At 45.0% G+C, this 285,466-nt stretch overlaps 10 protein-coding genes and 2 long non-coding RNA genes across 23 annotated transcripts; 2 read left to right on the top strand and 10 right to left on the bottom strand.

Annotated features, from left to right (window-relative positions):
* Positions 1-70,410: 70,410 nt before the first annotated feature.
* LOC311509187 (transmembrane protein 182-like) lies at positions 70,411-74,379 on the bottom strand. Its single transcript, XM_084574270.1, has 5 exons — positions 73,745-74,379; positions 73,058-73,154; positions 72,838-72,960; positions 72,632-72,769; positions 70,411-70,962 (listed from the first exon to the last, which is right to left on the bottom strand). The coding sequence occupies exons 1-5, from the start codon at positions 73,916-73,918 to the stop codon at positions 70,694-70,696; spliced, it is 801 nt and encodes a 266-aa protein (XP_084430396.1). The 5' UTR covers positions 73,919-74,379; the 3' UTR covers positions 70,411-70,693.
* Positions 74,380-74,561: 182 nt separating this feature from the next.
* On the bottom strand, positions 74,562-78,412 carry LOC311509186 (actin-related protein 3-like). The gene is made up of 12 exons (XM_084574269.1): positions 78,223-78,412; positions 77,745-77,800; positions 77,262-77,386; positions 77,039-77,149; positions 76,700-76,795; positions 76,401-76,508; positions 76,179-76,322; positions 75,782-75,955; positions 75,600-75,692; positions 75,391-75,516; positions 75,220-75,303; positions 74,562-75,134 (listed from the first exon to the last, which is right to left on the bottom strand). The coding sequence occupies exons 1-12, from the start codon at positions 78,264-78,266 to the stop codon at positions 75,039-75,041; spliced, it is 1,257 nt and encodes a 418-aa protein (XP_084430395.1). The 5' UTR covers positions 78,267-78,412; the 3' UTR covers positions 74,562-75,038.
* Positions 78,413-82,467: 4,055 nt separating this feature from the next.
* On the bottom strand, positions 82,468-89,032 carry LOC311509126 (ly6/PLAUR domain-containing protein 1-like). The gene is made up of 3 exons (XM_084574185.1): positions 88,914-89,032; positions 86,692-86,826; positions 82,468-84,133 (listed from the first exon to the last, which is right to left on the bottom strand). The coding sequence occupies exons 1-3, from the start codon at positions 88,960-88,962 to the stop codon at positions 83,892-83,894; spliced, it is 426 nt and encodes a 141-aa protein (XP_084430311.1). The 5' UTR covers positions 88,963-89,032; the 3' UTR covers positions 82,468-83,891.
* A 924-nt stretch (positions 89,033-89,956) lies between these two features.
* LOC311509351 (nck-associated protein 5-like) lies at positions 89,957-197,617 on the bottom strand. Of its 4 annotated transcripts, none has more exons than XM_084574506.1 (20): positions 197,399-197,617; positions 189,439-189,568; positions 161,457-161,530; positions 143,494-143,557; positions 136,476-136,609; positions 125,921-126,011; positions 121,437-121,616; positions 118,186-118,254; positions 116,848-116,886; positions 116,641-116,760; positions 111,028-111,132; positions 109,948-110,130; positions 106,035-109,618; positions 105,447-105,552; positions 104,364-104,451; positions 100,547-100,864; positions 98,377-98,483; positions 98,083-98,218; positions 97,828-97,997; positions 89,957-92,273 (listed from the first exon to the last, which is right to left on the bottom strand). In XM_084574506.1, exons 1-20 carry the CDS (start codon positions 197,515-197,517, stop codon positions 92,013-92,015), a joined length of 6,078 nt encoding a protein of 2,025 aa, XP_084430632.1. In that variant the 5' UTR covers positions 197,518-197,617; the 3' UTR covers positions 89,957-92,012. The 4 variants fall into 4 exon arrangements, with proteins under 4 accessions (XP_084430632.1, XP_084430633.1, XP_084430634.1 ...); XM_084574507.1 differs by having other exon boundaries at positions 97,828-97,994; XM_084574508.1 differs by lacking the exon at positions 111,028-111,132.
* A 6,617-nt stretch (positions 197,618-204,234) lies between these two features.
* LOC311509422 (glycerol-3-phosphate dehydrogenase 1-like protein) lies at positions 204,235-209,075 on the bottom strand. Its single transcript, XM_084574631.1, has 8 exons — positions 208,648-209,075; positions 208,142-208,319; positions 207,769-207,909; positions 207,510-207,648; positions 207,257-207,369; positions 206,951-207,184; positions 205,687-205,793; positions 204,235-205,536 (listed from the first exon to the last, which is right to left on the bottom strand). Exons 1-8 carry the CDS (start codon positions 208,833-208,835, stop codon positions 205,440-205,442), a joined length of 1,197 nt encoding a protein of 398 aa, XP_084430757.1. The 5' UTR covers positions 208,836-209,075; the 3' UTR covers positions 204,235-205,439.
* An 814-nt stretch (positions 209,076-209,889) lies between these two features.
* LOC311509629 (oxysterol-binding protein-related protein 11-like) lies at positions 209,890-219,529 on the top strand. The gene is made up of 13 exons (XM_084574867.1): positions 209,890-210,333; positions 210,609-210,677; positions 210,771-210,946; positions 211,175-211,254; positions 211,784-211,975; positions 212,598-212,796; positions 213,578-213,723; positions 213,829-213,969; positions 214,731-215,202; positions 215,282-215,468; positions 215,606-215,788; positions 215,876-216,029; positions 216,304-219,529. The coding sequence occupies exons 1-13, from the start codon at positions 210,218-210,220 to the stop codon at positions 216,352-216,354; spliced, it is 2,166 nt and encodes a 721-aa protein (XP_084430993.1). The 5' UTR covers positions 209,890-210,217; the 3' UTR covers positions 216,355-219,529.
* A 699-nt stretch (positions 219,530-220,228) lies between these two features.
* On the top strand, positions 220,229-252,362 carry LOC311509103 (NF-kappa-B inhibitor zeta-like). Of its 4 annotated transcripts, XM_084574155.1 has the most exons (9): positions 220,229-220,280; positions 221,195-221,277; positions 221,669-221,765; positions 222,306-222,369; positions 250,990-251,137; positions 251,480-251,556; positions 251,647-251,760; positions 252,085-252,130; positions 252,199-252,362. In XM_084574155.1, the coding sequence occupies exons 6-9, from the start codon at positions 251,503-251,505 to the stop codon at positions 252,354-252,356; spliced, it is 372 nt and encodes a 123-aa protein (XP_084430281.1). In that variant the 5' UTR covers positions 220,229-220,280; positions 221,195-221,277; positions 221,669-221,765; positions 222,306-222,369; positions 250,990-251,137; positions 251,480-251,502; the 3' UTR covers positions 252,357-252,362. The 4 variants fall into 4 exon arrangements, 2 of the variants coding, with proteins under 2 accessions (XP_084430281.1, XP_084430282.1); XR_014699795.1 differs by lacking the exons at positions 220,229-220,280; positions 250,990-251,137; positions 251,480-251,556; ... (1 more) ...; positions 252,085-252,130; positions 252,199-252,362 and adding exons at positions 222,462-222,540; positions 222,881-222,949; positions 223,038-223,145; positions 223,474-223,519; positions 223,588-223,735 and having other exon boundaries at positions 220,961-221,277; XR_014699794.1 differs by lacking the exons at positions 220,229-220,280; positions 222,306-222,369; positions 250,990-251,137; ... (2 more) ...; positions 252,085-252,130; positions 252,199-252,362 and adding exons at positions 222,462-222,540; positions 222,881-222,949; positions 223,038-223,145; positions 223,474-223,519; positions 223,588-223,735 and having other exon boundaries at positions 220,961-221,277.
* On the bottom strand, positions 223,955-226,284 carry LOC311509056 (protein jagunal homolog 1-B-like). The gene is made up of 5 exons (XM_084574096.1): positions 225,811-226,284; positions 224,995-225,066; positions 224,573-224,645; positions 224,413-224,499; positions 223,955-224,101 (listed from the first exon to the last, which is right to left on the bottom strand). Exons 1-4 carry the CDS (start codon positions 225,828-225,830, stop codon positions 224,425-224,427), a joined length of 240 nt encoding a protein of 79 aa, XP_084430222.1. The 5' UTR covers positions 225,831-226,284; the 3' UTR covers positions 223,955-224,101; positions 224,413-224,424.
* LOC311509656 lies at positions 234,749-237,084 on the bottom strand. Of its 4 annotated transcripts, none has more exons than XR_014699862.1 (4): positions 236,687-237,084; positions 236,395-236,589; positions 235,974-236,083; positions 234,749-235,803 (listed from the first exon to the last, which is right to left on the bottom strand). It is a non-coding gene; the product is annotated as an uncharacterized lncRNA (long non-coding RNA). The 4 variants fall into 4 exon arrangements; XR_014699863.1 differs by having other exon boundaries at positions 234,749-235,800; XR_014699860.1 differs by having other exon boundaries at positions 235,974-236,589.
* Positions 252,363-252,842: 480 nt separating the features above from the next.
* On the bottom strand, positions 252,843-255,108 carry LOC311509655. Its single transcript, XR_014699859.1, has 5 exons — positions 254,635-255,108; positions 253,894-253,975; positions 253,562-253,627; positions 253,384-253,473; positions 252,843-253,288 (listed from the first exon to the last, which is right to left on the bottom strand). It is a non-coding gene; the product is annotated as an uncharacterized lncRNA (long non-coding RNA).
* Positions 255,109-258,509: 3,401 nt separating this feature from the next.
* LOC311509308 (NLR family CARD domain-containing protein 3-like) lies at positions 258,510-271,255 on the bottom strand. 3 transcript variants are annotated; one of them, XM_084574446.1, is made up of 15 exons: positions 269,456-271,255; positions 267,939-268,070; positions 267,700-267,828; positions 267,284-267,412; positions 266,932-267,060; positions 266,593-266,721; positions 266,243-266,371; positions 265,826-265,874; positions 265,451-265,682; positions 263,518-265,315; positions 263,240-263,413; positions 262,076-262,249; positions 261,168-261,341; positions 260,411-260,584; positions 258,510-259,371 (listed from the first exon to the last, which is right to left on the bottom strand). In XM_084574446.1, exons 2-15 carry the CDS (start codon positions 268,025-268,027, stop codon positions 259,365-259,367), a joined length of 3,516 nt encoding a protein of 1,171 aa, XP_084430572.1. In that variant the 5' UTR covers positions 268,028-268,070; positions 269,456-271,255; the 3' UTR covers positions 258,510-259,364. The 3 variants fall into 3 exon arrangements, with proteins under 3 accessions (XP_084430572.1, XP_084430573.1, XP_084430571.1); XM_084574447.1 differs by having other exon boundaries at positions 260,411-260,506; XM_084574445.1 differs by lacking the exon at positions 258,510-259,371 and having other exon boundaries at positions 259,456-260,584.
* A 1,580-nt stretch (positions 271,256-272,835) lies between these two features.
* On the bottom strand, positions 272,836-283,191 carry LOC311509552 (NACHT, LRR and PYD domains-containing protein 3-like; the record flags this gene model as incomplete). Its single annotated transcript, XM_084574789.1, has 10 exons — positions 272,836-273,601; positions 274,362-274,535; positions 275,103-275,279; positions 276,763-276,939; positions 277,776-277,949; positions 280,162-280,335; positions 280,435-282,232; positions 282,368-282,593; positions 282,737-282,815; positions 283,124-283,191. The coding sequence occupies 10 exons, from the start codon at positions 283,189-283,191 to the stop codon at positions 273,583-273,585; spliced, it is 3,066 nt and encodes a 1,021-aa protein (XP_084430915.1). The 3' UTR covers positions 272,836-273,582.
* Between the last annotated feature and the right edge of the window lie 2,275 nt (positions 283,192-285,466).

Raw genomic sequence — 285,466 nt, 5'->3', positions numbered from 1 at the left:
AATTCTATACATTTTCCCCTCCTCATCCTCCTCCTCCTCGATGACGATGACCGCCCAACAATAAACAGCATGTGTTCCTGTCACAATATTGAAATGCTGCTGCAGAAGGTGTGACATGTTCCATGCTTATTGCATGTCTGCAGCTCAGATCTGGATTGTTTTGTGCAGGGAACACAACTCTATATTCATTTTGCACATTTTGCATCATTTTCACACTAATCTAAACACTTAATGAGTATAAAACACAACCTATGCACCTCACATTTATTTTTTATGAGAAATCTTAATTAAATGAACAGATTTTTTATTTAGTTTTTATTCGTGCATGCACACACTCACAATTAGTTGTGAATTAGTTCTGAATAAATGCATTTTATTTCTTATTATTTTCAAATTCTGCACCAGACCACACTTAAGCTCCAAGTCTTTTATTTTTAATATAATTTTTATTAATTTACTGGGTGAAAAAAATAAATAAATTAAAAAATATATTTTAAAGCATATTTTTTAATAGAAAAAATATTTAAAAACATATTTAATGATTTTAAATGACTATTAATTATCAGATGCCTCTTTTAAACACTATAAGTGAAAACCTTGATTGATTGCATGAGAAAAGAAGTCCACGGTTTCCTCCCTGGACTTTCGAGAGCTTCGAGTCCCCACTCTGGCTCCGTGCAGAGCATTGATTGATGTCTGTAGATCTGATGTGTGTGCATCAACAGAACGGGTGTTTCCTTGCAGGAGAGAGAGAGAGAGTGAGAGAGTGAGGGTGGGGGGCAGCCTAATGAGAGCCGAAGACAATGCCAGCGTGATGAAAGAGCAGAAGTCGCTCTGCTGGGATTCAGAATTAGAGGCAGAAATTGATGCTGCAAGTGAATCTAAAGAGCGAAGGGTGAGGGTGAGGAGGGTGAGGGTGGGGAGGAGAGAGGCTGGGAGAAATTAGGCCACTTGCTTTAATGGCGTGCTCAGCTGAAATGTTGTGCCGGGGCCTTGCATGGACGCGGCGGTTGGCTCGAGTGCGTCTCTGCAGCATCGACGGAGCTAACTGGAATTAAGGTGGAAAAGTTTTAGTGCATCAGAGAAAGAAAATGTGTATTTTTCTGCAGTTTTATGTCAAATTTATTGTGCATTCTGGCCCAGTGACTCACTGCTCCTCACTTTAAATGATGGAAAGTAAATTTATAATTAGGACATTTGAAGAAACTGTGTTTTAAACTGAAATGCCGCTTCAATCAGGCTGTCTTTAGTCACGTTTTTCCTCCGTTTAAGACAAAATAATCGGTGCAATTTATTAAACACGTCCACGTTAAACATTTAGAGTCGGCGCGCGCTGCTTTACCACCTGTAGCTGCTCTGCTAGCTGACTAAATGTTTGCATCCTGCAGCTGCAGCAGGAACGCTCACACTGAATGATTCAGCAAAAAAAATAAAAATTAAATAAAGAAATAAAGAAAAAATATTTTCTAGCTATTTATAAAAGTTTAAATAAAAAATAATAATTATTAAATATTTAATAAATTATTTGAATTTCTTTTTAAATTAATATCAAACATTCCTCAATTTTTTATTATTATTATTATTTCTCTAATAAATTGTGCTCCACTGCACCAGTCATGCTAATAAAATCTGTGTTTTTTCAGTTTGCAAATACATTAAAAGTGTGATTTTAACATCCTACCGAAAACCTCAACGTCCCTAAAGTTGTTCCTGCTGAGGAGCATCTTCAAGAAAAAAGTGTAGCGAGGCACCGCAGAGGAAGAAGAAGAAGAGGAAGCGCGTGAGAGAGAGGAATCGAATCGACAAGGAAGAAACTGGCGCGTCGGGTTTGAGCCGTGGCCTTCTGCATGTGTGTGTGCGCTCGCGGAGGGGTGAGTGATGGAGAGAGGGGGTGAGGAGGAGGTGGAGGAGGAGGGTTCGGGTGGTAGCCCCGCTGTTTGGCCATACGCTCCTGCCTTCTCCTGCCTTTTCAGCATGGCTGACCAGAGAGCTCATTTGCATTAGCGCTGTGTGTGTGTGTGGTGACGGAGGGAAGGAGGGAAGGAGGGAAGGAGGGGTTGGATTTTGCTTGAGGCCTGTCTACTCTTCCAGGCAGTAGACTGGTGTGTGTGTGTGTGGCAGCATGGATGGAGGGAGGGAGTGGAGGAGGAGGTGGTGGGTGGGTGGTGGTAGGGGGGCAAATCGCGCGTTGGCAGAGAGGACGTGTCACATCCATGTAGCCCCCGCTAATCAGGGACCCCGGCTTGAGCCGCGGCCAACTAGCCGAGGCCTCGCTTCCCCTTCCACGCCATGTGAAGAAATGCAGATAATGGCAGCGAGAGAGGCATGCTGGGAAAATGCTACATGCATGTCGGATGGAGGGAGGGGTGGAGGGGAGACGGGGTTAGCTAGGAGTTCGGGCATATGTGCGCGCGGGAAGGCCACGAGCGTGCACGCGCTCCGAATCCGCCTCTTTTTTTATTTTTATTTTTCCCCGTTGCAAATCCTCTCCTCTCATTTGGTGAAGTGCTAGTGACCCCTATGGGCAAGAAGCTGAGATTTTTTTTGGCTATTCATGATGTGCATGGCTGGATTTGCCAGGGAGGAGAAGGTGGTGGCAGGAGGGAGGGAGGGAGGGGGGGAAGGGGAAGGAAGGTTGCATGACAAAACATTTCGGAGCAGAAACAAGGATGGAAAATCTGCTCCCCGGGTCGCCTCTCTCGTCTCAGTTTCTCTCCGTGCGTCGAAAAACCCAACGAGGGCACGTCAGGAGGTGTTTAAGCAAAAAAAAATAGCATAATCTAACAGGAAACGTTGGTGTTAGTTTGCTCGGAGCAGGCGGGAAGGAGGGAGAAAGAAGGAGATATGAGATCGGTGGACGCGGGCAAACCTGGCAACCCGGGAAAACGTGAAATATTATTTATTCTCCGCGCTCGGCGGCGATTTAAAGTTCACTAAAAGTCGTGTTTTAACCCTTGTCGTGCCGTCTCTGCCGGCGTCGTGCACACGTATGCCAATAAAGCTCATTTGAATTTGAATGAGAGAGAGAGAGAGAGAGAGGAAGGGTGCAGCAGTATCAGCAGCGAGCAGCACCCTCCTCCTCCTCCTCCTCCTCCTCCTCCTTTCTCTCACCTCCCGTCTCACCTCCCTCAGGTCTCCAGAAAGGAGGACCTCGCCTGAGCCCGGACCTGCCGCCCTCGCTCCACCGTCCTCCCCGCGAACAAAAAAAAAAAGAAGCCGCCGAGAGAGAGGGAGGAGCGGGTTCGGACTTCGAGGCGACCCTTGTGTTTTCCTTCTTCTTAGCGAGCAGATGTGCCTCCCTCCTCCTTCCTCCCTCCTCCCTCGTCACTTCGTCTTCTAAACCCGTCTGATCTTAACTTAAGGGAAACGCTCCGAAAGCAGGAAAAAAAAAAAATAATAATAATACGACACAAAGGGATCATAAATAGCGGGATGAGCGAGGCCTGTAATAAGCTGGAGCGGCTAATAACCCCCCGAGTAGGAGATGTGGAGACCCGGGCCTATATGTTTCTCCTTTGCCCACCCGGGATCTCTAATCCTGGGCTTTGAGAGGTGGAGGTGGAGGTGGAGGAGGAGGTGGAGGGGGGAGGCTGAGGTTGAAGTTAGTGTAAGATGCATTAGTGTCTTCTACACATGTGCGCCCTAATCCCTGCTCTCCAGCTTTTTCTGAGCTGCTTTTGTATTTCATTTTTTTCTTTCTCCACCCTCTATCTCTTTCTCTCTCTCTCTCTCTCTCTTGACCAGCTAAGTCCCGACGGGCCCCGGCCGAGTGACAGGCCCCATTCAACGGTGTGCTGGGGGTGACAGCTGGTGAGAGGCCCGTGTGAAAGAGCGCTGCCCCCGTGATGCCTCCTCCTCCTCCTCTTGCCGCCCGAGCGCAGCCAGGACTGGAGGTCCGGGGCAGCAGCTGAGCCGCCGGTTGTGTCCTCAACACCACCCCCATTTTTTAAGGAGTCCCGCCGGAGAGTTCGACGCCTGTACCCGGGCAGGGAGCACGGGTCGCTGCCGTCTTCTTCGAGAATCCATTTCTAGTTCGGTCAATCAAACTGCCAATCAAACCTTTCTCGAGATTCGAATTGCCCCGCTGCTCGACAACCGCCCAGAAGCAACCAAGGCTAAAGCCCTACGTAGAGACCACCGGTCGCCAGTGGACGCTCCAGGCTCCTGGTGAATTTGGAGGCGGGAACCAAAGACAGGGAACTTTACGCCAATCAACCGTATCAGTTTCTATCATTGGCCGTTGACGCAACCGCTTTGCCTCAACATAAGTTGCCGACGGTTTGCTCGCCAATCGTCCTACGCTAATAACTTCACCAACTCTCGTCGAGACATCTGTGCAAGTGTCTTCCCGTCTAGCAAGTTTGCAAATTACCGGCTAACGCTAGCAACATTTAGCTCTTCTCAAGCTAGCATCCATTAGCCGATGATCGTCTCTTTTTGGCTAATGTCAGGGCTTCGTTTCATCCTTTGGAGATTCATTTAAAAAGTCAAAAGTGTTCAGGTTGAGCAATCAGATGTTGACCAACACAAATTTTACTGAACATCTAAGAAATAAAACCCCACTTTTCATTATATCTTTACTTTCTACAACTTCAGCCTCCTGTCTCCAGAGGAAACACAACTCCCAGGTGGAAAATCACTTTAAACCCATTCACTTCCATCAAAATAAATACAATAAAAGCTCCTTCCACACCTTAAAACTGTATTTTACAGCAGAACTCCGGACTGATTCACATTTGGAGAACATTTATTTATGTAAAAATGTCAAGAGCTGCGACTTGGGACAACCGGAACTTGCTCGGCGGATTCCAACGAGGCTCCGCGGGTCTCCGGCCACTTGATCCGACTGCCCTTCCCCCCGAAAGTACCGGAGCCGCTCCGGCTCTCGGGCTCTCATCGCGCCCCTCTAGTCGGTTCACTTCATTAACACGGGGGAGCTCTTGTTGTTCTGAGGCCTGTGGTGTCATATATATGTGTGTGTGTGTGTGTGTGTGTGCAGAAGGACCTGCAGGAGTGCGTGTGCTCGATGCCCGTCTGGTGCTGCCCTCATGTCGCCTGTGACAGGATGTTCTTGCGTCGCCTCGTGTCCGTCAATCTGTGCCCTCACCTGCACCTGTTTATGTGTGTGTGTTTGCGCATTGCTCATTTCACGAGGGTTGTGTGTTTCCTCTTGCATTTTACAGCCTGTGTGTGTGTGTGTGTGTGTGTGTGTGTGTGTGTTTGCCCCGCTCGCTTGCCTAACGAGGGTCCCTAGTCCATATGTGACTTCCTCATTAACGGGCCCACATGACAGGGACAGAGGCGCTGGCCGCTGGCCCAGAGTAGGGCTGACACCGCCGGACCCCCAGACGCCAGCGGGACCGTGTGTGTTGCTGTGTGTGTGTTGGTGTGTGTGCGTGTTGCTTGGTTCGGCCACAGATGCCCTAACCATGTGGCCCCCTGTTCTCTCTTCCAGTTAGGACCACTAATTACAGGCTGGATCTCTCCCCTCCACCCTCCACCTCCCTCTCCATCCCTTCCTTTCTCCTTCTCTTTTTGTCTGTTTTTGAAATGATAATGGCGTCGCCGGGGTCGTAATTGGCGGCCCCGGCAAAGACGGAGAAGAGGAGCTGACGGGAACACTCTTCCTCGGTGTTGAGAAAAACTAGGGGCTGAAAAGTGGAGGGGAGAGACTCACGGTGCAACGGGGGCTAATAAACAGAAGGACGAGCTGAAAATAAAAGTTCGACAGGAGCAGGTTGCGAGCAAACTGACAGGTATCTCTGCAAGGACAAACTAGCGGCAAAACACAGTCGATGTTGGCAGAGCGCGCGAGGGAAGCGGCGCCAGGCAAGCCGCCATAGGTAATGAGTGACAGGCTGTCACAGAGAGACTGCTCTCCGGGACTTCAAGTCAACTCTGCAAACACTACTCTGCCTGCCATACCTGGCAGAGGCACAATTGGATAACAAGCAGGGCTGTTTGCACCGCCGCTGCTGCATTCAGTGGGAATCACGGGCGAGAACAAATCACGTCAGTGAGTCTTTTTGTTTTTTTTTCTGCTGGTAGTGGTCACAGAGAGTGTTTTTCCCATCATGCTGAGCTGCAAGGAGGACAGAGAAAACACGAACCGATGCTCACTTCCTTCCTCCAGCGCTGCCAAACATGAAGTCATTACAACCGGCAAAGATACCTTTACTTTATTCCATTGTTTCAAACAGAATAAAGAAAACGATGAAGCTTCTTTGGTGTCGCCCGTAGGATTCTCAAAGCTTAAAGGGGAACTACTGTTTATTTTACAACCTGGACCTTATTTCTGGCATAAAATATGGTTGTTTACTCACCCATATAACTTTTGCTTAAGTCGTATTCCTTCAGGAGATATTTAGATCAGCGTATATCCATATAGTGGGAGTGAATGGGGCACCGAAACGCAGCCTCTAAATAACGTATTATCTGGTGCTAAACTCGTTCATTTCACCAATATTTTGTTATGATACACTAGTGCCATTCCCCGTTGAGTCCAGAGTTACCTGTTATCATCATCCGGGGTCTGTAGATTGACCTACAGACCCTGGATGATGTCATCTCTGAGCACCGTGCACACCCGCGACGGTCGGCTTGTTTACCTGTAATGTGCTACTGCTAGTTTTTTGGCAACATGGCTGAATATTTATTCCGATTCTGAGGTTGTGGATGAACCATAGTAGCCGCAAATTACAGGTAAACAAGCCAACCGGTGCCCCATTCACTCCCACTACATATATATATATGCTGATCTAAATATCTCCCGAAGGAATAAAAATTACACAAAAGTTATATGGGTGAGTAAACGACCGATTTTATGCCAGAAATAAGGTCCACATTGTAAAAAACAGTAGTTCCCCTTTAACACGGTGTCTCTAGACAGCGCCATCTTGGAAAAATGGTCCGGAAGTGCTCAGATAACGCCGAGGCAGGCAGATAGCATCTACTTTGGACTAATAGTCGTAATGCCTTGCAGGGATTTGCATCGGACCATCGCTGCTTTGTTTCCGAACGCGCTCTTGAATCTATTTACGCCTGGTTGGTACCAGATATCAGCTCGGTCGACGAGGTCCAGGCTACTACCAGGTCAACAACTTCCTGGGAGTTGGATTTTATGGTTTTGACGTTGTATAAGAATATATAAAACTCACCTGCTTAGAAATTTACCATAGAGACATGGAGGTCAACTAGGATTGACTCACTTTTTGAGCCACTAGCCTCTAGTGGCCATTCATGGTACTGCAGTTTGTCTCGTTTCCACCATTTCTTTCTTAATTACATCGCATCACTGTGCTGTTACTCATTCGTTTGATCAGTGGTGACAGTTATCTGCTTAAAAATCATTCCTTATTAGTCAGAAAATGTGCTCTGTTGCTGTCACCCTTTCACCAACCTTCATCATTGTCGATAGCACAACCCTCAGCTTTGTATTCGACCCTAAAACTGCTGTCAGTTCCGCTAACCGCACCCGTTCGGATAATATTTAATCTGGTTCTCTCTCCGGAGCACACTCCGAAAATCAGGATCCAAAGCACGCTTTATTAAGCGTAACATCCCATCCTTCGTTAAACGTGCGTCTTTAATTTTTAATTGCAGCCTTCACCGAGACAGGCAGCTGCGGAAGAAGGAAGGGAAACGAAAGATGAAATAAGATCATTCTGTTTCATGTCAGATTTTGGACTTTATTCCAGATTTTCATCTCGACTTATTGGACATAATGGAACATTTTAATTGATTATTAACAGGCTGCAAGTGAACTGTTATAGGGCTACCGTCATCTGGGTTGGTCCGCCGGCTTTGACAACCACCAGCTGGCTCCGTGCTGCCTTCACTGACCTTATGATCTCCAGGTCTGAGCACCGATGGTTCACTCGCCACTGTACCTGTCAGGCGCACACATGTAGACCTTCCTTATTACATATATGACCAGTTCAGGGTCACAGGAGCGTGTCAGAATTAAAAAACTTAAAACACTGGGATTTATTGAATCTTAATGCACCACTTTTAATTGCTTTAATCACGGCAGGTATATCCAAGTACAATATGTGATTATGGTGTTTGGAGGATTTGGAGTCCGAAGAAAAATGTGCAATCATTAACCTATTGTTTGGTTAACAGTCTAATTTAGCTGCTAATGACTGTACATTTAGAGTATAAACCTCTCAGAGGAGCCTGATTGTGTTGCAGAGCCGTCCTGCTGAGACTCTTTTTTTTTTTTTTTTCCTCTTTCTGTTTACGTCTAAATAATTACCTGTCACACAAATGTCCGGGCCCCAGGGGCAGTTTAACGTTCTCGGAGGATATCGTTTTACCCTGAGCGGGTCTTAAATCACCGCCTGGTGTTAAAACGAACGCCGGGGCTGACCCCAGACAGACGTCCGACCTCTGACCTCCCGATTGTTCCGTTGCCTTTCCAGGGTAAACAGAGACAGAAGGCTGCCTGTCTGTTGACCCTGACGCTCTGTCTGGATGATGCACTGAACTCAACGGATTTTATATTTGGCACCAGTTAAATAGTGTTCAATATGCTCATTTACAAATAAGCAGCTCTGTCTTTTTACGGTGTCTTTCACCAGCTTTCAAGGCCTCTCCGGTGCGTTTACTGTCCCATTTTTGTGTCCGTAAAGCCACATATACGCTTCTGCGTCAGATCCACATCGTAGCCTGGCTTGCGACTGAGCTAGCAATGCAGCTAATTTGATCTTTTTTAATCATTAGATGTTAACAATAATAGAATAAACCGGTAGATTTAAGCCACATAGAGTTGCTGTAAGTCAACCTGCCCGCGTGCCAATCAAACCGTGCGTCTGTCAGCCTGTCAGCAAACATGACAGATAAAGAGAGAGAAACTTATTCTCAGAATAGAATCGGCTGTTCTCCGCGCCGTCAGACGCTCCCGCTCGCCGGAGAGGAGAGGCGCTCCACGTCTGACATCCGCCGAGATCTCCTGTTCCGTGAGCGACGGAGGGAACAGCTCGTCCTCTCAATTGGCTCCGTGCCGCAGATCTGAATGACCCCCCCCCACACACACACACACACTTCTTTCCTAATCCTCCCTAAAAGTCACCCTCGGGTGTTCAGGTCAAAGAAATCAGATTAATTCAGTTGCAACTCATTTCAGAGCAGCCGTAAGGCAACGAGCAACGAGGTTGGAGGTGATAACAGCTATCTGGTGGCTGCTTATGGTCTCCCCCTCTTCAGGTCAAGGGGTCAGGTGAGATAATGTTAGAGTATTAAAACAATGGTTAAGGTGTCCAACATTCATGTAGCAGCCTTATTAATTCCATTTGCATCTTTTTACAACTACCAGCTGCAGAACAGTTTAGTTAATCGACCGCATTTGGAGCAGAAACTTTCCCTACGCTGGAATACAGAGGGTATGTTTCAACAACTAACTTAGAACTACAAATCCCTGAACACCCGGCAGCTCCACAGTGTGTTTGTCTGCGCCGTGTTGGAGTGACCTCCACCCTTAATTAGTAACACCTGGGCCTGATTGGACAGTGGTGCGCACCTGCTTAACGAGGCAGTGCTTTCACTGGTGTGTACCTGGTCACCGTGGCGACCTGTAAGCAGGGCTGGCCGGATCTTGAAGTGCGGCGTCCCTTCTCTGCCTTCACCTCGAGACTGGACAGTTGGGCCTGGCCCCCCATGTCTTAAGGACCTCATGCTGTACTCAGACCTGGAGAAAAATTAAGTATAATCTCAGTTGGACACCCGGAAAGCTTGATTCTGTTTGGGGCTGCATGATTGGTTGCTTAGCCAAATTAAAGTTGCTACAGGAATCCAGTGACAATGCCACCTCTCTGCATGTTGTTTTTCCTCTTTTTGCGTTCTCCTACTGCTTCATATGGTTGATCTGATTGGTTAAACCAAAGATTGTTGACGGTTTTGCGCGACTAAGCTAATGGAGCGCCCCAAGAAATGCCTGCTGTGACATACTGTGTCTGCTCTTGACAGTTCAAACTAGGTTTTTGTGCAGAAATTAAGACAATGCACGGATAAGTTTCACACCAGTTCTGTATAAGAAGGGTACGTGTGGACGTAAAGCATATTTAAACATGGCGCTAGCAGTAGTGGAGCTCATCATAGCACACTGACTTCTTTGTGGCTGCACAGGACTTTATATGTGCATCCGTGCTGTTTGCTGAAGACTTGTGTGCACGTTATGAGCGAAAAGAAAGAGGGCAGCGAATGAAAAAGGTCTGATAAGACGCGAAGGTTGTTGTAGGTAATGAACCTACGCCGGGCCTCCGAAGCCATTGTCACTTGTAATTGCGGCGGTGTTCTTCGGCGGCCCAGAAATGCCAAAGAGGAGCGCTCAGACAAAAACACCTGCCTCTGCTGTTATTTTACTACAATATTTCCTCCCCGACACTCTGCCTTTTCACAGGCCTGAGTGGAAATCATTTTACTTACTTACTTTTTTTTTTTATACAGAAACAGAAGACGGGTGTCAGCCGGGAGACAAAAGGGAAAAAAAGTGGCGACATTATGATGCGCCTGTGGTGTTAATTAAAACAAGAGAGTCCATTCAGCGGTGTTTTACACAATCCAAACAATAACCTTTTGTGTTAAAAGAGAAACGTAATCTACACCGCCGCCGCCGCTAAACCTCGGACGCCCTCCTCCAATAATAAGCTTTTCAATGAAATGTCACTTTTCTCCTGCGAGGATTCGGGCTCGCGCCGTGACGGGTTTACGCGGGGTGAAGCGTTACGCAGCGTTTCACTTTATCTCCTTCGCTTGTCACTTAAGCGTTTTGTAACCGGTACGGTATATCACACTGCTCTCTGTTTCCCTGTCATTTAGGCCTCTCTTATCCAATTCCGCTTTGTCTTTGCTTGTCATCCCTTTTGAGATGACGGCTTTACTTTATTTATTATTTTTCTTAAAGGCCCTTAGGGTGTGTTTCATTTCCCGTCAAGAAAATTTATATTTCTGATGTGCTGTATCGCGGAGCATGTAAATACTATAAGCCAATCTGAGCGCTCGCCTTCAAGTGTTTGGGTGTTTGTAGATGTCATGCATGCGTTCTGTCAGTTTCTATCTTCTTGTCACTTGCAGGATGAACGCATTAAGTCTGACTTCAATGTCTCCACGCTATTATTGTTCTCTTGAAGCTATTTACGGACACAAACACCAATCAGTCCATAAATATATCAAGCCATTAAGAGAAGTCTTGAACTGCTCGTCACGTCTGAGCTCTTCGGGCTCGGTTAATGTTTAAGATGTGGCGACTCGGAGGGACATGAAAGGTATTTCACTTGCTCCCGCTGTTCTGGAATCCACTCGGCGGTGCGAACGGGGGGGCATTATTTTTGAAATATGAAAATTTCATGAATGAAAAAGCGCCTCGCACCGCGGGGCGCACCTGCAGAACGGGCTCCTTCGTCATTATTCCACCGCGCGGGTGGGGAATCACCGGACTTACGGCTCCCGGGAGATTGCTGCGGTGCGTTTAAAGATCAGTCTGCACGTTTAACTGTTGCAACAGCTGCTGTAGGCATATTTGAAGACATTTTAATGGTTTTAGCAATGGCTAAACGGTTGGTCGGCCAGACTCCCACTTTGGCCCAATACCAAAGAGCTGTAGATTGCCATTGATTTTTGTACCAACATTTATGCGTCTAATGGAAATTGTGGCGGGCCTTTAACTTTTCCTCACGCACCAGCACCAGGCTAAAGCAAGAGTGCCGGATTTATACAAATAAATGAGCGTCTGATAGGTTCAAGCTCTTGCAAAACTAGTTCAAATAATGCTGACTCAGCTAATTAGTGCCAAGTATTTATATATTTATTTATTTATTGCAGTATAACTTGGTTCAGAGCTGCAGACAGGAGCAATCTCGCCAATGGCAACTGAGCGGTTACAAATGTGACTTGGGTTCCATGAATTCTTCGTCTTAGGCGGAGAAGAGTGCCAGATTTATACAAATAAATGAGCGTCTGATACGTTCAAGCTCTCGTTAAAAAAAAAAAAAGCTCAAATCATGCTGACTCAGCTAATTAGTGCCAAGTATTTATTTATGTATTTATTTATTTATTAATTTGCAGTATAACTTAGTTCAGAGCTGCAGACAGGAGCAATTGTGCCAGTGGCAATTGAGTGGTTACAAATGTGACTTGGGTTCCATGAATTCTCCACCTATGGCAGAGAAAAGTGCCAGATTTATACAAATAAATGAGCGTCTGATACGTTCCAGCTCTTGCAAAATAAGTTCAAATCATGCTGACTCAGCTAATTAGTGCAAGTATTCATTTATTTGCAGTATAACTTGGTTCAGAGCTGCAGACAGGAGCAATCGCACCAATGGCAACTGAGTGGTTACAAATGTAACTTGGGCTCTGTGAATTCTCCGTCTATGGCAGCCAACAGTGCCAGATTTATACAAATAAGTGAGCGTCTGGTACGTTCAAGCTCTTGCAAAACTAGTTCAAATAATGCAGACTCAGCAAATTAATGCAAATGGCAACTGAGTGGTTACAAATGTGACACGGGTTCTATGAATTCTGATAAGACGTGGAGGTTGTTGCAGGTAATGAGTCCAGGAGGCATTCAAGAAAAGATTTAAACATAAAAGGAAACTCATTGATCAGATTAGAGGAGGGAAGGGAAAGCTATCAACATTAGGGACAAACAGATTAACATGTGGTTGATGTTTCTTTTCTGGAGAGTGCTGAAAGTAGAAAAAGGGATTAAAGGTCTATAGAATGTAGGCGCATGTAATTACTCTCACAACCAGAAGGGGGAGCTAGAAGTTCCACACTGGTATCTTTAATATATATTAACACAAACATTTATTGTACCAAGAGGATGAGTCCTAATTATTTGCTTACTTCCTGTTTTTTCCTCTAGCAAAAAGCCTGCATCTGTTTTACTTTGCATCCATCACTCTCTGTGACTCTGATATCACATTTCTGTCTGTGTCAGATTTTTTTTTTTTTCATTCTGTTCCCTTTGTGGCGCTTTATTATTGTTATTTTGTCTCCCAGTACAAAGACGGTATGGATTCAGTAGTTTCTTTGATATGTCAGCGAAGCAAATAAAATGATGGCTTGAAATGACAAGAAACAGCGAGGAGCTTACACTCTGACAGCAGAACGGGGCCAATTTATATAGTGACTGATTTCTTCCAGTTTGCTTTAGAACGCAAAGAAACGGCCCTCTCAGTTGTTCGCTCATATTATTAACAAAATGCCGCGCTGCGTTCGCGAGTAATTAGACCAAACTCTAACCTTCCTCCTTTTTCAGTAGCCGATCTGCAAACTGACGGACAGTAATAGCAGCTTCCAGCCTCGCAGGGAAAACTTACAGGTGGAAAGAAAAACGCGTATTCATCCAGGTACTACTGCCTTTTGTTCCTCCGCGGGGTGAATTTCTGAGGTGTCTAAATGTGAATTTGTCTAATTACTACCTTGAAAACGAGCGTTTCAGCCACAAAATCCTCAATGCCTCCTGAAAAGAGAGGCCTGTCTTGGGCAAAGAGCAAGCATTCACCAAAATCATGTCCCTGAAACGAGCATAATACAAAACCCACTAAGAAAATATCAAACTTTGTCTCGAGAAAGAGGAGCGAAAGTCATGAAGACGTTGAGAAAAGTACTCGTTGATGCCAAGGCATGCGGAGGAACGCAAGGGCGTGGAGGTGAAAATGGTGGATGGATCAGCCAATGCTCCGACCTTGGTTGAGCTCCAGAGTCGTGCGAAGAAATGTTCGAGTTCATCTTTGATTTTGACTGAATATATTTCAGAACTCGGCGTGGCCTTCTGTGAATCTTTTATTCGCCAAAGCTCGGCCAAAGTTTTTTGTCTAACCTTGATCGGATTTGACTCTCTGAGCTGCTGTGTTTGCTCACGTATGTCCAGTCCAGGGTTCTCCAGACGGCGTGAACCTGCAGGTGGTGGTGAACACTTGGTCAAACACAACTCCATTTATTTTCCACTGGAGAAAAAAAAAATTTCCTTTTATGCAAAAATTTCCTTTTATGCAAAAACATAAAACTGCTTCTTCCTTTACGCCTTTGGGACACAATAGGTAGAGTAAATTTGTGATGTTTACTTGGTTGCAGTCACCTGGGTACTTCCCAGCAGTGGCTTGTTGAAGCGTCAGGTACAAGTGAGTGGTCTGCAGGATCTGAGGCATCAGGGAGGCTGCTTGGATGAAGAGGAGGAGGAGGAGGTGTACAAGGGGAATCGATGCAAGGCTCTTTTAGGCTCCGTTCCCTGGCTGTGCAGCTGCTAGCAATTACCTGCGAGGGGAGAGGAAAGTCTGTGAAGTAGCCGAGCTCTGAAGGCCTCTCCTCGGCTCGCGCCCCGAGGCTCTCTAATTACTCCACCGAAACTCTGAATGTCTGTCAGGGCCAATCAGAGGCGGCCAGGAAACAAGAACATGGCGAGGCATTCATTTGTTTGCAAGGCAAACACTCGGCAGATACTTAGCGCCACATCAAGGTTTGATTTATTAAAACGGCGTACGCAGTTTTATACAAGTTAGTTGTGTTTTGAGGAGAGAATATCTAGTACGGGAGTCGTTGGCTAAGGGAAAAAAGTCTGAAGCACGGGGAGTTTGTTGCATAATTTTAATTTCAGCATCTTTTTCTCCGCATGTCCTCCCTTTTTTTCTTTTTCTTCATCTTCCTCGTAGGGTTGGCTCCGGAGCGGCGGCCGTCCCTCCTGCCATATGCTCGCCGCCGCTCGTCTTTTGGAACCACTTTGTCACTCTCTCCGGTTTGGAGGTAGACTTTGAAAGTTTGCGTCGCCGGATGCAAAGCAACCCGGGGAAGGTGGGCCAGCACCAGACAATGATTAATACGGCTTTCAGCGATCTCCTTGAAGGAAACCGAGGCATCATTGCATCGCAGTAAAATTACTCAGAGGGGAAGGAGGAGGAGGAGGAGGAGGAGGGGGGCGGATGAGAAAGCAGAACCATATTTCTCTGAATCCCCATATACGGCTGTTTTTTAATTAAAATGTTTAGTGAAAACACATTATTCACAACCTTGAACTGCGCAGGCGAAACTTATACTTTATGCATCGCGGGGAAGTGTTGAGACTTTGTCACATTCATGAAAGCCTCATCTTGATTTCCACGCCATCCGTCCCAAGGTTGAGCAGGTGGTTTTGCAGATTCCATTCAGGATCTGAAGTGATAAATGATAAGAGTAAATGAGCACAGTTTTTTTTTTTTTTTTTACTTTCGGCTTTTAGGATGAAGGCACGAGCGGCTAACGGAGGGGCGGAGGGGTTGCTGGGGCGGATGCGGAGGTGTGCCGCCGCATAAATTGAATCCGGGTGAAGTTTGCGGTGCTTGGGATGAGCCTCCCCGCGAGGGCTGGTCATTTTGACCGCGAGGCCACGGGGATCATGTGCTCTCAGTGGCTGGCTAATACGTGTTGGCACAGTGAGTCACTCCTCAATAAAAGGTCTAATTAGGACTAATAGAGCAAAACGATGCAGCTCAGCTGAGGGCGACTCCTCAGAGCCGAGGCTTTCCTTCTTATTGCCTCTGATGTGATTTTAATTTAACACAACACTTGTAAAGAAACCTGCAAGCGCTCTCCTCTCTTAAACAGCCAGGTGATCCTCCTTAAGGTAGTTGCCGCCGCACATGTGCGAGCAATCAGACATTCGACAACCAATCAGCGTTCAAGATTGGAACAAGGAGGCAGGTAGAAATTAGAGCACGCTCACACGGCCTCTGGTTTGTCTGCTGGGACGTTGTTACATGTGCTTTTCAGTCAAACATTTGCATGTTAATGGTGTGAAATCATGACGTTAGGGGCTTTTAGGGACACAAAGTTGTGCACCAAACTTGTGGGTTCCTTAACCAGTCAGGAACTCATTTATTTCTGTGTGGGAGTTTCATTTTTAGAGCCTTTTTCCTCATATTTGTGTGGACGTGCAGCACAAAATCAGGTTTTGGGGAGTACTTACAAGTTTTAAAATGGAAAAAAGAACTTTGTAGCCCATCTACACTTGGACCTCTAATACAATATGCTCTCAAATTTGTCTGAACTACTTGTTGCATTGTGTGTTCTTGCACATGAATGGCAAATTAAAACACAATTAACCAATAAACACATTACCAAGAATGACGGATATTGCATTTTCTAGCTAGATTCCCTGTACTTTGCTTTAATCAGGTTAAAGAGCAGGTAGCGGTAGTAATGTGAGTCATGAATACTCGCCTTTTTTACTACCCTCTCCCTCGCACGCGTTTATGCACAAAGACACAATCGCGCGCTCAATAAAACCACTGTTCTTCCATACAGCAATTTAGCCCGAGCAAATTAGAGGCCGCGAGCATCCCACAGATGAAATCTCAGTTAGTATCTGCCATGCAAATTAAAGCCACGCGGCCCGTACTCCATTACACATATCATTATAAACCCCTGCCCCGCTTCAAAACCCCTGCTACCAATAATCAATCTTACCATGTTGGGGGAATAAAATGCAAAAGCGCTGAATTAACAAGCAGGCGTGACAGGCTGATTATTGATTTAATGTCAGCGGCTGGCTGGCACATACATCTCTGAGGCACGGCACACTATTAAAACGTCCTAACTAGGGTAATTGCATTAGACACCTTTTTATACCACTTTGTGCGGCTAATCGGCATGTAATAAGGAGAGAGAAGAGACAGGGACTGAGTGATTCGCTGAGTCAGTGGCCGTGTGATGTTATGTCTGGAGGTGGAGGGTGGAATAAAATAACTGTAAAAACGTGGCGGCAGTCTTTTCCCACATGTATGAATATGCAGACGCGGCGGTGGGTCATGTTTGAGTGGGCATGCAGCCTCGCCGGGAGCACGAAAGGTGAAACATCCGGTCGTCTGCAAACAAGCCAACACGTCGAGCTAATTCGTCAAACAAACAAAAAAAAAAAAACTGTCCGTATTGGCTGCCGTCTGGGGGCAAAGGTTAATGATTTATGGCTCCAGGTGTAGCTGGTGGATACCCGGGTAACACATAACGGATGTCCGAGCCAAGGCAGCTTGTTCGGGGGAACCGGTCCAGATATGGAGACATTGAGAGACAATGACTAGACAATAGAGCTCTGGGCGTCACGTGACTTTTTTTGTCGACACCGTGATATTGGCAGGAAAAATTTATTAGAAATTGACCAAATTGACTTTTTCTTCTATGTTCCAGACCTGCAGTATCCAGATATATATAACTACCTCATTAACTTTCCTTCGTCCGACTCCGGAGAGTCACTGAAAGCGTACATTGGAGACTTTTTCTGAGGAGGTTCATGACAGCAACGCAAATACAACAACAAGTAACTGTTTAATCCTGAATTTCTTTCTCATTGTTCCTTGTTGTAATCCACGTTATAAACATTAGCCTAACTCACCTTTATGAAAAGTAATCTGTTGGACATAGTGTTAATAACATACGAAATATTTTGCACGTTTTATCGCAACATCGGCCATCTTGCTGGATCTTTGGGAATCCTTTAAAAATATTTCCCCTTTGATTGTCCCTGACTGTTCTGGCATCCTGGGGCACAACAGCTGTCGACCATTTTTGGATGTAACCTGTGCGAGGACAAGCTAGTTAGCTGCTCGGAGTTGTCAACCAAATAGGAATTCAAAAAGAGCACTTTCCCGCCAATATGGCGGCGCTGCGATTGCCGGTGAAGGATGATGTCAGCTACCAGAGCTCTACTGAAACCGTTACGGCCATGTTTACCGGAATTTGGTACTTGTTAGCTTGCTTATTAGCTAGCTAGCAAAATGCTTGACGTACAAGTCGGTTGGCATCTTTAAGCTAATGCAGGGCTCGCCTACATATCCAGTTATGGGTTTGTACATGCTACAAGAGGGCACCGTTCATTTGGACTCTTCTCATGAACACTATAAACATGACTCCGTTTGAAACGTAAGACCAGGCGCTTCAAAAGTTCGTTATTTCCCTGGTGCATGGTGTCGGCTTGGAGAGTCAGCCAAAACATTTAGCCTTCGCCCTAAGCGATCAGAATATATGGTTACCAGATAGTTTTTAACGCAACGTCTTTATCGGTACAATGAGGACATATTTATCAGGGATTGTTTCAAAAATCTTTTAACTCTGGACCCCTTAAGACCAGACAACGGGAAGCAGCCTAGTTCTGGCCAGAGGTGGAAGAAGAAAACTGTTCGCTGTCTGATCTCGTTTCCAGACAAAAACTGAGGCGCAAAAACAACAATGTTGTTATTTTAAGTGGTGGTTATAGGCCGGACACGGTCTAAGCTAGCTCCAAGAAATCTGACAATGATGCTTAACATTTCCTTTTAAAGGGCTAAACAAGGCTTTGGTCCGTAGGGTTGTGTAGGCTGGAGCAAAACAACAAAAAAACAAAAAAAAACAACCTTAAGTGTCCTGCAGCAACAAGTACAGTGTTTTGCTTCCTAGAGTCAATTCCCAGAACTGCCTCCAAACGTTGACCGCGCTCCAGGCCTTGGACCACTTCCTGTTGCTCCCTGAATGAAGATGTGAAACGTGCCCCTGCCCCCCTTTCTTCCTCAACGAGGGAGGAAAAACAGAAAGAAGAGAAGAGGGGGTGGCCAGGTGCCAGGTGCTCACTGTGACGGGGCACCCCATCGCCAAGGAGACATGGGTCAGGGGGCGCGCGGGGGAGGGGCGTTCGGGGAGGGCACGCGCTCGGAGCAGCGGGGCGGCCGGGGCTTTTTTGGCATGAATTACCCGCCCGCTGAGCCGCTGCTTTGGGGATGCTGGAGGAGAGGTCACGTACTCAGTGGCCCTCAAACGCACACACAGGCTCTCTCAGCAACAACAACAAGGCTCTGTGTGCGCCCAGCTAGTCACAACAGCTATTCTGCATTTACCACAAACACAAGTGCACTCTCTCTCTCTCTCTCTCTCTCTCTTGGAGAGGATGAATTAGATCGGCTTCGGTGGTCAAACAGGACGGCTCTACCCGCAGCAGGGCACTAAACACAAATTATTCTCACTAGAGCGCTTTTAATATTAAAGAGGAAAGGGACAACCAGTGGCTGGACTTCCTCCATTTAGGCCGTCCCACCGCTCAGCGTGAGGCACCTTGTCCAAAAAAAAAAAAAAAAAAAGCACATGGATGCAAGAGCACATCGGACAAATGGAGCACACAGCACCACGCTGCAGCTGAGGCCAGTTTACTTCTTGCCAAGTAAACATGTGTGAGGATTAAAGGTGATTTGTGTTTTTAAAAACCTAATAATTGGGTGAATTTTAGTGACTGGGCACAGTGTCTAACAACAAAATCCACCATTCTCCTGACCTTATGTAAGTGGTGAGGTAAATTTTGGAGAAATTACCTGAAAACTTTCTCATTACTGCCAGAGTTGGAGATATTTTATAAGTTATATGAGCTGTGCTTTGACAAATATGCTTAATTTTTAGCCAAAAACATCTAAATGTTTTTCTTTTTGAGCTCTTAAAGAAGGCTGATGTCTCTAGCTTTGCCTTTAAAAGGAATTTGTGAGCTCGTGGGTTTTGACGTGTGCACAAAACATCAACCAGCAAGTCCCGACAACACGCCATCTGTTGGCAACCGTTGCCGACTGGAAGCCACCGAGGCTAACAGTTTAGCGAGCTAGCAATGGGCTAACGAGATGTAAAACATCTTCTGTGTTTTTCAGGTTCTGGGGAGGACTTAAAGAAGTTGTATTAAGTTGCTTTATGTGACGTCCTCCCTACAGACAAAGACTACAAAAAGTAGAAGTGTGCTAACCAGAACGCTAACGCTTGCTTCTAATCTCCACCTGCACTGCTAACAGGATGCACTTAAATTCGTCTGAACTACTCGTCGCTGTGTTGCATCATGTTTGATTGAGAAACCTCCTTCACCGCTGCCAAATGACTTCAGTAGGAAGAGGACACCAGAGGAGCCCATCACCATCCACGGCCTGGAGATGGAAGTAGTGGACCACATGAACAGCAGACTGGACTAGAAGGACAACAGTGATGCATACAAGAAGGGCCTGAGTAGACTCTACTTCCTGAGGAAGTTTAGGTCTTTCATTGTATGCAGCAAGTTGTTGGAGACGTTCTACCAGTCTGTACTTTGCTGTGGTTTGTTGGGGGAGCATCACCAGCAGAAAGGACATAAGTAGGATCAACAAATTGATCTGAAAGGCAGTGAGTTGGAGACGTTTGTCTCAGTGAGGGACAGGAGGACACTGGACAAACTGCTCTCCATCATGGACAATCCATCTCATTCTCCAACAGACTGATCCAGGACGTCATTCATCCCCTAAAGTTTATCTAAGTCTGTCCAATAAACAGTCTTTGCTTTAAAACAAAGCTGTGTGTCTTTTTATCCTAAGCTGATATTGTGATTTAAGAACTCTATACAGCTAAATTACAATAACGTCAAAGACACAAATCGGTTCTTACCGAAAATTCCCACTTGTGAGGTCGTGAAGGTCACAAGGGGGCGCCGTTCACATGGACCTTTCTCTGGAACGCAGCCCCGTTTGAAGGAAGCATAGGTATCAGCAAAACCTGAGGGTAGACCTTCCTGAACCTGAGACCATCGATATCACCAAGACGAGATCGCCAAACACCAAATAACGTTCTCAGTGTCATCTAGCGAGATCTGACCTTTATTGTAATTTGTGAAAGAAAATCAAGCAACTTAGTAATAGTGTTGGATCACAGAACCTCCTCCTCAGCGTGACGCTTCAAACTGGAGGTTTGTTTTTGGCAGCAGTCTGTGATGATGATGGTGATGATCCCACTTTGGCGGAGGAGGGCAGGAGAGGAGGGCCGCGTTGCTCGGCGTTAAACTGAGTCAAAGGCCGGAGGCTGCTGCTGCTGCTGCTGCTGTTGCCTCCGGCCCGTCAAACACCCAGAGCCTCTGGCTCGGCGCCTCCATCATCTGACAACCTGTGAGAGCGACTCATTCATTCAGTCCTCTCCTACACACCTCCGGGACCTCAGCGACACCTCGCAGCATAATGAATCAAACGCTCTGCCAGGAAAACACAAACCCACGCAGAAAGAAACACACACGCTAACGCTAGCACACGTGCGTGCGCGCATGTCACGCTAATGATCGCCGAAGACAAAAGGAAAGTTTGCCGTCGAGTTTTAACACTTCTTCTTCTTCTTATTCCGAGAAGGGTGGAAGACGTCGGCTGCGCTCACAGCAGTCGCATTCTTCCCCTTCTCCTTCTTTTGATATCTAATCATGGCAGACGTCAACAACAACGCCGTCCTTATTACCGCGGTAATGAAAACTGAATCAGTCTCACACGGATTCATTTGTAAAGGAAAAAAATAATTAAGACAAAGGTCCTGCATCAGGCAGACAAATCAGAAAGACAACAAAGTGCGGCGGCGGCGCGGCAGTCCTCCCGCGGCGATGCAGGCCTGTCCTTTGTGTCATGACTAGTCGCTCTCCGGCATTAATCAGAGCGTCGTCCCGTCTTGTCAGCCTGAGCCGGGAGATGATAGGGAGACTGCAGGTCTTTAATCAAGGTTAGAATAATCTGCGATGGTAGCTGATTATAAACCTGATCATCAGCAACATATTGTCACCTCCTAATCATCCAAATAAACAGAGAGAGACCTGCCCTCCTCGGCCCCCACGTGGAGGAATAAATTGCGCGCGGGTCTTGCACATGCCTGCGTGCATATGATTCCAGATCGGCTCCGACGTCTGCGCCCGCGATCTGCAGCACGCAGCACTTTTTAACATCAAATACTTTTTTTTTTAATGCAAATACCACATTTTTACGGCGCCTTTTGAAATCCCCTGCCTCTCAGCGATTGAGAAATGAACACATCGGCGCTCGGAGAGACATCCATCAAGACAGCAGATAAACAATGAAACGGCCCCTCTTCAAGTCGATGATAACCTCAACTTCTTTCTAATCTACTTTCATGTGCTTTGTCTTTTTTTTTTTTTTTATTTACTCCCACTCTTTTATTTCACCTCTCCCGGGGTGAGTCTCTCCTCTCCCCTTCCCCTCCCCTCCACCCCCCTTTCCTTGCAAGAAGAAGCTCATTACCTTGGGGCCTAGTCTCGGCTGTTTTTCAACACAGCGAAATTATAACACGACCGGCGACGGCACTCGTTAGCGGCCATGTCAATCATCGGAGCGGGCAGGGGGAGAAGCAATCGGCGGCGGGGGTCAGCGATGAAGATGTTCGTTCGCTATTCATCCATCACATCTTCCGGGAAATCAATTTACACCGCACCGGCGTCACGATATGAAAGAGGAGGGAAACGACTTCTTCTTCTGAGGGAGAGACGGAGGAGAGCGCCGGATTCCTTTAGAAACAATCTAATAAACGTCACTCATCTTCTTTCTTTCTCCTCCGTCACCTCCGGGTTACCTGAGTCCTCTACTGGAAACTGGCATCTGCTAATAACTTTTATTTAGAAGAAATACCTTTAATATCGACTAAAGTACTACACTACCCCTCTTCTCTAAGTTCCCAAACCTCATTCCTCTTTCCTTGTCCCGTTCACTTATTCATTCAGGGAGGTGGCAGGTGACGAGGCAAGAGAGTGTCTGTTGCTTTCCTGCAGGTGTCAGCTTCGTGGTTCATTAACGGCGTTCGGTTTGGTGTTGGGGGGGGGGGGGGATAAAAGACAGGTAGAGACGGCGGGGAGAGTAATTGGCGACGTAAACGAACCGGGAGTCCGCGTCGGCGCAGGCTGCAGATGAAAAGCGCCTTTGAACGGCGGATCCGTGCCGGACACGGGGAGGCTTTGAGGGAAACCTGAAGTGTGAGGGGGTGAGGAGAGAACAGAGGGAGGATGGAGAGGAGGATGACGTGGAGGCGCAGAGGAGCGAGCTTTGCCAGAAGTGTGTACATGCGAGAGTGAAGGGGGGGCTTTCATTCCTGGAGATGTCATGCTGTTTGAGCAAACGGTTCTCCGTTAAGGCCGTGCACCGCCTGCTGTACCCAGCCAGCCTCGTGCCAACGCCTCCGACACTGCAGCCGCCGATGCCAGGAGCCCGCCTGCCCCCTCGCCTCAGCAGAGCAGATGTCACTCAATTGCCCTCCACCTCCTCCGAAAACCACCACCGCCGCCGCCGCCGCCGCCTCCCTAACAGGCAGCAGCGTCGACGTGCCAAGCAGGCGACACCCGACGTGTGAAGAGAGAGGGGTGGCGGGCACATCGACGGGACTGCGAGAGGCGGCGGGCGGGTGGGTGGTTTTGGTGGGGGGTGGGGGGCAGGAATGCACAGCGTGGGAGCGCTGTCGATTTTTCGCACCCCCTCCCTCCTCCCCTCTGCCCCCGAGCCTCCCACTCACCCACCTTCTCCCTTCCAAACGCCACCGCCGCCGTGCACATGCGCTGGCACACAAACACAGCCTGCACAGTGTCTACTCTCTCCCACCCCTGCCGCCGCCCCATTTTCTCCCCCGTTTGCAAAAATAAAAAAAAAAGAGACACACTTTCCCCCTCGTTCTCCCGAGATGACACCCCCTGCAGGCCTTTGGAATATTTTAATTCTGTTTCCTAACTCTTATTATGTGTGGAGTGTGTGACATGTGAATTGTAATTAGTCGCTCTGGGGTGAGCGGAGAGAGAAACCCCCGTCTCCCAAAAAAAAAGAACCAAAAAAGGAAAAAACACTGGAGGGCGAACAATCTTTCCAAATACCCCATCCAATTTTAACCCCCTCCCTCCCCCAATCACCACCTTTTGCTCCTGTTGCCACCTTTGATTTTTTTTTTAACATAGGTGCACCGCGCTCCCTCAACCCTTCAGCGCTCTTTGTTCCCCCTCCCGGCGCCGATCCGAGGCCGTCCTCGCAGTACAGTAGCTCTCCTCCTTCAGACTGCCGTGGATCTTATCTGCGAGGGAGGCCTGTATCAATAACCCCGCAGCCTCCGCTCCTCCACTACAAAGGGCCCGGGTGACAGGGGCTAGCTGTAGGGATGGGAGATAATGGGATTGAGGTGGTACTTAAATCTCAGCGAACCACGGCAGCTCAAGTAATTAGTGGATGGGATCCATACTGGGGGCGCTAAGCAGAGCTAATGCTACCCTGGGCTCTGCTGCCGGAGCAAAATTAGCAGTATGGGAATGTGCCGGCGCTATCACGCAGGATTATCTGCCTCGCTCGCCGGCCCGTCTCTCAATCTATCTGATAGGCGTGCTCCAAGTTCAGCGCCGCCACCGCCGCCGCTCCAAGAAACCCAAACCCGACAGAAAGATGAGACTGCAGGAGGCAGAGGGGGGAGGAGGGGGAGGGGAGGGGAAGGGAGGGTGAGCGGGCGAGGAAAGGGGATTGTAATTTCACAGCAGTGTCAGAAGAGCCAGCCGAGGCCCTGTCTTTCCATTGAGGCTTCATTAGGGCGAACAATGGACTTCCCTGCCATCTAATTAGACGAGGTTAATGAGGAGAGGAGGGCCGCGGTTGATCCCCGCCGAGCGGGCTGTGTCGGAGGCGGGGGGAGGTGGTCAAGAGGTCTAGGGGGCACGAGGGGAGAGTTAGCCATCCCAGCCATTATTGTGTATCTGAAAAGGCAGCGGTGTACAGTGTCAGGGGCTAAACACTGTGTGTAAACTCTATCTAAGTAACATTGAATTAACTTTATTGATCCCTGACGGAAGAATGGAGGTGATAGGTTGTGTCTGTTTTTGTTTTTTTTCCTATCCACCTCAAATCAGGTGATTCTTGTGCATTTTCTCAATATGTAATAGAAAAGAATCGAGAAAAGTCCAAATGAAAGCAACAAAGAGAAGCAACTATTGTTTCAGTGTGATTCATCGTGCAGGAAACAGCAGAGAGAGCAAATATTAGCCACCGCGTTTCCTTGAAAGCTGCAGCAATCACCTTGCAGCTCTTTCTCCGATTACTTTTGCATCTTTTAAAAACACGCCGGTCAGCTTCCAGGAGCTCAGACTCCCCTTTTGCGACGCTTGGTTTCACTCCGTTCATTTTTTATTTTAAAATTCAAACATCGGAATTAAGCTCCTCTGCAGAGAGAGAGAGAGAGAGCTAACCTTCTGTACCTAGACTGGGTAGGGCTGTAAATATAACTTGCACTACTCTGTACAGATATAAGGCTAAGAGCAAGAGTCCAATCAAATCTAAAGCCTTCCTAGCGTCCTAGCCTCCCAGCTAATGGTAGCTCTTCCTGTTTCCCCTTCTGAATGAGGAATACAGGCTACTGCCACCTGCTGGCATGGAGAGGTACTTCATCTCAGGTGCAGAATGTTCCAGCTAGCCATTAATTGGCTGTCGTCTTTGTGTTCAAGTGCAACTTTTTGGCTGCAGGGGAAGTTGCTATAACTTCTGGGGAAATGGATGCGTATGGCAACACCTTCATGAAGTTACTTTTAGAAGGACTGATTATACAGTCGCTGTACATGTAGTCGACTAAGTTAGCTAATTTAGCGATTAACGTTAAGCTAGCTATCTTGATTGTTGGACTCCTTCCTAGCATTTTCCATCCCACTGTTGACATTTATAGGTCAAAGGTCAAACTACTTTGCTTAAACAAGGGCTGCCCGAGATGCTATTAGGATTTAAAGTTGTATAAAGACTATTAGCCATATGTTGTGGGGGAAAGTACTTTTGCACAGGTGGACTTTTAAGATCCATGAGTATTTTCGCTTGACTTTTAGTTCCACTACATTTCAAAGGTGCAAATACAAACACAGCATATTCTGATGCATGATTATAAATGAGCTGGTTTTGGGTATTTAAGGTATACAAAAAGCAGACAAAGTTGGAGACCATGCCAAAGCGCCTCACAGCACAACATAAAGCCTGCGACATTTCGTAGCGATTAAGACGCTACAATTAAGGAGATAGGTGTAAGAGAGGGGGGAGGAGGCTCCTGTGTGAAGCCACCATTAGAAACGCGACAGACGAGGCAGTAGTTTTACGTACAGATAACGGCACTTAACAAGCTTGTGTCGAGAAAACGGAGAAGACCTGCATGTTGTTAACGCTGTGGCTCCATGACAGAAACAGCTGGCATTTAATCTATAGACGCGACGGTGAGAAGCAAGCTGTAACATGAGGAACCAATTCAATTATTTGTGCTAATTATTTGTGCACGTTCGTATATTTTTTGCTAGAAGCAAATCTGTGGAGTCCCAGAGTAGGTTTGAGGCTTTAACCCGCCTCAGCTCTCCAAATGTGGACTCAGCGGATGTGTAATGTGATTTTTTTGTGAACCGGGAGGCAATTTAGAGATTTCAGAAACAATGTTATCACCGGTACATTAGCCAAACCAGGAGATTACACCTGCCGCCGCCTCAGAGCCCGTGGTCGAGTTTGGACGCTAACGCAGATTCAGGTAATGTCTCGTAATGCGCGGGTCACGGTGTGCAGTAATAACCATAATCACAGTTGCTCGTTTCAGATAGATCATATGTGCCCATTGTGACAAAAAGCCATTTTATTTTACTACCACATTGATGGATTCCACACTACTCAGCCTCAGCTCTTTTCATTTCCCCGTAGAAACGACGGCGTCGGAGCTGACATGCGCGAGCAAAATGTTAATCAAACAAACCCATTTCTCCTCAACAGCTAAACCAAACAAACGGGCCTCAACTTTCCCATTCAAGTCGGAATGACAGCGTAACACAACACAACGGCGGCGAACGCGGCGTTCTTTATTCAGGGAACGTCAGCCGCGCGCCATTCTGTTGAAAATATCAACTTCAGATGTTGAGGGGAGGGAAAAAAGACGGGCGTTTTGTCTGCCTTTGTTGGTTTGGGCTTGATATGCCGCGTGAGCCTTTCAAGCCATTTGTTAGACTCAATTTCTTCCTCTGTTACATCTGCAGATTACGTTTCAAGCAAACAACCAGCAACATGAAGGCACAGAAGCGCTATTATGGTGAGAGAATGACAACTTGCATAGACAGAGAGGGGGAGAGAGAGAGAGAGAGAAAATACAAGAAACATGAAAAAAAAAGAGTTGATGTAAAGAAGGCGAGGGAGATTGGAAAGAGGCGGAGATAGAAGTGATGAGATACTACAGTGATGGGATGTATGCGTGTGTGTGTTGTAAATGCTTGCATGCAGGTTATGCAAATAAAAGAGCTTTGATTCTCCGGCCTTAAACATAGTCTTCCTCTCATTGTTTTCTTTTCCCTTAACAGTCCCTCTTGTGTCTCTTTTTGTTTGTTTTTTTTGCTCATGAAACAGGGAAGCGTGTCAACCTGTCTGGTAGAAATCTAAGAAAGTCCCTGCATGTCAAAGGATTTTTGTTCCAAGTATGGTGTGGTATGGTGGTAGACATAAACCTCCATGTTATTAATTTAACCACAGAAAACAAGAGGCAGTGTTGCTATCGGGTAGCCTGCTTGCTAATTAGCGTCACAAGCAATATAACTTAATACAAATTAGCTACAAGGAAGCTAAAACACAACCTGGCTGCTACTAGTATGTTATTTTTAACATATTTGTTTAGCAAGCTGTTTTTGTCTGTTAGCTAGAATAGCTAAGACGTTTCTAGCGATAAAAAGTTAGTAAAGACCAATAAAACACGTGAAGGTGCTGAAGGTTAGTTAATAAGCCTAGCTAAACGGCTAAGTTCAGCGTAGTCACCTACTCTTTTAGCTCAGTGGTTTCAGTTAGCTATTTCTATTCATACTGTGCAAATAAATAAATAAATAAATAAAATGGCTGCCAAAGAGATGCTAAATTTGACAGAGAAGACATTTAGACACGAGAGAAACTGAAGCCTGTGTCAGTGCTAGTGGCTAGCATACACCTGTGCTTTTCAAAATGTCTGCTGTGAAGCTAAAGCTAAACCTAGATAAAGTTCAACGTAGCCACAGGCTCATTTAGCTCAGTTGTTTCAGTTAGCTAACCTGCTAACCTTTTAAGATTTATATTCATACTTTGCAAATAAATAACTAAATAAATAAATAAATAAATAAAATGGCTGCCAAAGAGATGCTAAATTTGACCGAGAAGATGTTTAGATACAAGAGACACTGAAGCCAGTGTCAGTGCTAGTGGCTAGCATACACCTGTGCTTTTCAAAATGTCTGCTGTGATGCTAAAGTTTGACGTAGCCACACACTTGTTTAGCTCGGTGGTTTCAGTTAGCTAACCTGCTAACCTTTTAAGAGTTCTATTCATACGGTGCAAATAAATAAATAAATAAATAATAAAATGGCTGCCAAAGGGATGCTAAATTTGACTAAGAAGACATTTAGACACAAGATAAACTGAAGCCAGTGTCAATGCTAGTGGCTAGCATTTTCAAAATGTCTGCTGTGAAGCTAAAGCTAAACCTAGCTGAAGTTCAACGTAGCCACATGCTCATTTAGTCGATGGTTTCAGTTAGCTAACCTGCTAACCTTTTAACATTTCTATTCATTCGTTGCAAATAAATAAATACATAAATAAAATGTCTGCCAAAGAGAAGCAAGATTTGACAATTTCAAAGAAACTGAAGCCAGTGTCAGTGCTAGTGGCTAGAATACACGTGTGCTTTTCAAAATGTCTGCTGTGAAAAGTAAAAATGCACAGAAACATGTCTTTCTGAGTAGTTATGACATAGGAATTTAAAGAAGTTGCCGGGAGGTACAGTGTCCTAAAGGTGCCTGATCTCAACCCACACAGGTGTAACTCAGCCAATGAGATTTCAGCCTTTTTATTAAACTGTACTTCTTCTGCATATTGACAGTTGCTCTGATAATATGCTAATGCTAATATCTTCTGAGCCCATGTTGATTTTAGCCGTGGAATTTCGGCGGACATGTTTGCCCATACGATAAGTCGCATGTGTTGATCTCCAGTTTAAACATTTCATATAGAGCCAGAACCGTGACTATAAACTAGATAGACTAGAAACTTTCCATTGTTTTAACATCTTAGGGATTTAAACCATATTTCTAATCATTACACATCTTTCCAGCCCAGAATTATTTTTAATTCATGGGTTTCATCCCCACTTTTTAATCACTTCTACTCCTTTTCATTTTCGGTAAACAAATTAAATCTCAGGCATGAACTAGTCACCCTGATCTTGTTTGAGCCTAATTGGCAAAGCTGGGGTCAAAATCTTACATAATTAAGGAAACAGATATTAGCGGTGGATGATACATTTGTGTCTCAGAGCCGTGTTGTTTTTGTGCTTTCAGGCTCACAGCCTGCATCCGAGAAAATCCCCAGTCGCAGCAAAAAGTGGAACTAAATCTATTTCCATAGCTGTACATGACACGAGTGTGCACACTTCAATAAGGAGGAACAGGAGGCTGCTGACAAGCCCTGTGCTCCCAGCAGCACACTGCTTTAACCTAGATCGCCATCTAGTGATGGTGCGCCGCACAACTCCTGTCACACCAGCTCCAGCTCACAAAACAGATCAAAGCAACTATCAGCAGGACGCCTGTTTGTAGACGTAATGCATTTTGCTTTAAATCATATGTTTGTGTGAGTTTAGGGTTAATTGCAGAGGTTTCGTTTTGACATGTCTGCTCAGATCAATATGTTAAATCACTCATTTCTTTTTATAATAATGGCACATTAATTGCAACTTGCACAAGTTGTAAGCAATTAGGATTTTGCAAATGCAGCTTTATTTTTGGCTTTTTGTCAATGGACTTTTGAATGGAGCAGCTACTGCAGCTTTTTCTTGCATTTTCCAATTTATTTCAGAGGTTTTTTTCAACCTTGCATCCTCATATTTTTGGCTTTTTCATCAGTGCACTTTTGAACGGCACATTTACTTTTGCTTTTTATTGGTCCGGCGTCATGTTGCACTGTATCGCGTGTGTAGAGTGTTACGGAACTAAGAAATACCACCTTAATTATCCAGTTGTCGACGCAGTTTAGAACAGACCTTGTCGCATATGTGTTAGTGTAATTTTCTATCAGCACTGTTCTCCAAAAACGTGTTAAGAGTACGACGTAGCAGTTTGCAAATTGCAGCCTTATTTTATGCGTTTTGTCAATGAAGTTTTGAATGGAGCAGATAGCGTGGCTCGTTTTTTGGCGTTGCATCAAGTTTTCTTGCATTTTTTAAATCCGTATCAGACTTTAAACCTTGAATAACCTTCGGATGACCCGAATGCTGTTGGTTTCGTGTCATGTGGTCACTCTGTTGTAGGTGCAAAGATTTATTAAAAAGCTAAAACCTTGAACAGAGCATATTTTATAAGCTTTGTACTTAAAAACTTCTCAAGTGTGCAGCCTTATTTTAGCTTTTTGTCAGTGCAATTTATTTTAAAACGATGAATTCTCTTCACAAATATTCAGAAGTCTGGTTGTGTGCGTGTGTTTCTAGAAGACGAGGCTGTTTTGCAAATAGTTTTTATGTATATGCACACCCCAGTGTATTTGTGTACCGCTGTAGCTTCATGCCGCTGTGTGTTTGTGAGTATGTGTGTGTGTGTGCTGAGGCCATGCACCTCACCTCTCTTTAATGAAATCATGCGGGTCAGTGAGGCCAGCGAGGCTCGAGCAGGTCACCCAACAGATCGGAACTAAGCTGCTTTGACCCGGCCTGGTACCGCGTGCCAAACGCACACAAACACACACACACCAAAACACGGCGCTGCTTACAGCACAATGGAGCCACTGTACGGAGGGGAGGGTGTGTGGCAATGATTAAAAAGGCCGAGTCCGAGCCGTCGCACACACACACACAGACACACACACAAAACACCCAAGGAGGAGTATACGCACAGCGCAGGGACAGTTCTTTTTATTTAGCTCCAAAAACTAATATCAGAGAAGCTGTCGTTTAAAGAGGGTTTGAAGAATTACATCGGGAAATTAAATCAACAATGGAAGTGATCAAAGTTGCGGCGGTGTGTAAACACAGCGGCGCTGCATTAGATTACACTACGGCAAGTTTGTGTTTCGGCGGGGTTATTACGCAGGAGGCTTTAATCATTTCTCTCCTATTAGCCGCCGCTCGTATCGCCCAGGGACTTCCATTAGAATTAAATTAAACAGTGGAAATGTAAATATTGACAACATACGCGTAATTATTTATTCCACGAGCGACGAGATCAGAAAATTATTGCAGCGGCGTCGCGTTGGTATGAAGGAATGTTTCTGATTGTGCTGGCGAATAAAAATGCAAATCCAGAAGAAACACTAATAATAATAATAATAATAATAATAATATATCACATTTAGCTTGCAGAAAAAGTGTTATCAGGTATAAATGTACAACCCTCACACATCATCCACCTGTGAACTTTGCTTTTTTTTATGTTTTCATGAAGAGGTCAAAGGTCAACAACTTCAAGACGGGAGTCCTCAGGAAGCCGCCGCCTTTTCCGAGAGGGTAATCAATTACCAGGAGACTGATCCCCGCCGCCGCGTCCCCGCTCGTTCCCGCTTCTTCAGATCAGACCAGCGAAGGCCCCCCCATAAATTTGAATGTGAAACGAGCTCGCCGGCGCGGGGTTAAACACGTAATTAGCCGCGACAAGTAGAATGCGAGGAGCGGACTTAGTCGGGAAGAAAGCTATGGTAATGCCTTAGTGTGGGGTGGGGTGTGTGGAGGGGGGGACTACTCCTCCGCGGGGCCCTGTGAGGCATCGGGACGGGACGCGGGGAAAAAAGGGGAGGGAGAATTTCAGATGCAGATATTAGAAATGCAATTGTCTTGCGCGTACGGGGCGGCGGTCTGGAAATTGACTTTTTCATTATTCAGTTAGTGCAATAATTAAATATTCGATGCCCTGGGTTGGTGAAGCTACTGGAGCACGCCGCAGATATTTAACAGGGCCTGACAGATGTTTTAAATAATGTTTATTTATCGATATTAATATATACTGCCCTATCCCGGCTCGTTGTTCTGCGGGCTCTGCGTCCCAGACAACTCGGGGAAGGAAGGGAAAAACTTCCGGAAATCAGCGAAGTTTTCCTCTTCTCAGCGTTCCTGGAAACTCTTTAAAACTTCCTCCCGTCTGATTGGCCGATTTTGTCCTCGTTCGTCCACATGCAGCAGCAACAACAACAACAACATGTATAAATTAACACATGAATAACATGAGCAAATAAATACGAATTAATACATAAATGCGCGGCTGTGTTTATTCGCCGTCTCCATGGCGACGCGTTCGCCAAACAGATGTGAGAGCGGGGGGGGAGGGAAAGAAAATTATCATTATAGGATAATTAGACTTCCATCCACTTTCCATTGCCCGTTACCAAACATGAAATATTCTATGTGTTTACGTCTGAAAGTGTCAATCCCGTTCAATATCACGGCGGGATTTGCAAGTCATGCAGCGGGAAGGACGCCGTCAAGGGAGGGAATAAAAGGCAAAAAGGGGAAAGAGGTTTGCTTCTTTGCGAGTCCGGCCGGAGAAGGGAAAGTACAAAAGGTGTAGAAGAGAAAGGGAAGAGAGGGGGAGAAAGAAAAAAAAAGAAAAAGACGTAGAACGAGGCTTGGAGTGGGTTCATGGACGCCGGGGCTTCCAGTAAGCGGGACGGGAGCCCGGTCTGAGGTCGTCCCTCGTGGCTTTCATGTGGGTAAGTGCTCCTCACGCTACGTTCCACATTTTTTATTTTTTTTTATCAACAGTTCTCGCTTGTGAAACCGGGACGGCTTTGAACTTGCCCCCAACGCAAACCGCAGGGTCAACATTTACTCTCCGAGTAGTAACACTCCCGGAGGCAAACAAACACGCGAGTGGAGGCGAAACACTCGAAAACCGGCGCTTCCTTTTGGATCTTTTGGAGTTTGGAATCCATTTTGCATTGGCAACAGGTAGCGCCTCTCAACGGGGGTAAAAAGGGCCCGGAAAAATGCCTGTTTAGAAATTCATCCAGAGATCTCCAGTGGCTCAACAAGGGAGGACACGGGGATGGAGATTGGGGGTACAAAGTGGTGGAGTGCTTTTTGTTGACAGGCAACTTATAGTGATCCTTCATTGCCGTGTTTGACGGACATCTGAGCACCACTTGTGAAAGCGTGGGGGGATGGTGAGGAGAGGGTGGCATGATTGGGAGGAGGAGGAGGGGCGGCAGGCAGGGGTGGGGTGGTGGTGGTGGCGGCGGTGCACGGGGTGTCAACACGGGGACTGACGGAGTGTGCGCTAAAGCGCTGCGTTGGAAAAAAAAAATAAACAAATCAGAAACAATTAAGTGTGAACTCTCATGGAATATTCATACGCGAGCAGCCTCCGCGTGACAGGCCGTCACGCCAACCTCCGGTCCGTTCCTTCCCTCTCTCCGTGTCCTGCACACATGGAGATGTGCCTGCCACTTAAATCAAATTAGTCATTAGCAAATTGAATCAACAATTAGAGCAAGAGAGCGACATGGCATTAGCGTCAGTGTTTGTCAACCTATCGGAGCAAACCTCTGGAGTAGTTCCTCCTGCGGTCCAACTCCTCTCCGGTGCGTTAAAAGTCAAGGCTGTAGCTCAGGGCTGAGGGCCCCTGCGTCCCTTTTCTGCCAGGGTCACCTACCATCACTGCTGCAGCTGTTTTATTTTTTTTTTTCTTTCTTGTTGTTTTGTTTTTGCCGGCCCCCCGATCGCCTCCTCGTCTACGCTCATTCGTATCGACGCCCCTCACTCCTCTCCGCCGCCGCTGCTTTTTAGTTGGAGGCTGTCAAAAACATTGCCGGCGGAAATGGAAGTATCCTCATTATGCAAATGCCGGCCTCCGCTGATGGCGCGCTCTTGCTTTATAAATTGCGTCCCCCTTGTCAGGAGTCAAATTGTATTTGAGTAACTTCGAGAGAAATTGTCACTAAGATTTCAATTTGGCTTTCCGCGCGGTGCCACCATCAATTTAGTCAGAACAAATACGGACATATGTTTATTTCTTTACGACGTGATTGTGTTGCAGCGAGAAGCCTTTTCTCACAATCACATATTATTATTCTTATTATTATATAAGCACGGCGCTTTGAATAGCGAAGAGAAGACGAGGCTTTTTTTTTTTTTTAATAAAATATGATAAGCAGCGGTGCTTAGTGTATATTTTTGAAATGCTCCTCCGCTCGCAAACTTGGAGGGGAGTTGACGGCGCGAGGAGAAATTAATAATCATGTCCCATTAGAGGTAACAAGAAAACACATTTAGGAGTGATCCCCTGTAAGCTGCATGAATAACCCGGAATTCTCCGGATTGCTCGCGGATGTCACGCCCGATATCGGAAAAGTTTCCCGCGAATAAAAACTTCAGCCGCTCCAAATAAGTTCCGGATCCGCCGTTAAATATTAAACACCCCCTCAATGCCATTTTAATTCCTCGAGAACTCGATCAGAAGCCGGCAATTTGAGGCGATTTAAGAGGAAATTATTTTAGCAACCTTGGTCGTATCGCGGAGCTAACGCTGAGCCGGCAGTTTTAAAACTTATAAAAGCAAATATCATTGTGCGCGGCCTCCAGTTTGAGAAAACTGGTCAATAGAAATCGATTTTAAGGGATGCAAGCGGAGACAAAACTTATTTAAGAAGTTTCCTGTGTGAATTGGAAAACGTTGATCCGTTTAGATCCGTATGGATTTGTTTTCTGGGTTTAAAGTACTCACACGTCCCCATTAACTCTATTCAAGTGCCCTCGAATTAAAAAAATAAAAACACACATTAAAGTGACACGCAACTGGGAAAATACCATTAACCTCCTTTATTGTTATGAAAGAACCATGCAATGGAAGTGAATGGCGCCCGGCTACTACGGTTGACAAGCCAAAAACTGGAAAGAAAGAAAACAAGAGGAGAAAGTGAGAAAAAACGTCAGGGTCGATTTTAATATTCATGAATTTTTCTACCAGCTCAGTTCAGCAGTTTCGATTAAGCATTAATTAGGAGCCAGAGGGGAAACCAAACAAAAATAAGGAGCTGAATGACTAATGAAGGCGGTTGAGACGTGGGTAGGCTGCCACGCCGCTAATGGTTCGGCGTTGCATGGGCGCTACGCGGGCCGGAGTGCCAGCGGTGTGGGCGGCCAGACGCACCTCTGCCCACACCGCGGATCACACTCCGGGAGAAAAACACACTCGATCTGGCCGTGGAAGAATAACAGACTCGAAACACAGAGAGAGAGAGCTGCTAAAAAAAAAATCCACTTTTGGGGAAAGGTGTTCGGTTGAAGCCTCTCATGCTCCCCTGAGGAATTCCTTCTTTTTCTGAAGCAGCTGGATAAATTTCAGCAGCTTTTTCCTTTAAGTAGGAAGTTGCTGTGAAGTTTGAGGTCACGGGCCTAAAAGGAGGTTGAGCTCAAACAGGTTCATGACGTTCAATTTATGCAAAAATGATTAATTTTAGACAATAAAACGACCTTAGCTGCAAATATCAAGACTTTAAGACTCACAGCGGCATGCAGGAGGTGAACTAGTTCCAATCTGTGCAAAAATCATAAAGGAAATGCATAAATGAAATGCATAAAGTGTTTAAAATATGTTTAAATGCTTTCATTTTGCAGGACTTTAATTTAAAAAGCAGATTTACGTGTCTAAATTCGGGTTTTCACTGCAAATGAATTAAAACTGGCAGTAATCTAATGATGGGAAATAGAAATAATAAAAAAAAGAAATGTTTCAGACTTTATTTGAGATCTGCAAGGATTGCAAAACACGTTATAGCGTGACTTATGTATGGTAAGTAAAGCATGCCGCAGAAATGTGCAACTGCGCAAACAGTGCTACGAATAAAAAGTTAAATATATTGAATTTTACATTATTAAATTAGATTTTATGCATTTTTCTTTTAGGGGTTGCATTGAAATTAAGTCCGATACATTTGCACTTGCAAATATCTGATATAACGTATGGCGGGTAAAGCGTGCCCCAAAATTCAGTCGGCGCCAAAATGTGCGACTGCGCAAAAAGTGCTGTGAATAAAATGTTAAATATATTGAATTTTACATTATTAAATTAGATTTTACGCATTTTTTTTTGCGCCAAAATTAAGTCCAACACATTTGCAAATATAATTTTTTATTTTTTTATTTTTTTGCAAATCACAAATAATTTGCTTCGTATCAAAGTTGCTAAAACAGAAACTAATCCAAATTGTGAACTGATGAAATGATTAATAAAATATGTATTTTTTTTCTCCTTTCATGTAAATAAAATACATTTTTAAAATCACTGATCTCTAACCTTGCAAACATAATCCTTTAATGCTGAATAAAACATACCTAAACGTGGCGTTCCCCCCGGTCGCGTATGATCATAGGTTATATCGTAATTTTACATAAAATTATCAATCTTTAGAAAATTAGAATATTTAGACGCAAAGTAAAACCGCCCTTGGGTTTTTTGTTTTTTTGGTTTTTTAGCCGGTGCGTCATTGCTAACGTGCGGTTTAGTTTTTGAGCGCGCTCCCGATGTATATGTATGACTGCGGAAGCATAAATATGAATTTTGGCATAAAATTTTCATTCATTATTGTCGTGGCTCTGAAATGTCAGCCAGGGCACAGTTTTTACATCCTGTTAAATATTATTTTTATTCTGTAAAACGTAGAGGTAGCAGTTAAAATCCTACTTTCTTATTGGTTTTATTTTTATTGGCGCCGGCCACAAGCAGGACAGGAGGGTTATCTTTTCTTTTATCTGTTTGAGAAAGGGCTTTACAGTCTCCTCTCCCAGTAAAACAAGGATAAAGGGAAGAGGGGAGGAAGAAAAAAAAATAAATGATATTGTTACAGAGGTATTATCCTTAAGCCTGCCCATGATATTTGAATTGTATTGGTGAATTGTAATCAGGTATTTTAGCTTAGCGGCGCCGGTGTCCGTGTTGAACGCCTACCATCTGGTATTGGACGACGGTGTGACAGTCGGGGGGGCTAGAGAACGAGAGAGGAGGAGGTGGGCTTGGGGGAGAAAGGGGGAGAGAGAGAGAAAGCCGTTATCCGAGTGAAAAGCCGGGTGACTTTAGTTCCCCAATCTCTAAATCTACACATTGTAATGTAAGTCCACAGACAGGAAGCCCAGAGCAAACAGCGTTTGTGTGACCAGATATAGGCTGGAGATCCTTTCCAATCATGAGGCTACGGTGGGGCTTTGCTCCAAAAAAAAAAAAAACAGAAGAAGAAGAAGAAACAAAGCTTTAAATGATTGGGATTTTGTTTTCACGTCGTACAGCTCCGTGATCTTTGGGCTTGTTTGCGATATAAATGTCTTTTCTTTTCTTTTTTACCGGGATTTGTGTTGCTAATTTCCTGTCGGGACGTTTGAAATATTAAATATGGCCGGATCAGCATTGGGGGAACGTAAAAAGGCTATTCTATCGTTAGATGTGCACGGTTATTGCAATAAACAAAGCAATGTGAGCGCTATATGAGGTAAAATGCAACTTTTAGACATCTGCAGCCTCATGTCACATGCGTTGCAATGATTCACCCCTCACTAATGTGATTTATCTGGCTTTTTAAAATGAATAAAAACGCGTCTAACAGCAGCAAACCTTTTTAATTTTTATAAAACACATATTTTCACAGATATATGTATATATGTTTAGCATATATTTTATTTATTGTTGTTTACGTGTCCACGGGGGAAAAACCGGGGCCTTGTTTGACCCCGCGACCCCCTCTGCCCGTCTGACGGGAACTCTGGTTTTCCGTCACCGACGCCCCGTCCCCGGCTCCCTCGCCGCTTTTCCCGAGTGACCGGGCTCTGCCGTTTGTGTTTGTTTTCGCTTTATTTCTTCTTCCATGTGTTCGTCTGTAACCAAACCCGAACTGAACATCTCGTCTGGTCGGTGAGGGTCAAACTCGCGACAATACCGCTGATTATCAGCAACAGCTTCGGGTGAGAGAGGCTGCCCCAACAATTAAAAAAAAGAGAGAGAGGTGTGTGTGTTCTGTGGAGGGAAGGAGGGGAGGGAAGTAGGGAGGTAGTGGCAAGGGGGGTTTAAGTTTTTCTTTTCTTTCTCTGCCTCGCCACCTATCACAATTCATTACCACAAATTAGCGTTCAATAAAATTGCTATTCAGAGATAATTAGGAGTTTGTGGCGGCGGGGTCGCGGGGAGGAAGGGGGGAGGATGCTGGAGGGTGAGGTAGAAGCGGGGAGTGCTTTCCACATGTCATCATGACCCAACAAACCAACAAAGTGAGGGTCTGCAGCTGGGGCAAGTGAAGTGAGACCCTGACCTGCCACCGAAACCCCCCCTTTCTCCCTCTCTCCCTCCCGACTCCTTCATTCATACACATGATGACACAAAAAGAAAACACTGGCTCTTTCTCCCCCTCTTCCTCTCACCTGCTGAGTTGGGAGCTGCTCCAAATTAAACAAATTATTTCAGGCCTCTCTCTCTCTCTCTCCCTTTCATTCTCTGTTTCTCCTCCAGTAACAGAAAAAAAAAAAAAAGAGACAAAGTGGAGCAACGGCTCACCAACAAAACGGCGATCCCACATAAGGACGGCGGCTAATAAGGTCGCGTCTGTGTGTGTGTCGGCGTACAAGTGGCCGCCAGAGCCGGGGTCATGCCCGCATATGTGCGCCGCGGTTTTGTTTTTCATTAATTAACACTTTCCTGACGGCGCGGTCCCGACTGAAAGGAGAGAACTGTTCACAAGGGTTGACGAAATAAGCCTCAGAGCGGACGTATCTAATTAAGACGTGCAGGTTCTTTTATTATTATTCATCAGTTGCTCAAAAAAAGAAAAGCTAATTTTCCGATGTTTAAATAGTTTTTCGTACTAAAACTTACCACAAGCGTAACACACAACGTTTTTTTATATAAATAATTAACACTGATGGAAAATATTCAAGAGCATCATTGAATCAGAGCAGAGTGCTACTTTAGCTTAGCATGAGACCTCCTCTGAGTTTTATCCTATTTATTCCACAGGAAAGAAAGTTGTTTCAAGACTAACGTCGACTAGTCGCAATTTAAAAGCCTATTTTCTGGAACTAGGCACAAGTTTGAGATTTTAGCTTAAATTGAACTGTTCGTCTTTAGCTTACATTTCTTGAATGCTAAAGACAGTTTAGCTAATATGCCTTTGTGTCGAGCTAAACTGTTTGTCTTTAGCATTCAAATAATGTATACTAACGACAAACAGTTTAGCATTCAAGAAATGTATGCTAAAAACGAACAGTTTAGCTCGACACAAAGGCAGGTTAGCTTAGCGTTTAGCTCTAGAACAGAGTTTATCCACCTGTAAACTGTAGAAATTTGATATTTTTAACATGCTAATAAACATTTTCTTCTTCATCTTCTTGAATTTATCATTTTCTGGAGAAAATAAAAAGGGACATTTAAAATTTAGCTTCATGCCAGGAGCTGATGAGCTACATGTTTAGCAACGAAAGTTTAAAAATGCCGTCTGTCCACTTTATGGGAAATTTGTTGCTCTAAGAAATAAAGTTTTGACATTTTAATTGAGTCTTAACAGCAGATTAGCTTTGCTTTTAGATTTAAAAAAGTTCTTTGCAGGGGGAGTACATTAGCTAGGTTCTAAAGCTAAGCTAACTCCAGCGTTATCATGTAGGCTACAGTACATGCAGAAGCATGTGTGTCGGTTAAGTGTGTTGTTTAAAGAGTTACTGGTCCAGATAAAATGCTGTGCAACCTTGACAGCACCAAAGAACAAACAGATAAACTTCAACTAGTTTTGTCTGTTCACTTTCAAGCGCCGCTTTGGCTGCGGTTGCTGACATTCAGCTGCTCTGTTGAACCTGTCAACTTTAACTCCACTTGTTCTCTCTTGTGGCTGTTTGTGCCCTGCATCCTCCTTATCCTCCTCCTCCTCCTCCTCCCGTCCTCCCGTCTCCTCCAGCTGTCTGCGTGCGACTCTGGCTGCGGCCCCAGCGCCACTGGAGGGGCCGTGTGAACCGGCCAGTCCGGTCACCTCGCATCAGTGTCGGGCTGGAATGCGCCGTGGCCCCGGCCCCGGCCAGGGACACCACTCTGGGGGGGCTGGGGGAGGCGGTGTTCGCCGGCTGAGCAGGTGCTCGGTTATAAAAAAACTAATGTTGATGTCACGTCCCCGCCACCCATTGTGGTTGGGGGGGACATGGACACCAAGGGACACAGAGAGCCTCTGGGTGCGCCTCTCTAGAGGTCACCGTGCCAGATCAGAATCACACTGAGCCTTTACTTATTAAGTGGCTTTCTGTGCACCCGATGGTTAGCCAGCTACACGACAACCAAGCCTCGCACAAAGAGACCCCGGTAAAGAGATACCGGCACGCTATTGAGACAGCCACTCTGCCGTTGTGTTCGCCCCTGCTACTACCAGTCACCGCGAACAAATATGGCACATGATACGAGAGGTGTAGCATTCCTTCCCCCTTCCCTTCCCTTCCCTTCCCTTCACCGGTCCGCGTTGAAAGAAGTTCTTTACACACCAAACAGAGCATTGCAGACTCTCTGATCAGCAATTATGCACTTTAGAGGTATTAAATACTGCTGAGAGGGGAACAGGGGGGCCTCCAGGGACCACCAGCAGTCCGTAAATACACTTCTCTCTGCAAAATGAAAGGAAGAGACCTGCCATTTGTAGACATTATTCATGCATTAAATGTAACGCCTGGGTAAAACAATTATGTCGCATATATTTCAGCGTTATTTACTCCTTGTCATTGCCTGTGCACACAGACGATGACAACCCTCCTAAGTTACCCGCCGTGTCTGCGTGCGCTCATTCGCGTGGCTATATTTATCGCCGGCGCAGGTCACAGATCGCACGTTTCCGAGCGGCGAACTGGCACGAAAGATTATCATCAATTAATATGCCATAATAGCTGGGGTTTTTACTTTCATATCCGCTGCGCGCATTTGTCTTTTAAAGTGATCCGGTTTGGCAATCCGGCCGCCTTTTCCTCTAATATATGCTAATGTGAGCGAAAACACTTTGGAGTGTCTCTGAGGAATAAGAACCCGTATCGGGATTCATACCGGCAGCGCATTGCGCTTTTGGCGCCCGAGAAAAGTTCCTCGGCGTCCAATGAGTCTCACCAACTTCTGTTGTTTTTTTGTTTTTTTTCACAATGCTAACCCCAAAGTAGCTGTAGAGCTGTGAGCGAGGGGGGCCTGGTGGGTAGCCAGAGAGCCCATTATTCAAACTGAGGTCTCGACACCAGTTTGTGGCTGGACTGCTTTAAAATTGTTGGAATTTGGCGCCCCAACTCAGGAGGGCTTCTGCCGGTTTTGGCTACTCGTGACGTCCTTTGTGCGCGGGACGGATTCTCAGAGCGGGATCTCAGAGCATTGCTTTGCATAGTCCAATTTAGTTTCTTGGCGTTTTTGCAACGCCGGGTCACGTGTATATGTGCCATCGAGCTTTTAGGTGTAGGATTACGACGCTGGACTGCGACTGTTTGCTGGAAAATGTAGGAATACTCTGTTGCAATGGGCAAAGCACTTGAAAATGACCTTTAAACAATGCGTTCTGCAGCTTTTATTGAGTTGGCATGGTGTGACAGGAGTCCAAAAGGTTATGAGTAAGAGTTGAGTTCATTTCCAGAACCAACCGGTGAGAAATACCTGCTCCAAACTTTAAAACTTTGCGGAGGAGGCCTCTCCGAAGTGTGGAGCACCCCAGCTGCACGGCTGCAGAGGCACCCTGGGCGAGAGGGCTTAGAGGACGGCGCGGGTGACGCGGCGCCTCGGTGCGAGGGGCGATGAGGAGAAGGGGAAGTGACAGGAGACAGTTGCTGCACACTGTGTCAGGCTGGCGGTGTCACACCTGGCAGCTGTCAATCACCGGCGGCTCCCCGAACACCTCACTCCCTGATATCGCCGGAGCCGCTGCCAAACATGCCTTGAGTGGTGTCATCCATCCACACATGAGCACTGGCTCACTCCGACTGCACTCATCCTGTCACTGCAAGTCAGGGAGAGCGGGAGGCAACAAAAAAGGGAGAGAGCAGGAGAGAGAGAGAGAGAGAGAGGGGAGAGGGAGGGAAGCGTCTATTTACATATGGAAAGGTCACAAATAGCCTGCAGGCACTGTGCTAATTAGAGAATGTGGCGAAAAAAAACTCTAAAGATAAATTGAAAGACAAAAATGGAGTTATCTAAGTATGCCGGTGTAATGGAAAGTGGGGGATAAGGTGAATGAAAGGAGAGGAGGAGGCGGCTGAAAGGGAATTCTTCACTCAAGGTGGAAAACTTGAAATAAAAGAAGTATTTCGGGGATCGGAGCCGCCTCCGTGCAAACCTTCGATACAAGTGGTTTGAGCGACCGATCGACTTCCCCCTGTGACGGCCTTAGCCCGGTTAGCGCAGAGGCCTCCACCGGCAGACGTTGACCATATGACGGTGTTCAGATGACCGGGCGTGGGTGATCTCCCTCAGCCGGATAAGCGAATCAACCTTTATAATTCATTGTGACAAGCTGACAGGGAAAATGAGTGTAAAATTTTATACTTACATGAATTTTTGTGTCAGATCACCGTCTGTGCACTTGTTTATCTGCCCGGCCATAGCCGAGGGCTCCTTCATCCGCGGGCGCTCCGCGGACTCTGTTTCCAGGCCTTCAGACACATCGTCCTTCGCCCTAGTGAATTTGCTGATTAATTTTGGATGCTCCCCTTAATTAACACCCCAAAGGAAAGTGTAGATTTCCTAACCCGCCTTTGCTGCGGAACAAACAAAACGAGAAGAAAGATGACCTCAGGGAAAGAGAGAGAGAGAGAGAGAGTGGGACGTGCTGATGTCCAAAATGACATTACAGGAGCAATGTGAAGGCCCCCGTGACGCCGGGCCTAGACCTGGACCTGGGCGATGCCTCAGGAGCTCCCAGGCCTTTTAATCAGCGGCTGGAAACGAGCTCCCCATTAGTCTCATTTCATTTGCTTTAGCGTCGGCAGAGAAGCAGGCCTCGCATGATGCCACCCGACGCTTGAAACATGCTGTTCCTGTGCCAGAGCTGGTGCCGCCTCCGGCCCACGGTCATTAATTGGTGCCACTCTCTTACTTCCAGTGAAATTGGCAGATGACGGACAGGGGGGCGAAATAAAAATGTGATTTCTTTCTCTTTTTTTTTTTTCTTACCCCCTCGCTCTTCCCAACATCAGAGTGGATTTCACTAATTGGGTTGAATGGCGCCCATCTCGTCTTGTGACAGCCAAGCAGGATGCATGAGAAGCTGCGGGCAGCTTGGAGAGCTCTCACCCTGCCATGCCAGCTCCAAAGACATGCCGGCAGGAGGGGACGAGGGGGGGGAGGCGAAGTCGCAAAAGACACGCTGAGACAAAAGAGCACAGCTAGAGATCGCACGCTCACTTTTCGGAGACCTTGAACAAACAAACTTGCACTTTTGGCTCGCCGAGGGCGAGAGGATTCGTCGTCGCTCAACTCGCGACGGCGCAAGGAGACTCTCCCAGCGTCGCCGGCCCGTGCACAATCACAAGTACATCAATTTCAAGGGGTAATAAAAAGGCGAACGTAAATGGGAGCAGGGATGTGAAGGGAATAGAAATGATGCCGCAAATCAGTGTGCGCAAAAGTTTCTCCGGACCTTTGGGGCTTTACTTTCCACCTTGTTTCCTCCGTGTTGCTTTAGGATCACACCGAAAAGGCGCGCTACTTCACGCGGAGACCCGTGACCGCAGAGCGCTAACGTACAGTTTACATAGCCGCCGACTAATACGGCGTCCAATTAGGAGCATTAAAAGCGCACCCGATCCGGTAAAACAGACATGGATGTTTGAGCAGGTCGTCTCAAGACAATCGCCCGCTTTGTGCTCGCCCAGATTGCGGGAGGGGAAGGGAAAAAAAGCAGAATTCCTGGTACAAAAGGACAAGAAGTGCAGGTGTAATTGGGATATTTGGGGGCGTCTTGTTTCAGGGCCCGTCAGAGCAGCGGTGAAACGAAGCCTGTAAGACTAGAGCTGGCGGACTGGCAGGAGTATCTGCCCTCAGTCCTCGCCTTTTAATGTACTCTCTTCTTTTATTTGCTTCTTCTTCTTCTCCTACTCTTTACCCTGCATTCTTTTGGTATTTCTCTGTTTGTGTCCTAACAGGACACCGCCACCCCCTTCCTCCTCCTCCTCCTCCTCCCTTCTCCAATGATAGCAGCTTGATCGGGCAGGTATAGGTAACAAATGAGATCAATTAACGTGTCCGAGAGGGGCGCCTACCCGAGAGTCCGGTTGCACTAAACGATCTCCTCATCTTTTGTTTCCCTCCTCGGGATTCCATTTGCAACCTCATCACTTTCCCGGGCCCCGGACAACGGAGCCGATTGTTCCGCGCCCGCCCGCCCGCCGCTCTAATGGAGAAGGCCCGAGAAAGTCCGGGCCACTTCCCCTGGCAGCGCATGTATCTGTGCTATCAGGGCTCGGGGAACGCGGGGAGGGGGGGGCAACCTCCAACGAAATGAATCCCCACACCCTGCCCCTACCTCCTCACCTTTCCCCGTCCTTCGCCGCGTCTCTCTCGGCATCGCAGGACGTCAACGGGCTCGATTCGTGGCGAATTTGGAGCCGATTGAGCTCGGCAACGGGGCCGCTGAAGGCGCAAGCGTCGGAGAAGAGGCCCGAGGTATTAAAACCTCATATTCGGAGCGTTTGAAGCAGGAAATGAGAGCTGTCTGCTAGAAAACACCCATCTACCGTTAGATGTCACGCTTAGCCAGCGTTCCTTTGCTTGGACTGTCCGTTAACACCTACCAGGTTTCGGGTCCGTCTTTTGAAACGGCTGACAAGCTGACAAATTTCATCCCTCCTAGTATTACAGGCAGCCTGATGGAGAGGTGGGATAACTAAGCGAAGGTTGTGCTGAGGGAAAATCACCAGAGAAAAAGGAGGAGGAGGAGGAGAAGACGAAGCAGAAATGGGGGCAATTATCGTGAGTTAGAGAGACGGTTGATGGCAACCATCGAACCCCTGAGCGTTCGTTTAAATCTGCTTGATGAATGTGACGCTCGCTCCTCATCTGTCCTCCACCTTCCACTCCGTCCACGGCAGTCAGGCCGGGATTGTTTACTATAACCTTGTAATCAACCTGGCCCGGCTGACAGCTCACCATTACCCCTGATGGCGGGATGCCGCTGCAATTTGGCCCCCTGAACGATAATATATATATTTTAAAAACACACACGGAGAGACTGCTCCGCCCCCCCCCCCCCCCCCCGTCTGATGCCTTATTGATGGAGCCCTGGCCCTGTTATCTTTGCGCGTAATTTGTTTTCAAGAACTGTGATTTACATTTCAGTGGGATTACACCTTTTAATGCTACACGCCGGGGCGAGAAGTGGGCAGCCGCTGAATACTCCACATCTCCACCACAGGAGGAGGAGGAGGAGGGAGATGTGTGCCGAGAGGAGGAGGAGGGAGGAGGGGGTTCAAACGATGCATTTCCAAGTCCTCAAGTGGAGAGGATTACAATTACAATTAAAAATCAAAAGGCCTGTGTGTCCATCAAACGGCCGCCCATAACTCTTTGTGTGCCTGCCGCCAAACAGCCGCGGCTGCAGTGGAGTGTTCGCAGATGCAAAACGGTCTCCAGCCTAATTGCGGCGTATTATCGTCGGGGGGGGGGATATTACGCAACGAGTGTTATTTCGGGGAAGAACGCGGCCCCTAAATGCCGCGCTAATGTGAATCCCTCGGCAATCCACGCGCCGGCCGTTAAATAAAAAAAAAGTTTCGGACGCACAACAAGTTGGGCTCGGCTCAGACTCGGACTCGGTGCAAGGTTGCCAAATATTTCGACGTGATGGCTGCAAATCTTTTAACTGACGACGCATTTAGGGTTTAATTTTAAAAGTAAACATGCGCTTTGCACCGGCAACACTCTGCACCGCCGCCCCTCCCCCGCTCCCCTCCCCTTTTGCTGCCTCCACACCGTCCTAATCATGTGCATTATTTCCGTAATTCAGATCACAACATTTTACATAATTCTTTGTTTATTCATTTCCTCAGACAGTCAGAGGAATTATGTAAAACACGCTCTCGACGGCGCTCTCTCTCTCTATTCTAGCACATTTGCTCAGACTTGGAGGCAAAGTGTCCCATTTAAATGAGAATTACACTTAAATGTCACATGGGTTTATCTAAATTTATAAACAGTGCATTTATTATATTAAATTTGGGCGAATCCCGAACATGGATTGCGGGAGACGTGCTCCGAGGGTTATGACTTACTAATGCCTGTTTAAATTGTTCCCTTCTGTATTATTTACCCACCATTCTCTCTTCCTTTCTCTCTCTCTGCCGATGACATGGCACCTGAAGAATTGCTCTTTGAATTCCCCCCTCGCGAGGCTGCCATCGAGACCCAAAGAAACATCATTTGCTTTTGTTGAATTAATTCAATCATTAGCCGGCAGTTTGAAACCTGCAGCCCCTTGAAAAGGCCGAGATAATGCCGCCATTCACTGTAGCCCAGTGTCCCCTGATAGCCGCCAATCAATTGCCCTTAATAATTTTCTGGACGAATCATAATACGGGAGGGATCTTCATTCAGCGAGGTGTGAATGGAGAGAGAGAAGAGAGAGAGAGGGAGGGATGGCAGCAAAACAAGGAGATTACAAGAGGAGAGGGGAACTCGTTTGCCTCATCAGTGGCCTTTGTACGCCTTGAGTCAGCTTTCTGAACTCAATCATCAGCCCGTCTTCGCTCGGGATATCCCACATCCCTCCTCCGTTAAAAAACAGACTAAATAACGCGGCGTAATAGCAGCAGTGGGGTAGCTTGCGTCGTCTCCTCCGTGCAGATGTTCACCTCCTCGGCTTCTCCGGCAGCCCGGGGTCCATCTGTGTTTACAGTGAGCTGCTTAGCGCACGCCCGTGCGAAGGGAAGCATATCAAGCATATGGACATTTTACAAAAGGTTACCCCGCATAAATTAGGCTGAATGGCAATCTGTTGAGGAGAGGTGGCTCACCACGAGCGCCGAGCGTAAACGGATAATAAAGGCTTTTGTATTACGGGGCAAAATGGGATTTAAAGAGTCTGCTTTTGTTGCAAATGTACACACCTTGTTTCACTTCATTGTGCGTTTAATTTGCTAAATAGAAGAGGTTTTAAAGCATTTCAAGTTTAAGAAAGACTCCTTACTCTTTATAGATCAGCATCAAGTCTAAATGTTTGCAATCAGAAGTGTTTCTGTTAAATACCGCCCTTTAATAAGCTCTGATTATTATTTTCCACCTGCAACTTTGCTGCCGTTTCATTAAAGAGACCCCGTCCTCTTGCTCAGCAGGCCCGGCTTCAGATTCATATCACGTCTTTGAGTGACATCTAGTGGCCGCTCCCCTCATTGCGCCGCTAAAGAACACACCACTGCCCCTGTTAAAGGCGCACTTTAATGACTTTAGATCTTAGCCGAGGGTCGGCTTTATACCCGTTTTAGCTTGTGTGCAATTATTTTTTATTATAATCCCTCCCTGCCCCACAGGAATCTGCAAATGCAACTCCTTCGCGCAGCTGCAGAGTTTCCTTGCGGTGCTAAACAGCAAGGTTTTCTTCTAAAAACTATCTCGTTAAACGGGAATATCCTCTAAAAACAACCTGTAACAGCAGCTATAACCGCCCTTTCAAACCTCCGTCGGTGCCTGTAATGGATTCAGTCTAATCTGCCTCTGTTTGCTCTCATCTGTGAGTTACCTTCATCGCCGTGTGGGTGGTTAAGATTGATTAACAATAACAGCAGCTGACTAGGCAGGAATAATTCACCAAAAAACAAAGCGCCTGCGAGTGAAGAAGGCCGGCGATTGAGAGAGGCGGAAGGAGGGGGAGCCGCCGCTTCCTACGAGTGTTCTGATGTCGGCTAATTGAAGCTTTGTCACGCAGATCGGGGCGGAGGAGGTTCAAAGGCGAACGGCGGGTCCGGTTTCATTTTTTCCGAAGGCTCGCCACCTTTTTGATGTGTCTAGCGCATATGCAGCTTTGATACGAGAGGTCACGGCGGCCCCGTTGTGAGTCCGGCGAGCCCCTCTAGAACAGGGAGAAAGGAGTGGGCCCGGGTCGCGACGGGAGCCCGGCAAGAACCGAGCAACAAGAGCGCTCAAGTGGCGGAGATTCATATTCATGCAAGGATCACACAACATCACACATGTTGTCCGCGGTAGCCGCAGAGACAATGGAGAGCTCTCGGGGGAATTAACCCCCGTCCTCTGGTGGCCATGTTGGAAAACACGACTTCCCGCTGCTTTGGATGCAGCTTTCATTCGTCCTGTGAAGTTTTTCTGAGCTCTTTTTCGTGCAGTAACACCTGGAAGTGTTGAACTACAGACTACAAGTAGCTCCTTTGGATCAGTTTTAGGAATAAAACCTTGCTCAAGGACTCCTCAGTGAATGGACAATTGGTCTGATCTGCACCCAATGAATGAATGTACCATGAATCTACCATGTAATATATGCTATAGGCTACATGCTAACTCATTGCAGGAAAATTTGAAACTAAAGCAACAGAGAAACAGGAAGTTAAAGAGGGATGCAACAAAGACGTCAAACTCCTTGCTAGTGCAACGTTGGTTTCGTTCCCGTATTAACCTTTTTGAAAGCTGAGCAATAGGAAACTCAGTGCTGGTTGCTTTGTGGTGTTGCCTAAAAGTAAGAGCTAGTAAACGGGTATTGTGAAACCAGATTTTAGACATTAGATGGATTCTACGCCCTTTAAAGTGAAGAATTCTTGACCAGTTGAGCAAGTTATTTTTTTGGTGTCCATGAAATTTCTTCTACAGAGCCTAACAAAGGAGAAAAAAAGTAAATATTGATCTCCACTTTGGAAGCTGCAGTTCCCGTTTCCATGCAGTCACCATGAAGGATAGTCCACCTTTACAGTAGCCTTTTCATGCGAGCTGCTTACGTATGAACCCTTCCTTAGGCATTCACAGGTGATGTGTATTGACCCCGGACTGAGTGATGCCACAGAAAGTTAGTGAAGGTAGGAGATAAAGCCACGGGAAGACGGATGTTCCCGACCACATAAATTCGTCTTTGGCAGATCTTTGTACTTACAGGCAGTGACACCCGGTCACATCCTCTCTTTGGTTTTTGTAGCAGTAGTGGTAACAGCTCTTAACTCACTCTTCCGATGCCTTTTCAGGGCCAGGTCTTTTGTTCTTGGACATAAAAAGGAAAAGGGGGTCTGCACGGAGAGGCAGGGAGACACTCTGAATAACATGCCGATCAATAAAGACCATCTAGCACGGAGATAATGTCCAGGAATTGAGAGTGCAGGTCGCTGAAGTGGCATCAATAGTGGCCGCAAGAGGGTTCACGCTGTGGATCGTCTTCGGCTGCCAGTGATGTGACCGCTTAAGAAGCAAATGTTCTCTGTGATGGGGTTCAAAGCTTGGTAGAAGCATCAAGGCGAGGAGATTGTCTTGTGAGGAGAGCATTGATGTTTTGACATTTGGTGGGAAATACCAAAGCATTAACTATTTAAAGGGGAACTACTGTTTTTTACAACATGGACCTTATTTCTGGCATAAAATGCAATCGTTTACTCACCCATATAACTTTTGTGTAATTCGTATTCCTTCGGGAGATATTTAGATCTGCGTATATCCATATAGTGGGAGTGACTGGGGCACCGAAACGCAGCCTTTAAATAACGCATTATCTGCCGCGAAACTTGTTTGTTTCACCAATATTTTGTTATCGTATGCTAGTGCTATTCCCCGTTGAGTCTGGAGTTAGCTGTAGATCGATCTACAGACCCCAGATGATGATAACAGCAAAATATTGGTGAAATGAATGAGTTTCACGGCAGATAATGCATCATTTAGAGGCTGCGTTTCGGTGCCCCAGTCACTCCCACTATATGGATATACACTGATCTAATTATCTCCCGAAGGAATACAAATTATACAAAACTTATATGGGTGAGTAAACGACCGTATTTTATGCCAGAAATAAGGTCCAGATTGTAAAAAACAGTAGTTCCCCACTGAAGCTAGACTACAGGACTTTTCCAGATAGATGAAGGTCCGTTACATTCATGTGAATAAGCCTAAACCTGCAGCAACTGTTTGACAAAGTGAAAGCAAAAAGCAAACGTACGAAAAAGACGGTGGCGTCCCAAGAGTTACGGATGTAACCCAGGTTCTATGAATCACTGCAACTGATGGTCAGGAAGAGCCGAGAACCAAGAGTGTCCAAGAAAAGTTTCTGATGGCTTTTCCTCAATGGAGCGCACTGAAAAAAGTTTGAAAAATAAGGGATAATTTAAGTACAAAACATATCTTTACTATTTAAAACTGTCAATTAACAAATGCTGGCATTATGGATGTATGGATAGATTGATGAGGGCTTTACTCAGAATTAAAATTTGAACCAATACCCAGCCGTGCTCATGATGTCTGCCTTGGCGACAACAAAGTCGTCCTAGCCCTAGCAGATAGCAACAAAAGCTGTTGTCCCATCTACAGGTGGGACAAAAAACAGGCCAAGATCTGCTTTTTCAGATCCAAGTGACCTCCAAAGAGCCGCCCAGTGCACAACGGAGACCAATGTTCAATCTAAAAGTTAGATTCGGACGTGAATGCCTCGTAGATAGAGTGTGTCTGCATCGGCGTAGAGGATATCAGCGTTATCGCCCGCTCCATTCGCTCTCGCCATGATGAGCTGTGCTGCCAAGTGTGTTGTTGCCTAATTCCCTCTAACTACAGCCCTGTGTAATCACATACCCCAATTAACCACCTCGGCTCTCCCCGTTTCCTGCTACGTGCGCGCCCGCCCTGTCTTCTCGCCACGCCGCGTAATTAGCTTTCATCTGAGAATGAAAAGAAAGGAGCAGCTCAGCAATTGTGCAGCCACTCTCTCTCTTTCTCCCCCGTCTCTACCCATCTCTCCCCAGCACTCTACCTCTCATATCATAATGGCCTGCAATTTCAATCAGATGGATTTTTATCGCTGACACTAAGAAAAATTGGCTCTCATCCTAGGCCCTCCTTTCACCGCCACCCCCCCACCCAAACAAGCAACCCGCCTCATTTGATAGCTTATGCTTCTGAGACAGCCATCAAGGAGAGCCCTTGTTGTGACTGGGAGGTCTTAGTTTGATATTTACAAAGGATTTAATTCCCTTTTGTGGGTGTGTGTGGCATAATGGAAGGATCGGGTTGTACATGCTCTAACAAGGTGTCGTACAAATTAATTTCCTTCCACATAAATGAGAGAATGGACAAAACAAATCCGAGGGGAGGTTTTTGGGTTTAACCCCTTTTGTGAAAATTTTTTCTCACTTTCAAACCCGTTAAATTACGCTTATATATGTAGCAGAAATTTAGCATGTAGCATGTATAGCAGATTGATGCGCCCTTAAATGCCGTATTCTTCCCTACGTTTAATCTGTAGCCACAGGGCTTGAGGCTAGTTTTGGTTCAATCCAACGGCCGGGACGCAGATTTTGAATGTCCGATATTTAAATTTATGTTATAGTCTTGTCTCGTTAACACTTCCTCACGGTTTTTATAATCAGACGCGCCAACATCTTGGGGAAATGGTCACCGACAAATATTTTTCGCCACCGCCTTCGCTAGCAGACGTTACAGATGTGTAAAATGTCAGCACTTGGTGTATATTAAGTTTCTTCACCTGTGATTTTGCTTCTAATACGCCAACCAAGTTGCTCTTGCTCAACTATTTTCACCTTCGTATCGCTGGAAATTGCTCCGGCTAAATTTCAACTTTTGTCCTCCACTTCGCAGCTGCGTGACAACTGGCTCGCAGCTGAAGCAAAAAGTTTTGTCACTTAGCGAGGCTCTTTTCAACGCGCCGTTAGGCTCCGCTGCAGACGAAGGGAGAGATGATATCATTAGGAACTTATCAGCGGCATGAATGCTCCTCACAGGTACAGCGGTAATGTGACACGAACACCACACTTTGGTGTCACCGGGAACAGTTCCAGCTCGGTGAATCATTGTTCAGTCATACAAGTGAGCAGCCTGTTAATGATACAGCTCTGACATTTAACACATAATAAGGTGTTTCATCTAGATCTCCTCCGGAGAGAGAGATTTTGCTGCAGGAACGAACCGGAGACCTTTTACTTCCACGACACGGCCAAGGCGCCTGCGTTCCCGGGTCTTGCCGCTCTTCTTCTTGCCTCATTCTCCTCGCCACCACCCCCATCACTTGCCTCTCAACCTGTTTGTTCTCTTATCTCTCCGTGTCCCGAACGAATCGATGAGGCGCTCGTTAGCCCAAGGATGTTCATCGGCAAGGGCTTGCTCTGAGAGGAGATTGGCCCAGAAGAGGGAAAAGAAAAAAGAAAGAAAGAAAGAGGATAGATGGGGGCAGCTACACTGTGCACATAGACAAACACTTGAATGCACTCAGAAGGCCTGCACGGACAAACGACTCCAGAAGTGACGGGTCGAAAACCTCAAACAGGTCCTCCTCATGGCAAATTAGCTTGGATCTGTTAGCATAAAAGAGCTAAAGGCTGAACAGCGTCGTGCAGTGTTTACAGTGCCTTCACCAACAACCTTTATGCTGTCTTTATCTACAACCAACTAAATGCTTTCCAGGCATTTCAACCGAAAATGGGTCGGTTTTGGAAGCTAAAATATTTTGACTGCACTTGGAAGAGCAAGAAGAACCGGCGCAAGTCCGGATTAGCCAAGGTTTAGCCACCCTTCCAGATTGGAGCGTGGACCCGATGCGTGTTTAAATGGAGCCAAACCATCTCCCCCGTTGGCCGGAAACCCATTAGCTGCCTCGACCGTTGCCAGCTGATTTGCTAAAAGGCCTAAACACACAAGGACAAGTGAACCTGTAATAAATGTCATTCGTTCAGAAGACATCCGGACATAAACCAAAGTTATTACAATTGATCCGGAGGAGGACGCGGACATTTGTAGAAAATGTCACCGCAATCAGCCTAATAGTTGCAAAGGCATTTTATTACGAGCCGCAGAATGTCACCTTTACGGCGGCACGGAGGGAAATGCCAGATGGCCTTCATTCTTTGGGGAACGTGAACTTCAAGTTGCATGTTGCGCTAATGCAAATCTGTTTTTTCTTGAAGTTTTAACTTCCTGTTGACGAAGGGAAAAGGTGTATTTCTTTGTGATGAAGCAGTTTTGTCTCATTTCATTAAAAACTTATTTGGCCATTTCACACGAGCGGAGATGACTCGGAGGCTTCCAGACAAACTAAAATATCGCTCCCCCATCTAGAGAGAGGGGGGTAAGACAACAGCATGAATATGTATTTGGTCTCCTTTCATAATCATTTGTTATTTCAACACAATTTTCACCGAATAATGGTTCCATTTGGGTGGATAAACACATTTCCGAACTTTCTGCGAGCGCGGAACCGATGAGCGGCGGTGGCAGCGATCAGGGGCGGACGTGGACGAACACAGGCTACTATGTTTTTATTTCTTTCTTTGGTGTCATTACTTCTCTTAACAGAATGAAAAACGGCGCGGGGAAACAATGCAATTGATACGCTCTTTCAGTTTCAGCAGATTGTGTTTGCCGAGCAGTGCATCCATTTTTCATTAGCGCGCCATCTCCCTCTCTCTCTCTCTCGTCGCATAATTTATACAGCGGCGCACGTATCTTATGTACCGCGCAGAAAAACACATTTTTAAAGAGTCAGATCTGTTTGAGAAGTGTGTTCGTGTGTGTAGGAGTTCTTAGTCTTTGATATCTTTCAATCGCCAATGAGTAAGTGGGACGCACGTGTGAAGGAGGGCTCCTTCCTTATCTTTTAAGTCGGTCCAAATCTGACATTTCTGGGCATTTGCAGAGGCACGGAACAGCTGGTGGCCCCGTGCATCTCACCGATCATCATCTTTTCTTACAATAAAACAGATTACATGGAGGTGGAAGTGGTTTAAGATCAGCACTCCCACTATTAAGCCTATTAAGGTCTCCCTGTTGCGCTCCATCCCAAAGGTGTTGAGGTGAAAAGCTTCGCCAGGAACTTCCTTCTCAGTTGATCTTTCAACCAATCGGCGTCCGACCCAGTCGTGACCCAGAGGATGTGTGCACAGTTGGCTCGTAGGAGGACTGCAACCCTTCGCGGCCTCCGCATTGGTTGAATTCCCGTAATCCTTATCTGCGTAGATGGAGAGGATCATGAATTTGCTTTAAATCCTGATAACGTTTGCCGGAAATCTGACTCCACCTGTAGCCACGCTGCGTGGATTCAGTGGATTCCTCGTCTGGGCCTTCAGCCCTTTTCACGGCGGACCATCAAACCGGCACCTTCCCGTCTCCAGAGTGACAGCGACCCTCTTCCCTCTGAGGTTTGCATACAGAAGAAGGGCTTATCCTCTTAATAAATAAACCTGGAACCTAAAATCAGAGGAACACAGGAGGGATCATTGCTCCCCCTCTTCCCCCTCTCCCCCTCTCCTCTCCGTCAGAGAGGGATTATCCCTTTCACTTAGTGCGAACGCCGCTAATTTCTCCTGCCAGGTTCAACTCCCAGAATGCACCAGGGAGATTGGCTGTCTTCTTTCTTTCACCTCTGTCTTTTCTCGTTGCTACTCTCTCTCTTTCTCTCCCTTCCTCCCCTCAACACCTTGCTTCCCGGCTCGTTTTATCTCTCCGCTGGTGGGAAGTACACAAACCCCGGTGTTTCTTTCTCCTCATCCTCTTCTTTGATGGTGTTGTACAAATTCACATGGCAGGCTGCGCTGCCGTCTTCCCGGGACTCGAGGCTTCACGCGTGCGCCTAAAAAAACAAGATTAAGGGAGCACAACCTCTCGGTGGAACAGGTGTTGTCCGCGTCTAACAGGTTCAGGTTTCTCATTTCTTGCTTACTGACGCAACAGCATCGGTATTTTGCGCCGATGAGATTGAGGAGGCGCTTTTGTTCACAGAAACATTTATTCCCTTTACATTTCACATAAGTCAACCAGGACGAGACAAGTAGTCTAATAGTCTTTTTAAGGCTACTGTACATCAGCTGTCCATGTACCCAACAAAGTAAAACTGCACAAAGCAGAGTGTTACATCATTTATTTACTTCATTTCAGAGTTAAACTGCAGTTTTTCATAATGATTCTACCTAAAGATATGCAAAATATACCTCCATCAGTAGAGAAATATGCTAATTGGCTTTTTTTGAGCAGAGAAAGTGTCTGTTAAGTAGCCTGCACAGCTAGCATGCTGTTAGCTTAGCTTAGCAGAAAACAACCCCTGCCTACTCTTACGTGCACACATTAACACAATGAATCATAATTAATTCTTAAAAGACTAAAACAAACTACAAGTTGTCATAATATGGGTGTTGTGTGTGGGACATGCTAGCTTTTCCCTTTATTTTCCAGTGTTAATGCTAAGCTAACTAGCTGTTTCTACAGTTTTTGTGCTTTTACTTGACCCAAGTACCTGACCCAAACTAAATATGTCCCAACAACCTCAAGGCACTATGGGAAATAATACTTGAGCTCAGCTAGCTAGGGATCCAGTCTTATGCAAACTCAACTGTCCCACCACGACATTGTGCGTTCGCGCCACTGGGCTCCTTGTGTTTGTATCCTCCGTGTGTTTGCTCAGCACATCAACTTAGTCTCTCACCTCTGGCTAATTCTCACACCCCGCTGATGAATCGCACATAAGCCAGGAGAATAAATACGGTAAGGTTTCACGGTGTTCGTGCTCGCTCAGCAGGTTTTGTTGGAAAGAAAATTGCCACGGCGAGAGCAGACGACAAAAAAATAAATAAAAAGAAAAGCAGATGTATACTTTTCCTCACTCAAAGCCTCTGGGATTTTAGATTTTGTGCAAATGCGTCCTTAAAGGACACTGAGAAATCTGGTGGTTTTGTCAGACTGCACAAAGAGAATTCACTTTAAAACTGTTAACATTTTTATACTGACCATAGATCACAAGACAAAGGGATAGATTGCAATGTGTAATATGATAGAAGTATTGTTGATGCACCGTAAGGCCTTTATAGGCGTAAGAGGATTAATGGTTTCCATATTTTCTCGAGGCGCAAACAGTTGTTTGGTTTCCCTGTCCTGATAGGAGGCACAAACCGATCAACAATGGGAGTGTGGCATGGAGGCAGCCAGTAGGAGACACCTTAAGCTGATGTTTGGACGTGGCTAACAGCAAGGTTAGCTAATTAAGTTCAGACTTCTTTTCTGTGAAGGTGCTCGGTCATTCACGTCATGGTATATCCAAAAAGCGTTTAAAAAAGGCAACTGGACTTGTAAGAGGATTAATGTTTCCATATTTTCTCGGGGCGCAAACAGAGGTTTGGTGTCCCTGTCCTGACAGGCGACCTATGGCTTTATGGTGTCTTTTAGCCACTTGTTCTGGTTTTCTAGACTGTAGCTTTACAGTTTCGGTTGATTCACAGCCTTCTCATAGATCTGTTTTCGATCAGTTTGGTTGATTAGCAAAAAAGTAAACCACAATAAATGCCAAATAGTAGTTAGCCATTAGCTAATGAATATTAGCGTTATATAGCCACAAAAAAGGCACCACTAGCAAATCTTAAAAAGTCATGAAGTGGTCATGCAGTTGTTTGCGTGTCACTTTCCAAATACCTTGTCTACTGAAAAGGCAAAGATGCAGCTGCAGCGTGGCTACAGCTTGTTTTTGCTGCCCCAAGTGGTCAAAAGTTAAATTACTGCAACTTTAAAACAATAATTAAAAAAACTAAGTGATATTTTTTCATATGATGTGTTTCTCTATGGAAGTCTTTGATATTAACTCCTCATTTAGTGAGTATTATGCTAATCTCCATCTGTTCAAAGGATTTCTTTGTCTTTTGCAAAGTCACAACATGTTTTAAAAAAAAATGAAGCTGAATGAAATGACGCATTTTCCAGCCACTTCATCTCAGTGTCACCCACAGCTGACCCGGCTCCCCCTTTCCTTGCGCGTCTATCGAGGAGCCTCCCCCCTTTTTTCTGTCTCTTTGTAAACCTCTGTACGTTATCCCGTCTCCCCGGCTCGCTGCGGCGATGACGCCGGCTGCTGCTGCTGCTGCTGAGCTGTTTGTTTAGGAATCTGGGCCCGAAAATTGTATTCCATCGACCATGCTCGCTATCAACACACAATTATCTGGGTTAATCATGTGGAACTGTGGCAAATTCACCTGGGGCTCAGGAACTAATGACATTCGCGTCTGGCCCTGCTTTAGTGAAATGGCCCCAGCACCTGCAGCAGGAACACGGAGATTGCCAAAGAAAATTTGGTCTCATTTCGTCGTCCTCGCCGCTCCCCCCTACCCCACCCCCACCCCCGCCACCCGATTCAACCCCTCCCCCCCTTTCTAACCGCTTCCACCCATCCCCCTTTCCAATCTCTGTCTCTCTTCCCGTTTCCATCCCACTTGCCTCTTAAATTTGTTAATCTTTCAGATTTTCCTCCCTCTGTTTTGTTTCTCTTGCGTCGCAACCTTCGTCTCCCGTCCACAGAGGGACACCCACCCGCCTCTGAGTTATAACCGACCCCGACAGCAGGGCCAACATCAGCCTTCACGCCTCCTGTATAATTTCCAGCTCCGCTACCTGTGTAACACCTGAGCAGTAGACGGAGGAAGGTGAGGAGGTGACACAGAAGACGGAGATGATACCTCGCAAACGAATTTGTGACTTCGGTTCCGGACAGGCAGCGACTTGTGTTCGCGCTGTATAATTAAGAAAGTGATTGAGTGCAGTCAGCGGGGTGTTGATGCTCTTTCTCCATCGCACCTTCTCCCCCTTGCGCTCTTTTTTTTGTCTCCCCGCCACACACTCAATCATACACGCCGCGGAGTCATTTCCAGCAACTTAAGAGGAAGTAGAGGAACTCAATGCTCATAATTATACATCAATACAAACATATGTTTCCCAATCACAGATGCCATCCATGTGTGAAATGGGTGTCACACCGTTGGAGGTCTCATTATTTGTGAAGTGCGTCTTTGGCTACCTCCCGCACCGGTCACAGCGACTACGCCACATATCTGATAATCTCAACGCACGCCGAGCACACTGTACGTCAGATTCTATTTCCAGCCGTCCTCATTTGGTACAAGGTGCGAAACAAATCAATCCTTCCTCGGGGGGAATGCATTGGTCAGCACGGATGGAAATATCATATCACTCCAGTGGACGACGGTGTTTTTTTTGTATTCACACCTTGGTGCGCTCCTCAGTTGTCTTTTGGCGAGAAATAATTGTGGAGGGTGTTGTGTGACATCCCCGCTGATTTACAGTCCGAAATCAATACCGGCTTGGCGTGGCTGGAAAATACCTCCACTCCCATGGATATATACATTGCATATTTGCACTTTCCTCAAGATTCAGACGTTCAAACTTTACACACACGGAGTCTGGGATCTAGTATTGCTCAGGGCAACATATACTGTAATGTAGGCATGTCAGCACCTAAGATCCTATTAAATGCTCCTATGCAAATAAAAATGGCTGCAAAGTGCATGCATGGTGCACAAACCCATCAGCAATGGGAGTGTGGCATGGAGGCAGCCAGTAGAAGACACCTTCAACCGATGTTTGGACATGGCTAACAGCAAGGCTAGCTAATTCCGTTCTGAGAAGGTTCTCTGTCATTCAGGTCATGGTGTATCCAAAAAAGTGTTTTAAAAAAGGCAACTGGACTTGTAGAGCGTTTTGAAAAGACGTTTCACCACTCATCCGGGTAGCTTCTTCAGTTCAGGGGACTGGTTGGAAGTTTAAACAGGAAACTCTGTGGGTAACCCATCAGAAACTTGCTTGAAACTGGTGCAGCTAATTTCCGTTAGCGGTTAGACACTTACAAGTCCAGTTGGCTTTCTTTTTAAACGCTTTTTGGACGAACTTCTTTTCCTATTAGAAGCCCAAAGCTGTGCTCAAACCACAGTTTTGCAAGTTAAAATTGATTTGTGTGGAACAGGAAATATTGGGAGAAGGGTTGTAAACCGTATGTGTTAGCATGGCATGCTAACAAGGAAAAGGTCAACAAAGAGAGGATTTGTAACTGAAATTAATGAATGGGAATCCAAAAAATCCAACTGTACAATGCTAACAATGCTGACTTTCATTTATTTCCTATGGAAACAGAAAAACTCGGAGCTTAGCTTTAGCGCTACGTGGTATTCACTTTGACCTTCAGGTGTCGCCACTGAGCTCGAGCTCAAACTCAACTACGGAGACAATCCAGAAATCTCACAAAAAATGGAACTGCAATGGTTTTAAGGGATGGAAAAGATGCAATCACATGATGTCTGCTGTTTTTTTCCTCCATCGTGTCTCCAACATGTCTGGATGTACTTCCGCGCCCAGAAATAAATTATAGGCTGCGATTCTGGGGCTAATTGAAAAAAAAATATATTCCCCAAAAATAATCAAATTTACAGCTTAAGACTGCACCGGAGCCCACAAACACCGGGGAAGCTCGCCTTGTTGCTCCGGAGTCCGTGACACGGTTTAACAGTCTCACAGGATCCATAAAACGCCCCCCTAAGGCTTCATATAATCTCTCCTTTTTTTCCCGCTTAATAGGAGATAATGCAAGTGCGCACCCCGATGAATCAATATGCAACAGCAGCTTTAGTTTGATAATTAATACCAGTGTCGGAAATAGATTTGTGATTTGGCAGGGGCAGGTCTGATATGACTCTGGTCTCCCATCTTCTCTCTCTCTCGCAGCCAAACTCCCCGTTCCACTCTGCATCCACATCCCATTGAACTAATCTCATTCATTTTTTTTTTATTATATATTTTTTTTCTCAATAGCGCTAATTCTTTGACTAAAGCCTGTTATCTCATTAAAAGGCCCCGCGATGGGATTCGATGGCATCCTGACATCTGTATTCATTCCCCCCTCGAAAATTAGCCCTGACACAAATTTAATGAAAAAACACTCCGAACAGCGGAGATTATAGACGGCACACCAAGTATCGCAGGATGGAGGGGGGGAGAAAAAATTGTCTGTTTGGTTTTGGTTTCATTTTTGGAAGGGTGGATTAGCGCTGTTCCCTTAGCAGGGAAAAAAGACACAGCTCGGGTCTGCCGGCCTACCTCTCGTGGATTGTTTCGACTCTTCTGCATCTGTAAGTCGGATTGTTTAAGACGTTAAAGCCCGCACCAACTTTCATTTGTGTTTTAAGACGATTGCAGCACTTGAGAATTCAATATCAAACGCTCTTAAGGTGAGAAGACAAAGAGAGGCTCCCCTGGCCCTCGGCAGATAAACCAGGAGCCCGAGCAAACTGGGGCTTCCACGGGAAGTGGATGTGCAACCACCTAACTTCCCACCTCCGCCTTTTATTCCAACCCGCCCCTACCCCGTCGCCCTCGTCAGAAACCTGTGTCGGTTGCGGGCGCTGATAATTCCCTCTGTTTGCTAAAAAAAAAAAACGGAGATGAAAGCGCTTCACGGATGAAAGAAACTTGGATTTAATCTTCCGCTGCCTCTTCCAGTACAACGCTGTCGATCGCTCTTCTTCGGGAAAAGGGCGAGGAATGAGGAAGACGGAAAGAGAGGGGTGGAAGGGGGGTCAAGCCAAGAGGCCCAGGTGAGGCAGGGATGTGTGCTGGTTCAATAGAACGAGTTTACCTTTCTGAGTGTACACACAGTGACCTGATGGAGTAGCGGCCTGGAGAGGAGGAGGAGGAGGCAGAGGAGGCACAGATAAAGAAAAGCCATCCTTTCCTCCTGTGCCTCATTTGGCCCCTCGCCACGATAAGGCTCTCGGGTGTCTGTGGTCACAAGGTAAGAGGCCTGTCATAAAGAGGAGATAGCGAGGAGCTAAGAGGAGACAGGCGGGGAGGAAGAGGAGGAGGAGGAGGAGTGAATGCGGTGTGGACAGACTGTAAGAGGGATAGTCACTCCTAAGAAATGAAGAATTAGGAGCTCAAATTGAATCCAGCTGACGCCCGTTGGCCCACACTGGCGGCATTAGCTCAGAATGAAAGATCCACAAAACCCCTAGAATAAAAACTATTAATCTGATAAACACGGGGCTCATCTAGAAGCAAACACTCAGTGTTAGCATGCAGTAGAAGTGAAGTCCTACATTTTATTGTGTTTCCACTTTGAGGAAAAACCTTAGCGCATCTGACTTGCGGGAGGATCTACGCAGCTTAGTTATTTAAGTTAATGAGCCAACGCCAATTGGTGACAGTAATACACTATGGTACTATAGTCAATGACATAGCCATTGTTGAAGTTCTGCATCGTCGGTTGGGATTCACGGCGTACTTCCTCAAAGAAAAACCTCAGGCAAGCTGTTGCTCGGCTGTAATGGAAAAGAAAGCGAGTAATTAAAAGGGAACTACTGTTTTTTACAACCTGGACCTTGTTTCTAGCATAAAATACGATCGTTTACTCACCCATATAACTTTTGTGTAATTTGTAGTCGTTTGGCAGATATTTAGATCTGTGTGTATCCATATAGTGGGAGTGACTGGGGCACCGAAATGCAGCCTATAAATAACGCATTATCTGCTTCAAAACTCTTTCATTTCACCTAATTTTGTTATCGTATAATGACAACAGGTAACTCCGGACTCAACGGGGAATAGCATTAGCGTACGATAACAAAACATTGCTGAAATGAAAGAGTTTCACGGCAGATAATGCGTTATTTAGAGGCTGCGTTTCGGTGCCCCAGTCACTCCCACTATATGGATATACACTGAACTAATTATCTCCTGAAGGAGTGCAAATAGCACAAAAGTTATATATGTGAGTAACGCAGGCCGAACTGAAGCAGAGTTGTTCCATCGGACGATTTGGCATCTCAAACGTGCGTCTGGAAAATCCTGCAAAGCATATTGCGCTGAATGGTTTATAGTACAGACTGATGGACGCACAAAAGCAAACCAGAAAGGGAAAATACATCTCACATGAGCACTAGGATGCAGATTTGTCTCATGTGGATCTAATTCCCAAGGATACTGGTTCGGATCATTAGTTTCCATGGTGAGACACCAAAGGGACCAAATCTATCTAGATATTTGTCTAACTGATGGTATATTTCCTGAGTGTGTTCTCTGGTTGTTGTGCTTCTGTCCATTAGCGGCACAGCCTTGTCTCAGCAGCAGCAGCCAAGGTTGCCGGAAGATTTCACAATGCGGCCGCCGGAGCTTTGAGAATTTCCCTGCTGCACCCGGAGAGCCAGGGAGCATGGCGCCGGGACACGGACCTCATTATCCACCGCTGACCGGCCTGAATGAAAGAAAGGAGACGAACAGGAGGAGGAGGAGGAGATTGAATCACCTGTGACTATAAATGATTTGAATGAAGAATAAAAGCAGGAACAGAAGCTCTATACTTGCTTCTTGTCCATAATTGCTCATTTAGATATTGTCCTGTAGTCATTTGAAATGTTGACTAACGGCTACACAACTCGTATTCTTGCTCCAAGAGTACATTTCCGTCCTGTCTTTTCTAATCTGAGCTGCTTCAAGGCTGCACAGAATGACACATCTCAGCCCAGCTGCTCACCATTTTAGACTTTCTGTCGAATTGTTATAAAAGCGCATCGCTGGCCCGAGGACACCGGCATCCTCCCAGGAGGGGCGCACAGCGGTGGTGAAGGTGTGGGGGTGTTGGGTTTCATAACCCGGAGCTCCCAGGCCCCCGCTCCGCCAGCCGGGGCAAGGGGGAGCCCATATGGCAGCCAAGCGTGGCTCCGGACAGCTCGGGCTCATATGTATGGAAAACACAAGGTCTGGAGAGGGAAGTCACAGGGGGTCACGCTAGTCAGAGAGGCAGCCCGAGGTCCTGGTGCAGGTTAGAAGGTCTTGGTTCTGGAGAAGAGGCTAATTTCTTCTACTTGGCTGAGCAAAGGCTTGAATAATTGCACCCCCTGGGCTGGCCCGTGGTTAATATGGAGGTAGAGCAGGTCATACCAATGTGGAGCGCAAACAGGGGGAAGGGGTTTCAGGGGATGGTGGTGGTTGTGTCCAGCTCATTATATTTGTTTGTGTTGTGAATTACTATTGTCTTTTAGATTTAAATCAACCAGAGCTTGTCTCTACACTCAAGTCACATCAATAGGAAGCTCATCCAGATCTAGATACAGATATTTATTTGGCTTTTGTCCTTGTTTAATCCAGCAAAACATTGGTGTATTACTGGATAGTATTATTGATATCAAAACCTGGTTAATAGCAACTTTAATGTCGGCCATTTTTAATAAATGGCGCAATGGCTGAAGAATTTCTGTTAAAATAATTAATAATAACAATAGTAAAAAAAATATTTTTTAAACTTTATCTCAAAGCTGGAACAAAAGGGAAAGATTAATGATTAAATTACATTTTACTTTGATTTATCTATAAATTACCATTGCAGCTACAGTCTAATAAACTTAGCTAATGATAGCATAGCACTTTTCTTTATAAATACTGTAGCTAGCCAGGCCATGCTAACACTTGACACCATATGAATAGCATTAGTTGTTTGCTAAAATAACTAGCAAATAAGAAATGCTAGCCAATTAAACATTTAAAAATGTTTGCTACAGATAGCTTCACACTTTTGGAAGTAGCTAGCTGGACATGCTAATCTCACCTAGCATGTAAAACACTTGTTTTGCTTGGACAAAATAGCAATGACTTTTGTTGCTAAATAATTAAGTTCTTAAATATGATCTTGGTGGCATTTAGATAAAGAAACAGCACTTTTGTATTATTATTATTGTTATATAAAGGGTATTTTTACATTAGTTAGTCAATGATAGGCTATTTAACTCCCATTTTTGGAAGTAGTTAGCCAGACATGCTAACACTTGACACCATGTGGATAGCATTTCATGTTTGCTAATGCTAGCTAGCCAATTAAACATTTAAACATTATCTTTAAATGTATGATTTTTGTCACAGATAGCTTCACACTTTTGGAAGTAGCTAGCTGGACATGCTAATTTCACTTAGGACAACATAGCAATGACTTTTGTTGCTAAATAATTAAGGTCTTAAATATGAACTTTGGTGGCATTTAGATTAAAAAAAACAGCACTTTTGTATTATTATAAAAAATGTATTTTCACCTATGTAACTGTTTTTGGAAGTAGCTAGCAGGTAGCTAGCAGGACATGCTAATTGCAACCTTGATCAGGTGATCACAATTTTTCTTTTCTTGGAGGAAATGTCAACAAAACATCATCCATAACCCTACAAACTAATGTTTTAGTGTGCCCTTATGCTCTTGCAAGTACAAGTGTAGCCTTGTACAGGTGTTATCCTTAACACTTTTGGAAAGAAATGGTACCCCCTTTCAAACTCTAAATTCTGCAGACGTTTAGGTTCAGTCAAGGAACTGAATTCGAAGTTCATGTTATAAGAAATTGCTTCCTTATGTTGTTTAGTTGCACTTCTATCTACTGAGGATAAAGAAGCAAATACTATGATGTTGACTTAACACTAGAAGTCCCAGAGAGCAGCCATTTGGCTTTTCTACCTATAAAACCCACAGGGCAGCCGATCGGCTGGAAGGCTTTTAGCTAATATCCTAAATCACCTGTGAACCCTATTTTTGTTATGTAAACGAGGCAATCACTGGGGCACCACAGGAGGGGACATGCTGAGCCACTTCAAGGAAACTTGTGGGGAGGGGAGGGGGAGTGGGCCCAGAGAGCTTATGGGGGACGGGGTAAGCACACAGAGCAGTGTTCACTTCTAACCTGGCAACACCTTGAGACAGAAACTGGTTCATCCCAAAGACAAAACACCTTGACATATAATGGGGGAGGGGGGGAATCAGAGAGGAGCAGGATTGCTGGGGGTTTGGAAGCCAGAGTGTATGGGGGAGGGAGGCACACCTGAGGGCTGTGAACTCATTTGCTCTGTCCGGGCTGCTAACTGACTGTCTGTCTTTCACCAGTTTCACCAGGTGGCAGCCTGGGCAGAACAAATGAGCTGAATCAAAATGTAATATACACTATATTACCAAAAGTATTCGCTCACCTGCCTTTACTCATTCTATGAACTGAAGTGCCGTCCCATTCCTAACTCATAGAATTCAATATGATGTCGGTCCACCTTTTGCAGCTATTACAGCTTCAACTCTTCTGGGAAGACTGTCCACAAGGTTGAGGAGAGTGTTTATAGGAATTTTTGACCATTCTTCCAAAAGCGCATTGGTGAGGTCACACACTGATGTTGGTCGAGAAGGCCTGGCTCTCAGTCTCCGCTCTAATTCATCCCAAAGGTGTTCTATCGGGTTCAGGTCAGGACTCTGTGCAGGCCAGTCAAGTTCATCCACACCAGACTCTGTCATCCACGTCTTTATGGACCTTGCTTTGTGCACTGGTGCACAGTCATGTTGGAAGAGGAAGGGGCCCGCTCCAAACTGTTCCCACAAGGTTGGGAGCATGGAATTGTCCAAAATGTTTTGGTATCCTGAAGCATTCAATGTTCCTTTCACTGGAACTAAGGGGCCAAGCCCAGCTCCTGAAAAACAACCCCATACCATAATTCCTCCTCCACCAAATTTCACAGTTGGCACAATGCAATCTGAAATGTACCGTTCTCCTGGCAACCTCCAAACCCAGACTCGTCCATCAGATTGCCAGATGGAAAAGCGTGATTCATCACTCCAGAGAACGCGTCTCCACTGCTCTAGAGGCCAGTGGCGGCGTGCTTTACACCATTGCATCCGACGCCTTGCATTGCACTTGGTGATGTGTGGCTTGGCTGCAGCTGCTCGGCCATGGAAACCCATTCCATGAAGCTCTCTGCGTACTGTACTTGGGCTAATCTGAAGGTCACATGAAGTTTGTAGCTCTGTAGCAATTGACTGTGCAGAAAGTCGGCGACCTCTTTGCACTATGCGCTTCAGCATCCGCTGACCCCTCTCCGTCACTTTACGTGGCCTACCACTTCGTGGCTGAGTTGCTGTTTTTCCCAAACGCTTCCATTTTGTTATAATAGAGCTGACAGTTGACTGTGGAATATTTAGGAGCGAGGAAATTTCACGACTGGATTTGTTGCACAAGTGGCATCCTATGACAGTTCCACGCTGGAATTCACTGAGCTCCTGAGAGCGGCCCATTCTTTCACAAATGTCTTGTTTCACAGTCTGCATGCCTGAGTGCTTGAATTTATACACCTGGGGCCAGGCCAAGTGATTAGAACACCTGATTCTGATCATTTGAATGGGTGAGCGAATACTTTTGGTAATATAGTGTATGTAGAAGGATGTAGAAGTTATCAGGACCCTACAACACTGGGCTTCCAACATCCCCACCAGACACATAGGAAAAGTAAAAGAACAGAACCACATCAAAAAAGCACTCAAAATCTGTGGTTATCCCAACTAGGCCTTCATGATATTTACACATATTTACAAATAATAATGAAAAAAATGCATTATCAGGATACAGTGTTAGAGAGTGGAAGTGAGTGAGACTTAGACTTAGAACTTAGACTTAAAACTTTATTGATCCCTTTGGGGTGACTCCCTCAGGGAAATTTGAGTTTTCCGCAGCAGCAAGCACACAGAGCAGTTTGCAGACAAACAACAGCAGTGGTTTGCAAATAGTTATAGAAAAAGTGATTGAATAATAAAATGGTGAACATTAAATAATGAACGGTGAACTTCCTTTGAGTGGGATTAAAATAAGATGTAGTAAAACTCTAGTAGGGAAAAATAAACAGTAAAACAGTAAGTAACAGTGAGTGAGGTGAGTACATTTCAATAATCACGCACAATGCTGGCACTGCCAAGCCATCTCCTTTCTGCATTTGCCACATGTGTATTTGTAGCAGTCAATACATTGCAGTCACATGAGTCATTATGGCCACATTGGTCATTAGCATGGCAGTGCCAGGATTGTGAGTGATTATTGAAATGTACTCACCTCACTCACTGTTACTTACTGTTTTACTGTTTATTTTTCCCTACTAGAGTTTTACTACATCTTATTTTAATCCCACTCAAAGGAAGTTCACCGTTCATTATTTAATGTTCACCATTTTATTATTCAATCACTTTTTCTATAACTATTTGCAAACCACTGCTGTTGTTTGTCTGCAAACTGCTCTGTGTGCTTGCTGCTGCAGAAAACTCAAATTTCCCTGAGGGAGTCACCCCAAAGGGATCAATAAAGTTTTAAGTCTAAGTTCTAAGTCTCACTCACTTCCACTCTCTAACACTGTATCCTGATAATGCATTTTTTTTATTATTATTTGTAAATATGTGTAAATATCATGAAGGCCTAGTTGGGATAACCACAGATTTTGAGTGCTTTTTTGATGTGGTTCTGTTCTTTTACTTTTCCTATGTGTCTGGTGGGGATGTTGGAAGCCCAGTGTTGTAGGGTCCTGATAACTTCTACATCCTTCTACATATATTACATTTTGATTCAGCTCATTTGTTCTGCCCAGGCTGCCACCTGGTGAAACTGGTGAAAGACAGACAGTCAGTTAGGCTGCGTTCAGACTGCCAGCCAAAATCCGATTTTTAGCCCATTCAGATTTGAATCGGATCTCGATTTTGAAGTCTGAACAGTGACAGATCACATGAAATCCGATTTTTGCCTAACGGTTGCAAACCACATCCAGAGGTAGTTTCATATCGCATTCGTATCGGATATGGACAGATGCGTCTCAGTCTGAACAGCTCCCAACACTCAGATGTGTTTTGACTGTCCGTGACGTCACTTACGCGACGCCAGGCCAGAACCAATGCGCCAGACCGCGTGCCTATTTCCGTTGTGGAGGAGCCACGTTACGGCCACGGACAGTGATATTACAGCTATCACAATGGAGGAGGACTTTGAAAACAATTCGCCTTGGACAGAGGAAGAAACTGCATGCCTTATAAATCTTTACACTGACGTGACGTACATCCATCGTGTCGTTTGTTGTTGTTTTGCTTGTCGCTGTCGCAATTATATGACGTCTGACAAATACACGTGCTGAATGACGCTTCCGCTCGTTGCTACAGCAACCTATCAGACCGGTGAAGAATGTGGCCCAGTCTGAACAGAACCATATCCGATTTGGACACTTGCTAAAGGCAGTGTGAACAGTCAGCCCTAAAAATATGAGAAGGAATCAGATTTGAATCAGATCCGTCTGCAGTCTGAACACAGCCTTAGCAGCCCGGACAGAGCAAATGAGTTCACAGCCCTCAGGTGTGCCTCCCTCCCCCACACACTCTGGCCTCCAAACCCCCAGCAATCCTGCTCCTCTCCGATTCCCCCCCTCCCCCATTTTATGTCAAGGTGTTTTGTCTTTGGGATGAACCAGTTTCTGTCTCAAGGTGTTGCCAGGTTAGAAGTGAACAGCCACCCTCTCCCCCATAAACTCTCTGGGCCCACTCCCCCTCCCCTCCCCACAGGTTTCCTTGAAGTGGCTCAGCATGTCCCCTCCTGTGGTGCCCCAGTGACTGCCTCGTTTACATAACAAAAGGAGGGTTCACAGGTGATTAGGATATTAGCTAAAACCCTTCCAGCCGATCGGCTGCCCTCTGGGTTTTATAGGTAGAGCAAAAAATGCTGGGACTTCTAGTGTTAAAGGACCGAGGACGGTGGTGGAGACCTGGATTTAGTAATGAATCCAACCAGGTGATATGACTGGATCTCCTCGTCTTTGCCAGAGAATACAGACCAGCCCCTTCAAACCCACGTCGGCGGCGAGGGAGATGAGGTGACGGAGACGTTTAACCGTGGCGTCGGCCAGGCGAGTGAATGTGACATGCTCAGGTGCAATTATACTCACCTAGTTCACAGCGGAGATTAAGAGGAGAAGGCATGGATAACAAACGTGGCGTCAGACATGAAGAAGTATAGCTGATGAGCACTCCCCTTTTTCCTCACTGTTATCATCTCAAGGTCTCACTTCTGTTTGCCTTTTCCAATTATAAAGGTGTGACTGTGCTTCCATAGCCCCCCCACCCCTCCTTCTTATATAATGTTAACTATATTGAACTTGGAGGAAGAAAAGAAGTCATTTTCTTTTGTTTGTCGGGAAAAAAATTTACAGGAGTTGGCTTAATTATCACTTACAAATTTCACTCCTGGTTCCATGTCTGTAAGCTGATGTGAACACTGCAACTTTGCATTTTGCAGCAATGTTGTCGGACATTATTACAAAGGAGGCTCCTACATTGGGGATGAAGTGATTTTAATGTGAGGAAACAACACTTCAAACCGAGCCAACACTGCCCTCTGGTGGCTACTGACTGCTTTACACACATAAATACAGGCCAAAGCGCCAATGAAGTGTCCCTCCTGTCAGAAAATGGATTATGACAGTCTAATTTATTATTATCTCCGTCCCCCTGACCCAATATTTCAGAGCTTCAACCTGATGTCCCAATGACAGGCAGCCGCGGTCACACTCAATCTACTCAATCCCTCAAACGCGCGCAGCCGAGCGCCCTTCGTCCCTCCACTTTTGTCAAAATTGATTTATCAATTATAATAAAAGCGGGGCGAGAGCGGCGGTATATTAATCACAACGGGATCTGTTAAATAGATTACAAAAATCATTTTTAATGGCCAACTTTAAATGAAGGATTCCAATTATTGTCACTGATAGAGGTTTTTGTGTGTGTGTGTGATTTTGATCTTTGGTTGTGAGCGATCACCTGTCAGTCCAGATGTTTTCTTCTATCTTTGATTTTACATTTATGTCAAAGAGTTATACAAGTGGGCTCCTACTAATGCTTTATCTTCTTCTGTAAACAGCAGATTAAATGTGAGTTGTATTATTACAAACAGCAAAAACGCATCAAGACGTAAATCAGGACATGGCTCTATAAGCAGTTTATTTTTTTTTTAAGACTGTTAAATTCAGTGTTTTTCTTCTGGAACAAAACTGATTGCTTCCATCAAATAATCCAAACCAAAAAACAAAAACACAACTTTTCTTATGTCTCAAACTCCCGCAGTAAATCTCTAAAATGATCATTAAAGTCTGTATCTGGAAAACATTTCTTTCTTTTCAGCCACATTGGAAAATATTGGCACTGTCAGAAAAGGGGCGGACCGCTTCCTAAAAGGGGCGTGGTCAGCTGCGGCTTATCTGCATTTAAATGTATTTTGAGATTTAACTTTAAAGACACATTCTGTAGACATGTGAGACTTAGTGTAGATTGTTAAAAAGGTTTAAAATACGGGACTTTTAAGCAGAGACCTGACCAAGAGACAATAAAAACAGACTTTCAATAAGATTACACTTCAACAACAACTAATGTCAAAAGAAAAACAACTTTTCTTATTTCTCAAACTTCTTGTGGTACTAATCACTTTAAAATGCAATTTAGACAGCTGAACTCTGTAGTAAATCTCTAAAACAATCATTAGAATCTGCATCTGGAAAACATTTCTTTCTTTTTCTCCGTAGATTTGACAGTAGTGTGTCTGAATGAATCATTCAGGTCAGATGCCATGAGGTGATTCTTGTGTTTTTGTAATCAGCCACATTGTCAAAAATTGGCACTGTCAGAAAAGGTGAGGGCCACTTCCTAAAGGAGGCGTGGTCAGCTGCAGCTTATCTGCATTTAAATGTATTTTGAGCTTTAACTTTAAAAATACATTCTGTTGACATGTGACAATTATTTTAGGTGGTTAAAAAGGTTTAAAATACGTGACCTTTAAGCAGAGACCTGACCGAGAGACAATAAAAACAGACTTTCAATAAGTATAATAACACTTCAACAACAACTAATGTAAAAAAACAACAACTTTTCTTCTTAAGAAATCTTAATGTGACGGCTAAAAGCTGCAACACAGGCACAAAATGTCATTAAATGATTTGTGTACATGGACACAGAGCTTCCTTTTTTTTTTTTTTAAAGAATATCGCTTGGAAGTTCATAGTTTAAGTTAATTCAAAAGTCACGTTCTGAAAATAAAGGAGCATTCGTCTCCAAAGACACAAATCACTCGAATTAGCTTCGTCTTAAGCTTAAGCTTTCAGCTCTACAAGTCCGTTGAATACGTAGGACATGTCCGCTAAGCCGCACCCAGATAGCCCTGAACACACCGGGGCCCTCTATAATCACAGCTCAGTGGTCGAAGCTTCGGGCTCTTTGTCCATCATCTCCTGCTCCGCCTTCTCAATGCTCCGGCCAACCAGGACAAAGAGGAGACCGGCCAGCAAGCAGAAGAAGACGGCCGCTGGGGCCAGGAGGAATGAGGGGCCGTGCTGGACACTGAGGTGGAAGGAGGGGCAGTTGGAAACCCTCTGATGGAGGGTGAACTGCTCCAGAGTGTCTAGGACCTGGATCCACATCAGATACATCACCATGACGACCAGCAGACACCCACCTGACGGCACACAGAAATAAACACACTAAAGATTTAACAGGAATCTGTTTACACGTCTTTTATTTATTTATTTTTTTGTTGTTCTGAGCTTCAGGACATGTTGCACTGTCGTTTCAAGTAGGTATTGCTTTTACACAGTACCTGCCAAGTAAGTCCTTTTATTCATGCTGTTTACACAGTGTGTCATTTATTAGTCTTTTGTCTCGGCGCTGTTGGAAGCCAGCCGAACAAGTTTTTAACTGAGAGGCACAGCGGGTAATGTTTTCTGTGCTGTTTTTACAGCTGAAAGAAGAAAAACAAACAAAAAGAATAAATCGTGAACCATCATTAGTTTGGAGGACGCACTCAGAATGACAAAAAGCACTTCTTCAAGGTAAATTGGAGGAATGATGTTGTCTTTAATTTTTTACTCCTGCAGTAGATTATCTTTTGCAGCATTTTTAGCATAAAGCATGTAAAAGTAGTTCCTGCGAAGCATCTTAAAGTGGTTTGATTGTGTACGATTAGCAGCTGGTGCGCACTCGTTTGCTGGCATTGCCCTCAGCTGGGCGCGGCCTTTAAAAAGCCTCGGCTCGACCGAGCACATGTTTGCTCGTTGGTTTGGGTGTGAGGCACCGTCAGCCTCCTCCTGAATTTCTTTTGTTTGTCAGGTTCTGCTGAATTTGTTGACTTTCCTTTTACTTTTCCCCTCCGGTCTCAGATCACTTTAAAAGACTTGTCACCAATCTCAAGCGCATCCAGTCCTTGGCTGTGATCGACCACTAGAGTGATCACCGTCTCCGAGCATAAACCAAATGCCTTCTTTATATCTACGCAGATTAAACTTTATTTCTGAGCCAAAAACTAGCTTCAAAATATCAGAATACACCACCGATCTACTGTTTTATTCATGTAAATGGATATTTGTGGTTCAGAAGCATTGATAAGCATACAGAACCTCACCTGTATGGGCAGGTGTTTAATAGTGGAGCTAATTTTAATTAATTTTAAAGTGATTTTCATCTGCAAGAACAGCAGCCTTGGTTTTTAAAGCTTCATGAACTGCAGGATGTGTTGCTATTCATCAACCCTGAATAAAAAATGAACTGATTTGCATTGGAACCATTTTCAAACGAGTTCCCAGAACTATTAGTCCGAGGAACGTTTCCAAAGACCTATAAAGTTCCTTCAGATTTCCATTTGCCTGCAGACCTGCAAACATGAAGCAAATGAGTGCGGCGGCGTACGAAAAGTGATTTTAGAAGTGAAGATGATCCGTAGCATCAAAGCAGGTTCAGAATGCAAGATGAGTTTTTGTGGAACTAACTGCAAGAACCATCTCCCGAAGTTCCTGGAGCTTTTGAAAAGTTCTTCCACTTGAGTGATGACTTATTTTGGGGAGGGGATAAATTCCCTGCAATGTAATTTAGAGTCTGATCCCTGTGGCTGAAATGGACGAGGTATTTATAAAAGTTCCTAGTCCCGCTGAGGAAAGTTCTTGCAGTGGAAAAGTGTCATAAGGCGCCCAAGGCAAAATTCTGCCAAGCCACAAAAACCATCTCAAAATCTACTTTACTTTTATTTACATCTGATCTACTTCTTATTAAGGAATGTCACGAAAAATCTTTTTTGTAAGGCCACCTCTTATCTGTTTATATATACGTATATTTATGAGTAGATGGGTCCCTACCGCCACAGAGCTGAAGACTCCCTCCCACTTTATACAGTCTGTGGTGGGACACTGGGCCGGCACAGATGACCACAAATCCGCCTACGGTGATCGCGGCCACACCTGCGACCAGGAAGATGCTCCAGAAGGTCCTAAATACTAAGACATGAGGAAAGAATCAGTGCTATCTTTGATGTGCTCCACGTACGCGGTAAAACAACACCCACCGATGGCAGAGTGATGCTCATAGGGCTCCAAATCGTGCTGCTCCACCAGCAGCTGCACTGGCTCGTTCACAGGAAATGGGAAGAGGTAAGCGGTCCGGCAGACCTTTGACAGCGGCTGCTTCGCTGAGAGGGGGAGGAGGGGGAGAAAAAAAAAAATCAGTCACGATAATAAGTTGTGATTTATGTCGTAACAGCTGAAGCGCGGAGCGAAGGCTCTCACAGATCCAAAGGTCCCATATGGAGTATTCATGGGAGGCGGCCATGAAGGAGCAGCGCCAGAACAGGCCCTCATGGAAGATCTTCACGTCGTCTGTGGTCTGAGCGGAAAACAAATCACAAATCTGTAGAATTGGAGACAATTTAAATGTCCTGCCACGTGAGATTACGTACATTGGGATGTCCAAATTGTCTAAATCGTCTGACAAATGTATCATCTAATAAAATGATCAATTATGAGATTTTGTAAAAAGTTGTCAACACCATATATCTACAGAGGAAGTGCGTCCCCTTCATGTTTCCTTATTCATGTAATAAAAATGGATGAAACTTGGTTTCCTGAAGAGCACAAGTGAATCTGTGTTCAGTTTTTGACACTTCTGTAATTGGAAAGGGAGGGATGTTGAGTTGGTTGCAATCAACAACCTCACCACTAGATGGCACTAAATTCTCAACAGTGGACCTTTAAGTGTTTACAAACACAAATCTCTTTGACCTCTGAACTTTACGTCAGGTTTGCTTTAAATCAGTTTAAATTTGCGCAGGATAAACCTGAGAGAACATCAGTTTTTCCTTTTTATTATTCGTGGTTATGATCAATTATAAAATCTGCCTTATTTGGAACCAACTTCCTGTTTCTACCACCTCACGCTTATTCAATTCAAAAGTTTTATGCATTACGGCTGAATACCTTGACTTTGGCCTTCCCCTCTCTCACACCATAGCTTCCCTCCGGTCGGCCGCAGGACTCGGCAGCCAGCAGCCAGTACTCCGTCCCAAAGGAGAGCAGCGTCAGCAGAAACCCTATCGCCCCAAAGAACAAACCCAAAAACAGGAGCACCCTCTGCTTCTCGGTCGGAGTCATCTCTCGCCAAAGGTTTATCTCCGATTTGCCGTCATGTTAGAAATCGTCGATTAAAAAAAAACACGAGCGGGTCTCATCTCCGCCGCACAAATAGGCGGTATGAAAATAAACATGTGTATTGCATTAGACCAGATACGGTTACAGGGGAGTTTACACCCACACAGAAATAGCTCCCCCCGCATTTTAAAATAGAAACCAGAGGTATTCCCTGCGACCTCAAACGCCACCCACAACGGGATTCATCGGAAAAGACAGAAACCACAACTGTGAGAAATGTCTCCTCGGCATTTATTTGGAATGCCAGCATTGAAATCCAGATTTTTCTTTTTTTTTTGTACAGTACAAGGCTATCCAGTAGAACGGAGATCTAGGCAACAGTGATGGTCCAACAACAGTCAGTCAAAAACTGCATGTTCATATATTAATACCACGTCTTTTTTCTTCTTCTTTATTCTTTCCTCCAAGACAATCTGCTCAAAAGATGATTAATAGAAATAAAAGGGGTGAAAGGAAACAAAAAAACCTGGGACGTTTCATTTTCATCCAGGTGTTTAGAGTTTTTTCTTTTTTTAAAATAGAGACACAAAAATAAGACAAATCAGGACCGGTCTGGTGATTGTTTTATAAATGACAACGTCTCGTATGCTCTGCAGCCGTATCCAAGCTTTTTTTTTTTTTTTTTTTTTTGTTTTTTATAACATAGAGCAAGAACCCAACCCATATACACAGAAGTGCATTTATACACGACTTGATTAATTACATATTACAACCATGTGAGGATATAATAAGTACATATACGAGGCACGCAGAAAATGAAAGATTTTACCACCTATTATTAACCTACTAGCAGTAAACATTTTATCCGAGGATGTCCTCTTTCTCTTTCCTCTTTAATTTGTTTTTTTCGCGAGGATGCCGCCGCCCGGGTGGTCCTTCTGGGCGGCTCGTTTGGTCCGCTGCGATCCGAATGAACCGGTCTGTCGGAGCATGTGTGCAAACGCTCATGGGGCTTCCACAGCATGTGAGGTGTTGCGGTGCTCTCCTCCCTCCCTTTCCCCCCTTTATCCCTCCCTCCTTCCTTCTTTCCTTCCTTCCTTCCTTCCCTCACCCTCGGCCTTCCTTAGGACATGACTCCGAACACGGGGTTGTGGCGGCAGATGCTTGGCCCGATCTCTTCGTAGTCCCTCTTGGTGTGGCACACTTGGTAAAACTCGGGCTGCGGAGGGAGGAGACAGTGCTGTTGCCGTCCAAAATATAGATTATACATGATTGTGGGTGTGAAAAGCTAAAAAAATACTCACGGTAGATGCCAGCATTGATCCTCCGAACCAGACGGCGTACCTCTGCATGTGATGAGTGATGACTTGCACGTCGATGGGCTTCGGCTGCAAGCAAAGAACGCCGGCGCTCAGTATTTTTAAACTCTTTAAACTGACGGGACCGACAGAAAACTACTAAACGTCTCGCCGTACCTTCAACTTGCCGCCGCTCAGCTCCTCGCTTATTTTCAGCCGCGCGTCCACGGTCCTCTTCAGGTCCCTCTGCATGCGTCTGCCGAAGTCCCTGAACATGGTGGACCCTCCGGAGAGCACGACGTTCTGAGACACAACAAGACAGAGACACGTTGAGTTCCTTGTTACGTCCTCGTCGTCGGCGGGCACGGGGAGGCCGGCGTTTATACCTTGTAGAGCGGGCGCCTGACGTCGATGGGGCAGTTCTGGATGACCTCGTCAACCACCTCCGAGATGGGCTGGGTGAAGTCTGGGTTGGCGAACTGCACGAGACAAAACAGGAGAGTCGTAAAACTTCTAAATCTTCACGAGCTGATTTATAGCGAGGGAAAAAAAAATGCATGCGTCCCACCTCGGGATGGAAGAAGATCTCGGGCCCGAGGAAGCGCTCGTATCCGACGTCGATGGTGAACTCCTTCTTGGTGATGGCGTTGACGCCGTTGTACTGTTTGATCCACTTGGAGCCGTCTGTGTCGTATTTATTAAACTCCTTAACCAGGTCGGGGCAGACGTAGCTGAACCGCTCCTGAAGACAAAACATAAGGAATCAACTTTATCTGAGAGTAAACATCTTCCTATTTTAAATCTAATGGCTTCTGCTGCTCTCTAGTGGCCAAACTGATGAATTACACTCAAAGGCAGGTCTCACATCTCTTTTACGGCTTCTTTTTTGCTGATTATTAACATACAGGAACTAACTAGATGACATAACGTCTGAGTCTGAGTTGGTAAACATCCAACAAACTGACCTTGACCGCCTTAGCCGTCTCCAGAGACTGCTCCGGAGGTATCCCCACCTCCCGCTCCCTCAGCAGCTGCTGGATGAAGTACGTGATGTCCCGCCCGGCGATGGGGATGTGCTTGATGCAGCTCCCGATGACGTAGCCTTCAGCCTGGAAAGCGGAGGGTTTTAGAGCGCAGTAGGGGAAAAGCGCGGTCGCGAAAAAAAACAAAAAAACGAAGGCACCTACCACCGGGATGACGTGCGTGACGCCGTCCCCGCTGTCGATCACGGTGCCCGTCAGCGTCCTTTCTCCCACCTGTCTGGACGTCCAGGAGGCAGCCAGCGCCAGGACGGCCTGATACCAAAAAAAATATATGTTACACACACAAATAACAGTTAACAAAGAAACACTATTTAAAGCTGTCAGACATTTTCACTTCTTCTTCTTCTTTTTGAGTCAGATCTAATTTTACCTCCAGCCCACACGCCTGTTCTCAAACAGCCAGAGATGCCGGTCTCTGTGTTTGCTTTCATCCGTTAACGTACCTGCACAGCAATGTAGAGCCCCGGGACGTTGAAGGACTCGAACATGATCTCCGCCGTGTACTCTCTGTTCTCCGGCGTGTTGAGGGGAGGCTCCGTCTGCGGGGGGAGGGGGGGGGAAACGCAACTGACGTGAAAGGACGACCAGGGTTTAGCTGTTTGTGGACGACGCTGGACAGTTCAGCTTCGTGATGTGTTATCGGAGAGCTGGACAGGCCGCTTTGCATTTGCGCCACGGCAAATTTGCATAACTCAGAAAGCGGAACAGACACTTCAGATAGCTCTGATCACATCCCCTTTTTATGAGATTGTGAATCCCAATAAACGCAGGTCTGCTCTTACCAAGAGGAAGTAATGGTCTTCAGGTTCTGCCCGCAGATACTTGAAGATGACCTGCTCCATAAACCTCTCCATCAGGTCCCAGTCCTCCACTATCCCGTGACGGATCGGCCACTGAGGACAAAGACGGAAAAGCAAAGCGTTAGCCCTCTCCTCGGACACCGTCCAAGTCCGTCCAGCCCTCCTCCCCTCTTATCTCCTCTCATCTCCTCTCATCTCCGTCTACCTTCGTTGCATACGACGGTTTGTCGATGGCCTCGTCCCCGATGAAAAAGTCCAGGTCGTCAACGCCCTTCATCATCCTGCGCTGAGCCTGGTCTCCGACCTTGGCGGATTCTTTGATCGCAATACCTGGAAAAAAAAAAGAACAGATGAGCAATGCTGAGACGTGGCTCCATCTTGGATATCTTCTTCTACGAAATGAATTCAGCGTTGTTAATAAAGTTGGGGCAAAAGCAAATGCTACTACTTCTTCTTCTGTTATTGCCAGGTTATCTGACGTTCACCCTGAGGCAAAACAAAGCACTAAACCCAAAGAAATAGCTGCTTTTTGAAGCAACTATGATAAAAAAAAATAAGTCCCGCAATCTTAACAAGGCTTTTAAATATATATATTTATTTATTCAACAGTACTTGACTAGTTCTAGACTAGATCTCTACTATTTGATGGAGCTCAATTAGTGTTTTAGGTCCTTTTCTGTTTACTTACATGATGGTATGATGAACTGTGGTTCTGTGTTTCCTGCATAGCCAAGCTTTGTGTACCTACAAAAGGAATAAAACGAGAATAAAAAGTTTAGCTAAAGCTGCTTGAACGTGTTGCAGGAAGCTCCAGGTTTTAAATTGCAGTAATAAAGAGGATAAAAGTGCCAGGAGGACTCTCCAGGAAGTAGCGTTAGCTTCTCTAGCTAGTAGCAGCTAACTGCTCTGATAGCAGCAGTTGGAATAGAAACGCTTAAATAAACCATATGGACACTTTATTTTTTTTAATTATAGCATTAACATTGGCTTTTACGGGTAATAAGGGAAGTAATTATTTGTAGGTAAGCGGCGTTAGAAGGTTACAAGCTAAAACAGCCGGAGAGCAGGGCGTTAGCTGGAAGTTTGACAGCCGCTTATGTGGTCAATGAGAGCCAGGCTAATGCTAACTAGCGTCCCCCCCCTTCCATTTCTCCGCCCCGACTTACCCCGTCCCGCAGTCCACAACACAAGCCGGTAGCCGACCAGCCATGCTCGCTCTCCTTTAATCTACCTGCGGAGGAATATACCGGGCACCCGATACCAGCGGATATCCAAAAAAAAACAGTGGCTGATTCAAATCGCAGCAGCCCTGAATGAATAGCAATCACGGCCGATCGGGGAACGCTTCCGGGTTCGGTGGGGATTTCTTCTCGTGCCGAGTCAGCAGCTTCGAGGAGGCAACGCCGCCCCCAAGCGGACGGAGAGTGTTACTGCAACAGAGGGGCCACTAATATAATTGTGTATATATTTAAAAAAAAAAAAAAAAAGACTTATTAATAATGATTTATACATAGGTGTAATAAAATGGTGTTGAATAAAAATAATGATGATACATTGCATTTATTAAAATGCAAAATATTCTACACAGTGCATGCATATTTAATAGAATTTAATAGAAAAAAGGAGCCTTATAATTCAGTGTAAAAACAATGTCTGAAGTGGCATTTTCTGACTTTTTGTAGGCTTTCCCTCGACCCCGCCTCCACTCGCCATGCTGACTCCTCCAGATTCTATCAGTGATTTAGGCGCGATGAAGGAGGGCCGCTGATAAAGACGATATATGAGCAGAAATGAGCTCCAGGGCTGGAGTCTGTCTCCAGAACACCTTGCCGCATTAGAGCCAATCCCGTGGCCAGGAACATTGGCCCTTTGTCCTGAGGCGGATTCATCACTCACACACTAGAGTCTCCCCCCAACACACACACATGCACACACACACACACACAGAGTCTCCTATAAGAGCTCTGGGCTCTGCTGATGCTGATAGAAAAGCTCCTCGTCTCCTTTTTTTTTTTTTTTTTTTTTTGGGCCGCTTGATGGAAAATCTCCATCAAGAGCTGAAGGTGAAACGATTTGTTTCAGCGTTGTAGCCGAGATCCAAAACTATCCGAGACTTTACTTTAAGACAAAACTGGCGGACGTAATCGTTTTTAGTCGGGCGCAGTTTAGCTTGAAACATATAGCGAGTGAAGGCATTTTAAAAAGTTTTAAAAGATATATAACGACATTAATTTGCATTTCATTTTGTCAGGTCCTCTCAAGATTTCTGTTTTCATCTTAGCTGGCGCGACTTTTCCGAGATAAAACATTCCTCTTGTTGTGTTGTGAAGTTAAAAGTTCAGCTAATGCTACGCTAGGCGCTAGCAGCTGGCTTCCAATTGTTGTCTTCCTGGTTCAAAAACACACCAGCCAATCAGTGCGCTGTATTCATGTGGGTGTAGATATAAGCTTCTTGTTTAAGAGCCATAAAACTGTAACAGCTGGGCAACTGCATTTCCTACATTGAGCTAAAGAGGCTAACGGTTAGCTCGCTAAGGGATAACCACGCTTTCCCGCCAAAAAGATTTGCTTGCAGCTGATTAGTCTTGAAGAAACACTTCAATCTTTTTCTCCTTTGCTTCATATTCTTGCCTGTCACCGCTAATTCTAAATACTAGAGGGCACCAGCGCTCTCATTTTAACATCTTGAGCTAGGGGTTCACTTCCTTCACTCACTTTAACACCTCAGTCATACATAAAAAAAACTGCTGCTCTTTCTCAAACTGTGTTATATTTGAGCTGGTGTTCAGACTCATGGTAACTTCAATCTCTGAGCTTCGACCCACACATAGGAATCTTTTTATCGGTCTAATAACGACGGCTGACTCTGATCCGTGACTAACAGGAGTAAACGAAGTGGGCCCGCTGTGACTCATTGTCACTGACTGCAACGTACACTATCTGTATATATGAGCTCTGCGGGGTAATTGACTCTCTGGAGGTTTCTGATCTCGCTGTTAGTCCACCTGAAACGGCTCCCTCCCACACCAGAGCAGATCATTTCCCCCTCATTTCCGATACACAGCAAACAAAGTAGCTGAGCTCCCTCATCAGCTGGAGTATTTTCCTCAGCCGGGGCTCTAACGCGACTGTGTTTGCGCGTCATTAGGGCAGAGCAGAGGAGGGCCTTATTATTTTTAATAATCTCCTGTTTTTGCTGCTTCTTAACCCCGGGAGATCTGCAGTCGGCACTTTGCCTCCGCCGTCGTCAGTCCCGACTCCTTCCTCCTCTGTGTTCGGGCTTAATGATGCTCAGTCGCAGAGCCGCGCCCTGACGCTGCAGGATGCCCTCGCTGTGTGGAAAGTTTAGGCTGCGACGGACACAAACAGCCGCGGTTTACCTCCATTTTAACACCATTATCCCACAGCCGCTGTGTTCATGATGCGTCCCACAAGCTTTTCATGAATCTTACTGGTAAGATTCATCCGGTGGGAGCTGCTCTGTCGTTCCATTGCTGAATAGACCGATCAGCAACAACATTTAGACAACCGACAGGAGAAGTAAATAACATTTCAATTCAGTGTTCTGCTGGGAAACTTTTGGACCTGGCATTCATTGGTGTGGATGTTACTTAGACATGTAGCACCCATCTAGACCAGACCAGGCACCCCCACCCCATAGCAATGACTCTCCCCCAGCAAAAACGGTTTAGGAACAACGCAACAAAAACATGAAGAACAGCACAAGGTGTTGACCTGGCCTCCAAATTCACTCGATCCCAAACTGATCAAGTATCTGTGGGATGATCCACAGAGGCCCCTCCCCTCAAAGGCCGCCCCACTAACAACTTTGTGTTGCCAGACACCACAGGACACCCTCAGAAGGCCCGTGTCCATTCTCTGATGAGTCACGACTGTTTTGGAGGCCCTACACAACATTAGGATATATGGTCATAATGTTATGGCTCCTGCTTGGAAACATCATTATGGCACTTGTGAGTCAATCAAGGCGCTCCTCATAGCTGCACGGGCCGTTAAGAGCTTTTACGCTGCAGAGCCGGCTCACCATGATTCATGATGTGCTCGCTCTGTTTGGATGTTTTTGTTTTTTTTGCTCAAAGCATAAAAACTGTCCAATATCGCAAATTGCAGCTGCACATTTCGTCTCCGCCATGATTACCTGACTCCAACAGGATTAGGGGGTTCGTCGGCACAAGACAAGAGCAGAAACAGGAGTAATTCAGAGTAGATTGTGTCTAGATGCGCCTGGTAAAAAAGGATTCTCACTCAACGATGAATAAACAGAAGCAAAGAATAATCAACAGAGGAGGCATAAACTAGGACTGAGTGACGGCAGCAAAGTGAAGCGTGGCTAATTTGATAAAACACCACATGCACGGCGTCCTTAGCCCGGCTGTGTGAAGGTTAAGAGGGAGTTTAGTCGTAAATAACCTCGCACGGACCGGCTCTCATTTCTCTGAGAGTCGAGCAAAGGCACGCCTCTAAAAGATAAAAAAAAGCCGCAGGATCGTGGATGAAAATGATGCTAATCAGTCTCTATGAACTAGTTGTGAATGTTTAAAGGACCTAATTTGCTGCTAATTAGTGTATAGGGAAAACTAATCGTCTCTAATTAACCGCTAAAGCAGAGAGACTTTAAGTGCTCAGCAGAACATTGCAGCAATAATCTGGTATTTGTCTACGATGAAGCGTGCAGATATATTTGAAATAAACTTTCTAATAGTGTGAATATAGCTGCTTCTAGTTCCCTATAATAAACACTAAATCTTATTAATGAAGTTTCTCATTTTGAAGTGGTAACTCTGAGCTAAAGTTGACGGTAATAGCTTTTATAACTGAGGGAAATCATGCATAAAGAGCATATCTTGTGTTTTTTTTTTACCGTGAAATTACACTTAACATTTATTTAAAGTGTAAAAAGTAAGCAATTGTATATGCTTTGCAAGAAAATAGGCTGAAATCCAGATAGAAATTTGGCCTTTCTAGAAAGTGCTTCTTCTGGACACCATCAGGTGAAGACCACATGGCTGCACCTTTAACAAAAACATGCTAACCGAGCTAACCGCGGCCATGTTTGACAGGCTGCTCATGTTGGAGTTTGATTAGCTTGTTCAATGGTCGCAAATCTGTCGGACAATCAGCTTGACTATTACCCAGAATGAAGCTTGATCCGTGCGGAGCCTTGGTTGTAGCCTACCTGGGTGACGTATAGCCTACGCTATCGTGTGCTAAAGTGCTAAAGTGCTAGTCATGGCTAGTCAGCTATGTGGAGGTTCTCTGCTTCAAACAATGGCGACTGGAGCTGAGAGGCTTGGGGAAGGGTTTGCATTTCGGTGGTCATACATCCAATGAACAGAACAGAAGAACAAATGCACAGTTTTATCTTTAGCTAACATTAGCACTAGAAGCCTGAACACATTTCCAGTTTTCTGCAACATTTATTTACATCACACATCAGCAGAATACAGCGTTCCTCTCCTCTGAGGTTCAGTTTTCTCCGTCCGGAGGCGTCACCGACTTAACCAATATATACACCGCTCCTCTCGGATAAAATTATACGAAACAAACCGTTGACGCCTTCGTACAGCGCGCCGTTGCAGTCCACGACACGTTAAATACAACACAGACCGAGAAACAGATCCAAGCCAAGCAGTAAAAGAAGACGCCGGGGGAGAAATGAATCCTTTCGAGGGAAATACAAGTAAATTTAAAATCAGTTATAAAATACAGCATCTGGTCGTACAGCAGAGGCCTCATGCATTTCTAGAGATGATTCGGATTCAAGCAGGTCTTGACTGAGGATGTATTTGTGCTTGTCGCTTGTTCTGTTACTGCGCTAAAGGTTACACAACCAGCTACCTAAGATAAATAATCAACTCGTATTAGGTTTTCCAAAATCCGGCTGTTCAGCCTCTTTCACATTCCCGGTAGTTAAATGTCCGTCAGTGCTGTATGGCAGTGGAAAGAAAGGCATAAAATGTGCAGCAGGAGATCTCAAAAAACCTTCAGATTCCTTCCCTCGCCTGAATTAAAGTGCAGTCTTTATCACAACGCATGAAGAGTATGAGCAGAGTAGAAGGTTAGTAGCGTAATTAAACGAGAGCAACAACAGTTACAGCGTTAACAAGAAACAAAACCTACAGCGCTGCTTTGAAATAAAAGCGTCTCCCTGCGCCTTTTGCGGCGTAGGATGACCATGAAATAACACCAGAGCAGATTCTCCACAAAAAAAGCTCCACTTTACAAAAAAGCTAAGAAACCGAGAGACGCCTCGGCTGCAAACCGGACGGTCCGACACCAGCCAACGACGTGAACAATGAATGGTTTGGGAAAGCTGTGTCCGCTTCCAGTTCCCCAGGTTCTTTGCAGGGGGCGTCATTCTCGGACGTCTTCATCGGATTTACAGTTTATTTACTTATTTATTTTTATTTGGTGACGCTGAGAAGATGCGAAGCCAGCGTTGGTGTCCGAATCTGATCGCGGAGTACGAGCCTCTGGAGGAACCTACGGCAAGAAAACGACAAGACAGATCTGAGTTTGTTTGTCTAGAAATGCAGGTTCTCTTCCTCATTTATGCAACACTACACAGCCAAAAGTATGTGGACACACTTATTTGATATGCAACACATCCAGAACTGCCAGTAGTTCCAAAGATGATTGCGCAACACCTCTGTGGATCAGCTACAAGCACGTGGTAGACAAATTTAAGATCTCACAAATCTCAAGAAAGTTCCCGTCAAACCCTTGTTTCCTGACAATCCCTAAGTTACCGGAAAACCTAAATGAACCATGGTTTGGATTACGGAAAACAGACTGTACAGTGAAGATGTGGCATCTACGTCAACCGGAGGAGCATCAGCGGCGGCAGGAAGAAGAAGAGAAGAAGAGGCCCGTTCATCGTCTGCAGGGCCGCCGCCGCCGAGGGGACGGGCCGCTTCCTCTTGGGGCCGTTGCACAGCGGGGTGTTGCAGCACGAGATGCAGACTGAGTTCAGCCTGCCGGTGCAGAACTGCTGGTAGCCCGAGGAGGCGATGAGGCAGGCGCCGGAGGACGCACAGGATTTCCGATAATGAATCCCTACGAGAGTGTGTCCAGATAGAGAAAGAGAGGTATTATTTGCACAGTTATACGGCTTTGAGATGTTGTTAAGTTTAGCATCAATCTCAAAGAGCTTGTAAGATGTCTCAGATTGTAGGTGGAACTTGTTTTTCAAAGCATTTTATGGGAGTTATTGTGTTCTCGTCTGCTCTTCTTAACTGATGTTTGTCAACGTGCTAGCTATGGCTACGAGCATCTGTATGAAAAACCTTTTATTGCACTCGTGAGCCGCTCGCTCTTTTATTAGGTGATGTTTCTCCATGTAGTCTTATTTGCTGTGTGTTTTCTGGCATTTCATCACGTACATGGCATTCTTATATGTTATTTATGTTTTTGTTTTCTTTGCCTGCAAATGAAATTTCCCCCTTACTGGACAAGAGAAGGGTTCGATTAAATCAAACTCAGATGAATTCAAACTTTTTTTGTTTTGTAGAGGCAGAGAACTATGTGCAAGTGAGTGTTTTTCTTCTTCGGGCGCTATGTGCTATGCGGCGCTCTGCTTCTGACTGTCAAAGCATAAAATTAACATCTGTAGCGTGGCTGCGCCGGCTCAATGTCTTAGTCAAGGACACCGTGCAAAGCTATAGTTGCAGGCACTGAACCTGTGAACACTTACAAAGACAGACAGAAGGTGTCTAGATGGTTGGATACGCCGATACCTGCAACAAACAAGGTCACCTTGCCGAACAGAAAGCACGACTCAAGCTACTGTTTTTCTGCAGTTTGATGTAAATGTACTCCGTCCTTGATGGAAGTCTCCTTTCCTTTAAAACACCTCAGAACATACGCAGTTACAAAGGCCGGTTTCTCCTTTCAAGCTGGAAACCGCTGCGATCTGACTTCTGTAGAAAGATTTGTCAGCAAGCTAATTAAGCTAGCTTGTTGGTTTAAGAAGTTGTCTTTAGTTTTGCCAGTAATTCATTTCAATAAGAACTAGTCAATGTGTATGGGGAAATAATAATATAAAAAATAAATCGACATCTTGGGTAAGGTTAGCTACGGTTGCTAACATAAACAAAGCTTTAAGCTAGCTTTAGCTTGAGCTTGAATTCTGATTACATTTTTTGTTTAACATCACCTAGAAGGCAATAAACAGATGTAACACAGCTGGATGATGTGTCTTGACCTTTGGGGTCATGCTATACATGCGTTCCTACTTCAGATAGTAAGCTAGTTAGCCAAATACACTAATGATTTAAGCAGATAAACATGCTAACTTGTTCCATGTTTGGGTATTTAGGCGGGAACTTCTGCTTACTAATTAACAAGCTAAAATGTGTGCTTTTAAAGGTAACAAAGTGCCTTTTTGGGACATGTTTTGCATTTGGGGTAATGCTAGCTAGGGCTATTGAAATGTAAACTACCACAAATCCGGTAAAATGCAAGTTTGAGATGCAAACGTTAGCTTGAATTCTGATAGCATGTGCGACATGCTGCATAGTGCACATAACCTTTTTTGATTAGCATAAGGGAGAGCTCAACAAACTTATTTTGCTGGGTTAGATAATGAGGTGCCTTGGTCTTGGAAGTCATGTAACTCTACTTTAGACAGAAAGCTAGTTAGCCAAAAATGCTAATGACTAAAACAGATTTACACCTTGCGGAGTCGTTAAATTCAAGTATGTTTTTCCTTCCGCATGACCGCTAAGGATTGAGTTGGGATTTCAGCCAGAAAAAACAAAAACACCTCTATCCTCCAGACTCTTTAACAAAATGTCTCAACCTTCTTATTTTCTGTAAGGCAGCACAAAAACTAATCTAATCTTGTGTCGATGGCAGCTGAACGAAAGTCTCTCTTTTTGACGAATGAGCTGAAGGAAGTGATTTAGTGGGACGCCGTTCGACGTTGGTTTTGGAGAATCCGAGAAGCCTGATGTGACGAGGAAAATAAAAGAAAGGCAATGCAGACTACACACAAGAACGTGTTAGGCTCTCGCAAGTCTACACATCAATCAATACTCCTCTCTCCTGCTTTGTGGCTGAGCAAAGGAACAAAATAGCAGATAACAATGTCTGAAAATCACATGAGATGTTCTGACCTGTTCTGCTGGGTCACTAAGGCAGACGCTTGAGGATTATACGGTATGAGGGGAGGAAGAAGTAATAGGTTTCCTTGGTGATGAGCATTTTCTTTCTTATTATGGTGTAAAGACAGAAAAATATCAACAGGTACAAACGTCACAGCTGGTTTAAGAGGCTTACATCATCTTTATTCTGTAACTGCGCTCACGCCAAATTTTTGAAAATTGTCAAGCCTTCATAACGTTGCCTCGCCACATCTCAAAGGCAAAGACATAAAAACGTAGAGGTCGCGTACCCTTCTGAGCGCCGTGCTCGACTCCGTCTCCGGTTTCCAGACGGTCACCTTCCTCTTTCAGATAAAATAGGAACCCTAGCTTTGAGCTTGGGGAACTTTTTTTGGCATTCGTGTCCTTAACCATAAATCTTCTAAACCTTCACTGACGCCGGTTCCGTCAAGGAATAAGAAAACCAAGATCAAAACGTCAGCACACCGGCAGGGAGACTCTGGAGCTTACCATCAGGTTTGACCAGCACCTCCTTCTGGCACATGTCCTGTACGTTGACGGTGCAGTTGACGATGAACTCTGGCGTCGAGCAGTCATTGTGCTTCATCTCCTCGCACTGGTAACACTGGATCTGAAGGGCATCTCCTGGCAGCCCGAGGGGAATCGGGAGGGACACATGCAGTCAGTACTTTCATACGAATGTTTTCCTCTCTATAGGAAGACTCTGGTTTTGCAGAGCGTTCATAAAGTTCGACTAATGTTTGACATATTAAGGGTTAGATTTGAAGAACTCTCTTATATCTCTGAATAAACATGACGCTAGGCCTGCATGTGTTAGCTTAGCCCCAAAACAACAACGAAGTCTACCGACTAGCGCCTCTAACGTTTGCCAACTAACACAATTGTGCAGAAACAAAACTAGCTAGACTAAAATTGAAATACTCCACAACAGGGGTTTAAAGCTAAGCTAACGTGCTGCTTACAGTAGAGGCTAGCTTCCTACAATATTGATGAAAACGTGAAATTGAATCTGGGTTGTTGGACTCCGAGGTTAGGACCGTTTTCTCTTTCCTGCCCTTGACAGGAGCGTATGACGTCTTGCTTTCAGGTTTTGGCCGAGCACCTCCGACGGTGCACGAGGTTCAAACATGAACTCCACGGGAGGTCATCTGCACCGTGCCGAGGTCTTTTTTGATCTGTTTTTGCTGGCAAGTGCCCACGGCGAGGTTATAGATTCACACGCCGAGGTGAGAACAAGCCGTAAAGAAACACATCAGCTAGCCGTGAAACGGTTCCTTTTATATGCCCCTTTTTAAAACCATGGATTCTATAGGTGATAAAAACCCATTTACGACACAAACAGGCACTGGACTCAACGTACTCCACCACACAAGGATTCTCAACCCCTCGTAAAGATAAAGCATGCCGTGTTGTGTTGCTTTTTGCAGATTTCATCCGATGAACAGATCTAAAATGGAGAAGGTGCGACGGCTTACAGTCAGCGTTAGACTTCACACTGAAAGTGACGCTGTAGTCTTAATACGGGAGTTGGAATTTAAATCATGGATGCACTTAGGATCACATTTTGCAACATTAATGGCATATTTCCACTGACACTTAATCGCATCACACGTAAAGGTTGAGTCAAACCATTTTTTCTTGCAGGAAGTTGCAGGAAAATGTAAATCTCGACACTTACTTTGCTCAGAATGAAAGTTCACCGCAGGATCCACTGAGGATTCCTATATATTAGACGTCTTCATGAAAGCAGCACCACACAGAAGCGCTCCATCAAAACCCTCAAAGCCTATCCTTTTCCCTCATTGACGTCTCACTCCCTCCAGCACAAATTACCGGTGTGATTATTTAAAACAATCTCAACTGAAACGGCTCCGTCTGACGCGTCCGATAATGGTCCACACACAACAACACACCACCACCTTCATTAATTTAAAGCAAACAAACGCCTGAAGCCTCCATCCATCATCTGGAAGGAGGCTCAAGGAAAAAAAAAAAAAACAGATTTTTTTTTGGGACGTGGAATATCCATCATACTTGAGGGCAAAATCCAGCTCCTGAGCTCAGCTTATCAGTTTTCTAAAATTGAATCCTTTTCTTAGTTCCACGATGGGAAACAGAGGCTGATAAGGAAAATCCTTCACACCTTCAGCGTCCAGGTAGCCCCAGAGAACAACTGGAATATCTTTAAATCAGAAATCATAGGGCAGAATTACAAAACAGCATCAGTAAAATCTTTTTTTTTTTTTGGCAAAAGAAGGCAACATCTCTAGTGGCAAGAGGACAATAAATTCCAATCAGCTGCTGAACCTGTATGCTATGGGTTGAATGGTATTTCTGGATGAAACTGTTGGATTTTTTTCTGCCTCTGCTCCTAAAGCACCACGGAGGAGTCCGGCGCAGTGCTACTCCCTCTGTGCGCAAAACCAGAGCCAAATACGCAACACGATTGCCCTGCACTGCTTGCTATTGTTCCATATGTGATGAAATATACAAAAAGGTCTGGAAGTCCAAAAAAACCCCAAAAAATATTAAATTTTATTTCATTTTATTAAGAATAAAAAGTTTTGGAGCATCTGTGCCATGGATGGAACGCGCGTAAACGAAATATTTGCACTCTCCTCTGTTGCGCGCAAAAAACGATCTTGTAACTGCAAAGACAAACAGAATCGGGGCTGCAGTCTCCCCCCTCGCCCCTCTCAAGTTGCGCCTACCTGCTTCGAGAAGGACTCCGAATAAAGTCGCAAAGACGAGCAGACGCATCCTCTCCCGAATGAGGCTCGGAGCGGCAGCATCAGACCGAAAATGTGAAGATGTCGCGGAGGCGGAGGCGCGGAGGGAGCCCGGAGCAAGTCATCGTTCCTCCTCTCGGCTGGCTGGTGGACGCTCCGAGAGGCGTGTGTGTGTGTGTGTGTGTGTGAGAGAGAGAGAGATTCTGGAGACTGGAGACGAATCCCGAGCGCAGAAATCATAAAGTCGCACCACGTGACGGGGGCTCACAGTTGGCATTTTCGTATCTCGTCGGGGCAAGTTGCGATAGTAACTCAGGGCTGTGGTATTTCCTTATCACTGCATTATACATATTTCACCCTTTAAATCATAGCCTGTGAGTATTTTTAGGATTTGAGCGCGTCTGTTTTAAGACATTTAGAGCGAACTTCAGTTTCCATCCAAATGTCCAAATGATTCTGCAAAGAAATTGACTTCACTGTGTTTTCTTCTTCCTATGACTCACTATAATGCTTCAGCTAATTGGCACTCTCTATTTAAGTCACATTTTCCTTGCAGCTGTAATGACTTTAGTGACCTTTTTACGAGTTTCCATTAAGGAGTAGATCGAAACTGCGCAAATCTGACTTCCTTTATTCTATTTTTTCCCTTTTGGATCAAACTAAATCATAAAACCACAAGAAACAACCTCGGGTTTTACACAATCAAGTGCTTCTTTGTGGTCAATTCAACAAGACTATTGCGCAGAGACAGAGAGAGAGAGAGAGAGCAGTCATCCAGGCAAGCGTGCGTAAAACTAATTGCGTTTATTTATGTGCGCATAATTACCCATCAAGGGACTGGCGGTTATAAATCCCTCCGCGGCGCAATCCACGGAGTCAACCCAGCTCCAGCTCCTGGCTGCAGACTGGGAGCGGGACGCGGCGGGTTTTCTCCAAAAAATCCCGAATAGCCACGCTCAAAAAGGAAAAAGACGCACGCATGCGCTTTATCCACAAAGACTCACAAAAACACCACACCGCTCAGCTCAGTTTGAAATAGGAAATAGTTTCTCATATTTATTTAGGAAATAGTTACATAAAATATAGAATTAAAGTCTAGTGTAACAGACAGAATTGCACACAGCAATAATAATAATAATAATAACAATAATATTAATTACCAAAGTAACACTGCTGGTAACCCTTTCTCTTTACAAAAGGAACATTTAAGGAGAGAGGTGAAGCATGACAGTCACTCTACAGTCAGACAGTACAAAATGTGGGTATAAATACTGGACATCTAGAAAAATACACAAGTCCTCTTCAGACTCTCTTCATACAATATTAACAGGGTCTCATAGAAAAACACTGAAACACACACACACACACACACACACACAGACAGACAGTCGGCTCCGTTGATTTTAGCACCAGCTGGTCAGATTCCAGAAAGGATTTTGGCAGAACTCCACCTAAAGGTTCAAATATGTTAAAATAAAGTGATAAAATATTCTTTCTTTTTTTTTTTTTTTTTAGCAATCAAAATAAAACAAGAATTCCATAAGAAAACACTCTCAGACCTAGAACCTCGAATGATTGGCGAACAATTTACATCTGTCGTTTCTCTTTTTTATTCTTATTTGCATATACGAGTCAGCAATGCCCATTCAGATATTAAAATTTTATGTACAATATATAACACGGCAGCTAGGAGGAGAGGGAAACCGGGGTGCAGGTGTGCTGTGGTGCACGGAAGCTCATTTCAGTCAATGAATTAATGAATAAAAAGTAATTGAAATGACTTAAAAATGTGAAAAATATGCAAAATAATGGAACAAAAATGAAAATGACGGCTTCCTAAGTCGTTCTTTTGGCAAAATTTTCAAGAAGTTCTGCTATTTAAAGAGAAATTGTCACTACTAAGCCATTACCGGAGGAAATGCAGCACTATTTTTGCAATATTTTAGCATCATTTTGTCATTACGCCGACAAAATGTGTCATTATTTCACCGTAATGTGTAAATATGTCAAAATAATGCAAAATTTTGTCCCGAAAATGTGACATTTTCTCAAAGTAGTCTCGAAATAAGGAGACTTTTTCTCAAAATTACGTGTAAACTGGCGTGAATGGGCTTCCATACAACGCTACATGACACTGAGGGCTACACGGTTTGGGTTCTGCAGCAGGAAGTCAAAAAAAAAAGGAAGAAGAAAGAAAGAAAAGGCAGAAAGGACTACTGAGTGGCATCTGTATTTGTCGACGCTTTCCTGATGGCTGCGTTTTAATTTTTTTTTTTTATCTTTATACAATCTACAGCATCTTCCCTGAGCTACCAACAGTGACACCGGGGAGCGTTCAAGCCAAACAGTTGGTGGGTTTACCTGTACCGAGAAAGTCAATGTACCACGTGGGAAAAAAAATAAAATAAAATTAAAATAATAATAAAAAAATATATATGTATTCTTTGCAGAACATTTACTAATTTTTTATTTTTATTTTTTTTAATTAATTAATAATTATTTAAAATCAACTGGAATTTCAAGAATTTTATTCCTGTTCTGGATTTTTTTATTGCTTCAAAAAAAAAAAAAAGAAAAAAAAAAGAAGTAGCTAAAGATTATTATTTTTATTATTATTATTATGGGTCGTGATTCCACATGGGCACTTTCAGGTCATCCTCCATGGGCATCGTTTTTTGTTTTTTAGCAGCAATAAATGACACATTGAGTTTCGGAGCCAGACGTCGGCCGCATCCGAATGCTTGAACCTGTTCACCACTGTCGTTCACTTTACGCTCCTTAAAGACTTTGTACAGTATCCGTTACAGTGCAATGAGAAGAGGGAAACTAAAAATAAAAAACAATTGCGGTATTGCTGTCCAGTCCACCACCACCACCACCACCACCACACCCAGAGTCAAGCTATCAACAGTCCTGGTTTGGGGTTGGGGTTGGGGTCGGGGGTTGAGGTTTCGTCCTCGCGTCCTCCAGCTCTGTAAGTGCTTCATGTTGCAAGCAGAGAGGGCAGGGCTCTGATCCGAAGTCGCGTTTAAGGCCAAATTAAGCGGCCAAAATGTAGAGAGCGAGAGGAGTCCCGCCTTCTCAAACGCCGTTGGAGCCCTGACTGGTGCAGGAAGAGAAACTGTCATAGAGCGAGTCGCTCAGGGAGCCCACGGGGTCGGCCCCGGGCCTGCTGGCGAAACTGGAGGAGGGCGGCTCGTCCGCGCTCTGCCCAGCGCCGGCGTGGCCCCTGAGGACGACCGAGCCGCCGCTGTGGTTCAGCTCGTTCAGGGACTCCAGGGAGAAGTCGAGGGAGGCCGGCTGGCTCCCGCTGCCGGGCACCTTCTCCATGCTAATCTCCTTCTGCAGAGAAAGAATGAAACTTCAATCAGCACAGAAAATATGTTAATTTATGGCAAACAAAGTCTCATTTTCTGCATCCTATACATGTCCTGCCCTCTGTTACCTCTGCAGCCTCACTCTCTCTTTGTTGCGTACCAACAGCGGGCGCAGAGGTAAATCTCACTTTGCAATATGTAGCTCATCTCATCTGCAGCGTCGTCCTGCAGAGCAATAAGACTGACGCCGCTGGAGAGCACGACAGACATCCACGCTGAGGTTTTTATCACACCCCAGGACCAAATGTACGTCTCGGGTGCTGGCTGGCAGGCGTGCGTCTCCGAGCTCCCGGGCTCCTCCACTCTCCCTGTTATATTAACCGTGTTGTGTGAAGTATTATTTCTTTTATTCAGCCTTGCGCGGCGTGCTTTATAGATTAGCGCAGGAACATGTCCCTCTGAGGAAATGCTACGTCTGAATGAATAAAAAAACGTAGCTCCAGCTAGCAGGAGTGATTTTATCTTTATGCGCTCGAAGAATTAAAAAGCGGCCGGATCGCGTCCTCGCAACCCGAGCCCTTTGGTTCCTCCCTTTGGGCAACACGGCAGCAATCAGGCGACAAACATCCACCGCCACGTGACCCGCCGGCACCGGCACCGGCTCCAGATACGGTCCACAGAGGGAAACAAAACACATAAACCTAAAAAAACGCTGTTTATGATGTGCCCAGCTATCCGTCTTCTTTTAACGCAGGTCTCTAAAGGCGCTTTAACAAGCTACTAACTGTAGCACTCAGCATCAAAATCCCTCCTCAGCGGCTGTAAACACTTCGAGCCAGGCGGCAGCGGCAGCAGCAGCAGCGGCTATTTCTGCAGGGTAAGTACACACAGGAATAGCTTCGGGGGGTCATGGGGGTAACCTCTCGGGACGCTCCAAACTCGGGCCGTTTAGCATTTCGCTGCGAGGCGTGTCTGCTCTCAAGCTCACAAACATCAGTGAAACGGTTCAGGGATGAAAAACAGCTGATAACGGAGCCTTTTAGGTGATCTTTAATCTTTCCCGAACTCACGATGCAAACGTGCTCGATGACGGTTCTGCCTGCAAGCCCTAAGAGGCGGGTTCCTTAGAGCAATGCATGCCGTGTCTGCACAAAAATAATAACCTTTAAATGGACATGGACATGCATGCGTGCAATGTTCATCTTCGGGGGGATTTGCAGCCAACTCGCAAACACAATTCTTGTCAGTAGTCCTGCACAAGAAGCGTCAATGTCTTGGCTAGGAGCGAGCAGAAACAAACGGGAGTTCCCACCGGCCTCTCGTCTCGCTGGATGTTGGATTCCTCTCCCAGAGGCCAGTTAATTGCATTCCCCTGCCAACCCAGGTGTAAACTATTCCGTGATTGGAGTGGTAGGGGAGGGGTTGTGCAATGAAACCAGCGGGACTCTGAGCCCAGAGGGTCAAGAGCGAGACAGCTCTTCTAGTGGAGGATATTGTGCTGCCTGCTTTAGAAATGCCTCATAAGTGCATTGGATTCTGGTCTAGAGATGATGTGAGAAGAAGAAGAAGAAAAATAACTCCGCTCGGGGCGTTAACGCGCGCCGGTGACCTTTGTTAGCGCCCGTCAAGGCGGCGGAATCGGAAGGAATTTCATGTGACGAGCCTGAATCCGGCGCAGGTGTTGAATGCAGATTAGACTTGTTGAATTTTAATTCAGCGCCCACACACAACCCTAATGCTAACCCTAACCCTAACCTTAACCCTGTCACCATTTTTGTGTCAGATTATTGTCAGCCGTAAAAAAAAAAAAAAGTCGTTATACGGCCCTGGGGGGAAACAACGTGATGTGATAGGGATGAGTGAGGCGGATTTCAAGTCCCAACTCTCTCTCTCTTTCTCTCTCCGGTCTGGTTTAGAAACAAAACCAAAGAGATGCTCTCGCTGATTGGATTTGATTTTAGGGGGAACACAATTACCAGCGGATCGAAATCGTCCCGGCCGCAGGCCGCCGCGCCACCTGCGGGGTGAAGCCCAAAAAACGCTTCCCGCTTGAAAACACCAGAGGCCAAATCGTCAATTGGTTCTGCATCGCATGTCAGTAATGGGATGTCTAAACCCGAATTCGGTGGAGCTGCTCGCTACAAAAGCTCGGCGGAAAAAACCTCTTTTGTTGTGACACATTTTCTCATTTTAATCCCTTGATGTTTTTGACTTGTCCAGACGTGCACGTTAATATAAAGTTATAACTCCATCAAACTCCGGAAGATATATATATATATACGCTCGGCAGTCAATTACCATAAAGTTTTGGAGGGAAAGCTCGCTTTGTGTTATTGTTGAGACACTGAGACATTCAGATCATGTCCGTGGGTTTTGTGCGGACTGACTTTACAATGAGGACAAAACGTGCAAAAAAGCGAGATTGTCTCAGGCTCTGCGTCCTCTCCGCTGTCATCGCCGTTGAGGATAATTTGACGGCAGGCCAGCGTGTGGAGGTGTAATGGCAGCTTCCCGCTTTTTATTTCGGGGGTCTGTTCCGTCTGACTGCTGCGCCGTGCCGGTTAGCAATGCCATCAGCCTGACAGCAGCGCGGGAGGGGAGCCCGCAATCCTGCTGCTGATATTTATTTGTACACAGATATAGTTTTGCTTATCCAGTGGCCCCGTTTCAAATTGCATGTCAACCGAAATCTTCCCTTTCCCTCGCCATGTAATCATTGCTCAAGGTAACAAGCTGTTCCTCACTGGAAGTGATGCGGCGCATGCTGATGTGCCCTAGGAATCTCCCTAACTTCACAATCCTGCAGCCGTATCTAGACAAAGGATGGAAATGGGGGAAAGAAAGTACAGAGTGAGCAGGAAAGAATGAGAAAAGTTGGTTTGGGAAGACAATTCACGGGGATAAAAGACATAACAGAAGAACAGAGGAAACTTATTGTAGCGCAGGAGGACAAAGAGAGTTGTAAGGGAGAGACGGAAATAGAGAGGGGCAAAACTGAAAGGAAGACAAGGTAAGACACGGGGGAGAAAGAGAGACTCTGAGGAAGGAGAGGATAGAAGGAGACGGGGGGCGGGGGGGGGGCGGCCGTTAGCAGGGTTGTCAGGTGCTGTCAGGATGATGAATGGGAGGCCAGCGCGGGCTGTGAGGGCTCTGATGGGAGCCGCTGAGCTTTACATCACTCTCCTGAGTGTTTGTGAAAGGTTATTAAAGGCGCTTAAATCACGGGGCTCTGACACCGGACCGCTAGCCGCCGCCGAAACTTCCCCAAAAACTCACGGCGGCGGCGGCGGCGGCGGCGGCGCCTGCTCGAGTCGAAGGCGGCGCGCGCAGGTTGCGGACGGCGAGGGGTGAGGAGGTGACGACGCTCGGATAGATTGTCTTTTTCGGGGAGAATAATGCGGGGTAAATGGGTTCAGAAGAAGTCATCCATCATTATGGTTGGTTCCCAGCTTCAGAATAAGGTTACTGTAAAAATTAGCATTAACTTTGGGCTTCGCAGAGCTGCAGTCACCCACTCCCGGTAGTGGAAGTAATTACACAAACAAACTACTGTAATAGTGATGGATGTTTGTCCTCGCCGTCGAGACTGTAATACTTTCTCTAAATTCAGTTTCCTGGATTTTATTCCAACCTCTGAAAACATTGATAGAGTCATAGAACAGGGGTTACATTAGTAACTATCGTTTCTCCACTCCACTGTGTTAGGCTACTCTCATATGCTGCAAAATATGGACTTTAACATATAAAATGTTCATTTATATGTTAAAGTCCAACACTCCAGCTTCAATACAGAAACTTTAATTACTTTGTTGCATTACATTCTTTAGATTTAAAGTCAAAAAGTGAAGAGAACGCTTAAATTGAAGTGACAATGCACTGTTTTGCAAAAAGCTCCAACAAGGACATCTAAGTTCTTTCCAACCTCTTCACATACTGTTGGGTAGTTCAACCCATCAGCATCTTAAAGTTTGCCTGCGCTACTCTTTTGTTTTCGTCTAGCGCCGACATCTTGACCTTGCATTTTTGGCGCAGTCCCCGTAAACACCGCGGGCTAACCCCTCCACTCAGAAACGTAGCCTAGCGCATCCAATTAGAGGACAAAGGTACGAGACAAACACGGGGTTGATTCTCCTGCAAGTCGGCTAATGGAGTTGTGCTTGCAGCTTGGCTGCACAGCGACGCATCGAGCTTCCCGCCTCGCCTCGCCTCGCCTCGCCCCTCCGCCGGGACTCGCATCAGAATCAGAAATCCCTCTCTCTCTCTCTATCGAGCTTGTCTCACTTGCAGTTCAAGTGCGGTCGCTGAACTTTGCTTTGTTAAATGGAGACTCTGCTCCTGTACAATGATGGCATACTTGAGTGAAATTCTCCATTTGCTTCAGATGATAGAGCCGGGGTATTGACCTCGGAGCTTAGATGGAGTCAGCGCGGCTCAAGTGTTGCTCAAGGACACTTGAGCAGTGGTGTTTACCGGCCCTGTCGCCCTACATCACCTTACCGCCGAGCACCGGGCCGGATTAGTCATAATAAAATGTGTAGTACTCCTGCATGGAGGAGGCAGCTTTTGCAAAACAAAAATGCGAATATTGATCGAAAGCCGAAGCACATTCCACCTTAAACCTCGGATCTCTGAATAATTATTATGCATCGTGGGAGTAAATGCATCACAAATTGTTTAGATCTGATTTTATGTGGTGACAACACAGGTCAAGTATTAGTAATTCCCCCTTCGACTCCCAAACACAATTATTTTTTTAAAGTCCCGTTGAGTCAGACATTTTTTTTTTTATTTATTTATTTATTTTCCCAGAATATGGATTTTTATGTCAGGGTTGGTGTCGGGGCAAGAGCGGTGCAAGAAGGGAGAGCTGTGCCGTCCCGTAGAGCTGGCCCCCATACGGGCTGGAGGCCATTTCACGGTCCGTGCTCCTCATTTGTCATTCAGCAGCGTTAAATACTCGTAGGCAAATACCCGCTGACACGAGAGGGCGAGGCGATCGAAAGCAATTAGACGGCCTTTTTCTTTGGAAATCTGCAAACAATCCCGGCGACGGAGGCGAATGCCTCGGAGTGTAAACAGCTCCTCCGGAGGCAGAAAAGAAGTTCAGTGGAGGTATTTTCAAAGGTGGATTTGACATTGCAACGCGACAGTACTCGCTCTGACCAACGGAAGAGTCTCCTTTCCGCCGACGTTGGTGACTTAACAGCGATTTATTCTCCTTCACGCCTCCGCTGCGAGGAAATTATGCGTCCTCTATCCTGGGAAGACTTTCATTGAGGGCAAGGGCTATTTTTCGGACTCTAAAGTTGCGTATGCATCTCCACCTGGGAGCTGACTAGTCTTTTATCACTTTAAAGTGGTTTGCATTAAATGAGCTGATTTATTCTCGAACAATCACCACAAGGCGTGCCGTATTATGTCGTAAATAGAGGCACACAACTCAATAAAATCCTCATTTATTGAATAATATTTCCCTAATAGACCAGAAATGATCATTTAGCTGCACCTTTGGTTCATAAGAGAGTATAACGACCAATAAAATGCCTGTAAAGCAGCCTTTTAATGACAGTAATACTCACGCTGAGCCTGTCTCCTGCTTTGCCGTCGAGTGATTGCTCTTTGTGCAGCAGGTTGTACTGGGAAATCCTCCTGCTGTCCTTCTCCAGGTGCGAGAACATGTCGTGCTGGTAGTAGTCCATGATTGACAAGGATTCCTCCACACTGGTCCTCTTCAGAGTCTCCTCACCTACTGTAGACGTGAAGAAAAACAGCTTTAGCAAACAAAAATAAGTGAATAGATGTTTTGCTTCGGCGGCTAATGTTTTCAACCAGACCTGAGTCGCCGGTCTTGGTTCTGTCTCTCGGCGTCCTTTGCGGGGAGCTCACGGGGCTTCCGGTTCCCTCGGGTTCGGTCTCGGTGTCGCTGCTGCTGCTGCTGCCCGAGTACGTGCACACTCGCAGGGCCCTTTCCTAATTGCATGCAGAAGAGAGGAAGAGTCAGTCAAGTATTGCATTGTCTCAAGACTTGATTGGACTTTTAAGAAGAAGAATTTAGGCATCTAGCTGATTTAACAGGCAATCCTTAATTTTGTGACATTTTAACGCCGATTAATACGTCATTGACTTACACAGGGCATATCATGCTCCTTGGTTTTCCTCTCTTCCTTGTCTTCGGTGGAACCTGAGATGTTGCCACGTGGCGCACAGAGACTCAACCTCTTTGTCCTGATAGCATCTAGAAATCAGAGAAAGAGTAAATAACAGGATCTAGTACTACTACCCTCCTCCTCTGGCAAACACAGGATGAGCACATCTCATGCATCCATTCACCCAAAACCCTTCCAACTGGCTACGCATCCATCGTATGAATGGAGCTGCACAATAACATCTGAGCTATGAAACATTAATGGCGTCCACTCTGGTATTGTTCTATCCATGACTCCTGGCAGCCCACATATTGTGCAACAGCTTTCAGCTGTCGTCCCCACATGACGACGCACTGCCTTATTATCACTCTACCTACTGCCGTCTCGGACAGACGTCAGTTTAATTGCCCCACATTCAGAAAGGTCTCTTTTCATGTGAGGCAGATTCGGCTGCATTATTACAATAACGGCCTGCTCTTGGCTCGTGTTCTGTCTCCATCTGAACAATCAGCATCAAGATCATAAAAGTCCTTTCACCTCCTTCCTCGCCTATTAGGAAGCAAACAATTCGACCGCTTCCTTTTAGGCATCCTTTTAGATTTTTGATTCCACACAATGAGGATAGAAAGAGCGGCTGCGTACTCGCAGGCTCTCCTAATCAACTTGTTTCGCGGGCAACAGGAGCCGCTCTCCGCCGGCTCCGACAGTTCAGACTCAAATTGCTGCCTCTGCAGTGCCGCCGCAGCACAGAGGTGAAATAGATGCAGCTTAATGTCCTGTAAGCATAAATCTCTGGGTGTGATCACTCATCCCTGCGTGTTATTGTTGCTTTAATCAGCCATCTGATTGCAGCCTGCCCGCCACTGTTCTGTCGTGCATCATTCCCAACGCCGAGGCAGAAGGTGCTTTATGATCTACGGCTGTGTTGACATACTTATCTAATTGCATTTGTTAGTTTTCCTCGGGGCATGGGACAGCCATCACGGCCACGTATCAGATGTCAGTGTTGATGCATTAGACTCCGAACTAGCTGAACAAACAAGGTTCTTCTTTTAATCAGAGTTTAATAAACTAAACGACTTCATTTTGTCTGTTTGTCTGGAGGCCTTCAGCACTCCGGAGGAAAATGAGTTAATGTAAAACATTTCATCTGCCTCCTCATAGATAAACACAGAGCCTTAGACTTTGTTAATAGCAGCTTTTACAGAAGTGCATTTCAATTTGTTTTGCTCTTTGGATTCAATTGACGAGACGTTCTTGTTTTAGCAAAGATTTTCTTCAGGTTAGCTCGGAGAAAAATGGCGTTGAACATCCCAGTGATCACTTATGAACCGAAACGGCCATGCTAGCAGCACGAGGTCAACAGTTTTGGTTTGTTTTGTGCCACCGTGAGGTTCTGTCTATATAGGTACCTTACTGTTTTAGCATGCTAAGATGCTAAGATGCTAAACTGAGATAGAAACCTGATTTGGTTTGCACATTGCCACTAGGAGCATGTTAGCTAGTTGACGTTAGCAAGTGGCTAGCTTTAGACTGCCAATTTTCAGAATATTACCAGTCTAGCATTAGCAAAACTATGTTAGCTAACGTCGAGTAAGATTCACAAACGCCCTCGCTAACTAACTTTTGCAACGCTAAATATGCTACTGCCAAGTGAACGGCTCCCTCTTGTGGTATTCACGTAACCGGAAAGGTCACAAGTTCACGAGTTGTTTGCACACATTTTCAAACTAATTTATTCATTTTGGATCATTTTTAGGATTATGCCTTTGCATTCTCTACAAAATGTCACCCCGTTCATTAGCTTGCTAAACTGTTAGCCTAGGTGGTTTCTGGCGCCAACAGTTGCCTAGCAACAACGTTCTCACAGTCACAGTGTTACTTCCCATGTCATAACTACAAATTCCATTTAAAGGCAGCAGCTGTAAATACCATGTTAGCAAAAGACAAAATATAAATGTTTCGTCCATTCACACAATGTCCACAACACTTTTAACCTCAAGACAGGGAGTGAATAACATTCCATACCCATTGCATCATCCCTTTAGGTCATCTTTTCTGACATTAAGCTTAGCTTAGCACGTGTGTTTTTAGGCTTTTTCTTATTTGTACCAAACATAATCATTACCAGGTCATGATGTTCTTGACTCACCTGAGGATGCTAACTTGGGCAGCCGGCTGTGGGTGTCCTGGGCGATGCTGCAAGTCACAGTGGGGTCGGACAGGGAGTGGCCCATGGTGGCAGGGGCATGCAGGCAGGTTTTTGGAAGGGAAGGCACTTTCACATCGGGTTGTGAGGGGTCGGGGTGAGAGGAGGGAGGCTCCTGATCGAGCTCGGAGGAGCCGGCGGTCACCCCAGCGGGGCTGGATTCGGATTTAGGGAGGTGCCGGCTGCTGGCCCGGGAGACCGAGTCGGGGAGAGGGAAGGTGCCGATGCCACTGTCCAGGGTTCGCATCTGACAGCTGGAGCCTAGAGTGACACGGAGAGGAGTGTGACGTCTGGGAAAAGCAGGAGACGACGACGACAACAAAGGAAAAGAAAGGAGGGCTTGGATTTACATGCAACGGAAGGGGTTGTGAGTAAACAGGGAATCTAGCAGGTTCAGTAACACGTGGCAAATAGGAAAGGAGAAAAAATAAAGTTTTTATTGGATAGAGAAACATAGCAGTCCTAATTAGACACTCTTGTTGGAAACATTTGTAGTAGCGACAGATGCACAACTCTAATTTAGGACAAAATACGCGAGAAAACACCTGCTGCCGACAGATCTGAACTAAATACCGAGCTGCGACCCAAAGACTTGTTCCTCGGACTCATCAGAGTGCACGCTGGGCTGTAATCAGGAAAAATGACAGCGAGCAGGAACAGATGGGCGTCGTTTAGAAGCCACAGTTTGCAGAGCCTTGACTCATGCTGGAACAGATGGACGGACGCTCAACACGGCCCAGGTCCTCGTAACTGCGAGCACTAACGGCCAGCAGCTACGCCGGCTAATTATTTGTGTTTAGCAACTTTGTGCTGAGTTAGAGTTTGAGTAAGTGGAGGGGGAAATACAAGAAGCTATGGGCGAGTTTAATTCTATTTACTTCTACAGCGTCTTCCACGGTTGGCATTGGACATGATGTATCCTCTGCAGCCATCAGTTCTAGCTCAAAATATTGGCAGGCCGGCGCATAGTTTTCTGTTTTGGAAAAGAAATGGGCCGATATTGACAAGCTGCGCATCTAGCGTCTCAATGGTACACGACTCAACATACCCGTCTATGAATAAAACTTTTTTTTTTTTTGTTTTAAGAGAGTTTGCAGTCTCACGGGCTTATTGATCCGTTTTCTCCTTGGATGGCTTACTAGCGCGCCTCCGTGCCACTAAACTGAAGATCCTCCTCTGAATGTCAGTGGATGCACAAATGAGGGGATTTAAAGGAAGTTATGATTTCGCGTTTTGTTTTGTTTTTTGTGGGGAAGTTCAAGAGTTCTCGAGAAAGCACATGCACCGACTTCTAACACATACTGCACATAGTGAACCTGTGAAAACCGAGCGCTTGGGTGTACACATGCATCATGTTCACCGGACAGATGGCTCGCGACTCGTGCACGCACGTCTGCTGCGAGGCGCTCCTGCGCAGTTGCATGCGCCGTCCTGATCCGAGTGCATGTTGTGATACACGCATGTGAGCGTTGCAAAAGAGAAAGGCGCGGGGAGCCATAGATTACACTGCTGTATAATTGAATGCCAAGGCTGGCAGTTCAAAATGCCCTCTATAACCAAACTTTAACAAGGTCCACAGTAATTCCACCCAGAGGCACAAACAACTGGACATAATCTAGTTTTTCATGCGTCCCCTATCACTTCTGTAAACAACCTCCGGGGCGTGAGAGGAAAGCTGGTTTGTTGATACCTCCACTCTGCTAAAATGGTTTCATGCAATGAAGAGGTGTCGAGGGGAAAAGCGAGAGTCATCACTAACTACTATATTTAGTTAGGAGTTATCTCTGCGTCAGCAATCAGACGGAATGGAAAGACGTATTTCCACAATAGACAGCAGTGTCCTGGTACACGATCGGCTGCAAAACGTTGAAATATTAAAGTTTTTAATCCGTCGTTGTGTTGCTTCTTGCTCAAAGCGCTGATTAAAATGCAGAAATCGCATCTGGTGAGAAACTTTTAAGAGAAACATCAGCACCTAGGCCGAGTAATTGCTGAATTATTGGTATTGATCAACAATGCCGTCAGCCCCCTGCAGATGTATTAGGGTTATTTCGTGCTCTGGCTCAGTCAAAATGGTATTTATTGCCCAAGTTGGCAAAAAAAAAAGAAAAGGCGCCCTTGGGGGAGTTTCTTCTAATGTACAATAACCGACCAGCGTGAGGCTGAACTTCAAAGCTCACATTCATAACTTGGAGCATGGATTTCGCTCGTAAACTGTCTGGATGCAAACTATTTACATGACTGATGTGTTTACCTGGCTGCTCTTTGGAGAGGCGTGACATTATATAGCGCCACGGCTGAGGTGAAATATTTAATCCACACGGCGTCGGAAGCGCTTAGCTGGCGGAATATAAACAAGGCGCCGCGTTAATCGGAATACACAAACAATTAGCCATTTTATTTTTGCCGCAGGAAAGCGGCTCAAGCCCAGCCCGTTTCTTAAAACCATTTGATTAGTTGCTTCACAGCTAGATCTTCACTTGGCAGACCATCTCTGCTTCTCTGGAGATTATTTTCATAAGAAACTCTGCCTCAGAAGACTTTATTATGCGCATACTGAGGATATGAAAAGCTCCAACTATGGTGTGAACCCAGCACAATAACCAACTTCTACACTAGTTAGTTACAAAGAGCTAATTAAGAAAAAAAGAAAGTAGAAAAACCAGCTTTGTTGGTTTTACTATGTGTGCACACTCACACACAAGTAGATATAGCATACGTTCATTTGATAATCATATTTTAGCTCAGTTTTGGTCTCCTCGACATCTTAAGAAAAACATTTAGGGTTTTACCTTCTTTGCTGACAATGTGGGGCTTTATTTTTGTTAAAAACTTTCATTTCGTTAGCCTCATCGCATAATTGCCTCATTTTTGTGTTTTTTTCTTGTTTTCCGAAAACGTTAAAATATGACTTAGGCAATTATGCTACGAGGTTAATGTCACACTGCAGCGTCTTAGGTTTTTTGCCTCGTAACGCTGGCTTCCACTGAAAACGACTTGTAGTATGCCATGAGTGCCCTCTTTTATATTCAAGTAATCATTTGATTGAATTTTTATTGTCAAAATACTGAAAATAGAAGCTTTAAATGAACAAGAGCGGGTTTAATTTGGTTTTAAAACTATTTTACTTCAAGAAATCTGGTTTATTTGAACAAAACTGTGGAAAAACAAACCATTTCCTCTTCTCGAAGAGTGTTAAATGAAGATCCTGGCCAAGAAATACATCAATTCAAGCTGCATTTGTCAGCCAGTAAATCCCTGTAACTTCCGCTTCCTTTGCCGTATTACAAACTACAATAGAAGTGTGTTATGCTGTGGTAATAACGATCATCCCGCCTGACAAACTGTTTGATGCATCTACTTTTTCGCTTCCTTAGCTGCTCAGGCATTGTGAGATATCACCCGGCTGCACATCAATCACCTGACTAGACTGTCAACACGCCCGCCTGCGATTTCCCCGCAGTGGCGGCGAGTCTGGCGGCGAGGTGAACCGCTCGGCGGAGGGATTGAGTTGTCACTCACATCAGGAAATCACAACTGTAAAATGTGTTGATGCTCCGTTGCACCGGTTGATTCGTGACGGTTAGCGACAGCTTTATGTAAGCTAAATGAAGGCAACCGTGCGGGGGGGGGGGGGGGGAGGGGAGACAGAATCATGCAGATATGAAGCCCAGCAGCTTAGAACAACATGAACCTCCAGCACTTTGGGAACAAAATGATCAGTTTTTGATAAAATATCCTCTCAAGATTTAAAGCTTACCTATCATGTGGCCTTGACAAGCCGTGTCTGGGATGTGTCCCTCCTCGTTTTCAGCTTTGAGCTTGATCTTCTCAGTCATTAAGAGCGTCTGTGATATCAACAAACAGTGCGTGTTAGCGACAAAGTCCAAAAAGCAGGTAAAATATTTCACAAAAGCTACCTCCAGATATTTCATGACTTTTCGGATGAATAGACAAGCCTCTGGCATTATGAAGTATGTTTAAACTCTTGTCCAGAAAGATGTAAGATAATTGTCATGCTTGCTACTTCACTTTAATTGGGTTATTTCAAAAAAGAAAAAAAAGAATGGGGTGTTTCGGCAGCGGTGTAAGAGGAGCTTGTAGGTCACAAAGTATGGCTCTTTTGTTGTATTTCTGTGGGGAGCAGATAGAAGGAAAGCTTGGAGGATGGTATTAAATGGCCCTTTTGTCAAACTGAGTGCTGGCGATAAGGGGCTCCTCCATGTTATCAAAATTCCACATCATCTGGATTAAATTTCCTACATTATGCCGAGAGACTGTCATTCTCTTCCTCGGTTCAGACTGCTCCTTTTTTTTTACTTCCTTTTATTATTGCCGCCTCCCTCCAGAGCACTCAGCCTCTCCATCATTTTCCCTGACTGACGGATAATAAAGAATAAACCGACAAGGTCATAATTTTGCTTACAGAGTGCACTGATTTAATGCATGTAATCAAACCTCGGAGAGAATGCTAGTCTGTATTACACGCGCGGGGCTGACAGATGTCTCGGTTTTGAGATACAGTTTGAAAACCTTCAGCCTTCCGGAAACAACAACAACAAGCGCATCGGCCTGGGTGGGTAATAAAAAAAAAAAAAGTAGGCGATGAATTGTAGGCTGAGTCAGAACACAATGTGAATCAATAGAGCCTTAAGGGGATGCGATGCTGAAGAGGCGGCGGGGTTGTGGATGAGTTTGTGTGCATGTACAAGTGTGAGAACCTGCGGGAATTTGCATGTGTGTTTGCGGTGCTGGCAAACCCGGAGACAATCAAGGAAAACTCAACACGGACACCTCTGTAATGAAGCCGCCGGGGGTTTCTATTACATGTTTGCTCACTTACGGCCGTATCCGTGCAGATCTCCATATCTCCCCTCATTTCGCCGTGTTTCTTGGGCGTGGAGATGCCGGGCGGCGATGCGGCCACGGAGTTGCCCTTCACCGCAGTCCTGCGAGGAAATAAGATTTGATCTGTTTTTATGTCTGCGTGCCGAGCGCCTTTCCTTTATCAACTCGTCAGGTAGAAAGCGAGGCTGCTGATAAATTGCATTGACCTGCTCTTTCGCTTCGGCAGACATGTGTAGACACACAAACACACACAGAAATGTCATCAGTCCGTAAAGTGGTCGCTCACAAGAGATTGTTTGAATGATAAAATTTGTCAGCTGGGATCTGGAGTGGCGATGCAATGAAGTGAGAAGTATGACATGTGGAGCTTTCCAGGCTGAAGCAAACTTTACCTTGAGTGAGTCTGGTCCTGTTTGACTGTTTATGCTCAATGGAGCAGACTCGCAACTCAAACAGACAGATGTTTGGGTTGTTTCCTCACAAGTGTCGGTGATAGCTCGTGTTTAACTTAAAAGAGTCTGCTTTACATTACATCCGACCAATTAAAGATAATTCATGGCGACAAAGATGTTGCTTTACTCACCTGCCAAGAAGCTCTTTCACGAACTGGTCTTTGCCAATGAAGCCGGTGGTGCACTGGATCTGGCTGGTAATCTGACCCATCTGATTGTTGCAATGGTCCATGATGGAGCTCAGCTTGTTGTTCACCTCGGCCAGATTCTGCATCTCCGGGCTGTCTTTCTGCTGGCTCTCGTTTTTCTTCTTGTCCTTCTTCTTGTCGGACTTCATCTGCTTGCCTCCGAGCACCGAGCCGATCTTCAGCTCCTTCTTCTCGTCCTTTCCCTTGGGGGACTCCGATTTTTTGCCGCCCAGGGCTGGAAGCTTGCTCTTGCGGAGGCCGAACCAATTCGCTAGAGAGGGGCCTGTCTTCTGTTTGGGCTCGCTGGCAGCAACCTTCCCCTGCTCTTGACATTTCTGCAGATTTTCCTCAATTCCCATCATAACTTTCTCTTCAATAGTGCAGACCGTTGGGCTGTTCTTTTTCTCCTCCATTTCTAGGGTTTTGTTTGGCGAGTCCGTCTGGGTTTTAATTTCCCTGCTTAGGTCTGTCTCGTTAGGCGTGATCGCGGTGGGTTCTGTCTCTCTAACTGGGCTTTCCAAGCTATACACACAAGAGGGTGGAGGCTGAAACTGCGGATGCGAGGCAACTTTTGCCGGCTTACGGATGTTGTTCAAACCAATTCTATCACTGATGGGTAAGCTGCGCACCTCTTTTAAAGAAGGTGAGGTGATGGTCTCCCCCTTCCCTGAACTCTGTGACCCGTCACCTTTAGAGCCGCCTGATTTAGAAGTTCTCTCAGGGAGGGCGCTGTGATTATTTGACCCTGTCATGCCGCCATAGTGGCTGAGCCTAGACCTCGGGGAATGGATAGGGCTCTCAGCTAACCCAACACTAGGTGCCTCCAAGGAGCTCTGTCTTGAAAGAGAGTTCCCCCTTTCCCCAGAGTTGGTTATGATGTGAGTTCTGATTTTTCCAGGTCCCTCTACAACATTGATGTTGGGTTTCTCAATGTAGTTGGTGCTGAAGCTCTGGCTGCGAGCTTTGGCTCCATTCATACCCAACGCCGGCTTCAGATGAGGTTTGGTTGTCACGGATATGGATCTACCGAATAGCTGACTACTCCTTTTCCCCTTATCACAAACATCCCCCTCCTCCGGCAGCACGGGAGCTTGTAATTCCTCTTCCAGTAACCTACACTGGACTTCACCTTTCCCCTCTGTAACAGACATCTTGGCTGTTGGATCAATACTGTACGCCGACTGCAAGCTGTCACACTGGGTAGAAGCATTTGAAGTCACAGTCTCCTTGGAGACTGCGTTGATATGATCTTTCTCTTGTTTGCCTGGTACAGAGAGACTATTTTTATGGCTAGGGGGAGATTTTAAAAATGCTTTAAACCCCATTGGAATGCGAGTTTTTGAGGTTTTTTCCACTGGGTTAGGGGATATCACAACCGAGCTGGGTGGGCTGACTACAGCTTTACCATTCTGAGGCTCTGTTTGGCCTTGAGGTGCATCCTGAAGCGATATTGGTAAACTAATAGAGGTTTTCTGCACTGACTGATGGACATTTTCGTGAGTGGATCCCCTCTTACTTGCAAATGAGTTCTGAAGCGAGGACCCTCTGAGGGCACTGTAGGGAGGAGGGACATTCTTTGAGCCTTTAGGTGCATTTTCAGGTTCTCGAGCACACCCTGAGTTTGCAGAAGGGAGGTAGTCTTTTGTGGTTATCCGCTTTGAAGTGCCTTTAGTAGGAGTCTGAGCCGTGGCAGGGGACTTTTGAAGGTGCTGACTGGTTTTGTCGACCAGTTTCTGAGGTGCAAGTGCAGTCCCGTAGCCTGCATCCAAGTCTAAACAGTCTTTATCCTTGATGGGTAGTGTAGCTTGCATATTTGGTACAAGTGAGGTGTGGTAACTTGGGGGAGGGCCCCTCACAGTGGTTGGTGTGGATGGTTGAGCCACCCCTGTTTTATGTGCTTGAGGTGACCCTTCATAATTTGGTCTGATCAGTAAGGAGGTGGTGCGGCCTGGGGGAGGGGGAGGAGAAGGGGACCTGAGTTTATTTTTGCTAGTTTCACAGTGTTTGTCTCTGGTTGGCTGTTCACTATTGTCAGCATACTCCAGGTGCCTCCTTGACAGGTGAGGGGAACTGGATGAGGAACTCTTACTCCATTCGGCCCTGCTAGGAAGCTTGGAGTTTACAGCCTTTGGGCTCTGCGAGCAGGTCCCTGGTGTCTTGATGAATCTGGACAGTTTAACTGTAGGAGAGGAGGATTTCTCCTGACTGGAGGACCCTGAGTTGCCACTGTTACTTGGTTCAGTCGAGGAGCCCTTTGACAATCTCAGTGGAGATCCTGAAGGTTTGTTACGACCAGGTATCTTTGAACCACTCGACTTGGGACTAGCAGCTTCATTCATGGGGGGGATGGAATGGCCTTTATTAGCTCGGTTGCTCGGTGGTTTGATTAGTTTCCTTTGAGGGGTCAGCTGCATTGACAGCCTCTCTGCACTTCCCTCACTGCTACCGCTTGCTTTGCTAGTTCTAATCTGATATTCAGAAGGCTTCTCTGGAGATTCAAGAACACTGTAATTTCTGGAGTTTGCAGATTTTTGCCTTGTCGGCCTCTCCTGGGGTACTACTTCTGTGTAATTAGCAACCACCTTGTGACCAGCATCTACTTCAAACTTCTGAGCACAAAGTTCAATAGGCTCTCCTTCTGCATCAAATATCGCCACTATGCTTTCCTCAGACTGAGTGTACTTGGCTCCTTTGGGCTCCTTGATTAAGCTAAAAGGCCTGGGCCTCCCATCCGCAGACTGGGTGCGCCCCTGGTCTCTTCGCAAGAATTGTTGTGTGAGCAGCTTGGCGGGATCCCTTGATGGCCTCTCGGCTTGCTCTGATGACTGGCCAAAGGACATTCGGATATTACTGCGCTCAGATTTGAGTTCCTCTGGGTCGTCCACATCAGAGAGGAGATTGGGACCCTTTGGGTCAGAAGGTTTGAAGCGCAGCATAGATGGTTTGCTAAAAGCTGATTTCCGCCCTCCCTCAGGGAGTAAACTGTTAATGAAGCTCATGAGCTTTTCAGGACGCTCTTTTGAGTCATAGGCGGGAGGGTTTTTTGTAGCCGCGGGACCCGAGGTACCGTCAGCTCCACCGTCCTGACTCCCCTCCAAGCTACACAAGCTGTCTGAGATGCTGTGAGAAAGACTCTTACAGTTAAACCAGCTGTCCTTGGTAGGGACGTTATCTCTGCAACTGGAATGTGCCAGTTCATCATCTGCATCATCAGAGTCGTAAGAGAACTGCTTGCCCCGTGCAGCTGAAGTCCTGCTAACAGGGGTAGGCTTGGTTACCCCTTTGCCGCTATTCTTGATACCCAGGGAGTAGATGCCCTCATTGGAGTTCATGCAGTCTTTGTAGCCGGACTTGGAGACCTTGGATGAAGAAGATAAGCTCCTGTGTTTCCTCCTCTGGAGCTTCCTTAGTCCTTCCAGGATGTTGCTCTCCTTACGCCTCGTGGGAAGCTGCTCCTCAGGGGGTGCACAGATATTACTAGGAGCCGACGAACCCAGACTCAGCCTCTTCTCCCAGGTCAGAGATGACTACAGGAGAAAAAGTAAGGCTTTCACTCTCATATGTGATATTGCAGATTGAACAGACATCACACATCACATATTTTGTATGCAAAACATGGTCACAATTTTAGTTTTAGCCAGAGGAAAATATACTTTCTGAAAGTTTCAATGGAGCTTTTACCTCCATTTGGAGACATAATTAACACTTACTGGAAGATAAGGGATTAATTAGCGTCTCCAAAGAAATTAAATGAAAACCTTATGACTTGCACCCCAAACAGGGATCTCTATGAACTACCACTTGTCCTTGTTTTCCAGAACTGATGTCAGGGTTTATATAGTAAGTATGTGCTTACCATTTTCCCACTGGAGCGTCCGTCATTCCAGGTGAAAGAGCCGCTGGAGAATTCGCTGCATGCACTCGACAGGGACAACTCACTACTGCTACGGCTGCTGCGTGGGTAGATGGGCGCTGGCACCGTCAGACTAAGCTGGCTCAGACACTTGGCCACGGGGAAACCTGCCTTTCCATTCAGCTCCTATGGGACAAGGAGACATAACAGTTTAAATATGCTGCGCAAGGGGAAATGTTTTCTTCTATTCTTAAGCAAAAATCTGTGTGAATTTCGAAACTTCACAAGACTATGCACCAAAAGTGCGTGCAGGCAGTCGGCCGGTGTTGCATGTCTAATTGCCATCTCGCCGTTAGTTTCGTGACGGAAGATGTCTAACAAACACTCGACGGACCAATCAGATTTCCTGGATAAGTCCACTAAACTGCTCAGGCTCTGCACTTTGCAAACAAATCAATCACATTTCCATGCGCAATCACCGCGACACGGCAGATGTTTATCCAATTAGAGTCTCGCTGCAGAGAGTGCGATGGTGACAATGGATTATTTAAAGAAAAACGATAAGAAATGGGATACGGAGTTTATTTCACTAATCTTCTATAAGTGTATTATTTTACCTTACACATTTGGATAACGACATTACTCATAATTCACGTCATGGCCATTATTGTTTTATCTACTCCAGCTTCTTCCGCTCCGATAACGCACTTTATCAGGTGGCATTCTCAGAGGGGTATAAGGGTAAAAAGAAATGGAGCATTTTCAGACCTTAATGCATAATACATAAGATGACTAATGTACCACAGTGTCCTATGGAGTCGTTTTTACTGACGATGAGTCTCAATCGATGCTTTTCTGGTAACATGACAAGGATTTATTCCTCTTAGTGCCAAGTGATACTGCCAGCTCTTCCTGCTGAGAGCACAGGAGGGGTCACGGCTGCAGATTGTTGGGGTTTGTATTTTAATATCTTGCAATGATTTCTAGAGGGGGGCCGGGTCGGGGGGAGGAGGTGGGGGACGGTTTGTACAACAACACGTGGAAAAGTACACTGCCTCCTGCAGTGTTTCTCATTGCGCTTACATTAGAGGGAGAGTCCGCGTTCCTGGAAAGCAGGAAAGCCTTGCTCCGCTCCGGCTCCAGAAGCAGATCTGCCGCAGACAGATCCATGATCCGAGAGTGGAGTTTCTGAAAGTCAAGGACACGGCATTGGTGAATTTTTGACTTTGGGGATCTCGAGGAAATTAAAATGAGCCCGAGATGAGACGACGACAGATTGGTATGAAGATTTTTATCGATATGTTGCACGGTACTCGGTGTAAGCACTTGCACTTTGCATAAAAACGTTACGTCTGAAATATTTTTCAAAATATGACAAACGGAATAAAAACTGAATGATTGTTCAAGGCAGAGCAATATTTTAGCCATCAGCTTCCCTTCACTGGTGCCACACAGAGCCCCGATTCATACTTATCCCTCAAAGTCATTAATGTCATTGGCCAGGGAAAGAGAAAAAAAAAAGTGGATGTGAATCTGAAATAATTGCATCTGGGAGTAAGGGATTCCTTTGATTTTTTATTTATTTATTAATTCTTATGCCAGCCTGCCGTCTCTTCTGTTATTTAACTCTTGTGCTTAGGAGGGAAGGACACAAAACCAAATACATTTCCACGTATTAATCTCCGAACTTAATTACGCTGGATTCCCTGCGCTCAAATCAACTCAAACTGGAAAGACGCAGGAACAAAACACTTCATCTCGTGCTGCAAACGGTAAAACTAACGCTCACTGCAGGGCTATACGTATAAACGCACAAATGCACTCGTGTGTCTGGTATGTTCCACCATTAAAAAGCAAAAATCTATCCAATAAATTGCAAGTTTTAAAAAAGAAAGCCGATTTCAGCAAATGGAAGCAGAGCTTTGAGAAATCCTCTAATTTCCCCTCCAGTGCTGTAAAACATTTAAAAATAAAAGCAGATTTTTTTGCTTCAATTTCAATTTATTTTCCATAAAACTGTGGCGCTTGCTTTTTATATTGGCTTTTTTTTTTCTTCTCCTGTGCTGTGAGAGAAAAAAGCTCCTAATAATACATAAACTTTGCCGGCTCTCTTGTCTCTAAAGAACAACCTGCATCACTTTGCCTGTGGCCAAAACACAATCATCCCATTTTATTTTTTCTCTCTAACTTTCGGCAAAACATCCAAAAGAAGAGGAAGAGCTTCTTTTATTTATTTATTTATTTTTGTATTAGGCTTGTGACTAAGCATTGAGCAAAGGGAGTGACTTTTTACCAATCGGCGACTAGGTGGGAATGGTGCCATGGAAACAGAGCGATGCCGACTATCGGGGCTTCTTCTGCACGGAGATAAGGGAAGTGTAGGGACGGTAGTCTTTACTATTTTTAGGAATTCATAAAAACATCTCATTGTGAACTTGTTTGGGTCCAAAGACGGCAAAGCTTTAGCTGCTTCTGATCAAATAAACAGCCGTCTTACGAGGTAGCACGAGTAGCACCCGGCGTCTTATTGTGTCGTTTTCTAGTGATGAATTTGAAATACGTGCAGCTCTTGTGCCGCATCGCTCAGGATGGGAGTGGCTGAAGTGTCACGGGAGGCTCTGATCTTATCGTAGGGTGCTGGATTTCACCTCCTCAGCATCCTCATCAAGGATTCAGTCAATAGTGTCACGGGGTCGCGGTGGGATGATAGTTGAAGGGAATGGTGGATGACAAGGCCACTTCTTGAACTTTTTCAAGGGTCAAGGCCGAGGAACGGAGTCAGAAATGTTAATTGATGCCATTAACGCCGACGAGGCTGTGATATATCATGCAAATATTGGCCTTTTATTAGCCAACGCTTGGGATAACTTCATCGGTCCGGGAAGGCGACAGAGAACTTTTTCCGAGAAGAAAAAGAAAAACACTTCCTGCCTTTTGTTCTCTCTTGTATTTGTTTTGACAGTGGTCATATTTCAAGATAATGAAAATCAGCCCAGAATAGCAGCAACGGAGCAGCTTCCAAGCGAAATACGTCAGTATTGGCACTCGCTGTCAAAAAAAAAAAGAAAAAAACCCCGTCGGATGAAGCGTCCTGCAATGCACCCACACAGCATCGGCCAGACAAGTGAGGAAACGCCGACCATATTCGTGATGCTCACCTGCACGACCTAATCTGTATGTGGCTTGCTAAAACGACTCCAGGAAAAGCGGCGCTGTGCATCGTTATTCTTAAAAACCGTGGCATCATTTGCTTAAATGTGTGATTTAAAACTTTTATACACCGTACATTGAGCGGTAATGAGGTCATGCCGCTGTGTCCCGGGGCTCTGAGGAGAAACCAACATTTGCCACCAGTAATGGGCGACTCGGTTGCCACTTGCCTGTCATACTCCATGAGCAGCATAAGTGGCTGGTGCCGAAATGGTGCACGGTTCGAGAAAACAGCCCTAATTGTTTTAAGTTAATGTCAGACTTGTTTCTGAAACGAGTGAGTGACATTCTGAAGGAGGAACCATTTCAGCTGAAGGCAGCGGAGAGAGTGCACATCTGGTGCAATATAATGGTTCTTTATCAGAGGAACTCGAGATGCCCACGGGGGAACGAGGGAACGTTTAATTACTGATAAGCAAAGGGCCAGAGCTAGATGGGAAACTGTACGCTCATATGGGCGATTAAGTCTCCCAACGGTTGTGAGTCCTGGAATAAAAAGCTACCTGGTTATTTTCATGTCTTAATGAGAATTTGTTTTCTTTGATCGTTTGTGGTGACAAAATACCTAAATACTTCCTTAAAGTCAATTATTGATTTGCAATGAACAATTTGGGGAAATATGCCTACTCAATTAATACCACTCTCATTAAGCTAAACAGGTAGCTCATTAGCTTAGCTTAGCTTAGCATAAAAGTAGTAAAGCAGGGAAATGTCACATCTAATCATTAAAACAGTATATCTAAATTATTCAATTCATTTGAGGAAAATAAAAATGACAGTTTGCCAAACTAGCTCTTCTGTTAGCTTCTGTTACAAAGCTAAGCTAACAGGGTGTTACCATAGCTTGACTTTGTTACCTTAGCTAGCTTTACACCTTGTTTTCAGACTGTGTGCTAAGCTAATAATTAAAAGCAAATATGCCTCTTTTCTTCTGGTTAAATGTGTAGCTGGTAAGCTTAGCTTAGCACAAGATCTACAAAAGTGGGAAGCAGCTAACTGACTGCATCTGAAGCTAAAGCTTGCTAAGTGTCATGTTTTATCTAAGAACTTCATTCATACAAATCTTATTATTTAATTTGTATGAAAAATCAGAAAGATGACAATTCAGAGGAAGCTGTTCCATCATGTTCACTTAGCTTAGCTTAGCTTAGCATAAAAGTTGTAAAGCAGGGTAATGGCACATCTGAAACTCATTAACACAGTATATCTAAATTATTCAATTCATTTGAGGAGCATAAAAATGACAGTTTGCCAAACTAGCTCTTGTGTTAGCTTCTGTTACAAAGCTAAGCTAACAGCTAAGCTAACATATCTTGACTGTGTTAACTTAGACTTTTGTTTAGAGTTAAGCTAGTTTTACACCTTGTTTTCAGACTGTATGCTAATAATTAAAATAATTTCTTCTGGCTAAATATGTAGCTGGTAAGCTTAGCTTAGCACAATATCTACAAAAGTGGGAAGTCGTTGAGCAAGCTGTTCCATCATGCTGCAATGCTAAGCTAACAGGGTGTCAGCTTAGCATTACAGAGGGTTTTTAGGCTTTGTCATTTGCAAGACATGTGCACATAGGTAGAGCAGGTTGTCCACGAACCAGAGGGTTAGCGGTTCGATCCCCGGAATGTGCCACATGCCGAAGTGTCCTTGAGCAAGACACTGAACCCCCAGTTGCTCCCAGTGCGTGGCACTGGTGTGTGAATGTGTGTGTGCTTGTGTGAGCAAATGGGTAGATGTGTCTATGACTGTAAAAGCGCTTTGAGTACCAATAGGTAGAAAAGCGCTATATAAAAGCAAGGCCATTACCATTTACCACATGATACAATAAATAAAGGTATCCTGTGGTTAGTGTATTTTACATGTGCTTTTAGTTTGTTATCTTTGATCAGAGCCAAGCTAGCTTTTACCGGCTTTGTGCTAAGCTAAAGCTTTGTATTGGTGTTGGTCATTCCATAAAACTCTCTTAAGGGAAAAAACAAATAAAGACAAAGGCGGATAGATGAATAGATATGTAGATCTTTGTGGGATGTTCCAGGCCTTTGTGGCGTGGGTCCTAAATATAACCGGTTTCAGCAGTTCTCCCACACATGACTGGAAACTCATTACAGACGCACTGAACATCCGGAGCAGCGTGATCACTTTATGATTAATTCTTCCACTGAATCACCCACTTGATTCTGAGACGCCGTTATTCAACGATGAGCAGCGGAGGAGCCTGCACGTTTAAAGGCTGCGGCTAATTCCTGCATCACTGCTCAAATGCAAGATCCCGAGACATGGGAGTCGAGACCACTACCCTCTACCCAGTAACATGCACTCATCATTTCCTTTTGACGTCTTTCATACACATACCAAAATAAATATAATCTCAGCTTTTCATTAGTTTATTTTCAGCAGAATCACATGTTTGGCTGAGTGACAACACAAAACAACTCTTAATTCACATCTCTGGCTAGATTGCGCCTCATGGTCCCCACAGTGCTATCATCAATAACCCTCTTCAAGCCTTTTATAGCACAGTTTCACTTAACAATGTTCCTGCCCGTCCGATAATGGCACTGGAAGTAGCAAGAAACTGGCGAGGAGCTTTACAGCACACCCACCGCCGTACTATTCCTCTGTCCTATCTCTTTTCTTAACGCCGTTTACTTCATTTCTGCCGCTTCCTGTTTCACCCTTTCGCCGCCTGTGCTTCTCCGCTATCTCATCTCTCTCCATTTTCACCCTCCTGTCCTTCCTTTCTTATCTACCCTTTTCCTCCTCATCTCTTTCTCTCTGCTCCTCTGGTCTGCGTGGCGCCTGGCGGCTCCGATTCCTTCTCGTTTCGGCAGCTCGCCATTTTCATATCGTCCGATTATGCGAAACCCTATTGTCTAACCTGGCCTCATCGCCACGCAATAGCTGTTGACAGAGGGCGGGCAAAGCTAACGGCAGCAGGTCCGTCTGTGTCATAATTACGCCTCAAAGATCCAGCTGGAATGCACGCATCGGCACTTTTCAGCAAATTGGTGTTTTCCGAGGGACAAAAAAATGATGAGTTGAGGCCACCCCAGCTGAGAGATTGTAGTGTTTGTGGAGAACATAAGTGCAGTGGTGTTTGTTTGACGGGTGCAGAAAAGGTTGCTGGTTAAAATCTTGAAGACTCTGCTCACAGATTATCACTCTGCATATTTTAATGTAGGTCCAGGCGGACCAGGGAGTCGAAACCACAAAAATAAGGACGCCGAAACTCCGCATTCGGCACGTATCCTCGGATTGAACCATCATGCATGATGCACAAACCAAGAGATCCATGCTGTGAGGCCGTATCTTTGCTTCAAGACAGAAAAACAAACCTAAAACAGCTTCAATTCAAAATATTTATAATTTTTCTTGCAGCTTCTGTCTGTACTTTATACCCTTGGGCACTTCAACCAAAATGAAAAACAACTCAAAATGCAACAGAATAAGAGCTCAGGTAACAACCTTGTACATCTAGTAGCTGCAGCGTACCTGGAGAAGCAGGTCCGACGCGGGCTTGATCCGCTGCTGGAACAGGACGCTCAGCGCCCGGTTCTGCTGCTCGAGGTCAAAAACTCGAGTTCGCAGCTTCAGACATTCCTCTCTCAGGTCCTGATTCAGGGGCACAGCACAGAAAGCGTGTGAGAAAATGCCGTGTATTGTTGTGAGCAGAAATCATCTTTGCAACTGCGGACAAACCTTCTGGGTGAGAAGCGCCTGCACGACCTGATTGGCAACCTTGAAGAGACGGAGAATGAAAGAGAAAGAAAGAAAGAAAGAAAGCATTATTAAGTGTAATTTGGTTGCTTTTGCACAATGTTGACCTCATCTGACCTTTGCAGGCCTCTGTAGGCCGCCTCCTCGCTGCTAACGCTGCAGTTTCTCTAAACATGTATTATTACAGCGGCTCAGATTATTGCACATTTTTCTTTACGATGTTTAACTCTCACTTCCTAATGGTGGTATCGACAGCGCCGGCTTGATGTAGGAGCGGAGGTGTGCCCGGCTTAAGTGCCGCTGTGCCCGGGCTTCGGTCTCGCGGCGGCTCACACCCCCGGACCGCAACGCCGGCTCCGATTACTGCCCATTGATTGCTCATTAATGCCGCGTGAAGCCACATCGGCTCTTTCGAGTGTCGCTTATTGACCGAGTGGGTAAATATGGAGAAAATGAGCCCTGCTCCTGGACGCTACAGATCTGCCGGGGCGATCAAACAAACCTGAGTTAATGGTCTTTGACGGGGAACTGGATTGCCTGGATTGTGTGACTCGGACACAAGTAATTAAACTACAAATGAGCTTGAACACACTGTAAAATTTAAACAGGTGGCTGGTCCAATCGTCCTTTCTGTTGCAGAGCAAGCTTTCCTAACACAAAAAGTTATGGCATCTCAACTTGAGCCTTTCCCACCCAGCAGGAGATCTGCTCAGTCTGCTGTTGGTTCCAGGACAAACTTGTCCCTGCTGGACATATACTTCCCTCCTGGCGGCGCTCCCCTCGCCTCGCCTCGCCTCGCCTCGCCACCGCAGTGATTCAGCAAGAAGCCTCGGCCCGAGAGCTGAGCCGCATCATTCGCCTCATGCGGCTCCCTGAACGGCACTTATCAAGCTCTCACAAATAACCAGAGGGCACAGAAGTGCCATTGTTATGTAAAGCACTGCCTCAACAGCACCGGCTCACACCAGGTTGAAGCTGTTTAACAGCTCACACTTTTATCCAGAAGCTGATTTGACCTTGGATCAACAAAAGGCCTTCTGACATTTAAGACTCCTTAATTGCAGAAATAAGCAGCCATTAAATTTGGCGTCCTTATTTAAGCGTGGGGTGAAACATTTTATTGCCTGAAGAATCTGAGACTTTCACCAAGCCGTAGAAGTAAATTACCAAGCTGTGAGATAACCATTGTGCCGCGGCAGGACCTCATTACGGCTTTAATTTGCAGCTCCGCCGTAGAATTTGTCCAATTCAGGACAGATTCAAGGTAAGTAAAGCATCTGCCGAGTCGCCCCTCGAACGCACCTCGCAAACAACACTCACCTCGTCCAGGCAGCGCTCGTACTGCTCCCTCTGGCTCTCGTTCTCTAAGGCCAAGGCTGAATTCTCCTCCTGCAAAGGAACGCAGACTTCGGTTACATTCGATGCAACAAAACAACAGCAGTCAAACGGAGCTGCAGCCAAAGGGGAGACTTGCCTCACAAAGGTCATATGTCAACTTTGAACCGGGATGGCCAATAAAAAAATTACCAAGTGCGGCGGGGGAAAAGGTCAAGGGGATGGAAGTTATGATGCTGAACTTTGGGGCGGCAGCTGGCCATTTGGAGTTTGGACCTAATAAGAATATCTCCTCCACTTGCCAAGCGATGAGGCGGCGCCCTATTGATCTCTGGGAGTTTCCAATTTGTCAGAGGCAGGCAGCGTATTAGGAGCTGTCAGCCTCCTTTGCTTGTCTCGCCCTCTGCCCTTTAGTGGAAACTACCAGTCCCTTGATGAAAACATGGGAAACATAATTACAAATGAAAACATACCAACGACGCCGACTAATTAGAGCCTGGAACGTCTATTTTTAGCTGCACCCTTATACAGCGTCAGTTACTATTAAACTTCCCGCTCCATATTTTTGTCACTGTATGTTTTAAAAAAAAATAACTTTTCTTATGCAACAGCCAGGAAAGACCTTGTATTATGTGTTGATGTGCTCGGCACTACGCCTACACCAGAGAGCTTTATTCTAACCGTCAATGTGAAGTGTTATCTGACACGTCAGGCAACTTAAGAGGCGTTCTGTTACCTCAATAAATGTTACTGCGGCTTTATTGTTCGGCAACACACACAAGCTGCTAACGCTGAAATGACTACACCGCTGCTAGTTCAAGACACTGCGGTTTTGTGGGGTGAGCTGCTCTCACGGGACGCAAAGAACTGTATTGTGATGGTTTGTGTTGCTTCAAGCTAGCTGGCCTTGCAGGGCAACTGTCTTTGGTTGGTGCCATAGACGGTATAAAGATGGTCAAAAGTGAAGACAAAGCAAGTAGAGCTCCCCCTGGTGGCTGGCTGCAGTATAGGTCATAAGCTCCACCCCCTCCATGACAGTGGGCGGGACTTGGGCCAAACTAAAACACTAAAATACATTTTTCAGAGATGGTTTCTGTCATTTTAGGTAGTTAATATAATGATGAGTGTTGAAGTGTCAATTTTTGGGATAAGTTTCGTTTTAGTTAGTTATTTGACGCTATAGAAACAGGATGTGGATAATGGTGACTACCAGTTGCCATGCCAACCGCTCCATGGGGAAATAATAAATACAGTGTATAATCCAACATTTCCTTGTAACTGGTGGAGGTAGAGCAGAGCGTAGTGTTAATTAAACAAAAACTCGAGTGAGTCTGGAGGAAGCGTGGGCGGGGCATCGGTATCGCGGCTCCACATGGCTCCACCCTCGGACCGTACTGATCAGACTCTGGCTACAAACCTCACAAGGTGGCGCCACCCATATCCCCGGGAAAATAACGTCAGTTTGGCCAAAGCAAGCAAGTGGAGACGCATCGTACATGTTTATATACAGTCTATGCTTTGTGCTTGAACCCCTTAATCAGCTACACCTGCCTGGGAAGACGCCGCTCTGCAGCTGAGGAAGCTCTCACCATGTCTAACCCCGTTGCCTGCAGTTTTTGCAGTTTATTTTTTTATTTATAAAAAAAATATATTCTGAAACATAAAATAACTCTGATGCCTGTCTCCGTTTTATTTTGTTGCCCTCCAGCCGGGTCGCGACACTTGTGGAAGGTGCTTGTTCGACTCTACATGAACGAGTTGTGAAACTGAAAAGCTGCAGGGGAAGAAGTTAAGCAGAGACGACTCCTTGTCAACTGGTTCCAGCAGCAAGAAAACATAATAAAACTTTAATATAAATCTGTACGATTATATCTTACTCTTCTGTGTATTATTACGATACTATGGCATCCTCTACATTTTAAATCTTTTGTTTCTGCCTGAAAGTTTGACACAAAAAGACACAATTTTCCTAAATATTTTAACATTTAAAGATAAATGTATGATGAAATATGAAGCAGCATTCACGTGAAGTTCTGCTTTCGACCGCTTTCTTTAAACTCTATTTTTGGTCTCCTCCAACTTCTGAGAAAAACGTCTTTAACACTTTAGCTGCTAAATGCTCCACTTTCTTCCTCAGCAAGTTGCTAACTTTGTTTTCCACTGTTATCAAGCTAAGTTTGCCCAGAAACGAGGCTGACAGCAACGCATCGGGACACATAAAACCAAAACAACTAGCTCAAATAAAGAGGTTTGATAACACGAACACCTTTTATAAGGACAGATTTGATCTAAGCTTGTTTCAGTTTGGGCAGAACACAAGTCAGTCCTTAAAGCTGAAGATTTATCACGTGGCTGTGGACTCTGTAACAGACGGCGACGCGTTCAGCCGCCGAGTTAACGAACGGTATCAGTATGAGCCGGACAAATAAGTTTGTGCACAATGCGAGAGCGGTGATGTATTGCCTCTGTTGCGTTCCTGCCGCTTCGGCCGGTGGCGCATCCATCACCCGAGCGGAGGACGGGAATAAAACGGCGGATAACTTTTGATAAAATTTAACGTGCTTAGGACAGGCTGACGATACTTCCTGCCACTCCTGGAAGATAACTTACTTCTGAGGAGCTATTATCTGCCACTTAACTGTTATTGTTGCTGTGTTTGTTCTAATATTTCTTGTTAGATGTATGTTGCACACCTTCCACCACTAAAACAACGAGAAAGGCCATGTGGAGCCACCGAACGGCTGCGACTGGAGGCCGAATTTAATTAAGCCTGAGCCCTTTAATTGCTGCAGAGATCTGAGAGGATGTGCGTCCGGCGGCTTCGGCGAATAAAAAATTAAAAATAAAAGCGATCAGCATGGATCACCATGGCTGCTACGGCTGTTGCTTGGGGCTCGTGGCAGAGTGCAGCTTCAAATCCCCCAGCGCGGAGGAAAACAAACCGGAGCTGGAGTATCGCCCGAGGCCCCAGCGGCGACTCTCGCAGGATGACTTTGCTCTCCGAACGAGGGAAGGCTGGAGAATTTGACGAGCTGTCATGCTTTCAGACACAAGGACTCTGACAACTGGCAGACGGGGCCGGCCACAAAGGATAGCCAGGGGTGGCTAGGAGTGTGGATGCAGGAGGAAGTACAAAGAGGGAGGAGTGGAGGAGAACAAAGCAGAGAAGAGAAGGTGGGAGACAAAGAGAGATTCAAAGCGGTGAAGATAGGGAGGGAGAGCAGAGGAGTAGCTACCTCCAGGGCCTTGAGGCGCTCCGCGAGGAGCTTGGTTTTGTCTTTGTCCTCTTCTGCTTGGCTGGCGTCGTGTTCGGGGTTCAGTGGGAGCCCGGGGTCCGGCTCCGTTTGAGTCTCCGGCGGGGGGCCGCTGTCTTCGGGGCCGGCGCGCTGCTTCTGCACTTCCTCCGAGAGTTTATCCTGATGCACAGAAAAAAAAAGGAGACGTGGTTAAGGGTTTGGCAAGTTAAAAAAAAAGAAAAGAAAAGCAGAGCAGATGGGATTTTAAAATAGAGGTGCGGCGGGGCAGGATGAAGAAGGAGTACGGAGCCGTGAAAGGCGGAGGAGAAGTTGGAGGGATCAGATGAGCAGATGGGGCAACGGGGAGGCCGCTACGACAACAGAGCTCCAAAACATCCCCTAATCCCTAATCATGTTTCACATGTTTTCCAAAGAGAGCCGCTGACCTTGTGGGGATCCTACACTCTTCCCTCTTCCGCCCTTTGACAATCTCTCTCAGTCTCTTTGCCAGCTACATCTCTTTCGCGTCTCTTCAGTTTTCTCTCTGGCTTGCTGGTGTCTGCGATAATTAACTACTGGTAATAATTAGCTGCTAATTAGCCGCTGTCTTTCTAGCGCTAAGCAGAAAACAAGGAGCTCTCTGTCACAGTCGAGAGATTATTCACGATCGCCAACGAGTCTCCGCGGCCTCGGGTTGTGAGCACAGGAGCTGAGCGTGAAAATGTGCAAGATCATTTAGTGATCAGCTGCAAATAGATAAAAGTAGCGGTAAGCGCGTCTTTAATTCTCAAAAGTTATGTTTGATGCACGAAGCCAAACAGTCGTCTCCTGCGATGTGCATTGATTGCGATTTTAAGACACCGCCTCAGGAATATAAATGATGTGCAGGGTTTAACAAGGAAACGGTGACGATTAGAGAAAGGGAGAAGACGGATAAGGTTTTTTAAAAGTGGTATTAGCACGAATTATAGAAATGTGCTGTTGCGCTAAACCGGGCCCGGTATCACCTTGGGGGGGGTCTGGGGTTTGAGGAGATGAGCGAAAAAGTTATTTCCTCCAGACAAAAACAATAAAAACCTCTCAGATTGTTTCGCTCCGACTGAATATTTCAAAATAAGCTGCCTCGGTGAGAGATTTCCTGCTTCCGACATGCTACGATTGTCTCATTTGAGAGGTGAAAGGGTCTGATATGTGACGAGAAACAGCAAATATTCATATATTTCCTCTTTATTTAACATGTTTTATCCTGTGTGATTAGTCACTAGCATCTTCAGACGCCCTCCACCTGCTCGTGTGCTGCTAGCCCTGCCTTGACGCGTTGCACCTGCGCCTCATTAACCCACCTGTATATAATCTGTGCCCTTTCCTTTGACTCTCAGTCAGATTGCCTTCGTCTCTGGCGTTATGCTCCTCTCTTTGACTTTCCTTTATCAGTCTCGTCTTCCTTTTTCCTCTATCAAAGAATTCTTTACCTTTTCTGTCTTAGAGACTTTAACCTGTGGATCATTCAGCCTTTCTCTGTACATGAACCTACACCATGCACGTATCCTTCCCTTCCTCTGAACAGAGGCGCCGTCACATCTTGAGACTGCGAGGGAGGTATTTTTTTCCCTGACTCTGTGCCTTGAATGAAGCGGTGGGAGCTTTTCTTCAAATGCCACAGAGAGTGTGATGAATTACCGCGCGCATGCATTAAATTCTTCATCCCGAGCTGAGCTTTGACAGATGACTGTCAAACCTGAAGATACCTATGGTTAATGTGCTGGGCAAAATTGAAGTTAGCGGCGCTGATGGATGGCCGCAGCTCGGGTTTTATATATTTATATCCAAATGCGGCCGAGAACGAGCCTCTGCTTTCTCCTAATAGGAGCTGGAAATGATGTCCTTCTCAACACTGTTTTTCAGCTTGATCCAATCTTGTCTCAACACATATTAGGTTTTCAATCTTGTTTGATTCCATCAGACAACTGTGTTGGAAGCGGCGCTTTATTATAGTGAAGGGTTTAAGTTTGCTTTTGTTTGCCTGAGAAGTCTGCGGTCTGCTTTTGAGAGACTGCTCATCAGACGGCGTTAAAGGGCTCGGTAATCTCCGCAGAGACAGAGGGAGAGAGAGTCTGGAGTGGGAGAAGGGGAGGGAACCTTGTCCCTCATGCTGCCCTTTCAAGATATTGAGTTTGTCTGCTGAATACACAGAATACAGCTGCAGCAGGAGAACCTCGCAGCAGTAGGAACGGCTGGTGTTCACTCATACAGCAACTGGGAATAGCATAATAACCCTCCATGTTTATTCTCTTTGACAATGTCCATGCACTGTTGATCACAGGAGTAAACTATGTCCACAAACACTACATCCTGCACGTCACTGTGGGAGTGGCTGCAGTTCCTCTAATGGCCACTCCAAAAGAGTCAATTCTATAGACTGTATATAAATATGGACAATGCGGTCCCCACTTCCTAGCATTGGCCAAACTGACGCTATTTTCCTGGGGATACTGGCAGCGGCAAACTGAGCTGACACTTGGACATGCATCAACATTATATTAACTACCTGAAATGACAGAAACTATCCTTGGGGAAAAAAAAAATCAAGTGTTTTAGTTTGGTCCAAGACCCGCCCACTAACATGGAGGAGGTGGAGCTTATGACCTATACTGCAGCCAGCCACCAGGGGGAGCTCTACTTGCTTTGGCTTCACTTTTGAGGAGCTGTTCCGCCGTCTATCTTTATACAGTCTATGGTCAATCCTCAGACATCTATGTTAAAACGTCCAACTTTGCAGCATTAAATAAACATGGTTAAAGCCTGGTACAAAAAAATAAAAAAATGGTTTTGTCTATCTCAGAATTAAATGGGACTAGGGCGGAGTCAGGCACTGCCAAGATGGCAATGGCCAGAAATGTGTAGCATCAAAATTTTTTGGAATTTTCTACCTTCTTGAGTCATTAAGGACAAAAATGTCTACTTCCAAAAAACTGCTATAAAATATTCTTTATACTGATCTTTTTCTGCATAAATCTCTCAAACCACTTCAAAACTGTTCAAAATTCAATCAGTTTAAATGACTACTTTGATTACTTAAAGTCTCAGTTTTTTACAAAAAAACAAAACAAAAAGAACACAATTCTTGGATTAAAAAGTCAAAAAGTCTTGGATATGACAAAGATTATCTAAAATACTGACTTGGATGCATTATTTTCTTATGTAACATATTTAAAAATGACTATCCTCTTGATTCATTAGTGGACAAAAATGTCCCATTGACTCACATTCTAACCAAATTTTTAAATCTTGGGGATTTTGGGCAAGGAAAAGTTGGTCTGGGGTCAATGCCGGTCCAAGGAGATGGGCTCATAGTCGTGCATGTCATCCGAGCTCCATGGAGTTGTATTTGTTAACAACTAAATGGCTCCCATTGGTTGCATCCACCCAACACTTCAAATTCCACGTCCTGTCCTTGTCGTCCTTCTGTTTCTTCTCAACGTCTCCTCTCCTTTTTGTCGTAGGACACCCAGAAAGGTATTATTTCATGTGCTCGGAGAACATTCTCTGCATATTAACAAACTGCATCCATTTGATATATATTTCACAAGGCTGGGCTGTCTAGTCGTATTTTTATGATAAAGCTTTCGCTCCTGAGGATGACTTCCAGGACATCTGTTTTATTATCATGGCTTCTAATCCCATGTTTCACTCCCACCCGTACTCCTTGGTATAAAAATATATATATTTATCTGTGGAACAACTGACATTTAATCTCATGGCACTCGTTTTTTATTCCGGTCACTTTTTATTTGTGCTCATCAGTCATTTTATTTATTTATTTATTTCTGCGTCTTTTTCTGTCTTTTATTTACAGAGACATATGAGCGCGGTCATTGATAAAGACACTCTTTTTATTGCATACTTCGTGAACTAGTGATGCCCTTTTCTTCTGCTCCCCGGAGGCTTTTCGCTCTCATTTCACCTGCTCGGATGGTAAAGACAACACCACCCTTTATGGTCACTGTGTGCTCTTATACTGTGACGGAAATAAAGTAAAGTAGAGGCTCGGGTAAATAAATCGAGAGTCTACAGATGAATGCATCACACACAGCCGGAAGCGAACGTACTATTTTTCCATAGTTGGTTGCTCTCCTGACGATGGACAGCTTCTCAGAGCTGCAACTCCGTGTAAACATGTCCAGCTCCAAATTGTAAAAGCGTGACCCCAAAGTTGACCGGACGCTTCAAAAAATATATAGCATTACTTATTCTTTCTGCTTTTTTTTTCTGTTCAATCCCAGAAGCTATTTCCCTTATGTAACAGAGCTGGCAATGAAAGCCTTCACCTTGGCTCGGCCTAGCTTTATTGAACACTCGGAGCTAAGACGGAGGACGGCTGAGGAGAAATAAACAAAGAGGCTTCATCCTGCAGAATGGTTCCTGGCGTATCCAGTAAATAAGGGAAAAACTGCTGATCATCAGCTCATAGGATACTAGTTTACCTTATAGGCCTTCATGATGTCCACTGTGTCCACAGCGGTCTGCTCCAGGACTCCCTGATTCTGCAGCAGCGACCGCACCGTCTCTTCCATCCTGCACACAGGGACACATTTCATCACGTTTAGTCACGTTAATAGAGAACTCAAGGAGGACACTTATGCGCCATGCAGAGATCATTCGCGTGGCTCATTTGCATGACGTTTGCATTTCTGCCGGGAAGACAAAGGCGCCGTTTCATGCCACGGTCTTCGTCAACTTCACCGCCTACTAAACAAACCGGCAACTTGCCTCGCAAGAGTTATTATGACTTGTGCAGTGGAGGCATTCATGTGGTGGTGATATACGCTGACAAAGTCTGCAAATGGAGCGCAGATCGTTTGTCAGCTTCCAAGCACGAAAGTTTTGATCTTAATCAACTGGAAACGGAAAACTGCACCAGCACACTCACACTATTCTGGTGAGCATGGAGGGTCAACAAAACATCAGACTTTTAAAAAATTTAACCCAGTAAGTGAGTTAGTTCCTGTAAAATCTCGCTAAGGTGGAACTTCTCACCATGGTTAGCCAAGAAAATGTTTGCCGTCGAGGGGTTAGCTGCCTCAGTCTAACAAAAAAAGAGACTGAATACGAAGGAAATAATAAAAAAAAGGAGAATATTAACTTGACAACAGGAATAAGAAAAGGTCTAACGTGGAACACGGACCCCAGTCTTCTGGCTAAGCAGACATTATCCTTCCTCACCTGCCTGCTGATTTGTAAAGGGTCACATGTGTCCTCCAGCATGAAGCTACCAGAGAACCTTCAGATCATTTTCGGTTTAAATGTCTGAACTGACGCGGTGCCAGAGCGATCAGCGGCCGAAAACATCTAAAATGGAATCTGTACTACCAAGCTCTAAGTGGTTTGTAGTTTGAAATGGATCATTGCGTCCTTTGATTGTGATTTTTTTTTTTTCTTTCACACACATAAATGGGCCCACAGCGAGAATAAAAAAATAAAAAGGGACTGAATCGGTGCCAGAGCCGCCGAGATGGATGAGTGGTAATTTTTTTATTTATTTATTTTTTTTATTATTGGACTGAATCCCAGCTTCTGCTCAGCTCGCTATGCGGGGAACACTTTGTCCAAGCGACTGGACCGCGTACGAAACATGCAAACACGCTGCTTACTGTCTTATCGTGTGAGATTTTGCAGCCGTGCGCGTCGACGGCTTGAATTAAGCGCAATCGCAAGCGCGCAACCTTGACCTTCAGGGGCCTGGTCCGCTCGGAGCAATCTGCGCTTCTATTTCGTGCTGCGAACGCTGCAAGCTGCATGCAAAACAGGTATCGAAGAGAAGAGTGCACGTGAAAATACCTCAACCTATTTTCATCTGAATAAGAGCCACATGCCTTTTTTTATTATATTTTTAATCCCTCGAGCCGTGTGGTGAATCTTAACCAGTACCTGATTCTGTAAAAGACTACCACAGGACTAGATAAGGAAGGTGAGATAATCTTGGACCCAGCTGGGATCATGTACACCGGAATGAAATTATACAGCTGACATTCAGGAACACCAAAAAGAAGAGCTTTGACATCGTCAGGTGGGAATCATCTGAGTTCCATGACACGGTCGTTGTCGTCTGCTTCTTCTTTTCGTGGTTCGATTCAAGTTAAACAAGAGAGGCTCGTTTGCACGGATCATCCGCCTCCTTGTTGCTAGCCCCAAACCCATGACTCGTGTGCTTGTTTCACGCAAGAGAAGGTCTGGTAATACTTGTCAAGTCGATGCATAGAGTGCACAAATCACACAAAACCTAAAATAATCTAAACTAGGTGGAGGAAACATCAGGATATGTCCAAACGCAAAGGAAGAGTTTTGGCTAACATGGTAAATTAGCTTATTTGCTTATGCATATCTGCTAAATGTGCAGCAGTGGGCTGCAGCAAGTTAGCTTAGCCTAGCTTAGCATAAAAACTATGTCTCTTGACACACAATTTCCTGGTAGTTTTTTTTTCTTCCCTAGCTGTTGAATGTGCGCTCTCGGGTGAAAATGAGCACAGGCAGGCCGGGAAGGGGAGGATGGCGCTAGGCACGCCATCTGTCCAGGCTGAGCCGCAAAGCCGGCTGTAATCACTCCGCTAGCTGCTGACTGAACAGTCAAAGAGGCAGGCAGGCAGGGCTGGTGGCAGATTGCTCCAGTTCCTGCTTTAAATGCCGGCCTTAATCAGCACCAACCTATAGAGCAAACAGGACGCGGACAGCTCTGGAGTTCGGAGACGCCGACATTAGGTCAAGGACTAGCGGGCAGGCATGATCGGTATTGCAAGTAGGGGAAGTCCTTGCACTGAGGGGATTTGCTCAGGTGACAACCTGCAGATATAGCCGCAATGTGTGTGCGTCTTGTTTCTAAAAGATAAACCCCATCCGCGAGGTCGTTTAAAACAATTCTCAAAAACCAAACCGAGGTACTGTAAGACTGGATCAGGATAAATATGCAGAGCAGGGCTTTTCAAATTGAACTGAAATTAGAAAAAGTGTAAATATCATGAAGCGAGGCGACAGATGGGAGTCTCAAATTATTCTAATGGAGGGGAAACATTCGCTAAATAAGCCAGGGACGCAATGAATGGAGAATTATTTGTTTCTGTTGCAGGTGTGGCCCTAGAAACACAAGCAAGCCGGCATAAGTTTACGAGCTGGCAGCACGGTGGGAGGCTTTGATGGCTCAACCTGCCTGCTTCCTAAGTGTTGTGGCTGATGGAGGAAAGGGTCTGGATGGGGTGCTCCTGCACGGCTGAAAGAGAGCCTTTGTGGAGCTGCCATTGCCGCTTCCATTTCAAAGATCCACTGGAGGCACAGATGCGCGGCATCTCCCCGGACGCACGGTTTTGATGGCGGGGACCGAGAGTGTTGAAGAGAGACTTTGAAGTTCGGTGGAGGTGGTGGTGGACTGGAGATGTTTCAGGATTTATTTGGCCAAAACATGACATAGCCACTAGAAAATGTCCAAAAAAAGCCAGAGAATACAGGTTGAAGGACGCAACATCATGTCTCACATCTTGAATCTGCCTCATTTTCTGCAGAAGCTCGTATTTAATAAGGGAGATAAGCTAAACAAAGTCTTGCCAATGACCTATTGAAAGCATCACTCAAGGAAGAAAGGTGGAAGGTGTGTTTCAGAGCGGCGGCATGACGTGGACGCAAAAGCCAATTCTGACTCCCCTGACCCTCGCGCGGCACGAGCTGAATTCCAAGCGCGACGCTCGACGGCGGCGCTGGAAACACAATTAGGGCTCCGATCAATTTTCAGCCTGAGGTCTGACCGTCTTCACGCCTCACCTTCTCAAACACACACAGAAAACACACACATGATCGCAGGCTGTCTGGAGCTCTCATGTGATCCGCGGAGGCGAATCATCAGAACACACCGGGGGCAATTAGAGGTGAAACTCTCATGGTTTAAGTAAAAAACTAAAATAAAAATAAACCTTCCTGTCTTCTAGCTCTTTATCATTTAGCTGTCAAGTGTCACAATGACTTCAAAGAGCGTTTTATTCCAAACTTTTTCTGTTTCATTGAGAGTGCTGCAGCTTTGCTCGGCTGCAGCCTCCGATGACAAATTCCCTCACAGACCTGGAAATGATCAAAGGGACTCCGAGAGTCTCTAAAAAGCTGACGCCGCTCGTTCCAAACTCACCCCATCTTGAGCTTTTCTTCATTTTTGACGCCGCCTTTTCTGAAAAAAGCCAGAAACACCGCGCAGACGTCCCTGAGCTCCATGTGGAGAGACATCCGACTGCACGCCCCGGTGCTATAACGTGACCCAGACGCTGCGGCTGTAAATGTGGGTCTCTGGGCTAAAATAGGCCATGCAGTCATCATATAAGCCTCAGTGCTTTTCGCTCAATCGACAAGCAGAGCGGTTAGTCCCGTGGCCCGGTGACCGAGTCGGCCTGACAGCATGTTCTCATTTTCTGCTTTGCCGTGTCTCCGGCGTGTCATTATCCGTCACTGGCCCTGCGCAAAGACAGCGATCTGGCAGGGAAAGACTTCCCCATATGTCCCGTGTTAAGCCCTCTCCAAAGGAGAAGGGCCCCTGCTGAGATGCAAGCAGGCCAGTAGTCTCGGATCAGGGTTGCACTTGCTAGGATGAAGCATAACTAAGGACAGGGATCTCCCGGTGTTGTCAGCCAGCGTTTTTTGTGTGTGTGTGTGGTGTCTAAGAGGCTTTGCTAAAATCAACACTTTCCGTGCAATGAAACCCGCATGCCAGGACACTCGGTGTACGATCAGAGATCTCTGCGTGGTATCTCGACAAGCCTCCCTCCAAATGCGGCACTTTTTTTAACAACAAGGTTTTTTAGATGTTTGTTTTTGTTAATTTTTAGTCGTGGCTCTCCTGCCAATGACTCCCGCCTGCTTGTTTTGCATGTTTCACGGCTCGGAACAAGCCTCCCCTCCCCTCCCCTCGCCACGGTTCAGGCTGCCAGTATTCGTTGGCAGCAGCATATTAGCTACACTTCTGAAAAATAAAACCGCTTTTTCTTCTTGGTGCTTTTATCACAGAAAAGCCATGTGTTCAAGCATCAGACGCAGAGACGCAGATCAGGGTGAAACGACGAAACGGACCGCATTACACCCCTGTCTCAGTGCGGAGACACTCTCACTTCGTCAAAGGCTCGGGTCGAAGGAAATCCTCTAATCAGATTTGACTGGTGCACAATTGGAATATCCCAAAGCTGGTGAAATGATAGGGCGAACAATCACCTGGTTGTGCAGCTGAAATCGAGGCTGTCGGGGGGCCGTCGCGTGACCGCTGCATCGAAGGCCACAATCGCCTTATCTGACCTGTGAGAAACTGTCTGTTTCAGCGCAGAAATATTCCATTCTTCTTCCCGGACTCCTTTCCAGCAAATCGCTTATGCGCGCCCACCGGGTGATTGCCCTGCTTAACCCAACGCTAAGCCACCCTTATCCTCTTAGAGCTGTTTTGCAGGAAACATGCAAGGAGACCCTTTCTTAGACGTGACCTAAATGAAGAAACAAACTAAAGAGTTAGAGCCTCGCGGACAGCTCGGAGCTGCACATCAGTCATGCATGTTACAACGGAGTAGCATTACAAAGGTCCTCGCCCTCATGACCGCTGACTCTCAACGGCAACCTTTAACCCCACCAACAAGACACACATGCAGGAGAAAAAAAGATCAAGAGGCCGAAGCATTTAGTCGGCCGTATTTCACTCTTATATTTGTTGACCAACCGCTGTGACAAGCGTCGTCAAACGCTCTTCCCGGTTTTAGCGTAAGCGCCACGCCGCCTGGCCGCGATCGAGTCTGTAAATTAAAAGAGACATATGGAGGGATCCGGATTTAAGTCCTTCCGTCATCCCTCCGCTACATTTGGAAGGATTTAGAAAGAAAAACTCATGACGGTTGTTCCACATGTTCACCCCCGGCCAAAGAAAGTAGTCTGCGAGGAGGAAGCCGTCAGTACCTCGAGAGCATCGGAGCCTTTTTGTTGTAAAGATCTCTCAGATGGATTGAAGGCATGTGTGTTCCACATGTGAGACAGAGGTACAGACTGAGGAAGAGCTCTCAGAGGGGGGGAAACACTAGTCATAATGACAGTTGGTTACTTACGGCAGGAACTTCTCCCTAGCAGGGCCGTTTGGGAGCTAGGGATCAACTTGGAGGGCAGTCGATAAAGTCAGCCCAGACGTATATATTTAAAACATTTCTTAGTAAACTGGGTTAGGGTTAGCTGGTTATATTTGGTTGGACAAAGCAAGTGGTAGACCTTTAGGCTTCACGAATGTACGCCGAAAAATCTATCTGCAGCCTTTTTGTTTCTGATTTGCTTTCAGTCTGTACGCGGTCCAACAGAAACATTCAGCGAGTCGGCCATATTTCAACTGAGATTTCATGTAAATAAAACATCTGGTTTGGATTTCTATCTAAAATGTAAATATGTTCTGTAACTTGTAAATAAAGTCACCATAAAGCTGTCCTGCTTAGAGTTTTGCTTTTAAAATTCCTTCGTACAGGCGAATAAATGTTCCGTGCTGACCCTTAAAGACGTAGACGACTGGCTTATTTTTATTTATTTTTTTTTAATTCTTGCTCTGTATATGTGTCAGCTGAAACCAAATCTATACCGCAACCCATGAGTTTTGGCTTCGGGCTACAATCTGTGAGCACCAGCCCGGCGAAAACGAGCAAACTGTGGTGACGCGAGGACGGATGCCCTACTTCCGCGGACGCCTGTAATCTGACCTCTTTCAACAGCCCATAAACATCATAACCGGCGCGTTTAATCCAAGGCGGAAGTCAGCGGGGTGGTGGGGCGAGGGTTTGGGATTGTCCGCCACAACTGCAAACAAGTAACAGGTTGAAGTTTTTGCACACAAAACCAGAGAGGCGCCTTTAAGTAAGTATTCTCTTCAAAGGCGATTGATACCAAAGCTCTCTTATGGGCTGGTAATTTAGCGCAAGTGATGGAGCAGAATAACCCAAATTAAGTTCAATCAGACATAATTCCCTGTTCAAATTTGAGAGTTAAAGAGAGAGGCTTGAAATGGACCAATAAATCCTTTAAATATGAGGTGCTCCCGAAATAGTCCAGACACCTATTATCTATTTAACAGCCCTCGTCCCCATTGGGCAGGAGCAAGGAAGTAACTTCAAAAAGCCGACCCCCCCGCCTTCACCCTCCACCCTCCCTGCCTTCTTTCTGTTAATGACCCCAGATGTGTCGTCTCGAACAGGGGCCTGATTCATCTTGGTCAAATCCTGCAGCCGCCAAGGCGTGCAGGACGGAGGGCGTGGGAGGGGGGGGAGGGCATTTCCAATGCGCCAAATTAAAACACTCGGGTCAGGCGTGGCTGGATGCCTGGATGATTAGAGGAGCCGGCATTGATCTGCAAACAGAGCGCAATCACTCAGCTCCCTGCGAGCGTGTTGCCGGTCCAGCTGTGCAGCCCGATGCAGCCGGTAATGAGAGTAGCACATGGATGCGAGCGGCGCACACGGCTCTGAAACTTTACTCCCGCGGACCGTGGAGGGATCTCAACCTGAGCGTGACCGTCCAAACAACACGTCCAGACTTGAAAAGTGCTGCCATTCCTGCCTGTTTACATCATCGGCCGACGCGCGCTTTTTTTCTCTGTGGGAAGAATACCGAGCCGTAAATCTGCAGGCAGCCCGTCGACGTCGTCTGCTGTTGTTGTTAGTCTTGCCGTAAGTCTCCCGTGTCCTGCCGCGAAGAGGGCCCTTCAAGACGGCAATGATTCAAAGTGGAGTGGACCGGGGGGGGGCCCGGTTGTAAACGCCCTGGTTTTGCCGATGAGTGCACATGTGTTCTGGGTGACAATGACTCTAATCCCGCAGCAAAAAAAGAGTTTTATTTCGCAGATGACAGAGGGGAACGGATAAATCTGAGAATAGCAGCAAATATGTCAACATGTCAGACCTGGGCTTTAATATGCCGAGGCGTGTGAGTCGATTAGAGAGCAGCAGCCGACAAAGGGCCTCCACTTTTCCCTTTCCTAATCTCCACCGACTACAATAAAGTCTTTTAAGAGGATGAGCGTGGAAAGCAAAACAAACTGCAACAATAATTCAAAATAATTGAACTGCGGCTAATTACCTGAAAACTGCCTCCCTCATCTTCAGGATGGACGTTGACGTAGGGCCATTGGTCGCCCCCATGTTCTCGTCCGATCACCGGACATCCTGTCAAAGCGCTGACTCAAAGTGTTGGACTCGAAATAAGTTTAGTCTTTCTAATTCCTCCTGGTTGCATCTTCTCTCTCCCCCATTCTCCCCTTGTCCTGTCCTGTCCTGCTGCCCTGGCTTTGAAATTCCCAAATGAAGCTGTGGGACGTCCAGGGTGGGCTAAGGAGTCTAATCCGCTGGAGTTTAATGACAGCAGGCCTCACTAGTGGCGGTGGAGTCTTTGAGGGGGGTTGACCCAAGTCAGGAGGGGCTGGGCATGTGACCCACACCAGGCTAAGAGCCCAACCGGTTGGGGGAGGGAGCGTACGGGGGAGTGGATATAGGCATGTGTGTGAGTGTGTGCACCTATGTCTGGAGCTAAGTGGCCGGTCACTTGAGGAAAGCTGATCTCAGGGGTGAGACCGTGCTCACATCGAGCCAAAAATTCTGCAGAACTACTGCAAAAGAAAGTGAACATGTAAACAAAAGCTGACGGCGTGCCGCAGGGGCGACAGTCTGATCTTTTCTCTTTGGTGTGGTTGGCGATGTTTGCTCGTTTGTGTCATACCCACCGCTAATAAGCGGCTCATAACCTTTCTCTCACATCATCACAGAACAATAAAGTGGGAAATCATTTCCAGCAGCGAGCTCGGGGGGGGGAAAGGAGCACGGCGTTTGAAATATCTGCCCCGTCGCTCGCCTCATTTCACTCACGATTCAAAACACGGCCTCAATTAATTAGCGAATCAATCGTAGCCTGAGGTCAAACAGATCTCGGCCTGTTTAAGAGATTGGATGTCCACTTAACGTGATTTGCGGGCGTTATCTGCAGAGACACATTGATGAACTGAGGTTTCTATTCCCCTAATGCACAACAAATAAGCCTAAAGTCGATGCGGCGATACGGCCGACGGTCGTACGGCGCAAGTGACGGCAAGTGGAGTCCTTGTGTGTGTGTGTGGGTGGGCGGTATGTCTATAAGCCAATAACTGAAACGGTGGAGCAAGCAGCAAGTGGGGCAAAGGTTCATGGGAAGACCTTTGCCAGTAGCCTAGTGACCGAGTTATCTTTTACTTTTCTTTTCTTTTTTTTCTAACTGGCTCGTAAGTCGCTAATTAAAGTGACCGCACTGGCGTCCCATCTGCCGCCGGGGCGCAGCGCCACAGATTATTGGCCCGCCATGCGAGCGCGTTAATCCACCGCAGGGCCAGGTACCGGTAAACACACTCCACACACACATGCTGGACTAGCTTCCCGCCCCGTTCAGCATCGCTTAAACAAAGATTAAGGCTTCGACAGCAAGACTGAAATCCTGTTAGCTTGTTTGTGTGGAGGCGGAGGCGGAGGCGGAGGTGAAGGTAGCAGAACCTCGCGCTCCCCGAGGAGTCGCGACGTCATCGGACAACCGAAATTGCAGCAATCCAGCATGGCGAGGTCCCCACTCTGATAAGCACTTTTTAAGGACTTAATGAACTCTTTCTCTATATTGCAGAGCCACAGCTACAGTACACCTGATGAGAACCATCCATCTGGGCGACCCCTGCCTTCTAAACCCACCTGTCTCTATGGGGACCAGTGCAGGACCCAATCAAGGAAAGAGCTGCTCTTTCTCTCACTGTGGATTTGACTCTTACATCGCCGTTCCCAGCTTTTTCTAATTCACCTCGACCCTTTTTTTTAAGAGTCCAAAAGAGAGAGAGAGAGTTCTGGTAGCTTTACAAACCTTTGCCACGGTCAGACAGTTGGATACTGCTGCGGCAAAATTTGCATATGCTGCATATTTACCAATTAGAAACTGTCTATAAGGAATCAGTTCATACCTGTTTGGCCTGCGACTGAAAACCACCAAATGGAAATTAGCCGAAAATGTGAAAAGTTGCTGCTAAATAACCCCGAAGCAAGTGTTGAAAGTGTAATGTGCTGCCCTTTTTTTAATATAAAACCGACGCGACGCCGAACACAAGCGAGAGGCGCCATTAACATTAATTCGGAGGCATCAACGGAACATTTTCAATATGTGATAAATCTTTGGAATAGCTCTTAAATATTTCATCCCTCCCCTGGCGGTGGCTCTGCCCTCGTCTGCACTGTAACACGGGGACTATTTAAAATGGACGGGATTTTCTCCACCAACTTAATGAGAAGATAAGCAGCCAATGTGAAATCCTCTGGACTTTTGGATTTTTTTTTTTTTTTTTTTTTATGCATAAGTGAAGCCCTGAATGGCTATCGCCTAATTATGGCATCGTCTCCTCTCCGTCTCTTGAGTTGCTGTCCCCGCTCTGTCACACTTGAGCGGCTGCACAGGAGGACGACAAGCGGGTGAAATGGAGGTTACCCAACGCGATGACAAGAGCTTTGCTCGCGCCTTTACAAGTTTGAGGAGGAGTATTAGTAGCGTATCGGCGGTTTGTTGATGACAAGGTCAAGTGATCAAGAGAAATATCACTGAGGTGAGAAGAAGCAGGGACAAGATATCGATTTTGAAGGTTAGGAAAGCTGCTGTGACGCATTTATTACTTTTCCTGTCACCTCAGAGCTACTTCAAGGGCTTGTTGATCGAAGCAGGAAGCTGCAGTACCACAAATGTCCACCAGGAGCTGGCTTTAAAGGCTAACTTTACAGCTTGGAACAAAAAAAAACGGTACTAAACCCACTGGTATCTGTCTGCTGGGACGTCCCCACCTCCCTCCACCTCCTTGAGCTTTTTCTGAATTAGCCAAGATGGCGGCGGCCAGAGCCACCGCGCTGAGCTTCGAAACCGCTCCTCAGGATATTTACACATGGCCTTCTCGCAGGGTTTGTCTGTCTTTACATACATCTCACACCCCGGTTGCTTCTGCAACCCACATCCTTTTACCTGGAGAACTGCTGCTGCAGCGAGACCATCTGCGCCCGTCCCAGCTCGGACTCCTCCGTCACTTCCCGGAGGCGCTTCTCGCTCTCCAGTCGCAGGCGTCGCTCTTCCTCTAGCTCGTGGATCAGCTTTTCACGCTGCGGAGACAGGAGGACGGTTAGCAACAGAGATCACCTCAAACCTGCGCGCCGTGTTTACGGTACACGTCCCTGACCCCTGACCTTTCGTTTTAAGCTTCCAGTTTGGCGCCGCTTCCCGTAGCTCGGTCTTAAATGTTCGAGATGAACCGCATAAACAACATCTCTGACCTTGCTCCTCTACACCTTCGCTCCTTATTTCTTTTCTGGTTTGTTTGCTAAGAAAACACTCGCCAATCTGAAAAACCATGAATAGGATGTTTGCTGCTACTACTACTACTACCACCCCTGTTCTGTCCCCACACACAAACTGTGTTTTATTTGTGGTTGTTGCCTGGTAACGGTGCACAAAGCTAAAAAAAAAACTACACAAGTAAATATGATCTTATTTGACCCTGCTACTGAAAGAGTTTGAATTCAGGCGGCAGTAACTGAGTTTTAATTTGGGGTTGCAGAGGAAATGAAACCACTTCTAAGTCGCCTCAGCGGAGGTTTTGTGTTTGGCGCGACTTTATCTCACACGAGGAACTCTGCCACGGCTTCATCCTGCTCCCTTCCCTCCGCCGCAGCTTTATTCCCAGCCTTTTAATTGGATTCCTCCCGTCCTCGAGAACCTTCCTCGCCTCGGACTTCAAAAGGACGGCGGCCCCCGCGCGGTGATTTGTCTTCTCCGCGGAGGAGCCGCGAGCGACCGGGGCCCGCTAGCAGCGAGGCCGGGGATTATTTATTTTTTTTGTTTTTAGCTGACGGGGCGAACGAGCGGGGATCATTCTCTTAGTCTGGCAGTTTGGGTGTGAAGCCTGGCACCGGCTGCCGCTGAGAGTTTGACTGAGCAATTGGCTCTGCTCTTGTGTGTTATAGCGACCAACCGTGTGCCAAACTTTTGTCTAAAGACACAAGAATGTAAAATGAGTGCAAACTGTCCCTGAGTGGAGGAGGTCGTCATTTGATATAAAGCGAGAAAGTCGTTCTTTTGCACGCCGAGGTGCAGCTTTTGCTGAATAAGACGGAAAGTTATTACGTTAGCATGACTGTAATTCTCTCTCCCCTTCCTCTGGATTATCATCATCATCCGCCGTGACATTTTTACAGGACTCCTCTTCAGCACCGCTCACAAGGCCACCGCCGCTCCTCTGGATGTCTGCAAGCATTGTGGGGACATCTAGTGGCGTAAAGGAATCATTTAAAACCTCCTCAGCATGAGTCTTAAAGTGATTTAAAGGCCGTGAAACCAAACTGCAAAGAAATACAACTGGAAAGCATTCCTGCAAACGGCATTTTAACTGTCTCCAATGCAACCAATAAACAACCATAATTCACTTTATTCTCAGGTCCTGCCGCGGAGGCCGAGGTTTTAACTGGGTGAGTCGGTCAGCGAGAGGGGAATATTAAACCCAAGCCGCCATTAAAACCGGCTCCGGTCTTCACTGTGGGCCGTAAATTTGAGGAGACTATGCGAAGCGGCTCTTTTGCGCGGCGGGGAGCCTCCCTCTGTCAGGAGTAATGGCCGCCGTAAATCCGGGCCTGCAGGAGCATAAAGTAGAACGTCCCCCATGCCAAGAGCTGCACCTATATATCTGGATGCAAACCAAAGACTTTCTGGCTCTTCTTTACAACACGCAAAGAACATTTTCCTCCAGAGCTGCTCACATGAACTCCTCTTAAACGCAAATAAACACAAAGGCCTGTTTATTCGCGCCGGCGAACGCTCGGCGAGTTGGCCTCGGTTTTCCCTCGGTAGCTTTAGCCGGAGCCGCCGAGCGAACGAACGAACGAACGCTCCCGGGCACAAACCACCGGCCGCTACGCATCTGCTGCTGCTGACAGAGCCTCGCCAACGACCTCAACAACAACGCAGAATTTATAGTCGACATCCTCGTAAAAAACCCTCTATTGCTTTTGTTCGATATATAATTTCGTCGCTTTAACAAGGCCCGAAGCCGTTAAATCAAACTATCTTTATGCGGCCAGAAAGCCTGAGCAGTGTATTACAGTTTTTTCTGGGTTGTTTATTGTCTGTTTTTTTTTTTTTTTGTCTTCTCTCTGTGGTTAGGGGGAATGCTAATTGAAAGCACATTCTTCGACGAGCCCGAGCTGCAGCTGCAAAGACGACAACGCCACGGGGAGGATGATCCTCTGTCTGTGTCTGTCCGGGCTGGAGGGAAGGAAGGGAAGGAGGGAAGGAGGGAGGTGTGCTGCCGCGTTTGTCCTGCGGAGGGCAACACGCTCCTGGAAGAAAAAGCCGCCCGTCTCCAACAAAGCCACCTCCGTCGAAACAATACAGCGCTCGGAGCGCGGGGGGGTAAAATAAAAGCAATGTCAAATGGAATTGGCAGGGTAATCTATAAAACGGCCCGGCCTCCAGAGCCGTGTATCCGAAACAAGCCCCAGATTGGGCGTTCCCGGGATTAAATGTGACCTGGGTCACAGTCCAGGCCAGTTTCATTTCCTGCTTAATATAAAAACATGTATCCGTCTATTCATCTGTTAAACACCGTTCTTTCTTTTGAGTCTGAATGAACTTCGAGGTAGCAGTATTGATTTGAATAAAGAAATGCAGGATAAAAGATTGTGTGTGTGTTGCACAGTGCTCCTGCTAAAGTGAATCATACATCTGAAATCGCATTAGCTGCAGAGGAGGCCAGATTGGAGCGTGGCTCAGTGACTGGACGGCATTAGATGCTAATGGTATTCATCCAAGCTGAATTACTAGAAGACTGGAACCCCCCCTGGTACCCTCCTAGATCCACCAAGGACTCTAAATTAATTAGAGACTCTTCCTGTCGTGGCAGCGACTCCGAGCAGAGAAGCCGCATCAGGTTAAGTGCACGTACGACGCTCTCCGGTTCCGTCGCTGTACATGCGTCTGTTCATGCAAGGGTTTGGGGTACAGTTCGAGGGGGCTCAATAATCTCTTCGTTACACAGAATACACTCCCCCCCTCCCTCGGTTGGAGCTCTTTGCCTAATCAAAGGTGCCGGGAGCGGATCTGTGGCTCGCTCGCTAAAGCAAACATGAGGGGCACAATGAGCGGCGCAGGTTCTCTGTTCATAAATAAATCATGCAATGCGTTTGAGCGCTCGTCAGCAAGACTGGATTTAAAAGAAAGTGTAACAGGAGGAGGGTTTGGCCTCCTGGTCTGCACACGTGGTGGTGGATTTGAAATGCAGGGTCGCATGCATTAAAAACAACTAACCCTAACCCTAGCCCTAGCCCTAGCCCTAGCCCTAACCCTAACCCTATCCCTAGCCCTAGCCCTAACCCTAACCCTAGGTTGAATCAAATGCCTGGTAGAGTAGCTTCATTGCTAGGACGCAGTATTAATTATGGTCTAAGACGCCGCTTGGGTAGTTTCCGAGGCGACCTGTTCTAGAAATAACTTGGCGTTTCATTTACTCCGAGTCTCTGTTCCCTGTCCCCCAGGGCTCCATCACTTCTATTATCACGAGGAGCCACTACATTAGAGCGAGCCGCTCTCACACAGCCACGGGCGCTACGGCGAATAATACACACACGCCCCCAGGAATATGCTAAATCATATGAGTGGCCCATTTATCACTGCCAAGGGAGCGCACCCCAACCCCACCCCACCCACCCCACCCACGCACCACGAGTCATTCAGTCCCACATTGGAGTGCGTGAAAGGGACGGTGCGGAGATGCGGTTTGGGACCGGGGCTGTCAGCGCTCGTCACCCGCTGAATGCGCAGAGCGCCGTGAGGGGGGGGGACCCCATCTCGGCCCTCGCCCCCCTGTCCGTGCCTGATAAGGCCAATCGGCAGAGGCGGCACCTGAGTCCCCTAACCTCCACGCTGTCAAACATCCTCCAAACAGCTGTCAGACGCTCTGTATGGAGGTCCCTCATGACGACCGGAGCCTTTCTAAAGCCGGGAGCCCCTCTGATTCTTTTTATCTGCTGGAAGCACGCTACAAAAGAGATGCACGTGAATTTTTTTAAGGTGGTTTATGTGGAAATAAATCACTGTCAAGGTAAACCAACATGCTGGCAGCTAATTAAATCACGGCTGACCCTGCTGCTCTCGTGCAGCAATCTCCCAATCAATCAGAGCATCTCTTGCAAGATTTGAGAAGCGACACCGCCTTACTGGTTCCGTTAAGGCCCGGACGACGAAGAACTCGCATCGCTGAAGGCTGAGCGTGGCGCTGCATGTGTCCAGGCCCAGAAATTGCAACTCCCAGCTAGCTAGTGTGCTTTTGGAGAAGTGGTGCATGAGAAAAGAAACTCTGCTGACTAGAGTCCCGCTGTTTCCTTCATTAATTCTTAATTATCTTTAATTCCTGAAACGAAACCTGACACAAATCAACCCCTGGCTGTTCCTAAAGGACTAAATGACCTTCATACCAAGACATTTAGTCCTGAAACATCGCAATAAGTGCTTCTTGTCTGAAACTATGTCACATGAAATCTTGAAGACGGCGGCTCATGACAGACAGAAGTAGCTGATTCCTTATCTTAGCTCCGGGGGCTCCTACTTTATATTCTCCTCTTATCATTTTCTGCATGAAATCCTCCAGAGAAATCAAGATTATTTTTTTAAATGAGTAGGTTTGCACAATTAAGCAACTGCTTCATTCAGCCGCGAATGAATCGAACACCGTGTGCGTGCGTGAGGCTGTTTGAGCTCAGATGTCCACTAAACCCAAAGGAAAATAAATCCGGTTTGTCTCAAGGTTTGTTTGGACAGGCATTTCCAGCCGCCGTGATCTTAACTAAACGGCTTTTTAACGGAGAGCCCGGCCCCCCTTCGAGCCTTTACGAGGCGACAGGAAACCCGGCATCCTGCCCCTGATGGACTCGGGCTGCACTTCTGAGTGGCATCAAAAGAGAAAGTGGGATCCCTGCCCTGCCCTGATCTGCCCTGCCCTGATCTGCCCTGCGCCACGCCTCTGGGTTTGGGTGTGAAGAATTCCAGAGGAAACCTACAGCAGCGCCGCTGTGAATGAGCGGTTTGACTTGGAGGCACACAGGGCCGCCTTGTTGGAGGGAGACCGAAGCCCTCAGAGTAAACCGTTGACCTGCGCTCTACCAAAACACCTAAAAGGGAAATCCAATGTTTTTCCTTCTGGGAGTTTTCAGGAGCGAATGCGAAATAGAAACGGCGGTTCGGCATCTGGTGCCGCTCCAGTGTGTGTGTGTGTGGCCGTATCCGCAGCCTAATGACTGGCTGCACAGCGCGTTATTTCACGATCCTCCCAAACTATCCATAACAACCGCGTTGTGCTTTTACGCGGCCGGTAGCCGGCGTGCCTCTCGACGGGAGACCCAATTAAAACAAAGTGCGCTGTTAGGGGCTGCTACGATCATAAAGACGCCTCTTGCATTCCTTCCCGACGCAGCGCGCTCGTAATGCACGTAACCAGTCTGGTTGGGCTCCTCTGATTACACAGAAGATGCTAATGGAGGCTGGAAGACCAACGCAGCGCCACTTCAAAAGTCTGCGCCGGTTTAATCCGCCCCGCTTCTGGGTTAGTCCTTCAGCAGGAGGAGATTGGGGGAAGAGCGGGGGTTTGTGGGTATGGAAGTGGGCGTTGGGCCGCGGTGGCCTGCGCCCACTTCACACCGGCAGCACTCTGACAATTATCTCCTTGATGCAGCAGCCTCGCTCTCGTTTCTGTTGGAGGACTGAGCTGGGAGGCCTCGCAGGAATGCCAAAGAGAGAGAGAGAGAGAGAGAGGGGGGAGTCCAATGAGGATAATCCCAATTTCAAATGGAGCTTAGTGATATCCCCCTTCCTTTTTTTTTTATTATTTTCTTCCTCCTCCACCATCCATCCATCCATCCACCCCCCCCCCCCCCCCTTCATCCTCTAGCCTTCTCCTCCTGTCTGGCTCAGATAACTCATCCCTCTCTCAACCCTGTGCATGCGCAGACAGCAGCACAGACTCGGCTAATAATTAGCATGTCATCCACTCGGGTGCGTCAGAGGCCATCGGCACGGAGAACGGCGATGGATCTCTTCACGGGGCGGCGCTGAGGTCAGGGGAAGTGTGTGCACGCCAGGTAAAAGAAAGAAACCCAGACTGAGTTGAATTAGATCTAGGATAATGTGATAATAGAATAGAAACACCATTAAATGACCTTCTAGTGATGGTCAGCTGGTGAGTTACCTACTTAGTCTAGATAGAAACTTAAAAGCTGCATGTTCTGGTTTAAAGTAGCCTCAAATTATTACGTTTACGGCCGCAATCCAACATGCAGCAGTTATCCTGCAGAACAGAAAGAGCATACGACTCATGCATAGGATTCCTGTGTCTATTCATGAGTCCTTAACTGTGTTTAATGCTCGTGATTGGGTTGACGGAGCGGAGGAGTCATCCAGAGGTCAGAAAATGGACGGATTGTGAACTTAAATCCACCTCCGTCTGCACGCATCTCCCTTTAAAACGCATTAACCGAGTCTGCCGTGACAGTGTCTGCTTTTATAAACGCATATCCCGCTAGAGCGACCGTGCACCGGTCAAACCACCCTTCAGCTACGCCCTCAACGCCTGCTCATCTCTCGGGACGCTGAGCTCTGACCTCCTCGGAAGAACTCCCTCCCTCGGGGATCGGTGGAGAATCTCGCAACGGTGCGAAGAACCCGGCCCCCGTGAGCCGTTGCTCGAGGCCCGCTGCCATAAAGGGAATCGGAGGAGGCGGCGGCTGGGGTGCAGCTAAACAGCTGGGCCCGCGGTTAACGCGTCCGCTCGGAGGCTTCAGTCAGCTGAGGCCCGCTTCATCACATGCTTCGACTTTTCACCTGCTGACCTCCTCCGGGCGCCTGCTCAGACTTTAAAACTTCACTTTCACGCACGCGTTTCTTCTGCTTAGACACTTCTTGCGTGGCTCTTTTATTATTTTCCGTGCAGATTACAGGACTTTACCATTGTTCCTTCGCTCTTGCTCCGTGCGACTTCCCTCTGCAGGCGAGCCACGGCCAGCTTTTCCCTGAACAAAAGGAAGAGGAGAGGAAGGAAAAGGGGGAGAGAGAGAGACAGAGAGAGAGAGAGAGAGATGCAATTAGAGTGAGTCATTGTGTGTCCATTGTTCACTCAAGTGTCTGGGAGAGAGGAAAAAAAAAACTGGGGGAAACGGGGGGAAAAATGAATAAAAGGAACCGTTCTTTTAGCTCATCGGTTCCTGTTTACTACCTGGTTGATGCCTGATATTAATAACACACGTCCATCGTACACGCACACAATAAAGAGAGCTCGCACCATCCAGACAGAAATAGCCCAGAGGAAACACAACACGCACCTTACGCACCACAAAGAGACTGACTGTGCGAGCCCGGTCCGCGTCCCATGTGAGGGGCATTCCAGACTTTAACGGGCCAAACCCTGACACACTAGCACGGATGATGAAGAGCTGCGCCTGTCATCCCTTTCCACTGAAAGCAACAACAAACGCTCCGAGGATCTCTCCGAACACGGGACGCACGTGACTCCCCTGATTGTCTTTGCATTCATTGCTAAATAAGGAAGTCGGCTTTTTATCCTCAAGAATGCGGCGCACAAAGCCGCCCGCTACGGGCCCTGATAAAGGCGTTTGTACAGCAGCGGCAAAGTAATCACAATCACCTGCACAGTTTTTTTTTCACACGAGCGCCTTAAAATAACTCATGACTAACGTCTCCCCCTTATCCCCTGACAAGACATCATTGTTTCTGAGCGGCTTACCTGTCGGGGGAGTAGGGTGAAAACCCTTGTGGTGATTAAAAGGCACCTGGAGATGTGTGTTTGACGGATGAATCTGCAGTCTGGAGCTACGAACTAAGTGCAGCTGAATTAAAGCTGATTGTGAAAGACACTTGTGTGTTTGTGTGCGGCGGTGACGAATCCACGAGGAAGTCGTGCCGCGACACGAGGGCGTGTGTTCGCCTTGTGCTAGATGCTCGTTTAATGACAAGTTCCCGGATTCTTTTTTATTTATTTTCTTTTGCAGGTGACACCGTTCGCAAAAGTGTTCATAAGTGTTCCTGTGAACGCACCACACCTGACTGACTAACACACTCCGCTTCTTACACAATGTGCCTCTTCCTATTACCACATACTGTACAGTACCTTGAGGGGAAAATAAATAAATAAATGAGTAAACGTCAGGGGTAAAGGAAGAGAGGGAAAAAAAAGGAGACTCTGGAACTTCTCACAGCAGATATTGTTTTGTTAAACGGGACCGGGCCTGGCATTCCTCCAGTCTGTGTTATGGCTGAGCGTCAGCCCTGCAAGGGGTTAAGTTTCAGGCCACTTATGCACAGGCATGTTCCAGGAGCAGCGGAGCATGAGCCAGCAAGCCCCCCCCCGCCCCCCCCACCCGAGAAAATCATCGCCAAATATAGAGCAATTTGACATTTCTGTGTTAAACGTAATTATAGTAATTGGCGCGAGCAGCAGTCAAAACAGTATTCTAGCGCAGGAAAAAAAAAATAACGCTCGCCGGCGACGTCCAACTGGCGCTGACGTGGATTCGGTAATCCTCTGTGTTTCTGTTTTGTGTTTAGACCTTTTCAGACGGATTCCGTTTCTGCCGGTCGCTCATGAACCTCTACCAGCTGTGTAAACTGAGCAACCTGAAGGCTGCTGTTCTGTCGGGGCGGGCGGGCGGGGGGGGGTTATCTCGAGCCATCTCGATAATAGCGCGGTGGGTCTCGCACGTTAATTATCATGTTTTCATTTTTTCCCCCCGTGAAACGCACGTGTTCTCAAAGGCACGCGGTCCCTGAACGCCTCATTTTAAAGGGTAATTCTAGTTTATTAAAACCTGGGCCTTATTTTCGTAGCTATGGACCCTGTTTCCAACGGTTATGACAACACAGGCCTGAGCAGACACATGATGAAACGGCGGTTTAGTGGTCAGAGTCTCCTCCGAACGGGTTTGGGATTCGCTAACAACCTGGGGAAACCTCCACACTGCAGCAGACACTTCATGTGTTGGTGCTTTCATGCTCAGGTCAGCCTATACATTCCTCCGCCGCTGTTTTTCTTCCTCTTTGCGCCCCGTTACAAAACTCTCCAATCGTGAGCGGCGCTGACACGGACCTCCGCCGCTTCTCGGTGACCTGGAATCACCTGATAGCACGGGAGGCACCGCCAGAGGAGGGAATCCCGCCGAGCTTCACTGGAGCAGGATAAACCTGCAGACAACCCCAATCATAGCTGCAGCGAGCAAGCTCACACTGCTGTCATGAGAAAACAGGGTCAAAAGGATTGTGCTAAAAAGGCATAAATCAAGTCGCACATGGCGTCCGAAAACTAAAAACACAACTAAAGGGATGAATCTTTTAATGAATCTGAGTTTACGCCTGATATATTTAAGGTAGAAATGCCCCGACTAGTCTCTTCTTTCATCTCGGTTCGTGCATCGCCGCAGGTATGCACGGACACACACCGAGTTCCTCAAACATCCTTCACCCTTTTTATTTTCAGACACAATTCCAGCCGCATCCCATGTCTTTGAGATAAGACAAGAGCCGCCCGCGTCGCTGCATTCACAGCACATCAGCCCTGTTTCCTCTACACATTCTCCCTGCTCAGACGCTGTGCAAACCCTCCCGGAGCGCCCGCTCTCTCCTCCGGCTCAGACAGCGCGCCGACTGTTTGCTTCTGAGCGCCGCGGTGGCGGCGTGCAAAGACACGACCCGGACGGGGCTGAGGGGAGGATCAATCGCGCAAAGAGCGTTTGCCAACTTGAGCCGACACGTTGGACGCCTTTGGCTTTGAACTGCATTGTGGGAGGCAGGCGTTTAGCCGCCTTTTCATCACTTATCACGGATCTTCCATACAGGTGCTTTAATCCATTGTACATTGTTTTCCGTTAAGCGCGTAATGAAAGAGGAAAGAAGTGCTGCCTCATGCGTTTTTGGTTTCCTATTTTCCTCGCAGTACTGTATACAGTTTTATTATCAGGCGCACTTAATCTCTCCTCTGTGCAGAAAGATGTTAACAGATTAAACACCGCATACGGCTTCAGCCCTTTCCCTGCAGAAGTCGGCGCTGACATAAATACACACATCTAAGAGCATAAAAGATGCATAAACATAAACCGTCCCTCCAACATTGTCACCGAGGCTTAGCGGGAGCTAAACATTTCAATCGCACTGAACCGCAACTGTACACAGAGTGGCCGGGAGGGATGCGTAAATGTTTGGACCAGAGTGGGGCTGCCATGCATTTATGTATTAGCGTCTGCACTCCTGCTGGGTTAAGAGCCCTGATACACACGCAATGCAACCCCCTCGGCATCCGCGTCCTGTTCAGAGGGATTCTGGCCAAGTTTTTCAGTGCCTACGTTTTGGGACCGGTCATTCCCGTCCTTAATCCTCCCGTAGATGTGTTATGTAACCCTCTGCACGGATCCAGAATTTCACCCCAGCCTCCAGCGCGGGACAATGAGTGCGCCGAGGCGTTTGATAAGTTATAACATCCAACCCAGCCTGACAGGACACACGGAGTACAAAACGCCTCCTCGCGCAACATCCATCTGTTATCATTCAATCAAACTGTCATTGACTTTCGACTTTAAAATTCCTTTCTGCAAATGCCGCGATGGCATCGAAATCAGCTTCAGCCCTCAGTGTAAACACTTTCATCTGGTTCAAGCGTCCGAGAGGCGGGGCCCCCCGCACATCTGCGACCGCTCATTCGGTCCCCATGCATTAGGCGGGTTCCAATCAATCACCAGGCAGCGCCACCGGCCACCGGCGAGGCCCGAGCGCCGCCGCATGTTTCCCACCGCCTCGCGCCGCAGCTGGTTCCTGACCTCCCGCCCCGTCTGCAACGAGGGGCAGCGGTAAAAAAAAAAAAAAAACAGGAGCCACATGTCAGCACCTCGCACACCCAGCACACCAGCCAGCCAGGCACAATGAGCCTTACCTCACCGCGGCAGACCATCAATTATTGACGAGGTGAAATGTGATGAGGTTCTGCTGCGAGCACACAAAGAACCCACGCCTTCTCCTGCTCCTGCCATGTGGCCTAACAACATCTCTGCATGTTTAGCTCTTCATGCCGATTCACAGAAATGTTTTTTTCTTCTCTAGCGGACTGTTACAAAGACAACAAAGTCCTCTCTGTGATGTTCATGCTTACTTTTAACGGCTTCGGACTTAGTTTGATGTGCCCCGGTAATTAAGCGAGCTGAGCTGATTGGGAAGATTTATCCAAAGTCAACAACATCCAGAGCGCTCTGAGTTGTTTATGCTTCCCCTCTGTGATAACATCGAGCCCTCTGGAAAGCTTTATTACACTGGTGCAACATAAAAGCAGCGAGCAAAGTCGTTTTTATTTTTTTGACATAATCTCAGTGCTTCACAACTGATGGAAACAATCACGAGACTGCGTGAAAATGATTTGTCTTTGCTGCGGTGAGGGCGGCGATTTAAATGCTTAGCGGGCCAAATGCCTGCAGTGCATCTTCAAACCTCTGAAGCGGCAAAGAGGAATCCTCCGAGACGCCTCCTGAGCTCGGAGGAATGCACCCGCCAAGCGTGGATTACCCCTGCCTGACTGTCTGTCTCCCTAAATGTTTTCTTACTCTCAGAGCAGGCCCTGACCTCAATTGTTTCCAAACCACAGACGCATTCCCGTCCAGACGAGACGAAACGTTGCGGACGAGCAGATGTGCTTTAAAAATGGTGACCGCCGCCCGCCCCGCCGCCCTGCCGGCCGGCCTGCCCGCCTGTCGGGAGGATTTACTCACCAGCACGGCTCATGGAGAACAAGACAGGGGCTAGACGCGGTCGCACAAGGGGCACTCCTAAACACATGGATGAACGCACATGTACAAACACACTGGAAAAGATATGCAGAGACATGCACTTGCATGGCTTTAAATGTTTCATGTCCAAAAAGAAAAAAAAAAAAAAAAAAGGAAAGATGGGAAGAAGATGGGAAGAGGAATAAGTTGCTGGTCAATCGAAAGGCAATCCCAGCTGCAGGTAGTCGTCTTGTCTAGCTTTCGTCACGTAATTGAGTTTAAGTAAAGCATCCTTCACAATGGGCTACAATTAGATTGTGATTTAAAGGAGTTTACCTGCGTTTTGCGAAGGCGCCTATACTGGAAATTACACTCCTGCCGCGACGGACGTAAACATCTCTGCAGATCTGTGCAGAAATTTCGGGTAATTTTCAGATACGCGACGCCGGCGAGAGAGAGGGAGAAAAAAAAAAATAAATGTTTGAACTTGTTCCGAGACGCCACGCTCAAAGGGCGGAGAGAAGGAGGCAGCTGTCACAGAGGCTGAGCCGAACAAGTGGGGACGTGGTCTCCTCGAACGCGCTTGGGACGCTGTTATCCGAAAAAATATACAGAATACTTTTTCAGTTCGGTCCAGAATATGGGCGAGGAGGCTATGATCTAATGGTGCCTTTATCGGGGTATTTGCAAGATGTAGAGGGTAGAAGAAGACCTGATGCACGCAACCCTGGTCTGCAAAAAAGAGCTGTGCATACCTCTCTGAACTCCCTGATCTCAACGTTCAAAAGGCCGAGTCCTGCATCGTTGACTCGGTGCACGATGCAGAGGAAAGCTCCACTATACAGCTGATTGTTGCAGCAGCCTGCACGTGTTCGCTGGTTTTAAAAAGGCTCATGCATTGTTCTGTTTGCGTTTCACACCCTGGCTGCCCTGCACCTGCAGTCACCGGGGAACGGGGATTCGCATTTACTACTGTACTGTAATACTAGAAGGTTCTGCTGACTCATGGAGACTGTGCAAAGGCTACAGGGGTATTTTTACAACGCGTCGTTTTCAGACAAGCAGGCAAACAGCAGCTCTTTACAGGAGCAGACAAACAGGAGCGTACGGGCCAAATAGGTGCATGTGTTTTCGAATGATGCAACTAACTGTGACTTGCGTTTAAAGAGACAAATCCAAGAAATTCTACTTGCTGATGTGTCCAAACAGAGATGTGAGCGTTCCTATAGTATTCTGGCAGCAATCAAACCATTAAAAGCTGCCTCAGCCGTTGTAATTCTCCCCAAGCGAAGGCCAAATGGCTAAAAAGAAGTTAAACACAACAAGAGAGAGGTGTTTGGAAAAGAGTTTTACAGCTCGACGGTGAGCTTCTCCAGCAGCCTCCATCCACTTCCTCCCCAGCTGCGCCAACACCTCCAGCCGCTGGACGCGGTCCTCCCTCCATTACCCGGTGATTTACGGCCAAGATAGGGGGGAGCTGAAGTCTGTTGACATTCCCCGCCCCCGCGCAACCTCGAATGCGACGCCGACCCCCACTTTTTTTTTTTTTTCCCCGACCTCGTAAACAGCCGCCGAAAGTAGCGCCGTGACAGGGAGTGAAATATGAAACAAGAGGGAACGCTCCCGGCTTTGATCCGGAAACTCCGTGAGATGTTTGCAACTGCGAAAGTGTGTCAGCTGAGAGCCTGTAGTGTATAGTAAACAAGGATAACACCATATTATCTTGTAAAGTGCTGGCATGCGGCTATGTGACCTAAAAAAAAAAAAAGCTAATCCAATTTGGGATTGTCTTCCCCGAGAACTGAAGCGCCAAGAGACGTATCAATAAAAGCGGGGAAAACAAAAGTTTATGCTTGCGTGCCAGGATACTACCATATAAACTTTGGAACTTGGAGCTTCATGGCAGTGCGAGCTGATAAACAGGCCGTTTAAATGCGGTTACTGCAGCCCCACGAGTCCTTGCACCTTTGTGGACTCCCATGGAGCGAGTTCACCCGTTTAGAAACCGCAACGGCTCTAATGACATCACTTAACAGTCGGCGAGGGTGTCTGGGCGATGCTTTGTCTCCGGGCGAAAGCAGTCGGTGCATGCAGTAAGGCATTGATAGCGAGCAAATAAAAGTCTTTTATTGGTTATAAATCGCGGCGGACCGTTAAACTTTATATTTTTTCCCCCGAGCGACAGCGCTCCTGCTTGAGCCAACGGGAGATACGCAGACAAAAGGCATCTCATAGTTCAAACTTATCGAGCTTTCTATTAGATGCTGCATTTGCAAAAAAAACAGGTACCAGCTTCGGGGATCTCTGCAGGACTCAAACTGTTTTTACAGTTCCCACGTGCTGTTTGTGGGGGAAGATAAATGTAGAGCAGGCCGAGGGGAGGAATGCATTCAGAGCGAGCCTTAATTGAGCTGCATGGCCTGCAGTCACAGAGGCAGAGCGTCTCAACAAGGCTCAGATGCGCCTCCCTCACACGTACACATCGTTAAACTGCTAAACCGGCTCCACGGTAGCGCTGCAGAAGAGACGGTGGGAATCACATGTTGTCTAGAAAGGAGCTCGGCCCCACTGCCCCCCGGTCCCTCCTTCAAAATGAAAGTCCTCTGGCTGTCAATGAAGGGGAAGTGCCCCCATGCCGTGGCCCACTGGGCCCGGCCATTGAACTGGGGGAACATTCCTCAGTAATTCTGTTTGACCTGAGCCCAGCGTGCTAGCTGAGGGTCACCGAATACAGGGGAGGAGGAAAAAGTTGGGGAGAATCGGATGTGGAGGAGCGAGGGGCGAAGTGATGGACACAATTAAGAGGGGGTGGAGATGTTTTGATTCTTCTCCAGGCTAGGGTTTTGGATTAACGCTCACCTATGCCACGGTGTCGTCCGCTCAAACATGCGACCCTCGCGGCCTTCTCCTGACTTTTTAAACCGCAACTGCTGGAAATGTAGGACACGGAAAACAAGAGCATTGCGGCGCCGGGTTGGTTGGGAGAGGGGGGGTTTGGTGGGATAATAACGTGGAGGAGAAATGGTTCTGCTGCTGCTGCTGTTGCTGCTGCTGCTGCACGGTCGGAATCGGGCAGAATTACAGTTTTAATTCTATAAAATCAAATCCCTCCACTTGGCAATCCTCTAATCCGGTAATCCCCAGGTACGTTTCAGAGGGCAGCGGGCTCAAACTGCCCTGGCGGCGGGATGATATCGCCGGGGCTCTGCTCCCAATAAACAGAGGAGCAGCTTCTCAAGGCCTTGACGGTAGACCACCGACACTTTAAAAGACACTTGGTGATTCCCAGCAGGTCACTTTTGGGGGGATTTGACCCAAAGATTGCTTTCATTCACTGGCATTCCCACTCTGTTGCTATTTTTTTTGGCCTTGAGAGGAGAAGCACCAGTTCCCACGGCAAAAAAAAACAAAAAAGACAGAATGGCATTTCTATCTGGCACTTGGACAACACCAGCAAGAGAGTGATGATACCTCCCATGCTCTCCCATGCTACGCTTCCTCTCGGTTCTGTTTTTAGAGATAACAGAGCCGGCTAAAAATATAAAGTAAAGCCAGCGTCCAGAATGCTGTAAACGCCGCCGACTACCAGACCCCTGACCTGCCCGGACTTTTGACATATGGACGAGAACATCCCCATAATCCATATTCTCCAGCGTTCCGAGGCACCCGCGCCCGGTCCCGCACCTGGCGTGGGATTAGCGGGTGCCGGACAGAAAATCTTAATCTGCCCCGAGAGTGAGAGTATGGGGGGGGGGGAGAAAGAAAAGGAGCAGAGGGAGGGGAGGCATTCCTGCACATGCGAATCCCCCTGCAGCGACAGTTTCGATTGCTTCACACACGACGGTGAAGCTTCCTTCTGTTATCAATCAGAAAGTGTTTTTTTTTTTTTTAACGCAGCGCCCCCCGGCTCCACGCTGTTGCCACTAGCAACAGGACACGCAAACGGCTAAATCAGAGATCATCCCCCTTGCACATGTGCTGCTGTATGAACTACTCTCCCGTCCTCTTATCAATATTAGGAGGAGGAGGAGGAGGTGGAGGAGGTTCAGCAGCCAGAAAGACAATAATAATAATAACACATGACGTACAAACGGTGTGCATCAGTCGGCAGAGAAATGCTGCAGCCCGGTCGCTGCCGTCTTACCCTGGTGGAGGAGCAGCATCCTGGTGCGTTCAGAGGACACGCATGGTAATCCACCAGCCTTCCTCCCGCTCCCCCAGCTGCTGCTGCTGCACACTGATCCCGCAGATGATAAAGTTTACATCCACAATTGCAGCACTGCCGGCAACCGGCTACACACTGCTGCTGCTGCTGCTGCTGCTGCTCCCTTCCTGGCTGCCTGACTGCTACTTGACTGGAAACCAAAACTGCCTCTCCTCCCCTTCTCTCTCTCTCTCTCTTTCTCTGCCTTTCCTCAAGCGCTCACAATCCTTCCCTTTCTTTCTTTCCTCCTTGTCTCTCTCAATCTGGCAACATGCACTGACTCTCCCGGCGCTGCTTCCCACTCCTCTTCACGCCACATACGCGCTCCCTCTACGCCTTTCTCTCACTAACACACAAGCTCGGAGGCTCCTCTTCACACGGCGCTGTGCGCCTCCCCTCTGCCCACCCCCGCCTCCCGGCTTTATCTCTCCTCAGAATATTTCCTCTGCCTCTATCTCTTTCTCTCTCTCTCTGTCTGCGCCCCCCTCCCTCCTCTCTCCCTCCTCCTCCTCCTCGGGCTTACAGGACGTTTAACATGTGTTCACAGGGACTGCTGCTCTGTTGCCTCTCCGAAGGTGGCTCTTTCCTCAGGGGAGGAGAAGCGAGGTTCGGGTGGGGGGTTTTGCACGGAGAAGGAGGAGTTTTTAGGGGTTGACAACAGTGTCGAGTAAAGACGAGAGGGGGGTTAACTCCAACTAGGGAACGTGAGGAGGCAAGCGGCAGCCGGCTCGTGATGCTCCGCTAACTGGACTCGGAAGGAGGTGGTGCAGTTTTGCACACTGTTTGCGAGAGGAGCCTGCAGACCCGTGCACACCTGGCTGGACGAGGTGCATCGCAAGTTTCTGCAAAGTTGCAAAAGCTATCAAAGGCGGCTTTCGGTTCTGGTGTCAGAAAAGTGAAAGCACAAAGAGCAAGCCTTGACAAAAGACAAACGGGGACAATCGAGGGAAGGGCTCGAGATCGAGACAGACAGCGAAGGCCACAGAGAGAAAATAAAAAGCTGGGAAAGAATGAAAGAGAGAGAGAGAGAGAAGTGCTTGGGTTTGCCTGGGCCGAGTGACTCCGGCCCATCTGCCGCAATCACAATCAGTCTCAGCTGAATGGCTGTGACAAACTGCAGCCTGGAGCCCGTAGCCTCAACCAGGCAGGACGCCTGTGAGCACCGAGAGAGATGAGGAGGAGGAGGAGGAGGAGGAAGGGAGGGGGTGAAGAGGCAAAGAAGGGAGGGGGGATATTCTATTGTTTGCTCCCCAATAGGACCAGTGCGAGAGGGGGCGGGCACCGGAGGGGTGAAAGGGGGAATTAAAAGGGTCCCGGTGACAGGAGCGCTCAGTTAAAGAGGGGGGAAGAAAGGAACTGGGCTGACTTAGAGCCGGGGCCATCACTGCCACTTTGGCCCACAGTCACTGTCACTAATGTCCTAAATGAACAATGACACGAAGCATGTGAGGAAATTAGTTTGGAGCAGAAGGGAGGGGGGGAGCGGCGGAGGAAGACTCCGAGATGACTTGTCATAAACCTGGCATCACGTCGATCATAAAAACAAATTAAAACTGAATAAAAAAACTGACGAGCCCCGTCGCATTCTCGTTATCAGACGTCTCCTAAAAAGCTGGCGGCCGCGTTCTCTTTTGTCGGTCGTAAAAAAAAGAAAATAAAAACCCGGGGAGATTCATGGCGCCTGGTTATTGCGCGCGCGCCCGACCCGAAATGTCACGCAGAGGGGGTAATTGTGTTTATCGTACACGCAGCTGCCCCGAGGAAGGGAATCTGAATATGGGGCGGGCGTGATTGGATTTTAAGAGCAGGTGGTCGGCCGTTACTCACCGTGGAAAGAAAGATGTCTGAGTCAGCACTTACACACACACGTTAATCAAGAAATATTGTTCATTTTAATTTGATCAGCCATGGATCTTGTCTATAATGTGATAAATAGACAATAGAGTTTAATACAGGCTTGTTTGTTAAAGCTTTGTTGTGTATCTTTGCACAGACTGTGCCTTGAGTTTATATCCACTATCTCATGTGCATGGGTTTACAACTGCATAAGTAATGAATGAGTTTGTATGTACACATGCATATGCATAATCATGCAGGCATAAATATGTCCACTAACTACATTAAATGTGTGCGTTTGATGGCGTCCGATCGAGCGAAATTCACGTGGTGCGCGTCGCTGAGTGATCTGCTGAGCTCATTAAGGCGCTGCTGCTTATTGCTCTGCCAGGGGTGTCAGTGACAGATTCCACTGTTTGGAAACACTCGGCCGCCCACACAGCCAGCCTGGCTCCACCACTGTCACACACACACTCAGGCTAGGTTAGCATTCCACAGGGAGGAGGAGGAGGAGGAGGAGGGAGGGAGGAAGGGGGGGGGGTGGGTTATGGGGAAGGAGACTCGACGGTGCAGGCTGCAGGGCCCGGCGGGTCGATACGGACTCGCAAGCGTGGCGCAGGGTGGTCTGAGGTGAGGCGAAGGGATGCTGGTCGAGGCACCTTCTGAACCGCGCTGCGGAGCGGCCTCGGCTGGCGGTTGTGGTAGCATGTGTGCGGCGGTGGGAGAAGTATTTAGGTCCTGCGCTGAACCGACAGCAGCAGTCAGCGGTGTAAAAATACTGTTGAATTTTGCACGTCTTTCATTACACATCACTTATACACCAGAGTCTGACCCAGTTGTGACAAAAAAAGGATATTTTGAAGGTATTCTTAAGTGTTTTTAAGAATTTTTATGACTCATCCTGCACTTGGGGGCGTGTCCTGTATTTTTGCATTCAATAAAATCCTCTCCTTCAGTCTTACTACTGCTAACTTTGGCTCAGACATTTACGGGAGGTGCCTGCTCGTGCAAATCAGGGCAAACTAGACTTCTTTGAGACATATGTGGACGGCAGTAGCATTCCTTTAGCCGTTCCACAGGTACTTTAAGTTCAAATCAAACGTTTGCCTTTACTATTTGACCAATTTCAGGAAGAGGGCGGCATGTTAATGTTGCAGCGAGTCTTTTTGCAATTTCTGGTGTGGTTGCACAAAGTGGAAATACCCAGGTCTTTCAAAAGCTTCCGAAAACAAATCTCGTGTCCAGGGCTCCGGCCGTCAGCCACACTTTCCCTCCGTGACATTAATCCCCCGCAGCTTGATCACAGATGAGTGACCAGGGGCGGCCGGGGGAGGCCAGCATGCGTTTTGCTTGAGCTCATTACCAGACCAGTCGATTCCGCCGTCTAGGTGTGTGTTCCCAGTCGGACATTAATCACACGGAGGGAGGAGAAGCAGAAGAAGCTTGGACGTGCATCAGATCACAGCTATTTGATATTAAAAAAAGGGCGAAATCATTTGGAAACACGTGGCGGGTATGATTTGTGGCTTCAATCCATGCAGGAGATGTTGAGCTGTCAGTGTGGTTTTGGGAGGGGGATGGGTGGGATGTTTTCTGCATCAAGGCGAGCAGCGGAAATGCCAACGTGTAGACAGGCAGCGTGTTTGTTTACCCAACAAGCCTGGCCTGGGATCTGCAGCTAGATCACATGATGGCTGTAAGACCCCCCCTTCCCCCTCCACTCCAGGGACATGCAGTATGCATGTCATAACGAGTGTCTTAGTGTGTGTCCTTTAACTTCTTTGTGGCAAGATGAAGTGTGTAACACAATGAAAACGATAATGCACCTCCGTCATGTTTCATTAAGCAGGGTTATGGGGGCGGAACGATTCTTCTCCCCCCCCTCCCCCGACGGTGGTCCATCATCTGCAGGGAGAGATTTTTTTTTTTTGTGGATCTCAGGAAATGCTTGAAGTCATCAAGACTGGAGTGAGCAGGATTATCACTTTAAAAAGTGCTTCAGCATTCCTTGTGCGATTACAGCTACACAAACGGGACTATTGTAGAGACTTTTGTGAGTCTCCAGTCACTGCAAAGTCTTGGCTTTCTTGTTTTTCCATTAGCATTTGATGCTAACAGGAGTCCCATTCTCCTATTTTCGTTTGTGGTCTGGAAATTGCGTGCTAATATTTCATTTTCATGCTCACACGCATGACATTTTAACAAAAACTGTCCCGTACTGTGCCATAAAGCAACAAACAAGATCTCACGTTCGGTTATTTGCAGTGATTTGCGTTAGACTTGCAGGCCACACACTTTCAGGAGAGAAGAGGATGTTTTCCAGCGAGCCCCGAGCTGGAGGTGAAATAGCGTGGTTGCAACCACTGTGACACCCACCAGCCAAAACCACGCGGGCTCTATCAACAGCCCAAACCACGCGGGCCTTATCGCTCGTCTTATCTCGAAGTGAGGATGTTTTCCAGAGAGCGCTTGGCCGCTCATCTATTAGCCAAAATAACCGAACACCACACTCCCGTGAGTCATAACAAAGCCGATCAAATCCATTCATCGCACAGAGCGAGAAGGATTTAGCTCGAGTTAATAGACTTGGATGTTGTGGCGAACCTTCATTCGAATCAGACGGAAATCAGATAAAATGTGCAAACTTTAAACCGGCGTCTGAGAACACGCTCGGAAAAACAACAGCGTTAATTGGGCATTAAACTGCGCTGAAAAAGACTCTTAAACGCAGCTAATTGCCTCTAGGAATGTAGATAATACTCCATTCAGTACGAACGCCAAGAAAACATGTCACAAGTCCCGTAAAACACTGCATGTCCATGTTGCGAAACCACAAAATCTCAGGTGGCAGCGAACAAAAAGAATTTATTGCAACACTGCATCTGCAGGAGCAGGGTATCCAATAAGTTAAGTGCGGGGTTTTTTTTCCGGTAAGTGCAGCTGTTTAGCTTCATGCTTAACCTTGAATGCATCAGAAATAGAAACACAGAGGCTTACGGTGAGTGATATGTGGAGAGGGAGGCAGCGCTCGGCGTGTATGGGAATGCGGCTCAGGAAACGACCTTGAAGGAGCATCAGTAAAAGGCTTCATTAAACCACTTCGATTAACCTCTTCCGCTCGTAAGCTCCATAAAACCCGGACTGATATATTTTAACCGCGTCTGGCTTCCGCGCATGAATCAGGGCTGGACCGTCGGCAGGTTGGTGAATCCTCGCCAAGATAAACTAGCAAGTGTTGACTTGTGTCACCTTCTCGGCTAAATGTGCCATCCTGATCGCAGTTAACCCCCTCGCGGATGGAAAAGATCAACACCGTCAGCCTCCAGTCAAACCAGCTCCTGTGATGTGGGCGACGTTCAGCGCGCTAATTACAGCCGCCACACATGGAAGGCATGATTACTTCCCCTTTTTGGTCTCAAATTGTTCAAGATTTGCACCCCGCAAGCTTTTAATCAAGCATTTTATAGGAAGAAAAAGAGGGAATGATTAAAAAAATAAATAAATTCCTCCAGTGCCCCGGAGGTTTCAATGAAGGTTTAATGGACGGATTTATTCACCCACTAACTGCTCCTTTAAGATATTTTGGAGCCTGGATTCCTGGGCCGTAAAGTGACCTCTAATGGATGGATTAGGCCCAGTCATTCACTTCAGAGGGCGCACAAATATACTTTGAGAGCGTATTAGATCTCTTTGGAGCTTAGCGTGATCAAATTATTGCATTAGACCGGTCAATTTATCCAATTAAAGTTGTAAAACGCAGGGCTCTCGCCCAAGCGAGACGGCGGGTCCTTGGGGCGTTGGAGGGTTTGCGGGAGGCAGTACCCTACCCACCTCCTCATCGACAGAACAGGCCCCGCCACATACTTCAGCTGAGGATTACAGCCTTTCATCTTGCTCAGACCGCCGGCAGCACACAGGCGTCTTTGAGACCAGATACGCCTCGTAGTAACATCGGCGAGGTCCAGATTTGTCAGACTGTTTCCCAGCTTTGCGCTCCTGTGGTCTTTCTTCCTCTTGTGTGTTTAAACTAATTTATTTCTCTCTTACTTACTTAACGGGAGAGCAAGGACATGCTCAATCAGTGCAACACTCAGAGTCTCTCTAAGTGCTTTTCACAACATTTTTTGAGGTCTTCGCTGGAACCATTTGTGCTGATGATCTTGTGAAATTCATGGCTTTCGTAGTTGCTCTCCCAAACCGCAATCCAAAATCTCCAACCTAACTATGTCTGATCAGGCGAGCGGGCAGAAGTGTTGAGCTGTCGCAGCCCAGACGTGGTCAGTCTTCAATAATTCTACCCACAGGCAAATTCACCCCACACAAAGCAAGTCCTATTACCTATAATCCCTCAGCTAAGTGCGCATCTGATCTGACCTCTGCTTTCTATCCCGTCTTTGAGGCAACGCTCCTCCATGAACATGACAAATAGGTTATTGATCAGCAGATGTCGTCGCTAATGTCCTTTTAGCTTGGGCTGCAGCTGCAACCGCCCGCTCCGCGCAACCTGTCCTGAGCCCTGTGCATCTCCAGCTGAGTCCCATGCCTTCTCCTCCCTTCACACTTCCTCACTTCCCAGTTGCTCCGAGAGAGGCCCCCTGCCTGCCAGCCGCCCTCCTCGTCCCTCCCTGTCTTCCAAGGTGTGGAAAGGGCCACAGACTAACGCCATCTGCTCCAGCAGACAGAAAATGGCAGGTGAGGCCAGCTCTGCTGCGATGTGACCTGATAGTGGCCGGCGATGTCATGCACAAAAACAAGGTCAAAGCAAGATTCAGTTTAAATCGAAATCAAGCCGAGCAAGAGTGGGAAATGCAGAGATGGGGAGAAAAAATATCTAATCTACATTGTTTTAATCCACGGGGAAGATTACACAGTCACGGTGCCTTGACACAGCAGCTTGTCAGAAGGAGGTCATGCAAACTCACTCCCCGCCCGTCATGCTTCTTTGTGCTGCAGAGCATCCATATGTCCCTCCCTCACATGTCTGTCACTCAGTGTTTATCAAACGCAACACATGCAACGCACTAGGTCTCGGCTGTGATCAGGGTCATCAGGGTATCAAGGCCGCCGCTAAGACATTTCATCAAACTCAATGAGACCGCACCGCAAGCAAACGATTGGCGTCCAAACTGTACCTATCTGATGTTGCCAAATTTGGATTTGCTCCATCTGATGTTGACACAGCGCCGCAGAGCTTTTGTTTCCGTCTGTCAAGACCGAGGGTCACGTTGAATGGAGGGAGCGGGAAGGCCTGGCCAGCGTCCCACTGTGGTTTTGTGCTCGATCGAGCAATGATGCCGCGACCGAGCGCAAGTGTGTGCGGATGCATGGGGCTTTGTCATGTCATGGATAAGGCAGATGTTTGTGATGCACAATCAAAGACAAGCTGAAAATTATCTTTAATTAGATGCATCTAGTATGCACCCGTCACCTGTAGCCTACGTCTTTTGCAGGATTCTCTACATCCACATGAATCCTTTTACGGTTTCCATCAAAACCTTCATTCTCCCAGATTCAAAAACATTGAGTGGTAAAAACGGAACTCATAATTGTTCAGCCTGTGTGAAACTACCCCATAATAAGGTACAATGAGAGACTGTGAATGCAGTAGGTCACTGGGTCATGAAGTAGGGATGCAGGGAACTAGAGGAATGCAAGGGCTTCTCTTTCTGCTCCTGACGGATTGATGGGCCCCATATTCTGAGGGGTGGAGGGGAAACATCTACGGCGTCGTGAGATGCTGCCTAATAAGGGGAAAGGAGGCGTTGTTTTTACTGGAGGTCTATGTTTTAGCTGAACAAAAGCCTTTGTGAAGTCATTCATCACTGTCCGAGGCTCTGAATCCAACAACACCGGAGAAGGGGACAAACCCAAACACAAAGTGGTATGTTGTTTCTAGAAACCGTGCCTCAGAGATTTTCAAAGCGTGGATGAATATGCCCTGGCGTTATCTGCCGCTAACCCGTGGAACACAAAAGGATCTTTGTAAACAGCACTTCCCCTCAGTCAAACATCAAACCCTGAGCTCCCCAGCGTCACATGGGAAACGAGAGCTCCTCCATTCAGTCCAGATACTGGAGGATACTGGAGGTACAGCTCTACAAGATCTAGTAAATCTGATTGCATTTAAGACTGACCATCCCTGGCTTTGTTCACATCCTAAACCTGGAATCCTCTGCTTCTGCTGAGCTAATGTTAGAGGCGGCATAAAGCCAAAGCCATTTGATCCCAGATCCAGAGAAGAAAGAGAAAGAACTGGAGTTTCTGTTCGGTGCAGTCAAAGGCCAAGGTGTAAATAGATATTTACCAAATGCAAAACTCCTGATTGTGGTTAAGACATCCACTCCAATTACTTGGAGTCAATGCAAGTTCATTGCTTTGAAACCACTTGGTCCTCTGGCCAAACACAGGTCAGTTCAATCTGGTCATTCTCAGTGGCTGTTGGGTTCCTCTGGGTGTCACAGGGGGATGTCTTACGAACAGAGGTGGGTATGACTTGGACGGGAGGGTCATTCCTTTACACATCACTTCCTTTATTAAAGGGCTGCCCTAGCCTAGTAAAGGGGATGGTCAGTGGTCATTCATCCCCCCTCTAGCCACCCACCCTGAGACCTCTGTCCCCTTCTGTCCAACCCCCAGCCCCTCTCTGCTCACTCAGGGGGAAAATTACTTTGAGCTGGGGGAATACAGCTCCATTGAGATGGAGAGAGGTTTGCACAAAAGAGGGTGAAGTTTAAAAAATTGTCTCTCTTTTCTATGGGGGCGGTGCATCAGTGGAAGGGCCAGGACGATAGGAGCACGGAGGGGACAAGGTCATTAGATTGGCATCTCCATAAGCTCTTCATTCCCATTGTCTGGGCGAATCTGCTCCAAAGGACCTCCATGAGAAATGCCCCCAGTCAACCCCACAGTGGGCTCAGAGTCTCCCCTTTGTCTGCCAGTTTTAGAGTGCATCCAGCACAAAAAGCATTTCTCAAGAACGGCGTACAAAGCTTGTCTCGAGCTCAAAACCAAACAACATTGTCCTGCTGCCTCTAGTTGGGAATGGATTGCAGGCAGCTGCTGACACCTCCAAGCAATAAAACATCTGCCCCAAAACTCTTGAAAACATCCTACCTTCGGACGTTGCGGCGCTCCTCCTCGAGCTGCTTGAGAAGCTCGTCGATGCATTTGTTGGCGTCCATGTATTCCTGCCAAGGAGAGACGAGAAACGTTCAAATGTTCGCACTGAATGCAACTGGAAACGCAAGGATGACCTCAATAGTATGTGCACGGGATGCTGCAAAACCGTGACACGACTGTGCATCCTCACTTCACTTCATAAACGTGCAGAACAGAACAGAACAGAACAGCAGTGCTTTTCAAAAGGTGTGAATAATCAGTTTAGTCTCTCTCTCTCCTCTCTCCTCTCTCTGTGAGTAACTCCAGAAGCACCTCTGGGTAACTTCTAACGGCTGGCCCAGAAGCGAGTCCAGCTGTGTAATGTCAGCTGGGAATAGCCCACACTCGCAAAGCATGAGCTACTGAGTTACAGCACGGGCGAAATGAGCTAAGGCTAAGAGCAGAATGGAAAAAACAGATGTCAGGGCTTCTTGGCTTTGGACTAATGATTTGGCTCTTAGCGCTCTACATATAGCAGAAAGGGTTTGCAACTGTAAATAGAAAGGCCACATAGATACATCAGACCCTCTACCTGCAGCACATAACCAGGCCTGTCTTGACTTGATGCTGTCCCATAAGCGCGGCGGAGGTTTACGTCTAATTAATTAGATGTTTGCTTGACAGCTCGTGAAGCATCTCCTGGGTGCACGGTTATCTCAGTGGGCCAGGCGCTCGCCATTGATTTCTGGAGACTCTGGTCGTGTGCTCGCAGAGCGTAATTGAATAATGGGGATTCCCAATGAAGAGGCAGACATTAAAGTCCCAATAAAATCCACTTATTATTATCATCTATTGCTCAGTATCTGGCACCATATTTAGCAAAAATAAAAAAAGGTAGTTTTGTAATGTTATTCATCATGTGCTGTGATATTATATTAAAATGTTGATGACTCATCCTGCACTCACGGGCGTATGCTAATTTTGTAGGTCACTAGAGCAAAACTGGAGCATTAGCTTCTTGTTTTTAGAGGAAATACCGCTTTGCAAGCCATTACAAAGAGAGGACTTTATACTTTTTGTTGCACTCTGACCATAAACCTCTTGTAAAGCGTTCTACATTTTCTGCTACCGCGGCTCCCCTGCGCCGAGCCGGAGCCTACTTTCTTTCGGGACAATTGCAGTTTCAGTTCTCTAATTAGTCGCTGGCGAAAATAAACTCTGTCGGATTTCTCTGTCAAGCACAAACTCACTCACTTGAAATCCGGCAGGAAAATGAAAAACAAACAGCGTGCCTGCAATTTTCAAAACCTTGCGGAGAGCTCGTTGTTGTGATAAAATAAAGAACGAGGGTGTCCACCGCGGGAAAGTTTGGTCTGTACGGAGATGAGGTTACTTTAACGATATAATATGTCATAACAAGACTCTCTTTTTGTGGGGGTGCCACTTTCGGAAACCATATAATGCAACCTGAAAACAACAAATACATCTAAAATTAGCCCAACTCTTCACTGAGTTCGCAGACACTGAACGATTCAGCTGTTTCACATGAACAAGAGCTTTTAATAATTTGCCTGCAGCAGCTTTAGGAGTGATTCTGACCTCCTCTTGACCCGCATTTGGGACCTGACCGGGCTTAAAGTACTTCTGTTATCGCTGCTTGGGCTTTTTTAACCTGTGGCCTTGAGAGCAAACGCTCAATAGGCCAGATGTTCACAAGCACAAGCTGCTAGACTAAATACAGTAAGCGCAGTTGTTCTGTCTCCTCGCTCTTCCTGTGGTGATGCTCTCCCACTGCCTGCTGCCGCTCCCGGAGCAATTATTGCACTCAATCTCGTGTCGGAGACTGCCACTCGGAGACAACCGTCCCCGGCAGCTTGCCCCGATGCCAGGAGGACATGGCACACACCCAGGCTTCCCGCCGAGTCGCCAGTCAAGGGCACTCTGGTGACCATTAGGCAAATAGAGCTGACGCCAAAGGACGACAACGGATCGATGCTCACCAGCGTGGTGCCGCATTTTCCAATTTCTGTCACACTTTCCGCTATTTTCCAGACAAAAAATGAATCTTCTATCCATCATCTCATTCATTCGTGGTCAAACTTGACTTAATCAGCATGACAAATGATTCATGTTTGGAAAGCAACCAATTACAGTGTCTAACAACAGTGCCCCAGAGCCATCTGTTAGTCTGACAGCGCCAGAATGCTACTCACACCCCGAGCTGAAAGGCCATTAGCGCCGAGCTAAGTTCCCAAAGTTAAATTTACTGTCGGCTCCAGCAGCAGTTAATCAATAGTAAAAACCGTGGCAAATCATTGCTTTCATGCTGCTCTTTGAATCCGTCCCAACCGCGTGGGTGCACGAGGCGAAGCCGGTAGCCATGAAATATGTTTTGCAGTCGAATATTACAGATGCCGGTGTTTACTTTTTAGCGGGGAGTTTCAACCCAGACTTTTTAACAGTCTGGGGTGAAAACGTCTGTCTCCCAAAGACCATTAGCAACACGATCCCATAATGATCACGGCCGCTGCACAAAGGGGAACCTTCTTCCAGAGAGCCCCCGTGTCAGGGGAAATATTTACAGGCCACATCAAAGTATCGCAAAGCTGCCTAAGTCTGTGTTGTCATCGCGCAGACCTTTCCTAATGACAGGGCGCTGGAATAATCCTCGGCACACATGAAGGAATGCGGGGAATGCGGCGTGCTCGTTGTCATGTGGAGACAGGAGGGGTATTTAAACCTGGAGATTTAGAGCGCGGCTCATGTATGTTTGCGCCGCGTGTTATATCTTCAGCCGGGCATTATTCCTGACGGTTTTACGGCGCGAGCGAAAGCCGCTGCGTTCCCACGAGGCCCAGGTGCTCACGTGTGGACTTTTATCGAAGGCATATTTCTCGGGGCGGACTCGGCCCGGCGATTTTGAACGGTGGTTAAGACGTCGTAAGAGTTTGTTGCAACCCCCTCAATCTTGTGCATAAGGTACTTTTGATGACCTACGACTGTTGCACATGGTGTGCAGAGTTTTTAAAGCCATTCAGTTGCAGATGAACCTCATAATGTTTCATTTTAACCAAGTATTGTGCACATATTGATTCTACGGCGGGCTGAGCTTGCGTTAACCCGGCAGGTAATGTGTTTCCCGATGCTCCTGCTCTCCGGCCGAAGGTTCCCAGTAATGTTTATCCGGCTGTGTTTACTTGTGTGTGTGAGCGTTTGATAAGGAGACCCCTCGCCTCTCGCCATGGCTTGAGTCCCACATCCAAGCCCCTCCAACTGCCGTGATGAAATTTTAAAATATGAGTACCGCCCCCCTCCTGCTGCTGCTGCTGCTGCTGCTGCTCCGGCAATGGAAAGCAGGGAAGGAATATTTAAAACACACACACACTTCTGGGTAAAGCCAAACATGCAAACAGACCGATTCCCTGACACTCCAACCCCAGTGCAATCTGTTTAAGATTAATGGTCCAGATTTCTCAGTAATAAAACATCAGATGCATTATTCATCCACGTGAGCTTCGCTAGCACGCTCCCGCTCTTTCACACATATTTTTTTTTGAGGATTAGGAGGCGTGGAATCGCCTCCTAGACGTCTGGTTCTTATATGGGCCGTTTTGGAGTCGACTGGGAGGAAATAAATAAAGTTTAAGCTAGATAAAACTCTGACCCCGATTCCCGGGGAAGGTCAGGGTGCCGCGGTGAGTTCCTTCCACCACCTTGATGTGTCTGCGGATCAGAGGCTCATCCTCGCATTGCTGATAAGACACAGCGTAGAGGTCTGCAGCCTCTGGGAATAAGACCCTGCCAAAGACAAGGTCGCAACCTCTATCCTCCCTAACCCTGCTCAACTTATCTCTGCTTTCCATGAGCTTTTGTTTTCTATTTAAGACTGATGACATGCCAGCTCGGCCTCTGGGACTGCAACCTGCAGGTCTGACAGAAAGTGAAGCTCCCACGTGGGCTACTGCAAGTCAAAGGTTATGCCAATAGAATGTAAGATTTCTTTCTTTCTTTTCTTTTTTTTTATGGCACACTTGAGAATGAATTATGACAGTGACTTTTTAAGGTGTGCGATAATACACCAGATCTGATACGGCTGTTAGTCTTGGCCTCCCTCCAAATCCTCCTGCCATCCAATACTCCAATGTTGATGTCAACGTCGTTGGGGGAAAGACGTAAACACTGCAAAATTCAATCAGCGTCGGCGAGAACCGGTTCCCATATGCCAATATAATTCATGCTGGCTGAGATCCTATCGCGGTGAGGTAATGAACTAATCGGGATGACTAATTGTCTCCGTGTGTGGATTTCTAGAAACCTGCTTCTGCTTATATCACATCGATGCGTACCAGGCAGCCTTGGATAAATTCATTAATCTTATCGGCATGTTTGGAGGCTTTGTGCTGGTGATCCCTCATTCAGGCCTTTCCTCTCATCCCCAATGTCCCGGTGTCGCGATATCAGCTCAGCATCATCCTCTCATATCCTCAGACCCTGATAACTCCACTGATGGCCCTGCTGTTTATCAGCGGAGAGGGCAGCTACTTGGGTTAATGTGCATTATTGCTCATGTCGTGAAAGAGATACTGAGATATCTGCCTCAGCCTGGACAAGAGGATTTGACGTCGGTGACGTTCCTGATCGCGGCCATTTCCTCTGGCGCAATAATTGATGAATGAATGTAGGAAATTGGTAATTCTGGAGAAGACAGGATAAAGATTTAGACGCGCAATATGCAGACAAGGTCTTGACCTCTTTTCTGTCTTTGGCTGCAATCATCTGTCTATCTAGCCAAGGGGCTGCAACCATATTGCCCAATCCTGCGCCTCTCAATTCATGTGCAACGCCAAACGTCAGCAATTCACAGAACCCAAGTTACATTGGTAACTTTCATCTTTCAATCTTGGCCGCCACCGTACTCGTGGTTGCTACCGTCGTCTCCGTTGTTTCAATTTCTCAACTTTTAAGCACTGGCAAACAATCATCTCCAGTTGAAGAAAAAATGCATTGCTATTGGAGCAACAGACAACACATTTAAAGATAACGCTAATTCGCTAAATTAGCACTGAGCAAACTCTTTTGGCAAGGGCCCACATACAAATTGCATACTATAGATTTAGATCCCGTAAACCTACGTACGTAGCCTACGTCGGTGCGAGCCATTTATACTTGTGCGCTCGTTAGTCTGGCTGCCGTAATTTCTGGGGAGGTGAACCTTGTGGAGTGTAAATAAATATAAACCAGAAATACTATCAAGAATGGGGCTTGACTTCATGAAAATATATCTAACTCTGGGTTTGAACTTTCATCCCGTACGTGTCTAGATGGATAGATTTATCCATGTCCCTCAGTAAATGACGCCGAATCCAACCGCTACACTGCTTGATTGTACCTAAAGCCTCGGTGACTGTAAAAGTTGTGGAGGCCCACACAGTGGCCTCATTGAGTTGTTCATGTAACAAATGCCTCCAGGGAGCAGGATATTCTTCATCTGCCCTACCTGCCCCAAAAGAAGGAGTGTTCGGGGCGCTATGGATTACTCCAGATACAAAAGGGAGCCTGTTCATCATCTAGTGCGAGTTTGGGTTATCTGATGTTCTGCCTCCAGCACCACCTACGGTCCGGCCCAGCCCAAACATCAACACCTCGCCACGGTCAGGAATCCAAATCCCCGCAGATTATCTTTCTAAACATTGAGATATGTCCTCTGCCCGTTGGCTTTGACAGAGCGGGGCATTCATGCCTGTTGGGAACAGTGGCGAAGCTGTTCGCGGCGCAGGTCTCACAGGGGAGGGTCGGAAACGTAGCCGAGGGGTGAAGTGCATCGGAGCTGACATCGCTATTCGATCGGAGCTACCTGTGTGGATGAGCGAGGGAAAGCGTCTCAGTCAACTTCTGACGAGCCAGAGCTGACAGGAGCTTGGATTTCAGAATAAGAGTGTGGTTTGTGGTATTTTCCCATCAAAACAATATGCAATCATTCAACAACACAAATCCATAAGCAGGAATCTGTGTGAAAGCTCGGCTGCATGATTAATTCCACTGATGGCAATGATTCCTCTTGAACCATAAGGCTGGGTAAACTTCTCTCTCTTTCTCTCTTCTTTGTCTCTTTATTCCCTTTGTTCTCTTTGTTCGTTCTAAATCTGCAAAAACACACATCAGGGAGGAGCGGCCGAGGAATGCAGCCTTCAGAAATAAAAACAAACACGCCGCGTGTCCACGCCGATGTTTCCAGACAGGATGGGAATCTAGGAAACAGGGATCGCGTAGAGGGGACCGGAGGGGAGGGGAGGGGAGCGGGAGTCTGCGGTGTGCCCAAATTTTACAAGCCTGGGGGTTTTATTATCACCTGGGGGCCAATATTCAGCCAGGTGTATTCGGAGCGGGAGGGAGAGCGGCGATGACAGGAATGAAAAGGGAAACCTAGACCTGACAACCCACGGGAGCGCCGGGAAAACACGGGGACAAAGAGAAAAAAGGCGGGAGTCGGAAAGGATCAGAGAATAAAAACCGGGAGATAAATCCTCGGTTTGTGAGCAGGACTGACAACAGACAAAAGACAAGAGTCGAGAGTTTACAACAGATATCAACCTGGGGCTTCACAATCGACACTGCACATCCTTCATGATGTGGTTGCATCCTTTAGCAAATGAAAGGTCGCCCCTGCCATAAAAACTTGACTTCACGTGCAGCAGATTTCCCACGACAAAGAGGTTCAACCCAGCGGCCTACTCTCTGTTTAACCTCGGCGGTAGAATTACATGACGGCTGCTCTTATTAATTCTGGCGCTCACATCAACAGCTGATGATGTCAATAATTGAATCCAAACACCGCCTTGACCCGAGTCCAAAGAAAAAAAGAGAATGAGAGAAATCCTTTGCAAAGTGACAGAGCCGAGGGTTGATGCTAAACAGATGTTGGTTGGTTCACATGGGACGGGGAAGGGGGAACGGGGAGTTGGAGTTGGGCTTCTGTTTATGCAGGCTTTGACAGACAGGCGCCACACCTAACCGAGCCACGCTGCAGCGACGGAGGCGGCAAAGCACAGGGAAGTTGTGCAACTTTATGTGAAATTAGCTATTGAGCAAAAATCCCATCACAGCATCCTTTGTGTCATCAGCTCGTTGTTTTTGGCCTGCCACCGGTACTTTCTACACAATCTACATCTATTCTTCTTTTATTTAAAAGAACAAAACTTGTTTTACGACCTATACTTCTCCCAGAGTTCAGAGAGGACAGCATGATGTGCAACACGTCTTCACCCACAAACACACAAGTCTCTCCGGCAACACACTCCTGACCTCCAAGCGTGTGTTTTTGCAGAGATATTTCTTGCCGGGACGCTTTGTCAGATTCCCCGACAGCTCACGTGCATTAGCTTCAGGCCTCCGCTTCATCGCGGCTTCTCCCCCGTTTTAACGCAGGGGCTGATTTATCGGTGAGGCCCGTCTGAGCGCTGAGTCGGCCAACCCAGGTGCCGGGCAGATGTCGAAAAAACAAGTGTGGAGGCAGAGGGTTGCATTCCTGCTCGAGAAAGCATTAAGTCAGCTTGCGATTTTTTTTTTTTTTTTTTCTACTACTCCCCGTCTTTCTGTCTTCGGATGGGAGGGAACGGAGATTGCCCCGGAGGCAAGCGAGAAACCGTAAGCGGTGAAATGGTAATGTGACAAGAGGAGGCTGTTTGTTTGGGCTCCTGTCATCCCCGAGCCCACCTGTGCCACTCATGCTTATCGCATCCACATTTCCTATCTAACCTGACAGTGACAGAGAGCGGATCAAGATACAGTGGGGTTTTAAAATGGGGGAGGAGGAGGGGGAGTAGACGAATAATAAGAAGAAATGTGAAAAGAGATGGGTTGTGGTGACTTTTGACCTCTACTGCAGGACTCGGTGGAATGATTATTCCTGTGGTCATGAATTATTTCTGTGCAGAGGGGGTGATCACCTTGTTTTTGCCCGGCGCATCCCTCAAGACAGACTTTGGGGTGGGGGGAGGGGTTGGCAACAGCCTTGGGGTTGACAAACAGGCTTGTGTGTGAAAAATCTGTGAAGACGTAACGCACACATTTCCCTTAAAAATGCCTCCGACCGGTATATTGAACCTGTAGAGGTTGACCAACAACACAAGGCTTCATCTACATCAGTCCTGGTGTGGGTGGTGTAAATCGAGGCAAACCCCCTCCCCTCCCCCTGGCTTTGCTGTAAATAAGTCCTGTCCTCACTGAACTCGCCTTGTTAAATAATGCATGGTAGAATATGCCTCGCTTCAAAGCCTTTCAAATTGCAGTGCACCAAAACTTAACCTTTATTTTAATAAGGTCAGGCTAACCGAATAACAAAAACACGTAGTTTCAGCTGAAGTCTTGGTTTGACTCGAGGTTTGACTCCAAACTGTTCCAGTTCTGGTATTTAAAGGGGAACTACTGTTTTTTTACAACCTGGACCTTATTTCTGGCATAAAATACGATTGTTTACTCAAAGTTAGATTGTTTACCCATCTAACTTTTGTGTCATTCACTCTTGTTCAGGAGATATTTAGATCTGCGTATATCCATATAGTGGGAGTGAATGGGGCACCGAAACACAGCCTCTAAATAACGCATTATCTGTTGCGAAACTCGTTAATTTCGCTAGTTTTTTGCAACATGGCTGAATATTTTTCCGATTCTGAGGTTGTGCACGAACCATAGGTAAACAAGCCGACCGTCGCAGGTGTGCGCAGCGCTCAGACATGACATCATCCAGGTCAGAAGACATCATCCTGGGTCTGTAGGCCAATCTACAGACCCCGGATGATGATAACAGGTAACTCCGGACTCAACAGGGAATAGCACTAGCGTATCATAACAAAATATTGGCGAAATGAATGAGTTTCGAGGAAGATAATGCATTATTTAAAGGCTGCGTCTCGGTGCCCCATTCACTCCCACTATATGGATATATGTTGATCTAATTATCTTCTGACCGACTGCAAATGACACAAAAGTTATATGGGTGAGGAAAACCTCGTATTTCATGCTAGAAATAAGGTCTAGGTTGTAAAAAAAACAGTAGTTCCCCTTTAAGACCTAGTCTTGTCACTACCTGCGTCTCTCAGCTGTTTAGTATTATCCAGGTAGCATGACCCAGGTTTAACAGAGGGTTTCCGCAATTAGAGGAAAGTTTGGGGACAAAAAACTAAAAAACAATAGATAAAAACAAGGTAACAGCGCAGTAGAGCTGCTAAGTTAGGTATGATATTTATGGGTTTGTCCCTTTCATGATCTTTCACGTACAGATAAGCGTCAGAGAAGGTTTTATATTTACAACCGCAGCTAATGGTTCACTGAAAAGCGTTCTGTCCTTGAGAAAACCAACGGATTCACCTCATTATCCTTCCATACAACCCGTCGGAGAGAATAAAACATCCTTGCTCTGTTTAGAGTTACAGTTACGTAAAACCTGACACTTATGCAAGTTAAATGTCTTCAATAGATTTGCTCTGAAATAAAAGGGTTTTGACGCAAACGGGGTCTTTCCGTATCGTTCGACTTGCAAAGGCGACCTTCATTTGCGAAACGTGACGCTGTTACTTTCTGCGATTTGCGTGAATCTTACATTTCCCTGCAAATGTAGTGATGTTTGGCTTAGAGAGATTATCCACTGCATCCATTCCACGGGTTAATGTGAACAAAGACTTCTCAGGTGATCTGAGAAGCGGACTGAGAGTCCAGTAATTCAGCCGCATGAAATATTTAAATCACCCATCATCGACTTCTGAAACGTATAATTGCTGCTTTCCAGTTATACCTCATCCAGGTTGGGGAAGGAATTTCGATATGAATCTGGAGGCCAACCGCACGCTGTATTTACACAGTTAATGGCACTAAATCCTTGTTATCATCTCAAGTGGAGTCTTATTTTTAGCGGCCATATTTGTTTGATTTCATCCAGATGGGAGCCGGGGGAAGAGTCTGACATCAGCGCTGGTTCTCATTAGGCCTCTCAGACGTGGTGACATCAGCGAACGCTCTCAAAAAAAACAAAAAAAAAACACTGGATTCCTCTGTTTTAAAGAACTCTTGAGGACGCGCCAAAGGTCTGTCTGATAAATAAATTAAATTTTCATCTCTTTCATAACAGATTCTCCTGCCTGACGGGAATAGAAACAGTATTTGTTTGTGTTGAGCGTTTCATATCCTGCCACTTGAACTCTTTGAGGAGGAGAATGTGATAGCTGCGCTACTGTGGGAAAGCGCGGAGCAAGGACCTGGGTTTCCTTTGCCCAGCCTCGCTGTTTGCTCGCGCAGTAACGACACCGTTTCATTATTTGTTTACTCAGCTCTTTACCCGGGGCAAACGCTCCTGCATTCTCTGAACCCTCTAGAAGCCAATAGGCTGATTGAAATGAGGGGTTACAATGGCTCACCCATCAGTTGCCCTCTGTCCCTGAAAGCACTGCCTTCAGCATGAGCTGTTTACTGTTTACCGCCACCAGAGCGTTCTGCATTGTTCCCCTTCTAGGTCAGAAGTTGACCACTGGTTGTAATATTCACGGAAATTGTTGACTGATTGCGCTGTTTGTGCAACGAGGCCCGAAAGAGGAGCTTTCAGCTTCGCCTCATTTCGAGGTTCCCAAGGTTTCCCGGCGTACGCAGAAGCCCAGAGCTGGAGTCTGGCCATGCAAGCGACAAGCTCAGGGGAGAAAGGCTTAATAATGCACTAATTCAGATGCTTCGACTTGTCTCAATGCTCGGGGGGGAGGGGGGAGACAGAAAATCCAGTCAGGAAATGGAAGTGAATGAACTGGAGAGGCAGGGTTGTGTTGCAGCACTCAACAAAAGGGTAAATATAGACTGCTTTCAAGGGCTGTTATCACATCTGAGCCATTTCCTGCGAAAATTATGATAATCCCAAATAAATGATGATGATGAAATAATCGTCAGAATTTGTACTGCATAATTGTCTCCATGCAAATCCATTAGCTCCTCCGGCTGCTGTGCCAGATGGATGCCGGGCTGCGGTTCGATAGCCCGCTGGCTGCCACGGGTTTCCCACAATGGCCCCTCGGTGACCACGCACAATGGCGGGCCGTTGACCACTGACACCCACGGACAATCGGCCCTCGGGGTCAAACGGTTCGCCGTGATGCATCCCTCATTCAGTCCACCTGAGGCTCCGTGCGCCTCATAAAACCTCAATCACCACTCTCAGTGCTGTCTGGCCACGACGAGAGGGATCCCGGGAAAATCATTGACCGCCAAGAGCACATCACTATAAAGCTGAGTTATGGACTCGTGAAAGGCGTGTAGAACGTACGATCCCTTTAGAAAGTGCCTGCGACTCAATAATGTGAACGGCTCCAGACGGCCGGATGAGTCACGCAGACAAACGTTACTACATGCAGATGATATTGATTCCCGTCATGGATCTCTGGTAAGAAGAGGCTGTCTTTTAATGACAAAGAGCCTGGCATCCAAATGACTTCATCCCAACAATCAATGATGGATATTAAAGCATGAGAAGGCACTGCAGGAAACTGCACCAAGCCCAGATCTGGAGTTTGACTTCCTTGCTTTGCTTCAAGACGTTAGCATTTGCTTCTAGAAAGTAAATTTTCCATGGAAGGAGGTGGATTGACTTCCTTCCAATCATCATTAGCGCTAAATAGCACCGTGCACAAACGCAGATGGTTGTGAGATGTAGGTAGGTCACAGCGTCCCAACTGTGAAGCTGCAGTGGAAGCGTGGCCAGATCTGGCCTCCACCTCAACCCCAATCCCTCTACGCTGACTTTTCACAGAGCGCCGACAAGGCTAGCATCAGCCGAAACCACTTCTGACAGAGAGCGCTAGCCACATCACAGAAAAATCAGGTTTCCCCCCCTGCAAACAAACGCTTTATTCTAAAGCTACAGCGGCTTGAATCGGCGCTTTGAGGCTACGCAGATCTCCCCGTCGCCGCGTGTTTGCGTAGGAGCGAGTTCCAGCGCAGGATATTGTGGAGAAACATTTCAGGGAACGGCTTATACTATGAAAATAACCACTGGGCATTTTCTGTCACATACGTCCGACGGAATTAAAACCATTTCTCCGCGACGAGCAACACGGATCAGAAAAGAATCCAGCAAAACACGCTGATCTTTTACAAGTTGAAAAGACCGGTCCACGTCCGCATCGGGGCTGCAGGCCTTCCCTCAGGGCTCCCGCCGCCCCGTGACGCAGCGCACAGCCCGGGCAGGTGATCTTTTGTTTGTGAGGGAGAAGATGATGAAACACGCACAATGTGAGAGCATTGTGGCGGAGGAGGAAGAGAAAAGCAGATGAATGAGGGTTGAGAGGAACATGAAAGACCTTGCTGTGCTGCAGGCTTTTATTTTTTTGTTCCCCCCCGGTGTGTGAACAAAATACAGGAGCACTATTGTGTTGTCTGGCTCTACTGCTGGGGCGGGCGCTGTCTCCACTCGGAGGCTAAAGCGCAAGGGGACTAGAGGACGGCCAGCAGGTCGGTCGGGGGGCCGAGGCCACCGCTGGGACGCGACCAGCTGGAGCACCTGGAGTCCAGAGCAAACACTCAGGCTGTTAAACAAAGACACATGTGAGGTGACGCCGTGAAACGTGTACAGTATATTTGCTTACACGTGTATGCACACATCCACCGGAGCTCCTTTCTTACCGGCGCAACCGCAAGAAAACACGCCGAAAGTTGGCCTGGAGTGCCCTCGCAGAACTTCTGAAAGGTTCTGAAGGTTCTGCTTGAGCGTCCGGAGCGACGGCGCCGAGCGAATTGCTGAGCAACCGTAGCATGAGTAGCAACCTGACCTCAATATATCTGCAAGTGTGCTGGTGTGTCTGTGGGGGGGCGGAGGATAATCTATGCAAAGCTCTGAAGCTGAATTTCGGCGTGTTGAAAGCCAATAAGGCGGTATCAAAACCAGGGCACAGTTAATTAATCATCTCGGCTTCCTTTTCACAGCCTCCCCCCTTCCCCCACCATGACTGTCCCGGGGGTTTGTGCGAGTGTGTTTCTTTTTATGTGTGTGTGAGACAGAGAAAGCAAAGCAGGGAAGCAGGAGGGTGGTGCAGGTTGCAGCTGGGGGATATTAGCATAAACTAAAGTGAGCCAGTAGACCGCTGAGCTCCTGTAAGCCCAGAGCAAACCTCTTAGGAGGGAAACAGGAAGCTAATGACACCTGCTTTATTCACTGACCACGCAATTAACAGTCAATAACAGCTATGTTAATTAATGATCACGGATCACGGCTTTTTTGTGTGTGTGTTTGTTTGGTACAAGTAAGAAAATGTATCTGCACGTGTGCAGACGGACGTTAATCAAAGCGGGATTTTCGATGCCGACGCCGATTAAACAAAGGAAAAGCGTAATGTTTCGCCAAAGATGTAACGCTCATTGTTTGTTTTGCAAGATCTCTCTCCACCCGTCGTGCGTGATTAGCTTTGGCAGCTGTCAAGAGCTCATCTCTTTCTTTTGGCAACACAGTGGAAGCAAAACACAAAGTCGTCCAATGCTGTTACATGTGACTGCATTGCATTTAAGGACATCTAGGAAAAAGTAGCGCACACAGAACAGACTCTACTTTCTTCGTTATAGTCTTTTATTTCATTTTGGCGACTCCAGTTAAACGGCGGCGGGGGAATATATCGACCCAGGACACGACCAGTGCTCAAACATTTAAAGCCATTCTAATTAATATTTCTACGGTAATTGAGTAGAGTTTTCCAAATAATCACTGTCGCCGGCAATTCTTTGCATGTTCTATGACCAAGCGGCAACTTCTAGGGTGGAAAAATGAAGTCGATGGGTAATCGAACGACTGCTTGAGGCTAAAAACGCGAGTCAATCCTTGGATATCCCCGCAATATGCTAGAAACAACCAGAGCCTGGACCGTCCACAAGCGACCAATCGTTGGCTACTAAGAGACTGAAGATGAGGAGGATTACAGGTGGATGTGGCACCTGAAGGTTTCTCCATATTTACAGTAATATAAATTGAAAACCAAGGACAGTGCTTTGGACACCTTTTCATTGTTATGGCCATGGGCTCGTTAGGAAAGCTTTTATTTTGGCGGCACCAGCTGAGCCTGTTAAGAAAGAAGGTAAAGCAGAAGCACTCCTGGACCTTTTACGGTAATTTTTAGTCCGCCAAGCATAAAGTCAGCGTCCGCTTTCATTCAATTGACGGTAAAAGCAACAGTAACAGGAATGGGTCTCTCGTGGCCCCCGGCAAAGCTTTATTCTGATTGAGGCTTCGAGCGCAGCTACAGGAACATGACGGACAGCCGGACAGCGGCGTAAACGCAAACATAGAAGTCTTTCAGGCTGGAAAAAGGCTCAGTGGGTCAGTGTGTTGTGGAGAGGATGGAGGGGGGAGGATTTCTAAGCAGCGCTCAGGGAGAGATCTGGGCATGAGGAAGAGCGAGAGAGTGAAATAGGATGGAAAAATGCAATCATGCATCCCGGCCCTCTCCAGCCCCTCGTCGTGTGTTTTCATCCCTCCCCTCCACCTCCTCCTCCTCTTTCTCCTCCACGAACCATTAGTCACCATCCAGCTCCTGTTAATGTAATTAGATAAAGGATATATGGAGTCTCGGAGCTCGGCGGAGACATTTGTCTGCATAATTGCGTCTGTGCGGTGGCAGAGGCTAAGAACCCCCGGATTTCCACAAAACACCTCCGGGCTCGCGACGTCCGAAGAAGCAGAGGAAAGAGTCGAGAAGGAAAGAAAATCCATTCTCTTGCTGGGAAAAAAGAAATCCCCTCTCCAAGAATCAAAGCAAAAACCAACTACACGCTATATTTTTAGATCCGGCTCTCGCCACACATTTTGAACGCCGGCTTCTTCTTCCCCCCCAAGCGCGCACATTTCACACGATGGCAACCTAGTAATAAACTGTCATATGTCACAACTCACATCTCAGCCACGTGGTAGTGAAGGGGGGGAAATATGTGCAGATGGCAGGCAGGTCCCCGGATTCAGACCTTCTGGAGACGCAAATAAGCTCAATCCTCGCATCTAATTAGTGGTCGTCGCAGCTTGTTGTCGGCTAGTGACCTACATATGGAGCAGGGATGCACCGCACGCAGCGAAGGCTCGGACACACACGGCGACGGAGCAAAAAAGCGAAGGGAGGTCAAACTGAAATGCACAAAACTAGAACCAGCAATCACCGACTGATGCGTTAAATTCAGTCGCATTTGAATAACTGCACATGCACGTACATGCCATCTACACGTTGCATATGTTATTATTCTCTACCTCCCTGCACCTCTAACCCAGGGCAGTTCCTGCCTCCCGTCTGGGGCACATGCAACGTACGTGGGTGCAGATTTGGGCGGACCGGAGGGCAGGATGCTAGCCTGATTATCAGACCTACTTCCAACTCCGGAGAGCCTGCCTCCCGCCCCAGATACCTCCTCGGCGTACGGGGCGCCGGGAGGGATAGGAGGAGGGACGTATGGACCGGCACTCACCGCCAGCAGCTCCAGAAGGGGGACGTTCGGGATCCTCCCGCAGCCCGACGCGACGCCGTGGTGGTCCGTGTACTGGCTCATCCCGCGCCCGCTTTCCACCTCGCCTTCCTCTCCTTTCCGCTCCGTTCCCCACTTCTGCCCCGGCTGAGTCTCAGCTGCTGCCTGACACTGTGCGTGTTTGCATTCGGCAGTGTGTGTGTGTGTGTGAGCGAGTGTGTGTGTTGGAATGATGATGCAGCAGGCAGTCGTGCAGCCTCGCCGGCAACGAAGTGCTTCGTCTGAGTTCTTGTCTCTCCTCAGCGAGGCCACATCAGCTCTTGTCAATATTTAACCAGCAGGTCAAGTTGGATTAAATCACACAGGGGCGAGACCGACGGCGGTTTGCCGCCTGGCAGAGTGCGTGTCTCTGTGTTTGTGTGCGAAGCAGTGAATGGCTGCTATTTGTGCATGCGTGTAAAGTCATAAAACATTAACATATGTCAGCAGAGGAGTCTGATTCAGACTCTGGGTTGGCAGTTCCTCCTCTGCCCAATCTCACGCTGGGTCGTGATGTGGCTTCTGAACTCTGTATGCTTTAGTATTACCAGCAATAATGGTAGGACACGATCAAATAAATACAATATCATCAAAAGCTCCACAACAGCCACTAAATTGACGTTTTCTTGACTCCGAGATCACGAATCGGCGCCTGCCACCTCCGCTAAGCCGGCCTCCTGACTGACACCCTGAGAATGAACTCTGAATCCCAGATTGCAGGTTTCTGGTTCCCTCCGCAGCGGTCTTGGTCAAGTCGGCAGCACAATAGATAATGACGGCCCTCTCTCGTTGGGAATGGAAAATGTGGAAGCGGGTTCTGGAAGCGCTGCCACGTTTCCTAACCCGAGCTCTCCGCAAGTCGCGCTTTATTTTCGTCTGCTTGATTAGCGAAGCTCCGATCCGGCCGAGGAGGAATCACTCTGCGGTGGATGCTTCCCAGACTTTGATCACACGCTGGACACTTTGATGAAACAAGAATGGATTGGGTGTGAGCCGGACTGTTTTGACCGTCGACTTCCTTTCCCTTGGACTATTTCTGGGGTTTTCAGCAACAGTTAATGGCATCCTTATCTAAATATTTGTTGAATGGCGGTGTTGCTCTCTGACCAGGCGTCTTAATGTGGCTCCACGCCAACCTTCAGACAAATGCTTATGAACTACAAAGATGATGCATTAGTGGAGTGTTCTGCTTAAGCTTAATTAAAACTATAGGTACAACCTCAGTCGTATATCTCCTCATACATCTCATCTCTCTTTCCTGTATTGCATCTGACTTTGGTAAAAGTTGTTTAACATTTATCACGTCCAGTACGACTCGATCCACTTGGCTTCAGTCTGCTTTGTTTTGAAGAACAAGATTAAAGTTTAAACAGAAGCAACTAGATCCACTCAGCCAAACGTCTTCAAGAAAACTCAAAACTATCCCTGTTGGCTTTTATTTTAGCTCAGTTTTCTGGCCTAAAATTGGCCTTAAATTATTCCTAATAGCCTATTCTTTTCATTTTAAGGCTTGTCTGTCTCTCAGCTGCGGTGTAACTTTACATTAGAGCTTTTATCCAATCATATTTCAGCCGTCACTAGCCTGACTCAGCTGGGAAAACATTTAGGACAGCGACTATGAGCGCTACCTTTGGTAGGGGAGGAGAACTCCAAATTGTTTCTTAAAGGGGAACTTCTATTTTTTAAGACCTGTACCTTATTTCTGGCATACAATACGGTCGTTTTACTCACTCATATAACTTTGGTGTAGTCGTTGGGGAGATGTTTAGATCTGCATATATCCATATAGTGGGAGTGAATGGGGCACCGAAACACAGCCTCTAAATAACGCATTATCTGCCGTGAAACTCGTTCATTTCACCCACATTTTGTTATCGTACTGCTAGTTTTTTGCAACATGGCTGAATATTTTTCCCATTCTGAGGTTGTGGATGAACCATAGCATACCGTCATGGTTGTGCACGGCACTCAGAGATGACATCATCCATCTGTAGGTTAATCTACAGATCCTGGATGATGATAAAAGTAACTCTGGACTCAACGGGGAATAGCGCTAGCATACGATAACAAAATACTGAGTTTCGTGACAGATAATGCATTATTTAGAGGCTGTGTTTCGGTGCCCCATTCACTCCCAATATATGGATATACGCTGATCTAAATATCTCCTGAACGACTAAAATTACACCAAAGTTATATGGGTGAGTAAACGATCGTATTTTATGTCAGAAATAAGGTCCAGGTCGTAAAAAACGGTAGTTTCCCTTTAAGTTCTGGTGAGTAATATATGTGTATATTTTTGCTATTTTATTGGGTCGACATTGATGTTTCTGTTGGATTTGACGTATGTGCTGCCAGTGTACAGCTGCAGCGAGTGAGAGAATTGTTATAAGGAAGTTTAGTAATGGCCTTCATCTCGCTATATGAGATTCGATGCAATGTCCTGTTTTATTGGGTATTTGTATTTTGTATATGGTTTCTTTAAGAGGTGTTTTGAATAAGGTTGCAGGGCATTGAAGGCCTAGGTGGACAATGCACGGTCCGCCACTGCATTCTGCATACCAGCAAACCTTGAACATGAATGTTGTGTTTCCTGCCGGCAAAGCGACATATCGCCACGGAGAATGAAGCTCCCGACATGTGGCTATCACAGTGATGGATGGGAGCTGAGTGGCAGTTGGCGCTCTTGCTCAAACGGAGATTACAAAGCCATCAGTCAGTGGCAAGCCTCGCCGAGGAATTTATGAGCTCACTGCAGCTCCTGCAGCTTCGCACCGGCCATGCTCAGGTGATGCAGGTGCGAAATCTCTGCCCTGCCCAAACGCATTCCTGCAGGTGACTAAGTGTTTTTACGGTCGCGGCCGCTGTATGAGAACTTTTTAAAATAGACCTTGAATTCAGTCTTACCGCTGGTTTAGAAATGAATACTTGGCTAATGCCACCAGTTATCTGTGCAGCAAACTGGTGTAATCCATGCAGAACACACAATGAATTTATGATTTAAACTATATAATAAGGACTGAGATGTTAATAATGCATCCTTGGGCAATTTAAGGATGCTTCATTTGTCAGTGGAAAAGCATCATCATGCTAATGCCCGTATAATGATTTCGGTCTGGAGTGGCCAGAAAATTGAATCCGGATGACTGACTGATACCGTAATACATCTTTAGCAAATGAGACGGCCCATTTGTCAAAAGCCTCGACGAGATTAATGGTAAAATAACACAAACATAATATCGTAAATTAAGGGTAATTATTTTCGTTCGGGATTGGGCGGCGAGGCTGCGAGGCTACGCGGCGGTAGGAACGACTAAATAATTCACATCATTTGTCAAGTCGGGAACTATTTGCAAATTACAAGGCAAGGGAAAATTCCAAAGAAGCCGCGTCACAGAGGGAGGAACGCGCTGAGCCGAAATAAAACCGGCTCCCGACCTCCGGCCCTTTAAGTTTTAACCTCTAACCCTTTAAAAAACTAAAAGGTCACCAGGTGCCAGGAAGACCGTTCCTCTGAAGCACCTGGTAGGAACTCGCCCAACCTGTCCGACCTCCACTAGGTGAGGCAACTATCTTCTCATCAGGCGCAATAAAAATAAAACACTTAACTCTCTTAAACGATCCACCTTATTTGCATAAATAATTGCTCGCAACACGTCGAAGCACAGATCCGCATACTCATGTGGCACGCTAGCATACGCCCAGTCCTCCTCAGTATGCAAACAAGCGCAGCCTTGAGCTCTCACTTGGAGCAATATATCAAGTGTACGATTCAAAGTATGTATTTACTCAGCGGTCGGAGCTAATGCGGAAACGTGTAAATATTTCCCCGGACTGGACGGAAAGTGATTCTAGGGTCATTACGGTTCTTCCCAGACCACCAACCAACACAGGGACCTACACAAGGACGAAAACCAGTCCAGATGCCCACAACAAACCCCCTACAAATAAAATGTGGCTGCTTTTGGACATAGCCTAAAAGAATTTATAGAGAGACATCCATGCTAGTAAACCCAGCAACGAGACCGGCTCCCCTCCACACATTTACAGCTCAGGACTTAGAAAGACAAGCATGAAAGAGCCCTCTCAGGTCCCAGCTGAGGGCTTGGCTCGACGCCCAACGAGGAGGATGTGATCACAGGGCGGCCTCTGTGCAGAAGAATAGACAGGACGTGCTCATAACCCCCGCACACCGACACCACCTTCTGCCTCTCACACCCGAACCCAGTCTGCCAGGAGGCCATAGACGGAGCCTTTCCTGCCCCAGCTGCAAGGAGAGGAGGTGGGTTTCCCCATTGCTGACAGATGCCTCCTCTTTCTGCCCTCCTCGGGTCTTAATCTGCACGTCCAATCCTGTTAGCTCCCCTCTGCCAGTTTTGCCTTGTTCGAACCCAAACCTGCGGTGCCAGCGTTGGAGCCATAAAGGGTGCATCATCTGCATATGATAAACAGGCATCCCTGGAGATGCCGCTTCCACGCCAGGTGGACGGGGTTAACACCCTGGGATAAGCCCTGCTGACTGTATCTAGATCAAGTTTCAAGTTTCTCTGTTGAGACACTACGCCAGCTATATGCTTTATAACTATATGTGTTTCCACAAATTAAATATGCATATTTCACAAGGAACGGCTTTAAACTCTTGAACAGCTCCCGTCGTACGTCGAATCCATTGAAATTACTGCAGAGCCAGTTTATTTTAACGATCCCAAACATGACTTCAAGTTACTTTAAACATAAAAACCCCAACTTTTTCATTTTGTGGGGCTGTAAAAGACAAACTCTCCCACGGGACGGACGTGCCGTGGCGGACTGTAAGTCAAGACTGCGGCAAGATTCAGTTTTAATAACATGATGGTAGTTTTCCAGCCGAACGGTGATTACAAACAGAAGCCGCCGGAGATGACGGGCTATATTTTACTATATTAAACTATGTTTAAATTTTTACACCAATTTGAACGAACGAGCAATGAATCCTGCTAAATGTGACGTCGCTGCTCCATGTGGGTTGACGCGATGCTGAGTTTGGTCGTGCACACTTCACGTCACCACAGATGTGTTATATATCACCCGCTGTGCAGAAACATGCATTCAAGGAAGGGGGAGTGGGGATAAAAGCAGGCAATACACCGTCTAAATAGCTTTGAATGCTGTTTGTTTAATAAAAGCACATTTTACCATCAGATATCCCTCTAATCATGCTGAGCGACAACAAATGTCCTCTTCAGCTGTGTGATTGTGTGGTGAACCTACACTTAGTGAAATCAGAGGACACAATGAACGCTGAATGAAGCGTTTGATCCTGTGGGGAGATAACGGAGGGGGGGCTGTCTTCTCCTTGACCGTTCAGGCCTCTCAAAAGGCCTCTGTTATTCCCGGGGTCCCGGGCTCCCTTTGAGGGCGAACAGAGGCTGGCGCAAAGCGGGAAACGTTTGGGGAACGAACGCATGTGACTCCAACCTCACGCGGCCAACCCCATATCAGCTTTGATCTGCGTCACGATTGGAAGAAGAGAGTCCACGATTGGCCCCTCGACTCGAAGCAGACAAAGGACGGCTTCACTGGACAAGGGAAACCGGGCATCCAATTAGAAGACCTGGCAGAGGTCCCTGGGCGAGAGGGGACACACACAGAGCGGGGCACTTCTCATTGCCAAGTAAAAGTTTTGAGCAGACCCAAAGAGATGAACCCTGGAAGAGGAGAGCGTCAACCTATAGGCGAAAGCGCATGCAACTTGTGACACGGCTCAGAGATCACATTAGCTGAGTAAAGGCTCATTTTCACCCAAAGCGAAACCGTTTGCTCACCTGAAACAAATCCCTACATTTATTTTCCTTGGTAAACCATAAAGTAATATAAAACTCCGCCGTCCAGCAACAGAGGAAATGAAAGGAGCGCTCGGCTTCACTACACATGATGCCGGGACCTGTAAAGTATTCTATAATTGCCCTAATAAAAACATAAGCTAAGTATTAACAGCAATAATCTTGTTACTCAGAGGTCGGAAAAACGGACGAGTGGCCCGTATCAACACAGCTCAGAGAATTATTAAACCCAATTTACAAGCGGGTCGAGTCTGCTTAGCGTGCGGTTAAAAATGAGCAAAGCCGCCGGGCTTCGGACCGGAGTCTAGGGAAACGCTAAGGTTGCAATCGCTCATGAGAGAGGAGACGTTCCCATGAGACGAGAGGAGGAAAACGTCTCAGAGTTTGCTGGGTTCCCACAGCCCGCGGCCCCGTGGCTACCCTCGCGGTGAGCCCAGGTATGCGTGGTATGTCACCTGCGCGCTGGGGGAGCTGTCAGAGACCCGGCTGGAGGCAGAAAAGCTTCATTTAGGCCGAGCGCTGCTCCAAAGAAGACTCTAAATCTTTTTACGTGACTGGCTCCGGCTCAAACCGTCCAATCGGCCTCGGCCTCAGATCCGCACTCTACACTGGTTACTCAAGAATTAAGCTGACACACTAAGTGAGCACTAAGTGAGCACTCGTCCCCCCTAAGCTTGGCATCCTGTAATACACATGGCGTGAGAACGAGGCCCACGCCGGGGACGGCATTGTCGGTGGATTTCTACTGTATAATTACACTCAATTAGTTTGAGCTGCTCAGTAATAATATCAAACCTCTCCATTTGTCTGCCTGACGATGTGGGAGCCAATCAGATTAGACTGAGCATTTCTTCCCATACAGCTTAAGGACCTGCTCCCCTGCTTAGTTTTATGTCTCCACTCTGCATTGTAACGACCGAGTAGGAAGAAAACCAGCCTAGCATGTACCAAACTAATTTGTCTCATTTTTGGGGGCTTGTTTCAGGACAATTTCATTGACTCGTAGCTCGACGTAACAGCATGGCGGCAAATCGCCACGTTAGACTTTATGCGAGGAGGCGGCTTGACAAAAGCCCGGGGGGATTTAGCTAAACCCAAATACTTTGGAGATAAACAGGAAAGCACAACCACATGCTGTTTATTCAATACAACTCCCAACTATGCAGCAAGCGTTTAATCAGTAATGTGGAGCACTTGATTATTAACCCTCCCCTGCAGAGTGTTTTCAATTTGGCCTTTTGTTATCAATTATCTCAGAGCATGATTGCACCGCCGCGCACGTTATAATAAATGCTGGCGCGGAGAAAGGATGTGAAAGGGAAAACAGCGACGTGCTCTCGCTGATTTGGGCATCGTTGGCTTGATGAGCACGACGTCGCGGATCGGGGAAACGCATTAGACGCCACATCTCAGATGAGGCTCTTTGGTTTGATGGAAACGAGACAGACGTTTGGCAAATGCTGCAGACATGGATCTGGAGAGCGTTTTGGTGACGTGGAAGGTCTAGGAAATGACACCCGTCATGTCCCTTATAATCACCAAACCTGAACGTTGAAGCCAAGGCGATTAGATACCACTTCACGGGTGCTGTTTTTCCAATTTGGACAGACCTTTCATCTCATATTGGACGCTTGGAGACCTGTGTTCTTTAACTTTCCGAAAACCACAATCTGACAGGCCAGGTGCGCCTAGGTGTGAAAATGGGCAGCGCTTCAAATGATCTGTTCTCCACATTCATACACAAACCGCCATGACTGAAACCCAAAGATTTGCACCTATCATTCAATGTCTACGAAGTATGAATGTGCAGAATCTGTCAGCAATGGAAACAGATTTTGGAACCTTTCCGGTTTCCATTTGTAGTCCTAGAAGTATTGATGGGCCATGTCCGAGAAGGTTTTCAGGAGTCCCGGCTACTTTCTGCCATATTTTGCCAATGCACCCACCCCTTAAACCAATGAGGACCCTACAGTGCATTGACAATACTCCATAACCGACCAAGTGCCCCCCTTCTATGACTAATTCAACTAGTTTGGACTGTCACTGTTCTCTAGGGTTGGTTTGGACGCTTGTTAAGAGAAGTAGTACACACTTTATTGCCAGAATCTAGGATGTCCACTGGCCGTAACACTGGCCTACCCTCTTGGTAACAGTTGCAGACGTTGGTCTTGGAACGTTGGCCGTTGCCGTCAATACTCATCGGTTGGTTTCCAAGAGGTTCCCGGATTACCTCCTGGCAAAACTCCTCCACATACCGGGATTTTTTCACATTATATAGTATTTAAAAGGTTTGTCATTGGATGAGAAATGTGTCTGGTACGTAAATATGTTTGCATCTTACGCCTTTTTATGGAACAACCATTATTTGACTGGTGATGATTAAAGTTAGGTAACTGTTCATGATTTACTCTCACCACAGATGAACCCTTAGTAGACTAACCCTTGTAACTCACATCTTACTCTCTATATTTTGTGAATTCTTATCTCTGAAATTATGCTGTGTTACACGTCGGCCCGTGATAGCCTCTGCTGTGCAGGATAGACCCCTGGCAGAGCTTCTGCTGTGACCTACTTAAAGCCGGGCCGGCAGCAGCGAGCATCATCAGCTCACAGACCGTCCGCGGCCATCGGGCTCACCGCGCACATCCCCGCATGACGAAGAGTCTCATCCGCGGGGCGGGCGTCAAATGATAAAAATAAATAGAGGCGCGGAATCAGCCCAGCAACACGGCCGTTATGTAATGCAAATGGTGCCCCAGTTACTCGCATGCGCCGCTGCATCTGCCGCTACTCTGGGTCATCGCTCAGCTACATAACCTGATCCAGATTAAACAGTCCGGCCCCTGACTGTTTCCCATTGAAGAGAAGGAGCACCGCAATGAAATGCATCAATAAAATACTGATAACGCCAAGCTGAGAGTCCACTCCCTTTGCACACAAATGCGCAACGACACGCACGCTTTCGTTACATCAAACGCTCATTCAAAGTGGGCGCTATGGAGCAAGCACGCCGGGAACGTTCCCTGAAACCTAGCCTGCATACATTGTGGAAACATATGCCGTCCCAATGCATTATACATGTGGGAGGGTGGTGGTCCAGAGTGATATTCAAGCCATGCGTTCACCAAATTACTCATCGACGATTGATAGAAGCTTTGTATGAAGCTAGGCCGTGTAATCCATCTAAAGAGGAGCGGACATTAATATTTTACCTGCTCTTCAGCTGACATATGGTGTTTTTTACAAAGCTCTGTGTGCTAGTGTGAGCTGAAGATCTGTCACGGACGTCCCAAGTGGAACATAACTCTCGTTCATCATCCTAACAGGCTGCGAAACACATGGAACATCTACAATATGTGAAAGATACAAAATCATCTTCCACGAAAAGGGGGTGACAACCTCGTTACTGAGAGGATGCCGTCCTGTCAAATCACTCAGCGCCGTCCGTCCAGTTCAGGGAACTGGTCCGCGGGTGACACAGAAGGAAAACCAGGCCATGGAAGCGCATGCCTGTCGTCTGACGGAATATCAGAAACCGCCTCTTGTGTTTTCGCAGATGCCTGAAAAAATAAATGTATCAGAGGCTCATATCCTCCCAGGAAAAGGAGTGTTTACAGGACTTAGTAGCTTTATCTGTGCCAGGTCCACCCGGGCCACTGGGGCCAGAGACATCATGTCCCCCATCAGCAGTGGAAGGACAGTTTATAACTGATTAAACTCCTCAAACTGAGTGACTCGTACAGAGACAAAGGCTCATTTACAGAAAGTCCTTCAGATTCTGTTGCGCCAACTTCCACTTTTCAAATCTGCACGACGCCACCAGATCCACGCTGGACCTTTCCCAAAGCGCTCCAGGCTCCTCCGCGGCCCGCTATTAAAACAAGCCGTGCGCTCCTGCTGCTCCGAGTTACAATAAATCACAACAGAGGAGCAAAGAGTTGGGGAGAGAAAGGAGGAAAGAGATAAAGAAAGAAAGCGAGAGGGGATGAACGCGAAGGCAAAAGAGAGGGAGGGGGGGAAACGGTGCACGGGATAGATGGAAAATGCATGCATGGATAGATGTGAGCATGTTGAATCATAAACCCGAATCACAAACATGACCCAGTTTCTCTCTCAGTGTAAATCAGGTCGCTATGTTTCCAATTAAAACAATTAAACCTAGAAAATATCTCCTATCATTCATCCGCTAAGCATTGGTGATAATGATTAAAGCTTCGATGCATCAGTCCTCCAGTAAGAGACATCTCAAATCACATGATCAAGTAATCGTCCTCTGTGTCTCGGTTACACATTCAAAACCACAGTGAATGAATTATAAATCAGGAAGTGTCTCCAAGACGACTTAAATCTGTCGCCACGGCCCTGCTTCCAGATTCACTCTCATGTGGATTGAAGGATCCAAATGATTGACGAGATTTCTTTCTCAATTAATTTTTGATGCAGCGAGGATGTAGAAGTATGAAAAGCATTTGTGAGCTCGTTTAGTTCGGTGCGTGTGTGTGTGTTAGGACGAAATCCGGATGTGAATGTGGACATCTGGACGAGAGGAGGCGGTGCGAGGTGTCGCTAGGGGGCAAAGCGGCGAATGTTATGCAACGTCACGTCAGATGCATTTACGGTCGCAATTAAACGGATGGATAAAAAAGATCCAGAAACAGACCGTGACGAACCAAGCTGCTAGTATTTGCGGTGTGTCCCGCAGCATTGGCACTGTTCGGACCCACCACCCCCCCCCCCCCCCCCCCCCCTCACCCCTCGCCTGCCGGCCGGCTGCTTTTCAGCCAATTGAGCGGCACAGAACAGAACGGTGTACGACAAAAGACGCAGGAGTGACGCGATCAAACAACTCTTTGTGATGTGTTCAAGTGCAACTTTTTGGTCCAGACTCAGGCAGCGTTGCAGCGCCATTCCCCCGCTTGTTCTGTGCATAATAAGTTGTTATTTGAAAGTCAGCAGAGGGTGAAGACAGGTCGTCGGAAAGCCTAAAATTTAGGTCAAGTCAATAAAGCAGTTAAAGACTCATATATGCAACAAAGCACACTACTAAAAAAAAATGGATTTCACTAAGCAAATAGGTACGAGCCTCCTATTGGATAATTACTGCATGGGTGATTATCTTTCAGCTGGCAACAAGTTATTTAACCCCAACTGGTGCAATGCGTAGCTTCTCATTTCTTAAACAACCATGTCCAAAGACACATCCTGTGGTCATGGAAAAGATGTTAGTCTGTTTGAGAAGGGTCAAATCATTGGCATGCATCAAGCAGAGAAAACATCGAAGGAGATTGTAGAAACTACTAAAACTGGGTTAAGAACTGTCCAACGCATTATTAAAAACTGGAAGGATAGTGGGGAACCATCAAAGTGATGCCTAGTGTCTACTGTACAAGCCTGTGGGGGCAGTGCTATGATCTGGGGTTGCTGCAGTTGCTCAGGTCTAGGTTCAGCAACATTATGTTGCCCAAAGAATGAGGTCAGCTGACTACCTGAATATACTGAATGACCAGGTTATTCCATCAATGGATCATATTCCAAGATGACAATGCCAGGATTCATGGGGCTCAGATTGTGAAAGAGTGGTTCAGGGAGCATGAGAGATAATTTTCACACATGGATTGGCCACCACACAGTCCAGACCTTAACCCCACTGAGAATCTTTGGGATGTGCTGGAGAAGGCTTTCATCAGTGGTCAGACTCTCCCATCATCAATACAAGATCTTGGTGAGAAATGAATGCAACACTGGATGCAAGCTTATGGAAAAACAGCCTGCGGCCTTAAGCATTTGCCATTTAAACTCCAACAAATGTGTCATCATTCCCTATATCAAAATGCTATTTTAAGGCTCTTGATTTATTTTTTCCTGTGCAGTGACCGTACTGTATGAACTTGTTAAGGGTGGGCTGGGTTGGTGTGGGGGTCTGAGCTTCTTTTCTCCCGTGCAGACACAACACAGCAGCCGGCTAAAAGGCTGCACTTGACATTCCAAAGAGGCACTTGTGAGCAGATTCACCTTCAGTTAACCCTGAACCCAAAACAAGTTTCCACTCCTGCCATTCGCGAGAACGGACCCGGCATCGGAGATAAGGCCCGTCAATCACCGGCGGACGCGGTGTGTTTCTCAAACACACTCGCGGAGGGCTGTCCTTTCTCCCCCATTGCCCGACACGTGCTTGCGTTTGTGTGCACTTTCATTTTTAGAGTCGTTTGATTCTCAGGGTTTTTTCTCTGTGACTGACAGAAAACGCGAAGCAATCCGTCTGTGTCCAGAAAAGACTTTACGTCGCCTTCTGTAAACACTCGGCGGTAAGTGGATCTTTCCTGAGAAAGAGTGAACGCAGGAAACATTTTTCATTCCCGGCAGAACGGATAAACAAAAACAAAGTGGGCATTTGAGCAGCGTTAGGAGAAAGGGGAGACGAAAGAACCTCAACAAAAAATTGCTTTGTGGGAAGTGGAGTCCAAACAAACCACGGCAATGACAGCAAGGCCTCATAAATACATTGGGAAAATCACAAATCCTATCAATTAGAAAGGTGGTAGCCGGTGGAAACGTCTGCTTTAAAAGCAGTGAGACAAAATAAGCTTTAAAAAGTGTTTTCAAGCCCAAAGAAAAGCAAAGCAAAGCGACCGGTCCGACAGGCTGACAGCGTTGGTTGGGGGTTGACTTACCGGTAGGCCGCTCTGGACAGACAGCCTCTTTAACTGCTCTCTCCTATCCAGGTGTCTGTTCATGGTCCTTTTGCCCTGCAGGGATCTGCACACCTGGGAAGCCCTGGAGGGAGGGGAAGTGGGAGGAGAGCTGGGCAGAGGGAGAGGGAGAAAGTCAACAAGGTATATCTCATGTCCGGTTGGTCACATTTCCGCTGTTGAAGGGTCAGAGTCCGAGTTAAGAGGAGGAGGCGTTCTCAGGTATATAGCTGCAGAACTCTCTACTTTCTTTAGTCCTTTCAGCTGCTGGAGGACCTACTCTCTAAATTCTAGGAGCTAGATCTTCCCGCTTGCTGCTTGCTGCTTGCTGCTTGGCATCACCCAAGCATCCCACCCTCTAACCCGACTCCAAACCCCGCGCTTCAGCCCTTTGTTTTTCTAGGCCTCTCCAAACAGCCCTGGGAACCAGTCCGACCTGGCCTGACTGACTGAGGCCACGGCAGAAGATAAACACTTCACTTCACGCATACTACTCCTTCACAAAGAACCAGGGGTTTTAGACTCACTGTGTCGGTGCGCAGAGTAAGCACAACACTTCCTCATCAGCGAGGATGGGGTTAAAGGTCGGCCGCTGGACGCCCCCGGGGTCAAAGACCCCGTCAGTGCTGCGCAACTTGTGTTGCCACGTGCGTGGAGAAATCTCACGTTGCTCACACTTGACCAGAACAGAAAGATAAGGTTTAAAAATGGCGCAAGATGGTGTCGTCTCTTATTGTTTGGTTTATACTTCAAGATGATCACTGCAGAAAGAAACACACATTCACACAGGTGTCCACTTTAATAAATCGGGGTATTTTTGTCTATGTTACGCATTTTTACGCATTTTTTAGCTTTAGCGAAGGCCTGAAAACGCCAAACCTGCAACAACGGCTGTGTCTGGACATTGCACTTGAACACACCATACAGACTACAGGCAACGGCAACAGGTAGCACCTTTTCAGATGCAGTAGACTGTTTTCACAGACGAAAAAAGAGAAAGCTAAAGGCCTAGCATTGGCTAGGAAGCTAGGCAGCGCTACGGGCCGTCACACGGAGCTAGCCTCTTGCCTGGTTCTTGTGTAAATTTGTGTATTTGAGTATTCAGATGAGCCGAGGACGAAAAATGAGACGAAGAGTCTCGTGCACGCCTGCTTGCCTTTGCTGTTTGCTTACTTCGGACACTTACATTTTTCTTCTCGTGCACTTTGTCATCCCATCAAAGAAAGCTCTCTGAGTTTTAGAAGCAGACACTCGGTGACAGCCCAACACCGGCAATATAGAAGAAAACAACTGGTGCAATAGCAACAGGCCCTTCTACTGTAACGACTACTAAACTCAGAATGAGGCTGTTTTTATCAGCTCAGTTAAATTTTCTTGCCTCACACAGCTACTTATGCAACACAGCTTCCCAAACAGCCCCCCCGCCTTGTTGCACGCGCTGTAGGCTGTATCTGTTTCACCATGTCAGAAGCGTCAGCTGCATGAATGCACTCGTCAAACATTCCCCACGCATCAACATGGCGTGTTCCATCCACCGCCAATCTGGCCGAGTCCAAACTTATTGACACGCGGCCGCAAAACGTCAAACTCCGCCACCGAGCTCAATGATGTATCCCTAAACCCCTCTCCTTCGGCCCCCTCGTTTCTGGACGGCCCCCGGCGATGTAGGAAGTTTCCTAATCAGCAAACAGGATGTGAAACGCACTGTCTTTAATGACACAGAAACGTCAGACTCCTGCCTGTCTCGCTCGCTCGGCCTTTGTAGCGGCTAATTGTGCAGTAAGTGTGTTGCAACAGATGAAACGAGAGTCTATGTTTAGATTGCGTTTCAGTTTGATCCCTTTCCGCTGGAGATTAGGAGAGGAAGTAAAGCCCAACAGCTTCCCTTGGATTCAGAGATAGAGTGAGGGGGGTTGGAGGAAATTGATAGTAGATGATTAAAATGGATTATAGCACCGTGTCTGATTGCACAGACCCAACACAGAAAACACTTTTTCCTTTCGGGCCTTCGGGCACAGAAAGTGTGATGTTTGAGTTCGATCGGAAGTGATTCAGATTACGCAAACACCTTAAAAGACAGATATCAGGAGCGTTCAGATAAAGCCGGCGAAGGCGATAAAACACGACGACACACCTACCTTTGACATTTAAACAAACCCGGCCTTGTGTTGTTGCTGTCAGCTCCGCGTTAGAGCCAGCACGCTGCCCCGAGTTTACATTTCAGAACCATTACAGTAGAACACATGCCAGAGTTGTCAGGAGTGATTTCATATCCAGCGTCTGCCGAGCGCCAAAAGCAGGGGAATGCTTTTAGAATAATTAGGAAATGTGGATTTTTTTCGCAAATCTGTTCTGCTGTGCAGCTTTTAACGCCCGGGCCAGTCAGAAGCAGAGGCGACGTGTACGTCATCCGTCAGCTCATACCGCTCAGACGTTTATGACCCATTAAACTGTTTAATATTATGGGTGCAAAAAAAATAAATAAAAATGTAGATTAAAAGGGGAACTACAGTTTTTTTACAACCTGGACCTTATTTCTGGCATAAAATACGATCATTTACTCACCCATATAACTTTTGTGTCATTTGTAGTCATTCATGAGATATTTAGATCAGCGTATATACATATAGTGGGAGTGAATGGGGCACCGAAAGGCAGCCTCTAAATAACGCATTATCTGCCCCAAAACTCATTAATTTCAATAATATGTTGTTATCGTACGCTAGTGCTATTCCCTGTTGAGTCCGGAGTTACCTGTTATCATCATCCGGGGTCTGTAGATTGACCTACAGACCCCGGATGATGTCTTCTGACCTGGATGATGTCATCTCTGAGCGCCGCGCGCACCAGTGGCGGTCAGCTTGTTTACCTGGAATTTGCTACTGCTAATTTTTTGCCACATGGCTGAATATTTTTCCGATTCTGAGGTTGTGGACGAACCATAGCAGTAGCGTTTCGGTGCCCCACTCACTCCCACTACATGGATATACGCTAAATATCTAAATATCTCCCGAACGACTACAAATTACACAAAAGTTATATGGGTGAGTAAACGATTTTATGCCAGAAATAAGGTCCAGGGTGTAAAGAAAAACAAAAAGTTCCCCTTTAACTGTTTATTTAACTCAATTACACTGCCGTGAAGCATCAAGATGATGCTGTCCACACTGAATCTCAAGTAATTGCCCATATTCCTGCACTGGCAATCAATATATCGTCTATTAAGCATTCACAGAGCTGTTGGTGTTCAAAGAAAGTTATAGCTGCGGTCGCCGTTCATAAAAAGCAGCACCGTGGCCGATTTTTCCTCCAACCATGACGACGACATACTTGTTGACTGTCCGCAGACTGTTCCCGTTTCTTGGTCACTTGGTTTTAGAGGAAATGAAACACTTAGGGGTTGCTGGCCGCGACACCACCACACGCCAGATTAACAAATACTGGTTAGGTGATTAACAAGTAGAGATCCAAAAATAAAAAATAAAAATCAAGGTAATAGCATTTCCATTATATGTTAAGCTATAATATAATACGAGTGTTAATCTTGATCCAAGGGCCTGTCTGCGACTGAAACCCCAGGACTGTCCCACCCTCCCTCCCTCCTGATTTCTTGTGATTTACACCAAAAGCAATTACTGATATGTTAAAGCGGTGGCAGCGTTGACCTACGCGGAGTGACACGCGTCGACGCCTATAGTCCACGCGGCCCCCAGCCGGCCCGTCCAGCCAGTCGGCAAGCCAGCCAGTGGGGTGGAAAGGATATAATCAAAAGAGGCCAGGAGGACGCTGACATCTGGGAGTCTTTGTGCTGTAAGCCTAATTAGATGCCAGGGTGAAGGGAGGAGGCGAGGTGGGGGGGCGGCGGGGGGCTTTCTTTTTTAACATCTGCTCCAGGAACAAGGGAGGACCCAGCTGAGGTCGCAGAGCCCCAGACAGCTCCGGACTATAATGTGAGGGGATAACAGCTTAATGATAACACTTAAAGCCATTGAGAGATCGCTGCACCGAAAACAGACCGTGAGCCTCGCGGATAAACGGCGATAATAAGCACAGATTGTCCATGAATATGGATTGTCATGGCTCCGATTTGATGCTGTTCCCTTTGTAAGGTGAATTAGGCAGCTGTGCATTTAGGGCAAATCAACATCACAGGCCTTTTACTGGCACTCTTATCTGAACTTTTTTTTTTTTTTTTACGTAGGTGGAATAATAAAGCAGCCATGGTCTACTGAGGAAACACTGTTGCTCCACCCTCTGGCTTTTGACTTCAGAGTGTGACAGAGATCACACGGCCGCCACAAGTGACAATACGGGCCTTTGTACCCGGTACAGTCAGGCTTTCTTCCATGCATACTCTCCGCTCCACGCCGGGAGTCGCCACCAGTATGAAATCCGCGCAGCGGTTTGTTCAAGGGCCGAGATGTCGAGGCGGAGGCTTGAACTTTGGCACTTTTTCTCACGCAACGAAAACGCATTTAATGGCAGCCATAGAAATCACAATAAAAGGAGTTCCTCCGGTTTGTGCACTCGTGAGTCAGCTCGGTCACGGGCTTTTGCGCTCATTGATGAATAATGGAGCGGAGAAAGTTTAAGCAAATATTTAAATCTGGAGGAGAGGAATGAAGCGGGGCGAGCCAAAGAGCGGCGGATTCCAAACGTGCATCTCGCATGAGTTTTCAATTAAGAGCTCGCATCTGTTGAGAGAAAACACTGAAGTCTCTGTGATCAATACAACAACAACAACAACGAAATGCCAGGAAGTGCCAGGGCCTGAAAATGGATAGTAGTTGGGATTGGACATTGATTGGTGCTCCCACTTTGCCCCAGGAACCGATTCATTTTGCCTCCCCGCCCTGGGCCTGGCTTGAATGATGTGGGGGTGAGAGTGAAACGGGGTCAGCGCAGAGGCATCCCCCACGGTACACAACCCACTTCCCTGCGTATTTGTCTCCCGAATGATGTCCGCAGAGAAGAATGAACAAGATTACACGTTTGAGTCTCGCTTTTAATTCGCCCGCTACACGAGGGCATGTGGGAGGGGAGGTTGAGGGAGGGAGGGAGGGAGGGAGGGGGGAGGAGGTCGCTATTACTTTCCATTCATTGAGGAGAAAATTGAAGCGTGCATGTGTCTGATGTGGGGTTTAATGTGTGCAGAGAGGGCTCCATCTGTATTCTGGCAGCACAGATGGCCTACGCTGGTCGGATGTTTTGAGTCCCTCTGCTGGCCAGTTTATCTAATCCTGCTTCTGCATGGGTCCAGGGACAGTCTGCACCGCCAACTGTAGTCCGGGCCGGGTTAGGGTTAGGGGTTAGGGTTATGTTGGAATGTTAATGTTGGGATTACTGCATCTGATTTACACTGCTCTGTTCTCCAAACCAATCAGGAGGCTCGTGCTTACAGCCACAGTATATCAAGTGTTTAAGCCATCACAACAACTTAGCTGTAGTCAAGTATTTATCACATGGCGGTGAAAATCTGAGGCTTAATGCCAGGTCAATTTAACAGGCTCTTTATAATTAATATCGACACTCTAAGTAAGGGAGGATTGATGTGAACATTATGCTTGCTTGTGTGACTAATTACGCTCTCAAAGGAGAAGTCTTTTTATATTTATATATATAAATATTAGTCACGTTAATCAAGGCCGGTCGGAACATGTGCACATTTTTATCGCCGCAGATATCACGCCTCTCGAGCGCGTGCGTCCCTCCGGCATTTAAACCAGATTAAGTGCAGACTTGTGAGCTAGGTTTAAATCCTCTTTCCAGAAATATTTGTAACACATGGCTATCTGCTTACGTCTGCAGCTTCGTGGACGACATGTATATACGTCGCCTGATGAGAAGAATTAGTGCAAACAGGATTAGGGCTTTCTTTCGTGTTGCTTTAAACCAGTCCAACACCCAAATATGTTTGATTTAACTTGATACAAAACAAAGCTGTAGCCAATAAACAGTTGCGTTTGTGTCACAAAAAGACAGTTTCCGCCACATGCTCTAAAGCAAACGCAACGTGACCAATGGCGTAAAGGCGGCCGTGTATATTTAGTCAGTATGGAGCCTGTCAGAAAGTTTTTTTTCCCTCGCAGTCACAAGCCTGTGAGACACCGCCGAAGGCATTTGTAAATCATTTGGCGGGTGTCTGCAAAGAACAGACGGATATTTGACACCAGGATCTGCATTTTTAATGCTTACATGCATATCGGGGTGTCCCAGTTCTGTCTGTGATCTCAAAATCGCGGTTTTACTTATTTGATAAAGTCAGTTTATGGAATTTGCATAAAGACTTCCGACTTTTAGGAGCGTACTATTAATATTTGACTTCGCCTATTTGTTATTTAAAGCTTGTCAAACATGAATGATGCTGAGAATACAGAGAATACCGGTTTCTCTGATTTTACCCTATTCAAACGCCCACTTCCAAACCAAAATCGTGTCAAGGAAATGTCTTTCTCTCTTTCTCAGACGCTTTAAATGATAAAGATTCTGCCCGAGCTTGTAAATCTTGTTTAGTCAGCAGTACTTAGCTGGGAATTTAATGTAGGGGTTTTAAAATAGGAGGAGGGGGCGGCTGGAAAAAAAAAGAAAAACAATGAACACAATGTCGTCATCCTGTTCAGGAGGGGAGTCCCTGCAATTCCCAGTGCTTATCCCACCAGATGTGTGGGATGCGTTAATATACATCCTGGGAAAAAAGAATTAAGTGAGCTTCCTGTTGTGGGACCCTCAAACTGCAGCGTGACTCTCAGCTGAACTCTCTCATGATCATCAGGTAGAAATAAAAGCCAGAAAAACATACTCTGGAACGAAAGGCCCGGGGGTGATGCAGCAAGCCAAGAGAGGACAGAGGAATTCTTTTTTTTTTTTCCCGGCCGTTATCAAAATACACAACTGTGCCTCTCAGTTTGGTATGTGAGCATCATGCCATGGGTAGCTCGAACACATGCATTTCATCAGCGGGGCTGCTGACAGCTTGAGGAACAACAGTGCGTCTGTGCGTGTTTATCCGCGCGAATGTTTTCCGTCGTGCTTTTCGCTCGCAGAAAAGAGTCGGAGGCCAAAGCACAAACACATCGTGTTCTGCCGTTAAGTCAACAATCCAGGGTGTTTATCCACGAGTAGCTGGAGTTGCATTGTCACTGTGTTATTGCAGAGGGAAGCACAGCGTTTGTCTCACCGAGCTAATTAGCCAAATAACGAGCTAACGGCTACGTATTTTTGGTGGGAAATGTTTATTGGGGTTAAAAATAATTAAGATATTTACATTTTTGATGTTTGTACCATTTTTTTATTATTATTATTATTACTTGCAGCATCTTTGACTACTTTCCTGCAATGTGACGGGATACCTTGGATTGCTAGCTAGCTAACCATAATTTAGCCAACGCTAACCATGGTTAGCGTTGGCTAAATTATGGCTAGTCATTTCAAATTGTGTTCTTCTACGACGAGCTAATTAGCAGTTTGAGTTGATTTCTGTTTTTTTTTTTTGTCATCTTAAATAATTGGATCTAACTAATTAGCTACGTTATTTGTAGGAAAGGGATAATAAGGACCGCTAGCTACCACTGATTTAGCTAATTTATTTGTCTTTTTTTAAAAAGGCTTTTCTAAACATCTTTTTATAAAGAGAAACAAATGTTTGCTGAAGCAACTTCTGAGCTATTGTGACACACAATAAGAAGATTGCCAATATTTGTAGTTGTTTTCTAAATATAGACTCAAACTATAAAGAGAATTAGCCATTAAACCATTTTTTTTCAACTGTACTTGCCACATAGCGGTCTAGTAAGCCATGCACATACTCAAAGAACTGGAGTTACATCCAGTAACTACTATACATGCATTTACTGACATCTATCCCTTCAAGCTGTGCACCCAGACTGTGAATGGTGGAGAAACGGCTCAGCTTCCATTAATGTCAGAAGACAAACAAACTCACTCTGTGCCGGCCGGATCCTCTCCACTCAACAGGTCTGTAGCTCCATGACTGTCAGAGGTGTTTTGCTTGGGAAGACGGCGTGATGATGTGGACTTTCCTTTGATGGCAGCTGAAAACATGCTGTTGTAAATTGCCACCCCCCTGGAAGTGTTGCAAGGGGGCGATGGGGGAAGCCGTGCACAAACACGCACTCTTAAAACACACTATCTGAGCTGCCAGTGCTGGAAGTCTGCAGCAACACCCAGAAAGACTTGTAAATAGACAGGAGGGAGGGAGGGAGGTAGGGAGGTGGTGGTGGTGGTGGTTCTGGAGGGGGAGTTAGGGAGGCGTGGTGGGGCGGGAGGATAAGGAGAAGTTCCACATTACATCACCGGCAGCTGTTGACAGACCTGTGTTTATTAACTAACTGCCAGGGCCAGGGGAGTCGCACCGCACACGCTCAAGCCACAAACAAGACAAAGCTTGCATCCAAAAGACATGCAGCTATGTGTTGTTGCAGACATGCGGCTTCTTCTGGTAACTGCTAATATTGCTATGTCTGGAATTTCTCAGCCAAGACTCAAGGATTATTTCCCTTCTTCTTCTCTCTCTCTGTGTTTTGGCCTCATGGTGTTACCTGTCATCTGTTTACACTGGCTGCGAGACTTGCTGACTGGACTAGAAGAGCTGTTTTCCTGACTCAGATAGCAGGAGCTGTAATGGTATTACTGCAAAGGGAGAGTTGCTGCAGCTGCATTCCTCAAGTGTCTCGGCTTGGCAGCGTCCCCGGCCCTCTTAGCTCAGCCTGTATTCCTCTGCCTCCCCTCCTCTGTCTCCTTTCTTGCCTTCTCATTTAAATGGAGGCACATGACTCTCGGCTTTACTGCCAAGTAGACTTCTCCACGCCGGCCGGGAGCCACCAGCCCTCTGCTTTTCATTGGCCTCTCTGCAGGGCACTCCTTAGCGAGCTGCATTCCTTGCTGCCACCCATCCAAGGCTCAAAACCCAACCCAATCAGTCAAATCAAACATATCCCTCTAGTTTTATTTTGTAGAATCCATCAAAATCAAAAGCGCTTAAAATAAACTTCATGTTTTTAGAGCCCTACAGCTTTAGGATCAGCCGCCCACTGTTTGGCAATCCGCGTCCGCGGCGAGCGAACCTCCATCCCGTCCCCCGCCGCATTCCTCGTGGGCCGCAAACGCAATAATTTCTCCCATAATTCCGCTCTGTTGCCGCATTCCTCCGCTATAAGCTCACTGCATTGCAGGATCGTTCGCTCACGGTGAGGCAGAGCGGGCAGGCCGGCGGCGGCAGCTGGAAGATAAAACTTGAATCGACGTCTGCCGCTTTTGAAGGCGTCCCAGACGGTCGCGGGTCACCCCTTCATCACGAGGCATTCAATTAAACCTAAATGTCAGGAGCTAATTGGATAAAAAGCGGTACTGTATTCCGCTGATTGGCATCAAATGTTATGAAGGAAAAGGGTAATAATATGAGGAGACAAACCACGTCCTTTTTACTGAATGGAAATCTTCTGCTGGATAATTGGAAGCTTGTGATTTATTCATTTAATCTAATTGTGGAGCCTTGAATCATTTTAAAAATGTAAATGTACTTGGGCGCGTGCAAGTTCTTCTAACTGTGACCCCTCATCTTACCAAAACAACATTGTTTAAATCCCCTTCACCTTCCTAAATCACACCCTGTCCTCCATATCTTCCTCCTCTGCTCGCTCCGATACACTCTTATCTCGAATCACTGAAAGAAAAACACTTCTATTCTCCCCCGCCCTTGTTTTTTTAAATTATTTTTATTGTCAAGGGGCACAGCTCATCATTTCATTTTGGCATCACAGAAAAGCCGGCAACAGTGTATTTGCACATACTATTAATCACATGCAGTGAAATATAAATCCTTTTTTGGTCAAAGCCTTGCACGTACGAGTGTGCAGCGGCCGGGAGGTAATAGTGGTAACGATCCTCGAACATACGTCTTGACCTGTGGCTCATCCGGATCCATTCCCGGAGAGAGGTAGTAACTCTCTGGTGTCAGAGGTCAGAGCCCTGGAGGAGCACTGAGGAAACGAGAATATGTTCCATGAGAGGATGCAAGGAAACGGGTGTTTAGTGTTTAGTATGCATGTAGTGAAATAAACTGTCTCCTAAATTTATTACAGTCACAGACAATGTACGTAGAAGGATCAGGTCTCGTCTTGTTGTATTATAGATGACTAAAATCACTTGTAGTTTCTATGAAACGATTACACCTGCAGCCTTCAGTGGAACACGACAACTGCTGTGACTAAGTGGCTGTGACACACCGAGCCGACCGGTGTCCGCCCGTCAGGGAGCATATGTTTTGGCAGTGTGTACCGAACCGTTGACGCCGGTCGGACCTCTGTTGGCGGCTTTTACAGTTGATCTGGCGTGTTGAAACAGCACCAGGGCGTCTCAGCGAGAGAAAGTGGTTGAGTAGGGAGGGAACACACCAAAGGCTTGCACGTTTTATTTCGTCTTCGCCTCAGGTCAGCTTTCAGGCACATTAATAATATGCAAAATGGTCATGTGGGAAAAGAAATGTCAAGGTTCCCAGCCTCTAAGTCAATGGCAGCTCTTTCGGCTGAGGCGTATTAAAGGGGAACTACTGTTTTTTACAACCTGGACCTTATTTCTGGCATAAAATACGATTGTTTACTCATCCATATAACTTTGGTGTTATTTGTTGTCGTTCGTCAGATATTTAGATCCACGTACATCCATATAGTGGGAGTGAATGGGCACCGAAACGCAGCCTCTAAATAACGCATTATCTGCCGCGAAACTTGTTCATTTCACCACATGAACGAGTTTCATGGCAGATAATGCGTTATTTAGAGGCTACGTTTCGGTGCCCCATTCACTCCCATTATATGGATATACGCAGATCTAAATATCCTCCGAGCGGCTCCAAATGACACCAAAGTTATATGGGTGAGTAAACGATCGTATTTTATGCCAAAAATAAGGTCCAGGTCGTAAAAAACAGTAGTTCCCCTTTAAAGAGCCAGACACAAGCAATGCGATTTCTTTCACGTCGGTCTTAACAACATCTGCAAGCGAACATACCAGCTACTGCTTCTACTTGTGTGCTGGCTCTGAATTGCGTCAGTAATGAGTGTCGAGCTCCGAAACCCACCTTGGTCGTGCAAGCCGACGAATCGGCAAGCTGCATTTTCCTTTTGAAAAAGCCCACGAGACACCGAATCTAGACTCTGGATTTATTAAGTGTTTAGAGCAAAACACAAACAGACTGGGGTCTGTGGACATGCTCGGAGAAAAAAAACACCCATTTCATTGCCTGTTTTCTCACTCAACCACAAGCCTTCCCCCTTGGATTACAAGCCGCACTTGTGGTTGAGACCAGAGCGACCGTAAAGCGGTCATCTTAGCGGCTTGCTGTAATAGTTACAGCTCCTCTGGTGTACCTGCACGCATCGCCTCCTATCAGCAGGACGTTTTGATATCACCGCTCCAATCGAGGCACCAGACGATCCCAGAGGTCCACGTCGAGACAGAGCATAAATCAGATCTTCTCTTCTGACATGAAAGTGCTGATACAGACTATACCATGCATGATCCAACTAATAACACATTTACATCCTAAAATGCTGGAAAACACATTGAATGTGATCACGGTGCTTGATGCAGAGGCTGTTCGAGACTCTCCAGGCGAAGATTTACTCGCCTGACAGGTAGGGATGTTACTCACAGCTGCGCCGGGAGATCGGCAACGTCCCCTTTCACATCAGCCCACGTCAGGAAGCGTCTCCACGTGTCTGCAAGCGTGGACCCGAGAGAGAGGCGAGCACGGCGAAGATTCCAGCTTCCACAAATCAGGCAGAATTGTGGCGTTTGCGCTGATGTCAGCCGCTCTGAGTCCACGGGAGATCAAGCTAAGGAGATTTAGATGAACGGGGATGAAATGCAGAATAGAAAGAGGGGCATTATCCAGCTTTGACTGCGTCAGCTCTTTGTCCAGACAGACGTACAGTATATTGTGGTAATAAATCGGGGGTTACTCTCCTGGTGCTGTTTTGTAGATTCACATAAAGGCTGGTTGTATTTCATATTTAATCAAAGAGCTTTTCTGAGAGCAGCAAACAAGGCAGGGCGTTCTGCCAAGACTTTATTGTAAAACCTGACTTAATTTCATTGAATTATGGTCGGTGAATTCCTGACACGGATTGCTTTCCATCCATCTCGTCTCTGTCCATGCGCTGGCAGTTTGAAACAATCGATGGCTGTGTGGAGGCGGGAGAGAGGGGTGAGCCGTATCTTATGTCTGTCTCGTGCGATTTTGTTCCACTTTCCCTGAGGTAGGAATGGCAGAGTCAAACAAACCTACAACAAACAGGCCTTGTGTTTTTCACCCTGTGTTTGTATGCAGTGCCACAGACAGGCTTCCTGCCAAGTTTCCTATTTTCTCCCCCCCTCCTCTCCTCCCCTCTCTCCAGAGACTGACAAACTGAGGCAACACCGCTGCCTTCACCTCCACCCCTGTCCTCTCGCTTCCCTCACGCCCTCTCCTTTTTGGCAAACACAAAAGGAGCCTTCGCCGAACGTGCCCAGATTAGGCCGAGGCGATGATGAAGGACGGCCGGGCAGAGGTGAAGGGGACGGGCATTCGAGTGGAGGAGCAGGAGCGGTTGTTGTTCCGCGGACGAGGCTCGGCGGCCTTTGCCACCAGGCCGACGCCAGCTGGGACGAGGAGTGGCATCCTTCGCCGCTTTTCACCCCCACTCCCTCACGGCTTTCAATGAGGGCATTGTGCGAGCCGCAGGAAGGATGCGAGGTCCCATTTGGCTGTCATTGACATGTAAAAAGAGCGCGGCGGCGACAGCTGACGAGATCAGCGGCCTGTAATTAGCCGAGATGGTGAGAACAGCCTCTCGCCCTCCGAGTCGGACACACACACATCCAAAAATGTAGGTGTGTCCGTATTTCATGATATAGCGTTGACTAAAAGCTCATAAAAACTCTGACAAACTGTCTAGGCTTGTGTGCCTCTAGGTAATATTATGAATTATCTATCCTAGCGTACGTGAGAGGCTTTGCTGACGTAAGAGAAGTAAAATCCAGCCTAAAGTGGTCCAGATATTTGCTTAAAAAGCGCCCAGGGGAGAAGTTTTGATGCACACAACTGGGACCTTTATCCACGGGGAGACACAGGTGTGATAGGCCGACTGTGAATAACAAGCCAGGCTCGTTACACTCCATAAATCTCATCTGCGCTGGATGTGAAATGTGCTGAAGGGGGTTTTAATGTGTTTTTTGGTTGTAGATGCGATCAGTTTAGCCGTCCTAAGACTCGTGTTGTCTCTTCTCAGAGCTCTGGTTTGGTCTGCTCCAACTCCCGGATGAAGTACGCTGCAAAATTGGACTCGAAAAAGTTAGAGGCTCTCTACTGGGGCTCATGATTTTCCAATGCGGCGCAGCTTAAGAGAAACCCCTCTAAGTTTTAAGAGGCAGGGATGCACATGTAAATCACAAACGCTGACCTCAATCCACGATGCTACGCTGTCCGAAGGGCCTCTTACTCCTGGACGGTGTGTGTATAAGTGTGTGTGTGCAAGAGACAAGTTACCGTGGTGATTAAGCTCCTCTTTCAAGTGCGGGTCTCATCTAAAGGTGGCCTTTCTCTTTGAAACACAGGATCTGGGCTCGTGTCAAACCGCCACAAGGGTCTCAGGGCCGCCTCAAAACCCCGCCGATGACAGTTACTGTTCAGGGATGAGGACGTTAACCTGCGAGGCCCGGCTCTCCCATGGGAACCTGTGGAAGCTGTCCTACCCCCAACCCCTCAAATCTGGTGCCTCTTCCATCGCCCTCCTTTCCAGTGAACCCTTTGATGTCCTGGGATCTGGTCACCCACAGCCGCAGAGGCCTGTCATCCTGCAAAGGGGGAGATGGCTCGCAAAGTTAGCCTGATGCCGGCTCAAACTCTCACGCAGAAAGCTGCAAAGGATGTTCAGTTTTTTATCCAGCACTGTGTTCCAGAGTGAAACATAAAAACCAACGGTGTGAAATTTGCTACAGACGCTCATAATGCCCAGAATAATCCCATTTGGCGACGCCCCTGATTTATCTCCCCGTGCCGGCGTGAGGTTGACATTTCTGTTTTTGCCGTGAACCAGTGGACACACTCGACATCTCCCCGGGAATGAATTTCATGGCTCTTTATCATAATTACCACATGTTAAAAGGTGTGTTTGGTCTGCAGCTTCAAGACGTAAGAATGATTCATGCACTTTGCAACGTGCATAAAATAAAACCGTTACTGTATCAGTAGTTGACCATCCAGAGATCCAAGATGGCGGTGATATGATAACATAAGGGTTGTGTTCATAGGGATGGCGCCATCTTGTGATATTTACATCTATAGCAACTCTGCACTTGAGTTGCGATGTGTTTGCAGACATTTTCAGAAAAAGTGGAGGAGAATGGTTAGTTAAAGGGGAACTACTGTTTTTTACAACCTGGACCTTATTTCTGGCATAAAATAAGGTAATTTACTCACCCATATAACTTTTGTGTAATTTGTATTCCTTCGGGAGATAATTAGATGAGCGTATATCCATGTAGTGGGAGTGAATGGGGCACCGAAATGCCTCTAAATAATGCATTATCTGCCGTGAAACTTGTTCATTTCACCAATATTTTGTAATTTTCTACTGCTATGGTTCGTCCACAACCTCAGAATTGGAAAAATATGCAGCCATGTTGCAAAAAAACTAGCAGTAGCAAATTACAGGTAAACAAACCGACCCTCGCAGGTGCGCGCGGCACTCAAACAACATCATCCAGGTCAGAAGACCTGGTAACAGTTAACAGGTAACTCTGGACTCAACAGCGAATAGCACTAGTGTATCATAACACAATACTGATAAGATACAGATAATGCGTTATTTAGAGGCTGCGTTTCGGTGCCCCAGTCACTCCCACTATATGGATATACAAAGACCTATATATCTCCTGAAGGAATACAAATGACACAAAAGTTATATGGGTGAGTAAACAACCATATTTTATGCCAGAAATAAGGTCCAAGTTGTAAAAAAAACAGTTGTTCCCCTTTAACTTATGATGCCTTAGTGTTTCCTGCTTTAAGTTAGCCGTTTGCTAGCTTGCTAAACTGTTAGACTTGGCGTCCTGCTAAAGAGGGGGCCATGTTCAGTACAGGACAAGAGTAATGGGCTTATTTTGACTTTTACAGCCATAAATCCCCTTAAACTTTTGCCAACAGCAATCGTTTTTATCTGGCGTTCTCAGTCTCAAAAGCGAAAGTAAAGAGAGGTGGTGATGTTATCAAAGGTCCGCCAGTCCGTCTGTAACACGGTCGAGACGAAGAGACAAGGACGGGGTTTGTTCGTTAATCCGCTCCCTCATACCGAGTTACCGTCGGCCGTCGTGGGAAACAGCTTCAGCCGGTCGCAGCCCAACCGAGGGATCTGAACTCACAGAATATCAGCTTCTAGGAACGAGTTCTCATCTCATCGGCCTTTGTCCCGTGATCACTCGTCGTCCATTTTCCACCCATCAAGAAAACCACTCTGATGTGACTGGAGCGTCGCCAGTTTTCCATTTCTTGGCAGTTTTTATTGAGAAAACAACTCAAGATAAAGATTAAAAAGGATATATGTAGCTGCAAATTTAGAGATTATAAACACATATATTGTAGTGATATGCAAGTCAACAACAATTAGGACACTTTTGGCAATAGTACAAGCTGAGTGATCAGTGGTGTTTGTTTACAGCGTACTGACTTTCACCACGTGCTTTGAATATTACATACAATACAATATTATGTCACGAAATAAGAGAAAAAGTACAAATGCTCTCAAAGATAAGAAAATACAGTTCAAGTTCAAGATAGAAATCAACTTAAATGTTCCCCAGGGTTGTGTTTGTTTTGGTGTGTTGTGCGTTTCGCTTCTTGGGTGAATCTGGTTTACCCTCTAGTGGCAGTAGTTTGCTATTGAAGGAGCAGCGCTGAACATGAACATGAACATGAACATGAACGTTTACATGTGCTCCGGATGGTTCTGCAGGCAGGTGATGAACTCTTTCACCTCCTTGCCCTCGAAGCAGATCTGGTAGACGGCGGCAAACAAGGGAAACCTGCAGAAGAACGTGAACATGACTCTGGTTTGCAGGATGTTTTATTAGAGGACATGCACATTCTTTCAAGTATGCTGCTTTTAATACCAAAGGTTTAACACGGATTAATAACCTAGATCCAGGAGCTTTCAAATAGGAAAGCGGACTCACTTGCTGACCATGTCCCTCTTCTGCAGGATCTTGTAGACCTCGGCTGAGGTCTGCGGACCCTGAAGCTTCTGACCGTTGAGCATTTCCGCCTCCAGCTCAGCGATAGACTAGAGAAGAAGCCCAAAGCAAAGACAAACGCTTCAGTTCCCACACTTCTCCAACGTGATTTCTTCTGTCTCTGGTGTTTGTCGTTTAATGCGAACGCCCGCTCGGTATTAAAGCATTTAGGACGTGCTTGAGTGTCCTGAAGATGTTCCTTCACGGGCATCCTAGACCTTTTAGTTGTGGTAACTAGTGTTCCACTAATAATGAGAATAATAGCCCGGAATAGAGAGAAAGTGGTGGTGCAACCCTTTGAAAATCAGATCAATACAGCGTCTAATAACCACGTAAACTCTTGATATGCTGGTTTCTCTCTGGTCATTGGAATAAATCCATTCTCTCTGAGCCTGTTTCCTGGAGGGACAGAAACATGGAGGCAGAAAAACAACTAGATGTTGAGACAGGAAGTGTTTGAAAAACAGATGAACCAAGCAACGTTGGAGACGTCATCTCTCATCTATTGAATCAACTCTCAATGCTCATGGCAAACAAATTCTATTCTGATTGAACACTAGGGCGAGGTATCGTTACTAGCTTGCGAAGTGCCTATGAAGTGCCTACTGCTGTATTTCAACACTATCCCCCCTCCAGTTGCCTCATCTTTCTTGCGACTTTGCGTCAGCTTTCAGGTCTAACGGTCTCCCTGACACGTGGACCCGTTTCGTTGAGCTGTCTTGGTCCTCGGCTCGAATCCCCGGGGCGGGGAGAGGGTTCGATTCTCAGGGCCTTTCTGTGCGGGGTTTGCACGTTCTCCCCGTGTTTGCGTTTGTTTCCTCCCACTATCATCAAAAACCATGGGTGCTAGGGTGCCGGGTCAGGTTGGCCCACAGCGGCGGCATGCTCGGTCGCAGCATTATACGTTGTATCAGGACAAATAAAGTCCTTTGCTTACGTTTTACTTTATCTACATGTGGGATCTGTTGCGCAAAAACTAGTCTTCCAAGATGGCAGCAAGGAAACCCAGCCCTAGTTAACTCACCCAGTAACCCATAACGCTAGAACGTCTGTCTGTTTGGAACTAAAGACGAGGTTTGGTGGTGAAACATCTTCAAAAAAAAACTCAAGCAAATCCAGCTTTGTTTTTTTAAATACTTAAATATACCACGATCCAGATGATAATCTTCTCAGCTGATTACGGGCCACTTTATTCATTTCTTCTCACCTTGGACGTCTTGACGAAGGCTTCCGCAACTCTGCGGTTGCGTCCACCGTAGCAGGTGGTGATGAGGTCGGCCACGCCGCAGCTCTCCAGGAAGGTGGTGGAGCTCACCGGGCCGTTGCAGAACAGCTTGGTGAAGGCGACCATCTCCATCAGGCCCAGCCTGATCACGGCTGCTTTGGTGTTGTCGCCGAAGCCGAGGCCGTCGCAGAATCCGGCGCCCACCGCCACGATGTTCTAGTAATCGAAAGAGAGGAGGTTTGAGCGCTGAAGTGTCTCTGTTGGGGCAGAATGCCTCGACGTGTTTACCTTCAAGGCTCCGCAGAGCTCCACTGTGTCGCTCTCGTGAACGACAGTGATGCGAAAGTTGGGAGTCTGCAGCATCTCCTTGAAGATCATGCCGTTGGCTTCGTTTTTTGCCCCTGTATTGAATGCAGTTTATTACAAATAGCAAAAAAAAAAAAAAAAACAGCCCTGCAGGAAGAAGGAAGTAACACTAATCGTTATGATCAACCACTAAAACGCATCCTCTTCAACAACAGCAAACTGAGTGACGTCTAACCGATGGTGGTTTCACAGAACTTCTCGTCCGCCACCTCGTTGGCGATGTTGGCTCCCATCAGGACGCTGACGTCGATCTCTAGCTTCTCACGGATGATGTCTGAGATGAGCTTCAGCCCGTTGGGTCCCTCGTCGACGCCCTGGATTGCATGAGCGATATTTAGCACCAAAGAAACACACATACCATGGGCTTTGAGGTAATAGCATGATGATGACGATGATATGATGCAGAAAACTATGCAGCTTCCAGAGGGTCTTACTTTGATGAGGGATATCCCGATGCTTCCCTCCGTGACGTGAGGCTTCATCTTATCGCAGAGGTCGCCGATGAACTGGTGCGGGACCACGAAGACGAGGATCTTCGCCCCCTTCACGGCTTCGGTGACCTCTGGGACGGCCACCTGGGGACGTCATCGAGTCAGATACCGGAGGGGCAAAATGCGCAACACGGAACAATTCACAATTCAGTCCAAGACAATTGAATTGTATTGTTCCAGAGTGTATTTGGTGACTCTCACAGCACGTCAAATTACACCAGAATGGTAGATGAAGACATCTTATGGGTGTGTTGTCCTACTGTGCAATGATTCAGACGCACAACCTCTGGACAATGCTGCTCATGTCAGCACTTACGACATTCTTGGGAAGCTTGTGACCAGGGAGATACTTGACGTTCTCGTGATCCGTGTTGATGATCTCCGTCAGCTTCCGCCCCTCGATCATTTCTTCGTACACCCACATGTTGACCATGGGGTCGAAGCGGTTGGACGCCTTGACATTGTGCCCGATGATTTTGGCAATGGAGGAACCCCTGCAAAAAGAGAGACAGAGAGAAAGAGAGACAGAGAGAAAAAGGCATTTTAATTCATAATGGAAGCAAATGCAGGAGGATTTTCTGTTAAGTAAAGAACAGCCTAATAACCTTGGTGCCACGGGAGATTAAAAAAAGCTTTTATTAAATACAGTCTATAATACTCAGAGGTAATCACACTTGCATGCCTGCTCTTGTTGCAGTCTGCAGCCACTGAAGGTACAAAAAAAAGAAAGAAAAAGGCCTGTTTGCTCACACGAACAACAGGTTTACATCAGATAAACCCAGACATGATTGACTGATATAAAAGGCATGCGTGTAAAGTTACCAGTTTCCAGATCCAACGATGCAGATTTTCTTTCCGGGCATTTTATAGTCAAATCCTACTCTAGAGAAGAAGCGGCTGTTCTGTACCCTCCGTTTTATTATAACTTCCTTATACGCCCTATAAAACGCTACTCTCCACCCCTCTTTCGCCACAGTTACACCTCTCGCTTTGGCAAAAGTAGGAATCATATAGGAAAGGAGAAGCGACGATGTAAGCGCAGCCGTCTCAACGCATTCCTAAAGCAACTCCGCACACATTATTATAATTATTATTATTTATAATCGACTATTTCTAAAGATGAAAAGATGCAGTTGGTGCACAGATAAGAAAGCACAAGCGGATATATATTGTGCATTAATGTTTTTTAGCGGTCGTTTATTATTAAATATCGCCCGGAAATAAGTGAACCCGCCTGTCACGATGTCCCAACCAACCGACGCTTCCGGTCTCCGTTGTTTTTCAAAATAAGGCTCGCATTGGAGGAGAGCTCCGCTTAATATTTTTTATTTTTTATTTTTATTTTTTAAATACTTGGTTATAAACTAAAATATACATTGTAACACAAAATATTAAATATTTGTAAAAAAAAAAAAAGTGTGTTTGTTATCTGTTCTTATACGTATATTAATGTTTGTTCGTGTATGTACTTATTATTTTATAACATTATTGTAAGCTACAATATTGCTAGTAGCCTAATGCAGTTTTTTGTATATATAAAAAACGTTTCACATGTAAAACTACATTAAAATAGTTTATATTTCATATTAAGTGTATATGTATTATTTAATTTGTTTGCTAAGTTGTTTATTTATTTTATATAATGTAGCTTTAATAATAACACGTAAATAAACGTCCAACTTCCGGTTTGTTTTTTCCTTTACATTGGCCCTTATGATAATAATAATAATAATAATAATAATAATAATAATAATAATAATAATAATAATAATAATAATAGTTATTCTAATTTTAATTTTAATTATAATTATAATTATCTTTTTCGGTATTAGTAGCAGTAGTAGAAGAAGGAAAAAAAAGAAGACGAAGAAGAAGATAATAATAATACTCCACTTCCGGTTTAGTCTCGCCACCACCTTGTTGACTTAAGTGACAAATTTAATGCTTTTTATTACTTTCTCTTTTTCGCAAGTGGTGGAAGAACGTTGTCTAGATTTATCTGACTATTATTATATATATATAAAAAAAATAATTAAAATGTTTTACCTAACGCGGAAACCCACGCTCCACGCTATGAGTCACATGACTTGCCTTACTGCCAAAGCAGTAAATATCAGGCGAGCTAGCTGGCACAAGCTCTCTAGCTACTCCTTCTTTCAGCAGAGCAGACAATGTTTTATCACCCGTTATTTAACTTGTTATCAATCCCGCGTGTGTAGGTTGCGTTGCTCCCGCTGAGCGATGAACCGACAGCCTCGGTCGGGACTGTAAAAAGGAGGCTCGTCCACTTTAATCAAATCTGTGGCGACTTAGCTAGCTAGCTGGCTACACAGGTTAGCTCCCCGCTAGCAGGCTGAGTTAGCGTCTAGAGGAGGTCCCGTCGCTTGTGACTATGCAAGGGGAAACTACGGCTCTACGAATCGCGGAAAACGAAGGGAAGCTGGATGTATTCCCCCAGAACAGGACCCCCAGCTCGGGGAGAGCGAGTGCCAAAAGTTGGCAGTATAGGTGGGTGTCAGCTTAACCTGCTAGCATTCAAGCTAGCTCGGTGCACTGATGTGAGGCGGGTTTTGTTTACCTTAGCAGTGATTTCCCTGCAGAATCATTTGTCTTATTGTGCATTTGAGTTGTTTGCTTTCGTGTGAGTGATCAAATCTGCTGCCAGCGCTTGAGTCATACACCTGTCACCCAGTAAAGCTCCCTCAGATTCATTTGTGTGTTTTCCCTTTTGCTGTTTTTATGTGTTTGTTTTAATCTGTGCTCCTTTCTCATCACCATGCCAGTGACCACATGGAGAACATTGACGGCTACTTGATGAAATACACCAACCTGGTAACGGGGTGGCAGTACAGGTGAGTTTGTCACGCTCAAATAAGTGCTTTAATGTGACTGTGATCCAGGTCCGTGCGGCACACAGAGCTTGTATCGTTTGCTGCTCTCTGCAGGTTCTTCGTCTTAAACAATGAACTGGGCTTCCTGGAGTATTTTGTCAACGAGCAGTCGCGGGCGCAGAAGCCCCGCGGCATGCTGCCTCTGGCCGGGGCCGTCATCTCCCCCAGCGACGAGGACTCGCACACCTTCACTGTCAACGCCATCAGCGGGGAGCAGTACAAGCTCAGGGGTGAGTACAAGCCCTCAACACTGATTAGACGACCGTAAGCTTATTCATGAAGCAAAAAAGTATTATCTCGTCTAGTCTAGGCCTACAGTCATCACCGTCCGTCTCCCTCACGCGCTATTGATCTTGGATGTTTCCCCATTATCTGAGGCAGAGACGCGCGCGGGTCGATGCTGAGTAACCATAACAAGGTTCCGCTTTCTTGTTTTTCCTTCCTTCGCCGTCTCTCAGCTACCGACGCCAAAGAGAGGCAGCACTGGGTCAGCAGGCTGCAGATATGCACGCAGCACCACACAGAGGCCATGGGGAAGGTAAGGCAGGGGAGTGTGGTCGACGTGCGCGAGGACACGTGTTAGTGTTTGCACTGCAGTTCCAGTTATTTATTTGCGGTCTAATATTGGATATTAAACGGGACACAAGGCTTTTCTGTGCCGTTTGCACCAGCCGCATAAAACATGTGACTCATGTGAGCGGACGTGAGCTGGACAGTTTTCAGTTTCCTGCTTTCCTTCCCTTTCGAAGCTAGCGGGAGTGGAGAAGTCTGTAGAGCTGTGAAATATTAATGTTTATGTAAGGATGCGCCAGGTTATACGGTGCAGTGATCATTAGTATTGATCTGGACATTGATCCAGAGACTGCTGCGCTGCCCACAACCTGTGTTAATGGATTTGGGGAAGCGGGAGAAAACGGAGAAATCCCCAAGGATCTATTTTTAGCAGAGGCTTAAAATAGTACATTTTTTTAAAAGATAACAAGTTGGTTCTTAAATCTGTGTTCGCACCCACCCATGTTTATTCTCTAGTGTGTTACCTGAGTTTTTGTTCTTTTCAAATTCTTCAGAGCAATCCCCCACCCAAGTCCCGGAGCTACTCCATGGCGTCTCAAGGCAGCGGCAGCTCGCCCATGTCCGTGCGCCGGCCCAGCCAAAACCCTGCCTCCTCCACGTTCGGCTGGTCGCAGGTCCAAAAGGGCTCGTCCGTCTACTCCAGCAAGAGGTCCCTGCTGCCGGACCACCTGATGGAGGCCAGAGAGGTACAGCGACTCCACGCGGGAATGTGTTTTCTGCTCCGAATCGGGGCCGAGCTAACGTGTGAATTATTATTCTAACAATAATAATGACAGACATGTTGCTCTCAGCAGTTTTGATATTTAAGATGTGGTTCAGAAAAGACGACAGTGTGCTCCTCCTTCCTGCAACACACCACACTTATTATAGTGCACAATGAATCTATTTATATTAAGTGACTTACTTTCCTCACTAAAGTGTGTTTGGCCTGTATTTAAACTAAAGGGCAACAAAGGATTGGATGATTTTACGTTCCTACAAGACATGCGGTTGTGAATGTTTAATATTTTAAGTCGTGGTTTACAGCAGAGCTCCAGCTGACTTAGCTTTGTTTAGTTGTGAACTTTAGTATTAGTCTTGAGTCATTTTAATGCTGCACATTGTCCACCAGGGGGCGCTGTTGTGTTTTTTTAAGGTTCATACGGCAGCTGAATAATTGTTTTCCTGTTCATTTAATTTCCTAAAACATGGTTATGAACGAAGATGCTTACAATCTAAGAGGAGAAGATGCATGGTGACCTGGTTTTAGAGTTCTTAGTACGGTGGAGAAAAAAAAATTGACTTTTAATTCTTCTGATTTCCCTCCAGATGATGAACCAAGCCCAAGGCCAACACCGAGACCTGTTGCAGAGCATCGAGGGCCTGCCCTCCGCCCCCGGCCTCTCCCCCCTGGACCAGGACCTGCTGATGCTCAAGGCCACGTCCATGGCCACCATGAACTGCCTCAACGAGTGCCTGCACATCCTGCACCTGCAGCAGGTGGCCAGACAGAGGGGCTCCCTGGGAGGTGAGGAGGTGGAGGGCTGATCTAGTTAATGAATAAGTTCCCACTCACTGAGCATCTGGGTCGCTTCAAATCGTGGCCTTGAACGTGCAGGTCTGTCCCCAATCTAGAGAAACAGTGTTGACAGTGGAATTATTTTGCATTATTGATAGGGAACTGTACCTATTCTTACCACCTGTCTCCGAGGTAATTAGATCTGAGATGGTTACGTATCCAAATGCGACACTTTGAGGGCAGGATGTGTCTCTAATTCAGCTTCACGTCGAACAACACAAACTAAACTCGGAGTGTTCTCAAAGTGAAGTGGATCTCTTCATCATTCCTATTTGGGATCGTTTGAAATCAGGAAAACGTGTCCCACTTTTTCACAACAGATCTCATTACTCGATGTATATTTCATCAGGGCACCGCAGCCAATCAGATTAAGTTGTCCGACGACGCGCGAGGTGAATTTGAATGAGGTCTGCCCACCTCTAGACGTACATAAAAACAAAGCCTATGCTGTGCTGGGGACGGTTTAGCCAATCGGAGGCCGAGGTCGTTTCCTGTCGGCGGGGCTAAAGTATCCTGATACCTGGCTCATCGGAGGAGTTGGGTTACACTCTTTTGGTCGAGGGCGGCTGTGTGAGGTGCAGCCATCTGTCCGGTCAGCAGCCGTGTGTTTGTGAGGCGAATGGTAGGCCGAGCGTAGGGCGACGCCGCGAGAGTCAGGCGACCCCTCGGGAGGGCGGTGGGGGGGTTGTTACCATGAGCACCTCTGAACCTGCCTCCCTGTCCGTGGCAGGACCCACCATCGAGTGGCTGGAGCCCAAACTACCAGACATCCTGAAGAACGGCAGCAGCTCCCTGGGAAGCTTCAACACAGGGGAGGGCGCGCTGGAGGGGGAACGCCTGGAGCTCAGCAGCCCCGAGTCCTGCAGCTTCTCTGGGGTAAGGCGCGTGAATTGTACCAGCTATCTGGCGACCAGGAACTTTATTTTTTTAATTTCTTGGTGATAATACTTGTAAAACAATCTCCTCCTTCCATCCTCGCAGGAACAGGAAGACATAGACGCGGAGGATGAGCTGGAGGACTCCTTCACAGACAAGGAGGAGGACCTGGGGGCTGTGGAGGAGGAGCGCAGCGTCATCCTACACCTGCTGTCGCAGCTGAAGCTGGGCATGGACCTCACGCGGGTAGGTCGAGTTCCACGTACTGTCAAAGCGGCGAAACGATCCCTTCGCAGCAGCAACAGCAGCGACTTTTCGCACGGCGTCTTTGAAGAGTCCCAGGCGTGAGAGGACGACGTTGGGCCGATGATAATACACGTTTGTTCAAGCGTGTAGCTGTGCACTGAAGTCACAAGGGTTTTAGCTTTTATTCCTGTACTAATATTTAGGGATGCACCGAATATTCGGCCGCCGAAAAATGGCCCAAAAGTGCATTTTCTCGACTTTTATCACCGAAACAACACGGCCGAAACACGTTGTATTGCTCGTTGTTGGAATGTGTCTCCATTTTCCGGATTTCGGTTTCGGCCAAGAAGTTTCATTTCGGTGCATCCCTACTAATATTTCTTAAAATGATGAATATCTGTAGGTAGAACTGTTTTGGTTTAACGTATACCGACATTAAACCGTCAGCTCAAATCCACTCCAATGACCTTATGAGCTGAATTAAGTGATTTAGTGGCCGCCTGCAGACAACCCACTTTAAAACACCAATACTCGAGGCCTGGATAGACATTCTATCTTTCAGTGTCCAGTTGAATATCCTCCTCTTGGGTTTCTGATTTATCACACTCATCTGGCGGATCCATTGGCTTACCTCAGATCTAGTAGACGGCGTGGCCTCGGGGTCACGGCCGGCGTATGTCAACGTTGCTCGATTTACTGATTCATGAGGTGATGCAGCCAGTTTAGAAATGTCGTCTTTCTCCCCTTGTCCGTCCATACAGGTGGTCCTCCCTACCTTCATCCTAGAGAAGCGCTCTCTGCTGGAGATGTACGCCGACTTCATGTCCCATCCGGACCTCTTCGTGGCCATCGCCGACGGCACCACCCCCGAGGACCGCATGATCCGGTTTGTGGAGTACTACCTCACCTCCTTCCACGAGGGCCGCAAAGGCGCCATTGCTAAGAAGCCCTACAACCCGATCATTGGCGAGACCTTCCACTGCTCCTGGAAGGTACCCAAGAGACCAGAGGCCTCCAGGGAGCCTTCACAGGGGAGCCCAGACCCGGCAGCCGCCGCCGCCGCCACCCAGGACTTCCACCAAGTGCGCTTCGTGGCAGAGCAGGTGTCCCATCACCCGCCTGTGTCTGGCTTCTACGCTGAATGCCAGGAGAAGCGGATGTGTGTGAACACGCACGTGTGGACCAAGAGCAAGTTCATGGGCATGTCCATTGGAGTGTCCATGATAGGAGAAGGTAAGCCAACGTGGTTTTTGTCCTCACTGATGCCGTTTTATGGTTGCACCTAACGTTCCTGTCTGGATTACATTCCCAGGTTGTCTTTATTTGCTGGACCACGACGAGGAGTACACCTTCACGCTGCCCTGCGCCTACGCCCGCTCCATCCTCACCGTTCCCTGGGTGGAGCTGGGCGGCAAAGTCAACATCAACTGCGCCAAATCGGGATACTCTGCGGTCATCACCTTCCAGACTAAACCCTTTTATGGAGGCAAATTACACAAGTATGTTTTACCCCTGCTTCCCCTTGCATTTCTGGGGGGGCGGGGCTAGATCAAGCCATCGGAATTAACCAATCAGAAAAGAGTAAATGCGGCGAATTAAACTGCAAAAATATCAAATTTGATCCTATTTTTTTTAGGGTAACTGCGGAGGTGAAGCACAACACCACCAACGCGGTGGCGTGCCGCGTGCAGGGCGAGTGGAACGGCGTTCTGGAGTTCAGCTACACCAACGGAGACACGAGGGTGGTGGACGTCACCAAGCTGCCCGTGACGAAAAAGCTTGTGCGGCCGGTTGAGAAGCAAGGACCGACTGAATCCAGGTGAGAGGAGCTGCATTCAAAATTTAAAAAAAAAAAAAAAAACGCCGCCGCTCGTCTTCGCGTTTGACTCATCCCGATGCTTCTCAGGCGCCTGTGGCAGCACGTGACGGAGTCTCTGCGGCAGAAGGACATCGAGAAAGCCACCGAGCACAAGAGGATCCTGGAGGAGAGGCAGCGGACGGAGGAGCGGCACCGCGCCGAGACCGAGACGCCTTGGAGGACCCGATACTTCGACAGAGAGGTGAGCGACGCGAGAAGGCATTACGCCTCCTCTAAGGTTTCACAGTAACCACATTTTCCGTCCGTCCCGACGCCGGAATCAATTTTAAATAACTCGGAGCATAATTTCTGTCTCGTGCTGGAGCTTCTCCATTTCAGAGCGGCCTCGCCTTGCACTTTGGTGTTTTCAAATAACCCAAGGAACATGTATAATCTGTTGATATAGTCGTTCATCATCTTTCGCTAACTCGCTATAAACAAGAATCTATTGACGCTGGTCTCTTCTTCTCCTCCAGGGTGAAGGCTGGGTCTATCACAAACCACTTTGGAAAAACTTCAAATCCTAGTTTCTTCAGCCCGTTTCGTGGATGTTCATATTGTAGATTCAGGAGTGCGTGCGTGTGTGTCTGTGCGTGCACACTCAATGTGGTCGACGGCTATGAAATGAAAGTATGACCTGCACTGGCGTTCAGATGAATGCAGCATAAAGACAGAGAGGAGACTGAGGGTGTTCACGAAGCCTCCGAGTACAAGTTTTTGTACTGCTGATCAGTCTGGTTCCTTCTTTTTTTTTTTTAATATATATATATATATATAGATATATATATATATAATTCAATGTCAATGACAACCTGTACAGGTAATGGTACTCTATTTACACAGCCTTAAGATATTCTGGTGAAAGATGCTCTCATTTTGAGTTCAGGCTGGATACGGCCCTTTTCTTCTTCTTCTCTTTTTAAGCCGTGGTTTCACACGAGGGTGAAGAGACTTTTAGGAGTTTCCCCATCAAATCAGGCGAATAAAACCCAAATTTACTGATACACCGAATGCATTTCCATGCAGTGTACTTTGACTGTAACGTTTGTGGAATAGTTTCTGACGTATGAAGACAGCGGCTGCAGTGAAACGTCTGATCTAACAAGCGACAAACTGTAATTAATGGCATCAGTTAAGATCCAAAAAATACTGTAGATAAAATTTAGAGTCTAAAATCTGGCCCAAATCTTTACTCTAAAGTGAATCTGCTTCATAAACCATTCCAGGCTTGACGGTAAAATCACATTCAGCATTTGTAAGCGTTGCATAAACTTGTAGTAAAAGGTTTATAATGTACTGTGGGCAAGTGTAAGTGTTTAGGAACGTGACTGTCAACAACTCAACTTTACATTTACCTTGAAGGGGAACTGCCGTTTTTTACACCCTGGATCTTATTTCTGGCATAAAATACGATCGTTTACTCACCCATATAACTTTGGAGTCATTTGGAGTCGTTCGGAAGATATTTAGATCTGCGTATATCCATATAGTGGGAGTGAATGGGGCACCGAAACGCAGCCTCTAAATAACGCATTATGTGCCGCGAAACTCGTTCTTTTCACCAATATTTTGTTATGATACACGAGTGCTATTCCCCGTTTAGTCCGGAGTTACCTGTTGTCATCATCCGGGATCTGTAGATTGACCTGCTAACCTCTGACCTGGATGATGTCATCTCTGAGCGCCGTGAGCACTTGCGATGGTCGCTTTGTTTACCTGTAATTTGCTACTGCTGTTTTTTTGCAACATGGCTGAATATTTTTCTGATTCTGAGGTTGTGGATGACGACTTTGTCTATGATGGACGTCCTTACCGTTTTGAGCCAGAGTATAGGGATGAGGAGCTTGTTGAAAGGAGGATGTGGAGGCAGAGAGAGGAACAGCTGGCCAAAGAACAACAAACCACTGCACGTCCGCGAATAGATAACAAGTAACTCTGGACTCAACAGGGAATAGCACTAGCTTATCATAACAAAATACTGGTGAAATGAACGAGTTTCGCGGCAGATAATGCATTATTTAGAGGCTGTGTTTTGGTGCCCCATTCACTCCCACTATATGGATATACTTGGCGCTCCGCTGGAGCTAAATATCTTCCGAACGACTCCAAATGACACCAAAGTTATATGGGTGAGTAAACGATCGTATTTTAGGCCAGAAATAAGGTCCAGGTTGTAAAAAAACAGTAGTTCCCCTTTAACACTTGGTCCTCACATCTAACATTATAAGCCGCGTCTCCAGTCTAAGTAGGGGGAACTTTTAGTCCCGGGAACCTTTCATTTATTAATTTTCAAGGAACTAAAAGGTACCTTTTTATACCTCTGACTTGCATTTCCATCACAAATTTGTCTGCAGATGTAAAGAAAAAACAACATTTTTGTTTTGACACATTTTTGCAGAAGAGTTTGCAGCATTGTTCAAATTAAAGCAAGCGTGCAGATTGGACTATAAAAAAAGACCTCTCCCCAAAGTTCCAGTATTTTCGAAAAGTCTGACTCCGGTACCGGACAAACCTTACTCGATGAACGAAAAAAGATTTCTTTTGACCGAGAGCGGAGGTTAGAAATTGAATCAGCTAGTCAAACTCAAGTCCAGTAGGTGGCAGCAGAGCGCTCAACAACAACAACAACAACAAACGAAGCGAGCCGTCCTCAAAGGCTCCTAGTTCCTGGGTGGGCTCCTGTGGTGGAAATGTGGCAAAGATGTGTTATAAATCTTTTAGCAGAGGTAACAAATGCAGCAAAATCTCTACAGTCAATAGTCCTGTTATTTAGTTTTTAGTTTAAAACCATTTGAAAGCCGCAGTTCTCTCCGATTTAAAGCCATTCAGCTCTAAATTCTCATTTAATCGTGTTTATGCTGTTAATATTGATCTATTTATTGATGGGGGGTCACACTGCTGGAACGGCATGCCGTAGACTGAGCTGATGAGGAATTCTTTACGACATAATCAAAATAAACAATAATAATGATTTAAAATCTGATTCTCCACTGTCGGTGTGCTGCGGCCCTCGTCTCCGTTTTGCAGCGTATGGAAAAGTGCATGACGGCAAAGCTCACGTGTCTGCATCGCTTCAGTTTGTCTGCCGTGGAAGCTTTTAACCAAACCTGCTTGTTTTGTAATGCAAAATAAATCTTTTCTTTCTTGCGCTTTAATTGCTCTTATTTTCAGAGCCAACTTTTGTATAGGTTCATTGCTCCGTCACTCGTTTGAAAGTAATTCCAATCTACTATACTGTGACATACAGACTTTCTTTTAAAACCCTCTAAAAGTACATTTTCAGCCTCACATTGTCAAAGCATCCCCGGGATCTCTTCTTCAGTAATCCACCCCGCCATTGATAAGCTACTCCCTCCAAGTCTTGGTGCCTTACGCAGCTCTTTCAGTGTGTCTTCCAGTGAAGGAGCACAGCAGCATCCTCATTCATCAGTTACTCACCTGACCGATGCGATGGCGTGCGTGTTGTTCGTGGGCGTGCGTGTGTTTGGTTTTGTTTTAAGGATCTTGATGGTGCTTGATGTCGAGAGAAAGAAATAGAGAGAGTGAGAGCACTTTTATTCTAGGTTTTTGACATTCTCCTGTTTTTTTTTTTTTTTTGTCTTGCTTGACCGATGAAATGCACTGACACCGAAGGAAGGGAGGAAACCTGATGTTGTAGAAAAAGTGTGTGATAATAATCGAATAAATTGCGTATCAGTTGTATGCTGTGTAAGGTTCTTCATTATATAAAAAATAGGAATCAAGCTGGGTGAGAAGTGCAAGATAAAAGGCAGTGGATGCATTTAGGAAGTCTGCTCCCAAGGAAATTAGTCTTTGAACGCCTCATTTATGAGCTAAAAGAAAGAGTAGTGTGGATGGAATAAGGCAAAATTTTAAAATATATATAAACATTCATAAAAATAAATGTAGATGACCTTAACTTGTCTTATTTTTATTCCCTGGTGGAAGTCATGCTGCGTTCAAATCAATGAACAGATTAAAAGCTGCTGCTGCAGCAGCAACATCACAAATGTGCGGTCTTCAACACCGTCCTCCAGAGTGCAACCTGGACTGGACGCGGAGCTGGAGGAGACTGTCCATCGATGGACATCCTGATCATTGCTGACAGATGAGAAAACGGAAGACGTGGCACTCTGGTAGTAAACCAACATTAAACAGTGAAGGGCAGATGCCCCCTGTAGCCACAACATGTAAATATGAATGTGAATTTGGCTGAATAAGAAATCTAAATGACATCTTATGATTTTTAAACTAGATGCTGAAATTGTATGAATGCATGTAATGGACATTTTTGTATGATTTACAACTACCAAACACCCCTTCTACAATGCCCAGCTTGGTACAGTCCAGCTCCCCCCTTCTATGAATCACATTGGATTCTTCCACTTCCAGTTTGTCGGTCTGGCCTTCTACCTGGACAGGTGTGGATGGAGCACATGGAACAAACATTTGGGTAATTTGAATTTACGAATGAATGAGACCGAATGTGAATGTTTATTTCTCTGAGTTAACCTGAAATCCTTCAAATCAAACATTTACCAATGAAATCATTTAATCAAAGTCCCAGATTAAAATTCATTGATACCCATTCAAAGCAGTTTAGTGAAGAAGTTTAGTCCCCCACCACCAGCTGTAAATGTGAGGATGAAAATCAACTAACAACACAGGAAACCACAATTAAAGAGACGCCAAGACAGCCACTGCTACTTGATGAAAGACTGAAGTTGTGCCGTTTTGTAGAAAGTTTTATTACTTTTATGCTCGTAACATAACCAGGTAGACCAGAGACTCTGGTATTCACTCAACAAAACCTTGTCACAACTTCAGTCCTTTATCGAGCAGCGATAGCTGTCTTCATGTCTCTTTAATTTTTATTTTTTTATGTGAAGGTCCAATGTCAAAAGTTTTTCTTTGCAACTTCACATTTATATATTAAAATTCCTTGATACCCATTCAAACCACTATAGTAATAAAGGCCAGACTGTCCCCCACCACCAGTTCAACCACAACTAAAGACACATGAAGACAGCTATTGCTAAGTGATGAAAGACGAAAGTTCACCTGTACTCAGAATACCTGAGTGGAAGAAAGTTTTAAGAATGTGAAAACATTTGCCTTTAAGCTTGTAACATAACCAGGCGGACCAGAGACTCTGGTTGTCCTTTATCAAGCAGCAATAGTTGTCTTCATGTCTCTTTGTGTTTTTGTTGCTGCCTCACTTTTACTAAAATGTTAACTTTCTTTCAACATACTATACTATGACATTATGACTTCTTTTATAATAGCAGAGTAACGGATAGTAATAAAATAGTGACATTAGTAAATGTCAGTCAGTTTTGTTCTAACCACCTCCTTCTATCGGTCCAGAACATCGAGAGGGGACACGGCCATGATGATGTCCAGGACTTCACCCAAACAACAGGAACCAGGCAACCAATGACACCATATAGGTATAGTATATTACATTACTATTTAAAACTGTTTTAAAAATTCCATCATCATCATTTTTTTTATTTTTTACTCCACAATAAAAGTCCTGATGGTCGTAGATATTTTCAGTCTGTTTTCTTTGGGTGTTGAGCTTCAAAATTATCAGATTGTAAGATTTGAATCAACATCTTCAGAACTTCAGCTGTTGACAAAGTTTAAACAAAGGACGTTTGTCCTAAGATTTATAGATCACCTGCCCCATCACATCTGTTCTCTCCTGGGTTTTCTCTTCTAAGTAAATGAGTCACTTTGAATCTCAGTGTTATTGGATGTAGACAGTTGTAGTTACTGGCGGGCAGTGATCATGATTTATAACCACTTCCTGTCCTCTGTGTTGATTAAATTGATCAGGATCAGGTGTGACTCTAATGTATCTGAGCTTCATCACTCCTCCTGTTCCTCTGGATGTTTCAGTCTCATCGTCGTGGCTTCTTCTCTCCAGCTGAAGGTAAAAACGTTTGTCTCGTTCTTCTCCTTTACTCTGGTGTCGGTTTGTTTGCAGTGTTGATGAACAGGCTGCGTTCACCTGCGCAGGTGAGTCTGTTTTCAGAGCAGTGAACGTCCTCCTGCCTCTGACTGTTGAATTCACTTGTTAAAGAGTAAAACCAGACTCTGCAGACTGACCTGCTGCTTCCTCTCAGTGTTCACCACTAAGTCACTGAACTGATCATCATAAAATTACAGAAACATGGGGGATTATTTCAGATAAGATGAACCTTTATTTAAAAGTGATGCAGCAGAAATATAAAATAATAAAAATCCAACAGCTGTCCACATACAGTCATGTCAGAGTTAAATCTGACAGGAACTTGAACATCAAGTTTGTATCTGTCTGTAAATGAGAAGAATAATGTAGATGGAGTGTTTAAATCAATACTTGGTCTATAAATTAAAATGTTGAGGCTCCGTCTGTAAAAGCAGCTATAATTAGATAAACGGCGTCTCTAATATTTTGGACTTTCCATCACATGTGTTAACTCTTCAACAGGAACAAATGATCAACGTCTGAGGCGGGAACTCCTGGTTGACTCCACATGGAACGTCCTCCCCTTGTTTGTAGCTGTTCATGTCATTTAGACTGAGTTCAGTCATTTTTCAGATGAATTAGAATTTTGTGGTTGTTGATGAATCCTCTAAATCACAGGTGTCAAACTGATCCGTGAAAGGGCTGCTGCAGGTTTTCATTCCAACTGTCCTCTTGCTCCTTCACTGTAAACATCAAGGTCAGTAGTGGTATTAATATTTTTGGATATTCCCCATTGAAGATGAATGGGCTTATGCAAGAAGATAGAACTACTTTGAAGGAATAATTGTTACTGCCATAGTTTACAAAACCTTTCCTTCAAAATAAAGTAGTTAATTATGAAAAGATTGCGATAGTCGAGACACCTCAGACTTTAATTTGCATAGCAGTTAAATACTAATTATTTAATGGTAAACACTGACAGAGTGTTTGACTGCACGGTGGGTGTTTTTATTTTAGAGTATACTGTCGACGCATTAGATTAAACTGTAGTCAAGTAAAGCGCTGTCATTTTCATGCATATCTGTTTTGTCTTGCAGGTTTCTCCACATAGCAGTGGCTTACGTGCTGGCTGCAGCTCCCTGGATTTAAAGGAACACAACGGCCAGGTAAGGATGCTCAGGCCTCGTAGTTGTAAATGCGTAAAGGTTGTTTTTTTTCCTCCCAGTCTAAGCTGTATTCTGTCTCTGTGCACAGACTGCCACCAATCAGCATCTGCTGTTGCACGGAGCTCAGATCAACACCAGAGACTTCTGGGGTGGCTCTCCCCTGCACGCTCAGAAAGGTCATTTGTCTAGTCTTCAGGTGTGTTGAGATTGTTGTTTAGTTCAGCTTTTAAACAAAAGATAGGGGAAGTGTGTTGTCTAAAGGTAACATCAGAAGTATATTATTTATTTAGATGAATGATTGCTACAAATAGGTTTTGGTTTGAGGTATTTACAATTGTTTTTTCTTAACAGTGTAATCCAAAAGTATTTTTGTTTTTCACTTCAACTGCCTTTAAATTAGTAAAAGATTTTAATAGAAATGAGTTTATGTACTTAGTGAATGTATAACTGTTTTATATCTCCTTTAAAGACTTTACTTTGCATGTTTGACTTAGGTAACTTGTAATGTGTTGTTGCTTGTGCAGAGCCTAACTGGGAAAGCCATGGACATAGAAATGTTGAACTATGATGGTGAGTGTTTTGTTTGAAACAGTGAAGTTGTCATTGAGGTGATTTAACAGTGTCCTTTGTGTATGCAGGCTTGACTCCTCTTCATTGTGCTGTGGTGTCTGGACAAGCCCTGTTTGTACATGTTGATGGAGCTGACTGCATCCAGACTCCGCTGCAGATGGGTGCTTCCTATGCCACTAAGGTTCATTGTGTTTACAGAATAAAGCATCACAATGTGTTGAACCTGTTGTTTGATCAGTGTCCTTCACTGCCCACATGAAGAGCAATATGGTGATATTTTTGGAAATTCCCCATAGGGAATGAATGGGCTTATGGAGGCCCCACGAAGATAGAAGATAGAAGATAGAAGATAGAAGATAGAAGATAGAAGATAGAAGATAGAAGATAGGTTCGGCACCACTGCCTAGCAACCGAAAAAATTCACTGAGACTGTCGCAACCTTCACACATGACATTTATTGCATTTTCTAAACAGTACAAATAAAACACATTACATTGCTTTCTTTACAGACCTTCAATGGAAACACATTGTTAGCTCTTTACAATGTCACAATAACAAACTAGTCATGAAAAAGAGCAGACCCTGGAATAAAAAATAGTGAAAAGGTAACATCTCCAAACACTTAACTTTAGCATTACACACTCAATCAATGCTAACATTTGCTTTTGGTCCCCCAGATACAACAGATCTTGAGGGGAAAACACTATCAGTTAGACAATCAACACTATGAAAATTTCTTTGTTACCGTTTAACATTAATGCCAAATGTACTCTGCAATAAAGACAGTTGGACTAGTTTCTTAATGGCCTACAATGAGGTGCAATCAATGAAAAAGGCAGCACTTTCAAATAGAAAATGATTCTGGACAATAGTTCTCTGCAGTCTTTACTCACCTCAAAGCCAGGTCATATGTTGTTACAGGGCAACGCCAAGAAGCTGAAGACCATGTGGAGGTAGGGAGACACCAGGCTCAGCGTCACCTGACACAAAAGACAACTTTGTAACTCAGCTGATATCGTTGAGGCAATCAAAACTGAAACACTTTGCCCTTACCTGAGCCGCCATCAGGACCCAGATCAGCACGTGGACAATGTTTAGTTTAGGGATTTCAGACTTCAAGGCGACGCTGAAACAATACGAGAAAGTAGTTCACACAAAACATAGATACTTTATTAATCCCGAGGGAAATTCAAGCATCCGGTAGCAGTAACATTGAACATACAAGACACTATATAAAAAAATAGAAAGTAACTGGAAATAAAGTGTTTTATACAACTATAAACTATGTTAAAAATATAAAGTTACCAGTAGAAGTAGGTTTTTTTTATAACTATGACTGTGTGCAATTAAATTAGTTGAAAACAGTTGAATGAAATAAATGAAAATCTCACACACATGGTAATGACAGTGTCCAGTAAGTGGTGCTAAAAGATATGTCCATGTTCAACATGATTCAGAGAGGGACACAATTTTACCTCATCTGGTAATGACAGGCTGAAAGTCTGTGCCCGCTGCTCTCGGACCTTCTCTGGAAGCCATGATGAAACCTAAACACAGAGTTAAAAACACATCAGGCAAGACTAAAACTGCCTGTTCAATAAGAGCACTGCATGCGTTAATGGTAGATCTGTAACACATGGCAGGGAAGCAGGACCTCTTAAATGCACAACACCTGTGCTTACCTGCAGTGAAAGGACTCATTAGTAATGCAAGAAACACATTGGAGATAATCCCAGAACTTGAGCTTCACAGCTGCAGACACCATGTTAATCAATGGCAATTTTATTGATTTAACAATAAAGTTGTCTCGAGGCAACACAGAAGCAGGAAGATCATACATGTAGAATCTAATACAACATTCAGGTGACGCATGTTACTTTAGTTTACCAAACAAAATTGTCAGCTGACAAAGATTGCAAAAATCAGTGGATGACTGGGCTGCTCGACGACCACAGGTAAGGAGCAGCTCCACTGCGCAGGCGCGTCATTCACAGCTCCTGCTTTAGCATGTCCAGTTAGCACATTAGATTTTACCACTTACCCGTTTCTTGTAGCCCTCTCAGCTTCGCGCGTCAAACCTACGAGCAAACCCTACGTCTTCTTTTAACTGACCATCGTTCAGATTACTGTTAATTGCAACATTTACAGCAAGACAAGTTGAGCTAAAGCTAGCTGCAGTAGGTCAAACATACGGGAAGGTTAGCACAGCTTTCACATAAACGGAAAGCCACGCTGCCAAACAGACACGTATCGTAAAATAAAGGACTTCTGGCATAAGTTGCAGCACTTACCTGCTATATCTAGTCTTCATAAAACAACGTCCCGACTACAACGCTGTCTAAAGAGCATCTGAAGCCGGGCGAGAGAGGTATATGAAGAGTGAACGGTGGACAGGAAGTATGACGTATCGACCTGCGATTGGTCCCCGTTTAACTCGTCCCCTTCCTCCCTCTCCTGATTGGCTACGCGTCAGGTGTTTCCGTTTATCGCAGTGATTGCAAGTGCAGACGTCACCCGAATGTGCCAGCTGCAAAACATTTGTAATTTAGCTTCTATGGATTTTAACTCCAAGTTTAATTAGGAGAACGCAACCAATAGGAGGTTAGCAGATGGGTGGCAGGGAAATGCCAAAGTTTTGTGCAGTATATGGCTGTACAAACCGGGGAAAACAAAAATGTTTCTTTAATATTCCCAAAGAGGTAAGGCTACAGTAATTACACTACTTAAAGAGCTGACTAAAACTGTCAAAAATACAGAGCAGGGTATTATAATATTATTAGAAACATACATATATATATATATATTTATATATTGTCTGTCCACCTCTGCTACATGTGGTGACTGTGATTTTCATTCATTTTTTTAATTTCATTCATCTGTTTACAAACTAATTTAATTGAATTGCACACATTCCTCCCCATCTGTAGCTCTCATATTTATATATATATATAAAAAAAACCTTCTACTTCTACTGGTCACTTTTTATTTTTAACATAGTTTAAAGTTGTATAAAACATTTTATTTCTGGTTACTTTCTATTTTTTATATAGCTTTTGTATTGTCTTTTCAATGTATGTTACTGCTACTGGATGCTTGAATTTCCCTCGGTATTAATAAAGTATCTAGCTATATATATATATATATATATATATACAGGGTTGGGTCAGATTACTTTGAAATGTAATCCATTACTGACTACAAATTACATGGCAATTTTTGTAATCAGTAACGTAATCAGTTGGATTACCAAAAACATGTAACGTAATCTGATTACTTTTAGATTACTTCAATAAATATGCACCTTAAGTAAAAGACACGTCACAGAATTGAACAATGAATTCTCTTTTTATTTTCCTCTTTATTATTTCATTACATCTAAGAAAACTTTTTGTTCTCAGTAAAGCTGAGAAAGCATTCCTTTGTGAATGAACTAAAAACTTTATATTTATTACTAAGTACTTTCTTTACTCTGAACATATCCATTTTTCAGACCATATCCTCATATCAACTGGTATGTCTGGTCTCTTTTCTCACATCATACTGAATGTTTACAACTAAAAACATTCCTAAAACATTTTTCTATCTTTTCTCATGTCTTTCAAAATCTCAAAATAAGTCTGTAAATAAGTCTGTAAACATATCATCGAACAAAAGTGAACATGTTCTTTTTACAACATATTTGGATTTTTTCATGCCCAGGCTGTCGTAAACAAGTTGCATTGTTTGCATGATAAAATGTAATCAGGTAATCCCCAACAATGTAACTGTAATCTGATTACACAATTTTTGTATTGTAATCTGGGCTGATTAGAGTTACTTGATTTTTGTAATCTGATTACGTAATCCAGATTACATGTAATCCATTACTACCCAACCCTGTATATATATATATTTGTGATTACCCTTTGAAGTTCCAACGTTAAGCTATGTGGCGATCTCCAGTGTCTTTGTTTTTAGCATTGCTACCTAACGTTAGCTATCACGACCAGTGGTTCTCAAATTATAGTCATTGTCTATCTGTGTACAATACAGTCTTGGTAGTCTGGTCAGAATCATCTAACAATAAAATATTGTCAGATCTCTGATTGAGACGGCCCTACGGACATAATGTGAAAACGGTAGAGAATTATTTCAGACTGTAACAACGTGATGTAAACTACAGTTGTCCCTCCTTCCTCTCAGTACAGGGTGTCAATCACATTTATTTTATCTCGGCTGGCCAAGTGCTGTCCCAGATGTAAACTCTCCAGACTGGTCTCCTACGTTCATCTTGGCTACCAGAGAGGTAAACCAGCGACAGAGGCGTCACGTCGACGTGAAGAAAGATTGAGGGCCAATTACCACCACCTCCATGAATACAATTTGTAAATTATACAACTAACCTATCTTTCTCCCTCTCGTCCTCTTTGCAAAATATATTCTATATATGAAATTAAAACGTTTTAATACTACTACTTGAGTGATAAAGTTGTCTATCTAAATGAATTTGAATCAACTGAGTTACTTTATGAGTCTGATTTTACACAAGTGTCTGTTCTTCCAACTGAGTAAAGAATGTGTGTACTTTTGGCACCTCTGCATATTGTACATGTGTTTTTATATTTGTCTTCTTACAGATGGGTATTAAAAATATTTCATACTTTGTTTAAAAACTGTGTCATAATATCCCAAAATCACCCTGATGTGCTTCCAGTGAAAGATGACAGACAGTATTGAGTCATCACCCTCCCGTACTTAATTCATAACAGTTCTTTAAACTGACATCACAAAGTGGCCTTGGCATATTTCAATAACTCATTTATTTTTTTGTGATAGATAAGATTTTGACCTATTGTGGTCACATTCTATGAAAACCTATGGACATACATGTAAAGACGTGAGAACATATAAACATTTGATTCATTTTGACAATGTTGGAGACTGGGTGATATACTTAGATATCCACTTGCACTTTTCCACAGTACAACATTCACTCTTTCCTTTTAACACCAGCTCCAACATGTGAGCAGGATTCTGACAATCTGTTGGTAAAAAGGACAGGAGAAAAGGAATTAAGCATTTACAGATAAGATCTGTTTTTCACAGCACAGTGATACTATTAAGTAACACAAACTACTGACAGACTGCTTTGTTTACGTCGCTGAGAACCTCATTTTACATACAGACGGTGTGCTTATCTGCTTTCTGAACTTACTCTTAAACACCAGACAACTTTAACTGGATATTACTGTACCTGGACATAACGACGTCGATGTCTTCGAGTCTATTTATGTTTTTTTTTTCTTTTATTTTCTCTTCAAAGAGTCACAAGTTATTTTATTTTCGGACAAACGACACGTTAGCTTGAGACACAAGCTGCGTTGTTAGTTTAACATCAATCAGCCTAATTAACCGACACCTGTTCACTACTTCCTGTTTCTTCTTCTTCTGATGTTAAATAGCGGTTAGCAAACCACCTTAAAGGTGCATTACCGCCACCTACTGGACTGGTCTGGTGGAACATGAGATTACAGGAAAAAAAGAGAATTAACTTTTCCTCCAGGTGGTTTTCCTGAACATCCTGTCACAGCATTTACAAATCAACATGTCTGTACAGGGTTTGAGAACATTTGCAGATAAAACTATTTATTAAATATATTAAGGATGAAGCAGGTGCAAAGTTACAGAATATTTCTTCTTAACCCTCGTGCATAATCTCTCTCCGTCTGTCCATTCACTTGGGGTCCCAGAGACCCCAAAGGTAGCACGAGGCTTAAATTAAGCAAAACAACACAAGCTACTCCGCTATTAGCTTCGAAGCTAACCGGTAAACACGAACACGTAGTCAACTTTAACTGAATATTACTGTACCTGGACATAACTCTCAGTGTCTCCGTGTCTATTTAAACTTTTTTATTTCCTCTTTAAAGAGTCACAAGTTATTTTATTTTAGGACAAAAGACACGTCAGCGTGTCACGTTGTAAACTTAACATCAGTGGTCAGACTAATTAACCGACACCTGTTCACTACTTCCGGTTTCTTCTTCTTCTGATGTTTAATAGCGGTTAGCAAACCACCTTAAAGGTGCAATACCGCCACCTACTGGACTAGACTGGTGGAACATGAGATTACAGGAAAACAAAGAGAATTAACTTTCTCTGGTTTGGTCACTGAGCCTGGTCGTTACCATCCTACGTTTCCGCCCAGACAGACCGAACTCAAATTTTGGGCGGAAGTACGTAGGATGGTAACGACCAGGCTAACTAACTATAACTTCTTGAGTAAAAACCTTCTTCTCTAAAATCGTACAAATCAATTTAATACATGAATCAACGTTAAACTGACCTGTGATGGAGATTTGCGGTGAAACGATGAACTGCATGATGTCGCTTTAATAATAACACATAGAAACCATCACGATCACTCCCCTCCGGTGGTCACTGTCAGTAATTACAACTCTCCACATCCAAAATCATTCTGCTCTCTCTCTCTCTCAATTCAATTCAATTCAATTCAAAATGGGCTTTACTGGCATGAAATTTTCTTAAAAAACAATATTGCCAAAGCAAAGCATTAAAGTACAATACAATAAATCAAAGATATATACATTATGAACATTCTATTAGTTATATACAGTGTGTGTGTGTGTGCCTCGATCACTCACTGTCCCTCAGGGTGTGGCATGTTAATACATACTGGGCAGCAAGGTGTGCCGGCTCTCCTTCTCCGAGGAGTATTTTTAATGTGGAGACGTCGTCCAGCTCTTTGAAACCTAGAACCAAAGAGCTGAACTTGTTCCAATAAATTTCTCTAGTGTCATTTAATTTTGTACATTGTAGGAGAAAGTGCATCTCCGTCTCAACCTCACCTGTCGAACAGTGACCACATGTTCTGTTTTCTTTTGGTTGCCATGATTTTTTGTGTCTTCCTGTTTGGATTGCCAGTTTGTGGTCACTGAGCCTGTACTTGGTTAGGATCTGTCTCTGCTTTCTATCGCTGACAGTAGAGAGACATTCTGCTAATTCATAATCTCTTTTAAGGGCAAGATAACATTCCAATCTACTTTGGCTTTTAGTTGTTTCTTCCCAATGGTCCAGATAGCTTTCTTTACATTGTGCTATAATTTGCTTTACTCTGATTGCTGTTTGTAGAGCAGTGTTGTTGTGAGGCTGGTCCGACTGTGTCTGAGAGGGGGCAGTTAGCCTCAGTACCAACTGACATAGGGGACTCTTCTCTGGGCTCAGCTCTTGGGTTTGGAGGGCTTTGGAGTGGAGGGTGTCTGTGGGGCTGGATTTCAGGTGGTTAAAAAAGTTGAGCGTTCTCTTCTGAATGTTGATTATCAGTGGGTATCTGCCTAATTCTGCTCTACGTGCATTTGTTGGTGTGTTTCTGTGTACGTGTAAAATGTATCTGCAGAATTCTGCATGGAGACATTCTGTTGGATGTTTGTCCCAACGGGTAAAGCTCTGATGACTGAGTGGACCCATACTTCACGACCGTACAGCGCTCAAATATTTTAAGCCAGATTTTTATTGGAATATGGACATTATAAAATTTTCTCTTAATTGCATATAGAGCACTTCGAGCTTTTTCTTTTAGTGCATTCACTGCCATGTTGAAACTCCCTGATGCTGTTATAGTTATACCAAGGTAGGTATAACTCATGCTGTGTTCAATGACATGATTATTGATGGTAAATTGGTGTTTGCTCTCATGACACCTGGGGCGTTTTTGAAAAATCATGACATTTGTTTTCTTCACGTTTACTGCCAGGGCCCAGTTCTGACAGTGCTTTTCTACTCCGTCCAGCTGTAGCTGTAGTCCTTGTTCAGTAGGAGACAGTAGAACAAGGTCATCAGCATAGAACAGAGACTTCACCTCTCTATCTCGGAGGGAGAGGCCCGGAGCAGCACGTTTATCCAACTCGACAGCCAGTTTCGTTTATATACAGATTAAATAACGTCGGACTTAGGTTGCAACCCTGCCGAACGCCTCTTCTCTGGGGGAAGAAATCAGTTAATTTGTCTCCAATTTTAACAGCGCACATGTTTTCCGAATACATCGATTTAACCAGATCGTACATTTTGCCACCTATGCCACATTTTAAAAGTCTGTAATAGAGCCCTTCATGCCAAATAGAGTCGAAAGCTTTCTTAAAATCAATAAAGCAGGCGAATATTTTTCCATTCTTAGTTTGTTGTACATGTTTGTTGATTAAAGTGTGAAGGGTATATACGTGGTCGGTGGTGCGGTGTTTTGGGAGGAAGCCAATCGGACTTTTACTTAAGACTGACTGTTCCTCAAGGAAATCTAGTATTCTTGCATTAAGAATACTACAGAATAGTTTACCCAGACAGCTGCTGACACAGATGCCACGGTAGTTATTAGGGTCTGATTTGTCCCCACTCTTATGAATGGGGGAAATGAGCCCTTTGCACCAGATGTTGGGGAAACATCCTGCTTGTAGTATAAGGTTGAACAAATGTAACACTGCGCCCTGCATTTCTGGGGTGCTGCTTTTGAGCATTTCATTTCTAATGCTGTCTGGACCACAAGCTTTCTTTGGCTTCAGACATTTTATCTGTGTGGTTATTTCTTCCCAAGTAATTTTGAAATCAAGGGGGTTTTGGTTGTCTTTAATTGTTTCTTCTAATTTTTGGAGTTTTTCTTTCATAATACACCGATCAGAATTGATTTGATTGATTGGTATGTCTTTGTATAAATTTTAAAAATGTGATCTCCAGATGTCACCGTTTTGGATGGGTCATGTCTGCTGTTGCTTTGTGTTGAACTTGTTGGTTAATGGCATTCTCAATATCTTCAAGTTTCAATTGGGTATAATTTTGTTCTTTGATCCTAATTGTGTGTTTATATGTGTTTAAAATATCATTGTATCGAATGCGCGCGGCTGGGTTGTTCGGTTGGCGATGTTTCTCGTTGGCTATTTTTCTCAGCTCTTTTCTGATTTCTTTGCATTCCTGATCAAACCATTTGTCGGTATTTTGCCTTTCAACAGGTCTCCGTCTTTGCTTTATGAGGTCAGCCCTCATAGCTGCCTTATGAAATATCATATTGATATCATCAGTGGCCTTGTTTACCCCATTTCTGGTAGGGACATATTGATTTTGAGTATATATTGATATGTAGTTCATCAGATCAGGGGAGTTTAAAGCCTTGGTGAATTTGTCTCCACTGTCTGGGGCCCATCTGTAAGAAGGATTTAATTTATACAGCTTACTGGGCTTCCTTTTTGTGTCACTAATTTGACCTGACAATTTAAAGAACACATTAATTTGGTTGTGGTCTGAAAGGGGGGATTGCTGTCTGACAGTGAATGCACTGATACTTGAGGGGTCCGTGTCAATGATTGCGTAGTCTACAACACTAGACCCAAGAGCTGAGGAGTATGTGAACCTCCCCAAAGAGTCCCCTCTGAACCTACCGTTAACTATGTACAGGCCTAAGGCCCGACAGAGATGCACCCTCTCCCTGCCACTTTGATTTCAATATTGAGTCAAGGTTATTCCGACGGGTGATGTTTGGTGTGGTAAACAGGGGGGCCTGACCAAATACATGGTTGTTGCCCTGTGTGTCAGTGATATCAGGTTCAATTCCTGTACGTCCATTCGGATCTCCAGTGAGAAGTACATTTCCCTGGGCCTGGAAATAGGCGATTTCTGAATTTAGGGTGTCAAAAATGTCCTCTTCAAAATAAGGAGAATCCACTGGGGGTATGTAAATTGCACAGAGGTACAGATCCCTATCGGTCATGCCTAGGGTTTGATCTAACCTCAACCAAATGTGCGATTTACCCTGTTTTACTGGTGAGATCTCCTTTATACCACACCAAAATCCCCCCCGATGTTCTGCCCTTGCGTATGTTTTTTAGTTTTATGGAGGGCACCGGGGGCTGGAGATAAGGGGGAGGAGGTCTGTGATGGTCTCTGAAGCTTCTGGTAGAAGAGAGGGTGGAAGGGCTGCGTCCCAGAGCCGTGTCTTTGAGGGTCTTTGCAAAGATATTCACCTTCTCTCTGTGTAGATGGAGCCCGTCGTAGAGGTCCCAGGTGCCGATGGTCGGATGGAGGGCCAGGTGGACGTTGGGTAAGGTGGCGCGACCTCTTCTGATCTCCATATTGATGTCCTTTCTCAACAGCTTCGTTGCTTGGCCAGTGCTGCTGCAACGTTTAGACAGCGCTTTCTTAGAAGGAAAAAGCTTGTCAGTGTCCAGGAATTTCCCGTTTGAGTCAGCCAGCAGGACCACTTGTGGGGCTTGTTCTTCAGGCTGAGTGGAGGGCAGCTGGGATGGACAGGGTTGGCTGTGTGGGTGTTGGTAGGGTGCAGAGCAGAGATGGTGGGACAGAGACAAGGGAGGGGTTTGGAAGACTAGCAGGGAGAGTCTGTGTCTCTGTCTCTGTAGTTGTCTTTTTGGGGACTGATGAGAGTTGATCCGTCAGGTGTCGGACTTGCCTGATGAAGTTCCTTTCTCTGTTCTCAGCGTCCTCTTTCACTTTGGCTAACTGAGCCCGGAGCACGCTGTTCTCCTGTTTTAGTGCCTCTACACTTCCTCTTAGCTCAGATGTCGAGGCCTGGTTTTCACTCTTGAGCTGCTGGAGCTCCTCTTGAAGCTGCTGCACAATGTCGTCTAGGGGGGCAGACAGCCTGGCCTGGGTCAGCTCTTTGAATTCAGCAAAGTCCAGCTCCAGCAGGGCCATGCTCTCCTTCAGCTGGTTGGTGGAGCTGGCAGGTGTGGGAGGGGCAGAGATGGACAAAGTGGTGGGGTTCTCTTCTCTGTTGGGCTCTCATCATCTTCACTGTCACAGAGAACATTGCACCTCTCGGTCTCCACCTCAGCTTTGATCGGGGAGAATACTTCTTCAAAGGATTTCAAGTTTGCTTCGTCCCCCTGGACCATCACCTTTCCCTTTGCGTAGTAGGTGATGGCGAGCAGGGGGTCGTCCTTGCTCACGTGTTTATCCTTACAAATCTTCAATCGGCCTCCTGAGCCGATGCCCTCACTGGAGATGTAAGGATATTTCTTGCATAGACTTTCCTTCCAGGTGTATATGGAGTCTGTGAAGAATATGAGGTTGTTCTTCTTCCTCCCTTCTTTGCGTAGAGCATAGTCCGTGAACAAGACTTCTTTGTTCTCCTGAAGTGTCTTTTCCTTAAACTTCTCCCTGGCTGCTGCTCTCTGTTCTCTGCTTGGCTGTTTCCATTGTGACCACTTTGTTTGTTTACTAGTGGGCTAACTCTTTACTGTTGCTAGCTTTTTTAGCCTTTAAAAACAGTTATTAATGTTATGGTTTTTGATTTGTTCTTTTCTTCTCCTCCTTATCTTCATAAAACACCTCTTCTGTTCTCTTATTTAGTCTGGTTCCTCCTTAGAAATGTTCTCCACTGTGGCAGGTGGTAGCCCACAGCAGTTGATACGCAGTTGCCGGCTAGCTTTTGACAGTCAGCTGGTTGTTTTCATTGAAAAAATATATCCAAAAATGGTATTTTCTTTCTTCTGTTTTGCTGATAAAGTGTTTACCTTTTCTTTAGAGTCCTTTTTGAAGAAAATTCGATGGTCTTGTTTTGGAAAATGTCCAACTGTTCAGGTCCATGCTTGAGATGAATTCAGGAGCACATTTTTCATCTCTCTACTGTTTACTGCCCTCTGGCGGTCACAGCGAAGAACTACAGCTAGCAACCACATACAACATATAATACATACAATAAACCAGCGATACACTGGATAGACACTACTGTGTTCACTGAGAAATCAACAAGTTCAACAAGTTTCAGACAGGGAGTTGGCAACCCTATACGCAACACTTCAGCAACCCGGTATATAAATGGCATTTATTACAATAGGCTACTGTTACGAGCTTGTTTTTGTGTTCCGGTAAGGTTAACTAACGTTAGCTAGAAGCATGCAATCAACTCAAGCTGACATTAACGCCTGGTCTGGTAGGCTGCTATTATAATTCATAGAGTTAGCCAACAAGATTTCTTGTTGCAAATGTCTTAAAGCGGCGTGGTTTGTCAGAGGCGAAGCGCTTTACCTTTTGTTTAACTCTCTAACAGCCAGAGCTGTTTGAGTTCATGTTTTAAAAAGCAGCATTCACTCAATATTATCAATGACCAGAAACACATTCAGCTGGTTTTTCTGACTTTTATTAAAACATTCCATTTAGTCACAAACACACATGACACGATTGGCAGAGCTGCCCTCAGAGCATCACGTCCAGGTTCTTCTCTGCGGCGCTGTCCTGAAGGCTGCAGTAGATGGCGCTCGTCCATCAGCGTGTTCCCCCACCTGCTAAAAACATAGATCAGTTTACTGTTTTTGATTTCAGATCATTTACAACAGGTGATTAAATAAAAATGCATACTTTTCCACCTTTGGTTTCTATGATAAACTGAGATAGTGATCTTCAGGCTGCAGACTGCTGGTCAGACAGAAAGAAGACAACTAAAAGCTGAACTTACCATGAAGAACTGGATGCTCCTGATGCTGTTGAACAGTTTCTCAAGTTGGAGGAGACCAACACATGATGCCCATCACGCTGGCAGCAACCAGGAGAATCCCACAGACCCACCTGAAACAGAAGGAGGAGGATGTGTTGATGTCTCATGTCTCAAGTGATAAACAGATTAAACTTTAGCTCATGTTGATGCTGAAAGTTAGTGTTCAGTTTCTTCATATCATATTAGATCTGCTCTTACAATAAAGAAGAGACATCCTCTCATTAAAGGACACATGTACATGATAATTTGATCATTAGTCAGTGGATAAAGAGACACTAACGATTCCTCAGTCATATTCTTGTCAGAAGTGCAACAAAAGTTGAGGAAACCATTTCACATCATCCTGAAACATGACTGTATCTGACAACAGCAGCCAACACACCTGCAGTTAGACGCTGGCTGTGTTTCCTCCTACACATCAGACACATGTCCTGGGCTTGGGTCACTTTCCAGCGTCCTGCTCAGTCACCGCTTGGCTCAGAGTCCCAGAAGAAGCAGAGGGATCATCTGTTGGTTTGGTGAACACCACGGAGCACTTCTAAGACCTGTCTCTCCATGAGTCCATGCTGAAGTTAATCTGGAACAGACATGAGGACATGCACAAGGGTCAAATGAAATCAAAATGTTTTTATTTAGTGTGAACTGTATGAATCCTGAATCCCTGCAGGATTTACCTTGAAGTCTCTGACCTCTCCCTCTTCTCTGAGCAGGATTTCAGGAGTAACATGGTTGTGCTGAGGGCTTGGTCCTGGTGGAGACTCACTGCATCACTGACTGTTTTCCTCCACGTGGTTTTCCTGAACATCCTGTCACAACATTTACAAATCAACAACATGTCTGTACAGGGTTTGAGAACATTTGGAGATAAAATAATAATTAAATATATTGTTATGTTCAAGTCTTGGCTTGGTACTGAGTGGACATGTTAACAAATCAATACTCAACCCAGTTTAATTTCAGATGAAGCAGGTACAAAGCTACAGAATATTTCTTCTTAACTTTAGCAAAACAACACAAGCTACTCCGCTATTAGCTTCGAAGCTAACCGGTAAACACGAACAGGTAGTCAACTTTAACTGAATATTACTGTACCTGGACATAACTCGGTGTCTCCGTGTCTATTTAAACTTTTTTATTTCCTCTTTAAAGAGTCACAAGTTATTTTATTTTAGGACAAAAGACACGTTAGCTTGTTACGTTGTAAACTTCACATCAATCAGCCTAATTAACCGACACCTGTTCACTACTTCCGGTGTCTTCTTCTTCTGATGTTTAATAGCGGTTAGCAAACCATCTTAAAGGTTCAATACAGCCACCTACTGGACTGGTCTGGTGGAACATGAGATTACAGGAAAAAAAGAGAATTAACATTCTCTGTTTTGGTCACTAACTGTAACTTCTTGAGTAAAAACCTTCTTCTCTAAAATCGTAGAAATCAATTTAAAACATGAATCAACGTTTAACTGACCTGTGATGGAGATTTGCCTCCATCTCGCGGTGAAACGATGAACTGCATGACGTCGCTTTAATGTTAACACATAGAAACCATCACGATCACTGCCCTCCAGTGGTCACTGTCAGTAATTACAACTCTCCACATCCAAAATAATACTGCTCTCTCTCTAGTGTTTATTGCCCTCTGGTGGCCACAGCAAGGAACTACAGCTAGCGCCCAACAGATGCACTGTAAAAAATGGAACCGAAGAGCTGCACTGCAATACATCTACTCACAGGACAGACACTACTGTGTTCACTGAGAAATCAACAAGTTCAACAAGTTTCAGACAGGACAGCCATATCAAGCAAAACAGTGAAATTCAACGAGGAAGCATAAAAGACCACTACACTAAAATAGGAATACCTTTGGCGATAAGTGAGACCAGTATACATCAGGAAGCTCTTTTATATGCTGAGAGTTGAGTTAAATAACATTATGTCAGATCCTGACTGATCTGTTATTGAATTTAATGAAGCAAATGATCAACTAAAGATGAACTTGTTTCTGCTGCTGCTGTGATGCTCCAGGTGTTTATTAAATTCAAAGGACAGACTCAGACATACTGTGGTAACAAACTGGACATCAGCCGGTTTATTAATGTTTCTGTAAAATCCAGAATTACAAACACTGACACCTGAAAAACATTATTTCAAAGTTCAGACATAAATCTACATTAACAAATTTCAGATCTGCATAAGTTATAATAAAATCTATATTTTGAAAGATATGTCAAAAGCTTATGCAACAGAAAGTACATAATAAATAAGAGAAGAAGCAACTAAACCATATAACAACGTGCAATAATCCTTATGGAAAACCTAAAAGTGCCATTAATTGTCCCTATTTCACATTAAAACATTACCTTTATGTTTTTCTAACTGTTGATGCTGGTTTATTAATGTGTCTAAATAATTCAGGAGAGGGACTGATCTTTACTTGTTGGTGCTATTAGAATAGTTTGTGCAGATCTGTTGAGGATCTTAAATCTCTTCACTCCACCTCCCAGTAACATGGTCCAGTCAGAGTCTCTCTACACACAAGCTGCTGCTGATTCAACCTCTCTGGATCGTCAGGACTCGGCTCATCCTCTCTCACCACACATCATTATGTTCACCCTCATATTTGCAAAGACCACCAGCTGTTGACAGAAGAAGAACAACAGGAGATACGTTAGTGTTTACAGAGAATCACTTCATCAGAGCAGCTACGGATATTCACAGTTCATAGGATTCTTGGGCTGTGAATATTTTAAACATTGAAGCACAATCTGTATAGTTTTACCATTAAATATACTTAACTACTACTACTCGGTGTTAACTGCACCAAACACCAAGACAAATTCCTTGTGTGTGAACACACGTACATAGAAATAAATCATATTTTGACTCTGGAGCAGATGTGGAGCTCAGCCAGCTTCCTTTCAGCTCTCATGTTAACGTGTTGGAGCTGGAAGCTCACAGACCGGCAGAGACTTTTAGCATCAAGTCTGTTTCCTCTGCAGATTTCTCTCAAGTCCACAGAGGAAATAAACTGCTGAGAGTCATGAACACTTCATTACTGCACAAACACTTTAGTGATGGATATACAGCTGTTCAATTTACATAAAGAATCTGAGTGTTGATGAACATCTCATGTGTTTCTGAAGCATCAGCTGACTAATAAACATTGAAGATATCTGATGAAACTAATGACAGAGATACAGATGTGATGACTGGACCTCAGCAGAGGTTCTGCTCTGTATAAAGACCGATGGTTACTAGATGTAATGATGGTTCTGTGATTTACAGGCTTCAGTCAGACTGATCTCAGAGCTGTGACAAAGATGAAACTGATCAGTTGGTTAGTTTTGTGTTGAGAGAACAAACAGTCTGAGATCAGATTTGATGAATGAGGACCACTGTCTCTATTCATCTAGTAAGGCTGTCAGCTGGAATCCAGATTTATTTCCTGAAAACATGAACACAACAAGCTTCAGGATGATCTGATTGGCTGACTGTTGTCTCCGTCTTTCTGTCCAGTCCTGAAGTTTGCCACCATTCTCCTCTCACAGCTTCACAGAGGAAAACAGCTGCATGTTTACAGGAGATACTGGATATTATACTAGGGCCCGAGCAATGAAGTAGCAGGGTCCCAGTTGGGCCATACAACGGGAGTTGCAAGGACCCTATTGTTTTCATACTTTCTGCCTCTTTGCTCAGCTTTATCAGTGCCTAAACATGTACAGAAAGTCCTGAAAATTTGCAGACGCCTTCGTTCACCCAAAAAAAATGTAATCTGCGCGGGTCTTGAGCATGGGCGCGGCAAAATGGCTCTGTAGCGCCATCTACGGACCAGCCCCTGAGTCCTGTTGCGCCTAAAAATCAGAAAATTTGCAAAATTTGGAGTAACATCCCAGGACGCACAAAAAAGTCTATTATGTCCTGTTATTTGATTGAAACTGTGACAATTGGACATATTTTTTGTTTGGATTTTTATACCTCCAGGCTTGATGCCTTATCAGATTGACTTCAAAAGTTGGAAATAAGTTGTCAAAAGATAGGCAAAGGAAAATGACATAAGTTTTTGACTTTTCATTGAAGGGGCGTGGCCGTTCTGGCCCATCAACGTTCCATGACTCGCCATGAAACAGGAAGTTGCATTAAACGTGCTGTAATTTAGCCATACTTTGTCCAAACTGCATCAAACTTTACAGTATTGTTAATGGTCCCTAACTTCACACATCCATATGTTAATATTTATATAATTATTGTAGCGCCACCTATTGAGAACAGGAAATGTCTCATTTTGTAGTATGTTGTGTGACCTGCTGTTACTGTCAGGGTGATTGGATTCACTTCAAATGTTGTCAGGACAGCCTTATGCTTGTCATGATGACTGACTGCAAAACTGGTGAGTTTTCGTTGAAATTTGGGCCTGTTCTGGTTGTCAAAGTGAAATGACTGACCGTCTCCTTAATTCTGTCATCATTTCAAGCAGTGTGCTACTTTGTCCAGCAGATTGAGCCATTGCATTTCTCTCTGGTGGGTTGTCTGTCTGTATGTGTGAAGCTGTTTTAACATACTTTGATGCCACAGAGAGGATACATTCAAAACAGCCAAGACTTACAGCTGTCACAGATGATGTGCTCTGAAAAATATTCAACTGCACAGACTATGCATCGTGCCACAGTGCATTGTTACTCCAGTGTATCCCCTGAGATCTGCAGTAACCACGCCGTTGCCAATCCCCGACGGGTGCGGGGTGCGAGGGCCCGTTTAGCGCAGCTCGCAGCTTTAATTCTACCTGTGTTCACTACAATACTATGGAAAGAAGCACAAGATAAACTTATCCTTTATTTATACTGACCTCAGAGTCTTTAGTCTGCAGTCTGGACTCTCCTTAAGATCAGACAGCTGCTTCACTTCAGAATCCAGCAGCTTGTTTCCACGCAGGTTCAGCTCTATGAGATGGGAGGGGTTGAACTTCAGAGCCGAGACCAGACGATCACAGCTGATTTTTGACAAACTGCAGCAACTCAAACTGAAAAAGGAAAATGTGTATATTTAGAGGACATGTACAAAACATCAAAAACCAAAGTGATGATGGTTTGAGTCGTTGATCAAACAAAAACAATACAAGTTTTTCCAGTTTGTTCACTGTCTAGATTTGCTTTATTCTATCTTTCACTCTAAAGACACTGCCTGGCCAAAAAAAAAAAGTCACCGCCACAAAAAAAGGCCAAACCCTCTAATATTCCGCCTTTAGCTTTGATTACAGCACTCATTCTCTGTGTCATTGTTTCAATAAGCGTCTGCAATGTCACAAAATTTCCATCGAGTGTTGCATTCATTTTTCACCAAGATCTTGTATTGATGATGGGAGAGTCTGACCACTGCACAAAGCCTTCTCCAGCACATCCCAGAGATTCTCAATGGGGTTAAGGTCTGGACTCTGTGGTGGCCAATCCATATGTGAAAATGATGTCTCATGCTCCCTGAACCACTCTTTCACAATCTGAGCCCCATGAATTCTGGAATTGTCATCTTGGAATATGCCATAAGGGAAGAAAAAAATCCATTGATGGAATAACGTGGTCATTCAGTATATTCAGGTAGTCAGCTGACCTCATTCTTTCGGCAACATAATGTTACTGAACCTAGACCTGAGCAACTGCAGCAACCCCAGATCATAGCACTTCCCCCACAGGCTTGTGCAGTAGGCACTAGGCAGGATGGGTGCATAATTTCATCTGCCTCTCTTCTTACCCTGATGCCCCCATCACCCTGGAACAGGGTAAATCTAGACTCATCAGACCACATGACCTTCTTCCATTTCTCCAGAGTCCAATCGTTATGCTCCCGAGCAAATTGAAGCCTTTTTTCCCGGTTAACCTCACCGATTAGTGGTTTTCTTAAGGCTACACTGCTGTTCATTCCCAGTCCCTTGAGTTCCCTTCACGTTGTACGTACAGAAATGTTCTTACTTTCACTATTAAACATAGCCCTGAGTTCTACTGTTGTTTTTCTTCCATTGGATTTCACCAAACGTTAAGGGATCACAGGTCACGATCAATCAGGATTTTTTTCCGACCACATTTCTTCCTCAAAGACACTGGTTCTCCACTATCCTTCCAGTTTTTAATGCGTTGGAGAGTTCTTAACCCAGTTTTAGTAGTTTCTTCAGTCTAACTGGAAAAAATGCCCCTCCAAAAATAAGCAAAAAAACAACAAATAGAAGACGTTTTTGCTTGAAATAAGCAAAAAAATCTGCCAATGGAACTAGTGAAAATTGGCTTGTCAAGATTTCTTGAAATAAGATTTGATATTTAGGACTTTTGAGATAAAGGTGATCTTGAAATTAGCCAGAAAAAAAATTATTTTGAGCTATATTTTAGTGTATTTAACTCATTTTAAGTTCTAAAATAGTGACATTGTCCTAGATTTCAGACCATCACCAACGTGAAATAGGATTAGGAAGTGATTATTTAAGCATTTTAGGATAAAATATGCCTTGAAATTAGCTGGAAATACTCATATAATGCATTTTTTTACTCACATTAAGAAGTGCTTTTGTATCGTAAGACACAATTCATCTCAATTCAAGTGCATTTAGCTTATTTTAAGTTCTAAAATAGTGACATTGTCCTAGATTTCAGGATAAAATATGTCTTGAAGTTTCATTTTTATACTCATATTAAGAAGACAATTCATCTCAATTCAAGTGCATTTAACTTACAGTAAGCTCTACAACTAGATTTAAGACAACCACCTACAATGAAAACAAATCTTGCATTAAACAAACAAATATTTATTTTCTCTGCATAAGAAAGAACATGCATTTTTAGCTCTGAAATGCAGGAGTAAACAGCTCTTACAATTAAGTGCAGTTAGTCAGTTACACTGAGACTTCACAGCATGTAGTGTATGACTGGAGCAGTCATGTTTTGGCTCACAGTATGTATGGGACTGTAATAAAATAATAATAATTAATAAAAAAAAAAAAACATAGCAAAAACATAGCATAACATGCCATATATGTGTAACACATGGATTACAGTCAGACATGAACATCTGACATCTGTCCCCTCAATACACTTACAAAGTGCTTATTCAAGTTAAGGGTCTTGGGCTAACATTAACATGACTATCTGACCAATGTGTCTCTCAATACATTAATAAAATATTATTGCTACCTTAACATTGGGCAACATTGGGCTACATTTGCTAAATTACGAATACGAATGGAAACGGCTTTATTCACCAACAAAAGCTTTCCAGTCAGCCGTGCCCTTCTTGAAAGATGGTGTGAGGTCTCGCTCATGGATTGTGTCCAAGAGGACCTCCGTTTGTATGACAGAAAGCAGAGGAGCTACACACCTGGGGTAAGTAAGATGTAAACTTTTTGACTTCAGGTCAGCACAGTCACCTCTCAGAAACAGTCAAGTCGCTTTCTGTGGACAGATTTCTTTTTATTAAATGTGAAACTGAAGCTTTAAAATTGAACAATTTCAAAATGCGTTTCTGCCTTCTGGAAAATAAGTATCGAGTACTGAGGCAGAAATAATGTTTGTGGGGAAAAATAAAAGGTCTGTGGTGTCGGACTGGTGTTCCCGATAAAGCGCTGCATTGAGGTTTGGTGGTGAAACATCAGTCTGAGGCTTTAAAAGGACGTTTGTCTGTCGTTCACCGTGTCACTCAGGTGTGGTGAAGTTTTGGAGGTTGCGTGTTCATCTCCAGGTCAGACAGCGACTTGAAGGAAGTCCTCCTCACCCAGAGGAAGGATGGCCCTCACCACCTGAGTCATTTCAGAGAAAGAATCATCTGATGATTCAGAGAGGTGAAACATCTAAGAAGAAGCAGCTGCCACATGCTGAAATGCTAAAATTGTATGAATGCATGTAATGGACATTTTTGTATGATTTACAACTACCAAACACCCCTTCTACAATGCCCAGCTTGGTACAGTCCAGCCCCCCCCCCCCCCCCCCCCCCCCTTCTGTGAATCACATTGGAATCTTCCACTTCCTGTTTGTCAGTCTGGCCTTCTACCTGGACAGGTGTGGATGGAGCACATGGAACAAACATTTGGGTAATTTGAATTTACGAATGATTGTGACTGAATGTGAATGTTTATTTCTCTGAGTTAACCTGAAATCCTTCAAATCAAACATTTACCACTGAAATCATTTAATAAAAGTCCCAGATTAAAATTCATTGATACCCATTCAAACCAGTTTAGTGAAGAAGTTTAGTCCCCCACCACCAGCTGTAAATGTGAGGATGAAAATCAACTAACAACACAGGAAACCACAATGAAAGAGACGCCAAGACAGCCACTGCTACTTGATGAAAGACTGAAGTTGTGACGTTTTGTTGAAAGTTTTGTTGTTACTTTTATGCTCGTAACATAACCAGGTAGACCAGAGACTCTGGTATTCACTCAACAAAACCTTGTCACAACTTCAGTCCTTTATCGAGCAGCAATAGCTGTCTTCATGTCTCTTTAATTTTTATGTGAAGGTCCAATGTCAAAACTTTTTCTTTGCAACTTCACATTTATATATTAAAATTCATTGATACGCATTCAAACCACTACAGTAATAAAGGCCAGACTGTCCCCCACCACCAGTTCAACCACAACTAAAGACACACGAAGACAGCTATTGCTAAGTGATGAAAGACTAAAGTTAGACTAAAGAATACACGAGTTGAAGAACGTGAAAACATTTGCCTTTAAGCTTGTAACATAACCAGGCGGACCAGAGACTCTGGTTGTCCTTTATCAAGCAGCAATAGTTGTCTTCATGTCTCTTTGTGTTTTTGTTGCTGCCTCACTTTTACTTAAATGTCCATTTTCTTTCAACATACTATACTGTGACATTATGACTTCTTTTATAACAGTAGAGTAACAGATAGTAATAAAATAGTGACATTAGTAAATGTCAGTCAGTTTTGTTCTAACCTCCTCCTTCTATCGGTCCAGAACATCGAGAGGGGACACGGCCATGATGATTTCCAGGACTTCACCCAAAGAACAGGAACTTGGCAACCAATGACACCATATAGGTACAGTATATTACGTTACTATTTAAAACAGTTTTAAAAATTCCATCATTTTTTTTTTTTTTTTACTCCACAGTAAAACTCCTGATGTTTGTAGACTTTTATTATTTTATTTTTTTACATGCTCTGTTACTATTTTATAATAGTAGAGTAACAGGTTGTAATAAAATAGTAATGTTTTTTGTTGCAACAAGTCAATCTTCTAAAAGCATATATTTACAACATACAGTATTATATGATGGCAAACTCATACAAGTATGTTATTTTGTATAAAAGAAAAAAAATCAAGCATTTTAAGATGCACATACTGCAGATCCTTTATTGTTGAGCAAACACAACATTCTGTTTCACGACCCTTTGTTTCACGCGGATGCCATGTATAGTATTATCCAGCAGATGTCGCCACATTTAATTGTATCAAATGCTTCACGCACCTGAACCATTTCAAAACAACTGCTTCAGATTGATTCAGTGGTTCAGAAGGCTTTGGTTTCTCCATATGTTTCCTCTCTTTCTTAGAGCCTTTCAGTCTTGACTGACTCTGTTTTGTTGTTGTTGTTGTTGTTTGTGGAACTGGATTCAACGTGGTGTGTGAATCATTGGAAGGCTGCTATAATTGCAGATGACCACTGGGTGTCACTGGTAGTGTCTGTCTTTGAGGCTTTGAAGCTTTGAATCTTTTTTGAGGAAGAAGCCCCAAAAGCTTCATCCACCCATCTCCAAGTCACTAAGCCAGCCAGGGCTCATACAACACTTATCTATTTTTATATTTTTTTACATCTTTTCAGTCTGTCATCTTGGTATTAATATTCAAAATACATCCAGAGCTTTAACCCAAACCTTCAGAATCTCTGAGGAAAGGCTTCATATCGTGATCAAGAGGATCCAAGAACAAGGAGTTACTGGGATATCTATAGATGTAGTTACTGGCAGTGACCACTGGGGGCAGTAATCGCGGTAATAGTTTCTAACCACTTCCTGTCCTCTGTTGATTAAATCGATCAGGATCAGGTGTGACTCTAATGTATCTGAGCTTCATCACTGCTCTTCCTCCTCCGCTTCTCTGGATGTTTCAGTCTCAGCGTCGTGGCTTCTTCTCCAGCTGAAGATAGCGATGGAGAAACCGAAGCTTTCTGAACCACTGAATCAATCTGAAGCAATTGTGTTGAAATGATTCAGGTGTTTTGAAGCATTTGATTGATACAATTAAATGTGGCGACACCTGCTGGATAATATTATACATAGCATTCACATGAAACGGGTGGTGAAACAAAGTTGTTTTTGCTTAACCCTCATACCTGATTTTAAAATAGTTATGTTGTTACCACTAAGGGACAAAAGTGTCCTCTTTTAAAATGCCATAAAAATGGCATATGTTAATATTTTATCTACTTCAGTCCTAATCATGAATACCAAATGTTTGATTATTTTCAATATTTTAACCCTTTATATGCCAGTGTTTGTGATGGCATCCAAAATTTATCGTAAAAAAACACAAAAAATTAAATATTTTCAATAATCTAAATGCAAAGTGGATTTTTCTTGGGGGAATTATTAGAGCCTTGGATATGTCAATAAATGGAAGCAAGATTGATTTTGATGGATTATTATTAGTAGTATTAGTATTGTTTTTTTGTGCTGTGTACAAACAACTCCCATTGAAATCCAATGAACCTACTGTTTTGTACTTTGCACCTGCGCCTGTGTGTCTTTGAAGTAAAAGGATACATGTTATAGATCAAACGCCTCAATTAGACACACACTGCATCATCGTGTGGTACGGCAGCACTATGGCCGGGACCCCAAACGCCTGCAGAAAGATTCACCATGACTCTACTGCCCTCTCTGCAGAATATCTACAAGCACAGAGTCCGCAGGAGAGCTGCCTCCACAACTAAGGACCCCACCTGCCCCCAACACAGACTGTTCACACTCCTACCTTCAGGAAAGAGGTACAGGAGTGTGAAATATAGGACCTTGAGACTGTTCTTCTTCCCCACTGCCATCAGAGTCCTCAAGAGCTGACAGGAGTCTACAATCTTGCTATGTTCACTTTCCAGCTTCTGTTTACATTTTTTCAGTACCTTGTTTTCATTTCATTTGCATATCGATGTTTGCACTTCGTCTTCATCTTCTCGCGCTTATCCGGATCCGGGTCGCGGGGGCAGCAGCTTCAGCAGGGAAGCCCAGACAGCCCTCTCCCCAGCCTCTTCAGCCAGCTCCTCCGGAGGAACCCCCAGGCGTTCCCAGGCCAGACGAGAGATGTAATCCTTCCATCGTGTCCTGGGTCCGACCCGAGGTCTCCTTCCAGTGGGACATGCCCGAAACACCTCTCCCGGGAGGCATCCTTACCAGATGACCAAGCCACCTCAACTGACTCCTCTCGACGTGGAGGAGCATCGGTTCTACTCTGAGCTAGTCCCGTATGTCCGAGCCCGACCACCCTGCGAAGGAAACTCATTTCGGCCGCTTGTATTTGCGATCTTGTTCTTTCGGTCATTACCCAAAGTTCACGACCATAGGTGAGGGTTGGAACGTAGATCAACGGGTAAATTGAGAGCTTCACCTTTCGGCTTAGCTCTCTCTTCACCACGACCGACCGGTTAAGTATCCACATCACTGCAGATACTGCTCCGATCCGCCTGGTGATCTCCTGCTCCCTCCTACCTTCACTCGATACGATATTTGCACTAGTTATCTTATATTTTTGTATTATATGTATCTTTTTATATTCTAATTGTAAGATATTTTTTTTTTATATTCGTAGGCATTTGGCTGGACGGCAAAAGAAGAATTTCATTGTACAGGGAAACATGTTTCTACACTGAGCACATGAAAATAAACTCTTTGAATCTTGAACATACACACACACCACCAATGCAAGGATCCCTTTCTCCTCATGACCAATAACATCACTTTTATATCATAAGAAACTTGGGAGCTCCAAATCACAGCAACTGTGGAAAATACATTTGCAAAGTTCACACATCCTTTTGCTGCAGTTCCTGTGTATGAGGGTGAACTGAACTCACACACATGTACACACACACACAACATTCCTGATGCCATTGATGTACTTTTCTGTTCCACATTTTTAAATATCTATGTATTTATGTTTTACTTCTGGAGCGATCGAAGTTGTTGGACACTGCACTCCTAATTGAAATGCATTGTATGTAATGCATTGTGATGCCATCACAAACACTGGCATATAAAGGGTTAAAATATTGAAAATAATCAAACATTTGGTATTTATGATTAGGACTGAAGTAGATGAAAAGATTTATGTAAAAAAAAAGCAGAAAAAAATATTAACATATGCCATTTTTATGGCATTTTAAAAGAGGACACTTTTGTCCCTTAGCGGTAACAACGTAACTATTGAGTATTATGGGATTTGTTTTTGAAATATCAAAATTTGTTCAAAAATACACACCTTTACCAAATATCATAGCAGCAAGCATAACCAACACTGAGTAATCAAAAAAATAAAATTTGAAAAGGACACTTTTGTCCATATCAGGGTTAACAATAAAGGATCTCCAGTATGTGCATCTTGAAATGCTTGATTTTTGTCTTAATAATATAGCAGCAATAATAATAATATACTTGTATGAGTTTGCCATCATGTAATACTGTATGTTTTAAATATATGCTTTTATAAGATTGATAGAAATACAAAAATATATTTACAAAATGAGTGAAATGCTTGTGAAACTGGGAAGGGGATTTGGGTGGTTCAGAGATTTTTATGATAATTTCAGCTGAGTTAGGCTTTAGTCTGTTCCTCTTCTATGTATGTATATCAATGTACAGTGTGTGAATGCAAGTTATGTCATACTAATCTTACCTTAAACTTCACTCTCCACTATTATCACACTACAGGTGAATGGGACTTTTTTCCCCCCCTTTATAGATAACCTCAAACTTCTACCAGTTTAATCTTCATATTAAGAGAAATACTTTTTGTATTACACTTTGTCTGAAAAATAAAATAAAATATGCGTACATATAAACTCTTGAAGCGACAGATTTTCTGAGGTGTTTACAATGACCATGTAGTGTAAGAATTCTGGTTTGATATGTTTAATTGTGTTTCTGTAGATGTTCAGTGTGGATGTTGTGTGTGTGGGGCTTTTTAAAAGAATACAAGCATTTGATTAATACAGACATTTTATATCCAACCTTGCTATTGTCATTGGAACATTAACTTAAAGTGAAAAATACAGAACAACATGTTTATTCTCTGTGTTGCAAGGTACAACTTTCAACTTTTTCTCAACAGAGTCCAGGTATGGGGATGATGAGAACTCATTCAGTGATAGGATTTTTACAACTATTGTCTCCCTTGCATTTGCAGTACTTGCAGCAACGGATACAAGCTACCCGACAGGGGCAGCCATTCATGTGTGCACACTTGCCACACGAGCAGGGATTTGGCAAACTTTCAGGTTTTGAGATTACAATCTCAGGGACTAATAAACTGCCCTTTCTTACAAAACCATAAGCATCTGCATTTAAGATCGAGGTGGCGTCTGTAAATGGTGCTTGGACCCAAAGCTGCAGTTGATAATAGGCTCTTTGTATATGTTTTCTTGCCTTAGTTGAGGTGCAAGCGGTCCTCTCAAAGTCCACTTTAAGGGCATTACTATCGGATGCAGCAATGCGCAGGTTGTCAAATGTCTCCATGTCCATTGATGGTTTGAGACATTTGAATTCCACTCTCTGTTAGATGTGGACAGTTGAAATTGAGAATCAAAGAAGAGTTGTCTGGTTTGCGGACAGTGTTCAGAGCTGCAAGTTTGGTTGATATTTTGCTGGTTGTATCGCACCCAGTCAGCGCATGTAGTGCTGGGAGAGCTTTGGTTAATAAATAACTGTCAATTCCTGTTTGTTGCTAGTTTATATACGCATATTTAATGAGATATTGCCTCATTTGCATATTACATTTTATTTATTTTTTTAGACAAAGTGTAATATAAAAAGTATTTCTCTTAATACGAAGATTAATCTGGTAGAAGTTTATGAGGATATCTATAAAGGGAAGAAAAAGTCCCATTCACCTGTAGTGTGATAATAGTGTCACCTATTGTGGTCATTTTTCAGGACTTTCGTCCCGGGTAGAGATTTTGGCACACATCCCACGTTGTTCAGTGGGGTCATATTAGTCTATAACAGTTGAGATATTCTCCGCTAAATGAAGCGCATACAAATCTTACCCAGGACCTCTACTATTTACTCTGGTGTCAGTTTGTGTTGATGAACGGGCTGCGTTCACCTGCGCAGGTGAGTCTGTTTTCAGAGCAGCAAGCGTCCTCCCGCCTCTGACTGTTGAATCCGCTCGTTAAAGAGCAAAACCAGACTCACCTGCTGCTTCTTCTCAGTGTTCACCATTAAGTCACTGAACTGACAGTTGGTCAACTCACTGTAGAAACATTAAACCAACACACGGACAGAGTCAACGTGTTGCTGCTCCGCTGCGTTCAGGACAAATCGGACACGTTGGTGAAATCCACCTGGGTTTAGAAAAATGATAAACTGACAAAATAAATGTTGATTTAAAGCAGACTTTCTGTGTTTGATCAACAATAAAACTAATAAGTAAAGTGTGTGATCTGATCACTGCAGAAACAAATGTCCTGACAGTTGAGTCTATTATCAATCATCTCAAAATTATAGAGACATGGGGCGATTATTTCAGATAAGATGAACCAGAATGGATGGAGTGTTTAAATCAATACTTGGTCTATAAATTAAAATGTTGAGGCTCCGTCTGTAAAAGCAGCTATAATTGGATAAACGGCGTCTCTAATATTTTGGACTTTCTATCACATGTGTTAACTCTTCAACAGGAACAAATGATCAACGTCTGAGGCGGGAACTCCTGGTTGACTCCACATGGAACGTCCTCCTCTTGAATGAATCCTCGAAATCACAGGTGTCAAACTGATCCGTGAAAGGGCCGCTGCAGGTTTTCAGTCCAACCATGCAGCAGCACACCTGACTTGGCTCAATCAATTGAACTGCCTTCACGCAGTCATTTCAGGCGTCCTCTTGCTCCTTCACTGTCAATTGTAAACATCAAGGTCAGTAGTGGTATTAATATTTTTGGATATTCCCCATTGAAGATGAATGGGCTTATGCAAGAAGATAGAACTACTTTGAAGGAATAATTGTTACTGCCATAGTTTACAAAATCTTTCCTTCAAAATAAAGTAGTTAATTATGAAAAGATTGCGATAGTCGAGACACTTCTGACTTTAATTTGTATAGCTGTTAAATACTAATTATTTAATGGTAAACACTGACTGAGAGTGTTTGACTGCACGGTGGGTGTTTTTATTTTAGAGTATACTGTCAACGCATTAGATTAAACTGTAGTCAAGTAAAGCGCTGTCATTTTCATGCATATCTGTTTTGTCTTGCAGGTTTCTCCACATAGCAGTGGCTTATGTGCTGGCTGCCAAGATGCGGCTCCCTGGATTTAAAGGAACCCAACGGACAGGTACGGATGCTCAGGCCTAGTAGTTGTAAATGCGTAAAGGTTGTTTTTTTTTTTCTCCCAATCTAAGCTGTATTCTGTCTCTGTGCGCAGACTGCCGTGGCCACCAATCAGCACCTGCTGTTGCACGGAGCTCAGATCAACACCAGAGACTTCTGGGGTGGCTCTCCCCTGCATGCTCAGAAAGGTCATTTGTCTAGTCTTCAGGTGTGTTGAGATTGTTGTTTAGTTCAGCTTTTAAACAAAAGATAGGAGAAGTGTGTTGTCTAAAGGTAACACTAACATCAGAAGTATATTATTTAGATGAATGATTGCTACAAATAGGTTTTGGTTTGAGGTATTTAGAATTGTTTTTTCTTAACAGTGTAATCCAAAAGTATTTTTGTCTTTTACTTCAGCTGCTTTTTATAGAAATGAGTTTATGTACTTAGTGAACAGATAACTGTTTTATATCTCCTTTAAAGACTTTACTTTGCATGTTTGACTGTTGTATTGACTTAGGTAACTTGTAATGTGTTGTTGCTTGTGCAGAGCCTGACTGGGAAAGCCATGGACATAGAAATGTTGAACTATGATGGTGAGTGTTTTGTTTGAAACAGTGAAGTTGTCATTGAGGTGATTTAATGGTGTCCTTTGTGTATGCAGGCTTGACTCCTCTTCATTCTGCTGTATTGGCTCACAATGCTGTGGTCAAAGAGATGAGGTGTCTGGACAAGCCCTGTTCGTACATGTTGATGGAGCTGCATCCACACTGCAGATGGGTGCTTCCTATGCCACTAAGGTTCATTGTGTTGATGGAATAAAGCATTGACTAACGTGAACATGTTGTGTGATCAGTCTCCTTCACTGTCCATTGTAAACATCAAGGTCAGTAGTAGTGGCTGTAGGTATGCTACCACAGCCTCATTTTTGAAAATTCCCCATAGGGAATGAATGGGCTTATGGAGGCCCCACGAAGATAGAAGATAGAAGATAGAAGATAGAAGATAGAAGATAGAAGATAGAAGATAGAAGATAGAAGATAGAAGATAGAAGATAGAAGATAGAAGATAGAAGATAGAAGATAGAAGATAGAAGATAGAAGATAGAAGATAGAAGATAGAAGATAGAAGATAGAAGATAGAAGATAGAAGATAGAAGATAGAAGATAGAAGATAGAAGATAGAAGATAGAAGATAGAAGATAGAAGATAGAAGATAGAAGATAGAAGATAGAAGATAGAAGATAGAAGATAGAAGATAGGTTCTGCACCACTGCCTAGCAACCGAAAAAATTCACTGAGACTGTCGCAACCTTCACACATGACATTTATTGCATTTTCTAAACATTACAAATAAAACACATTGCATTCTTTACAGACCTTCAGTGGAAACACATTGTTAGCTCTTTACAATGTCATAATAAAGGTAACAGTCCAAACACTTGACATTAACTTTAGCATAGCATTACATGCTAACATTTGGTCCCCCAGATACAACAAATCTTGAGGGGAAAACACATTCCAACTGTCAGTTAACACTATGAAAATTTCTTTGTTATTGTGTAACATTAACCATTACTTTAGAAATTCATGTATTAACTTAGATTTAGTTACTTTTAAGAGCTTCACTTTGTTTACCATTAATGCCAAATGTACTCTGCAATAATACTCAATTACATATGTTGGAGTAGTTTCTTAATGGACTTACATACAAGGGCCTCTGTCCAGTTCTCCCAGGCACTTTACACTCAGAGCCTACAATGAGGTACAGACATTTGCAATCATGAAAAAGGCAGCACTTTCAAATAGAAAATGATTCTGGACAACAGTTCTCTGCAGTCTTTACTCACCTCAAAGCCAGGCCACACTTCAGTTCATTTCTTCTTCCTGCAATGACAATCACCTGGGAGCTGATGTTGTTACAGGGCAACGCCAAGAAGCTGAAGACCGTGAGGGGACACAAAAGACAACTTTTGTAACTCAGCTGATATCGTTGAGGCAATCAAAACTGGAAAACTTTGCCCTTACCTGAGCCGCCATCAGGACCCAGATCAGCACGTGGACAATGTTTAGTTTACGGATTTCAAGGCGACGCTGAAACAAACAAGTAGTTGACACAAAACAGATACTTTATTAATGCCGAGGGAAATTCAAGCATCCAGTAGCAGTAACAAACATTGAACATACTATATAAAACTAGAAAGTGACCAGTAGAAGTAGGTTTTTTATAACCATGAGGGCTGTGTAATTAAATTAGTTGGAAACAGTTGAATGAAATAAATGGTAATGACAGTGTCCAGTAAGTGGTGCAAAAAGATATGTCCATTGTCAACATGACTCAGAGAGGGACACAATTTTACCTCATCTGGTAATGAGAGGCTGAAAGTCACTGCCGTCTGTGCCCGCTGCTCTCGGACCTTCTCTGGAAGCCATGATGGAAACCTAAACACAGAGTTAGACACATCAGGCAAGACTAAAACTGCATGCGTTAATGGTAGATCTGTAACACCTGTGCTTACCTGCAGTGAAAGGACTCATTAGTAATGCAAGAAACACATTTGAGATAATCCCAGAAATTGAGCTTCACAGCTGCAGACACCATGTTAATCAATGGCAATTTTATTGATTTAACAATAAAGTTGTCTCAAGGCAACACAGAAGCAGGAAGAACATCATACATGTAGAATCTAATACAACATTCAGGTGACGCATGTTACTTTAGTTTACCAAACAAAATTGTCAGCTTAAAAGATTGCAAAAATCAGGTGAGGAGCAGCTCCACTGCGCAGGCGCGTCATTCACAGCTCCTGCTTTAGCATGTCCAGTTAGCACATTAGGTTTTACCACTTACCCGTTTCTTGGAGCCCTCTCAGCTTCGCGCGTCAAACCTACCAGCAAACCCTACGTCTTCTTTTAACTTACCATCGTTCAGATTACTGTTAACTGCAACATTTACAGCAAGACAAGTTGAGCTAAAGCTAGCTGCAGTAGGTCAAACATACGGGAAGGTTAGCACAGCTTTCACATAAACGGAAAGCCACGCTGCCAAACACACACGTATCGTAAAATAAAGGACTTCTGGCATAAGTTGAAGCACTTACCTGCTATATCTAGTCTTCATAAAACAACGTTCCGACTAGAACGCTGTCTAAAGAGCATCTGAAGCCGAGCGAGAGGGGTATATGAAGAGTGAACGGTGGACAGGAAGTATGACGTGTCGAGCTGCGATTGGTCCCCGTTTAACTCGTCCCCTTCCTCCCTCTCCTGATTGGCTACGCGTCAGGTGTTTCCGTTTATCGCAGTGATTGCAAGTGCAGACGTCACCCGAATGTGCCAGCTGCAAAACATTTGTAATTTAGCTTCTATGGATTTTAACTCGAAGTTTAATTAGGAGAACGCAACCAATAGGAGGTTAGCAGATGGGTGGCAGGACAATGCCAAAGTTTTGTGCAGTATATGGCTGTACAAACCGGGGAAAACAAAAATGTTTCTTTAAAATTCCCGAAGAGGTAAGGCTACAGTAATTACACTACTTAAAGAGCTGACTAAAACTGTCAAAAATACAGAGCAGGGTATTATAATATTATTAGAAACATATATATATATATTGTCCGTCCACCTCTGCTACATGTGGTGACTGTGATTTTCATTCATTTTTTTTATTTCATTTATCTGTTTACAAACTAATTTAATTGCACACATTCCTCCCCATCTGTAGCTCTCATATTTATATATAAAAAAAAACCTTCTACTTCTACTGGTCACTTTTTATTTTTAACATAGTTTATAGTTGTATAAAACATTTTATTTCTAGTTACTTTCTATTTTTTATATAGCTTTTGTATTGTCTGTTCAATGTATGTTACTGCTACTGGATGCTTGAATTTCCCTCGGTATTAATAAAGTATCTAGCTATATATATATATATATATATATATTTGTGATTACCCTTTGAAGTTCCAACGTTAAGCTATGTGGCGATCTCTAGTGTCTTTGTTTTTAGCATTGCTACCTAACATTAGCTATCACGACCAGTGGTTCTCAAATTGTAGTCATTGTCGATCTGTGTACAATACAGTCTTGGTAGTCTGGTCAGAATCATCTAACAATAAAATATTGTCAGATCTCTGATTGAGACGGCCCTACGGACATAATGTGAAAACGGTGGAGAATTATTTCAGACTGTAACAACGTGATGTAAACTACAGTTGTCCCTTCTTACTCTCAGTACAGGGTGTCAATCACATTTATTTAATCGAGGCTGGCCAAGTGCTGTCCCAGATGTAAACTCTCCAGACTGGTCTCCTACGTTCATCTTGGCTACCAGAGAGGTAAACCAGCGACAGAGGCGTCACGTCGACGTGAAGAAAGACTGAGGGCCAATTACCACCACCTCCATGAATACAATTTGTAAATTATACAACTAACCTATCTTTCTCCCTCTCGTCCTCTTTGCAAAATATATTCTATATATGAAATTAAAATGTTTTAATACTACTACTTGAGTGATAAAGTTGTCTATCTAAATGAATTTGAATCAACTGAGTTACTTTATGAGTCTGATTTTACACAAGTGTCTGTTCTTCCAACTGAGTAAAGAATGTGTGTACTTTTGGCACCTCTGCATATTGTACATGTGTTTTTATATTTGTCTTCTTACAGATGGGTATTAAAAATATTTCATACTTTGTTTAAAAACTGTGTCATAATATCCCAAAATCACCCTGATGTGCTTCCAGTGAAAGATGACAGACAGTATTGAGTCATCACCCTCCCGTACTTAATTCATAACAGTTCTTTAAACTGACATCACAAAGTGGCCTTGGCATATTTCAAAAACTCATTTATTTTTTTGTGATAGATAAGATTTTGACCTATTGTGGTCACATTCTATGAAAACCTATGGACATACATGTAAAGACGTGAGAACATATAAACATTTGATTCATTTTGACAATGTTGGAGAGTGGGTGATATACTTGGATATCCACTTGCACTTTTCCACAGTACAACATTCACTCTTTCATTTTAACACCAGCTCCAACGTGTGAGCAGGATTCCGACAATCTGTTGGTAAAAAGGACAGGAGAAAAGGAATTATGCATTTACAGATAAGATCTGTTTTTCACAGCACAGTGATACTATTAAGTAACACAAACAACTGACAGACTGCTTTGTTTACGTCGCTGAGAACCTCATTTTACATACAGACGGTGTGCTTATCTGCTTTCTGAACTTACTCTTAAACACCAGACAACTTTAACTGGATATTACTGTACCTGGACATAACGACGTCGATGTCTTCGAGTTTATTTATGTTTAATTTTCTCTTCAAAGAGTCACAAGTTATTTTATTTTCGGACAAACGAGACGTTAGCTTGAGACACAAGCTGCGTTGTTAGCTTAACATCAATCAGACTAATTAGCCGACACCTGTTCACTACTTCCGGTTTCTTCTTCTTCTGATGTTTAATAGCGGTTAGCAAACCACCTTAAAGGTGCATTACCGCCACCTACTGGACTGGTCTGGTGGAGCATGAGATTACAGGAAAAAAAGAGAATTAACTGTTTTCCTCCAGGTGGTTTTCCTGAACATCCTGCCTGCCACAGCATTTACAAATCAACATGTCTGTATAGGGTTTGAGAACATTTGCAGATAAAACAATTTATTAAATATATTAAGGATGAAGCAGGTGCAAAGTTACAGAATATTTCTTCTTAACCCTCGTGCATAATCTCTCTCCGTCTGTCCATTCACTTGGGGTCCCAGAGACCCCAAAGGTAGCACGAGGGTTAAATTAAGCAAAACAACACAAGCTACTCCGCTATTAGCTTCGAAGCTAACCGGTAAACACGAACACGTAGTCAACTTTAACTGAATATTACTGTACCTGGACATAACTCTCAGTGTCTCCGTGTCTATTTAAACTTTTTTATTTCCTCTTTAAAGAGTCACAAGTTATTTTATTTTAGGACAAAAGACACATGAGCGTGTCACGTTGTAAACTTAACATCAGTCAGACTAATTAACCGACACCTGTTCACTACTTCCGGTTTATTCTTCTTCTGATGTTAAATAGCGGTTAGCAAACCATTTTAAAGGTGCATTACTGGACTGGACTGGTGGAACATGAGATTACAGGAAAAAAAGAGAATTAACTTTCTCTGGTTTGGTCACTAACTGTTAGCCTGGTCGTTACCATCCTACGTTTCCGCCCAGACCGAAATCAAATTTTGGGCGGACGTACGTAGGATGGTAACGACCAGGCTAACTAACTGTAACTACTTGAGTAAAAACCTTCTTCTCTAAAATTGTAGAAATCCATCTATAAATCAAGAAGCGTCTGTGTGTCTGTCTGTGGCACGCATATCTCGCGAACCGTTGGCCCGATTGATTTGAAACTGGGCAGGTGTCTCGCTACGGGCACGAAGATGTGCACTGCTAAATTTGACGTTGTTTGGATAAGAAATGTAAAATATATCGGTAAAATAGGTTTTCTCCGCTCTAATATTTCCACTAATCCTCATACACAGCACCTGTAGGCTCCCACTATAGGAATACATACTTCCGACGGGCACTGCACTTGTCAATTTAAAACATGAATCAACGTTAAACTGACCTGTGATGGAGATTTGCCTCCATCTCGCGGTGAAACGATGAACTGCACGACGTCGCTTTAATAATAACACAGAGAAACCATCACGATCACTGCTTTCAGGGGTCACTGTCAGTAACTACATCTGTCCACATCCAATAACACTGAGATTCTTATTTACTTCAGTATTGCAGTTTTAATGTTCATCAGTCTAATAATGACTCGACACAGATTATGTCAGCAGAGACTCACGAGTGTTTACTGCCCTCTGGCGGTCACAGCAAGGAACTACAGCTAGCACCCACATACAACATATAATAAACCAGCGATACAATGGATAGACACTACTGTGTTCACTGAGAAATCAACAAGTTCAACAAGTTTCAGACAGGACAGCCATATCAAGCAAAACACTGAAATTCAACGAGGAAGCATAAAAGACCACTACACTAAAATATGAATACCTTTGGAGATAAGTGAGACCAGTATACATCAGGAAGCTCTTTTATATGCTGAGAGTTAAGTTAAATAACATTATGTCAGATCCTGACTGATCTGTTATTGAATTTAATGAAGCAAATGATCACCTGAAGATGAACTTCTTGTTTCTGCTGCTGCTGTGATGCTGCAGGTGTTTATTAAATTCAAAGGCCAGACTCAGACATATTGTGGTAACAAACTGGACATCAGCCGGTTTATTAATGTTTCTGTAAAATCCAGAATTACAAACAGTGACACCTGAAAAACATTGTTTCAAAGTTCAGACATAAATCTACATTAACAAGTTTCAGATCTGCATAAGTTAGAATAAAATCTATATTTTCTGGAGACATTTCAAAAGCTTATATAACAGAAAGTACATAATAAATAAGAGAAGAAGCAACTAAACCATATAACAACGTGCAATAATCCTTATGGAAAACCTAAAAGTGCCATTAATTGTCCCTATTTCACATTAAAACATTACCTTTATGTTTTTCTAACTGTTGATGCTGGTTTATAATGTGTCTAAATAATTCAGGAGAGGGACTGATCTTTACTTGTTGGTGCTATTAGAATAGTTTGTGCAGCTCTGTTGAGGATCTTAAATCTCTTCACTCCACCTCCCAGTAACATGGTCCAGTCAGAGTCTCTCTACACACGAGCTGCTGCTGATTCAACCTCTCTGGATCATCAGGACTCAGCTCATCCTCTCTCAGTACACATCATCACGTTCACCTTCATTTTTGCCTAGACTACCAGCTGTTGAGAGAAAAACAACAACATGACTAAGTCTTTATGGAGAATCATTTCATCAGCAGCTACGAATATTCACAGTTCATAGGATTCTTGAGGCTGCGAATATTTCTACATTTAAGCACAATATATATAGGTAGTTTTACTATTAAATATACTTAACTACTACTACTATGTTAATTGCACAAAACACCAAGACAAATTCCTTGTGTGTGAACATACATACATAGAAATAAATCATATTTTGACTCTGATTCTGGAGCAGCTGTGGAGCTCAGCCAGCTTCCTTTCAGCTCTCATGTTAACGTGTTGTAGCTGGAAGCTCACAGACTTTTAGCATCAAGTCTGTTTCCTCTGCAGATTTCTCTCAAGTCCACAGAGGAAATAAACTGCTGAGAGTCATGAACGCTTCATTACTGCACAAACACTTTAGTGATGGATTTACAGCTGTTCCATTTAAATAAAGAGTCTGAGTGTGTTGATGAACATAGCATGTGTTTCTGAAGCATCAGCTGACTAATAAACATTTAAGATATCTGATGAAACTAATGACAGAGATACAGATGTGATGACTGGACCTCGGCAGAGATTCTGCTCTGTATAAAGACCACATGGTTACTAAATGTAATGATGGTTCTATGATTCACAGGCTTCAGTCAGACTGATCTCAGAGCGGTGACAAAGATGAAACTGATCAGTTGTTTAGTTTTGAGGTGAGAGAACAAACAGTCTGAGATCAGATTTGATGAATGAGGACCACTGTCTCTATTCATCTAGTAAGGCTGTCAGGTGCAATCCAGATTTATTTCCTGAAAACATGAACACAACAAGCTTCAGGATGATCTGACTGGCTGACTGTTGTCTCTGTCTTTCTGTCCAGTCCTGAAGTTTGTCCTCTCACAGCTTTACTGAGGAAATTCAGAGCTGAGATTTGCAGGTCTTTCAGGAGATACTGGATATTTTTTTCTAATTGCATTTTCTACAATGCTATGGAAAGAAGAACAAGATAAGATAAACTAATCCTTTATTTATTCCCTCTACTAACCTCAGAGTTTCCAGTCTACAGTCTGGACTCTCCTTAAGATCAGACAGCTGCTTCACATCAGAATCCTGAAGCTTGTTTCCACTCAGGTTCAGCTCTCTGAGATGGGAGGGGTTGAAATTCAGAGCTGAGACCAGAGAATCACAGCTGATCTTTGACAAAATGCAGCAACTCAGTCTGAAAAAGGAAAATATGTATGTTTGAAGGACACGTACAAAACGTCAAAAACCAAAGTGATGAAGGTTTTTCCAGTTTGTCCAATGTCAAGATTTGCTTTATTCTATCTTTCACTCTAAATATTTTTGGGTTGATGCGACATGACACATGTGAGACATTTGAAGACGTCACCTTGAACTCCTGACACATTGTGGGATCAACATTTTTCACAATTATTGACAATTAAAAGTCTGAAGAATTTCAATAATAAATAGCTTCATCAATAAATTCAAAGACGTTTTAGTTGCTGTCCTGGTTTAAATTTGGAAAACATGATGTGACACTGAAAGTGAACATAAAGTGCGTCTTAGTTTCAGAGTGAATCATCCAGTGGAAGATTTTTCTTCTTCAATGGTTTCAAATGTGTAGCTCAACATGACTCTGCCGTAGTCAATGTACTAAACCACAAAAGAAGAAAACAGACATTACCATGAAGATCCTAACTGTGGATCAGTAAAATATCAGCCTGATGTCTGTAGATTAATGTCAACACATCTTTCACATCATATTAATCTGAGCACACAAATAAAACATGATGCCTGACCTCAGAGTCTCCAGTCTACAGTCTGGACTCTCCAGAAAACCACACAGATGCTTCACTCCTGAATCCTGCAGGTTGTTGAGACTCAGCTCCAGATGTTTCAGATGGGAGGGGTTGGACTTCAGAGCTGAGACCAAAGAATGACAGCTGATCTCTGACAAAGTGCAGTAACTCAATCTGAATAAAGAATAAAAGATGTTAGTATTAATGAGAACAAGCTGCTGCTTCAATAAAGATGTAGTGACTTCAGCTCTGAAACTCTGACACATCCACCAGTGGATTAATCTATACAAACTCATGTTGACCAACAAACACAACGAAAAACACTCTGACATTTATTTCACTTTCTACTCAAAGTTCGGAAAAAAAAAAACAAATATGGAAATGTTGATAAAATGATGATCAAGACTCTAAAATATGTTCATGTTATGATGGAGACATTTAAATTAGGACTAAACATGAAAATACATTTTGTTATTGATTCATCTCTCATTTATCTTCACAATAGTTTCATTAGTTATCAAACCAAATCCAAATCAAATATAGTGTAAAGTGTCCATCAGAGTTCACATGACTTCAATTGTTAAAACAAACAGATACAGAATATTTGTTTCAGCCTCTTAGTGTAAAAACTACAATTTAAACGTGTTTCAGTTCAAACATTTGAACAGGAGTTTTTCGGATCTTCTGGTTGGTCCACCTTACAGTTTGTAGAAATGATTAGCATTCTCCATTAACCCAGTCGAGAAGTAGATTGTGGCTTTCAGTGTACTAGTAGATTTTAGTAGGTTTTGGGGATGTTCTGTTTTCTATCACAGTAAACTGACTATTTTTGGTTTTAAGCAAATTTAGACATTTGGAGGGGCCACCTTAATAGAATCTCAGGACACAAATAAAACATGATGTCTGACCTCAGAGTCTCCAGTCTCCAGTCTGGACTCTCCAGAAAACCACACAGATGCTTCACGCCTGAATCCTGCAGGTTGTTTTGACTCAGGTCCAGATGTTTCAGATGGCAGGGGTTGGATTTCAGAGCTGAGGCCAGATAATCACAGCTGATCTGTGTCAACCTGCAGTCAATCAACCTGAATAAGGAATGATAAGGTGTGTTCAAGTTTTAAATGTGCAGCTGAACTATGTCCTAATTATTGTGGATCATTGATACCAACATGAAGCTTCAGCAGTCTGACACTGTGGCACTAATCAATTTGTTGTCGAACAAAGTTCTGTCTTTGAGTGTCTGTCCCTTAACTGGAGCTCAGCAGGAAACAGTGAACTCACAAAGATACTGACTGGATCTGTGGAGCTCAGACTGCTGCAGCAGAAGATTAGATTAAGATCAGCTTTACAATCATTCATTCACAGAACACTGTAGAGTTTGTCCTCCATCTTGTCACATTGGAGTCAGATTATAAGGAGATTTCTTCACAGACAGTATGAACAGAAAGAATGATTACTGACTACAATACCTCTTTAAATGAACATGTGAAAACTGGAGTTGATCTGATTTATGATCAGACTGATCACTGAGGAGACACCTGCTGATATTAAAGAACACGATGCTTCTTCATTCAACTGTTTGTCTTCTCTTTTCTAACTTTCAACCCTGTGTAATGGAAAATTCTTACTTAGTGCATTATGTGACGCTACTATAGACAGTGTTAACACGTAACTTAAGTTGACTCTTAAGAAATTTGAGGATGTGAGACTCTCATATAGGACCCTCATGTCTACCATGTAGCCTTGTTAATCTGTGACCAAATCTAAAGGTATGGTGCCAATTCATAATTAAAACTAGAGGCTGAAGTAGATAGTAACCTTCACTGATAAGTTTGGCTATAAAACAAAGTATTCTTTGTGTGTTATTTGCTTGTTTGCCACTTGCATTGCATTGTGCTCTGTTCGTGGCTGTTAGCCCATCCATAGATGAGAATTAAACAAAGACCTGAAGTGTTCTGACTTTGTGTCCTTTTCAACCAAACCTGACAAGTGAACTGATAAAAACAGGATCATTCTTCATACGCCTGATAATAAAATACATAAAAACAAAAATAAAAATCAGTCAATGAACTGACCTCAGAGTCTCCAGTCTACAGTTTGGACTCTTCAGTCCAGTGCACAGCTGCTCCACTCCTGAATCCTGCAGGTTGTTTTTACTCAGGTCCAGTTCTGTCAGATTAGAGGACTGGGAGCTGAGAACTGAGGACAGCGCTTCACAGCTTCTTTTTGAGAGATTACAGCCACTGAGTCTGCAGAGACAATAATAGATAAAGAACTAGTCAGACTTTTATTTTCCTTTAATGAAATACTGCTGTGTATCTATTAATGACTAAAACTCTCTTTCTGTACTTACAGAGCTTTGTTGGAGGCTTTAGCCACTGGTAGCAGCCTCAGAAGAGCTTCCTCTGAAGCAGAGTATTTCTTCAGGTCAAACTTGTCCAGATTAATTTCTGATGACAGTAAGATGAAAACCAGAGCTGACCACTGAATAGGAGACAGTTTATCTGTGGAGAGATGTCCTGATTTCAGGGACTGCTGGATCTCCTCCACTAGAGAACGATCATTCAGTTCATTCAGACAGTGGAACAGATTGATGCTTCTCTCTGCAGACAGATTCTCACTGATCTTCTCCTTGATGTATTGGACTGTTTCCTTACTAGTCTGAGAGCTTTTTGTCTGCTTCATCAGGCCTCGTAGAATAGTCTGACTGGTCTCCAGTGAAAGACCCAGGAGGAACCGGAGGAACAAGTCCAGGTGTCCATTTGGGCTCCGTAAGGCCTTGTCTACAGCACTCTGGTGGAGATGTTTTAGATTTGGTTTGTTAAACGTTATAGATGTCCGGGAAGTTGTTTGTTGTTCTTCCAGCAGATTGACAGCAGACTTGATGAAGGTTTGATGAACATGTAGAGCAGCCAGAAACTCCTGAATGCTTAGATGGACAAAGCAGAACACCTTGTCTTGGTACAGTCCTCTCTCCTCTTTAAAGATCTGTGTCAACACTCCTGAGTACACTGAGGCTGCTCTGATATCGATGCCACACTCTGTCAGGTCTGATTCATAGAAGATCAGGTTTCCTTTCTGCAGCTGATCAAAAGACAGTTTTCCCAGAGACTCAATCATCTTCCTGGTCTCTGGACTCCAGTGTGGATCTGTCTCAGATCCTCCATCATACTTGACCTTCTTCACTTTGGTCTGAACCACCAGGAAGTGGATGTACATCTCAGTCAGGGTCTTGGGCAGCTCTCCTCCCTCTCTGGTTTTCAACACATCCTCCAGAACTGTAGCAGAGATCCAGCAGAAGACTGGGATGTGACACATGATGTGGAGGCTTCGTGATGTCTTGATGTGGGAGATGATACTGCTGGCCTGCTCCTCATCTCTGAATCTCTTCCTGAAGTACTCCTCCTTCTGGGGATCAGTGAACCCTCTGACATCTGTCACCATGTCAACACACTCAGGAGGGATCTGATTGGCTGCTGCAGGTCGTGTGGTTATCCAGAGGTGAGCAGAGGGAAGCAGTTTCCCCCTGATGAGGTTTGTCAGCAGCACATCCACTGAGGTGGACTCTGTAACATCAGTCAGAATCTCAGTGTTGTGGAAGTCCAGAGGAAGTCGACACTCATCCAGACCGTCAAAGATGAACACAACCTGGAACTCTTCAAACCTGAAGATTCCTGCTTCTTTGGTTTCAGCGAAGAAGTATTGAACAAGTTCCACCAAGCTGAACTTTCTCTCTTTCAACACATTCAGCTCTCTGAAAGTCAATGGAAATATGAACTGGATGTCCTGGTTGGCTTTGTCTTCAGCCCAGTCCAGAGTGAACTTCTGTGTTAAGACTGTTTTCCCAATGCCAGCCACTCCCTTTGTCATCACTCTTCTGATTGGTTTATCTCTTCCAGGTGAGACTTTAAAGATGTCTTCTGGTCTGATGGTTGTTTCTGGTCTGTCTAGTTTCCTGGATGCTGTTTCAATCTGTCTGACCTCATGTTCATCATTGACCTCTGCAGTCTCTCCCTCTGTGATGTAGAGCTCTGTGTAGATCTCATTCAGAAGAGTTGAGTTTCCTGCTTTAGCAATCCCCTCAAACACACACTGGAACTTCTCCTTCAGAGTAGATTTAAGTTCACGCTGACAAACTGCAATTTCATGTTCTGAATAAGTACAACAAATGAGATCAGTGAATAAATTATTTTGAATATGTATTTGTTATATTTGTTTCATCCCATGAGACATTAGTAAATGTTTAATTAATTCATCAGGTTCAATGCTCAGAGAAATCCTCTTACTGATCTGCAGACGATCAGCCAGCTCCTCCTGCTTCATTCTCCTCAGGAAGGTCAGTGTGATCTCCATAAATGCATCTCTGCTGCTCCTCCTCCTCTGCTCTTCATCCTCACCCTCTAAACCCTCCTCATCCTCCCTCTGACTCTCTAAGCATTCTGGGTAATCTGGATTGAGAACTTTGTGGATCTTCTTTAGCTCGTTCTTCACAAAAGTGACAATGTTGTCCTCCAGCAGCTGGAACAGAAAACTATATGAATGACAACCAGACTGAAATCATGGAGACAAACATCAGATCCATGTTGGACAGGCTGACAGTCCACTGGTCTACAAAGAGCAGCATAGAGATGATGGAAATTAGTTGTTGTCCATGTACAGACCTTAAATATGGAGTCCAAGTGTCTTTGATGCTGTGTCTGCTGCTTCAGTCTGGACAGAAACAGAAACAACAGTGAGTTAAAGATTGTTCTGTGGTGATCGTCCTGATCAGAATAAACTCTACTGTGACATTTATAAAGAGGTGAAACAAGTGATTCATTCTGAACTTGATGACTGAGGATCACAGAAAGTCCACATAACGCATCTCTCAGACCATTTGTTTACTGTGTCTCTTTAACTACTGAGATCTTCATCTTTCAGACAGAAAATGGTTTCCATCTGTTTCCAAACAACTGCACCAGCATCACTTGACCATGGGGACAAAATGACAGCAGCCTAAACAGTTTCCTTCTAGTTAACCGTGTGATGTCTAACACAAAAATGTCAGACACAAAAGACCAGTTGTATTTATATCTTACTTATTTAGAACAGAGGGTTTTTGTCCTTTAACGTTGAAGAAGGCTTTCTTTGACCAATCATTCCTCCTATACACACATCTGGGCCCAGATTCTGGTTCAGGTTCAGGTGAGTCTGGTTTCTGGTGGATCCTGGTAAAGAGAACGCCATTCACTGTTATTATTTCAAATGTATGAAATGTACCAAAGACAAAGAAACTTTGAAGGACGTTCATCACAGATATTTAATAACTACCACCAGCCAACGGTGACAACATGAACTTCCACAGGAGAGACGGATCATGATTATGGTCAGAAGTATCGCTGACTATTATGTTGAATATGGTTTCATATTACAATCACTTATATCTTACTTATTTACAGCAGAGGATTCTTCTCTTTTAAAGTCAAAGTAGGCTTTCTTTGACAGATCACTCCTCATAGACACACAGCTATGCCCAGATTCTGGTTCAGGTTCAGATGAGTTCGGTTTCTGGTGGATCCTGGTAAAGAGAAAGCCATTCACTGTTATCATTAAATGTACCAAAGACAAAGAAACTTTGAAGGACATTTATCACAGATATTTAATAACTACGACCAGCCAACGATGACAACATGAACTTCCACAGGAGAGACGGATCATGATTATGGTCAGAAGTATCGCTGACTATTATGTTGAAAATGGTTTCATATTACAATCACTTATATCTTACTTGTTTACAGCAGAGGATTCTTCTCTTTTAAAGTCAAAGTAGGCTTTCATTGACAGATCACTCCTCATCGACACACAGCTGGGCCCAGATTCTGGTTCAGGTTCAGGTGAGTCTGGTTTCAGGTGGATCCTGGTAAAGAGAAAGCATTCACTGTTATCATTATTTCAAATGTATTAAATGTACCAAAGACAAAGAAACTTTGAAGGACATTTATCGCAGATGTTTAATAACTACCACCCGCCAATGATGACAACATGAACTTCCACAGGAAAGACGAATCATGATTATGGTCAGAAGTATCCCTGACTATTATGTTGAATATGGTTTCATATTACAATCACTTATATCTTACTTATTTACAGCAGAGGATTCTTCTCTTTTAAAGTCAAAGTAGGCTTTCTTTGACAGATCACTCCTCATAGACACACAGCTGGGCCCAGATTCTGGTTCAGGTTCAGGTGAGCCTAGTTTCTGGTGGATCCTAGTAGACAAAGAGTAATTGACTGTTTTCAACTTTTAAAAGGAATAGATGTGTCTAAGACCAACAAACTTTGAAGAACATTAATACATTAACCTATATAAACTTAGAGTAAGCTTTTGATATACAGAATAAATACATCCAGCCGATGCTGACAACATGAACAGTCTGTGCAGGAGAGACAAATTATGGCTCTATAGCACCACACAACATCACAGCTGGGTGTGGACAAAAGTACCAATAATCACAATGTTGAATGTAGTTTTATATTATATTCATTTATATCTTACTCATTTACAGCAGGGAGTTCTTCTCTTTTAAAGTCAAAGGAGAGACCCTTTGACCGATCACTCCTCATAGACACGCAGCTGGGTTCAGGTTCAGGTTCAGCAGAGTCTGGACTGTGCTCCTGCTTTGTTCTTCAACACAACACAGAAAGATTTGAGTGATAATAATAAAGGAGCAGTGATCTGAGAGTTGAGCTCTGACATGGAGAAGAGTCATGGACAGTTACAGATGTTCATCTCACCTCTGATCTTTGGTCTGGTTCTCATGTTCCCCACTCAGAGTGGTTTTAAAGGGAGGGACTCCCTCCTCTCTGTCCTCACACTGATCCATGCTGCTGGATTCACATCAGCTCACACACACTTTCTACTTTCATCTGCAGAGGAAACACAAATCATTCACCTGAACATCAACTGAAAATCATCCATGACATGATTTCAGCTGCTCCTCCAGTGACTGGTTCTTATTTTCCGTTTCATATCAGTGTCAGTGAATGAAGTCAGACAGCAGAGACAGAGATTCTACAATCAGCTGCTGTTCTTCTACTATCAGTCCACAGGTACCAACTTTACAACTTCATCTTGGACTTTGGACATCTCTTATAAACATAATAGATCAGAAACGGTTATTGAAGACAAAGTTAAAGTCTGAAACAAACCAAACTTCATTCAAACAGTCCAAAGAGCTGAAGAAGAAAACTGTCAAAATTAAAATTCTGATTCTATCTTATTAATAAATTCTATAAATTCCAAATAATACTTAATAATGTTTTATATCTACACCAACATGTATATTTATTAAAGCCCTCTGATCACTCAGCTCTGCAGTGTGAATATAATGACACAGAAAGTCTGATCTGTTCTCCAGCGTCTGTCTGAAGAGCTCAGGCCTCATTTAGTGGCTCAGACAGCGGGAGATCAGCGGCTCCTCTCCACCTCCTCCACAGACTGATTCAGGAAAATCTTCCTCCAGTCATCAGAAAGTGGAGCTACACAGAAACAACCACTCTATGTTCACCTGATGATCATCAACCTACTCCACGGACGATGGTAACAGACATCAACACAAAATGGCAGAAAATAAATTATTATGCCTAACTCCCAACAGACTTCTGTGAGGATCTGAGCAGATTGAAGACCAGAACTGTTTTCATCTGGCAGAAACTGGCCTCTAAATATGGTTCCACAATGACAACGTCAAATTTTATATTTTCAACATGAAACAAATTAAATGAACACATATTAGTGGAATATTATTAACAGTCTATATATCAAACAATACATGTGTTAAACTTGCAAAGAAAATACTTTGTGGTCTGTACCAAACAAAAATACTTGAAAACATACAGATCGTCCGCATAGACAACATTTTTAAGTTGTCTTTCAGAACCAAAAAAAACAAAAACAAAAAAAAACACAAAAACATCTGACATTATTGTAATGGTGGAGTGACACAGAACTTAAAATATTGTGACTGCCTAATTAGTCCTATGCTGTCAACGTCTCCACCTCCTTCTGTGTCATATATGTGTCAAACATGTCACAGGAACATAGCAGCAATGCCGTATTTACATCTAGGACTTAAACTATAAATACTTAACTATTTGTGATTTTACTGATCATCAGTAATCAAATAATAATGTAGATTCATCTTAAAACATAAGAGTGATGAAATAAGAAATAAACTACAAACATTTTAGAGCATAAACAAACAGTAAAGTTACTGAAGGTGAAGTTATAGTCTAAAAGAAATCAAACTTACAGTTTATTCAAAGAGTCCAAAGAGCAGAAGAAGAAGACTCTCCCCTCAACACCTGGACACTAAAGACTAGGTAATACTAAAACAGATAGCTGCTTCCTGGAACAAGACCTGGCTCCACCTATGATGGAGGAAGAAGAGGTTGGACGGGTTCAACAGGACTAGCAGCGCAAGTGATTTTAAAGATCAACTTCTTAAATAGCATGAGTCACACTGAATCTAAAAATATATTTGTGTGTTCAGGTTTGACTGAGTCAGGACTGATGATAGTTTGTCCTGCTGAATGCTTGTGTCAGTTACAGACCTGATGTTGTCAAGCATCCACGTCGTCTGGACTTCAACATCTTGACTATTCTCATGTTTAGACACTTCAGAGTTTCTTTGTCTGCCTACAAACACATAAAAACAGGAACATATGAATTAAATGAACAGAGTCCATAGGTTATCTCATCTCGGTTTACAGTACAACTTGATATTACAGTTTGAAACAACAGATCTAAACCGCCTCATGACTAAAATAAACACAAACTACTGCACTAAAATATAAAATGTTCATAGTACACAATTCTAAAATGAGTAGTTAAGTCAAAACTATTCTCAAAAACAGGAAAACAAACATATCCTTCATTTAAAAACAAAAGTTAGTTTTAACTGCACTGTCTTGTGTTTTGAGGCGTGTGCAGATCAAATACTCATCTCATTATGAAAATATGCTGTCAGACAAGTTACTAAGGCGTCACTTAAAGACTTTAACCGGTCTCATGACTCTGATTCAAACTCGTTCAGTCCTCTAACAGCCTACAGCACAGGTGTCAAACTGATCCGTGAAAGGGCCACTGTGGCTGCAGGTTTTCATTCCAACCATGCAGCAGCACACCTGACTTGGCTCAATCAATCAACTGAACTGCCTTCACACAGTCAATTCAGGTGTCCTCTTGCTTGATTGGAACAAAAACTTGCCAGCCACACCCACTGCATGGGTGCTGCATGGTTGGAATGAAAACCTGCAGCCACAGTGGCCCTTTCACAGATCAGTTTGACACCCCTGGCCTACAGTTATAACAGTTATAAGACCACACACCTTTCTAGTCTTTCATAGAGCTTTTCAGTCTTTCCCCTGAGTGTCGGACAGCAGCCATTTCTGAAACTGCCTCAGGTTGAAACTCACAATCTCATGGTCATTTTATAGTACATTAGATTGGACACTTCTGAAAAATGAAAATAAAAATTTGCTGAATCCTATTTAGATGACAAGATGAGAATACTTGAACACCTGCCAGTTTGTGCACAAATACTCTCTGTCAGTGAACAGAATAACAGAATGTCCTGTGACATTTAGGGTCTTAAAGGAATAATTTGGGTTCTTTGAAGTAGGGTTGCACAAAGTACTTATCCATCATCAGGATATTACCAAGAGCAGATTACCTAGAGTAGATACTGGATACCAGAGTCCACTAACAAAAACAACAATTTTGCCTAGAAGAATCTATCGAAAGCAACGCTTTGTCACAGTCCAAAGAGCTTTGTTACTGCTATGACTCGACCGTGCAGCCAGTGACCTGCACTCCAGCCTGCAGAGCCTCCGTCTGGGTGTTCACCCCCTTGAATGATGGAAGCAGAGATGGATGGATGTTGGGCAGCTTCCCTGTAATATCAGAGCAACACATTCAGACGTCTCATCTTGACACCTGTGTAATGTGTGAATTCCTCCAGCATGCGGTCGATGGTGCCGTCGAACTCTGCGCGGCTCCCGTACAGTTTGTGGTCCACCACCTGGTCGGGGTCAGACAGAAAGTAGAGTTTTATTTCCTCCTTAAGACGTTTTTATCCTCATCCCAGAAAGCCTGCACAGATTATATCTCATATCCAGAAGCTACTCAAGTCTGGTTTTTAAGCACCTGACATGCCCTAAAAAAGAACAAGCTGTCTTAACACAAGTGAACTATACAGTGGTCTTTGACAGATTTAAGACCCGTGTCTTAATACCTGTCTTACCTGTGTCTGAATGCCAGCCAGAGATGCTGTCTTCAGACCCTGAACTCCTGATCTGTTGGAGATGACCACAACAATCTCTGCTCAGCTGGACGGACGCTTGGCCTGCTCGATCAGGCCCTGCATGTTGGTGCCTGGGGTAACAGAAAATTTTGAAAGTGCTGTTAACAGGTGAAGTTGATACGTACGTTTCAGTGTTAAAACTTCTGTGATATGCTGAAGCTGCAACTCTTATTTGAAAATTGACAAAACACACACACCTGTGCCAGAGATAACAGCAACTATCTTCTTGTGTGGCGTGATGCTGTTGCTGTGGCAACTGCCATTCTGCTAGACCCCGGACTCTCCACCGGCGGCGGGCCCCGCATTCAGCAGGCTGTGTTTGACGTTACGGACCGCCACAGTTTCTGCTCCTGCATGAACACAGTAGACGTTTCTTTTCACCAGCTTTATTTGCCCACTTTAATCTTCTGCTTTTCTGTACGGTTCTTGGGTTTTTATCTATAATTGTCTGTCCAGCTGTAGAATTTGAGGGGAGCAACCACCAGCACCACCCCCAGGCCACAGTTGAAGGTGGGGGCCATCTCCTCCTCGCTCAGACCGCCTTCCTTGTGGAGCCAGGAAAACACAGGAGGGATGCTCCATCAAGAGGCGTCTGAGTCATGAATAAACAACAAGTACAAACATTAATGTGGCTCAACACAACAACCACAAAGTGACCTCCACATTTTCACAATGGGAAAACTGTGAATACATCACATTTGCATAGACTTGTGTGTTAAAAAGTTCATTCAAGAATAAATATGTTTACACATGACAGTCTTCATTCTCCCCTCATCAGGAGTTCCATTAGAAAACGCAAATGACCACTGACGTCAACATTTTGTTATGCATACGCTGATACTTAGGTGAAGTCTCTGAGTACTTTCATCTCACTGAAAAATCTGGAAACCAGAAGATGCACTGTAAAAATGGCTACAACGAGAGGCTCCATTAAGGAATTTGACATGCACTAATGAAAATTGGATATAAGAGAAATACTGGAAAAAATGGAAACAGAAGATGTACTGTTTAAATATAACTAGGAGACACTGTAAAATAACACTGTAAAATAGCTACAAGGACATACACTGTAAAAATAACTATAACTATACAGGATTCATTTGTGTGTTCGGATTGCCCAGATCAGATCTTAATGCAAGGTCTGAACAGGTATTCATTAAATTCAAAGCAGAGACTCAGACATACTGTGGTAACAAACTGGACATCAGCCGATTTATTAATGTTTCTGTAAAATCCAGAATTACAAACAGTGACAACTGAAAAACATTTTTCAAAGTTCAGACAAAAATTTACATTAACCTGTTTCAGATCTGCATGAGTTATATTAAAATCTATATTTTGAAAGATATATCAAAAGCTTATGTAACAAAAAGTACAGTCCATGATAAATAAGAAGAAGCAACTTACCCATATAACAACTTGCAATGGTCCTTATGGAAAACCTAAAAGTGCCATTAATTGCCTTTATTTTCACATTAAAACATTGCCTTTAAGTTTTTCTGAAGGGTGCAGAGCTCTTAATTTTGTTTCGCAGACATTTTTTAAATGAAGTTTCTGTAACCGGTCTGTGAAGAGTAAAGTACACCAAAGCAATGTATAGATGAAAAGTGTCTGCTATTGTGACAATCTGCCAAATTTTTTTTCTAATCTACATCTCTGACAATGGCACATAAGTAGCTCCATGTAAAAACTGCTACATGCTTCTTTTCAAATGAAATAAATGTTTTGGGGAAAAAGGAGTAAAATAACTGGAAACTCCAGTAAATACAGACGTGAAGACACACATTAGAATATAGTTGGAACATAATGATAGACAATCAGCAATGAGAAATAACAGAAAGGGTTGCTGATGCTGACTGATTAATGTGTCTAAATAATTCAGGAGAGGAACTGATCTTTACTTGTCGATGCTATTAGAATAGTTTGTGCAGCTCTGTTGAGAGTCTTAAATCTCTTCACTCCACCTCCCAGTAACATGGTCCAGTCAGAGTCTCTCTACACACAAGCTGCTGCTGATTCAACCTCTCTGGATCATCAGGACTCAGCTCATCCTCTCTGAACTCACACCATCCAGTTTACCACAATGATTCCCAACTGTAGAGAGAAGGAGAAACAACTCTTGATGCTGTGAATTCGCATATCCATGACAAAGACAGTTTGATTGTATGTGTGAGAAAATGTAGAAATTTTGATTTTGGAGCAGCTGTGGAGCTAAGCCAGCTTCCTTTCAGCTCTCATGTTAACGTGTTGGAGCTGGAAGCTCACAGACCTGCAGAGACTTTTAGCATCAAGTCTGTTTCCTCTGCAGATTTCTCTCAAGTCCACAGAGGAAATAAACTGCTGAGAGTCATGAACGCTTCATTACCGCACAAACACTTTAGTGATGGATTTACAGCTGTTCCATTTAAATAAAGAGTCTGAGTGTGTTGATGAACATCTCATGTGTTTCTAAAGCATCAGCTGACTAATAAACATTGAAGATATCTGATGAAACTAATGACAGAGATACAGATGTGATGACTGGACCTCAGCAGAGGTTCTGCTCTGTATAAAGACCACATGGTTACTAAATGTAATGATGGTTCTGTGATTTACAGGCTTCAGTCAGACTGATCTCAGAGCTGTGACAAAGATGAAACTGATCAGTTGTTTAGTTTTGAGGTGAGAGAACACTCTCTGTCTCTGTATTTCTGTCCAATCCTGAAGTTTGTCATCATTCTCCTCTCACAGCTTCACTGAGAGAAACAACTGCAGATTTACAGGAAACACTGGATATTGTTTTCTAACTGTGTTTACTACAATACCATGGAAAGAAGTACAAGATAAGATAAACTCATTTATTCTCTCTACTGACCTCAGAGTCTCCAGTCTACAGTCTGGACTCTCCTTAAGATCAGACAGCGGCTTCACACCAGAATCCTGCAGCTTATTTCCACTCAGGTCCAGCTCTCTAAGATGGGAGGGGTTGGACTTCAGAGCCGAGACCAGATAATCACAGGTGATCCTTGACAAACTGCAGTTACTCAGTCTGAAAAAGGAAACTATGTATGTTTAGAGGACATGTACAAAACATCAAAAACCAAAGTGATGATGGTTTGAGTCACTGATCAAACAGAAACACTAAACATGTTTCCAGTTTGTCCACTGTCAGGATTTCCATATTTTCTATCTTTCACTCTATATTTTTGGGTTTCAACAAAATTCACCTTAATTTTTTGCTATAATTGACAATTGAAAGATTGAAGTATTTCAATAATGGACAGCTTCATCAATAATTTAAAAATAAATAAGTTAGTTGTTGTCCTGGTTTAAATTTGAAAAACATGAGGTCAAACTGAAGGTGAACATAAAATGTGTCATAGTTTCATAGTGAATCTTCAAGTGGAGGATTTCTCTTCTTCTATGGTTTTAAATGTGTCACTCAACATGCTCTGCCACAGTCAATGGAATAAACTATAGAAGACAAAAAACAGACTTTACGATGAAGATCCTCAGTGTGGATCAGTAGAATATCAGCCTGATGTCTGTAGATTAGTGTCAACACAACTTTCACATCATATTAATCTGAGCACACAAATAAAACATGATGTCTGACCTCAGAGTCTCCAGTCTCCAGTCTGGACTCTCCAGAAAACCACACAGATGCTTCACTCCTGAATCCCTCAGTTTGCAGTTGTAACTCAGGTCCAGATGTTTCAGATGGGAGGGGTTGGACTTCAGAGCTGAGACCAGAGAATTACAGCTGATCTCTGACAAATGGCAGTCCTTCAATCTGAAAAAAAAGAGTAAAAGTTTAGATGTTAGTTTAGAAGACAAAGTTCCAGCTTGAAATCATTCAGTGCTTTATAACCTCTTCAGAGCTGAAGAAGGTTCAGAAAGTACAAGTTTAGAAAATAGAAACATCTGAACCAACATGAAGCAGCTTCAATCAGTCAAATAGAACAATAGAAAAAGAGCTCTCATTAATATTAATGACAACAAGCTGCTGCTTTAATAAAAACATAATGACTTCAGCTCTGAAACTCTGACAGCTCCACCAGTGGATCCATCTATACAAACTTCATGTTGACAACAAAAACAAGTAAAAACCCTCTGACATTTATTTTATCCATGCGTTTCACTATTTGTGATATTTTATAGACGGAAGTATAATAAACAAAAGACACCTTTATCAATAAAACCAATATATGATTGGACATTACGCAAAAATGAAGGTGAAAATCTGTTGTGTTAGAGTGAGTGATCCAGTAGAAGATTTCTAGTCTTATTTCATTTTTTAAACATGTAGTTCAATATGACTTTGCCACAGTCAATGGACTAAACCACAGAAGAAGAATACAGACATTACCTTGAAGATCCTCAGTGTGGATTAGGGTTGGGCGGTATGACGGTATTATACCGTGTGACGGTATAAAAGTGTCTACCGGTAGAGATTTTGCAATACCATTTATACCGGAGAAAGAGCAGATGTCTGCGGCATCTCTGAGTCACTGTAATTACACCACCTCAACACACGGGGCACTGTAGGCATTGCAGCAGACTGCTTACTGTGGTTGCAGGAGCACGACGAAGAAGAAACAGCTTTACCAGAGCCCGTCTACGGAGAGCCTCGCCACTCTCTATTAAGTCCCATTGTAACGAACAGTTTAGAAGCCGGAAGTTCACTGAGAGTGGAACTTCTCCCCTTATTAGACATTCTCTGGCTTTACCTAAGTGATAACAATCATGGCGGAGGCGGAGAGTGAACATCATGAGGAAACGGAGGCAGCCTGACCCACCCATGACGAAGAGGAGGAGGAACTCGTTCCGAAAAGGGGTGTGGAACTTTTTCAGATTTAGAAAATCTGACAATGAACAAAAAGTGATACTCTGCAAAGAGTGTCGCGTGACTGTTGCTGCTGGAGGTGGAAACACCGGTAACCTCTTCCACCGCTTAAAGTTAAAACATGCGAAGCAGTATTATATTATTATATTTTCTTTAAGATAATGTTATGGTAAATAAAAGAGGCAAATGATCAAATGCGACAGTATGGTTATTTTAAGCCATTAATTGAATTTACAGGCGAAAAAAACCATACCGCGATATATACCGTTACCGTGATATGAAATTACTCATACCGTGATATAAGATTTTGCTCATACCGCCCAACCCTAGTGTGGATCAGTAGAATATCAGCCTGATGTCTGTAGATTAGTGTCAACACAACTTTCACGTCATATTAATCTGAGCAAACAAATAAAACATGATGTCTGACCTCAGAGTCTCCAGTCTACAGTCTGGACTCTCCAGAAAACCACACAGATGCTTCACTCCTGAATCCTGCAGGTTGATGTTTTCGCTCAGGTCCAGATGTTTCAGATGGGAGGGGTTGGACTTCAGAGCTGAGACCAGAGAAATACAGCTGAACCCTGTCAAGCTGCAACGAATCAAACTGAATACAGAATAAAAGATGTTAGTTTAGAAGATAAAGTTCCCGCTTAAAATCATTCAGCGTGTCATCACCTCTTCAACGCTGAAGAAGGTTCAGAAAGTACAAATTTAGAAACTCTAAACATCTGAACCAACAGGAAGCAGCTTCAGTCAGTCAAATACAACAAAAGAAAAAGAGTTCTCATTAATATTAATGACAATAAGCTGCTGCTTCAATAAAGATGTTGTGACTTCAGCTCTGAAACTCTGACAGCTCCACCAGTGGATTCATCTATACAAACTCATGTTGACCAACAAACACAAGTAAAAATCCTCTGACATTTATTTCACTGTCTACTCAAAGTTCAGAAAAACACCAAATATGGAAATGTTGATAAAACGATGATCAAAACTCTAAAATATGTTCATGTTATGATGGAGACATTTAAATTAGGACTAAACATGAAAATACATTTCATTATTGATCAAATATAAAGTGTCCATCAGAGTTTTCAGAGGACAAGGTGACGTCTTCAAACTGATTTCTGACCAACGGTCAAATATCCAAAGATATTCAGTTTGAAATGAGAGAAACCAGAGAAAAGAAGAAACTCACTGGAAATTGGAAGAAGAAACTGTTTGACATTGCTCCCTGATCAATGACTTCAACAATTAATCAACTGTCTGAACTGATGCTGCTGGATTTTCTGTTGATTGAAGACTTGATTGATCAATTTCACATTTGATCAGCAGTAAAATGAAATTGTTTCATCTTGGATTTACATATTGCCGTTTCTAAAACATCAAGTGCCTTCATGTTGGAACAAACATGCACACAAATAAAACATGATGTCTGACCTCAGAGTCTCCAGTCTACAGTCTGGACTCTCCAGAAAACCACACAGATGCTTCACTCCTGAATCCTTCAGGTTGTTCTGACTCAGGTCCAGATTTTTGAGATGGGAGGGGTTGGACTTCAGAGCTGAGACCAGAGAATCACAGCTGATCTCTGACAAATGTGAGTCAATCAATCTGAATGAAGAATAAAAGATGTTAGTTTAGCAGACAAAGTTCCATCTTGAAATCATTAAGTGTTTCATAATCTGTTCAGCAGTGAAGAAGGTTCAGAAAGTACAAGTTTAAAAAACAGAAACTCCAAACATCTGAACCAGCAGGAAGCAGCTTCAATCAATCAAATAGAACCAAAGAAAAGGTGCTCTCAATAATATTAATGACAACAAGCTGCTTCAATAAAGATGTAGTGACTTCAGCTCTGAAACTCTGACAGCTCCACCAGTGGATCCATCTATACAAACTCATGTTGACGATCAAACACAAGTAAAAACCCTCTGATATTTATTTCACTTTCTACTCAAAGTTCGGACAAACACCAAATATGGAAATGTTGATAAAATGATGATCAAGACTCTAAAACATGTTCATGTTATGATGGAGAAATTTAAATTAGGAATAAACATGAAAATACATTTCATTATTGATTCATCTGTCATTAATCTTTACAGTAGTTTCATTAGTGATCAAACCAAATCCAAATCAAATATAGTGTAAAGTGTCCATCAGAGTTTTCAGAGGACAAGGTGACATCTTCAAATTGATTTCTGACCAACGCTCTTCAATCCAAAGATATTCAGTTTAAAATGAGAGAAACCAGAGAAAAGATAAAACCGATTAGAAACTGGCATAAAAAAAATGTCTGACATTTCTCTCTGATAAATGACTTCAACAATTAATCAATGGTCAAACTATGCAGTGTATCAATATCGTTTTCCCATACGCCGTACATACGTACTCAATGTGCCGCGGTACCGCAAATTAAGCTGAAGGTGAAAATCGAGTGTGTGAGAGTTTCAAAGTGAATCAGCCAGTGGAGGATTTTTCTTCTTCTATGAAGTTTTTAAATGTGACTGCTGCATTCAATGAACTAAACCACAGAAGAAGAAAACTGACTTTACCATGAAGATCCTCAGTGTGGATCAGTAGAATATCAGCCTGGTGTATGTAGATTAGTGTCAACACAATTTTCACATCATATTAATCTGAGCACACAAACAAAACATGATGTCTGACCTCAGAGTCTCCAATCTACAGTCTGGACTCTTCAGAAAAGCACACAGATGCTTCACTCCTGAATCCTGCAGGTTGTTCTGACTCAGGTCCAGATGTTTCAGATGGGAGGGGTTGGACTTCAGAGCTGTGACCAGAGAATAACAGCTGATCTCTGACAAATGGGAGTCCTTCAATCTGAAAAAAGAATAAAAGATGTTAGTTCAGAAGACAAAGTTCCAGCTTGAAATCATTCAGTGTTTCATCATCTGTTCAGAGCTGAAGAAGGTTCAGAAAGTACAAGTTTAGAAAACAGAAACTCTAAACATCTAAACCAACAGGAAGCAGCTTCATCACTGACATCAAGCTGCTGCTTCAATAAAGACGTAATGAGTTCAGCTTTGAAACTGTGACAGCTGTACCAGTGGATCCATCTATACAAACTCATGTTGACCGACAAACACAAGTAAAAACCCTCTGACATTTATTTCACTGTCTACACAAAGTTCAGAAAAACACAAAATATGGAAATGTTGATAAAATGATGATCAAGACTCTAAAATATGTTCATGTTATGATGGAGAAATTTAAATTAGGAATAAACATGAAAATACATTACATTATTGAATCATCTGTCATTTACCTTTACAATAGTTTAATTAGTTATCAAAACAAATCCAAATCAAATATAAAGTGTCCATCAGAGCTTTCAGAGGACAAGGTCACGTCTTCAAACTGTTTTCTGACCAAGATATTCAGTTTAAAATGACAAAAACCAGAGAAAAGAAGAAACTCATTAGAAACTGGAAGAAGAAACTGTTTGACATTGCTCCCTGATCAATGACTTCAACTATTAATCAACTGTCTGAACTGATGCTGCTGGATTTTCTGTTGACTGAAGAACTGATTGATCAACTTCACAATTTATAAGCAGTAAAATTAAATGGTGGCATCTTGGATTTAAACATTTCAGTTTCTACAACATCGCATGACTTTAAGTGTTGGAACAAACAAATACTGAATATTTGTTTCTATCTCTTTCTGCAAAAACTACAGTTTAAATGTGTTTAAATTTAAACATGTTTCTCTGTAAAATAAACAGGATTTTCATTGTTCATACATCTGATAATAAAATAAATAAAAACTAAAATAAAAAAACAACAACACCCAATTAACTGACCTCAGAGTCTCCAGATTACAGTTTGGACTCTTCAGTCCAGTGCATAGCTGCTCCACGCCTGAATTTTGCAGGTTGTTGTTACTCAGGTCCAGTTCTGTCAGATTAGAGGGCTGGGGGCTGAGAAGTGAGGACAGAGCTTCACAGCTTCTTTTTGAGAGGTTACAGCCACTCAGTCTGCAGAAATGAAGGACAAAGGACAATTCAGACTTTTATTTTCCTTTATTGAAAGATTTCTGTGTATCTATTAATGACTAAAACTCTCTCTCTACATACAAAGCTTTGTTGGAGGCTTTGACCACTGGCAGCAGCTTCAGAAGAGCTTCCTCTGAAGCAAAGTATTTCTTCAGGTCAAACTCGTCCAGATCATTTTCTGTTGACAGTAAGATGAAGACCAGAGCTGACCACTGAGCAGGAGACAGTTTTTCAGTGGAGAGACGTCCTGATTTCAGGGACTGTTGGATCTCCTTCACTAGAGAACGATCATTCAGTTCATTCAGACAGTGGAACAGATTGATGCTTCTCTCTGCAGACAGATTCTCATTGAGCTTCTCCTTGATGTACTGGACTGTTTCCACACTAGTCTGTGAGGTATTTGTCTGCTTCATTAGGCCTCGTAGAAGAGTCTGATTGGTTTGCAGTGAAAGACCCAGGAGGAAGCGGAGGAACAAGTCCAGGTGTCCATTTGGACTCTGTAAAGCTTTGTCCACAGCACTCTGGTGAAGGTGTTTTAGATTTTTTTTTTTAAACATTATACACAAACAGGAAGTTGTTTGTTGTTCTTCCAGCAGATTGACAGCAGACTTGATGAAGGTCTGATGAACATGTAGAGCAGCCAGAAACTCCTGAACACTTAGATGGACAAAGCAGAACACCTTGTCCTGGTACAGTCCACTCTCCTCTTTAAAGATCTGTGTCAACACTCCTGAGTAAACTGAGGCTGCATTGATATCGATGCCACACTCTGTCAGGTCTGATTCATAGAAGATCAGGTTTCCTTTCAGCAGCTGATCAAAAGCCAGTTTTCCCAGAGACTTAATCATCTTCCTGGTCTTTTTATCCCAGTGTGAATCTGTCTCAGATCCTCCATCATACTTGACCTTCTTCACTTTGGTCTGAACCACCAGGAAGTGGATGTACATCTCAGTCAGGGTCTTGGGAAGCTCTCCTCTCTCTCTGGTTTTCAACACATCCTCCAGAACTGTAGCAGAGATCCAGCAGAAGACTGGGATGTGACACATGATGTGGAGGCTTCGTGATGTCTTGATGTGGGAGATGATCCTGCTGGCCTGCTCCTCATCTCTGAATCTCTTCCTGAAGTACTCCTCCTTCTGGCGGTCAGTGAACCCTCTGACCTCTGTCACCATGTCAACACACTCAGGAGGGATCTGATTGGCTGCTGCAGGTCGTGTGGTTATCCAGAGGTGAGCAGAGGGAAGCAGTTTCCCCCTGATGAGGTTTGTCAGCAGCACATCCACTGAGGTGGACTCTGTAACATCAGTCAGGATCTCAGTGTTGTGGAAGTCCAGAGGAAGTCGACACTCATCCAGACCGTCAAAGATGAACATAACCTGGAACTCTTCAAAGCTGCAGATTCCTGCTTCTTGGGTTTCAGTGAAAAAGTGATGAACAAGTTCCACCAAGCTGAACTTTCTCTCTTTCAACACATTCAGCTCTCTGAAAGTCAATGGAAATATGAAGAGGATGTCCTGGTTGGCTTTGTCTTCAGCCCAGTCCAGAGTGAACTTCTGTGTTAAGACTGTTTTCCCAATGCCAGCCACTCCCTTTGTCATCACTCTTCTGATTGGTTTACTTCTTCCAGGTGAGGCTTTAAAGATGTCATCTGGTCTGATGGTTGTTTCTGGTCTGTCTAGTTTCCTGGATGCTGTTTCAATCTGTCTGACCTCATGTTCATCATTGACCTCTGTCGTCTCTCCCTCTGTGATGTAGAGCTCTGTGTAGATCTCATTCAGAAGAGTTGAGTTTCCTGCTTTAGCAATCCCCTCAAACACACACTGGAACTTCTCCTTCAGAGCAGATTTAACTTTACGTTGACAAACTGCAGCTTCATGTTCTGAAGAAATACAACAAATAAGATCAGTGAATAAATTATTTTGAATATATAGTTGTTGTTTTTGTTTCATCTCTTGAGACATTAGTAAATGTTTAATTTATTAATCAGGTTCAGTGTTCAGAGAAATCCTCTTACTGCTCTGAAGACGATCAACCAGCTCCTCCAGCTTCATTCTCCTCAGGAAATTCAGTGTGATCTTCACAAATGCATCTCTGCTGCTCCTCTGCTTTTCATCCTCACCCTCCAACACCTCCTCATCCTCCCTCTGACTCTCTAAGTATTCTGGGTAATCTGGACTCAGATCCCTCTGAATCTTCTTCAGCTCGTTCTTCACAAAAGTGACAATGTTGTCCTCCAGCAGCTGGAACAGAAAACTATATGAATGACAACCAGACTGAAATCATGGAGATAAACATCAGATCCATGTTGGACAGACTGACAGTCCACTGGTCTACAAAGAGCAGCATGGAGATGACGGAAAGTAGCTGTCGTCCATGTACAGACCTTAAATATGGAGTCCAGGTGTGTTTGATGTTGATAAACAGGCTGACCACTGAGAACCTCTGAGCTCTGCTGCTTCACTCTGGACAGAAACAGAAACAACAGTGAGTTAAAGATTGTTCTGAGATGATTGTCCTGATCAGAACAAACTCTGCTGTGACATTTATAAAGAGGTGAAACCAGTGATTAATTTTAAACCTGATGACTGAGGATCACAGAAAGTCCATATAACGTATCTCTATCTCTTTAACTACTGAGTTCTTCATCTTTCAGACAGAAAATGCTTTCCATCTGTTTCCAAACAATTGCACCATGGAGACAAAATGACAGCACCCTGAACAGTTTCCTTCTAGTTTTAAATGTAAAAGACCAGTTGTACTTATATCTTACTTATTTAGAGCAAAGGGCTTTTGTCCTTTAAAGTCAAAGTTGGCTTTCTTTGACAGATCACTCCTCATAGACACACACCTGGGCCCAGATTCAGGTTCAGGTTCAGATGAGCCCAGTTTCTGGTGGATCCTAGTAGACAAAGAGTAATTGACTGTTTTTATCTTTTAAAAGGAACAGATGTGTCAAAGACCAACAAACTTTGAAGAACATTAAAACATTGACATATATAAACTTTGTGTAAGCTTTTGATATACAGAATAAATGCATCCAACCAATGTTGACAACATGAACAGTGCAGGAGAGATGAATTATGTCTCTATAGCACTACACAACATCACAGCTGGGTGTGGACAAAAGTACCAATAATCACAGTGTTGAATGTAGTTTCATATTACATCTTACTCATTTACAGCAGAGGATTCTTCTCTTTTAAAGTCAACAAATTCATCCTTTGACCGATCACTCCTCATAGACACACAGCTGGGTTCAGGTCCAGGTCCAGGTCCAAGTCCAGGTCCAGGTCCACGTTCAGGTCCAGGTTCAGGTCCAGGTTCAGGTCCAGGTTTAGGTCCAGCAGAGTCTGGTCTGTGCTTCTGCTTTGTTCTTCAACACAACACACAAAGATTTGAGTGATAATAATAAAGGAGCAGTGATTTGAGAGTTGAGCTCTGACATGTAGAAGAGTCATGGACAGTTAGAGATGTTCATCTCACCTCTGATCTTTGGTCTGGTTCTCATGTTCCCCACTCAGAGTGGTTTTAGAGGGAGAGACTCCCTCCTCTCTGTCCTCACACTGATCCATGCTGCTGGATTCACATCAGCTTACACACACTTTCTACCTTCACCTGCAGAGGAAACACAAATCATTCACCTGAACATCAACTGAAAATCATCCATGACATAATTTCAGCTGGTCCTCCACTGTCTGGTTCTTATTCTCTGTTTCATATCAGTGTCAGTGAATGCAGACAGAGACTCTACTATTAGGTGTTGTTCTTCTACTATCAGTCCTCTAGATGGAGTCATGAAGCTGCAGAGAAGTGAAGAGCAACAACACAGACACTAACTATGCAACTTCATCTTGGACTTACTAAGACTTACTAGACAGACAGACAGATTTTATTTGTCACATGCACAGTTATACACAGTACAATGCACAGTGAAATGTGTTTTTCTGGTAATAGTGGGGAGAGGAAACGGGGAGAAAAACAAGAGGAGAGGGGAGGAGAAAAAAAAGCACCTCCCAGACGACACTCCTCTGGGGGAGTACGGTGTGGGACCGGGGGAAAAAAACCTCAGCAACATAAGAACATACGAGCACACTTTACAACATAAGAACTAAGGTAAAGTGGCGAAGGCGTGGGATTCTGGGGTAGGAAAGTGTATTGCATATGTGCATGTGTGCAAGTGTCCGTGGGTGCGTGTGTGTACATAAGCCTGGAGAGTCGCTTCGTCTGGCCTACCAATCAGTGCCTCAGTTCGCAGGATGTCATTGCAATAATAGCAGGTTGCCATGGAGACGTCCCTGATCGTGTCCCAGACGGAGTCAACCATCAACAGGTGTCCGTGAAGGAAGGGAGGGAGGAATAGGACAGAGCGTCTCACTGTGATTGTTTGGGTTAGGGCGAGTAGTCGCATTTCAAAATAGACACGACTTACTCTATTTGTCCATTCTGGTCTTCAAATCAATCCATTCGCCTTTGCAAAGCCGAAAGCTTCTCCAAGATGTTTTCCATGTTGCGGTTAGTGACCACAGTCTGAGCACGACCAGCCCTGTCCAAGTTCCATGTTGTGGTTTATACCCACAGTCTGAACGCTAACAGCTCTGCTCACTCCATCAATCATGTCGGGCAGCTTCATGGGGCTTTGGACTGCTGACACCGTCTTCAGAATTTTCCGATACACCAGGGCAGTGCCTAATCCAATCAGCAGATAGCCTGTTATCATGGTTCCGAATATGTAAAGATCCTCGATGTCCTCGACAGAAAGAATCGCCAGGCACACGACCCTCCACTTCTCCCAGGAGTCCATCATGTATCCAGCGGCAAACGTTCCGTTAGGACAGACAGGTTCCCCCTAACCCGAGCTTCTTGTCGAGAAGATTCTGTCAATTGCGTTGAGACTCCAGTTGACCAATTCAATGATTTTAAATTTGGAGAGCAATGAGGAGAGAGGCTCCCAAAGTTTTGAGACAAGACAAGACGAGACGTGAGAAGCAAAGCAGGGAAGATAAGGGAAAGGGGAGCGACAGAGAGATGCGTCCACCTTCGTTGAATGCTGGTGTGAACTAATAATTTATACTGATCCTTGGGATGCATACACAAGTATGATCCAAACTTATTG

This window comes from Chelon labrosus (assembly GCF_963514085.1).
Source record: "Chelon labrosus genome assembly, chromosome: 24".
Taxonomy (NCBI): Eukaryota; Metazoa; Chordata; class Actinopteri; order Mugiliformes; family Mugilidae; genus Chelon; species Chelon labrosus.
The sequence above is the reverse complement of the archived record's forward strand: the minus strand, read 5'-3'. Positions and strand labels throughout refer to the sequence as shown.

What these genes read in the sequence shown, in the direction of transcription:
- LOC311509187 (XM_084574270.1), bottom strand. Translation starts at nt 73,918, where the DNA reads ATGACTCCGACCGAGAAGCAGAGGGTGCTCCTGTTTTTGGGTTTGTTC. An exon ending in CATATGGGACCTTTGGATCT is followed by an intron (nt 72,961 to 73,057) that starts GTGAGAGCCTTC and finishes TCCCCCTCTCAG; the next exon opens with CGAAGCAGCCGCTGTCAAAG. An exon ending in TGAGCATCACTCTGCCATCG is followed by an intron (nt 72,770 to 72,837) that starts GTGGGTGTTGTT and finishes CTCATGTCTTAG; the next exon opens with TATTTAGGACCTTCTGGAGC.
- LOC311509422 (XM_084574631.1), bottom strand. Translation starts at nt 208,835, where the DNA reads ATGATTCCTACTTTTGCCAAAGCGAGAGGTGTAACTGTGGCGAAAGAG. An exon ending in ATCGTTGGATCTGGAAACTG is followed by an intron (nt 208,320 to 208,647) that starts GTAACTTTACAC and finishes CTCTTTTTGCAG; the next exon opens with GGGTTCCTCCATTGCCAAAA. An exon ending in AGCTCTGCGGAGCCTTGAAG is followed by an intron (nt 207,185 to 207,256) that starts GTAAACACGTCG and finishes TTCGATTACTAG; the next exon opens with AACATCGTGGCGGTGGGCGC.
- LOC311509186 (XM_084574269.1), bottom strand. Translation starts at nt 78,266, where the DNA reads ATGGCTGGTCGGCTACCGGCTTGTGTTGTGGACTGCGGGACGGG. An exon ending in GTTGTGGACTGCGGGACGGG is followed by an intron (nt 77,801 to 78,222) that starts GTAAGTCGGGGC and finishes TTCCTTTTGTAG; the next exon opens with GTACACAAAGCTTGGCTATG. An exon ending in AGACGGCTAAGGCGGTCAAG is followed by an intron (nt 75,956 to 76,178) that starts GTCAGTTTGTTG and finishes TTTTGTCTTCAG; the next exon opens with GAGCGGTTCAGCTACGTCTG.
- LOC311509351 (XM_084574506.1), bottom strand. Translation starts at nt 197,517, where the DNA reads ATGTTTTCAGCTGCCATCAAAGGAAAGTCCACATCATCACGCCGTCTT. An exon ending in AGGCGCTTCTCACCCAGAAG is followed by an intron (nt 116,761 to 116,847) that starts GTTTGTCCGCAG and finishes CCCCTGAATCAG; the next exon opens with GACCTGAGAGAGGAATGTCT. An exon ending in CGTCGGACCTGCTTCTCCAG is followed by an intron (nt 111,133 to 116,640) that starts GTACGCTGCAGC and finishes CTTGACTTTCAG; the next exon opens with AAACTCCACTCTCGGATCAT.
- LOC311509308 (XM_084574445.1), bottom strand. Translation starts at nt 268,027, where the DNA reads ATGGATCAGTGTGAGGACAGAGAGGAGGGAGTCCCTCCCTTTAAAACC. An exon ending in AAACCCTCTGTTCTAAATAA is followed by an intron (nt 265,875 to 266,242) that starts GTAAGATATAAA and finishes GTTTCTGTCCAG; the next exon opens with ACTGAAGCAGCAGACACAGC. An exon ending in GGCTGATCGTCTGCAGATCA is followed by an intron (nt 265,316 to 265,450) that starts GTAAGAGGATTT and finishes GTACTTATTCAG; the next exon opens with AACATGAAATTGCAGTTTGT.
- LOC311509103 (XM_084574155.1), top strand. Translation starts at nt 251,503, where the DNA reads ATGTGCTGGCTGCCAAGATGCGGCTCCCTGGATTTAAAGGAACCCAAC. An exon ending in TAAAGGAACCCAACGGACAG is followed by an intron (nt 251,557 to 251,646) that starts GTACGGATGCTC and finishes CTCTGTGCGCAG; the next exon opens with ACTGCCGTGGCCACCAATCA. An exon ending in AGAAATGTTGAACTATGATG is followed by an intron (nt 252,131 to 252,198) that starts GTGAGTGTTTTG and finishes TTGTGTATGCAG; the next exon opens with GCTTGACTCCTCTTCATTCT.
- LOC311509629 (XM_084574867.1), top strand. Translation starts at nt 210,218, where the DNA reads ATGCAAGGGGAAACTACGGCTCTACGAATCGCGGAAAACGAAGGGAAG. An exon ending in ACACAGAGGCCATGGGGAAG is followed by an intron (nt 211,255 to 211,783) that starts GTAAGGCAGGGG and finishes CAAATTCTTCAG; the next exon opens with AGCAATCCCCCACCCAAGTC. An exon ending in ACAGAGGGGCTCCCTGGGAG is followed by an intron (nt 212,797 to 213,577) that starts GTGAGGAGGTGG and finishes TGTCCGTGGCAG; the next exon opens with GACCCACCATCGAGTGGCTG.
- LOC311509056 (XM_084574096.1), bottom strand. Translation starts at nt 225,830, where the DNA reads ATGAAGACTAGATATAGCAG. An exon ending in GCCTGTCATTACCAGATGAG is followed by an intron (nt 224,646 to 224,994) that starts GTAAAATTGTGT and finishes GTATTGTTTCAG; the next exon opens with CGTCGCCTTGAAGTCTGAAA. An exon ending in GGGTCCTGATGGCGGCTCAG is followed by an intron (nt 224,500 to 224,572) that starts GTAAGGGCAAAG and finishes CTTTTGTGTCAG; the next exon opens with GTGACGCTGAGCCTGGTGTC.
- LOC311509126 (XM_084574185.1), bottom strand. Translation starts at nt 88,962, where the DNA reads ATGCGTCTGCTCGTCTTTGCGACTTTATTCGGAGTCCTTCTCGAAGCA. An exon ending in CGGAGTCCTTCTCGAAGCAG is followed by an intron (nt 86,827 to 88,913) that starts GTAGGCGCAACT and finishes TCGGGCTGCCAG; the next exon opens with GAGATGCCCTTCAGATCCAG. An exon ending in GGTGCTGGTCAAACCTGATG is followed by an intron (nt 84,134 to 86,691) that starts GTAAGCTCCAGA and finishes ACACTCTCGTAG; the next exon opens with GGATTCATTATCGGAAATCC.